Source organism: Phyllostomus discolor, chromosome 5 (genome assembly GCF_004126475.2).
Source record: "Phyllostomus discolor isolate MPI-MPIP mPhyDis1 chromosome 5, mPhyDis1.pri.v3, whole genome shotgun sequence".
Lineage (NCBI taxonomy): Eukaryota > Metazoa > Chordata > Mammalia > Chiroptera > Phyllostomidae > Phyllostomus > Phyllostomus discolor.
The window spans coordinates 68,560,247-68,848,604 of NC_040907.2; the positions used below are offsets into that span (position 1 = coordinate 68,560,247).

The window sequence follows — 288,358 nt, forward strand, 5'->3', positions numbered from 1 at the left end:
GACATGTTTCAGGAAACATGTTACCAATATACAGATTTCAGGGAAGCTCCCTCAACCCATCTCCTTAAAAGGAACTATCAAATAACTAGAGGTTAACCTTATTTTGGAAGTAAATCACAGGTGTTAATTCACATATATCTTCAAGTGTATAATGCCTAGGCTTACAATGACAGGATCTGATTTGGTGCTAACAGCAACGATAGGGACCAAGAGAGGACGGAGCTTAAATACTAAGATGTTCCCATGTGTTGTCGAATTTTGGATTGCACAAGTATAGCAAAAGTTATGGTGTCTCTCTCAAAAGAGTTTTAAAATAGGACAGACACCCTCCTGTTCTGACAGATTAGGCACTACACATATATATAGGAGTCAAACACTTCAACTATTTCAAGTACCTTGCACATGAAAGCTGTTTCTTCAAAATGCTCACACAACCAACAGATGGCAGAATTGCTATGTTATTCTTCTGTGGTTAAATACAAATCTCTATATAGAGCAGAATAGATGTTTTTTTAAAGATTAGTAGGTATTTCCCTAGGAATCAGGGTATCTTACACATTTATGCTGAACCTGTCTCAGGGTTAGTTTTCTCGTGTGTGAAATTGGAATACAAATTAATAGTGCCAACCCCTTAGGTGTGTTTTGAAGGTTAAATGGGATCACCTATGTAGTGTGCTTAGCCTGGTTCACGGTATGTCCAGATGAATGTTAGTTTTATCAGGAATCGGGCTCTCTGATGGGGAGGCCAGCTGGACCACTTGACCCCGGCTGACAGGGCTGCAGAAGTGCAAAATGAGGCTTTACTGTACATATCAGTCTTCACTTTGAAATCCACACATTTTCAGACACCTTCAACCTGAAGCTAGAAGTTGGAGCTGCAGGAAAAGGCATCTCAGCTGCATGGTCTTTGGCCTCCCCTGGTTCGGGGAGGCCGTCAGGAGCAGTGCGCTCCACATAGAGTTCTGACAACGAATCCTTTCAAAAACACAGCAAATGGGCCTCTCTGAAGACACACCTACTTTATGTTTCCTTAGAAACACACGATTACCTCTTGAAGTCCCTTCCTAACAAGAATAGAGGCTCATCCGAGGCAATCTCCTGTCAGCCTTTATCATCCCTACACCAAGAAGAGCACGTGGGTCTTTGGTGCAACCTTCTTCGAGGAAGACAGGGCACCGCTAAGGCCCCTCAGCAGCTTTCTCCGTCCTCAAGCGATCGTGCCTGTGCTCCTCCATTTGAGACAGGGATTAAATGGACTTACTAAAAACATAAAATACAGAGGTTTACCACATAACAGTTCATGATTACCACAACTGCCTTTGTATATAGCACACTTTAAAAAAACGGGCACTTACCATCCAAAAGCCATGATGAACTAGCTAATTTGGCCTGTGATGTTGTCACTGGATGACTGCCAGGGCAAATTAAATTCCAAATTGTTTATAAAAAGATATATATATATTGACTACTTGCTAAGCTGATTTTGTATTACAAAACTTCCCTCAAATAGAATAATAGAGAAACTTGGGTCAAAATCACTAAAATATATTTGCAGAATAAAAGTACAAACTGTGTAAAATATTTTTTCTGAAGTGTTTTAAATACTTGTAGGTAAAATACACATAATTAGCAATAATATTTTTAATAAACTAAATGAAACTTATTCAATGAAGAGTCTATAGTTTATAAGAGCAGTGTGTCATAATCATGTATATTTAGATAATCAGATATATAAGAAGTAATGGCTAATTCCCAAGTAAACTGCATGTTGATAAATATATTTTAATCACTCATTTGAAAATGTAACAAAGACATAAATGTAGCAAGTCAGTCTTTGAAAATGCTCAGAAACAATCATCAACTTTTTTAATTCTGTAAAATGTGTTTGAACTATCACAATTTACCAAACACTCACCCCTATTTCTATAAGGTGTACATGGTACCTCATTTAGTCCTAACTCTCCTGTAAGATATATATTATCACACACACACATACACACATACTTCCAAGAAAGTAGAGGCTAAATAATAAACTCCAGCCTTATAAATTTAAATTTGCAATTTGTTACTATGTTTTTTAAAATTTCTACATTATAAAATCAAACCAGGAAGGTCAGCGTGCATTCTCTACTTGAAATCCTCCTCTTTTTTTAAAGATTTTATTTATTTATTTTTAGAGAGTGGGGAATGTGGGGAGAAAGAAAGAAAGAGAAACATCAATGTGTGGTTGCCTCTCACGAGTCCCCTACCAGAAAGCTGGCCTGCAACCCAGGCATGTGCCCAGACTGGGAATCAAATGGGTGACCCTTTGGTTTACAGGCCCACGTTCAATCCACTGAGCCACACCAGCCAGGGCAAAATCCTCCTCTTAATAATGTGATATATTGTAGCAAACAGAAAAATAGATGACATCCACAGAAGGTCAGAACCCTTACATCCCATCCTTCACTTGGGCCTAACTGAGGAGGTTTGGAGAGCACATATGCACAGAAAACTGTTGAGCCAAGGACAGCTTCGATAGGAACTTGGGCTTTGGCCTCCAGTGCCATTGCACTTCACCATCAGGCAAGGCTACGCCAAGTAAAGTGGCTCAGCGTCTAGAAATAAAGTCAGTCACAGCCTCTATGACCTTCCTGTCTAGGTACCACTTCCGTCTCAGGCCCCGCTCATCTCAGCACTTGATGGAAGGCAAGAGCAATCCAATGACACTCAGGGATAACAACCAAGAAAAGGAAAGCCTGCATGTGTGTCAATGACCAGGGCAGAGCCGCTCTGGGCAACCAGCCCTGGGCCTCAGGTGAACCCAGTACTGCCCTCTAACCTACCCAGGCAGATGGGAAAGAATGAGAGTGAAGAAAAAAGAGAGACTGAAATGAAGCAGCCAGAACTTCTTCTTCCTTCTTTATCCAGAAAAAAGCCATCCTAAAAGACAGGTTTTATTTAAGCTCCACTTCCAATGCCCCACACTTTAGAAAGCATGGCTCAGGAATATCCCTGGATCCTGGATACTGGTTGGGACTCCTGGGGCAGATCTCAGAGGTGGATAAAGACAGCATCAGGAGCTTCCTTAGGCCACGAGCCAATGTATTTTATTTTATATGCTTGATGTAAAAATGTTAGAACTTAATGATGTAACTCAGCATAAAATAATAAATGATGACATGTAATCAAAGAGCCTTGGAAATTCTCCCCACCTAGTGGAGACGTGCCGCTTCGCCTCCTCGTCTTACCCTCACAGACACACGTAGCCCTGGCTTCCGAACGAACTTACAGTGCAAACCCTTCAAAGGGTGACGCATAAGTTCCACCTCCTTCACTTTTACAACAGGGGAAGATTATTCCCAGGAGGGATTTTGAAGATGTGAATACTAAGTGAGCAGTGCTATCATATGTATGTAAAATGGAAAAGTCTCCAGTATTTGGGAACTGATGCAGCAGACCAGAGCTGGTTCTAATTATGTAGCAGTGATTGGATACAGTAAAACTCAAACTGGAAAATTGCCTCAGAGCTAGAGTAAAAAACTCACAGGATTTTGGAGTTGGCAGAGACCAAAGCGATCATTTTACTCAATGGCATCTTGTATTTTATTTAATCTAGTCAACCCATATTCACTGAACATCTATTATTTGCTGGGAACTCAAGCACAAAAATTCTTTTTTAATATTAAAAAGGTCACAGTCTTGCATGTGACAGTAATTATAATCTAGACTTTAGGAAAGAAAAGTACCTAATGGGACAAAAATTAGCGACAAATGTAGTAAAACCTTAAATGTTGCACCTTAATTATTACAATAGCACCTAAATTTGGAAATTAGTAGTATACATATAGATGTCATATTATTTATTCCATCAACAAGAAAAGTTTGATCCAAAAACATTTCTTAATATTTCCTTTAATCATACCACAGTTCCCCCCAAGTGTAAAATTACTGGTCTGCTCCTCATGTGCTCATTTGACAGACCAGGAAAGCGGAGGTCTTGAGAGGTTTTAAGTAACTTACGCCTGGGACTGTAACTAGTTAGTGGTAGAGATAGAATCTCTTATCTTACTATGTCAAGTAACCTCTGCTTAGTTGCTGTCTATTCACATAACTAATGGAGAATGCAAACTGTCCCTCATGATTCACTCTCTCCTTTCACACCCCACAAGTTTGAACAGGGCATTGGGCAGCCAGATTGAAACTCCATTCCCCAGCCACTCTTGCAGGTAGGCACGGCCAGGTGACTCTGACCAATGGGATGTAAGCAATGGGACAGGAATTGATTTGTGCAGCATCCAGGTCACATTCTTATATGGACAGTCTTCACCTCTCCATATCCTATCTCCAGTCTTTTTTACACTTGTGAGCCTATGTTGACCATGCAGATGAAGTCAGCCCCTTACTGACAAATGCACAGAAGACATCGAAGTTCCTGAATGGCCTTGAAGAATGAGACCACCCTGCACTGCCCCATTCCCTTGGGCCTGTCCTCTGAAAGAGGGAGAGATTTCTGTCTAAACTACTATATTTTGAGGTCTCTTTGTTTTAGAAATGTAGATTAAACCTAACAAAAATAACCTAATAAGTCAGATAAAAGGCTGCAGGGAGAAAGAATATTAAATTATGCTCTTGAAAATAGAAGTGATCTTGGGTGATTGCAGAAGTAAACTAATCTCTGACTGTCGTAGGCACCCCCTGGTATTTATACTCTTGTTAGTCCCCTCCCACAGTGTGTCAGGGTTTTTCTCTGACCAACAGAATATAACAGAAGTGATGGTGGCTTCTGAGGCCAGGTCATAAAACCATTGTTGATTCTGCCTCTCTCTCTCTCTCTCTCTCTCTCTCTCTCTCTCTCAGACTACCCACTCTTGCTTGGAGAGAGGCGCCAAGACATGAAACCACTCAGGTGGCCCTGTGGAGAGGAACTGAGGCCTCCAGTCAGTAGCCAAGAAACAGCTGAAGTGGTTATAGAAGTAGATCCTCCAGTCCCCATTAGATCTCTAGATAACTGCACCTGCAAAAGACATCTCATGTGCCTCATAAGACAGACTAAGACAGAACCACCTAGCTGAGTCACTCCTAGTTCCTGACCTATGGAAACTGAGATAACAAACATTTGTTGTTTTGAGCCATTAAATTCTGGGTTCACCTAATATGCAGAAACAGATGACTATACACTTGTTAATGTCTGGTATAAGCATCCAGGGCTTGGTAGGTGCTATAGCATGCTAGAAATGTTGGCCTGTCTCCCCTGGTGAATACGTCAATTCCATGGAAAATTTGGTTAAGCGCCCTAGTTTTCTATAGGATTAGTGGCAATAATGCCTATAGGTGCACCTCTTCTTAGTGAATTTTGGATGTGATCTCAGGGGCTGAAGATGGAGATAGGTAACCTCACCAAGTATTACCCTGGACCTCAGATAAAAGAAACAAATTGGCATCATGTTATACTATTGGTTAGCATTTTCATTTCTCTTGATATTTGGGTGAAATGAGTCTGTAAATGTTGAAACCCAGTTCTTCTATTAATCTTTAAAATAGTTATCCAATGTGTTGAGACCAATGCCTGGTACAGTTTAGAGAAATAATTATAATAGTTACAGACTCCTCCCTCTTCCTCATTCATCATCCAGTCATTGTGTCCCGTAGAAACTAATTTTTGAGTGTCCTCAGAGTCCCTTCCACTGTCTGAGGCCCACATTTTCCCAATGGGGTCTCAGAGTGGGTGCTGCCTTTTCTTTTTGGGGGGAGGGGACTTTCACATGGGGGACTCAAAGAAATCTTGAGCTGAATAAGTCCCCTCCTGAAATAGTCATCATAATTTCGAAACTGCAAATCAGAACACACTTTAATTAGGACCTGTGCTAAAAACTCCAGGACCCAAGGAGGCCCATCATGGCAGAGAGATGGGCTGACCCGGCAGCCAGCATCACCAGTTACTCATCCCCCAGACATCCCATGAAAGCCTGCTCTGTGCCAGACAGGGCACGGTGAGGAGGACAGGCTCAGCCCTGCACTCGGGGCTCTTGTAGCCTAACATTCAGAGCTGCTTCCAACACCCTCCAGAGCTCCCTCAGCCTCTCCTTGGCCCTCCACCCCAAGGTGGGGTAACAGAAACGTGTCCTTGGAGGTGGGGCTTGGGCTGCTATCCACCCAATGCCTGAGAAATCCAAAGGGCAGGAGTCTAACTCTGCCTGCGGCAACACCAGAAGATATAATTTGGGAAGTACAATAATTCCACTGACAGGTCAAAGGTGCCTGATTACCATGAAACAGAAGTGCAGATATTGGGAGGGTGTGCTGTGACTTGACCTGGAATCTCCTTAAAGGAACTTTGCCCCAAGGGGTCATTCTTCAAAATACTCCAAAGGGAAAGAATTTAACCCCCAAGAACAGAGGCTAAAGGGGGAGTTTCAAGGGGCCAGGTAATAAGTGGATAATGGAATCAGGGCAGTACAAGTGCAAGTGCAAGAGGCCTAGTCAGTGGAACCTTTCTGACCTCTACTTTCCCCTCTAATCCAGTGGGGGTCATCACCTGGTAGAAGGGAGACCAGAATTGTAGAGAGATAGGAGGCCACTCTCATTCCCCTTTCCTACTGTAGGCTTCCAACCCACCATGGGCCAACTTTGGATGATTCACAGTTTTTATTATTCTTCTGGGCTGGGCACCATTAACTATTAAACTGAGATTGTCCTTGAGATCTCAAGTAATCAGATCACTTCTCAATCTGTGAGTGAGCAGATCAGCCATGGGCCTGCCAGGTTTTTCATCCAGGGACAACTGACTGGTTTACAGGGGTAGTTGTAGGGGGGAAAGTAAGTTTGCTTTATGACTGGGCTCTCCAATTCCCACCTTTTCAATTACATCCTAAATGAGAGGTACAAGGTGTCTCTTAGTTGGGACCTAAGATGAGAGTATAGGAGAGAGAGCACAGACAGGGCTTCAGGCTGTGGAGAAACTTGAAGGGTTACAGCAGTAATGAAAGGGAATGTGAAGGGCAAATAGGAGAAAGAATAGCAACTGAGGGCAGTGTGAACTTTATGAAATACTCTTATGAGAGATGGAATAGCGTGGAGTGACTCCCGGATCAGGAGTACAGCCACAGGAAGTGGTGTCTGGGCTAAAGTGAAGGAGAGAGTAGATAGGTGATGAAGAACTAAGGAAGCAGGGCCTGGGCCATCCATGAGACGTGAATCACATCCAAGATGATAGCAGACTTGAGACAGAGGGAAGGGCTCAACTGTAGTCATCAATGAGTGAGGAAGAACAGATCTAGAAGTCTGCATCAGTCTCAGACAAACAAGATTCCACAAATGTGAGCCAGAGTTGAGAAGGCAAGGGGTCCAAATGGTTCAAGGAAGGGGCTTGAGAAAGAGAAAGTGAGTGGGAAATTGAGCAGGAGGAGAGGGAGCACCACATCTTGTTGGGGGTGAAATCATGGGATGGGGCTCACAACTGCAGATGAACCAATAAAATTAGGGATGTGAGGCAGAGATGATTCAGTCCTTGACAGCCTTCGATGGCCTGGCCACTCCAGATGCGCTCTGAGCACCAGCATCACCAGCACCACCTGAGAGCTGATGTTAGACCCCACTTCAGACCAACTGCAGCAGAGTCACATTTTATAAGCTCTGCCATTGGTTCTACACGCATTAAAGTTTGAACAGCTCCATTCTAGAGAATTATGACCTTAATCCAGCTGTGGCCTGGAAGGAATACCATGAGGTCATTCTTCTCTTTCAGATCCATAAGGGGCAGTTGCATTGGCTGTCTAGTATATGAAAATAAATGTTAAGAGGCATTATAAACGAGCCACTGAGTATGTGGTCAGTCACATGTGGATGAGCCTGGACACTGTGATGGTATTGGAGAATCTGCCTACTGTGCACCCTTGTGGATGGCTGTTTGGTGGGGACAGTGTGGTTGAAGGGAATTAAAGCCATTTGCATATATGGACAGAATAAATGATTGAGGGGAGTAGGCAAAGACAGACCCCAAACATCTCCCCATTGGTTTTATTTACTTTGTGCCTGACATCACGCATATCTCCCTGCAACAGCCAATTCACAGATATTTGCTGTGTCTGAACCAGGGGCCAGACCCACACTCCTTCCATTTTCCAGAGCCTTTGCATAAACCCTACCATGTTTTAATTTTTATTCTCATAACCACTCTTTGAGGTCAACAGGGAAGGTAGGATATACTGCCTCTTATAAACAGCCCTTGAGGATTTGCCCCAAACCACACAACTCATAAGTGACTGAGCTGGGATTTTAATTTAGATTTTCTGACTTCAGTCTGTGTCTGCAGAAAAGGTGGGTTCTTTTATGAAGGGGCTTAATACTTATTTCATAGACATAAGAGTTTGGTGAACCCTGAATGTCCGTAAAGTGTTTGATTTCCTAATTATATGAACAAGGGAGTTTGAAATGCAGAATGAGGTCCCTTTCAGAGACAATCTTCTCTCCCCATCCTCTCCAACCCATCTCATGGGACATTGGGAACAAAGCGATAAGCACCACAGAAAGCAGACAGGCCCAATTCAGTGACTCATCTAGGACAGCATATAGTGAAGCCCTGATTCCCTTTGTGGAGAGAGAGCACTCAGGAAAAGCTTAGCATTGCTTTTCTGCTTTCTCACTTTGTGGGGTGTCAGCCTTACAAATACCTCCATTTGGTCACTCTGATTCTAAGAGGAATGCACACCATGATCCTTGATGTCATATACTTTACAAAGTGCTCCCCACGATGTTTCCAATACCCACCTGGCACCATACATAGTTATTGTTGACTATATCCCCTATGCTGTACCTTGCATCCGCATGCCTATTTTGTAACTACCAATTAGTACTCTCTTCACCTTTTCTCACCCTCCTCCCCAACATCTATCCCCTCTGGCATCCATCAGTCTGTTCTCTGTACCATAAAGCTGTTTCTATTTTTTTGTCCCATTTATTTTGTTCTTTAGATTCCACATATAAGTGATATCATCTATTCTGTCACGAGTAGTATGACTTTTTATCCACTCATCTACTGATGAGCTCTTCAGTTGCTTCCATATATTAGTGATTGTAATTAACACTGCAAAGAACATAGAGGTGCATATATATGTTTTCGAATTAGTAGTTTGGTTTTCTTTAGATATATTCCCAGAAGTGGAATCACAGTGGCTGCACCAGTCTGCATTCCCACCAACTGTGCAGGAGGGGTTCCTTTTCTCATCCTTGCCAGCACTTGTTTATTTATGATGATAGCTTTCCTGACACGTATGAGGTGATATCTCATTGTGGTTTTAATTTGCATTTCTCTGATGACTAGTGTCATTGAGCATCTTTTCTTATGTCTATTGGCCATCTGTATGTCCTCTTCCTCTTTGAAGGTGTGTCTATTCAGGTCCTCTGCCTGTTTGTTAATTGAATTGTGTGGGGTTTTTTGGTGTTGAGTTGTATAAGTTCTTCATACATTTTGGGTATTAGCCCCTTATCACATGTATCATTGGTGAATAACTCCTTCCATTCAGTAGGTTGTCTTTTCATTTTGTTGATGGCTTTTCTTGCTGTGTAAAATCTTTTTAGTTTGATGCAGCCCCATTTGTATATTTTTTTCTTTTATTCCCCTTGCCTAAAGAGATATATCAGAAAAAATATTGCTAAGGGAGATGTCAGAGATTTATATCCTATGTTTTCTTCTAGGGTTTTTATGGTATTAGGTCTTACATTTAAGTTTTTAACCCATCTTGAGTTTATTCTTGTGTATGGTATAAGAAGATGGTCATTTATTTCTTTGAATGTATCTCTTCAATTTTCCCAATTATTAAATAAACTATCTTTACCTTATTGTGTATTCTTGCTTCCTTCATCATAGATTAATTGACCATATAGGCATGGGTTTATTTCCAGGCTCTTTGTTCAGTTCTATTAGTATCTGTTGTTATACCAGTACCATACTAGTTTTTTTTTTTAAGATTTTATTTATTTATTTTTAGAGAGAGGGGAAAGGAAGGAGAAAGAGAGGGAGAGAAACATCAATGTGTGGTTGCCTCTCATGCACTCCCCTACAGGGGACCTGGTCCACAACCCAGGCATGTGCCCTGACTGGGAATTGAACCAGCAACCCTTTGGTTCACAGGCCTGCACTCAATCCACTGAGCTATGCCAGCCAGGGTGGTACCATACTGTTTTGATTGCCATAGCCTTGTAGCATATTTTGATATCAGGTAGTATGATATCTCTCACTTTATTCTTTTTCTCTAAGATTGTTCTTGCAATTCAGGGTCTTTTGTGTTTCCACACAAATTTTTCATTACTTATTCTAGTTCTGTGAAAAAAAGCTGTAAGTATTTTGACAGAAACTGTGTTGAATCTATGGATTACTTTGGGTAATATGCACATTTTAACGATGTTAATGCTTCCTATCTATAAGCATAATATATGCTTTCATTTATCAGTATCCTTATTTTTCTTCTTCAATATCTTATGATTTTCTGAATATAGGACTTTTACTTCCTTGCTTAAATTAATTTTTAGGTAATTTATTTATTTTTTATGTAATTGTAAATGGGATTGTTTTCTTAGTTTCCTTTTCTGATAGTTCATAATTGGCATATAAAAATTCAATTGATTTCTTTTTTTTTTTTAGTATATTTCACCCTTCTCACAAAGTCAGGCAGAATCCCCATTGACTTTCACAGCCTGACATTGTGTGGGCTCCTCCTCCTTGCTCTGGGGCTCCAGGTTAGGAAGTCTGGCATGGGACTGAGACCTCTTGTTCCTCCAGGGTTCCTCTTCAGCTGCGCTATCCTTCCAGATTTCCTTTTATTTATTTATTTTTTAAATTGTATTGATTCCAGAGAGGGGGCAAGGGAGGGAGAAAGAGAGGGAGAGAAACACTGATGTGAAGGAGAAACATCCATCAGTTGCCTCTTGCATGTGCCCCAACTGAGCACTGAACCTGCAACTTAGGTATGTGCCCTGACCAGGAATAGAACCCGTGACCTTTCAGTTTGTGGGAACCAACCGAGCCACACTGGCCAGGGCTCTCCCTCTGGATTTTCAGCTATCCCATGTGGGTACAAGGCCAGCCCTTTTTGCATCTCTGCCCTTCCTACTGGTCTCACTGAGGGATCATTGTCTGTCCTTAGTCATAAGGATAACTTCTGTTCAGCTAGTCTTCAGATGGTTATTCAGGCTGATAGTTCTGTCAATTAGCAGCAACTCTGACATGGTCTGGCAGGAGGCAAGCATAACTTCTACCTACTTAGTGACCATCTTGCTGCCTCTTTAACAGTATTGTTCTGCAACCTGGGCTCTCCCTGTAGTCACTCGGCCTGAAAACACTCGTTCTTTTCAAAATTGAGGGAAAATAACGCTGACATAAAGTTGCCTCATTGACATGGAAGGTGACTTTCCCTTCAGGCTCTGAAGACCATTGACAAATGGGGCCAGCTAGCTCTCATGAGGCATTTTCCTCAGTTGTTTATGCAAATGTCTTTAACCAAGATGAGGGGGATGGTTGAGGATATCAAAAAGAATTCGCCTATCTAAAGAGTCTTCACTGGACCCCAGAAGTACCTACTAAAGCCCACAGCATTTTGCTCTGACAGTGGCCTTATAGTCTTTCCATGGGCTTCTACTTTGGGTTTTGTTTCTATTTTGTAAAGGGCATAACATGGTGACCAGAGTCTGGGTCAAAGACCCCATGATAAGGAGTGTCTGCCCTGCCACCGAATGTCTGAATGTCTTCCCTTTAAGGAGACAATGTGCAGGCCTATGCTGGGTGAGCTGGTGCCAGTTCTGGGAGCAGCACTGTTCCTCAGGGTGGGGACACAAAGTTGGGAGAATTCAGAGATTGAGAGTGTTTTTGAATAATCATCCTGTTTATGTAGCACTGTAACAGAGAGGTCTGGCCAGATCACTGGACAGAGGGGAGCGATGCCCAAGAGGGGTCAGGAAGTGCCAAAGGCAGCAGACTGAAATCACAATCAAAACTGCACAAGAAGCTTCCATACCCTGTGGAGGGGTAGACAACTGCAGCTCAGGACAGAGCTTGCACAGAGCCTGCGCAGGCTGGAAAGGTCACAACAAGCCTGTAACAGGGTGACGCCCTGCCCTGCGGAGAGACACCATGCCCTGCACAGCTAGAAAGCCCTCCTCCCTACCCGCCCATGACAGCTGGGTGAGGGACAAGGACACGGTGTGGGCTGACACGTGTGATGGATGTTAGCCTGAACTGCTAAGAAGTTGCACATTCCCACAGCACGTAGGATTTGGGGGCAAAAGATTTTAAATGGAGGGTGTGGAGAAACTCAGCCTTTTTGTGCTCCCCTTGTCCCACCCGCTCGGGGGGACTGGGTGTTTGTAGGACCCTGTGGATTCTGGGCCCTGCTCATGGCTCTTGCTTTGCCTTGCTTGCACAGTTGAGAGCAAGCTCACACAGGATGTGCACCTGGCTGGTGGCAGCCCACAGGACGCTGTGACCCCATGCCACGCAGTGCACAGGTCCTGGACCACTCCCATTCTCTCACTCTGAGAGCAGGACACAGACACGTGGGTGGGGAAATTTTACTGGCCCCAGGTGTCCGAACAGTCTTGGGAGCCAGTGCCACATGGACAGAGCCCTAGCATGAATGGCTGCAGTGATCCGGCAATGTGCCCCAGCCCCTGGAGAGGGAGGAAGCTGCTGCGGAGACACCAACCCACATGTGTGCATCTCAGAAAGAGACAGCCTGAAGCTGGAGAGACAGAGACCCATCCATGTCCAAGCAAACCTGGACAATAGGTAAGAATGGAGGGGAGATCTCTGGGCATGGATTTGGATTTCAGTCTTTTGGGGAACAAGGGGATTTCTGTGTTTTGCAGAAGAGGATGGCTTGGAGCAGGGGAGCCCCCAGCTCTCTCAAATTGGGCACCCTGTTAGTAAAAAAACAAAACAAAACATTTTTCCTTCCCCACGAATTATTGTGTTGTGCTTGTGTATGGTGGCAGGTGGCTGAATCCCACTTAGTTCAGTAAAAGCACTGGCCTCCTAAAGTGGATCAGGATACTGGATTCCTGAGTGGGCTATTTAAGTAGATTGCCAGAAAGGTCTCTAAACCTAGCATGGACCTTAACTTGCCATTCTTACACAGTCTGAGGCCTTCTGATGCTTTTCTTGTTAGCACTTTCCTACAATTAAAGATGTATGGTTTGCAGGGTATATAAAAAATTCTGTCTAAGAATAAAGTCTTTGATGACCTATGAAATATCACTTAACTTTTCTTTTTTAACTTCTTTACCCATTAAGTGTTGTGATAAAACTGACTAGAGAAAAACAACAGCAAATATTTACTGAGTTTCTATTACGTGCCAGGCACTGTGTTAAATGCTTTCATACATTAATTTAACATTAGATTTATCTAAAGTCACAGGAGCTACTAACTGGTGGGACTGGGATCAAAACTCAGATATACCTAACTAGAAATCCCTTAACTACCATAAGACATTCACAAAAAAGATGAGTAAGAAGGGTTCTTTATTATAGTACATTGAATTTTTTTTTCATGATACTTAGAGTGTTCAACATATTTTTTGAGTCTCATAATGACTCCATAAATAAGACAGAGTAGGTCTTTTCCCACTTTACAGATGAGGAAACTAATATCCAGACAGGTTAAGCAATTGGCTCCTGTCCCAGAAGTGGTAAATACTGAAACAGGAATCAGAATGCAGGTCTTCTGACTCCTACTCCCATGTGACATCCATTCCCTTCACAGCCTCTCCACTTAGGCAAAGAACCATGTGGCAGAAGAGACCTCAATGATCACGAAGTCTACATCTCTCATTTTACATTTGCAGAAACTGTTAATGGAAGCTTGGTTCTTCTCACTGACACAGTAAAGACTTACAGATCAGTGAGACAAATGTGGATGCGTAAGAGTTTTATTAGTACTTCCTCAAGAGAGAGGACAGCCTGTCAAGAGCAGTGAGAAAAGGTTTAGCATAGAAGCAGCAACAGCAAAGCATTACGCTGGGCTGTGTTACTCACTGGGAAGTCAGAGAAAAGGGGCTGTAGCAACAGGTTCAGAGGATAAGCTGGGACAAGCTGCTAACTGCCCACTGCCTCAGAGTTCAAGAGATACATGCCTGTGAAGAAAGGAGGGGGTGAATAGAGAGGGAGAGCACACAGCACTGGGTCCTTTGTCTTGAGACTTTAATCTATTTCTTGAAGATGGGGATCTTAAAGCAGGTCTCAGGGGAGGGTTTCAGCAGGATATTCATCAGTTCTCCAGGTGTGCCCTTTCAGGGTCATGGTCTCCACTGATTGGTCGGTGACAGGGCAGGAGTCCTTAGCCATTGCAATTAGTTCTGGTGTGGCCCATCTGGTTTTGCTGCTTTTCTGGGCCTGGAGCTGAAACACAACAGAGGTCTAGACACAACCTCCAGGGAGGCAAGGCCAGAGGAGGGAAGGTTCCCCTGGGGGTGAGGTCCTTGTTTTCCCAATTTTGCTCCCTGCCTGGTACTGGGGACCTTCCTCCCTGGCGACCATCTGCACTTGGCTATAAATTGTTTGGTCATTGTGCTCAGCTTCTGTCTCAGTTTCCCTGTTGCACTGGCCAAGGAATGTTCCTAGCTTCTTACTATCGGGTCTCAAAACTGAGATCCAAAGAAGAGTTACTTAACCAGGGTTACCCAATTAGCCAAGAACAGAATTGGCACCAAAAATAACACTCTTGATATTCACAATTTAGTAATATTTTTATTCTTTCAAAATAAAGAAACTTGCAAGTGAAATAATAAGAGAAACATTTGAAGGAAACTTTTTTCAGTTTCTCTGGAGGCATAGAAGGGCCTCAAGATGGAAAAACCTTCGTGTCTTCAGTTCAGTCTTCAACCCCATGACATTTACTTTTGTGCCCACGTGTAGCTTCCCATTAAAGATGTTATTTTTATGTATGCTATATTAGCTTTAAAGGACAGTTTCTTTGCTATCAGGAAACTTGATCCTCTATTCCAAGACTGAGTGAGTCATTATGGCATCTAACACTAGAGGGCGCACGGTAAAAAGATGGCTACGGAGACTCCCAGGAAACAGAAGACAAGAAAGGAAGCAGTAAACAGCAACAGTAATTGTCATGGGGCCACCAAACATCACGAGTCACACAATGGGTTATGAAAAGGTGGTGGTGGTGGTGGTGTGTGTGTGTGTGTGTGCGCACGCGTGTACGGTTTTCATTTTTGTTTCTGGTTTTCATATAGGCTTGGTTCAGAATAGCTTGCTTCTTCACGTGTATACCTTTTCAAACCTCACAACCCTGAAAGGTGTGTATCTCTGAGACAACCATGCCTTTCTGCCCAGGGTCCGTGTGGCCTTTCCTCTGGGCCTCAGACCGCTCACTCTCTCTACCCCTGACGGTAGGGGCTTGTTGAACCGTAGGAGGTGCTCAGTAAGCACTGGTTCACGGTGATGCTCAAACCTTACTAGGCATCAGAATCACCCGGGGTGCTGGCTGAACTTGCCAACTCTTAGCCCCTGCCTCCAGACCTTATGATTCCTGACATTACTTGAGGTAATGTCCCTGCATATTTAACAAGCATCCCAGGTGACTGATGTAGGTAGTCTGTGAACCTGTTTGACAAAATTCCTCTTGCTGTGTTCTTTTGAATGTATTCACACTCCTGTATCATCACATCATCTGACAAAGTTTGTCATTTGTTCCTTACTTAAGACATTTTCTTAAGTTGCCTCTTTGCTTTACATTTCATTTCTCAAAAGTAGGAGCTCTCTATCTTCTTTTCATACCTATTCATTCCTATTGGGTTGGCAGTTTCCCATATCCCTCTCTGCCTAAAACATAACTTGCTCTCTGGACCCCTATCCTGTGTAGCTGCTGCTCTTCATGACTCAATACATGCTGCTCCAGCCGATCTTACTGCCTGAGTCTGGGTGAGGCACTCCTGCTGCCTGTCCCCCTGGCACCCTACACCTCTCCCACCAGAGCAGGACACATGGCACACACATCTTTCTGATGCATGCAGACGCTGTTCTGTGTTTCCTTCGTGACTGTATTCCAGCCTCACTGCCTGGGTACTCACTGTATCCCTTTGTGGGGGCAGGAACTTTGGTTTTGTTTTCATTATGGTATCTCAGGGTCAGATGGGGCACCCAGGGGATGGCCAAAGTGAACGGTAAAGCCCAAGTTACTTCACCAGCTTCATTTTCCCTAAAGATTAGAGTCAGTTCAACCCAAAACATACATTCTGGGTGCCTTCCAGGTGATGGGCACTCTGCTAGACCTGGGGAAGCAAAAATGTGTACAGCACACACCCTGAGCTTGAGGGTATGATATTTAAAATGAAACCATTCTGTGATCCATATGCCAATGTGTTTAACTATTAATAGGAAAAAAGAGATGACACTATTTCACTCTCAGGAGAGTTCAAATAACTCCAAGTCTTATAATTGCCACATAATATAAGAGGAGTCTTAAAAAGCAATGCAGCATAATGGGGAAAAGCGAGGCTTTAAAGTCCAATGAAGCCATGAACACCAGAGCTGCTAGGAGTTTTGGCTACATATGTAGAATAGGCCTAATAATAATAATAATGACAACAACAATAACAACCACACTGGCATGTAAGAGCAGTGGTTAATATTACTGAACACTGCTAAGCACGTTGTATGCATTAACTTATTTAATCCTTTCAGCTATCTAATAAAATTCACATTTTACTATTTGAGGAAACTGGTTCTGAGAGACTAAGTAACTTGCCTAACATGAACCCCAACAACAAACAGCACAACCAGAATTTGAACCTGGGACTGACCACTGAATACATGAGATCATATAAAGACAAGCCTAGCATGGTGCTGGCAGATAATAAGCCTTCAGAAATGGTTTCTAATATTCCTATTGCCCTCAAGAAGTCAGGCCCACAGAATTCTTGCTCTTGGGGTGCGCTACTATGAGGATGGTTGAGCAGATAAGTGAGGAAGGCTGGGTCCCTGAGCCCCTGGCACAAGCCAGAGGCAGGGAAGGAGCCCAATGTGTCACCACTGCTGCTATAACCCTTGCACTCCACTTCCCAGACCCAGGAGCCACCACCCCCAGACCTCCATCCCTGGGGAAACATGGCATCTTAAGGTTAGAAAGGCCTCACTGGTCACCCAGTCAGGGTGCCAAGTGGAGCATGCATCCTCCTACCACATCCTTGCCTCTACTTTCATCTCTGCCTCCACCTTACCCACCATCCATACACTAGCTCCTCATTGCTCTGGAGCAGGGAGGGCAGGGGTGGAGCCCAAGCCCCAGGAGTCATTGCTGGACAACACTTTCAAGATCTTCTAAGTTGACCCCATGTGTTCTGCCTGTGGCCTGCCTGGAGAGGGGATTAGCAGGGACATGACCTTGGGAGAGGCTGGAGCTCTTCCTTAACTCCTGTAGAATGAGTCACTTGTTCCCACTTCACTCCTTGTTCCTCCAGGAGGCAGGGAGAGGCAGGAAAATTTCACATGTTTATGAATCCTAATTAACACCAAGTCCAGGCAGGAGAGGCCCTAAGTCATGGGGAACTGGTGTGGTCGGCACCAACACAGAGAGCCGGGAGGTGGTTGTCAGGAGAGCGAGCCCGGTGCTCTGGCATTCCGAAGGGCAGGGACACACAAACCTGTGTACACTGGGTGCAGAAGCAACGCTTCCCCGCTGGCACAGACCCTCGTGAAAGCTCTCCGGTGACAGAGTGCTCACGAACGACTAATTTTCATCTCCAAGGCTCTCCTCGCCTTTCCTTTCACAAACATGAAACCTGGGGAGCATGTCGTTTCCTGCTGCCTGAGCTCAAGTGTTTGTATGGAGCATAAGATACTATGGTGATAAACGTCTCAGCCATCCATCCACCCAAACCCAGGCAATCGGCCCTCAGCACAGGGCATCACCAGTGAGGGCCAAGTGAATAAAATCCCACTTCCTGCTGTATTCATTCACTGGCCACTACCTGTTTGTCTTGTTCTCTGTTTTCTCTCAGCAAACAGCAGTCAAGGCCTTCTCAGCTCTGGATGAGCCAAGCCATCTGTCTTCTAAGAGCTGCTGCCTCAGAATGGGGCAGTCCCTCAGATTCTCCCATCTCGACTCTGTCATGAAATAGTAAGTACCGAGACCCTAACATCCTGAGCACACATACTCAGGGACTCACTACCATGTGGCAGCTTACAGCTTAAAAGGGTTTGATAAAAGTAAACCTGGATGGAATCTCAGTGTGAGACCATTCTTGGAAGCCCTGCTCTGTCCGCCAAGGCCTGACCCTGGCCTTCCCCTTCTGCTGGGGTCCAGCAGCTCCGGCAGGGCTCTGGATTTCAGTTGTGAAAACTCTCCCTGTCTCAGCACCAGTTCTTCCTGACAACCACTGCTTTCACTGCCTCTAAGACTTGTGCTTAGGCTATTTTTAACTTGTCCTTTATTTTTTAAAAAAATTACACCAGAGGAGTTTAATGAGTCCTATTTAGCATTTTCGAGAAAAAGAAAATTTGCAACCAAGAAGTGCTACAGAACGCCAAGGCTGGCTGGCACACCTCTTAAAACCAGCCTTTCCTCTCCTCGGTACAATAGTTTATTTTTGGACAGCAGCCTCTGCACAAACATCACAAACAAGGCACACCAGGGTTTATCGTTAACTTAAAAGAAGGTGGAGAGCTTTGGAAAAAGAACGCAGGGTTTAGAGGGCAGGGTGGGGGGAGGAGGGAAGAGTTCCCCATGTGATGGGAAATCCTGGCTGCCAAAAGCTGCCTCCCGCACCTTTCACGCACAGGATTCTGTGCTTCTAGCCAGCCACTGGTATGAACGATGGGAACAAGTGGGAGGAGGAGGTGAGATTTCAGATTTTTGTTCATCTGATATAAAACTCTCTCTCTCTCTCTCTCACACACACACACACACACACACCAACAACCACAACAAAAAGCCTACCTAAACAAGCTTAAGTGTTTCTACGGAACATAAGGTATGATGATGATAAATATCTGCCATCCATCTGCTCTAGCCCAAGAGTTCCCCTGGGTCAAAGTCGATTCCAGGCAAAGGTTCTCAGCTGTTCTGCATGGTGAGAAGTCCAGCTCACAAACTGCAGCACTGCCCCCTGGCAGGGTCAAAGCAGTCAAGGCCTGGCTACTTGCTGTCTGGACTTTGAATCAGAAGCATCATGGAAGCCATTTCAGGCATGAAAGCACAGCCCCAGCCTCCCTGGTGCTCACACCCAGCCATGTGAGGGTTCCAAGGTCTGCTGATTACCTGCCTGATCACTGCACTTGCATTTTTAACTGGGGTTTGGCCATGGCTTTACCTAGTGGATTCAAAACACATGCTCTCTGGCCTGAAGTCTCTGCATGCAGTGAGGAGCTCACACATACAGTTTGTAACTGCCATGGGTGTATCAGAGGTCTGAGGATATGAGAAAGAGATATTTAAACTTCAGCAGAGGAAAAACTTCCTCCCTGGAAAAGTAGCCCACTCTCTCTGAAGTGAGTTAGTGTTATAATGTACTATTCTTTGGCATCCATGCAGTTTTCAGCATTCCAAGATATCGCAGAAGATAAAAGAGCTCACTCAGAGCTGGATAAAATGCTGTTGAACCATCTTGGCTAAATGAAAAGATTTTTAGGATGTTGAGAATTAAAGGGCAAATTTGCAAAGAATTATTTTAAAATTTATTATTGTAAAAAATATTTTGTGGTCAAAATGAATGTGAAGTGTTCGTGATGTACAGAACTTTAATGAATTCATCAAAAGCAGAGAAGATAAAAAGAGTAGCTTTTCTGAGTTGCCACTCGAGTCTAGTGATTATAATGAAAAAGGATAAGAATTCTGTGTTTAGACTCTTGATGAAAAATTAAAAAGTCAACAGCCCATCAAAAAGCAATTGGTTGAGGTCTTTACTTCCGTGCTTGCTAGTGAGACAAAAGAATAAAGCCAAGGCTCTCACTTTCTGCAGAGAATAAACAGAATATTTGTATATTTGTCCTTATTCAAAGGCCCATTGAACTGAGGTACAGAAGAGGCCTTGTCCCTTGTCCCACGGCTGCCACAAGTCATGGAGATTCAGACTCCAGCTCTGTGCTTGCGCTCCTACCAGTCCCTCTGCCTTTAGGGTGTTTGCTGCCCTCTCCACCAAGTAAACTTCTATTCATCCTTTGGGACCCAGCAAAAATATTTCTTCTGCCCTGACTGGTGTGGCTCAGTGGATTGAATGCACGCAGCCAGTGAACTAGAGAGTCACCGGTTCGATTCCTGGTTGGGGCACATGCCTAGGTTGCAGGCCGGGTCCCCAGTTGTGGGCACTCGAGAGGAAACCACACATCGATGTTTCTCCTCCTCTCTTTCTCCCTCCCTTCCCATCTCTCTAAAAATAAATAAATAAATAAAATCTTAAAAAACATATTTCTTCTATGAAGCCTCCCTTGATACACCAGGTGGTGGATAATTTTTGTTTGCATTTCTGTCTCTCCCCACTGGACTGTGAGCTGGTCAAGGACTGGGAGTGTGGTTTATTGATAAGTGTTTCAGTAACCAGCACAATGCTGGACTCTCCATTAATATGTACTCAATAAGTGATATTATTTATAACATATGAAAATGAATTCTTCTTGAACACACACATGTCTGGAAATGGCAAGGAGAACAAATAATGAAAGGATCGATGATGGCAGGCATTAACACATCAGTTCATAATCACAGGTTCATCACTGCACAAGGCAATGGGAGAGACAGAAGAAAACTAGGACAGAGTCTAGAACCCGCCTAAGAGAGTCAAAAGAAACACAGACAAAAGACTAGGGGTGACACAAGCAATATCTGCCATATCTTGTAGTTAATGGTTCAGAGCAGTAGGAGGAGGGTGTCAGAGCTTGACTCTTTGAGTTCTACCCATCCCTGCAACCAAGAGAATTATCCTAAATAATGTTTAAACATCAAATAGCTGTCCGTACCCCTTTTGTGAGTTGTTCCTGACCTCACTCTGCACCCACACTTTGTTCTACATTGCCTGTTCTCTGAACAGCCCACCCCCCTTCTCATCTCACCAGTCCCACACTTCTTCCTGCTTTTGTCCTTTGTTTCTCTGCTCCTCCAGCCCCAACCCTGTCCTCCACTCCCAGCCTGTGACCTCTCTCCTTCTTCCTGGCTGCCCTTGCTTGATGGACACCCACAGGTGGCTTCCTGGCTTGGCCTCAGAACACTGTCTCACAAGAGAGGGCAGATCAGGAGGGTTTGGCCCAGTGGCCTGGTGTTCACCCTTTTGCTACCACTAGGGGGCTTTCAGGGAGGACTAAGTAGTAATGAAAGACCCTCGGAGGAGCTGCCCCACCTCTAGGCTCCACTCAAGGATTGATCTGCCTCATTCCCAGTGTGTGCAGACCTGGTATCTCAACTGCACACCTCACCCACTTCGCACCTGCTGTCACCATTCTTTCATCCTTTGCTTCAATGACTTGGTCTCCTGTCTACAGCTTCATGCCACTGTTGGCTTCCTGAGGCCCAGTTCCATTTCCGGTGGCTTCTCATCCTGATTTGCCTCTGGAAACTTCTCAGTGCCCACTTGCCTCCTTGGCACACCTAGCCCTAGAGCACTCATGAGACAGTTACCTTAGGGTTTAGCCACACCCCTGGCACCAAAATGCTAAATTCTATCACTCTGGCACTTTGAGCCATCTATATGATTGTCTTAAAAAGTGGTAGAGGCAAGTCTTAAAGACTGGATCAGATTTAGGAGGGTGAACAGGACAGGTTGGCAGGCAGTGAGAAAACAAAAGATGGACATAAAGAAAACAGTTCCCTCATGAGACAGGGACCTTTGGATGAGCCTTCTGGGGGTTTCTTCTTGGAGCCAGATCATATTTTAGTGCAGCCACTGCCAATGCTGCTCTCCAAATTAAGGACGCCACAGTACTCAAATGGCCACCAAGTGGCTAGAGTTCAAGAAGTTCTGGAAATGGCCCCATTTTGAGCAAATCACTGCTCACTTTATTTATACATGTCTACGAAAGCAGTTGTGGGTCCTGAAGCTTACCAGCCCATATGTAATCTTGGATAGCTAGACACTTATGGGCCTGCTGTGTCTGAGTAGTGTACCAACTATTTGCTATTAAGGGCCAGGTTGTATGATCATTCTATTTTGTGTACCAGCAGAAAATCTACAAGGTTGCAGGTCTCCTGTTGCCCTACCCTAAAGAACTTGGGGAGAGCCAGCCATCTCACATTGGAGCTCATCTTTTGGGACTGGGTGGATACCAAACAAAATGGTAGGTCCAAGTTAAGCAGCTCCAATTCAGTGAGAACAGCTGTGGGCAGCATATACCCCAGAAGAGAGCCCATAGTGTGTGGCGTCAAGGAAACACAGACTGCTAATGGAGGCTGTACTAGTGGGCTTTCTCAATGGGTTACACTGTAATATAAACATCTTCGAACTTAACATCAGAGGCTGATTTCTTGCTCATGGTATATGTCATCTCAGAAGAACAGGAGGTGTGAGTCTTCTCTCTAAGTTCCCATTGCCCTAGGATCACTGACCTGCCCTGCTGGTTGAAACCCTGTTCAACACTTTCATCATTCCAAGATCCAGACTGAAAGAGCAACTCTAATCGGGCACATTACCATTTCCCAGGAAGAGAGGAAGGACAGATGATGAGAACCCACAATGGCTCTTAAGGCTCATCCTTGTAAGTGGTACATGTCCGTTATGTTTCATTGGCCAAAACCAGTCATACAGACAAGCCTGTGGTCCCTGGTTGGAAACATGTAATTCTCACACAGAGGTCAGCAGATATTGGAAACAGTATTAGAACCATTACAAGGACAGAATTTTGTTTAGAAAACCCTCTGCAGTAAAAGCCCACTTGGGTTTTGGGTCCACAGATGGTCACCCACGGATCACACAAAAGAGAAGGGAGAAGAACATAGCTCATGAAACTCTTACGCTCCACTAGCAAGAGAGAAAAGAGTGGAGATTTTAGGAGATGAGGCAAACATTAACGAGGAAGGTAGCAAGAGGAACTATCTATTAATATGTTGGAGATCAATTTCAAGGGGATATCACAGAATCTCAGGGAGGAAAGGTACCTGGTCACCTAGTCTCATGTATTCAGATTTAGATTTAAATTCAGACTCATGGCCTTTGCTCTCTTTTGGTTCAGGTTCTCTGCCTGGGCTGAGCAAGGGCACCGACTTCCAGAATGATCAGGAACGGGAGATGGGACCGCTGCCTCTTCTTACTTGTCTGCCTTGTCCAAAGAGCAGCTCACATTGAGACCGCGCTGCTATGCAGCTCTGTGATTACTATCTCTCGGCCTAAACCTCTTTTCAATTCATCCTGGGACACACCATTTGGAAGAGCTGTCAGAAGTTGCAGACAGCACTCAGACACAGTAATCTTTCAAACCCAGAATGCCAGAATGTCACCCTGGAGCAAGAAAACCCCGAAGGCTGGCCTCTCTTCCTGTGCTTTGCATTCCTCTGCAGCTCAAGCACTGCTCAGCCTCATCTTGATGGTACAGGTTCCTGGCTGTGCTCACCTCCTCTTCCCACACATAAGGCCTCTGAGGAGACATCCCGAGTGAATTCCCTTGGACTTCTAAACGTCCAACTCACCATTTGGAAAGGGCAATTCCTCTTCCTTCCTCTTTTCAAAGAAATGACCATACAAATCAATTTGCTTTGGGAAAGGCAAACTGGTTTTGCTTTGCACTGTTTTAGAACATTGCCTAATTCTCTTTATGGTGCTTTTCCTAAGGATTTTTGTGTCATTTCAACTTCACATTTGCAAAACTGTAATTAAAATTCCCACTTGCTATTTTATGCCACAGCTATGAGTTTTCATTTCACTTAAGCCTTTTCTTTGAGACAGATTAGAATACATCATAATTTTACTATATAACGACAATTTTAAAGTAATATGAGGAAGTGAATGTTTAATCTACTCTAACTTATTCTTTTCATTATTGTGTTACTTTGCTTAAATATTTTCCTTAATAATAATACAACTTAGGACTTTGGAATTATTACTTTGCAATTTTGTTTGTTAACTCATTATTTGCCTTTGCTTGTTTGTTAACAGACGAGCAAAAAGGTAGTACTTTCCACTGAGTTTCTCAGTTTGCCACATAAACTACTAGGTGCTGTTTTAGTACAAGGTCTGGATTTGGAGGCTATGAATATAAATGTCTTTTCTCAACTAACAAATACTTGGAGAACATCATGACATCAAAAAAAAACTCAGGGAAATATTTTCCTGAGTTTATACTGATTAGATGTCTTTCATAAACTCGTTCATTCATCAAAACACATTTATTGAGTACCTACTGTGTACCAGACCCTATTCTAAAAACATGGGATACATCACTGAGCAACCCGGGTAAAATCTTGTCCGTAAAGGGCTTATACTCTAGAAGAGAGAGAGATATCAGACAAAAAATATATCGAGTAAGTAAAAGATGAGTGCTCAAAGAAAAATAATAAAGCAAGGACAGGAGAATGGGAGTAGGAAGGGTGTTCAATTTTCGTTGTGGTTGTCAGGGGACGCTTCCCGAGTGAGTGGCATCGGTGGGTGGGGGATGCAAGTCATGCTGCAACCTTGCAAACTGCTTCACTCTGAGTAAAATGGGGAGCCATCACAGGGTTTGGGGAAAGGAGTGAGCTGATAGACTTACATGTTTAAAGAATCGCTTTAGCTGCATTGAGAATACACTGTGGGGACAGATGGAACAGGAGTGAAAGCACTTAGGCTAGTTAAGTGGTTAACAAATTAATCCAGGAGATAGACGGTGGTGGATGGAACCCAGGTGCAGCACTGGAGGTGGATATTCAGAAGGTAGAGCCAACAAGATTTCCTGACCAAGATTTCCTCTCAGTCTAGGTTGTCAGAGAAAGAGAAGAGTCAAGGCTTTTAGCCCAAGCAATTGGAAAGATGGGGTTCCATTTACTGAGAGGGGGGATAGCTTTGTGGGTTGCACAGGTTTAGGAGGAAATAGGAGTTTGGTTTTGGACTTAAGTTTGAAATATCTATTGGATGTCTAAGTAGGAAAAGCAAGTAAGCAGTCAGAAACATAAACCGGAGCTCAGGAGAGAGAACTGTGCTGGAGACACAAACGTGGAACTGTTGGTATAGAAAGGGAAATCAAAGCCGTATGGCCAGATAAACTCCTTGAAGGCAGTTAGCGAGGTGTCTTAGAAGGCAAGAGAAGGCAGTTTACCAACGAGGAGGGAGTGGTCAATAGTGTCCAGTGCTGCTGAGAGGTCATTTAAGAACCAAGAATTGATCATTGTATTTAGCAAAGGGGAAGTGGCCAGTTATCTTAGCAAGCTCACTTTCAATGTTGCAGTGGGAATGAAACCAAAACCCTCCACAGAGTGAGCTGAAGAAAAATATGGTAAAAAAAGGAATTGGAGGCAGTGAGTATAAACAATTCTTCTGAGATGTTTAGATGCAAAGGGGAGTAGAGAAGTGGAGGAAGAAGGTCAAGAGACACTTTATTCCGTAAGATGGGAGAAACATTTTTTTAAAAATGGTGATGGCAATCATCCAGGAGAGTTGAAAATCAATGATATGAGAGACAGGAGACAATTGCTGGAGTTACTATTTGAAACTGGATGAGATCAGTGCAAAAGTGAAAAGGCTGGCTTTCCATAAATGCCTGGGTAGTGCAACCCTAAGTAGTAGCACACAGAAAGGCAGAGGATATGGGTACAGATCCTCAAGTGGTTAAATGTATTTTCTTTATGCTTGAAATATTTTTTTAATTTTATTCTAGAGAGAAGGGAAGGGAGGGGGAAGGGAGGGAGAAAAAGAGGGAGAGAAACATCTATGTGAGAGAGAAACATCAATAGGTTGCCTCTTTGCACATGTCTGGACTGGGGACTGACCCCACAACCCAGGCATGTACCCTAACTGGGAATCAAACCCATGACCTTTGGTTTGCAGGATGATGCCTAACCAACTGAGCCACAGTAGCCAGGGCTCTTTATGCTTTTAAAAATAAATTTCCCAAGTAAAGGAAACACTGAGTTCCAGGCTATCAGTTAAGAAGCACTGGCTGGCCTGGCTGCTGTGGCCCAGTGGGTTGAACGTCATCCTGAGAACCAAAAGGCTGCTAGTTCAATTTCAAGTCAGGGCATGTGCCTGGGTTGTGAGCCAGGCCCCTGGTTGGAGGTGTGCAAGAGGCAACCGATGGATGCTTCTCTTGCATGTTGATACTTCTCTCCCTCTTCCTCCCTCCCTTCCACTCTCTCTATAAACAAGTAAAATCTTTTTTTATTTTTATTTTTTAAAGAAGCACTGGCTTACTTGAGGTAACCCTTATTTTTTCACTTTATGAATCCATTTTAGAAGGGTTTGGTCCACTTCTTTCTTTACATTGTGGTTGATTAAAATTTGTGCTCTTAGTTTTTCTGGTTTCGATTTCATCATATTACTTCTAACTATAGCAGTCTGGCAATTTCCCTTCCTCTTTGGACCTCATTACCTCAGTACTCGTGGAGAGTTACCCACTCACTTCACCCAGTTTCATTTCCTCCACACTGCTCTCCTCCCTCCACCTGCTCATTTCTAATCTAGTCACCAGCATCTTGGTTTCCTGAGCAATGAAGACGGGAGAGAATTTGCTTCCTACTTCCAAGGCTGAGAGTTTAAGTCTAGGAAGTCAAGTGGTTTTAACCCATCTGAAGAAACAGAGAGAAGAGAAAGTGGGAGGTAGTACAACAGAAGAAATCAGGAGTTTGGTTTTGAACTTGTTGAGACATATATTAGATGGTTAAGTGAGGAAACCAAGTAAGCAGTTAGAAATGAAAAATGGAGCTCAGGAGAGAGAACTATGCTGGTGATATAAATGTGGAGTTGTTGGCTTAGAGAGAGAATTCAAAGCTCCATGACTGGATGAGCTGCTTGAAGGGAGTAAGTGTACTGTCTTGGAAGGGAAGAGAAGAGAAGGCAGAAGACTATTTTTACCATTTGCTTAGGCTGAGCCCCTACTAGATAATTTCAAAGGATGTTATGTATATGAGCTCCCAGCTGTTGTAAATTATGTTAGCTGTCAAATTTATAGTTATTCTACATTAAGAAGTCAGGTCACACTTACAATATGTGGACACACTTATAACAGGTAACATTTACTGAGCAATACGTACATTCTGGGAACTTAGTTAAGCCATTTCCATGTCATTTAATCCTTGGACTCACAATAACTGGAGATATATATTATTATCCCCATTTATGAAACTAATAGAGGTGACAGAGAGAGAGAGAGGCTCAAATAATTTGAAATCCTGCATCCCTTCAGCATTATTGCCACTTTCCATGCAAATAATATTCTACACTTATTTATGTATAATTGGTTATGCAGGTATGTCCAAATTTAGCCCTGTCCCTCTGGGGCTCTTCCTCACAAGAAATTCATCATATTATTCATAAGCTATACCAGTGTACTTGGGATCAGTTTATAAAGTTTGATTTCTTTACAATTTTTCAACATATTTATAGAATACTGAAATTTATATTGCTTACCACATGTTGGACATGCTACTAGGTGATGAAAAAAGGAATGCAAAAATCACTCCTCCAAGGGGCTCAGATTCTTCTCTAACAGAAAAGTCATTCATTCATTCATTCATTCAATACATATTATTGAGAGCCTTAGGGCATGCCACATACAGTTCAGATATGCACAAATCAACTTAGAACTAGAATTCTTGGTAAAACAAGAGAGAGAGAGAGAGAGAGAGAGAGAGAGAGAGAGAGAGAGAGAGAGAGGGAGGGAGATGCACATATACTGACCTTTATCTGACTTGGTCCTTTCAGACAGAATAAGCGCTTGGATCTCTAGAACCAGACTGCCAGACCTAGAAGCCTAGGTCTGCCACTTAAAGGCTGGGTAATCTTGAGCTACTTATATAACCTTTCCAGGCCTTTGTTTCCTGTCTAAAGAAATGAGGATAGTGATAGTAACCATCCCATAGGGCTGTTATGAGGACCAAACATGAATATATGTAAAGTATTTAGAGAGGTGCCTGGCCCATCATAACCATGGTAGCTATTTCATTGTTAGTGTGATACAGATTTACCATGGCTGGGACAGTTACCATTCCTGAACACAACCACTCAGCAAAGGACAGAGAGTGCTTTGTGAGGTTTCTTTACCACCTCATTTCTGTAGACATGTCCAGTGTAGTCTCAGAGTCTTTTTCTATCATATTTCTTAACTTTGAATCCAATGCCAAGTCAGTTACTGTCCTTTGCTGCCTCCTTCCCATTTGTTTTCCTTGGAGAACAGGGGAAGCTGGCAGCTTGTTACATCCTAGACCATCTGAGTGATCTTTCACTACTTGTCCTCGGTAGAGCTCTTACCAATTTTATCTTTAAAAATCTTTTGAAATTATTTCCCCTACTATCAAAGTAATATGTGCTCAACATAGTAACACTTCAGGCATACAGAATTTTTCAACAGAAAGTGAATAGCCAAGATGTGGTAACCCCCTATCCAGACATTAACCACAGTTAACTGCTTATTATGTATGCTTCCAGATTTGTTCTAAGCATACATTTAATAACAAGTGTATAAAGAAATACAAATAAAAATGGAATCATACTATTCATATTGTTCTATGATTTACTTTATTCCACTTATAGATTTTAGGCATTCTTCCATGTTAGTACAAACAGATCTACCCTATTTTTATTAATAGCTTCTCAATGTTTTCTTCTACAGATCCAGCATAATTTGCTTAACTAGTTTCCCAACCAGGATTTTATTTGACTTTTACATGGTCATATGTTTCAACTGTTACAAACAATGCTGCAATAAACATACCTTGACATATATTCTTGTACATAGCTGTATTACTGAAATACATATATTTGGCAAAAATATGTTCAAAGTATAACTTCCTAGATAGAGAACTACCTAGCCAAAGAGCACATATATGTATTTTATCAAAAATTGCCAAAATGTCCTCCAAAAGAATTTATCCAATTCATACTCAACACTCATAGTGTATGAGAATGGCTGTTTCTCCACATTTGACTGTTTCCAGAGTATTACTTTTTCTTTTCTTGATTTATAAGTATCTTGAAAACACACTTCTCTGAAATCCAGAACCATAGTTTAAAATCTAGGGAAGATCAAAATATGAAAGTGTTTTTATGGACAGCAAACATTCCAAACAAATTGTAATAGTAAGATGTTTTTAATCAAAATATCACACCACTGGATGATAGTTTTAAAATGGCTCTAACCTCACAGTTGAACAAATGTAGTGCTGTGATTAGATCACTTGGTACACAGCTCCTGCCCACACATCTCCTTCTTGGCTGGGTGTATGGAATAGGAGAGGACGCTGGCACGAGGGGCAAGGAATAGTGAGAAAGCTAGAGGTCAGGAGGGCTCAAAGCCTAATGGCATCTTGTAACTAGTCTAGGACAGCCTCTGTGGTCCGCTCTGCTCAGACTCCTCCCTGTCAGGACTGCTCTCCTTCACTTCCAGCGCCTGAGGAACAAGTGCTCACCACCCAAGGGGCAGTTCTACCACCCCTTCTCTCTGAAGCCTTTCCTGACACCCTAGAACACCCCTCTTTGGGATGCCTCACTACATCTGAACCCACACCTTCCTGAGGACATGTTAACATTTTGTGCAGCATGCTTATGAAGAACATTTTCGGTGCTGAGTTGATTGGACACTAGCTGACATGGAGAGAATTTGGTAGGAGAGGTGAGACTTCCCGTTGTTCACAGAAAAGGGGAGATTCAGGTAAAAAGAGATATCGAAGTATTGGGCTGAAACCATTTGTCTTGTTAAATTGCTGAAACCCAACAATTCCAAACATCACTCTTGACTTTATTTCTTGACTCATGCTCCTCCCCAGCCACGGAAAAGGCTTCAAATATGCGTACTTTGATCTTACAACAAAAACAAGAAGGAAAACTATCAGGTTGGAAAACACCTCTTAGTAGAGGTCAACCTCTTCATCTGCCTCCCTCAGACGCAGGACATTTTTGGAAAAAAGGAATGAGGAAAAAAGAGTAAACTCAGATTACAAGAAGAACTGACCCTCCAATACGTCTTTAATAGCAGAGACAGAACAAACGAGGCTGGGAAGCTATTAGTGCCAAGATAAAATTGTGTGTGCCCCAAATCCTAGGTAAGTACTTTCTCCTTAGTGTTGGAGCCGCTTACATGACTTTACTCAAATTTCCCCCTATTTCATTGCATTTCTCTCCAAGTCTTAATATTAGAGTTTTAGTCAACAGATAAACCTACGAAAGGCGAATGTTCCTGACCTTTTCTCGTTCCCCCCGACACAGCGGCTGTCAGGCACCACGTCCTACCCAGGTAGGAGTTCGACAGTATTTTGGCGACAAAGATCAAGGCTGCCGCTCTTCCCGCCCCATGCACCTGCTCGGTGTCGAGCAGCCTCTGGCCGCCCACCGCCGATCCCGGGCACCGTAACCCACCCCGCACCCAGGTCGGGTCAGCACGCCCGCTGGGCTGCGGAAGCGCCCCGACCCTCGGAGAGCACGGCGGCGCTACCAGAAGAAAGCGCTCGCAATCACATGGAGGCCCGGGCCCGCCCCATTGGCTGCGGCCGAACCAGTCGCGGAGCTCGCCGGCTGCGGTTGGTCCCGGAGCAGCAGCGCCTGCACGGACCTGGAGTCCATGTTACGCTTTGTCTAATTCCCCCCGTTACAGAGTCATGTGCTGCTGCTCCGGTCGCCGCCGCTGCCGCCGCCCGAGGTGCCCGGGCTCCTCCGCCGCGCTTCGAGGTGGCCGCCGCGGGCGGGGCCGCGGGAGCAGGGTCCAGGGCGCCGCGCGCCTCCGCCGCCCCGCTGCGTCCGGGTGCAGCCGCCGCCCGCCGCAGGTGATGCCGCCACCTCCCGCCTCAGCATAAGCCGTGGCTCGGCGGCCGAGCTGCCTGGGCTGCCCCCCAAGGTGGGTGCGCACCTCTCCGGGGCAGGGGCCGGTGCTGCGCAGGTGGGAGCCGCGTCTGAGCCAGGGCGCACCGGCGCCACGCAGGCGTCCTTCCCCGGGAAGCCGCGGCCCCAGCGGAGGCTGCTGCAGCGAACTCTCAGCGAAGGGGCGGAAAGGGGCGTAGCGGATGGCGAGCGGGGCCGGGTAGTGCTCTCGCCGCTGACCCTTTGGGCCCGGAAGGTTGTTCTGCTTTGGACAATTTGAGCGGTAGACGCCTGGGCCGCAGGCGGTGGGCCCTGCGGGAAGGGAGGCCGTGCCTCCTCCCTCCGGCTCCCCCTTGCGCGCGCTCCCTTCTCTAGCCTCCCTCCTCCCTGTCGGAAGGGCGGGCAGACCAGGGTGCGGCTCCGCTGGTTCCTCCTGGAGGTGGGTGTCTGGTGTCTGGCCTTGCTGGCCGGGTGCCCAGAAGGTGAGCCCTTAACTTCTCCAGAAAACATTTCCCCGTGGTCTCCCACGGTGGGGGAGCCGAACGGGAACGTGAGGGCTGCGCCCCGCCCCCGGCGCCGGGAGGAGGGAACCGGGGGCGTGCAGGTGCACCCAACCCGCCGAGGGCTGTCTCCGGGTTGGGTACCGGTATAATCCGCTTCCAGCTTGTTTGGAAGCGTGGGCACTTGGGAGCGGGACTTCTGCTCGAATCTTGTTCAGGGGCTTGGAAAGGAGTAGGACTGGGGATGGTTGGCCAGCGAACTGTCACCTTCGCTTACTCGAGGGTTGATAGGGGCTTTCCTCTTTCAGGGATCCTTTATTTGGGGTATCTCTTACGGATGAAGAAATAAGGTTTTGGTTTCTTAAAAACGCCTGCCACAGTGAAGAAAAGCTGCTACAGGTCGAGGGAGGAGAGAGAGGTAGGTCCCTGTTGGAGAGGGGATGCGGGATGTGGGGTCCCACCTGGTACACAGTTGGGGCGTGTGGCCGAAGGTGGGAAGGTAGGAAGGTAGGGTTCTCAGAAAAGGGAAGCACAAAGGGGGGAGAGGGCGATCACTCAAGAGGTAAGCAAAGAGCTGGAGAATAGGTGTTGGGGAGTCCTAGCCGTCGGTGGACCCCGCATGAACCACTTGGGTTCATACATGGCTCCTTCAGCTTTGCAGATTGTTTTCCTTTCCTCCTTGACTTTGAAAAATATTTCTTGTTGGGGGGGGGGTACCTATTAGGACGTATTTTGAAAGAGATATAGTAGTAAAGAGATAGCTAATCTCTGGAAACAGCCCTTAGCCCCTTCAATAATAACATTCCATTCAGGAAGCTTTTACTGACCACCTATTAAGTGTTCCGTGCTTGGCGTTGGAAGAGTCTGGGACGGGTTGGGAATTCTTGTTCGCAGTAATGGTGAGCGCTCTTTACCTCATAAACAACCAAAGGGCACTTCCAAGTGCCAAGAATGACAGTGATTCAGACTTTCCCCGCCAAAGCTGCTGGGGCCTCGGCTTCTTACAAACCCGTGGGAAGAATTCTGGACCATAACCAGTTAATGGGGTCTTCACAAAGCATTTGTTTAGTTTATAAATCCTGACTGAATACCTACCCACTAGCTAGGACAGGATTAGAGTTGTTGCCTCTCCTGTTCTTAACATTAAAATTCAAGAGCAATATAAGAAAGATCCTAAGATGAAAATTAGGCAGTTAAAATGCGAATTTGGCAAAGTTGATTTGGAGTGTTTGGTTTCTCTCTTGGTTATTTAGGAGCCTTCCATAAAATGATTTAGGTAGTCCATGAAGCTAGGGGAAAAAATTCAGAATCTTGAATTGGCATGATTTATTTATGTATTTGAACATTCTGTCTTAGATGTGTCTCCTTTATATTGAAGTATATGCATGTGTACTTTGTTGATTAAAACTTAACATCTTACGAGGTTGGAGAGGAAACTGTCCTTAGGTGACCTTGTCCCCCTGTGTGTCCCATTGCAATGTTGAGTAGGCATGATGAAACATTGAAAGTATTGAGCCATATTTGTATCTTTTTCTCCCTGTCAAGGTTTACAGAATTTTTAAAGAAAACTACACCTTGGTCAAAACTAGGCTTTTTTTCTTAACTTTGATATTGTGCAGTGCTTTTTGATTAAGTTTAGAAAATTTTGATGTGTTTGTTAATAGTAACTTGTTTGGTAGCTGTATTTTGGAGATTATACTTGGTTAAATCTCAATACTGTAGGTAAATTGGGACTGGCTATGAAAAAGTAAAGTTTTGTCAAAACTGTGTACTCATGATCACATGTTCTTAAAATGGTGTTTGGTAAGGGATTTCACATTTTTTCATCTTTAATTGGAGCTGCTGTTTGAGATTCTAAGAAATAACTGTCAGTATTTATTGAGTACCAGCAGTAAGCAGAGGATCAGAGTGGAAGCTGTGATCACTTAAAAAGGAAGGAGAGGATTCTCAAACAAGGGTAGGTAAGACAGGTGCACCGGAAGGGAACAATTGCATTTGTCTAGGTCAAAGAGTACTGAAGTAGAAATGGTGTTTGGAGCCAGAAGGAATTGCTGTGTGTGTTGGAGAAGCAGACAGGAACACAAATTAGGGGAAGCTTTGAGGTTTTCATAGGTCAAAAATAGTAAATAGGTTTGCCTGGCTGGAGGAGAGAACAAAACGGATGAAGGAAGGTAGAGAGAATCTAGTTAGTGGAAAACTTGAACCACTAGACAGTGGTGTTAATCATTTGCCTCAAGAAGAGTGGTTCTCAGCAGGGTGTGGTTTTGCCTCCCAGCAGACAATTGGTGATGTCTGAAGACATACTTGCTTGTCAGAGCTGGAGGCAGGTGCTACTGACATCTAGTGGGTAGAGGCCAGGAATCCTGCTGAATATCTTGCAATGCCCAGCTTATTGCCCCTCACAAAGAATTATCCTGTCTGAAGTGCCAGTAGCTCCAGGGTGAAGAAACCCTGCTCAAGTCAGTGCACATAAAGGCCACTGTGAAGTCAAGTTACATCTCTGAATAGGCCTTGAAAAGAAGATGGTTCTTGACATGTGGGGAAAGACATTGAGGTTAGAAAGCCAGTCTAAGAGACTTCTGCTGTGCTCAGGCCCGATGTGATTAGGCTCTAGGTAGATCCTAATGAGAAGAGGGCATTTTTGAGATCATAGTAGATGAGCTAGCAGGGCAGTATAATATTGGGCAGATGGGGAACTAGAATTTTAGAGAGGTCCTAGTCTAACTTGAGTACATTTTTACACTTGCTAGGCAGCCTCTGTTTAAATTCCCAAGGAACAGGGAATTCTGTTAAATGTCCTCACTTAATATCTTCAATGGGTTCTGCAACTTTAAGTGAGACGATAATATGATGGGGATTGTTTTTACCATAGGCTAAATGATATCAACAAGACTTTTAAGTTCGTACAGCATCTCATCAGTGTTACAGTGAAACAACTTTGAATAAAACCATGTCATTCGAGGACCTGCTGTACTTTTGAAGGCATGCCATTGTACCTTTGGACCATGTGTATGGTGATGGTTTGAGCTGAAGACTGCCTCCTTGAAAGTTCATTCCATTGATTCTGTTCCTCTGGAACTACCCACTTCCACAGCACAGCCCTTTCAGTGCACAAAAACAGGATGACGTTTCCACACAATGAACTTTTTCTCGGTGCAAAATAGTCCCAACTCTTTTCACAGTCCCGCATGGTATGTGGTTTCTAGGTGTCTACTCAGCCTGTCAGCATCTCATGGAGAGTAAGGGGTGTCTGGACTTGAGCAATTGAATAATTGAGGTGTGATTCGGTCAGCCACCAGCACAGTAGGACAGCTCTTTTCCTGACATCAAAGCATAGACATCTACTTACTACAGTTTAGGCTCACAGTACTGCCCTTGAAAAAAATAAAAAGCAGTGTGTAGCACAGACTCATGTATACATTCTGGATAGTCAGAACTCCCAGATATTGGTTGATGAGTTGCTCCATCCTATATTCATTGGGCAGATTTGTGTGTGTGAGGAATTGAGTGGAAGTCTTGGTTTGTTTTGGTCCCTGTTCGGTGCTGCCCTGTTTATTTTGGTTCCTTCTTCAGACCTTTTGAGATTTTAAGGTTTTGATTCTGTTTTCTAATCATATGAGAAAGGAGTAGAAGATGACTTTGCCCAAAGCTTTGTTGACTGGTATTAATACTACAGGAAACCTAGTAGTTTGTCATTGCTGCTCCTGTTTGAGAGCTGGGGTGCTGAGTGATAGAAGTGAATTCCAGCCCTTAGTTTAGGGGCTTCTGGCAAATCTGAGTTCATGGCCAAGCTACATTGCTTTTAGTTCTTACTAGTGTTTGCACCTGAGATGCCCTTCTGAAATGATTTGAGTCTGTTGCAAGCTTCTGAAAGCTGTACTCCATTTTGGGGGGTCTTGTAATTCTCTTAAGACATATAGCAGAGAACTTTTAATGTTCTGTGCAAATCTGCGAAGCTCGTGGGATCAGAGTCGCTCTTGAAATTTTCGAAGAGGTAAACAGGATACTGGTACTGGCAAAAACCACATACAAATTGGGTTCCCACTCAGGCTAAGCTTTTTTTTTTCCTTTTAGATGGTGTGCCCAAAATACTTAATTAGTGACAGCTTTACATTTGGAGAAGGAGAGAGGATTGGGACATAGAAACAAGTTATTTTCCCAGAAAAAGGCTGTAGCTTGTCATTGGTGTAATTTCTTACTTATCAGATTTCACTGAGGAGACATTAGGAAATTACCACTCTCAGATGTCCTTTGAAGCAAGCAGGTCAGACATCCTAGGTGACTCAGTGCCAGGTTCTCCAAATGTTCTAGATTCCTCCAACAAACTAGATTTAAATAAACTACTTGGTTTGGGTGGCAGCCGTCCAACAGTGTGAGAGTGCTAGACCAGAATTCCAGATCTCAGAGGCAACACGTACAGATTCTTTGTGAGGGATGTTTGTTGTGTCCTGATGCCTTGCTGGCATGTGTCTGTCGTCCTGCTCTCACTGCTGTACCGGTCCACGTGGGAGACCTGTCTGTATCCTCTGGCAAAGAAGGATTTACTATGAGAAGAAGGGATGTTTTGTGAACATATGAGATTTTTGAGAGAGAAAATGTTTGGAAGTTCTTTTATACTTGAAAGGTTGTATCAGAGTTGAAGTCACCTTGGGATTAAGGATGCAGTGTGTCATTTTGAATAGGGAGATAGAATTGTATAGATGTCAGGGATTAAATCAACACTTGAACTTTAGAGATGAGAAAACCAAGGCACAGGGAGGTGACGTGATTAGCCGCAGCTTACAGGTGTAGTGACAGAGCAAGCATTTGACTCCATCGTCCTTAAAGACCACAAATAAAGATTTCTAAGGATAAAGATTTCCCTTCTGCTTAGAGGTGTGTAAACAGCGAAGTCCCTTGGGTCTTATTTACATAATTGCTCCAAAAGAAGGAGCCCACAGCGGAATTTCTAAGTGTACAGATGACAGTAAGCTCTTGTGAATTATGAAATAACTAACCAGTGGGGAACTGCTCCAGGGAAACCGTAATGGGACATGTTAGTCATCAGAAGATTTGCAGGTAAGTTTCTTTGTAGGCAAATATGAGGTCTGGTATTAAGGAGGAAATTATGGAACTGTCATAAGCCAGTGTTTTGGTGGGAGACCCCAGGAAAAACTTCAAAAATACTTTCACAGTGTTGTCTCACGTGCAATCACAAAGGACAGGAAATAAGCTTCATCAAAAAGATTTTGGAAACACAGTCTTAATTGAGTTTTCACTGTGCTTTGTTCAAAGCATGGGCACCTGATTTTGGGAGAGAACGCCAGAGCTGGAATAACCAGTGTAATGGCAACTAGGAGGTGTGGACATTCCCATTAGAATACAGTGTCTACCGTCCATTCCAGGAGGCTTGATGAGGACAAGGTCTTTCTTGCCCATTAGTTTTTCTGATAAAAATATTAGGTTTGCTAGCATCTGAAGAGAAGACAGCTGGCAGGAGATGTTATGGAGCCTGTGAAACCACTAGGGTAGCGGCAGAGGAAATCTGCATGAGTGACCTAATCCCAGCAAACCTGATGTGGTGTTTCAGTTGCCTGCTCTCCTATGTGTGCTGTTCTCCACTGATTGCCTAGTGTCCCACATATGGTTGGTCCTCCATATTTGTCACCTGAAGGAATGAAGAGGTATATCTTAAATCTTTATAAGGCAAATTTGGAATGAATGCAAAAAAAATACTGTACCAGTTTTTCTTAACCCTGAATAGCATCAGCATCAGTCTGGGGAATACATAGTTTCCATCTGAAGTGGGGAATCCTCACGTGTGGAGAGCTGATTTAAGTTACAGGTGGGTTTTTGACTTCGGAGATGGCCGGCACCTCCCCTCTGTATTGTTCAAGGGTCAACCATACTTTACGTTACATGAGCCCAGCCCCATACCTATTGAATGCCTGGGAGTGGAGATTCAGTTTGAGAAGAGCCCTTCCTGCCCACAAGAGGATTGTAATGTGCAGCCAGAACTGAGAACTACCATCTTATATAGCTGTACGCAAAGGCTGGGAACTGACAGAAGACACCTTCAGAAAGGCTTTGAAACAGTTGTGGCTGTCAGGCCACAGTTGGTTATCAAGACAAACAAGGAGCTTTAAAGATACATCTGCATTTTTGGAAGGGGGTGGCCAAAATAGAAGATGTTCCGTGGTGTGGCCCGTGGTGCCTCCATGAGACACCGCATCCTGGACCGGGTGGCAGGATGGGGCCAACTCGCAGTTCATTCTTGAGCAGTTGTTTCCAGGGTGGGTCCGTGACATTCGCTGCACCAGACTGCAAAACCGGGAATCAAAACAATATAGCAAGCTTTTCAGGTTTAATGTTAATGCTAAGTTTACTTAGTTTAAGTGGTCTTAAAAAACTTGGGGGGTTCTTTCTTTGGGGTTAATATTTTTTTATGCTTTCTGGTGTCATTAGTCGCCTAAAACCTGGCAGTTTATGACAGTCTTCCTTTTGAAGTTCGACTGATCCATGAAATCAGAAGTCTGGGCATTGCTACTGCACCGAGGTTTTCAGGATATCTGTGTCCTCCTCTTGACACCCGCTCTTGGGGAAGGCACTCAGACCCCATTGTTAGATTCCATTGTGAACATTTCATCTCTTAAAAATGTTTTTACTCTCCTCCTCTGCTTTCTGGTAATAGTTAGGAACATTGCCAGAGGAGGCTTCGGTTCCCCAGCAACCCATAAATCCTGTTGCTAAATCTCAGCATCGACAGATCACCAACACTGCAATGAATCCTGCAAAGCTGGGCGAAGAAGGAAAGCAGAGGACAGCACTCCTCTCTGAAGGACCAGCAGAAAGATGCCTCTCCAGGTATCACACAGGAAGGACAGGGCGGATTCCTGCCCATCACCTTGGGTGTGAAAGCCCTCAGTCAGAATTCTCTCACTGGTTGTTCTCATCCCAATTCTAAATCTTTGAGTATTCAGATTTTTGGGAAACCGGCCACTGTGAGGCATTCAGTGGCACCCTATTGATTAAGCTTTAAAATTAGTTTGTCACCAGACATAACTAGTTTTTTTTTTTTTCCCAAAACTTAGCTGGTCAAGAAGTAATTTGAACTATTATAGAATACACAAAGTTAATAATAATAAACTACTAGGCATTTACTTATTATCTAAACATACGCCTTAGACTTTACATACATTCTCACTTAATCCTCAGTACAATCCCAAGTGGAAGGTGGGCTTATTCTCACTTACAGATGAGGTTACTAGGGCTTGAGAGGTTATGTGATCTGGAAAAAACAGACAAAAAACACACAGAAGTGGTGGAGGTGGGATTTGAAACTAGTCTTGTTTATTTCAAAGCTTGTTTTCTTACCTACTGTGCTCTTCTTATTTCTCTTAGATTTCTTTGTATTCATTTTATAAAACCTATTAATATTTTTTTAAAAAGCCAAACAAAGGATCAGAGTTCGAGGTGTACGGGGACCTCATATCTTCTGTAGTTTGTGCTCCTTGGTTAGGGATTGGACCTGAAACAGGAAGGCGGCTGGGAAGAGCAGATCTGTGGCGTCACCACGTGCTCAAGCTTCCAGGCTTGCGTTCTGTCAGCACACAGTGGTTTTAGGAAATAGCCGCCCGTTGGTAAATCCAGTTGAGTGGAACTTCACCGTGGAATTGAGAGGGTAATTTAAAATCACTTGTTTTGGTGCTTTCTTTAGCCCTGTCATCTTTTATCAGGAACTGGTGGTAGAATGCCAGTAGCACACAGTAAGTACCCTCCTCCTAATTAGGTCTGGCCCTACGATAACTACTGTCCACAAATGTATAAAGATTTACATACTTTTTGTTAGGGGATATGTCTAAAGTTTGCTGAATAAGTGCTCTGCCAAATATATGCATTCATAACAAATCATTCATGTCATCTAAGTAAAGAATGAAGTAATAAATGCCCATATATCTATACCATGCATTTATAGCCTGCTTTATTAATAGATGTGACATGCACAACTGTAATCATTTCCGTGGAGTGAATTTGTTCTGTTACAGTTTCTGCTGTAAGGGTTTATGTTGCATACTAACATTCAGCCGGTAGGAAAGCTCGTGTTTGGAAACGGCCTGCGGTGTTCCACAGCTTGCACAAACGCACTCTCTTTCTTTACACACAGGTAGAGAGAGACCCTTTCCTCTCTTTAACTGAGTTCTTTTCAAATATTTTTTGTTATGAAACTCTTTTTTGTTTAGTTGTAAGTTGTTTTCCTTATAAATTATTTGTACATGGAAAATTCTGACCAAGCGAAACTTTATAATTACAACTGTAATTTTTGTACTAACCAGCGACAGAGAAAGTTAGAGTTGGCTATTAGCTAATGTCCCTCAGGGTCACAGGCAAGTACCAAACAATGCCGGAAATGGGCCTCAGGTAAGATGATTTATGGCAGCTGGTACTCAACATCAGGGTAGAGAAATGGGGGTGGGTAGACCTGTGCTGAACTTGAAAGAGCAGGTCCTGTCTAAAGGGGTCTGTTTAGCAGATCTATTCAGCAGCCAATTGTTACCATATGGGAATGTGAGCCAGTCCTACCAGATCTTCTGGTTCTGTACTGTAAGCCAGAAATCTGGATTATGACATAAAAATCTCCTGATTTTAGAAGATTGGGTAACTTTAAATCCTCCCTGCAGACCTAACAAAATAGCTTTGTAGACTGGATACAGCCTGTGGGCTTTGGCTCTTCAGGGTAGGGTGGATAGCCCTTTGGTGGCCAGGTAAAAAAAAAAAAGGAAGCACAGGATTTGAATAAGAGCATAATACAATTTTATAAGTTAGTTTAAATTGAAACAAGTGAAAACTTGATTTTTTTTGTGGTCCCCCCATACCTCACCTAAACTGAAAGCCCCACACTTGTGATGGTAACGATTTCTGCCCTTTACATTTGGTATGTGGTATCTGGAGGAGATGCTATTGAAGGGATTGTCCTGCCGGAGGAATAACAGATTCCAGGAAAAATGCGAAGAGTATGGGAAGGAAGCCTCTAGCAGAAGATGATAGAAGTGTAGGGGGGCAGGTGGGCCCAGTGGTGGAGAATGGAGGGTAAGTGCCACTGGGAAGTGAAGATCACTTACCCGGAAGCTAAGGGAGGAGTAATATTTATTTTTATCTTAAAGTTGATTTGAGGATAATAGGGAAGAGAGAGAACAAAGGAGTTGTTACGTAGGGAAAATTGTGACCCTGATAAATATTTAAAATAGTGCAGAATCTATGTGGGTTGGCAGAGCCCTATTATTTTGCCATTCTTAGTGTGTGCGTGTTAATTTGTGTTGTGGCTTCTACAAAGGGAGAATTGGAATGAAAAGGAAGGGAAAGTGTCTCTTTCAGAAAGGAGAATACGGAGGAAGGAAAAGAAGAAGGGGCCTGCAGAACAGCTGACACCAAACTGATCCAAAGAAGCTGGAAAATGTTTGCATTGTAGAAAATTGTCCAACACTCATCCCCCCCTCCCTAACCACCACATTGGGGACTGCTGTGCATCTCCTTCCCTACCTGCCCCAATGATCACATTGTCTGCAAGAGTATGCATGGCAGCCCCAACTCTCAAATGGCTCTGGACGCCAGCTTGTGGAGGCCTGGTGTGCACAGTGCCACTTGGAGCAGCCCCCACAGTCACTTTGTGTGCCCAGAGTGGCAGCATGTGGCATCTGTCCCACCAGGCCTCACTGCTTGGAGAACACTGCAAGCTGAGTTTCGGCGCCTCTCCCTGGCCCGGTGCCCCTGTGCAGGGCGCGACCTAACAACCTGCATTGTGACCCTGCGAGTGCTCCTGTCTTCTGTTTTGTCTGCTTTTCTGGGGAAGATCCTTCCATCGCTTACGTGTGATTTGTTGCACTCACACCCTCTCTGGAAAAGAAGACAGGTGATATCTTAGCAGATCTCTTATCGCTAGTTGAGTCTAGACTCCTAGCCCGAGAGGGGATTTTTAAAAGCATTTTTCTCTTAATCATCGCAAGTATAGCACATTGTTCCTGCAATTCAGCATTTTCTGAGAAAGAAACCTTTTGATTCATCAATGGGTTTTGTTGTAGGCCTTCAGATTGTCATGTCTGTGTGATCTGAACAACTCTTTCTCAGCTGGTGGAACTACATTTTTAACACTTTGGTTGCTTTCAGAATAAAAAATGCATTTTAAAAATGTGCCCCCACATTAGTTAACAGCAATTTGGGTCTTTGGTTTTTCTTATTACAGAAGCTGGTGTGTGGTAGTGAGCGAAGGGGTGCTTGTTTGCTCGCACTGTTGTTCCTGGGAAGAAGGAAAAGTCTTCAAATTCCACTGTTTTTTCTTCTAGGGACTCTAGTCCACAGATGGACATCCTGGAAGATAATGTCAGGAAGTGAAACTTGTAAATAATCTTTATGCTGGTTTGGGGCATTATGGATTAACCAATAGTACAAGAAGACGTCTTTAACCCTCTTATAAAGTACACTTTAAAAAGAGCTCACATAGAGATTAATCTGTTCTGGAAGTAATAATAGGAAACACTTGTGTGGTACTCACACGTGCCTGGCACTGTTGGGGGCACTTTACATGTATTAGCTCATTCACTCCTCACAGCAGCCCATTTTGTAGCAGAGACACCAACGCTCAGTTCCCTGTCAGGCTGCTCCCTTCCCCCACCCCACCCCCATCACCATGAGCAGCCAGGGAACTCAAGGCCACATAACTGAAAGTGGCAGAGTTGTGATTTGAACCAAAGCAGTCATGGCCTCATGATTTGGGCTTTTCGGGACTGATTTCTTGCTTCTTATACTCACTACAGGGATCACAGTTTGCTTCAGAAAGTTCATTTGCTTTCCACATCACCTCAGCTTCCACATTAAACTCAGGATGAGGGCTTGCTTTAAAAAAAATAAAGAAAATCATACTCCTTTCCTAATATTCCTCCCCAAACCAAATGAATAGATAAAATTGTCAGAGGAAAATTTCCATCTAGGAACAGAAAGCTAATGCATCTTTCTGGAATGATGAACTAACACACGGGACTGAAAATTCCAAGGGGTGCAGTTGGGGTCTTGTTGCTGTGACAACCTTCCCTCTTGGCACCAGAATCGTTTTAAAGAGCACAAAAATTATTTCACCTTCGCCTTTACAGCTTGTGGATTTGCTGAGCTGCTGAGAATATTTTTAAAATTGCTTTCCACAATTAATATAGGGCCATGGGGTGGGGGGAGGCAGGGATTTGGAGCTTCAGAGGACTGGAGCTCCGGTCCTGGCACTTTCTTCTGCTGTGACTTGGATTTTTCAAGACTTGGGTTGTATCCCTGTGAATGGTGGAGGTTGTAATAAAAGCAGCATGAATGGTTCAAGGAGGGTAAGGAACTATTCTATATGACTGTTTCATTAACAACAGTGGCCATGTGTGTCAGGCAGGCAGTGAGTGGACCAGCAAGTCCTGTGGGAATCTTGAAGTCATTTTCTGTGGGTGAGTGGTGAGGTGGGTGCCCTGGGAGGAGCTGGGGAAGGTTTGCACTGACCTGAACTTCTTTCCTTTCCTGTTCTCTCCTTACCTGTGTGATAGTGTGGACGATAGTGTGGGTGTTGACTCAGTTTCTGGCCCACACTCCTTTTCCTTGGTTTTTTCTTTCCCCCTCCTACTTTGGGCTCGCCTCCAGTTTGCCTACAAAGTGCTGTTTGTTGTAAGGGTGAAGCAGGCGATTCTCTGGGCAGCGACACTGTGGCTGCAGGCAGTTACTGTAGTTGAAAGCAAAAAGCCAAGCTGGAGTAGGAGGGGCACTGGCCCAGCCTGTTCCTTAGGATTTTGTGCATTGATTTTTGAAGGAAAGAAAAGGGGAATAAGATGACTTTTCAATGGAATTATTATTAAATGCCCTTCATAACAACAAAATTGGGTAGAGAGAAGGTTTTAAGAAATCACTGCTGATCACTTTGCAAATGCTTCTCTATCTCTCTTTTAAGTGAAAGCAAATGATTTTTGAGCACTTAACTAAGTCTGCAATGAATTCTAGTAGCATGGGGGAAAAAGGTAATAATAAGTAATAACAGCTACCTTTTGGGTGCATGTTAGGTGGTCTGCATTGGGCCAGACACTTGTGTTGTGACTTCATATCGATCATGAAGGTAGGCATCATTTTTTTTTGGTCCCATTTCAGAGATTAAAAAGTTGTGGCTCAATATGTTCAAATAACTTCGCAAGGGTTACAGTGCTAGTAACTGGGGAAACTAAACTTTGAACCTAGCTCTGTGTCTCACCCACAGTGCGAAAGATGTAAGATACACCCTGCTTTCACGGGAGAATAGCATGTAAACAACTTAGCATAATTCAGAACAGCGTGCAGTGTATGCTGTAATTCCTGCACAAGTTAAACTTTCTGGACATTTGCTCAAAAGAAGGAAAGATTGATTGTGACTGGGAAGACCAGAGAAGATTTTACAAAGAAAAATAACCTTAGCAAGCGAGGCCTTGAAGGATGAGAAAGGTGGTGGCAGTAGGGAACAGTGAGAGAGGCGAGGGAACATTAGGGTAGGAAAGTATGGAGACGTGAAAGGTTTGTAATGGGTTTGAGGAACTGTGCTGTGACAGAGTGAGGGATGTGGGAAGGAGCAGGGCAGGAAAGTAGTTTGGGACAGATTACAGAGGACCTTGCCTTTAAAGGTTATCCCACTGAGAGTTCCCAGGAAGGGAAATCCTTTGCTCTGATCTGACAGCAAATCTGGTGGCGGTCAAGCACGGAGTCAGGTCTCTAGTGGAGATTCCTCAGCCCAACTGCACTTTAGGGTTGCCTGGGGTAACCCTACACATTCTTAAATGTGTAGGGATTTCAATGCTGTGTATCTGGGGTGGGGTCTGAGACCCTGTGTTTACTAAGTCCTGCAGGTAATTCTGGGATAAAGGTAAAAGCTTTAGGGCCTTGGGGCAAAGGGTCTGGGCTGAGGCTAATTTGGGTTTATCATTGTGTGGGCGATTTTTAAACCATGGGAGGAGGCCAGTAATCAAGCCTTGGGGAAGTTGTATTTAGGTTTTTTGGTTTCCTTTTTAGTCTTTATAACTATTAATAATAATCTTAGAGCATTGCCCTTTTCACATAAATTTTCCCATTCATTAATCTACAATGGAGCATGGCTGTCATTTTTATGCCTTTGTGCTAAATTTCTTTTGTTGTTGTTGTTGTTTATTTAGAAGGAAATGGAATATGTAGGATTCCCTTGGTGACTTTTAGGAGTGGCATGAAATGATGGTCACTTGTACTTTCCTGGGGCCCAGCCTGAGTGTAGGCCATTTCTCGAGTTCTAAACCATCTACTGACATTATAAATATAATACGTTTTTCTTGGAAGACAAACAGTTCTACCAAGGGAGAAGCAATTTCTCAACATGAAAGAATTTAAAAATTATAATTTATGCTTAAAAAAATAATGTTAGTCCAAGTTTTAGCTCTTCCTTCTTCCTTCTCCACTGTTCTTCATCTTGCCGTGTGTTCGCAAACCATTCTCATGACCTTCTGCCTGTGTGGCATGTTTGTAGTGGGGCCAGATTATACACACACTATTGCCCTTTTCATCTGACCTCTGAATTCAGCCTGAGCCCCTTCATTTCTTTGGGGTTTGCTAACAAAGTGTTCTTGTTGAAGGAAGTATTATTTCCCATGGAGCTTTATTGATGATGTGGGGAATAATAGAGGATCTTACTTTTTGAAGTTGAGACTGAATGTCCTGAAAGTTTTAAACATATCCAGGGAAGCTGTTGCTTCCTTTACTTGATTTAGTCTTGATATTTCAGGTCTAGAAGTGGTTACTACCCAGTGGGCATCTCATCCCTCCCTAGAAATGAAAGGGAGCACAAAACTGAAACTGAATTTTCTGTTTTTTCCTCACCCCTGTTAATTGAGGTAAGTCAGTTGGCTGTCCCTCATTTGCCCTTTTCACACCTCCCAAATTAATGTTTTGTGCAAATTTGATTATAATAGTGTGAATAATTTCTAAGTTAACTTTTGAATACAGATTGAATACCGTTCTTTGTGATTCTTTTGTTCACATCCTAGTAGATATAGCCAGTATTTTTCTTTTGAGCCCACTAACTCCTGAGTGGCTCTTGTAGCCACATACATTTCAGTTGATTTAACTGTCCTGACTTTGTGGGAAACTATCAAATGCTTCACCAAGATCAAAGTGCATGGGGTTTCCCTGCTTTCCCTTTCCTTGCTGGTTCAGTTGTGTTGTATCCAGACAGTCCTGGAGCCCCGCAGTCCAGAGTTCTGGTCAAGTGAGGAAGCAGCCCTCCTTCGTCTTGGCTTTTCTAGTCTGCACATGTCTTTTCTTTTCTTTTCAATATTCATTTATTAAGCAGCATGTAGCAGGCTCTGCATCTCTGGCTCCCTGCAACCACTAGTTCCATTTTTGTTGTAAAAAGAGAAGCCTCTGAGTCACTCTGCTCCTTCTGCCATTTCCGAGGGCCTGTTCCCCAGGAACTGCTTTGCTGGAGAAAGCAAGCCCAATCCAGCTGTGCCATAATGGTAGTAAAGTGGGTTGGTTAAAAATGCACTTTTTGGCCAGCCAGGCTGCCCAAATTCAGATATTTTCTAGCAGCGTTACTTTGGGCAAATGACTTAGTATCTCTGTGTCTTTTTCTTGATCTGTAATGTGGAAGAAATGGTAATTTCTACCTTATGGGGTTGTCATCAGGAATAATTATATCAGTACACGTAAAGTGATTGGAATTTGCTTTCACTACATTTAGTTTAAAAATTGATGAATATGATTACCAGAATTGGTGGGATAATGACACTATAAGGTATAAAAATGTTAAATCACTATATTGTATACTTAAAAGTAATATAACCAACATAAGATTGTATACCAATTACACTTACAACGATAAATTTTAAAAATGAAAAATTGCCTTGGCTGGGTAGCTCAGTTGGTTAGAGACGTGTCCTAATACACCAAGGCTATGGGTTTGACCCTTGGTCAGGGCACGTACGAGAATCAGCTGGTGAATGCATACATAGGTGGGGCAACAAATAGATGTTTCTCTCTCCCTCTTTCTCCCCCACTCCCTTCTTCTCAAATCCATAAATTTTTTAAAATAATAAAAATCGATGAATAATCTTTCAAAAGTTTGTAATAATGTTTCTGAATTTTCCAGACACTTTGTTTTTTTTTTTTTCCCATGCTATTTCCCTTAGCCATTTTACTGCAGGCAAATGAAAAATCACAGTATCCAATTTTTTGCTACCTTAAATTATTCGTAAGTTGCTTTTCTTCATTAAGATTCTATTATAATAGATAATTGAGGATTGATATATTCAATTGACAGTGATGTGTGACTTACTCTCTATCAACTCATATTTTGCTACTTTCACATGTATAGTGTACAGATGTTTGTATATTTTTAAATCCCTTTTAAGAACTTTTTTTTTAGTAGTGAACATTATATTTATTTGACTTGTTAGGACCATTTCTTTCAATTCGTTGGATTTTTAAAACACTTTTTTAAATGACTGCCTAAAGAGAATATAAAAATATTTTTTAATAATGGAGCAGAAATATCCACTACAGAAGATGAATAGACGAAACATGCCTTCCAAAGAAAAATGTGTTATAGGACAGTGTTTAGTCTACACAACACACATCACGATCAGCGGCCAGTAAACAGCCCCAGGCTGATCCTTGCTCACAGCCTGTGCCAGGAACATTCTGTATACTCTTAACTTGTGCGCAGGTATTTGCATTTAGTCAGACTTTTGTGGTTTCTTGCTATTCTTTCATATTAGTGATCATTACATCCCAGTATATCAGTCAATGTGGCCCACTTTACATGTATAGTTGCATACTAACTAAAGAACAAGAGGAGATAAAGATTTTGTCCTTCACAGTTTGACCAGTGGATCTGTCTTATTTATTTTCTAAAATCACATGCAGCTGCAGCCCAAGAGCATATTTAACCTAATTTATATCAATTTATATTGCCAGGGCTTAAAATTAATTGGCTTGTTGCAGAATACATGTTTACAGTTTATACTTAACAGAAATTTGGCAAGGTGATAAAGTAACACGATGCAGTTGAAAGCATTACAAGTTGAATTTTGAAAGTGAGGTTCTTCTGAGTAGATGTGCAGCACAGAATAATACATCCACAGCCAAAATCCACCCACTCTTTTCTCTTTGATTAAAAGGAGGAAGAACAGACCTAGGGTGAGTTTTAGCTCCATTACTTACCTACTGCTTTGAAAAAAAATGACAGCATCTGTGAGTTCTGCTGCTGCTTCCAACACAGAGATAGCAGCTCCTCCCTGCAAAGGCAGTGCTGAGAATTCAGTGAGGCAGGGCACGTGTGGTTGCTATGTAAGTGTTACTGATTCTGTGCAGTGTGGGTGAGTTTGTATGCGTGTTTGGAAGTTGAGGAAACTGAGGCACCAAGCTGAGGAATGCACAAGCTCAGGCCTGGAGCCACCCTGGCCCTGTGTTTCTGTCTTGCAGCTGGGTCTTCCAAGTCCTGCTGTGCCCTTAAGTAGCGCTTTCCTTCCCAGCTTGCTCAAAACCAAGAAACTGTTCGCAGAAAGGAGCTGAAACCATCTTGCAGGCAGATTTTTATAAGATGTTTTTTACCCCTTGCAGCATTTTTCCCATGGAAAATGACAGTGGCTCCATGAAGATGGTTAATAACCCTCTGGGGGCAAATGCCAGTCAGACCAGCCAGCTGGCTCTTGGGACATCTTCCTTAAAAACCATGGCCCAGGTTCTGCGGAGGCGAGGAGGTGAATGTGAGTGTCAGAGACCTTCACAGAGAAGCCTGATGCATGTGCTGCCCTGGAAGTGAAGACAAAGACAGGGACACAGATGTGAAAGGCTGCTAGCAGAGAGCGGCCATCTCTTAGGTCACCAGAGGCCTTGTTGTTTTTCATTTTTGTTTGTAAAATCCCCCTATAATAATGATCAAGGATCCCCACACAGGGAAATCTTGTAGCATTTTTAACCACTAAAGGAAGGTCTAACATGAAGAGAGATAAGCAGCATTTCAGATACGAGTTTAACATCTCTTCTTCCATACTCATTAGTCCTCAAGAAAACTCTCTCTTGTCTCTTAGTTCGTAGCCTCTAAAATTGGTTTCACAAGGTTGCTGTCTTCATCCGTGGACTGTGGTACTGAGGGAATGGAGACTTTCAAAATGAACCTCCAATATTCTTCCAAAATTAATTTCATCTTTTGTGGTATCATTTGTGCTTACGTGGGAGCACATTTTTTCACTCTTACAAGGTGGTGAGTTTAACATGTTTTATTTTTCCACTCAGTAGTGCTAAGGAAGAAGCACTTCCCCATATACAGAAGGGACAGGAGAATAGAGAAGCCGTGGGAAGGTACAATATGATGCTTGGGCTCTGTGGTTGTGAGGATACATGTCAGGAACTGATGCAATCTTAGGAGTGATGTATTAGCCTAACTATGAACTTTGGAATTCACAGAGGTTAATTTAAATATGGTTATGGTTATTTTGCTTTTTCTTAAAGACTCTCATTTGTCTTCAGAGGTTTTTCTTCTAGGCTCTTGGAGTTATAATGAGTAACAGAAATAAAGGCACAAATACCAAGTTGCATTTTTAAAATTGATGGCATTTATTAAATGAGAGAGAAGTTTTGAGCTAAAAGCCTTCCTTCTTGTGGGAAAGAAATGGCAATGCTTTGGAAAGAAGCATTAAGTTTTTGATAAAGGAATGAAGAGTTGAAAGGCGCAGGGGTAAGCAAGGGAGTGTGAGGAATAAAGGTGGCAGCAAAGGCAGAGCTGGACCCTAAAAGGATGCTGAGAACCGTTAGGAAGCTTTTAGTAATAAGCCCTAGTTACACTGTGTACATCTAAAGGATGGCAGTGGGGATGGCAGTGCATCTTGGCACCGACCCCCAGCCCCTGCCATGGTGAGGACCCAGCCTTCATGAGAACTGCATATGCTCTACAGTTCCAGAGCCTGTGCTGCTTAGCTGATGGGGAAAGGGCAAGTGAGGTGCCATTTATCTGGAGAAACGACAAAAGCACACACTTTCTCCCTCACTCTCTCTGCAAATGTCTGAGGTCTCACCATTGCCAAGATTCTTAATCATCTTTTAATACGTCTTCCATTTCATGTCTTATCAGAAGGATAATAGCTGCATGCTCCTGACAGGTGAGTATAAATTAAGTGCTAAAGCAGAAGGAAATGGAAAACGAGAAACTTCAACAGGTTTAGTAAAAGTTGAGGCTATGTATGTCTTTTTTTTGCCTTTTTCTTTAAAAGGCCCAGTTAGAGAAAAATAATCCAAGAAACAAATATTAGTCAGCTGATTAGGTTCTAAATTGGACAGACTTTGTACCTTGGCACATGAGTAGCTATCCTAGAACCTTTTGAACTTTTGCCACAGAGTAATTCTGAAAAGGCTGACAGAGCCAGTGAGTAGATAATGAGAAAGAGCACAGTGTCCTTTGCTCAAGTAATCAAGCTCCATATTATTCATTTAGGTGGGTAAGGAATCTAGCTCCTAGAGAATGAGAGCATGTACTTTGCAGGATCATTTGAAGATGAACGAGTGGATCACAAATGGTCCGTCACTGGGCTTGACTTTCTCCCAGAATTCACTTGTTTTGAGAATTAGCACAGCGTGGAGGAAATGGCCCAGAATTCATACTTGGGAAAGACCTGTTATTCAGCTCCCCGTTTGAGCACCTTGTAGCTGAGACATTGGAACGATTTCAGAACAGGATTTTTTGCAGATCTATTGGGAAATGTTTGGAGTAAGAGGAGATTAAAATGAGATGCAATCTAGCACTGAGTAGGGGCTTTAAGTCCATCAGTTTCTTTCTACTTCAGTCACAGTTTAGCTTTTTAAATGTAGAATAATCTTCCTTTATATTGTTTTCCATGTTGAGTTTTGAGACATTACTAACTTATTTAAGCTATTCGCTTGATAAAAGGAGCTGTTTGTTAGAGACAGTCCTGTAAGTGCCCCGTAACCTGATGGATTTGTGTGCAAGGGCAGGCAGGGTACGGATGAAGCCCTCCACACCTGGAAGCCTGGAACCTGGGCACTGAACACAGACACAGGCTCCTACAGCTGGCACACTCTGCACATGGCAGATTCTTAAACCATCTGTTTACTGTTTTTTAAACACTACCGGGAAGTTCACCTAAGTCAGAGGTTAGCAAAATGAACATAAACCCAGAATTTTGGCACTGCTCAGTGATCCATGCACAGATAAATAACTAGTTTTCTGGAAGAATGCACTACACGATTGTCTTGTGTGTGGAAGTGTTAGAGGAGTGTGAGATGGAGGATCCCAGTACAGAGAGCTTAGGGACCCAGAATACTTTCCCCCCCTCCCAGTCCTGGCAGCTGTGTGCACGCACTTTTGAGACAGCCAGAGGCAAGACAAGCAGTTTCCTATCCTGAGGCTCTTAAGGCTGAGGGACTGCAGGCGATATGCTGGGATGTGGCTGTTAACTTTAAAATTTTGCATAAACCCAGCCTCACTCCCCTGCGAAAGCTCAATCTTGTCTTTACACCTTCCTCAGGGCGATTTTTTAGGGCGGGGGACTGGGGTGGGGGGGCGGGGGGGGGGGAGGAAAGGAGGAAAACGCAGGCAGACTGCACTCGGAACACCGGGAGGAAGCATGCTGTGGATGGACTAGGTACATGTGGGGAGGGGAGACCTCGGCTGGGCTGGAAACGGAAGGGCTGCGCGCGCTGGGCGGCCGCCGGCAGGGGGAGGCCGGGGCCCTGGGGATCTAGCTCGTGGGTCGCCGCTGTGGCGGGTCCAAGTGCCTGGTGCCCACCATGGCTAGGAGGGCAGCGGTGACGCAACCCGCAGCCCCCTCGGCCTCCCTGCGCGCCTGTGTGCGCCCCTCCCTCCACCCTGCCAACACGCTCGCTCTTTCTCTCCCCTGTGTTTTCAAACAGGAAGTGCACGGCTGTCTGTAACGTGCTGCCGGGTCCCAGGATGGAGGAGTGAAGTCTCCGCGTTGCGGCGGGTTCCAGCCTGCGGAGCCCACCGGAAGCCGAGTCCCGGGAGAGCGCCCTGAGGGAGCAGGGTGGCCGCCTGGTCCAGGTGCGTGGGGCCGGGTCGGGAGCCCCTGGGGCAGGGCGCTGGGCTGTCACTGGCCGCGCCCGCAGAGTGCCGCCAAGCCAGATCTCCAGCTCCACGCTGCAGCCAGACTTCGTACATTTTCTTGGTTGCGCCCCATGTACTTACTGCTTTCTTCCCCAAGGGTCTCTGCCAAACTCTGGCGCCGCGCCGCTGGGGTGCTGACCCCGGGCAGGATCTCTCCCGGCGTGCTAGGCAGGAGCTTTCCAGGCTGGGCTGCCTGTGTCCAGGAGTCCCCGGCCGCCCTCTCCTGCTGCTGCTGCTGCTGCTGCTGCTGCTGCTGCCTGAAGCAGTGGCTCTTTGTTCTTAACACGCTGGCCTGGGTTTATCTACATGAATGTTCTAGGAGGCTTGGGTGTTAGAATGGTACCTGCGAATGTGAGGTGGGGTCCTAGGCAGGGGAAGAGGATGAGCGGTAGGTGAAGTGTTAAGGTGGAAAGGAGAGCAAGAGTCTTGGTGTCCTGGCTCAGAAAACCCACTTCTTCAGCCTATGAAACAGAGGAGTCTGCTCTTTGCTTTTTATTTCGGGAGAGCCAGGGCATTGGGGACTGAAGGAATTAGTGATGCAGACACACACCGGAAAGGTAGGGACCAAGAATGAGGGACAGCTAGTTCTGAGCTGTTTAGTCTGGTGTCTGGCTTGTTAATTTGAGTTGTGGTTTCTTAGCCAGGCTGCCTTGCTGAGACAGAGAGGGTACTTTAAAGATCTTTATTCATTACATTCCATTTTTCATCAGAGTAGAATTCAGAATGACTTTTTTCTTAATTCACTAGGTGATTATAATTTCACGTCCTTATCTTGCTTCATCTCATAGGTAGAAAACAAAATGCTAGAGCAAAAGGTTGGTTTTATGCACAGACTTTTTGCTGCTTCATTTCCCTGGCAAGTCCTATCTCTACAAAGTCAGACTGACTTCTCCCCCAGTGAAAGCCCAGCTTGTTTCTCCACTCGTATTTATCTACCTGTTAAAACTCTGGAGAGACACTAGGGAAGGTAGATTGGCTAAGAAAAATTCATTTGATGAGAAAGAAGATTGTCATCAGACCTCAAATTAAATGTTTGAACAATGTTGAAGCAAGTAGCACCTTCTTACTCTTTTGTGGTGGAAAGGATGTGAACAAATGACAGAAGGAAAGTGAGATTCTACAAAGAAAGGTCTCTTTCTGTAGCAGGGAGGGAAGTGAATAATGACAGTACTGCATGCATTTGGTGCCTTCAGATTATTGGGCTGCCAAGCTTCTTCAGGAAGCAGGGTTAGCTATAATATTTAAATTCATGATGTCAGATGCTTGACTGTACTGTTCTAACTTAAAAGTTTTATAATAAAATATGTTTACTACATAATTAATATTTGCTTTGAAAGGAAAATCTTTTGTAGTCAGGCAGCCTGGTAAATTTGTACTGTTCCTTCCCTCTTTCTTCCCTGTAAGCAGTGTGGCAATAATTTGAATGATAAGATCCCATTATTCCAATAGTCCTTCAGAACTCTTACCTCTTTTTAAATGCAGCAGCTTTGAGCATTTGTGATAATATCAATAATTGATGATTTGTTAGCAGTAAGTAGCCAAGATGCACTACAAGAACTCAGCAATTAATTTCCTCTCTTTCTAGAAACATAGATGTGAGCCTCTAAAATTTCAGTTTAATTGTAAACTGGTTGTGCTTATGCCTCTTCTTTTACCAAATACATCGTGAGGTAAAAGTGAAAACAAGTCATTAAGAGAAACTCTTGAAAGACCTGAACAGCCATAGTATTTTGCTTCTGTCTTATACACAGGTATACACCTGCCCCTGTGGTTCATTAATTTATTTGATGACTTTCTTCAGCATGTGCCACTCTGCTTTTAGATAAATAGAACAGCCTTTGTGGCCCTCCCAACCTGTTCTCTGTTTAAGAACAGGATTCACACCTACTCTAGCAGAATTTAACAATAACTAAATAATAACCTAGGAATAATAGTAACTAGTCTATAGATTACCATTTTGTATTTATAGAGCACATTTTCTATAGTCATTTGTATTGTGCTACTTCTTAAAACAGTCTGGTGAAATAGGATTTATTTACTTCATTTTATGGAGAGAGGAAACTGAGGTTGAGGAAATGTGACTTATTCATGGTCATATTAGTACATGGAGATGTTGGGACTTGAACAAAAGTCTGATTTTTTTTTCCTGGCTTCCACAATTCTAATGGCATGTTTTAACTTACAGATATCTTATCCAGGATTTAGTGAACATATCTCTTAGAAGGGTCAGGTTAGCATATTTCAACTTTTTGTAATTAAAAAAACAACACTTCTAGTTTATCTGTAGGACAGTGTACATCCCAGAAGAGGGATTAAAAAATTAGCAAATGATGACTATGACGCTCCCTACATCTGCCTACCATACCTATATACTATACCACCACCCATAGATTCCCAGCTCCTCCACCCTAGTTCAGAATAAATAACCCACTGAAAAGCCGATATTACAGAAAGACAGAGGCAAACCCTTGTACACTTAGAATTATACATTAAATACTTTTGTAATATTCCTCAAATGAAAAGTTTATCTTTTCTTTGCAGTGCTTAAAGTTGAGGCTTTCTTTACCTAGGGGTTAATGTGGTATTGAGAGGAATATAAATTAAAACTTGGGGTACATTTTCACTGGACTAGAAAGTGCTATATAAAATATTTTCTTCAACAATTGTGTATCTGTAGTGATCTGTAACTTCACCCCTATAAAATTATTTTAAGGCATCAGGAGAAGGAAGAGAAAGTAGGGATGAAGAGAGATACGTTTAGTTAACCTTTTTTTTTAAGTGAGGGATGAGACGACATGCACTGCCATGGCTGTGTGTTTTGAATGGTTGCAGTAGCTTGCGAACTAAGGATGAAAGGGTAGGTAGCTTTGATGTTAAATGCCAAGGAAAAGTTTATGGCCAAGAGAGGACTAGGAGTAGAGATAACTGTGTTGGGATTTTTATTTTTTCAAATCCCCTCTTTTTTCTTTGTTTCTATTATAAAATAGGAGTTATCTTCAGTTAGAAATTATAAACTATAAAGCAGTGGTTTTCAGCCATTACAAAAATTAGGAAGCTTTTATTTACTGCTCAGATTTTTACTTGTTTAGAGTTTTCTTATTTCTGATGATTGCTAATATTTAAGGTCAAAGTAACTAGTTAATATCACCCAGCTGAATGTATATTATAAGTAATGATCACAGCATGTCCTGGACTCATTAAATAAGAGCACATATATGTGTGAGATGCATTTGGTCTACAGACCTCTGCCAGGACCCTGAAGTCCTCAGGTGGAAGTCGGGACCACAGTCAAACAGCTGCTCCAGGCCGAAAATACCAACCTGGTCCTGTAAAACGTGCAGTGTGCTACCCATCAGGTTATAAAGATTCCCAGGTGGAAACTTGCCTCTTTGTTGTACATTAAGTACAGGATGTGTAAAGCCTGGTTTCTGGGTTGTTTTTCATGGTTAGCTTGGAGGTCTCATAGTCACTCAGTCATAGGAACTGCATTTCCTCTAAGAGCGTGTTCCCCGCAGTACCTTCAGAGTAGCTCCTCCTTGTGTGTGTGGAGTTAGGACTCTGACACCATTTGCAGAAACATCACTGTCCCAGTTACTGCCACCAGCAGCTTTATTGATTTCCCAGAAGCTAAAATAGGCTTCCCAGCCATATCCTTTTCAATTTTCAATAAATATATGGAAGGAGAGAGATTTTTATTTCTGTTCTATAGTGGAAAAAACTGACATGTAGGTTCATGTTGAATCAGTCTCTGTTTTCCGTGCCTGTTGCTCTCAGGGCTTGGGTATTCTGTATAAGAAGGGGTAGGCAGGACACCAAAATCTGTTAGGGTTGGTAGATGATGTTCTTTTTTTTTAGTTAAAAAAAATGACTTCCTACCTATTGAACACCTTGTGTACGCTAAACAATTTACATGAATTACCTCTGATCCTTTTAGTATTGCTCAGGGTAGGGAATATCCCCATTTTATAGATGATGAAACTAAGGCAGGCAGTGATTATAACTTTGTTTTGGGGTCTTCTTTTTAAAAACAGTTTTAAATTTTATGTTGTAATTTTTAATTACAGGCGACATACAATATTTTATCAGTTTCTGGTGTGCACTGTAGTGATTAGATATTTGTATACCTTAGAAAACGATCACCCCAAGAAGGAGATTGCAACTTACCCAAGTCACACGGACTTGGATCTGAGTTTGTCGGTCCCCATATGGAAGCATCACATCTGCGTCTTTCTCTGTCCTTAAGCTCAACTGTAAAGAGAAATGTTAACATTGTGTTTAGTCTTACCTACCTTTTCAGCAAAGGTTCTGTTAAAATTATAGAGAACATGCAGACTTTAGGAATTGAGACATAGACTCAACAACCTCTTACAAATATTTTTGGCTTCTGTGCAGTATGAATTTGCTTTATTCTTAAGGAGCCTAGGTATGTTAAATCTATTGGTGAGATTTCTTGAGGCAATATTGTCCAAAGCAGTATTGCTGGATCTTAGAAAATAAGCATACTAATTTGACTAGGAACTGTGCCTATTGTGGTCAGGTTTATGCCTCCATGTGACTACTACATGGTGATTCCTTTTTTTTATTAAGTTTTCTGATTTCATCCAATTTGATAGATATTAATTGTACCTCCTAGTTTAATTTTGCCTCTTTTTGATTTCAGGTAAAGTTGAGCATCTCTTCATTTACTTAATTTAATTTTCCTTTTCTGTGAATTGGGTGTCCTCCCTTTCTCCTGTAAGAAGCTCCTTAAAAGAGTTCTTGTAGAGTTATTTGTATATTCTAGAAATTAATCTCTTGTTACCTGTAGATATTGTAGCTGTTTCTCCTGGTATGTCACTTGCCTGGCAACTTTGCCTATGGTACATTTCATTAACTAACTAACAGCAAAACAACACATCTTTAATTTTAATGTAGTCGAACCCACAAATTTTTAGTATTGTTGTCTGTGCATTTTGAGTTATTTAAGAAATTGTTTTTTCTATTCTGGATTTATAATATAGTCTCTTTGCACTTCATTAGCTTTATAAGTTTACTCTTATTTGGGTTTTTTAAATTATCTGGAATTGGAGATAGGATTTTTATTTTTAAAAAACTGGCCATATTGGAATCCAGTTTCCCTATCACTACTTTCCAAACAATCCGTTCTCCACAGACTTTTTGGTGCACCTCTGGTGCATAAATGCACCTTCAGACAGATCTCTTTGTGAGCTCTCCAGTCTGTTCACATGGCATATTTGTGTGTTCCTTGGTCATTGATATACTTTTAAATTACTGTGGTTTTGCAATATGCTTGTTACATGTGCATTTATATTACTTGCTTTTAATAGCATGACTGATATAAATTTAAAAGTTCAAAACTATTTTAGATTATTTTAGATTTCTTTTTTTTTTTTAGATTTCTTGCCATTGTTTACATCTGTGTTATTAACTCTTTACATCTGCAAACATGTTTCCTAGAAATGTGTTTACTTCTCTGGGAACATTCTCTATAATTTATTTATTTAGTAAAAATTTTATTTTAACTTTCCTAACATTACATTTTCTCCTCTGTTATTTTTAGGTTTAGCAGTGATGGCTGTCTCTCGCACTGGGTCATCTGTGAGGGGCAGTGGGTGTCACGCCTCAAAGGCTTCTCTTTCTCTCCCAGTCCTCTGCATGTGCTTATCGAGCTGGGATGTGCCTTCCTGGGACGGCTTTTGAATGAATGTTTTATGAGGTGTGATGCCATAATACATGGCTGAATACTCTTGAAAGCCTGTTAATTATAGATGTCCCTTTATTAATGGGAAAACATTGCCAGTTTCAGCTGCGTTCTCCAAGTTTACTTTTCTCCACTCTGTACTCAGTTCACTGGGTCTCATTCCTCATCCAGTCTCCGATTTATGTCACACTGAATGCTAGGTCACCTTGTTTGATAAGGAGGCATTTACATCCCTACACAGAATACAGGGTACTTTTTCCTTAGTTTATGAAATGTGATGAAAGCATATTGTGCATAACATGGCCTATTATTATAAGTGAATTTGAAATTATTTGGGGGGAGAGCAAATTGTGATCTCAAAATAGATACTGCATGACAAGGTTTATCTGAAGTCAAAGATGTTACCCTTAGCTACCAGTGCTAGAATTATATTGGTAAATACACTGTATTTTGTTTTTCTTTTGTTTGCAGTTTCTAAGGTGCTTTGTGGATATAAAAGGGAGTTTCAGTCTAACTACTAAAATTTACTAAGTTTGCACAAAGTCCAATAAAATTATAATGTAGAATGTCCTAGAGTCCAAAATCTATTTAGATAGATAAGAGCCTTGACCTTGGGCTGTTGGAATTGTTCTGTTGTGCATTAAACAGGATTTATTAGGTATTCACCTGAGTTTGAGTAGAACAGCCGCAACTCTTGACCTGGCTGAACTTACATACCCAAGAGAGGACTTCATCAGGGCGGGTGTTTTCCATTTCTTACTCAGGTTCCTTTGTGCTCACCTCACAGCTGTCAGATCCACCTGTCTTACCATCCTTCTCTCTTATTCAATTATTCTGATATCATTGACAGCCAAGCTGCTTCATCTGTTCAGACATTTGCTGAGCTGCTCTGAACTTAAATCCTACTTCCCTTATCTCTCTTCCTCCTACCTGCTGTGTACCAGTCATTGTGCTAAGTTCTGAAGATGCAATGTGTATATGACAAAAGTACCTGACCTCAGAAGATAGACACATAAATCATTAACTAGATCTCATAATGTGAAGCACTTTACGGCAATACAATGTGATAAATAGTAACGGAGAGTGGGGTGCAAAAGAGAGAGTGATTTGTTTTCCTGTTAGTAAGGAAATAATTCATATAGAAGGGGGTTTTGGTGCTGAATATTGAAGGGACAAGATAAGATTGTTTGTTAGGCTGAATAGGAGAGGGGAGGGGGGCAGAAGAAACAGCCCGTGTTCAGAGCCCAGAAGTGCTCAGTGTGTGAAGAACACAGAGTATGAGAGACTGGAGCAGAGAGACCATGGTGCAGCGGGGAGAAGAGGCTGGAGGTGCCTTTTGGTGCCGATTCTTGGTCCAGTCCTGTCTTGGGCCATACATGCTACTTCTGGCAGTGTGGACTTTTTCCTGAGGGAATTGTGGAACCATCAAAAGTGAAATAAATGCTCAACTTACTGTTTTATGATAGTGTGAAAAGGAAGCAAGGAGAAGTCCAGTGCTATTAAAATAATCCAAGTAGAAGTCATGAAGACTGGAACTAAGGTGGTGACGGTGGTGGGAAGGAAAAGGAGAGGAAGGGTTTGAGAATTGTGTAGGAGAAGGAATTATTGATTTGATGGAAAGTGGGAGGGAGGAAAAAGGAAAGATGCCTCTTGATGTTGCTGGTTGGGAGGAGTGATCGTGTGAGGTATCCTTAGCCAGGGTGGAAAACATAAGAGGAGCAAGTTTGGAGGGAGAATCATCAGTTCAGTTGGAAGTAAAGTCAGTGTGCCTGTCACTTTGGTATTCAGCTGAACTTGAGAGGCCTAGGCCCCAGGAGAGAAGTCAGGGCTGGAGACAAGTGTGGGGAAGTGACGGAAGCTGATGGTTTTATCCCTGAATATAGTTGAGATCCACCAGGGATGGCCAGAGGACCAAATTTGGAGCAGACAAAAGGAGAAAGACTTGAGGATTAGGAAAATCCACAAACAAAAATGGTAGTAATATTGAGCATCAGGGTACTTTTCTTTGGTTTCCATGTATTCTTTTGTTTCCTTATATTTTGGTTGAGAATACGGGAGTGACTAAATGTAGAAGAGAGAATAACTAATGCAGATGGTTCCAGAAAAGACAGGGTGGCCGAGGTCTGGAGTACAAGTGTGCTCAGAATAGGGACTTGTCTTGGCAGAGAATAGAGACATTCGTTCCTTTGGGACAGGCGAGGACACGATAAAGATATGTATGATGGTAGATTAGTGTGCAAGTGGAAGGGAAGGAAGTTGAGAAAGTTCATTCCTAATGACTTGTGTTTTCTCAGTAAAGTAGGAGCAGATGAAATCTGCTGAGAGTGAGGAGGCCTGCAGAAGACATTTGAAAGTTTGTGACAATTAGCTTGGAAAAAGGAGCTCACTGATTTAGGATGAGTAATAGTCTCACGTCATTGAGGGCCCAGTTGGGATTTTGTCCGCGGAGATTAGGTGCTGCTGGTGGTTTTTTTCTGATTGTTTTCTTTTCTGGTTGATAGAGTACGATGAATATTATAAGTGACCTTTTAAAATAAAATACACAAGCCTTGTCTGAAATGTTAAGATAGTCACTTAAGGAAGCTTAAGGATGTAGGGGGAAGGGAGGGAAAACAGGGCAAAAGGAGAAGTAGTTTGAGTAGTAGGGAACTTGAATTGTAGCCTTAGTTTTTCCATTGACAGGGGATGGCCTCTGGGAAGTCAACTAACATCTCTGAGCCTCATTTTCCTCATCTTTCAGTGGAGGAAGTTACACTTCATGTCTTCTGAAGCCTCTTATAATTCTCAGAACTTCTGTGAGACTCTTATATCGTTAGACAAATATGAGTGGACCAAAGAATAAGAATGGTTCGATTCCTGTCATTTATTATTCATGAGTTTTTCTGAGAGCAACTGTAATTCCTTTGGGGACTTGACAACATGAAACGTGAGACCAGGACAGCTGTCAGTCGACCGTGCCCAAGTGCTTGCTACTAGGCTGCTCCTGGCATTGGGACGGAGGAGGCAGGTGAGGAGAGAGGGAGCCAGGAGCGTGGGGCTGTGGTGGCAGTTGTGCAGGGCTCAGGGTGGATAAGCTGTGTGCCAGGACTCCCTGAGGCCTCAGCCGGTCATTTCATTAAGGTGGTGATGATAGTCTTTGCCTTCATCATCTATGTTGTTTCTTTCCGTCTTTGGTGAGTTTTATTTTCACTGGGTTTATTTCTCCCTCTTGGTTAAACATGTGGCATTGTGAAAGAGAATTGACCATTTGAAGAAGACTAAGCATATTTACAGGATCTTAAGTTTTTTCTCCTTCCCGCCTCCTTCACTACACCTTGATTTTCTTTGCCTGTAGAAATCACAGACTGAAGCATTTCGCCAGTCTTCCCAGTTGGGTATGTGCTTCTCTCAGAAGGCTTACTCCTCAAAGCCACTTAACTGTCTCTGCCTCCTATTAAGAACAGGAATGACATCTTAAAACTAGAGGTGTGGCTAGATTCAAAGGCGAATCCAGATCAGGAGAGTGGCTCCAGAGGTTGCTGTAATAATTTAACAAGCCCAAACAGGTGACAGGACACCCTTTTTAAAATTAAACTATCTTTCTCTGTGCTATTACATATTTGAGAGTAATTTCTATTTTTCTTCATTAAACTATATCACACAACTAAATGTTTGGAAAATTCTTATCAGGAAGAAATAGGGTGTTAACAGTTTGTGTGAGGCATTTAAAAAAATTTTTTATGTTGCCCTGGCTAGTGTGGTTTGGTGGATTGAGCGCCAGCCTGCGAACCTAAAGGTTGCTGGTTCAATTTCCAGTCAGGGCATGTGCCTGGGTTGCAGCATCAGGTCCCCAGTTGGGGCATGTGAGGCAACCAATCGATGTATCTCTTGCACATGGATGTTTCTCTCCCTCCCTTCCTCTCTCTCTAAAAGTAAATAAATAAAATCTTCAAAAAAATGACCTTTTAGCTGAAGCCTGAGAATACTATTCTCTTTCTACCCCACTGCAATAATGTCTTTCTGAAAGTCTTAATTTATCCACATAATTAAATATTCTTCAAAGTGAAACATAGTTAAAAACTTAAAGGCATTTAAACTGTGAAATTAAAACATAGTCTAAAAATGTGTTCTTCCATTTCCTGAGAAACAACAGGAAGGATTTGCTTTCTCAAAATAAACTAAGTAGCCTGACTGTGAACTCAGTAGTGGAGATCAAAGATTCCTGCATCATCACACAATGGGAAATTTTCAGACTTTTTTTTCCTAACCTCAGAAAATCAGATGTAATACTGTTAAAACAACAACAACAACAATAACATGAGGAACCAGGATATGTATGTACATTTCAGAAACACACCCCAGGATATGTGAAATCGTCTGAGCCTGAATGTCGACTGCCTAATGATGTCTAGGAGGGGCTGTTCCAAAATGTGTTTGATTAGGACAGGCATTCAGGACATGCAGCCATGGAACATGTCCTTCCTGGGCACTGAGTTTAGGAAGAATAGAAGAAAACCATACTGCACCTACACATGAACTTGCCAGATCAGTCAATTTTTTCATAGTTCTGCTAGTAAGAAAAGTTTAGCAGTTCATGTTGAATGTTGAGCTATGTTCATTCAAAAAGAAACCTGCTGTAGTAATTTTGTTTAAATATACACATATATGTACATACATAGGTAGGAATAATGACATTTGTTAATAATTCTCTGCTTCTAGAAACAAGGAGTGTGAGAGCCCTTTTGAAAGAAAGGTAACATTGTTTTATCGCTGGCAGATTTGTTTGATAGATACAAGCAAGATTAGGGGAAATATTTGTACTATGTATCTATCTACCAATTTGTGGGTTCAGATAATATGCAACTCTGTGTTCCTCAAATAGTATAAAATAAGTCAACATTTTGAAATATTGGACAGTATTTATACTGATAAAACTATATACATTGAGAAATTTATAGTCTTTTACTGTACCTGTCTTTCAAGGAAAGGTAGAAAAACAGATCTCAAGGCAGTTTACACCTCCCTTTCTTCCTTTATTTTTAACCTATCGCTTTATGTTTACAGTGGGTCTCTTACAGAAAATACATATTTTGGTCTTATTTGTAATATTCTCTGACCATCTATGTCTTTGAATTGGTATATTTAGATGCTTCACATTTAAAGTGATTGTTGATATGGTTGGTCTGATATCTTCCACATTTGTAACTGTTTTCTATTTGTTGCATTTGCTGTTTTTTCCCTTTTTAGAAATTTGTGTCTTTTGTGGGTTTAAGTGAACATTATATATGATTGTATTTATCTCCTGTTTTAGCCTGTCAAGTTATACTGCCTTTACAAAATTTTTAGTGATTACCCTAGAGTTCACCATTAACCTCACTTCCTAAAAAACAAAAACATTTGCTTGTGTAAGCATAGAAAAATTGGAAGGATACATACCCCAATGTTAACTAACATTAGTTATCTTTGGGTGGTAGGATTACACATGACTTTTACTTTCTTTTTTATAGTTTTTGTATTTTTTAGTGGCAAGCCAGTATTTCTTTTATAATCAGAAACAAAAAGACTCCTCATTTTGAAGAGAAAGAAAGAGTTCAGACAAGCTGAGGATCTCCTGTGGGTCTACAGTTTATACCCTCTCTCCGTTTCCAGCTTGAGAAAAGCACATTGCCCCACAGCCACTGGCAGGAGAAAGGAAAGGGCTTGCTGCTCCTCCTGTGCACTGGGAACCGAGTCAGGTCCTGCCTGTACCTTCTCTGTCTGCACAGTGAGAACAAACCCTCAGAAAGTCCTAGGTTTGCACTTAACAGAGCTTACCAAACACCTCCATGTCTGCATAATTAAGTTCTTTTCTACATAGAACCCTTTAGGCCTTTTAACTCTTTTTCAGGAAACAATGAATAGACTAAGAACACTTGAAAACTGGTTTAAAGTATAGCTCTTCACACAGAACTTAAAATTCCTTGGTTTGCTGGTATGAAACCTGCTCTCTTTTTGGGTGCATGTTAGGGGTACTGGTGATGGTAATAGGTGAAGCGACTGCAACTAAGTTGAGGCTGTTGGTCTGCCTGGGTTTCAGGAAACTCAGTTCCCCTTGTGACATTTTGGAGAAAATTACTATTACTGTTTTTTTGACATTGATTATGTCTTCTGAATTATTTGTGATTTTGTGTAAACTAAATCCAATTTGAGGTTTAAGAAAGTGGCATGGCTCAGTGTAAACATGAAATGTAGATTTTAAAAAATGGTTTCATTATCAGTTAATCTGTCAGGTATTTTTAAGAAAGTCACAAGCCCTGGCTGGCATAGCTCAGTGGATTGAGCTCCGGCTGTGAACCAAAGTGTTGCAGGTTCAATTCCCAGTCAGGGCACATGCCTGGGTTGCAGGCCATGACCCACAGCAACCACACATTGATGTTTCTCTCCCTCTCTCTCCCCCCCCCCTAAAAATAAATAAAATCTTTAAAAAAAGTCACAAATTTTGTAAATACTGTAGTTTGTTAATCTGTAGCATTGGGACATTTCTCTTCTGCTGCTTATCTGCTTCATTCAAGTAAACAAAAGACAAGCAAAGCTTTTTGAGTCTTTGAAAGAAAAGAGTCTAAAAAAGCAAACCATTTTTTTCTTTATTTCCAGCTCAGAATTGTAGGTCTCTATTTTAATATATCCTATTATTAAGGCCAGGAAATATCATTAAATGTAAGAAATGAGGCAGTAATTGTATTCATTTTGAAGCTAATACAATTAAACAGGTAGACATAAACAAAAACAATTAGAAAAAATATGACGTGTAAAAAATTCATTCGCAATACATTGATTATCGCAACTGTTTCATAGTATATATAAATTTTAAGGGGAATGCAAAAATATAAACAATTGCTATTTAAGGGATTATAAGTAAAATTGAATAAATTTTCTTTATAATATTTTGTTATGTACTTCACAAGAAGTAGAGAGGTCAGAAATCAAGTTTCTGGGGTAGCTAAGATAAATTTAAAATGTTAACGAATGTTTGTATTTGCAGTATAAATTAGTGGACTATTCATAGGGTGTGGGGAGTAATGGTAAGTAATTTGATGTTTTTTTAATACTAATTTTTGAATCAGAGACTTAATACATGAAAATAATAAAGAAACAACAATGAAAATTCTAGGAGTTTGTTACTGTGTTAGCCCATTTATCTAAACATTATCCATATTGACCTTGCTGCCTTTGATTTGCTGCTGTCTGTCCTCACTCAGGTTTTAACTTGTCAAAGTCTACATTATGGCATTCTGTCTGCCTTTTTGCTCCTCAAGTACCGCTGTGAAAATTACTTAAGTGAGAAGTGTTTGGGGGTTAAGAACTGTAAATGGAGGAAAGAAATAATCCTCTCATTATTTTAAATACAGGGAAAGAGGATTATCTGCAACCCTGAGATTTTTTACCCCCAAAGAAATGATAGTATAATAGGTTCTCTTTGCTTTTATAAATGTAAACCATAATGCTTTAATAACTACCCATAGGAAAAGGTCGTTAGCTACCAATTTCAATCTGCCTTTCTGTCTATTTATTTCATGATGATTCTCCTCTGTGTTTCTGGAATCATTTACTCTTTGAATAAAGTAATGAGCTTGTGATCAGTTCAGTGTGAGAGCTAGGTATTAGAGCAGTGCACTAACAAAGAGGCTGAATCCCATTCTGTGCTTTCAGGAGGTTGATTGTAAACAGGGAAGTGAAAATTCAAAAATTGCAAAAATGATTTTGGCAGTACCCTGTAAAAATACTGAGTATTAAAATAATTTTTATACAATTGCCAAAGTAATGTACATTTTACAAATATGTATAACATATATAAAATATTTTATATGTTTGCTAGAGTAAATTTTCCTGCCTTTTAGTGCTGAATTCTAAGTGAGTAAATCATATTTAGGGGGCAGTAATAGTAAGGCCAAAAAGCAACATGTTTACAGCAGTCTTATAATATGATTTATCAAGCAGTATTCCCACTTTATGGATGGAACCCAAAAGCAAAGGAGTTAATTTAAGTCTAAGGTCACACATTAGATGAGCTTTTCATTCCTGAGTAAGCTGTCATCAGTGCTGGGAAAGAAAGCTAACAAATTTACTCAAAGCAGCCTTTTATCTGAACCATTTCAAGGTAAAGGAAATAAATAACTTAAGCTTTTCTGGAAGAAGTAAAAATCTCTGCACTCTCTGATGTCTCTCAAGTCAGTAATATTTTAAACTAAGTCTTTTGTACTAAAACTTAACATAAATCTGATTTCTTTCTTAATAGTAATAGAGACACCTCATCCTTTAGGAAATAACTAACCAAAGACAGGCCTCCCTTATGTCTTCTCTATAGTAATTCCAAGGGTCTTTACCTTACAAATCCTGTTTTTAAAAATACATATGTAGGAGGGGTTTTTTTTGAGATTTTCCTTGAAAGTTTTTTTTTTTAAGATTTTTATTTTTTAGAGAGATGGGAAGGGGAGGGAGAAAGAGGGGGAAAGAAACATCAATGTGTGAGAGAAACATCAATTGATTGCCTCTCGCACTTGCCCTGACTGGGAACAGGACCCACAACCTAGGCATGTGTCTTGACCAGGAATGAAACAGGTGACCTTTTGCTCTGCAGGATGACACCCAACCAGCTGAGCCACACTGGTCAGGGCTTCCTTGAAATTTTGGTAACATTTTCCATTCCTCCTCTTAGTTATTGATAGGGACTCTGGCATGAAACCTCCTGTGCTGCAGATGCGATGAGCTAGGATAGAGGCGGTGGAAGTTGTTGGGAGACAGATTTTGGCTTAAAATGAGAAATCTTTAAAGCCATTCAGGCTGGACTGAAATGCCTGCACTGTCTAGGTCCCAGCACTAAAGGCATCTTGGAGAGGCTGTTCATCCTTAGCCAAGGATTTAGAGAGACTAGAACTCTCCTTTGGGAGAGTGGGCCAGATATTCTCTCTGAGGTCACAAAAGTATGTACATACCAGTCAGTCACAAGCTTTGTGCTAGAAAAACTCATACTCAAATATCAATTCTGCTGTGTACTAGCTGTGTGATCCTAGGTAAGTAATCCAAATTGTCTAAACTTCAGTTTGCTCATCTTTGAAATGAGGATAAAATGACGTGAGATTTATCATGTGAATTTAATGTATGTAAAGCACTCAATGTAGTTATTTCTTACAATGACTGTGATTCTGTAGCTTTTCGCTCCATGACCCTTTTTTCCCTGCCCTCCATTTCATTCTTTTAGAGGCTTTATTTTCCCTCCTTTTATTGCTGTCTTCTTTCCCTCTGCCTTAGGGCCTCCCGGTGGAGCCTAGGGATGCCCTGAGCTCCTCGGGTAGCATTGCCATCAGTATGTGATGCCTGGGCAAGCCAGTGGGCAGCTGTTGGTCCTCTGTGTCCTTTGGATTTGACACGAGGGATGCCCTGAACACCTTGATAAGGGTACTTTATCTCACATTACAGCAGTTTTCTTACATCCCAGCACTGCACCAGGACGCCAGCCTCTGGGCTTAGGAGGCATTTCTTGTGGCTTGAAGATGGTCTCTGCCCTGGTAGCCCTAATTGCTTACTAAGGCATTGATGAAGAACTGTGTTCTTACTCAGATTCTGTCTTTTGTCCACATTTGATGGTTTTTATGAAATCTTTGCTTTATTTCAAAGCTCAGATCCAGGAATGATCTAAACAGGCAAATAGTTGGGCAATTTAGTTCTCGTCTGTTTTACAGTTTTTTTACCTCTTTCTCTGTGCCAGGCACTTTTATGTTTTTAAGTGATTTATGTGAGCGAACGCTAGGAAACAGATGTAATTATACCCATTTGTCAGGTTAGAAAACTGAGCCTTACAGGCTTAATGAACTTGTTCTTGTTCATACAGCTTGTAAGCTAGAAGTGATCCCAGTTTTCCAGACCATGTGTTCATAATCGCTGCCCTTGTCTACACTTTATGCTCTCCTTACTGCCTGTGTAGTGGAGAACAGGACATAGGCTTAAAGAGCTTGTGGCAAATGATTTAAAGACGACCATCTGGCCTAGCCCCTTGGCTTCCTGCACGTGAGGTGTTTATTCCTATAATTTCATATAATAGGTATTGAAAGTCTTGTTTGTATTTATTTATTTATTGGTTTGCTATTTCAAAGTGAAAATGATCTTTTAGATTTTTGCTATTATAGAACTAATACATCCATGATTAAAGAAAATATAAAATACAGAGAAAAGGGGAAAAAATAAAATAACCTTTATATTCATGGTTCCACAGCCAGGTAGATCATTGAGTGTGTTCAAATCTTTGCTCTATCACTGACCAGCTGTTTGACTTTGGCAAATTTTAGAGCCCTCATGTAACGCTGTAATTACAGTGGCTGCTTCATAAAGTTGTTATGAGAATTAAGTGGTTCTTACTTGTGAAGCATTAGGAACAGTGCCTAGCACCTATAGTAAGTATAACACAAATGTTGATTAAACAAAACAAATGCTCAGCCATGTAAATAGTCATATTGTCTGTGGCCCCTGGATGAAGAGGTAGAGGCAGCCCCAGCATGAAGGTCTCGCAGTGCTGTGAGTGGGTGATGGGCTGAGCTGGGTGCAGCAGTCAGGGGGAGGGTGGCCCCGGGGTCCTCTGCTTCCACTTGCCTCCATGGCGATCTTGATGGCCTGGGTATTTGTAAAGTTCTACTGTCTCTCACTTTCCAAGATATTTAAAGGGATTGCGATTCTCCTTTGTCTACTTCTTGCTTTTAGGGAGCTCACAGAAAGCAAGCCTGTTTATTTGAGATTTTTCTGTCCTAGGCTAGGCCACACATGAATTCCACGTGATGGGGTTTTTTTTGTGTGGTCTGCATTAGTTTAGTTCTTCCTTTGTTGTTTTGTGCTTTGGTGTGAAGATGTCCTGTGTATAAAGCTTTGGTGTCTTTCATGTATAATACATTCTTAAACTAATTCCAGTTGCTCTGACCCTTTGAGATTTTTAAATTGCTTTGTTCCGGTTTTTAAGCATTTTTGAAATATTAAAAATGTTCATGCGGGGGTGGGTCGTGGGAACATTTTCCCAGGGTTGTTTGTTTTTACAATATTGCGAGTATGCATGGAGTGGTTTAATGCGGGGTTAAATTCTGCCAGGTGCATTGGTCACTTGAACTTGAGTTCCTGTTTCTTTTGATATTTAAATCTTTGTTTCTGAGGCATAAACCATAAAATGTAGAGCTGCGGGCCTCTTAAACCTGAGTGCCTCTGGAACCAGTTGCCCATTGTCCCGTCAAAGAAAGGCCTTAAGTGTTGTAGCTCTTTGGCTTGCACTGAAGCAACATGTCAATAGGAAGGATCAAAAGATTTGTCGGGGGAGCCAGGAGGCAGTCCCTCTGGGATCCTGACAAAAAAAAAAAAAAAAAAAGATATTTGTCTGTTCTCTGACTTTTGTCTTTGAACCAAGACTTTCCAAAAAGAACACAGACTTGTTTTGAATATTGCCGCCTCTGGGTGTGAGTGATTATGCAAGTCAGTAATTTGGTTTATTTTTTTTTAATATTCATAGTAGATGGAGAAGTATGAAATCGCAAGAAAAACAGAAGTACTTTTTCAAACAACTGTACAAAGCAGTCTTTGAGTGCAGCTGGTCCTCTGCTTACAAGGATCTGCAGTTCTTCATCTTGTTGAAAGACCCTCCACTAGTTACCACTTGGCCTTTTCCATAATATATCCTACTCATTTAATTCCTACAATTGAAACTGGAAAACTTGGTGTCCTTGCTGCCTGTCAGCACCAGAACCAATGAGTAGAGACAGGGATTGAATCTTTATTGGTGATTTATTCAGATGGCCAGTGATCTGAGAGAAGACGGCGGGTTATAACAGACCATCTTACGCTTCATTTCAAGCCAGCATTTTTTATAAGGAGGGAAAAGAGTTAGGAGAGGGGTTTGAAATTTAGGAAAAAGGTTATTCAGGTAAAAGCTGCAGTCTGGCAGTTTCCCTAGCATTGTTTCACCCATTGACCAGTGATTCTTTATCGTAGTCCTGGGCATCTGTGCCCCTGTTTGGGCAGTGAGTGGTAGGTCTCTCCTTGGAGCACAATGGCTCAGGTACCTTCTTGATTGCTTGCAGTCCCCCCAGGGCACAAAGGTCAAATTACTTGTGGTTTCCTGGAGTCAGGGTGGGTTCTGCCTTCAGTTCCTGAAACAATAGCTTTTTACATGCATTCATTACTAAGCTTATTAACTATTACCTAAAACTTGCCAACTCTTTGAGTTCCCCCATCACAATGAGTTGCCAGGTTGTCTCAATTCTAGTGTAAACTTAAATTCTTAAATTTTATCTGATCTGTCTTAAAACTCTCCTATATGGTGCTCCACTGCACAGCTCCACTGTGGCCCCCTGTCCTGTCTTGCCCGACTGCTGAGGCTGCCTCCAGCTGCTGTTCTGCCTCTGCCCTCCAGAGATCTCAAGGCACAGAGCCTGGGGGGGGGGCAGTTTACAGAAGAACCCAGTATGTCAGGACCCACGAAAACCCTGTAGTGACTTCTCACTGTCCTCAGATTTCCTTCATAAGGAGTTAAAAGCCGGACTCCTTGAGACTTCGGAACCTTGCAAGAGGAAGTCCCTGCCTCCACCCCCAGTTTAACCCGGTGCCCTACCTCTCCCCCCACTGTCTCAAGACACACACAGCATTTATAGCCTCACAGAACTTCTTTCTCTTCCTCTAATCTGCTGTTTTCATGACAACGAGCCTTCAGGGTGTGGCCGATGCCTATAACACTCTTTCCCCCTCTGTTGCTTAACTTTTGTCAGGCTGAGTCCTGTGTCTTCTTTTTGCCTTCAGTGTCATACCCTTCAAGAGACCCTCTTTAACCCCTAAAGCCCTTTGCTGTTTCTGTCTGTCTCCCCCATATTCCACTTACTTGTCTTTGCTAATGGACTCTAAGCCCCATGAGGTCACAGACGTGTCTGCCTTGTTGCCCACTCGATTCTAGTGTCTACCACACAGTTGGATCTCAAATGTTTTTTGAATGACTGAACATATTCCAAATCACTCCCATATTATTATGCATAGTAATGCTTATCCAACAACCATACATGCATTTCTTTCCTTTAAAAGTTTTCAGCAAACTCCTTGTTGACATAAATTAGCTTTGCCTAATTATGCTAAATATGTACAAACATGAAATAAAATGTATACTCCTTATGCTTATTGCTCTTCCACAATATTAAAACATTTGAAAAATCACACATAAATGCAAACACTTAAAAAGCACTAAATTGAAATTTAAAATATTATTACGAATAAATGCTCTTTTGCTGACACTAAATCACCTATGTTGATTTTTAAAATATATAAAGTTGTTGCCTTGAATCCTAATATATACTTAATGCATATCAGTCTTTTGATTTGGGTAATAGTAGTGCAGAGAATCCTTGTTTGCAATAAACATGTTATTGACAAGCATATTATGGACTTGAAGACCTGCCAGCTGTCAGGACCCTCAAACCACAACTCTACCAGTCACTGAATTACACTTTAAGAATTTCTAATTTTCTTGCTAATGCTATATCTTTCCTGTACATTCAAAGATAATGTTGGAATTCTACAGTTACTGAAGTCAACATCAAATATATATCTAATTCAACTGTTGCTATAATCAGAAATAGGAAGGTGATGTTAATTTTAGTCCTTATAGATGTGGAAAATTTTTAAAGTTTTAGCATGCAACTAAGTCAGCTGAAGGAAGTCAATAGGTAATAGAAATGACTCATTCACATTATTTTGAAAGCAACTTGAACATAACTTTTTATCATTGTCTCCTCTTTGTAGTTTTTGAGCCACTAAAATAAAACTTTTCTGTAATACCTTCATGCCATTATGAAGATACCCTTATGACTACCTTACTGTTGTTTGACCCTTTGCTTGGTGTGACTGTATTGATTAGGTATCAAGCTTTCCTCTCCTTTCCTTATTAGCCTCAAGCAGCTAATGTAGCACCGTTGTCTGCTGGCTGTCATTTCATGGTGTCCTGAAGGTCAGAGGCTTACTTGCTGAATGTGTGCTGGCTGGCACGTCATCGTGAGTGCTGTTGCTGGTGAATGGTGCCCCTGCGGTCAGCAGTGCAAATCTCAGTGCTGTGATGGTGAGGGCCATTCTGGCAGCCTAGGATGTATTTATATCACTTTCTTTTAGATGAACGCTGAAATGGAAACACAAAATTGAAAGATGATTTCAGAGGCATCACAGACCCTTGAATGTATCTGTGGTCCTTTAGACCCCACCCTACCCCCACTCCCAATTGGAGAACACTTGCTTATAGCACTCGTAGCAGAACACAGCCCATGCCCAAACACAGAGCCAGGTCTTTCTGTTCGGGTGGTGGTCTGGCTCAGCCGGTGGGTCCCTTGGTTTTCTTCCTCTCTCTAGCCTCCAGGCCTATTCCTGCATCTCAGAAAGCCCCTTCTCAGGGAGAGGGAAGGGGAAGCCGTGTTTTCTGGCCTTGTCGAGGCCTTACAGACTCACTGTTAGGAGTCTGTGGCTGTTTGTGCTCCCCTAGGTACCCCTGTAGCCCTGTGACTCTGGAGCATGAAAACCTGTTGAGGAGGGAGTGTAGTAAGAGCATATAGCAAGAGTGGCTAGGGGAGGCAGTGAGGATTTTTAGTATATCAGATCCTTATACTTAATTTAAAGGAAAAATTTGTACAAATCAACACATTTAACGTAAATAGAATCATACAATATGTGGTCTGTTGTGACTGGCTTCTTTCACTGAGCATGTTTTTGAGGTCAGCCCAGCCACGTGGAAGCATGTGTCAGTATTTCATTAGTATCATTGCCAAGTAATATTCCATTTATAGATACACCAAAAACTTCTCAGTGTGCTGCATGGTACTGTCACATTCACATTCTTATGAAGCAGGTCTTCAGAATGTTTTTGTCTTGCAAAAGCGAAACTGGAGAAAACAAATTTTCTTTATCTGTACTCATTGGTTGATGGACATGTGGGTTCTTTTTCACTTTTTGGCAGTTGTGTATAATGTTGCTGTGAACATTTGTGTATAAGTTTTTGTGTGAACAGATGTTTTCATTTTTCTTGGTGTATACCTGTGAGTAGAGTTGATAGGTCATATGGTAAATCTGTATTTAATATTTTAAGGAACTGCCACACTTTTCCCAGTGGCTGCACTATTTTACATACTGTTCAGCAATGCATGAAAGTTTCAATTTCTCTAAATTCTGGCCATCATTTGCTATTATTTGTCTTTTTCATTATAGCCATGTTAGTAGGTGTGAAGTGTTATGTCAGTGTGACTTTTGATTTACATTTTTCTAATGACTAATGATGTGGAACATCTTTTCATGTGAAGATGCTTAATTTAAAACTGTTTTCTTTCCTAAAATAATGAAGGTGTACTGGACTCTTGGGGTTACAGTTTAAGAAGGAAATTCACCTTTTGGGAACCCTGAAAGATACCAAATGTGACTCAGATTACTAGTGTTTCAAGGACTGAACAGTAGAGAATACAGCCACCCACATTGTAAGGACTGATACTGGCAAGACAGAATTTAAGGAGAAGCAATTGAACAATCTCTGATTTTCAGGAACCTACTAAATGAAGTCCTTGTCTGAGACAAGCAAAGGAAGGAAGAGAAGGGGGAAGATGAGCCCAAATGTACGAGATTTCAAGGTGCTGGGTTACCAGCACAACCAAGCCAAAGAATGGCCTTTGGTGTCTGGTACAAAGTATTCATTATTGGTTTTGAAGAAAATGTAAACTTGAATACAGCGGACAAACCAAGAGTTTAGGATCATAAAATGTGAGAATTAGAAGCTATGTATTCTCATATCTACATTATTTTAAAAAAGGTTTGCAAAATAAAGCATTCCTAAATTAAGTTCTTAAAAGCTACCAGGCCTCCTCAGATTACAGAGACTTCTTTTAAAACATCTGCTTAATCTCTCCAGTAACTACCACCATACACACATGAAGATGTTATGTATGCCATGGTGCCAGTGAGGTTCACTAACGTAAAAACCTCACCTAAATACAGGCCCTGCCAAATAAGGCAGGTCAACTTTTAGAGTAATACAGAGTTCATTGTTGAGCTCTAACTATATCCTCGGGAATGTGCTAAGCAGTATATATTGTGTCTTTAATTGACAGACCATTGCAGTGAAGTCAGTCTTACTCTTGTTTCTCATGTTACAGAAAAGGAAATTTAGGCTCAGCATTTAAGTAACTAGCCTAGTATCACAGCAGCTCTAAAGAGGCAGTCCAGGAGGATCCCAGGCTTTGAGGCAGTGCTCTGAACTACTGTGCTTGATATAAAAAGTTCTTAGCCCTCTGAGTCTTTCTTTGCAGCTAGAATTGGGAAATGTGCACATGTTGACTCAGTATTACTCTGATGGAGGTTTTGTCCTTGCTCCCTTGACCTGCTCACCACACGTGCAGTTGAGTGGAGCAGGGACCTTGCACGGTGTGTGGTCATGGCTGCACCTGCAGTGGTCGTGGCTGCACCTGCAGTGGTCGTTGTAGCTTTGTGCACACCTGGGAAGGCTGGACTTGATCTAGAACCAACAGAGGATTCTAACTTAGGGAGAGTCATGATTAGATTTTCTGTTTCTGAAGAAATGTAACTGGTAGCATTGCGGAGGATAGACCTAGTAGGTGGAGATGGATGGCGGGGTTAAGGATTAGATTTAGGCAGAAGAGAGGAGAGGACCAATATAAAAGATTTTGGGTGTGAAGCCAGTAGGACTTGGCAACCTTTTGGATGTGAGAGTTGAGAAGATAGAGAACTTGAAGATGTCTTTAAAAATTCTAGTATTTCAGACATGCAAAAGGTTCCATATTGATTCAGGCTTGTAGGATTTGAGAAAGGAGGGCTGAGGAAGACAGAAGCCAGCGGTAGACTTGGGTTCAAGGCTCTGCTCTGGTGGTTTTAGAACTTTTGTGGGTCTCTTCATCTTGAATGCTTTAGTCAGTTAAATTAGAAGATAGAATTGTGTTGGCCTGCCCTGTGGTTTTTCTAGAAAATTGATGCCCACTAAAGTTTCTCCTGGGCTCAGGTAGTTGTGTAAGGTTTTTAAAAAAGTTTTTAGTTAAATTATTAGCAGTAGTTTTACTAAAGTTTTCCTGTTTTTGCAAAATATTCTTTTAGGTTATGTAAGTTGTTTACAGATAAAAGGCTAGTGAAGAAAAGTTCATTTGCCACTGCTAGAAAGTACAGACCCTAAGCATTTAGTACGGTGAATCTCTGGTCTTTTCTTAAAGCTCTTAGTCTACAGAGTCAGATGACTTTATGTATATCCAGGATTAAATGTCACAGTCTCCTACATAATATAATGTAAAAAAGTTGGTTTTTTTTGTACAGCACTTTGTTAAAGAAAGTGAGTAGTAGATGATTACCTGAGGTTGATTGGTATTTGGAGGCTCATTAATGATTGATTAAAAACACAGAAGTGCTTTTCTTCTAAGTGCCTGTATGTAACGGTCTTTCAGGGTTCAAATATTCAAGAGATACCAATATCTCTTAATCACTCCTAAAAAATAAGTTTTCTTTTTTTTTAAGATTTTATTTATTTATTTTTAGAGAGGGAAAGGAGGGAGATAGAGAGAAACATCAATGTGCAGTTGCTGGGGGTCATGGCCTGCAACCCAAGCATTGTACCCTGGTTGGGAATCGAACCTGCGGCACTTTGGTTGCAGCCCACGCTCAATCCACTGAGCTACGCCATCCAGAGTAAAGTAAATTTTCTTAGACTAAAAATGTATTTGAACAGAATTCAAAGCTTACACTGTTTGCATTTACATTAATTTACATAGAGCATAATTACTCTTAGGTCTCTGATAATAACAGTTTCATTTTATTTCATTAACACTATTGTTTTTTTTTCTGTTACATGAGTACTAACAACATACCTTAACCATCATCTGTAGAGTTGTAATGATTCATGCCCATCAACTATTATAAAACTTTCCGATGATTTGCAGTTTAAAAATGTTGGCAACTCATAATACGTGAAACAGAAGGTGGACTGATATATTTTAATACCTTTGGTGGCTCTTTTCTGTAGTAGAATTCCATTGAAAACATTATGAGGTATTTATCTGTACTTTTGTTTTGCCATCTTTATACTTTCTTATTTGCTTTCCAGTGTTATCTCATATTTCTCCAGTTTCCTTTTTGGGCATCTATGGCTTTTACCTTCACTTGGCATTAGGGCCATTGCATTTCTGTTGACTTAGTATAGCTCAGTTCCTTGAATGATCTCTTCCTTAGTACCTGGCTATCTCTTGCAGAATTTCCAATTTATATTCTATACATTGGAATATGGCTTAGGTCTATACATAATTACTTTTCTGAGAATGTAGTAGGTCTCCAAATTAAATGTGAGTTCTTTGGGGACAAGTATTGTAGTTCCAATGTAAACTACCTACTGATAGTAAATAGCATGCTGCTAAACTACATGGTGCTTTCGTGCTGAGTGCTCATTGAACTTTGTCCTGGGTGCATGGTGGAGAGCCTTATTATCTGGAGGTGGAACACGGAGTGTTCTGCTAAATGCTTTCAGAGATGCAGCCTAGCCATTCTAGAGCAAACTCTCCTTGTTAAGACCTGAGGTCTGAAACTGCCTAGTGGAGTGAGGGGTAGAACCCGTTAATTAGCTGTTGATGCTTTCTTTACTCTTTATGGGGATCTTTCTACTGCAGTGACCAGGACTTTATTCTTTGCTTGGTAGAGACGAGGTACGATAAGAGACAACCCAGTCATATTCTGTACCAGACACATTAGCAGTCTGTTCTGTTTTTCCCCAGCTTTTGTTTCTTCCTTCCATGTCCCTGAGAAATTTTTCATAATTATAGCCATGTTGTGAGAAGCATACCCAGTTCTGTTGAAGGGCAACCTCTGTGCTGTCTTTGGAGAAACCAGATGGTATTTGTATTCAGCTCTTGAACTTTCTTCTGGGATCTGTCTGCTTACCTAATGTAACTGCACATCCCTGAAGTGGATGCTGGTCTGTTTTTGTTTTCTTCCCAACTTTACCCCTCCCATCTTAGGTGAATGTACATGACCAAAGGCCACGTGTATATCTCCTGCACTCTGCCACATATGTAACAAGTAGTTATGGTGTTTGTTCAAAGCTTGCATGAATGAATATTTTTAAGAGGCTTAACTCTTAATTAACAATATTTTGCTTTCCACAAGTTTGGGAGATTAGTGTAGAGCTGAAGTTGGGATAGAATTTTGAGAGTCATAGATGGAAATAGTTTGCATCCTGAGATGAATAAAGATGGATTTTTAAGCCATGTTACAGCCGGGCTTCTAGATTTACTTGTTCTGCTCAGACTGAACAGTTGTCTTGTTCTCACCAAAGGCAGTTTTGCTGAATGTTCTTAGAAGCAATGCAGACAAGATTCTGTAATCGATTGGGGGAGAGATCGTAGAGATCCAGGGAACATTCAGACACTGATTCAACCTGTCCTCTCTGAAAAAATTTGACCCCTTCCCTCTAACTCAGCAACCCCTCAAAGCTATCAACACGAAGTTGCAAAATAGGAAAGGGGTCAAAACAAGTTTGTTTGTTGCAGCCTTCTGGGAAGAGGATGTTAGGAGAAAAAGAAATATTTCTACATGTATAATTGCATATATATATCCTTATGTTCTCTTGTATTTTTAAAAACCTAATACCTTGAACATTTTTGAAAAAATTAGTTCTTCTAGATACACTGAACTACCCCACACAAAAGGTAGCTGGAAGCAGAGAAAGACTGGGTGACTGTTGAGGTTCATGGCTCCTTTCCGTGCTCACCCCATGTTTATATTCAGAGCGGGCTGACAGAACTCTTACATTCCAAATATGCTGGAAAGGGGAGGGGAGAGAAGGGGAGGGGTGTCAGTCTCTTATAGAACAGGGCCCTTCTGTAAGATTGAAACTAACCGTTGAAGAAATAAAATGTGAAATAACATCTTTGTCATTATGTAGAAGTGAAAACTATCTTGATTTACACTATTGAATCAAATTTATGGCATGGTTCTTACAGTCCTGAATGTTACAATGCTTCCAAGTTTGTTAATAAAGCCCAAATGTTTACCCTTATGTTCCTAAAACAAATTTATAAGGGCAGAGTATCATCTATATTATAGCAAACTGAGAGTGCCTTTCAATGTGGAATGACCTAATCCATCTTTAATCTTTTCTATGGGGAATGCTTTTTCCTCATCAGCTGTCGAAAATATTTGGGAAATTATATCTCGTGGGAGTTGCCATTCATCAGGAAATGCTTGTTCATAGATGCTAGCCAGACCACATGTACCAGTAAATGTTATTTATCACTATGGAGACCAAAATTCACAAATGGGTTAGTCTTAAGTATTAAGCATGTGCCTCTCATGAGGATAAGTCATGTCCAGATTTGGTTCAGTTCACTCAAATATTTATGGGGCACTTAACAATCAGAAGGTCTGTGGGTATTCTGTTTAATGACTAATTTTCCTCTACACAAAACCAAAAAGATCACTAAAGGGAACAAGTAGGAGGAAAAGGTCCCAGTTTACATGGATTATCAGGCTTGTAAACATAGACCCGCGAGTTGGGAGACAGGAGACTAGGGTTTTAGTTCTGGCTCTTCCAAAAACTAGCTGTGGCTTTGGAAAAATCTAATTTCTTTGTGTCTCCATTTTCTCATCTGTAATAAAATGCGAGTATGATTATCTGTGGTTTCCAGATAACAAATCTGGTTTTCTTCATTGCTCCTTGAGAAAATGAAACTATTTTTTGTTTGTTGAGAGAGGTGTTCTACTGGGACAAGTCACATTAGAGTAATGAGGATTATCGTTCTACTGCAGTGACTATCATCTAAAAAATTAACCTGGTAAGAGTTGGGGCCATGTGTTGCTCTTTATTTATATTCCTCTCCACTGTGGATATATTGACATAGGATGCCAGTGTCATCCAGGGGTGATTGCGTATGCAATAATACGAATTGTAGATGTTTAATTTGACTTGTAGCTGAAAGATGGCATTTAAAGAGTGTCACTGCTGTTTCTAGGTAAAAGTTAGGATAATGCCTTAAGCCAGTGATTTTCAGCCATGTGCCACAGCACGCTGGTGTGCCGCAAGAATTTTTAAAACATTCAATACCTGCCTATTTAGTCAGGGGCACTGACCTCTTTCCCTTGGATTGTCAAATAGAAAAATGTCAACAGCCAAAACACAACAATTACCATCAGATGTGAATGAGTCAAAATTATACTCTTTTTGTCGGATGGGGAAGATACAAATTTTTTGGTATGCCACAAAATTTTACTGATTAGTATATGTGTGTCATGAGATTAAAAAATGCTTGAAAATTGCTGCCTTAAGCAATAATCTGAAGATGTGAAGAAGCTGATAGAGGAGGAGGTTAGCTGAATTGGTTCATGAGAATGTTTATTCATATATCCATTTAATTCTTCGGTCTACTAAGACTTTGTCATGACTGCCATTTCAGTAGTTTCTATAATAGGAATATCTCATAAGTGGAACTTGAATCATTTGGCCATAATGATTCAGCAGAACTTGTGAGAGGGAGGGTGCATGTGTTTTCAGCTTTGTTGTGGATCTGGGTGTGTGTGGACAAGGCAACTTCTCTTGACTGCTTTCTTGTTATTAAGTGGAAGACTATCCCACTTTTACCCTTCAAGAACATTATAAGGCTAAATAAAACTATAAATAATGTTATTTTACATATTAAGTAGCCAAGTAGAATCTTTGCACTTGGCATTAAAATAAAAATGTTCTTTTGATAGTCCAATATTTATGTTTAATTTTTTTAATAGGAGAGTTTACTAGATTACAAGTTTTAAAATGTGCAAGTGATTAAAAGCGAGAAGGTCCAAAATAGCTGACTACCTAGGCTTTACAAAATACCATAATATAATAATATTTTGTTAAATGTTCTTTATTCACTCATTAGTTCATGTCATAAATAGTTTTGGTTTTTTATCATTTGCTATATGCCAGGCACTGTTTCAGGAGCTAGAGATACCTAGTGAACTTAACAAAGTCCTTCTGCTCAAGGAGACTATATAGGATGGGCTGATAAGCATACATTCTATGGATGTCTATTAACCACCTTGTAATAAGTGCAGGATAAGTAGACAGAGCAACAGAGGAGGTGTTAGTGGTCGGGGAAAGCCTTTCTTGTTAGGTGACACTTGAGCAGAGAGACCTGAAGGAAGTGTAGGTACATACAAGCCAGATGGACTATCAGGAGAAAAAACATTCTGGGCAGAGAAAACCTAAGTGCAAATGCCTTATGGCAGCTTTGTGGTTGAAGAAGGATACTTATTTTTCAATAAGATGATACTCTCACGCTAGGGAAATAATGCTACACATCACAAAACATACCAACAACGTAAATCCACAATGAAAATTATTATTAAGGAGTCATTGTGAAACCCATGGAAGCAAATTAACTAATTTGTAATATGAGAGCCAAACTGCCAATTTCCTTTAAATAATTGTTTTAAAGCCCCCCTCCTCCTTTTTTTTTTTTTTTTTTAAGTACCGTACTGAAAACTCATTTCCTGCTGGACCCATTTGAGAACTCTCATCTACTCAGTTGACACTTGAAATTTCCTGGGGCTGCTGGGATTAAGTGATAGCTTCTCTCTGTGGTTTGGGGATTATGGTTTCTAGAGAGGAATTTGCTACCTAACTCTCCATCCCTTCTTCCACCAGGATTCAAACCAACGTGGGACTCCCAGGGAAAAGATAAAATAGAGAAGAGTTTCATGACACAAGTTTCTCTTTACAGAGAGCACAGGGAGATTGTATGATCCTACCATACTACCATACAGTTCTTTTCTCTGCTGTTTAAGGAAGATCAGTTAGAGGATAGTGAGAGATTAGAAATGAAGGAGGGCCCTGGCTGGTATGGCGCAGTGGTTTGAGCGCCTGCTTGCTAACCAAAAGGTTGCCAGTTTGATTTCCAGTCAGGCACACATTGGGTTGCGGGCCAGGCCCGAGGTTGAGAATGTGCTAGAGGCAACTGAAAGTTTCTCTCCTTCTCTTTCTTCCTCCCTACCGCTCTCTTTAAAAAGCAAATAAATCTTTTTTCCAAAAGATAAATTAAGGAGAAATCTGAGTGAAAACGCCAGCATCATCTAGAATAATGGATGGGAAACTGGCCTGTGGGACTGCTGCCCATTTTGGGGAACATAGTCACCTTCATTTGTTTATGTATCGGCTATGGCTGCTTTGCATGACAATGATAGTGTTGAGTAATTGCTACAAAGACTTCTACAGCCTGCAAAGCCTAAAATATTTACTGTTTGGCCCTTTATAGCTGAGTTATTCCCCAGAACTTTCTGTAGAGATGGAAATATTTCTGTCAGCTCTCCGATATGCTGGCCACTGACACATGAAGTTTGGGTGTCAGACACTTACTTGAGTGGGTAATGTGACTGAGTAACATAGTTTTAATTTTACCTAGTTTTAGTTAATTTAATTTAAAAATCAACTTAAATTTAAATAGCCCTATTAGACTAGTGTCTGCTGTATCAGATTGTACTGGTGAGAACAGTTTCCGGGTCAGGGTTGGCTGTGGGGTGTCAGCTTAGTACAGACAAGGGTTTGCCTCCAGCCACTGCAAAGAGGGTGATTAGGAAAACAAGCGTTTCTTAAGAGTACTTTTTAGAAGAATTTTTGTGCAATTTTTAAAAGAGTTACCTGTGTTAGGACCCAGCTCTGTCATTTAATTAGCTTTTTGACCTTGGTCAAATTACTTAGCTTCTTTCTGCTTCAATTTCTTCATTTGTAAAACAGGTAGTAATAGTACCTACCTTAAAAGATTGCTACGAAGTTTAACTATAATTTCCTAAACAGTGCCTTGCACATAGTAAAATCCTTATAAGTATTTGCTGCTCTTATTATCATTGTTTCACAAGTGTTTTTGTGGTCTAGTGTAAGGAAAGTAACATTTATCCCTCTCCTTTAAAAAAAATTTTTTTAAGGAAATCAAATTCTGAATTCCAGGATAATTTGTGCACCAGAGCCAGCTAATCCGGTCTGTTCCTAGCTTGGAGACGGGCTGCACCTCCTGTCTCTCACTGGAGGTTTGTTGCAGTTAACCTGGGTGGGCCAGCACGTGGCATGTGGCGGGGTGCTGTCTCAGCCCTCCCTTGGTCACTGTAAACATGGACAGGTGGCTGGACTGTTTTGCAGAAATTCTTTACAAATAACCTAGGTATAGTTGATTAGCAACAGAACATTTCATAGTGCTTGTTCCTAACCTGAAAAAAATCCTGGTAGTATTAGAAGGGAAGTATGTTCGTATTTTATCTTGACACATCAGATCTCTTAACATGAGTAAGCTTGATGTCTTACAGAAGTGTGAGCAGGGCAAGCAGGAACATATCAGGAGGTGGGAGTTGCAATTGTTTGTGCAAATGATATCACTTTGGGTATCATGTACTAATAATCCAGTGGTATGTACTTGCCATGGCTAAACAATATCACTTTTAAATAAATTAATGAATATGGTCTCTTGAAAATACACTTTTATGTTTTTGGAGACAATAGTGATGTAACAATGCTTTTCAGTTCTTAGATCTGTTCTCCAAGGCTGGAAAAACAGTGTTCAGCAGATACTATGGGCAGAACAGTTACTCTCCAAGGCTACCTTTTTGATCTGTAAGACTGTGTTGCAATACTCCTTGATAAGCAAATATTTAAGAAGAAAGCCCTGCCCAGATGGCAGGGGCTTGCTTTACTGTGCAAGTAGTGATCCCGGTCTTTAGGTCATAGTGTTCTGTTTGTTTTCTGTTTTTAAATGCTAGATTGTGTTCAAATCTCTCAGAGATGCATTGAACCTGCTGAGAGTTTTCATGGGCTTATTTTGCATAGAGCAGAGAGAATGGGAACATGGTCAGCTATTAATATTCTCTAACTTGAAACCATGTACAGTCTGAAACTGGTTATCTTAGGGAGAGAGAGGATGTGGAAGTATCGAAGTCTTTGATGTGATGTGGCCCGTGAGGGTTAGGGTGCCGAGTAAGCACACCTGTTTGACTGCAGGCTCTGTTTTTGTGTACACTTCTCTGTGCCTCCCTGCTCCACATCTGCCCACTGGCATTTGCCTGCTAGACTTTATCCACTGCTCTAGCAGGTCTATCTACAGCCCATTGACATGCATTTGCATCACTTCAGCTAAAAGAAAGTAAGCAATAAAACCTTTCCTCCTGCTATAAATTCAGCTTCCCCCCTCACCTTTTGTTTTAACTGTAGAGAGAGGAGGCAGCTTACAATTTAGAAGATTGTGGTTCCAATGATAAATTGGGGGGGTAGAAAGTCTATTAATATAAATCTCAGCAAGAATTCATGAGTAGAAGGTATGAGCAGATTGACTTAAGCTCAAGGAAACATTTGTTAAACACTAGAGCTGGCCCACACAGTCTTCGCAGACCCTGGATGTGCTCAGTCAGATGACTCTGCTAGGCATGTGGAAATTGTTAAGCTGGACCAGATGGTATTGTACACTTTTGAGATATTACCACAAAAAATACATATTTTTAATTCAACCTGTGAACTTACCTTATATAGAGTATTGTATACGAGGAATTATTTTTTTTCCAAAAATCATAGATGAATGATACTTATACATAACATTTATCATAGTGATGTGTCATATAATCATCTTCCCAACAAATTTATTTTAAAATAGTGATTTACTAATTATAGTATACATGAGTGAACTTAGTAGCTATGCATTGGAATCTGCTTATACCCATCACACTATACAGCCTCATGGAGGATGAAAATACAAATATAATACTTCCTTTGCATTCTAATAGGAGAAATAGATGTGTACTTTTGCCAGGACATATATGAAACTATGAAAAAGAGCAAAATCAAATTACAAAAAAAAAAGTTAAGAGGGAGCTGTGTAATTCTTCCAGGAGCAACCCAAGGAGTTGATGTGGATTGTACTTTACAAAACAAGATTGGAAGGGGCAGGATAATAATTAATATTTATTTGGTATCTGCTGTGTGTAAGAGATTTTTCTCTGTGTTTTGCATGTCTCTGTGAGGCTTAGTACTGTTAATCCTCATTCTGCAGATGAGGAAATTGGTTCGGAGCAAGGAGAGATTTTGTTCAGGATGTGTGAAGGAGGGAATGTTGAGTAGTCTATGTGTGGGTTTGTGGGCACAGGGAACTGGATAAGGGATGGGAAATGCATTGGAGTCAAATTCTGTAGTCTAAATGAATGAGTTGATTTTCTAGAGTACTTCCAGGACCATCAAGAAGCAAAGTGTTTCATGCAAATTATGCTGTCATTGGAGTGTTGAGATTTTGATTCCAGTTCTAGACTGTAACATAGACAATTCTCATTAGGTTGAACACTTGTCATAAAACAGAAAGGATTAAAAAAAAGATTTAAAAAAGGATAATAAAATAAAATGAAAGAGGTAGGTTAGACAACTCCCTCAAGTTTCAAAACAAAAACAAAAACAAAACAGAAAGGATACCAGGGCAGTAGTTAAGAGACCTGGGTTTGATTTTGTTTTGTTTTTTTTCTATATCCCTACAATTTGTTGAGTGTCCTGTGCAGACTTAGTCTCTTCATCCATAACAGGAAGAGCAATGATCCTGCCCCATGAATATATGACAGTTCAGGCTTGGTGCTATATATATAGAACTTAATAAATATCCATTGAATCTAAATCAGAAAATAGCTCAGCCAGCCAGCTATCCTAAACATACTCGGATTTCCCTTCAGTCTCTATTTCCTCTTGGGCAGACTATGAACTGATTTCCACACTTGCTCTCATAAATGTAGAATGTCTAATTTTTTTTTTCAAGAATAGCATATATCTTGTTATTCCCTGTTTAAAGATCTTCAGTGGGATTGCATCTCCCACAGAAGGAAAAGTAGGTTCTTACCCTCCGGCTCCACCTGGTAATCTAATACGAATCTCTCCTTCTCACCTGCCTGTCTCGCCCCTCTTCTCATTCCTAGCTCTATTTCTGTCTCCAGTCCTCCTGGTCCAAATGGAGTTCTCCTTCCTTTGTTGCTCTTTATAGCTTTTGTGATGCTTTTCATCCAGTCATCTGTTCAGCCAGTATTCATTGAGCAGCTGTGTGTGTGCCACACTGCCAGGGGGTGAGACTGCAGGTCAGTCAGAGGAGTCACGTCCCCGGCTGACTCCCCAGTGACATGTGCATCTTACCACCACTGCTAGACCATGTGGCCCTGAGCACTGGCACTCTGTCTTTAGGCCTTTCTGTGCAGCACTAAATGCCGTACATTAGTGACATGTAAATATTTGTTGAATAAATGGTTGAATTTATGTTAAACAAAATTGTAACTTTTAATATAAAATTTAGATACAAGGTAAAATTTGGGGGTAAACAATAACCATTCACTCAGTTTCTCAGTCTTGGCATTTGTTAGGTGAGTCTGTCATTCCTTTATAATTAAAAATGTGATGGGCAGTAAGTAGATACTTTTTGGACTCCTCTCTTTTAAAAAATTATATTGATATATATTGGTATATAATTTAGTCTGTTGAAAGAGGTAACATTTTAGGGTGTCTGTTACCTTCCATGTATGTTTTTAAGTTGTTAATTAGAGCTCTCTAAACGACTTGGCAGTGGAAAGAGGATGATCTAGCAGAGAAGATTGTATAAAACTAAAGAGAAGTTTGGAATGACTAGCGACTTGGAACAGTATTTGGACACAAATCTTTAGACCTAGTAGTTCACAAAACAGTATGTGGATGGAGTTGAGCCTCTTTGTGTTAACATGTGTGCATGTCAAAATTGTCTACATTTTCTTAAATTTTAGTTACACGTTTAACTTATGAAAGCAATACGATAAATTTTGGAAAAATAGAGAAAAGAAAGTACCTTAACACAATCACTGTTAACATCTCAATCTCTTTGTGTTTCTTACCATGTAAAGTTGTGGTATACAGACCATTTGAGATGCTGCATTTTTTTCATATTAATATGTAACCATCACTGTTACAAGACTATATACCATTCCATTTAATGGGCACACCATTGTTTTTCAGTGGTTGCAAAATCACGTTGTTTGCTGTGCTACAAAGTGCTATCACCTGTAATGCTGGTTTTCGTGTGCCTATGGTTTTTGCTAGGTTTTGGCATATTTTCTTAGATAGGATTTCCAAAATGCAGTTCTTCTCTTTCTAATGTTCAGAAACAACAACAGAAAAAACCATTTAGTGGAATAGTCTTAGCAAAATACAGTACTTGTTTTACTTATTCCCTGCCTGGACAATTGATGAAGAAGAAATGATAGCATCATTTAAACGAAACAGTAGTTGAAATGTATTACACTAACTGCAGCTTTGAGTGGTTTGGGAAAAAAGAAATTTTATGCCTCTGTCCACAAGTGACTTTAGTATCTGAATGGTTACAAACAGATCTTAGAAACATTGTTAACATACCAGATTGTTGTAAGGTACCAGATTGAATAGAGTTCTATGCTCAGCACCTACTTTGAGGTGCTAGTAAGTAGCAGGCGTCTGTGTGCAGAATCCGTCGCATCAGACGTCCGGAGGCCTGCACTGAGTTTACTGTGTCGAAATGTTGTGCCTAACGTCCTTCCTCCCAGTCTTCCCAGCCACCTATTTGAGAGCTGCAGACATGTTTCCCTATAGACAGAAGACTTCTAAAAACTGCAAATGATGGATTTTGAATTATTAGCCTCTGGATAATCCAGGGAGTATTCTGTGATCTTAGAATATTCACAGCTCAGAGAGAATAAAAATCAATACACATTATCATATTTAAAACTTAATGAGAAAGCCAGTGAGAGGAGCGAGGGATGGATAACAGCCAGCTGTAGAGCATGTAATTTAATCAGGCTGTGGAGGGAAATAAAGCACAGAAAGGGGACAGAGCAATGTCCAGATGTTTGTGTGAGCAGAGTGTGGTCAGGGAGCCTGGTAGAAGTGATGGAGGAGCCATGTGGATGTATTTCGGGGAAGAGTGTGCCGAGCCTAGGAAACAAAGGTCCTGATGTAGAAGAATGCTTGACGTGTTTGAGGGTCAGCACGGAGGGAGGCCTGGGCTGCTGGACTGGCGTGTTTTGGTGGAGTGGAGTGGAGTGGAGGGGATGAGAGCCTGATGAATTGGGCTTTAAAGAGAATGGGAACAAGTGTAGACAGCTCTTTGGAAAAATTTTTCTGTAAAGAGAACCAGAGAGTAAAATAGAAACTGGAGGAGGATGTGGGGTTAAGGAGAGTTCTTTTTTTAAAGATGGGAAAAATTACATAGCATGCAGTTTGTTGACAGGTGAAACCCAGCAGTGAAGGGAAGATGGAGATAGATGTAGGAGGGAAAGAGACAGTTGTTGGAGGAATAGCGGTGTGGGTGCTAGACAAGTTGGGGTCAGCACGTAAGTGCAGGAGTTGCTCTAGACAGAGATGGTTCATTCACAGAAACAGAAGGAGGGACAGAATGTGGGCATCAAGGCAGGAAGACTGGTGCAAGTGACGGTGCGAGTGTGTGGAAATTCCCCCTTGATTGCTTCTGTTTACCCAGCTAAATGTAAAGCAAAAGGCTTTTCAGCTGCGGATGAGGAGGAGATTCTGAACAGAAGAGAGCGTGTGAAAGAGTGATCCAGGGACAGGGAAGAGTGACGAACTAGGGAAACACAGTATGAGTGCCAGGCCGACCTGAGATCCCCTGACATCAGAGGTCGTGAATGTAAGTGGAACTTGTCTGTCGACGCAGCGATATGTTTGTCTGCAGCCACATGCAGCAGCCTGGGCACAGGTGCAGAGTTGGCAGACACTAGATTTACAACAAGAGCCATGATTTGCCAGATGAGTAGGATGAAGAAAGAGAGGCAAGGTGCGCTGAGGTGGAGGTAAGGGCGTGCTTGTAACAGTAGGCGAGCAGGAGGAGAGTTTCAGAAAGGTTTAAGAGATAAGTAAAACTTTCTATTGATTAGATGTGGGGGAAAGAGGAAAGTCGGGGGTGATGCTCAGGCTTTAATTTGGGTTGACTAGATAAATATGGTTACCAAGCTCAGGTGGCTGTAAGGCCAGGCAGGTAAGAGCATCAAAAGAATCAGGCGTGGGGGGCTGTGGTGGACTGGCAGGCGCATGGTCCTGAAAGGGGGCAGCACCGCTGTGGTTGTTACGACCACAGGGAACATAGATCCCAGGCTGCTGGACCTTCCAGGTTAAAAAACAACAAAGACAAGATTTTTAATGTGAGATTTCCTAATTTATAAATGCTATTTTTTGTTTTGACTAAACACAGTGTTTAATGCAAGTTAAACTCCAGACCACCTCTTTTCTCTTGAGAACATTCTTCCTGTCAGGGAAATAAGACATATACATGAAACTGCATCTGTAATTCATCTTATTCGAGGAAGAGTTGGAAACCACATGAGTTAGAGGCATCCGAAGTGCTGAGTTGTGTCCTTCAGTGCATGGATGCTGGCACAATTCTGAGAAGGGGCGCAGCGAGGTTACAAAGTGCTGGCCACTGTGTGCTGATTATGTGCTATCTCTCAGAACCATGGGCCTTGCTCTCAGGCATGAATTCTTTGTGTTTTCCATCCCATTAACCTTGAACAGTTCACTGAATTTTATTTTTAGCTTCTGCTTTTCACTTCCAAATTGATAACTGAATGAAGTTGCCATTGGCCAGATGAGCCTTGGTTCAGAGCGGCAAGGCCATGTGAAGAGTATCCCTGGCCATGAACTAAGAGATGGGGCTGGCCCTGGTAATTTGAGCTGTTCACGAGCCTCAGCCTGGAAGCAGTTGATCCACAGCTCTGCCTAGGTGATGGAGTCGTGTCTTGGGGGGTTTGGGTGCTAAGGCTTTGCCCATCAGGGCAGCTGCCAGGGAGGGTGAAGTGAAGCCAAGGTCTCGTTTCCATCAGAGTTGGAACCAGGACTTAGGTTTCTTGTTCTAATCCTGCCCAGAGAGCTTCCTTTGGCCATGGGCTGGAGAGACAGGACTAGAAACCTGACAGTTGAGAGACGGATATTTCAAGGACAGTGGTTATGGTTACTTACTAAGTGTTTGTTACGTTCCCACTGTGTGCCAACCATTGTACTGGCTGCAAGGCGAAAAGGTAAAGAGGTAGATATCCCTGCTGTCCTGGTTTGCTTCTGCCTTCCTTTCTGCCATGCATCCATTCCAGATTCCCTGAGTCACAACTGTATGTCTCGCTCTGGACTGGGTTGTTGGGAATGTAAAAAAAAAAAAAAATTAATATCTGTCTTCTCAAAGATTAGCAGATAAATGTCAGTTCATTAATGTTTATTCTGTAATTGAAATCACTTGAGAATTCTGTGAGTCCACAGACATTAAGTGATGAGGGAGATCCTGAAGAAAAGGGCTCATTTCCTGTCCTCAGGGAGCGTACAGCCCTCTCTGGAGGAGAACTGGCAGAGCACCTCCAAAAGCACATGCTGCTGTTTAGAATGATCTCTGTTTCATCTTTTGTATTTTAGCCTCCAAGCGTCGTTGCATTTCCAGCAGAGTACCTGGTGCCCAAGTGTTTAATAAATGTCAGTAGAATTCATAAACAGATAAGTGTGTGTTGCAAGAGAGAAATTAATTTGTTGCTGTAATAGCAGTTCTTTCCGAAAGACTGACATTTGAGCCAGGCCTGGGAAAATAGGTTACAGTTACCCATGAGCAGAGAGGAGGTGACTTACAGTGTTCTAAGCACCAAAAATGGCAAGAGCTCCACATTAAGCCTGGGAAACAACCCAGGGTTCTGTTGCGTGACAGGCTTGGGCAGACGAGGAAATGTGGAGAGATGAGAAAGGATGGAGGCACGTAATGGAGGGGCTTCAGCTGCCGGCCAGGCAACTCTGGGCTCTGGTTAGGGGGAAGCAGAGTTTTTAAAGGGTTGTTCTAGAGGTACTTTCAGAAATTGCCTTTTGATGGCAGTGTGATGGGTAGATTGAAGAGGTTATAGGATCATTATTAGTTTTACTGAGATAGAGTTTTATTTTTTATTAGTGGGAGCCAAGGGGAAGGGGCCAGTAGGAGAAGGGGGTTGTTTCTGAGGCATAGGCTCATGCTGAGATAGCAAGAGGGTGAGACGAACAGCATGCCTTTGGGGGAGCGAAGGGTAGAATCTAGTTGGCACAGAGGTGGGACACCCTCAACAGAGCCTTTGTTGGAGATGCTCCTGGAGATATTGGCCTCGGCAGGGATTCTGAGCCTTTGGAGGCCACGGGAAAACAGCTAACCAAAGGGTTTCAGCTGGGCAGGGGCACAAGAAAGGAAAACCAGAAGAGGCTAATGCTGCACCCATTGTATGCTTCACAACATCTACACTGTAGCATTGGTGGAGTTGGAATATTGATGAGTGGGCAGAAACTGCAGAATACAGAGCGTTCATCTCTTTGGGCCTTAATTACCTCCTTTGTCAAATAACCCTTCAGATCCTGTTAAGCGGTAGTTGCAGTCGTCTGTAAGTCTGTCAGCAGAGACACAAGGAACTTTATAGAAGCTGCTTGCTGTCTGAAAGCCCAGCCAGGCACCTCTGCCGGCTCCAGCTCAGGGAGGGCATCCCAGCCTGGCAGAGTGTGGCTACCACTTTGATCCATTTCTCGCTTACCCATTACTACTTACTTTGTAGATAACATTTATGGGAAAACAAACAAGCTAGTTTAGAATGTGTTCCCTGTTAACCTTTCTTTGCTTTGCCATTGCTGAAGAAAGTAGGGCACGTTGTTGGAGCAGCATCTGACGTGCTGCAGCCTGAGCCTAAAATTACAGACGGGCCTCTCTGCAAGAATCTCAAATGCGTGAACACACACATTCTTCGTGTGTTCTGTATATCTTATAGGTATACAGGGGAATGATCTCACACAAGCCTTACTAAGTTCATCTTTTGGGTGGGCTGTGGACAAGGTAGACACTGTGTAATGGAGAGTTTCTGTTTCCTGGCATTAGTCACTGAAGGAGAACGCCCACATAATAATAAAAATAATACCTAACATCTGTTCAGCACTTTAGAGCCTCCCAGTATCATATATATTTGCATCGAAATATCAGAAATCATATATGTGATTTTATACTGTAAACTGACAGAAGCAAGGCAAGTATCCGGCATATAGGGCACTGTGTTAATTTAGGTAAGAATCTGTGGGGAAGAGCAGGCTGCTTCTATTTCTTCAAGCCTTGACACAGGGGAAGGGATCATGTGGATAAGTGCATGCAGCTAGACAAATGTGGGTTCAAGTCTCAGCTCTTTCAGCTGCGTGGCCTTCAGCAAACTGCCTAACGTCTCTAAGCCCCAGCTTCCTCCTCATTGTGAACTAGGATGATAATTCCTCTCAGGGTTTCTGTGACGGTAGACAGAAATTAGGTTTACAAAACTCCGCAGACACGGCCTGAACCAGAGGAGTGCACAGGGACTAGTAATAGATGACAGGAATCACTTCCTTAGCTCCGGTGCTGTCAGATCTTGGCGTTGGTGAGCTTTCCTCACCTTTGTCTCATCCAGGCTACCACAGTTTCCACTTCTGTTTCTCCTTTTGAAACATTGCTTTACTCTTTCTGCCACAGCCCCGTTGACACCATGCCTGACCTCATCTCCAGCTAAATTACAGCAACAGCCTCCCAGCCCATCTCTGTCTTCACATTCTCCCATATCCCACCCTGTTTGTCCCCACCATATACCTCGTGTGGCATGTTGAGACTGTGCCTCCTGAAGCTCTGTTTCCTGTGATTGTGAATTTTCACTGTCTCTCTGTTGCCTGTTAAAGAAAACCAAACTCTCTAGACTGAAATTTACCATCATTTATTTTGTGTGAAGACTCAGTACAAATTCCATGCTACAGTCACACCACGCGTCTTAACCTTAGACGTTTAGTGAACTGAGTCTGCCTGTGTGCCTTTGCTCATGCTCTTCCTCCTGCCTAGAATGCTGCATACAGCATTGTTTATATTTCTTATATTTTCAAATATACATGATGTATGCATGAATAATTAGTCATGAAAGGAACATCAGGGTGCAAAAACACAGCTTTCTTCTAAAAATGATGAGGAACTTTATATCTTGACACACACATAATCCTTTTGCTTTCCATTTAATTTTTGTCTTGACAATTGATTTTCTGACTATGTTGGGGATGCATTACCGTCATAATGGCATCACTGCATCCTAGTAACGATAATACCAGAGTATTAAACAGCATGGAGAAAGTTTTTGAGCTAGGGGATTTGAAAAGGGCAAGAAAGCAATGTTTCCTGTATATGCACATTAAAACATTTTTCTAAACCTCCCTACCCAGGAGACTTTTTGCTTTGCTGTTGCTGTTTTTTGCAGTTTCTCCTTAGCCCTTACTTACCATATTTTTCAGACTATAAGATGCACTCCCCACCCCCAAATTTGGGAGGAATAATGGTTGTTAATGCTGCTGTTGAGTTCTGTTTACATTTACCTTGGTGAAATATTATTTATGTTATTAAATAATTGCCACATTTTTTGCTTCAAAATTTTTTTTTGCTATTTTTTCCTCTAAAACCTAAGTGTGTGTCTTGTCTGAAAAATACGGTAGATGGAATTAGTGGAGGCCCCATGTGTGGGGGCCTGCTGTCTGGGTCTGCCAGGAACCTCAGCATCTCACACTATGGCTTCAACCTGAGGCAGATCAGGCAAAAAAGGCATTTAAGTTCATTCCTCAGGTTCCTTTCCATCAGCATTCTTTGGGCATAACCTGCTGTTTCTTGGCCAGATAGATAAATGCTATTTTGCTTGGTCTTCACAATTTAAAACTGTCCTGGTTTGTTGAGATACTTTACCATGCTGACTTGCATTTTTCCTTCTATGCCTCTATCTCCATAAGGAGATATTGAGAGGGATATTAATGAGAGAATCAGTTTCATGGCTTGTCTCATCATGACGAATTTCATTGATCTTTGACATTCTTTCTTCCATTTTCTAGAGTCTAGTGCACAGATAGCAAACACAAGGCCCGCAAGCCTAATCCGGCCCTCCACCTTGTTTCTACCTGGCGGCAGTGCTGAGCTCTCGCTTAACAGTTAAGGAGCAGTTTCATTTATACAGTCCTAAAATTACATTTGGCCCTTTGAAGGCAACCGTGAGGCTGATGTAGCCCACAGTGAAAATGAGTTGGACACCCCTGGTCTGGTGCCTCGTCTGTGGCGGGTAGTAGGAACTTAAATATCCTGCAGCTTCTCTTTTGGCCAAATCATTTAGTCTCTGAAGAATGGGAGAGACCACCTTAAACAGGGGGTTTCTCTTCCCAAGAAGTCCAGGTTGGGGTAGTAATTTGTAACTGCCTATGAGATGGCAGTCACATGTAGGATTTTCCTCTTTGCCCAAGTTTCTTTTTAAAGGTTTAAGTAGTAGAAGAAGGATCTGATAGCTCTTGTAATTTAGGGCACTCAGTAAAATTTCTCCTTATCCAATCAGATAAGTGCTCCTTAAATCATAGTAGCAATTAAGAGGCTGCTTTTCTTTTTCTATTAGCATTCATTTACCAGGACAAGGACATCTATTTAGAAGCAGTAAAGCACTTAGCAAAAAGTGATTTTAAATGCGCGAAAGGAGGAAACATTTTTCTTGTTTTTTATCCTAAAACATATGGTATAGTCACAGTCCATAAATTCACAGTAACACAACTACTTTAATAAATGGAGAAATGCTTATCAGATTAACCAGGTCAAATTCAGATAGTACATATGCAGTATGATAACTTCAGTGTGAAATAAAAGCCACAAATTTATCCATAACAAAAAGTGGTGGGGAACCCCACAGATGTTACAAGTTATCTGATTTGTTTCACTTCTTTATTCTCTCTGTGTCTATATTCTTCAGTTTTTCTTTGTTGAGTGTTACTAATTTTATAATAAAATCACTATAAAGTCACTTTTTTAAAAGTTATGCCAAGTAATGATGAATGTGTATCAATTTTGTGTTTATTTACATTTTTTAAAAGATTTTATGCCCTGGCTGGCGTAGCTCAGTGGATTGAGCGCAGGCTGGGAACCAAAGTGTCCCAGGTTCGATTCCCAGCCAGGGTACATGCCTGGGTTGCAGGCCATGACCCCCAGCAACCACACATTGATGTTTCTCTCTCTCTCTCTCTCTCTCTCTCTCTCTCTCTCTCCTTCCCTCTCTAAAAATAAATAAATAAAATCTTAAAAAAAAAAAAAAAAGATTTTATTTATTTATTTTTAGAGAGGGAAGGGAAGGAGATAGGGAGAGAGAAACATCAATGTGCAGTTGCTGGGGGTCATGGCCTGCAACCCAGGCATGTGCCCTGGCTGGGAATCGAACCTGCGACACTTTGGTTCACATCCTGAGCTCAATCCACTGAGCTACGCCAGCCAGGGAGATACATTTTATTTTTTGAAAAAAAAGCAAAATGGGCAAAAACATACAGTGTAAAATGTGGGAGAATAAGTGATTACTTAGAACCTGTCAAACATAGTGATTGTTCACTTGGGCAGAAATCTGGAAACCTCAGGTATCTGAACTACTCACTACGAAGCAAAGTATGTTATCAGGTTAAATTAATTAGATTATAAGAAGTGTTTTGAACAATGCTTGGGATATGACAAGCTGGTTATTTTTATTATCATTTTCACCATTGTCACCTCTGGATACTCCATTTTTTAATGAACTCCTTGTCTAGCTCCTAGTGCTCACAAAGTGCTCGTTGAGTTAGTTTTTCTAGACCCTTCACAACACCTGGTCACCTGGTGGTTGTGTCATGCCTGGACTCTGTTGACCAGAGCCGCACTGAACACAGAATAGCAGGCAGGGTGTGAGTGCCGACATGAGGGGATGCTCTCCTCCCCGATCCTGGCCGCTGTCCTGGTGATGTTTGTTTGGTGGCCAGGTCTCATCTTTGCCTCGTGTTGAGGTCCTGATCTGTGCTTAGGAGTTTTTTTCGAACTACATTGTTTAACCTGACCCCTGCTAAATCTAATCTTTTTGTTTTGATTCGTCATCCTATTGAGGTATTTTTGTTGCTTACTTTCATTCTATGTCATTTTCTGCACTCATTAGCTTTGTACAGTTGAAATTGTTTTTGTAACATCATTGATTTAAAATGTGGAACAGGGCAGAAAACTGTATGCAGAGGCATATGAGGATTTCTCATAGATGGCATAAACATTTCAGGACTTCATTCATTACCTGCTTATTCTTATTTTATTTATAATGCTAACAAAACTCACCTGATTAGTTTTTTGGCCAGTGACAGGTTAGCAGCCACAAATTGAAGAGGAGAGAATTCTCAGAGGTGGTTGGGCTAACTGTAGCCTGAGGTGATGGTCTGATGCCCTGGGGGGTACATGACATTTAGGGGGGTGGAGGAATCCCAGGACAGAATTCAAACTATGACCAAAAAAATCAGTTTTACAAATGTGTGAAGTGCACTCACTTGCTGAAGGGAGTGGATGGAAGGGTACTGACCGAAGTAGCTGGCGGTGAGTGAAGACCGAAAGACTAAAGACAAAGGGACCGCACATAAGCACTTCATCAACTCCAGTTGAAAAAGTTATTTCCCCTAAGGGTGAGGGTACAGGTTAATGATTCTGAAACCACTGTGTGTATGTAGACTACAGTGAACAACTAAGTAAACGGATAGTGGAGGTCCGGAGCCAGGTTTCTTACTGTGGGATGGGAGGCTACTGATAAGCTAGAAGGAATGGTCCGTGTGGTGGTGGGTTACAGTTGGAGATGTGTGTCATTGTGAAGTCATGTTTCGCTTAATACAGAAACGGACACACATGGAAATATTTATAAGTATGTATACATATATAGGTGAGTGTACACACATTTTTTAAATTTTATTTATTTATTTATTACTATTATTTTAATCCTCTCTCAAGTGTATTTTCATTGACTTGAGAGAGAAAACCATCGGTGTGAGAGAGAAACTTCAGTTGGTTGCCTCCTGCATACACCTTGACTGGGGATTGAACCCACAACCTTATGGTGTATGGGGTGATTCTCCAACCAACTGAGCCCACCCGGCTAGGGCTACCCACATATATTTTTTGCTTCATCAGCTGAGGAGCTGGAAGCAGTAACACCCCAGAAGCAACAAGCATACTTAGCACCCAGATCTTGGTTTCCAATAAATACCTTTCTCTAATAAAGGGAACCAGGATTCAGGATTCCTTGCAGGATGGCTGATTCTAGAACTGGGGCAGGGATATAAAAAATAAACCTGGAGTTTCTTGTAGTGCTGGAAAGTGAGGGAGTACCCACGAAAATCCACAATGATGGAGGTCTGTCAAAGGAGCACAGGAGCTGACTGAAATAGCTCCCAGTAGCCAAAGCAAAACAATTTGAGCAATCAAATAAAATAGTAATGAACTGTCACCCAAATTATAAATGAATATTGTGTATCTATGATGATATAAATAAGTCAATGAGGGAGAACAAAGAAATCTGCAAAAAAGTTGCAAATGATTCACAGAGCTATTCCATCCTCAGTGAGATGGATCGTAGCTCTCCACTCTGCCCGTGTAGGGTTTGCACAGCAACCTCTCCCAAAGAGGGTGGTGTGGGGAGGGAGAACCCTGATAAATATGCCTCCGTCGGGTAGTCAAGGGTAACGGTGGGACATCATGGTGGCTTTCTCCTTCGTGTGACGTGAGGAAAATGGCACTTTACCTCTGGGGTCTTCCTTCCTAAAACCATAATTCCAGACAGGAGACTAAGTGTAATTTGTTGCCATGGCATAGAAAAAACACTAGGCAAAATCAGGAAATCTGCATAAAACATGGGCTTAAATGAATAATACAGTAATGTTTCATTAATTGTGACAAATGTAATACTAATGTAAGATGTTAATAATAGGGGAAACTGAGGGTGAGATATATTGTAACTCTTGGTAGTAGCTTCACAACTTTTCTGTAAATCTGACACTATTAAAAATAAACAATCATGTATATTTTATTTATATATGGCATATATATGTGTGTGTATATGCCATATATACACACACACACAGTTGAGTTAATTGTATAAATGTTAACTCCCTGGATCCTATAACTGTTCTAAATTATGTAAAACATTGACAATTAGGGGCAGCTGGATGAAATGTATTTGAGAAACTCTATTATTTTTGTGACTTCCTGAAGTCTAAAAATTTGTCAAAATAAAATGCCACACACACACACATGCTATATATAAATAAAATATACACATATATGGCACCAGGCAGGACTCCAGAAGCATTGCAAAAAAGAGTCCCTGCACACCACATGCCCTGGGAGCCTGGGGGTGTACATGGGACAGAACAGTGTTTTCACTGATGCTCTTATTAGGAACAGAGTCATTGTAAACAGGCTCAGCCAACCCCTGCAGCTCAGTGTAGTTCTTCCTACATCTTCCTGGTCAGAACCGACTTCTGGTATTTATGGCCACAGGCTCTGTACACTCTCTATCCCCCATTCACTCTTTTTGATACAGTTTGGCCTAGGAGTCTTAGTATCCAAAATTCACACATGAGGCAGCCTCTCCTCATTCTTTTTATCTCCTGGCAGAATGTAAGGCTCCTGACACGGGTACCTCTACTTTTTTATTTTATTTTGACAAATTTTTAGACTTCAGGAAAAATCACAAAAATAATAAGAGTTTCTCAAATGTATTTCATCCAGCTGTCCCTAATTGTTAATGTTTTACATAACTTAGAACAGTTATAGGATCCAGGGAATTAACATTTATACAGTTAACTCATCTACAGCCCTTAATTGAATTTTGCCAGGGTTTTTTTTTTGTTTGATGGTTTGCTAATGTTCTTTTTCTGGTTCAGGATCCAATCCTGGATCACACGTGGCACTTCATCTCCTCCATTCTGTGTACTTCCTCAGTTTTTGTCTCTGATGACCCTGTCACTTTTCAAGCATATTGGCCAAATTTTGTATCCCATCTTTCAGTTGGGTTCCCTGGTATTTTCTCGTGGTCAGACTGGGGTTGTGTGTTTTGGGCAAGGATAGGTCAGAAGTGACATGCTCTCCTGATTCCATTATATCACAAGATACATGATGTTGATAAGTCTTATTATCATTGGCGTTGTTGATTTTGATCTCTTGGTCAGGGTGGTGTCTGCCAGGTTTCTCCACTGCCACGTTACTAGTTTTCCCTTTGTAATGAGCGTCTTGTGGAGAGAGAACTTCGAGACTGTGCAGATACGCTGTTTCTCATCACACTTTTGCCTATTAATTTTAGCATCCATCAGGGATTCTTGGCTGTAACAACTAATACACAATGTTTGCCTTATGGTGATTTTTGTGTTTCCATCATCCTTTGTGTGCCTATTGATTGAAATTCTGCTATGAGGAATTACTCAAAGGTGTATTCATTTTTAATAATAACCATAAAGCCATAATAATAGGGATCCTTATAACTAACATAGCAGTGCCCAGCATTGCTATTATGACTTGCTATTATGACTGGCACTGTGCTAGGCCTTGTTCCTGTATCCCACAGCTTGCCGCCCTCTGCCGTTACCCATCCTGCCATCCGTGGCAATTCTGGGTTTTCCCTCTCTCACCCTAGACTGATAGTCTCCAGTTCTGCGTGTAATGCCTGTCACATCATAAGTGCTAAGAAAGCTGAATAAAACAATTTATTATGGCCTTTACAATCCTGGTTTGTCCTCCCTGATCGTGCTGCATTCTCCCATTTCACATTCTCGTAGTGGCTGTTTAGTAGGCAAGCCGTGGTTTTGCCCCAGATGAAGCTCATGGTCAGTGACAAAAACTGGACCTTCTTCACAGGTGCCACTGCTCATTGTGCCAGGTGTCCTGAATTCTCTCTCCTCTTGATCTTTTTTGTGGATGTTGTTATTTATAAAACAATAATAATTTTCAGTTGTATAAGTGTCTTAAGGCTTTAGACTGATCCCTATGAAATGTTATCTTGTTTGTTTTAGCCCATTCCATCAACCAGTAGAGGAGATCTTTCTGACACCTAATCCTGTTCTCCAACCATTCGCTCTCTTCTCAGCTGTGTACAACCTATAAGCATCTGTCTCCTTCCAAACCCCTGGTAACAGTGTGGGATAGGACAGGACCAAGTACACAAAGAAACCCTGCAAGCATTCTGTAGCTCTCTTTAGGTGCAGTGTTTCACCTGTAAAAATGTCCACAACTGTTACTGGATTAATGTTACTATCAGCTTCACAGTTACTGTGTCCATCTTTGTTCTGAAATCAAGATAGACTGTCTCTGGTATTCTTTACTACACTACAGACAAGTGAGATTCAATGAGACAAAGTTCATTTGAAATAATATGTTCTTCAAGACCTTTCATTGCCATCTGGTTAATTTTTTCTTTCACTCATTTATTCATTGAACCTGTAATTATTGAACACCTACTGTATGCCTGACACTGTTCTGGGTGTAAGACTACAGTGAGAACAAAGCAGACAAGGTCCTGGCTTATGAATGAACAAGCAAACACACACATGAACAAGATGATTTCAAATAGTTATAAAGGCTATGAGACAGTAGAGTGGGGACTAATCGGAACGGCCTAGTGAAGAGGTGATAGTTGAACTAGAGCCTAAATGGGAAGAAGAAAGGAGCCCTGAGATCTGAGAGAAGAACAGATGCCAAGGTCCCAAGGCATGTGTGAGCCTGGCATGCGCAAAGGACAGAAGAGCAGTCATAGAGCTGGAGCGTGGTTATAACTTCCAGTTACTTGACAAACATACAAATAAACTTAATTTTTTTCCTAGAAAGCATTTAATTTTATCCTTAAAATTTGGCCTAGTTTGCTCAGATAGCTTTAAAAAAAAAAAAAAGGAGAATGGAATTGCCAGAAGAGAATTTAGCATGTTGCTCCAGGAACAAAGTATCATCTGAAAACAAAACAAAATACTGGAAATTATGTATGCTCCAGGGTCAGTAAGAATGCTCCTATCTTTCCAAGTGTACATTTTTTCCCCTAGAGTGAGTACAATGATATTTCAAAGTGGGAAACCCATCTGTACTATAATGGGTTATTGTTTTGGCTACATTAATATCTTAGTATAATATACTGCCGTGAAACATGCATGCAGTTTTTAGACTGGACTGTTGATGACTGCAGACTTGCTATAAATCCAATGACATGAGTTATTTTCTTAGTCTTTTCAGTAAAGCATAGTAGAAAACAAGAGCTCTGTTATCGCTGTATCCAGAGTAATTTAATTATTCATTGGGATTGTTGTGTTCTGGTATTTGCAAGTAATTGGGGTTTTGTTGTGGGGGTTTTTTTTTTTGAGTTTTGGCTGATTCTTTTCAAATGGACTTACGATTAAAATGCGCTAAGCCCTTCCATCATAACTCACATCGTCACAGTGTATGCTGAAAGCGGAATGCTATCTCTGTCATCTCTCACTTTTTTACTCTTTGTCTCAAGAGTAAGCCAAGTGCGTAGCATTCTTGGCATCATTAGCACAAGAGTTGAAAGCAAATGCTTAGAAGATGACTGGAATGTACAGTAGAAGTATCTGATTCTTGTTTATCTCTGTGTTAAATTTCAAAACAGGAAATCCAGATGGTCCCTTGAACATTATTTTAGATAGAAATTTAGAAAGAAGTAAGTTAAATTCTATTAAAAATCAGACAGAATCATATTCTTTTAGGTTTAGAAGTAGACAGTATAATCAAGTATGGTGACATGAATTGGCTGCAGTGAGAACAGAGTTAGCCAAGAAAATAAAGTTTGTGTACATTATCAGCACAATACTAAGTGAGCTGAATTACAGAAAAATAAGTTACACTTATTATTTGGATGCGAGTGGCATAGGTGTATTTTCCTAAAGACAATATGAGTATCCACTTAAATAGTTGTCAGGATACAAGCTGTACCATATGTAGGTAAGGAAACTCTTGGTTTTTATGTTATAGAAAGTTCTGTCAAGTTCAGAAAAAGAACATGCAATCGAAAATGGGAGAAGACGTGTTTTCTGCAGTGTGTTCATGTTCTGTCATTGTCAGCCCTGGGACCCGAACGTGTCCTCTCCCCACCCACCCACCATTCAGTGAGCCAACAGGCTGGTGTTTCGCTGGTGGTGGTGCACAGCGTTAACTGACCACGCAGGTACTGCTTGTGTGAGGACAGACGGGTGTGCTGGGTAATTAATGACGTGTGTGATAATGTAATGAAAATTTTTGCAAAGCAAAATCATTACATATTTCTAAAAATATAACTAACTATACTGAGAGTATATATGGTACCTCTATATTACTACCCCCAAAAGATAAGCATACTGATATTCATAGAATATATGATGAAGTCTCTTGGATGGCATTTAAAAACTTGTTTGTTTTTACAAATTGATGAGAGTTTTAAATCTCTATGTATTTACAAACCTGACAGACCTGGTGTGTTTTCTTCAAGCTGTTGTTGTAAACAAGCAAACAGCTTAGAAAAATTCACATCAAGTTAATTTTGTTTCAAATAACATTTCAGAGGCAACTTGAGTTAGCCCTGAGCAAGCTCATAAAACTGTATATGAATATGTATAGAATGATTTTTTCCATGCAGTACATGTATCTTCTGAGTAGTATATATGTTGATTTCATAAGGTATATAAAGATGTATCTGTTCATTTTTTGGCTTATCTTTAGTTTTTGACTTTTCTATATGAACAGGTTTGGCTTGTGTAATTTTTAAATGTATTAAAATATCTTCATATCTACAAGTTTCTCTTCATATGTCATTTATTTCATTTTACACAAGCAATTGAGCTTCTAAAAAGTTGGGACATTGAACATTTGTAGACAAAATTATTTTTAGATGTCCTAAAAGAGCTCTTTAAAAAAGAATAATCACCCTAATTTATTTTTTATGATTTCAGTGATCTCTTTATCTTGTTTTCCTAAAGCACAGCAGAGCTGTGTACCATGTGCAAGGCCCCCGAGCGAATGTCCCCGAGTCTGACACTCCAGAGCGTCGTCCCCAGGAGTAGAAAACTTTGCCAGACAGTGTTTATTAGACATTTCATATAGTGTATATACTACATTTTCTCCTACAGGTAATTGTTGGAATCATCAGTAGACATTATAGCCTTAATATAATCTCAATATAATTTACAAGTACATTCTCTAATAGATATAATACACATGAGTTTTAGGTTTCCAAACTAGCCTCCAAAAATTGATGTCATAAGTGGCTTCTTATAAATACTTGGCCACTAAGTAGTACGTTTACAGGGCTTGGGCGGAGGTCAGAGTGTGGTGGGGGGGGGGGTGTCTATGCTGGAGGACTCCCACTTGGTGAGTGGAAAGGCAGTGGGGTGCCTACGGAGTGCATGAACATGGTAAAGGTTAGCTAGGAAGAGGCTGGGGTGGGGGGGCGGGATGTTGGGGATTTAGGGCATAATTCTTTGGGTCAGGAAGAGGCCTTAGAGATCATGTTGTCTGATGCCATCATCTTACAAAGGGAAACAGCTAGTGGCCAAGCAGGATGAAGAATACAGGTCTCCTGACTCCCAGCTTACTTTATACAGGCAGGTGCTGAGGAGTCACACCCTGGAGCTTAGAGAGAGGGGCTGTGAGGAAGGGCAGGAGTAGGGGAAGCTCCTGTATGGGGATCAGATTTTACCTCCCTGGAGGACAGAGATGGCAGGAACTAAGCAGAGATGTCAGGACCTAGCCAAATAGATTAGCATTAAGGACAGAGGCCAGTCTAAGAGAGGGAAATTGCCATGCCACAGTGGTGGTGATTGCAATTACTCTTCTACTTTTTGGATACCGTCTATACATGAGGCATCTGAACTGTGCATTTTATTGTACCTACTGCTTCATTTTTGAACCTGTCTGCCTTATCCAAATCTGTTGTATTTCTCCAGTGTTATGTGTCAAGCCAGAATCACAGATAAAGACTGGGCAAATGTGATAGAGGTCAGGTGGCGGAAGGGGCAGCACAGTGTGGCCTGGTCCTGGAGGCTCACAGTGAAGGAACAGCAACGTCATGGTGTAGCAAATTGGAGGCCACCTCTCCTGGCACAGCAGATAACAGAAGGAATTACCACCTAATTTCTGTGCTTGTTTCTGAGGAGCTGAAAAAAGATGAGTCATCCTCTCTGCCATGTCACTAGATCTCTGTATATGGTTTAGTGCCCACAGGCAACTGATATTGGGAGGGAAAATCTTGGACTCCTAAAACCTGTAAAACATTTACTGTGAGCTGGTAATCAGTTGACGGTATGCCACATTTATTCTTCCAGAATCCACTGATGCTGTGGAAGGGAGGCCACCACAAACATTTGTCAAATCTACAGGGTTCAGAGCATGTGAACTGGGACAGTGAAGGGGAAAAAAAACCACACCCTTTTGAGGAATCATTAAATATCTGTGGTTTGCTAAAAACATAGATGTTTAGCCTAACAAAGGAGAGCTTCGGGGAAGGCTCACACTCCCCCTTCATGGGGGAGGGAAGGAAAGCATCGTTCATTGAGCATCATTAAGTGTTCCAGGTATCCGGGGCTCTCTAATCTTCAGAAACCGTACAAAGGAAGTACACTCACTTCCTATGGATCACAAAAATGAAGTTTAGAGAGGAATCATTTTCTGTGGGTAACTTAGCTAGCAAATGGATTCAAAGCTGGGTATACCTAAATGCAAATCAAATGGAGGAGGGATTAGACTTAAATCTGAGTGCCCCAATAGCAAAGCTGGACCCAGTAGGTATAATGTGGAGTGAGGGTAATTTCACAGGTTCATCAGAAGTGCTGTCTTGTAATAGCTGTTCCCAAAACAAAACATGGTGCCTTTTTAAAAACCTACACAAAACAGCCTTACCGATATAGAATTTATAGACTGTAACATTCACCTGTTCTAAGCATACAATTTCAAAGAAGAGGCTGAAAAATCTCTCAGTCAAGGATATATGTAGTAGAAGAGTGCTCTGCTTCCATCTCTAGAAGACTTGACAGTAAGTGACTCAAAAGCAGTTGCAGCCCCACCAGAGAGCTAAGCGGCTGTTCACTTAAGTGTTCTCCACTTTGATGGACACATGGAAATGGAAGGGCTCAAGCGTATTCCAGTTGAGCTTGTGATCTGCACTAGAATTGCAGAGGAGCTTTTAAACACTCCCTATGCAGACGTGACGGCCACCCTGGAGGGACTAGGTCAGCACGTCTGGGGCCGGCTCAGCATTGGATGCCGTTTACAGGCTGCCCCATGTTATTCTAGGGTGCAGCTCTGCTGAAAACTTTCCTCAGCTAAGGAGAGGCTTCAGGCTCTAAAAGGTTCATGAAAGGTCAAAGACCCAAACCAACCCCATCCTGCCAGCTGCCCCAGTTCCTGCCTGCTGCTGCTTCTCTGAGCCCAGAGATCAACCTGCCACTTCCGAGTTACTTCTGGCTTGGCAGCCACGGCAGCTGTTCAGTATCCAGCTCTGATGTCTGAGGCAGTGTTGGCAGTTTAACCGGAGATAGTTTTATGACCCGTTTAACCCAGTGAACTTGTTTGTACCTCATTCATGTCCACTAGACATTTCTGCAGAGCTTTAGAATGGAAATGTCCTTGAGAAAAGAATTAGTTTAAACTTCATCTCTGTATCTGATCACTGTTCCTGCTTTCAGAACAGTGGTTTTACCCATATTTGAAAGTTTCGTATCTTTCTTTGGTTGTGTAGGTCTCGATGTATATGTCTACATCAGAGGATCAGTGCTTTCTCATTTACCTTCTATGTGTAACTTGCATAGTTACTGATTATAATGTGGCCCAGGGAAAATCTAGTCTGGAAGCCAGAAAGTGCCAGAGCCGGTGGCCTTGGGGAGCCTGTAAAACCTCTCTGAAACTATTTCTTTGCCTACAGATCACTTTAAGAATCCAGCAAAAAATGCATGTGATAATGCTTCACAGTTGTACATGTGTGTACCCCCCTCTGTCTGACAAGTGTTCTGTTTGTTTCCTTGGGGAGACAGCATGAATAAGTTATCCCTACCCTGGAGAATCTTACAGCTCAGTGAAGAAGATAGACTTAAAAAATCCTGGTCATTGTAAAAAGTGTGCAGGGGCAGAAATGCACAGGATACTCCAGGAGCATCAAGGAAGCTACCCAAGAAGGACTGGGTTATTGGCTTAGAGATTTCGGGGAAGGCTTCCTGCAGGTGCTGATGACAGGCCAGGGGAAACTAACCGGCTGAATTGGAGCAAGCATGATACTCCAGGCAAAGGGAACAGAATGGGCAAAGACTTGTAGGCGAGAACCTGGAAGGAGTGATGTTGTGATGCTAATAGGTGTTTTATTCAACTCCCACTTGCTTTCCCGGGGGAGAAATGACTTTTTACTGAGTGGAATGCATGAAGAGGAGGAAAGAAGGCAAGGCATACAGGTTAAGAGTCATCATCTGTTTCCCCCTTCAGTTATCTTATTTTGTGTAGGTGTTTGGCATACGGAACAGGAATGAGGTTGAGTGATTTACATACACCATCAGAACCTCATGATTAAAAGAGCCCTGACTGGCGTTCAGTGGATTGAATGTTCTGCAAACCAAAAGGTCCCCAGTTTGATTCCCAGTTAGGACATATGACTTGGGTGCAGGCCAGGTCCCTGGTTGAGGGTGTATGAGAGGCTACCAATTGATGTTTTTCTCACACATTGATGTTTTTCTCCCTCTCTTTCTTCCTCCATTCCCCCCTCTCTAAAAATAGATAAAATCTCTTAAAAAAAAAAACCCACAATGAAAAAGAATGCTTTGTCTGGGTCAGGTGCCATGCATGTTTGACATGTGAAGCATAGCGGTTCTTACAGAAAGTCTCTCTCAGAGAAAGGAGGCTGGTTTTTATAAAGACAGTCTTTTTAGTGCAAGAAGTCTGAATTGTAATTAAACCAAGAGATGGTTCATGGATGATGCAGAGCTCAGAGCAGCAGCACGTCCATCGTGGTGGTATAGCCAGCTAAACCACAGCAGCATCCCTTCAAGGCTGTTCTTAAAGCAGCTACTTCAGTTGATTTCTGCCTTGTCCTCATCCTGTATGCTTCCCAGTTATACATTTTGAGTAATGGAGAAATTACAAAGCCAGGTATCCAGGTTACTGGATGGCGTCATCAAAAACAACATGATAACCAGGGGCCTCATCCCCTTGCTGCTTCTGCTGACTCTTGTCAACCTGTGGCGCTGAGGCAGGGGAGACTGCAGGGCTGATTATGGCTGCCTGAGTCTTGAGCCTTTATCCTCCATGCTGGAAATGTCAAGAAGAGATGTGCTGAGTGGAAAGAGCAATAAGGAGGCAGCCAGGAGACCTGACTTCAGTTCCAGCTTTGTCTCCAACTAGCAGCTTTGGCCTTGACTGGGTCATCGTCAGTGGGTTGTAATTTCTCTCCTGTAAAAGGAGAAGCTGGGGTGTAGATCATCTCTGAGGTTCTCTAAATTGAAGCTGGAAGGACTCTTAACTGCGTCATTGCCTGATCTCTGACTCTCCTCATCTCTGCCCCTTCCCTTTGGTTCCCACTGTTGCCTCCATTCTTCCCTTCCCACCTTCCTGCCCTCGCCTGACTTTGTTCTTTCATGCTGCCTCTTTGTATGTTGCGGGAACCTTTGGTGCCCACGGAGAGCTAGATTACCTGATAGGCAGACTAAACATGTGTTTAGGACACCTGCAAAGCAAAGACACCGCTAGAAAATGTTTTGAAAATAATTTGATATTCACTGCTTTGAAAAAATATATCAGAGCCATCGTGGGGGTGGGGAGCAGACTGTTGCTGGTCTTCTTTATTCTTATTTTACGGTTTGCTTTTTTAATTGCATTTCTATTTGGGGGAACGCTATAGTCTTTTCAGTACTTAAGACTGCTGAAGATTTAATCTTCTACCTCAACTTCTTGGGCTCAACCTTCTCACCAAAGCACCAAAGAGGTAGAGACAGGCATGCTACCTTACTCCATGCCCTTTTCTCTGTACTAGCCATGGAGTGCTTATTTTAGTACAGTAGTGGCATGTATCTCTAGAGCACCACTCAGAGCCTTCCATTTTATCGTGCACTTTCCAGGTGAACGTCATTTCCATGGTGGGGTTTTAGGTCCTCGGGTACAGGTAGGTCAGGAAGAGAGGTATACTCACACCCTCTCTAGAATTTACAGTCAAATAAAAAGACACATTTACTCTCCAGAACAATTAAATGCCAAAGTAGCTATAAATACTTGAAGGGGTGCTATAGGAACTCAAAGGAAGAGAAGTTTCTAGAAGGTACTCCCTGCTAAAGGGACCTTGACAGAAAGATAGTGGGAGTTTTACCGTACTAACAAAGTGTGTGCACCTGAGTAGCCTGTTACTTTATTTCTAAGCTCTAACTCCCATGACTTGACTGCTGGCTGCTACCCATTCTCAGAGCCGCCCCAGACTGGTTTCTCCCAGACCCAGGCACTCGGTCTCTTTTCATCCCTACCTCGCCTGCCCTGGTTTTGGTCCTTTGAACATGCCCCTTCTGATAATCTGCTGTAGCCACTGAAAAGAAACAAGTTGAGATGCCTGGGCCTGCAGAATAAAAGGGCATTTTTCTAGTGGACTTTATCTGTGCTGTTGCCATGGGGCACATATGTCTTTTGCATAGTCCCCAAGCAGTCCCCAGTTCCTCATTTTCACCACAGTCTAGGTAAGCCCACGTCATCATTGTCATCATCATCAAAGTTGAATGTACTGAATTCTGATCGTGTGACAGGACTGTGCCAAAGGCAGTACATGTGTGGATTTATTAAATCCTCGCCACAGCCTCTGAGGTGAATGCTATTTTTTCCATCTTATTGACGAGGAAAGGGAGAGACAGAGGCGTTAAGGAATCTGCTTGGAGGTTATCCAGCTAATAAATGGCAGAGCCAGAATCTTTACTCTAGCAGTGCGAGTGTGAGCTCTGCCCCTAACCACTGCACCACACTGTGTTCTGAGGACGAGGAGCGGGGTGGCGAGGTGGTCTGGGACAGCAGAGGGAAGGTAGGTCACTGTGTGTTTGAGGGGAGGAAGAACTGATTCTGAGTTTCTTTCCAACAAGAAGAAAGTTGTTTAAATTGTCCACAAGAAGAAATTCCAGAAAGTACTTTCTCTTAAAGATATTTTTCTATAAGGCCTTCTTTTTAATTCTCATCATCATTCTTCAAGCCCTGTATCTGATCAGAGTAAAAGTTGCCTGGTGTGGGTGCCTTTTCATTGACGTACAAAGTATCACATTGCCAGGTGTAATTTCCACTCAGGTGGCACTGTTCTCAGCACTGATAGAAATGGCGGGATTAGCCAGAAAGGACGGTATTGGGTATCTTATCTCCTTTCACTCTGTAAGCAAGCAGTTACATGCATGAAAGTGTGTCTTTTCAGTGTGGTTGGTTGGTTGGTTGGTTGGTTTTAAGAAGGAGGGTTTCCTTAAGAAAGTTAACAGTATTTCCTCTGTTGCTTTTTTTTGGGCGGGGGGGGGGCTGTTCTGGGGTGTTTGCTGATATTCATCAATGTGTTGATAACCATGATTTGTAAAAAGGAATTTCTAATTTTATGAACATTTCAATCTGCTACTTCACTTGGATGGAGTTCTTAAGACTAATTTGATGCCTTGAGTTGCACCCGGAAATTTTACAGTTAGCTCTGAATTGATTTCTTCCAAAACATAAGTATACTTTTAAAATTCTCTTAATAACTCTGGTATGTAACATCCATTTGTCATTTTATTTAATGATTCTAGTTCCTTGGGACGCTCCAATTACTCATTGTTTTTGACTCTTAAGAATAATTATTGTCATCGAATTCCCAGATTCACCTGAGACCACCCAGCTTTCCCCTACTCAGACTTCAAGCCTGTTGTTCTTACTCCAAGGACAAACCAGAGGAAAAAGACTTAAAGTGAGGGGACAGGATGAAAATTTAACAGTAGAGATATCTTTCTGAGCACTCTGGAAGGATCTCCCTTCCCCTCCCCCATACTTTGTCAAAGCCAAAGGCGCTTTACCCTTAGCTTGGTTCTTCAGGAATCCCCAGGCTCGGCTGCAGTGTCCGTTGCAGCTGTAAATGACTCTCTGAACACGGGGACTGGAGAAAGGTGGACTTTCAGGTTCCCTGGTTTAACAGATGTGAAACTGTTTTTAGGGAAATCAGCTGCCCACTAGTCTGGTTCCTAGGCTGTCTTTGTGGGTCAGGCCTGGGAAAGGAAGGAAGAAGGAAATAAAATGAAGTGAGTTCACTCACTTTTCTTCCTTAGAAAGACTCTTCAGGAATACAAATGTGGGTCAGAGGCATCTCAACTCAGTGAGCTAGTTTGTTTTATCTGGAGCTCTGTTTACCACCCCTGCTTGTCTCAGGTCCCAGTAAAGCTGCAGGGAAGGATGTGCATACCTTTGCTTCCCAGCTCCACAGTCATGACTTCATGTAAAGCTAAAGCACTTATATTTTCTTATCAGACCTGGGTTTGAGTCCCGGTGCTGTCACTATTAATTAACTCAGTAATCTTGGGCCAGAAGTTGAAACTCTTGAACACAGCTTTCTCCCCTGATTTTGGGTCACTGATAACACTTAATTCGCAGGTAGTTGCGAAGATGAATGAAAATGATGACACATTTAAGGCACTCTGTTATTAGCTGTCTGATATCCTTGCTGTTATGGTTCTACCCATGGCAGGCTTGTTTAGTTGTAGCAAATGGCTAGCTACCTGAATGTTTACACTTTATTTTCTAGGGTTTTTTTTTCCATCCTTGCCCTAGTACATGTTCATTGATTTTAAAAAGTGGGGAAGGAAGAGGAGAGAGAAGGGGAGAGAAATAGCAATGTGAGAAACATCAATCGGTTGCATCTTGTACACGCCCTGATGGGGGACTGAACCCACAACACAGGCATGTGCCCTGACAGGAATCAAACCTGCAACCTTTCGGTTTACAGGATGATGCTCCAACTATTTAAACCACAGGAGCTACATCTTAAAGGTTTTTAATAACCCTTCTATAAAAGATTGTTAACGTGGCCCTGGCCATTTGGTTGAAATGTTCTCCATACACCAGAAGGTTGTGGGTTTGGTTCCTGGTCAGGGCACATGGCCTGGGTTTGCAGGTCCAGTCCCCAGTTGGGGCACATACAGGAGGCAACCAATTGATGTTTCTCTCTCACATCAGTGTTTCTCATTCATTCTCCCCCCCCCCACCCAACACACACACACACACACACACACACATACACACCACTTCCCCTCTCTCTCTCTCTCAAAATCAATGAACATATCCTCAGGTGAGAATTTAAAAAATAAAGGATTAATAGTGTAATATATTTGGCTATGCAAATGGGGAAGAACTTGTGAAGAAATTTCTCAGTGCCCTTCATGTTTATTTTAGCACACACAAAGAAATCATCCTAAGGCTTAAGTGTTCACCTGTGTCATTTGGCTTATAAAATATTTGGAAGAAACTTTCCAGGTGGCTAATGACCCTCATAGGTCAAGAACTTATTTCCATGTGCTAAGCCACAAATAATATTTTTGATAAACCTGTTTCTCTTTTGAATGTATTTTAGATGAATCATTGCCCTCTAAGAATTCACACAGAAATTAGATACCATGTTTTAGACTACCTTCCTAAGAACTTGGTGGGGTGAATATGGTCAATACCCACCCATGAACAAGTAAAACCAAGTTATTTTAGTTCCCTTCTCCCCAAATTTTTGCATATCTGTTCTTCAGTAAATAGTCACTAACAACTGTAACATATACAAGGCAAGGAGACCTACTCACTCTGGAGGTGTGAGGGGGCCCATGCATCCCTTCTCCATGCCCACATTGAAAAGCAGCTGAGAGAGATAAAGGAGTCGGGCTGATAGACAGCAGTATATCATCTGCATTACTGAAAATGCTTTTTTGGAGAATGTGGTTTTGGATCTTTTGCCAAATGGGCATTCTGAAATTTCATCCTTGGATCAGATAGTCTTAACCAGCCTTCCCCTGGCATAGCAGGACAGTGGAAGATGGCAATGAGCAGGGAAGGCCTCCTACTTCCTAGCAGAAGAGTCCAGAATTCACCATGTCCCCAGGCTGGCAGACCCCATAGAGGAAAAGGAGGAAGGAGAGGCAGACAGAGAGGCCAGGTCATTGTGGGGAATTCGCTCCTGGGCATAATATGAGGAGAGGGAATAAATGAAAGTCCTCTTGCAGCACCTGCTGTGGGGTCTTCAAAGGAGGATCAGATGTGGCCCTGCTCACCAGGGATACTCAACGAGGAAGGGAGATAAGGCATCTGTGCACTCTGATTGCCCTTCTTCTCGGCCTTAGCTAAAGCTTTAAATGTGGAGCATGTTATATGTGGCTGCCACATTTCTCCCTGGTGTTTTAACTTGCTGCCGTCCTTTCTGGCTCCTTCCTACATATGGAGCTTCTTTCAAGCACCACTTTTAGGCTTTAAAAAATTAATCCTTATTTGCTTAAAAAAGGATGAGAGGAACAGTTTCTCTTCATAAAAAAGTGCCAAACAGGTTCTGCCTTGCAAATATCTGGTGGTGATGTAACTTTGCCGAAAGGTGAATTTTACCCTAAATTTAAGCGGGATACAGAATATGTTACATGACAACACATCTCAAACAGAAGCAAATGCATTGCAGCTGCTAAAGAATTGAAAATACTAAAGTCACTGAGGGGAATTTATAATTATGATGATGATTAATTTCATAGCTTTGGAGATTGAATTGTAGAACTTAATTGACAAGAACCCTACAATTCCACCTCCCACCCATCTTCTTTCTTCTACTTTCCCCAACTTCTGTGCATTTTCTAAGAAGAATTTTACAGATTTTAAAGTAGACCTTTTTGTTGGTGTTCTCAGCCAAACATTTTGGAGCTAGTTGTTGACCAGAGCCTGTAGCCAGCTTTCTTCAGAAAAACCTGCCCATGTGTCGAGCCAAGTTGCGATAGCCACTCCGAGCTGTTCCCAGATAGGCTCTGGAATAAAACTGACCCATGCATGTGCATTTACAGTGCCCACTGGATAAGAACCAGAATAATGACTCCAGAAGTAAAGGGTCACAGATCTAACCTGCTGAGTCACCTCAGCTCAGCCTTGCTGCATTTCTTTCGCTGCTCATTGCACTCCAGCCTATCAGAGGCTCTTGCAGATTTGTGGGGGCTCCTGAAGAAAGGGGTAAGTCTAGGTGGAGATCAGGAATCTGGATTTGTAACACGTACTCCAGCTCATCTTGATTAAGGTGTTACTTCAGAAGAAACAAAAGAGTGGGTAACTAAGCTCCTCCATACAGACCTGTCCACATTTATTCATGCAGAGAGGCTATTATGATCTGTCACAGTAAGAACACAAAGAGTCCCAAAGGGCTTCCTGGCCGTCCTTCAGGTGCCGGGCTTCCTGTCTTCTACTATATCTTTGTGCACAAGTGCCAACGGCCTTTACTCCCTTTTGTTCCTGACTGTCAGGGATGTGCACGAACAAGAAAAATAAATATCTAGGATCAGACAAGTTGTACATGAAATTTTGTTTTGGAACATGAAAGCTAAACACTTTCAGGCCAAAAAAACATATCTTTTCCTTGCCCTGGCCTGATGTAACCTCATTTTTAACTTACACCACACATTAAAAATTTTTGTTAGCCTTCTCTAACTTACTTTCTTTTGCTTATAGTCAAGTGTTCCGGTCTTTTGCAGCTTTGAATCGTTCTCTACTCTTTTTTGAGATCACTTTTTCTCCCAAACAGTTGAATTATTAAAAATAAGCCTGACATAGGTTCATGACCGTAATGGAGAGCAGGACTGGAGGAGGGAGGAAACAGTAAGGCTCTGCACGGAAGGTCACAGAACGTGAAAACATCAAAGGATCTTGAAGATCTTCGACTCCAACAGCATATTTTTCTTACAGACTGTAACTCACTTAAACTTATGACTCAAAGTATACTAAACTCATATTATTAATTATCATCACACATGATTGCTCCTTTTCTGAATGTCAAATACTTGATGGAGGGAACTCTGGTATAATTCCAGAGTGTGGCCTTAAGGCCCAAACAAAAGGGGTACCCAGTGAATACTGGATAAGGTGGTTCGAAGAATTGATTCTATAAACATTTGCATATTTTTTGTGTACTAGGCTATTAGAATCTGTTAGATGACAGTGTAAAAAGATCAATAAGGCACAATCTCTTCTCTGGAATAGTTTACCATCTATTGGGTAAACAAATAATTATACCCCAGTGATTACCCTAATGAACTGTGAATAAAGTAGTATAGAGACTCAGCTACTCCGAGTAGCTAACTCTGCCTTCGGTTGGGTCAGGAGGTAAATGGCTTTCTTTGAAGGATATGGGGGGGGGGGGTAGGTAGGGGGTGGGCAGGGCACAGTTGTTTGTTTGGAAAATAGTACAGTAATTAATATACAATAATAAACTCTGTTTCATGTACTCACAACTGGAAACCTATTTTTGCCCCACCCCATATTTGAGTTTAGATTTTAAGTATGAACCGACTCATAGAATTTTACATCAGGAAGAAAGAATCACTCTGATACAGACTTCTCATTTCACGGATAAGGAGCTCGAGACCTAAAGATTTTAATTGCCATTGCTAGGATTCAGTCATTAGTTCTAGTAGAACTTGACTGTTTCTCATGGAAATAGAACTTTGGGTACCCAAAGAAATATTGTAATTGTTTTGGGAAAATGGGATTGACTCTGAATATAGTTTCTCCTGGAACAAAATGATGTTTTTAGAGCCATGTTTATTAGAAAGCCATCTTAGAAGGATTGATTAACTGTTAAATTCTCTTTGTATGAGCCTAAAGTAACAGCTCTCCTAGTACATGGACTAAATAACTATATCATTTTGATATCTTATTACAAAAACACTCTAAGGCAGGGCAGTCTGGAAACTTGCTAATTAGAATAGTTTGTGGCTCCCAGGCAATCTAGGAGATAGAAATCATTATACCAAATATACCAGAAGGTCACACAATGTAATAAGACAGATAAAGGATAAAAGAATCTTCTTAATCTTAGCTCCTAGTACATAATAGAGCATAAATGGCACTGGATTATTTGAATGTTAAGCCCTATCTTAAATAAACCTGTTCTATAAAAATACTAACAAACTTCTATACTTTTCATTTTGAATTAATTTAGATTATAAGAATTGGTTAGGTAAGAGAGTTGTCTTTTGATCTTACAGGGTATCTAAAATTTCTTTTCCTTAAAATTTATTCCTAAATTTTTGACTATGTCCACAAAACACAAGTTTATTTCATAACATTACTTGTGATTCCTGATCATTAGAATTACATAGACCAGTATGATGCTGATCAAGAAACATTTGAATGCTTTCCTTCCTCTTATTTTTCTAAAATGATTACGTAGGCAACCTTCAAACCAGTGTGTATATGCATGTGTGTTTAGTTTTGCTTTCCGGTATATCATATTTAGTCCTTTGTCTTTATGGGGATGTTGTCTAACATTTCCTAGATTGATTTTTTCACCTGTAAAATTAGGGAAATAATTTGCCTCAAGGATTTGCACCAAGTAAATGAAATAGTCCTTATAAAAACTCTCTCCCAATGTGCCTGGCACATACTTAAATCACAGTAAATTACAGCTTAAGTTATTTTGCTGCATTTCCTGTGGATATGTTTTAAAGCATTAAGAATAGTCAGAAAGAAAACCTGTTTGTTATTTGGAAAAAGTACCCCATTCTTTCCAGAACATAATAAGAATATGATAAATACCCTGTCTCTCCTTTTATTCTTTTCGGGTTCTGGTGAACACTTTTCACAGCAGCAGGTTTTAATGATTACTTTTGAGGCCTGAACCTAAGTATTATTGACTAAGATAAAAACCACAGGCCCCAAGAGTAAGTATTGATGTTGGTAGAGAGCCAGTGGATGAATGATGTTTAATATATTAAATATAGCAGAATCTTTTGGTTTGGTGAGTTTTGCTAACACTGCCAATTAAAACATCCAGTTTGACTTTCAGAAGTTTGGTTTTATATGGATACCATCTATTTCACCTGACAGTTACTACATAATAATGATACTGGTAATAGTCCAAAGAATTTGCTAAAATTCTGTGTGAATCCGAAGAGAAAAATAAAAATGACTTTGTTATTTAAGTGCTTACATTTTCTGCTGATTGGCTAAATTTGCATCTTTAATATTAGATGCGTATTATTTTAAAGTACTCTATTATTAGTACTATATTTTAAAGTACTATAAATTATGTTTTAAATATAAAACTAAAACAATAGAAATTTTGTGGAAATATTGGCATCCCTCCCTCTTTTTCTGCTTTTCTGTAATTTTTGAAATACTATTCAGAACTCCCATTATCAATGCCTACAATTTTCTGAAATATAAACATTTTTTATTCCGTCACCTTAAACCTGTATTGCCTGTGTTAGGTTCCTATCTGCCACTGGTGGAAACACCTTTTTTAAAATTCTACTAAGTGTATTTTTGAAGCAGACAACCTACATTTCATCACTTTCTATCTACACATTTCTAAAAAGTAGGAATTGTGGAATGAGACCAAATCAGAAACTTCCAGGCTTAAAAAAATATTTTTGGAAAAGCAGTCCAGGACTTCAGGTCAAGATGGAGGTATAGGTAGACACACTTTACTTTCTTGCACAACCACAAAAAGAATTACAGCTAAATCTCAAAACAGCGCCCAGAACTGTCACAAAACTGAACTGTATGGAAGTCCAACAACCAAGGATTTAAAGAAGCCATGTTCACCCAGATGGGTAGGAGAGGTGAAGAGGTGAGGAGACTAGGTGTGACGCAGAGAGTCTGCGGCAGCAGGACAGGCACAGGGGGTCCCACAGTCACGTGTGGTGGATAAAAATCAGGAGGGATACCATGCGAGTGAGTGATCCCAGGCACAGGGAAGGTAAATTCCCATAACATCAGGCTTCAAAAAACCAGTGGGGGTTGGGGAGGAAGAAGAAACTGCTACATTTTTCAGGAAACTCCACTTAAGGGGCCTTCACGGTCTTAAAATGTATGCAAACTCACCCACTGTGGGATTCAATGCCAGGGCAACAGCTGGAAGGGTGCCAGTCTCATACAGGGACTGGGTGAAATGACTGGAAATGGAGCAAGTGCTGGGCAAACTTCCAGAAGCCAGGCAGCGACACAGTCCCCTCTCCAAGCCCTCACCCCACACACAGCCACAAAGCAGTGAAGCAGGTTGCCCTGCCCTGGCAATTACCTAAGGCTCCACCCCTCACAATTTACGGGTGACTTCTACACAGGCCACGCTACTAAAGTAGTCAAAGCAGCTCTACCTAATACACAGAAACAAACACAGAGAGGCTGCCAAATGAGAAGACAAGGAAATATGGCCCAAAAGAAAGAAAAGAGTGAAACCCCAGGAAAACAACTAAGTGATGAAGAGATAGCCAACCTATCAGATGCAGAGTTCTCAAAACACTGGTGATCATGATGCTCAAAGAACTCATTGAGTATGGTGACAACATGAAAGAAGATATGAAGTTTACACTGAGTGAAATAAAGAAAAATCTATAGGGAACCAACAGTGAAAGGAAGGAAGCCGGGGTTCAAGTCAATGATTTGGAATATAAGGAAGAAATAAATATTCCACCAGAACAGAATGAAGAAATTAAGAATTCAAAAAATGAGGACAGTATAAGACTCGGGGACATCTTGAGACTTGCCAACATCCAGATCATAGGGATGCAGGAGAAAAAGAAGAGCAAGAATTGAAAACTTATTTGAAACAATAGTGAAAGAAAACTTTCCTAATTTGGCAAAGGAAACAGACATAAAAGTCCAGGAAGTGCAGAGAGTCCCAAACAAGTTGGACCCAAACAGGCCACACCAAGACATATCATAATTAAAATAGCAAGGTTAAAAATAAAATCTTAAAAGCAGTAAGAGAAAAGCAGAGAGTTACCTACAAAGGAGTACCTATGACACTGTCAGCTGATTTCTCAAAAGATAACTTTGCAGGCAAGAAGAGACTGGCAAGAAGTATTCAAAGTGATGAAAAGCAAGGACCCACAACCTAGATTGCTCTATCCAACAAAGCTGTCTCTTAGAATTGGAAGGGCGGATAAAGTGCTTCGCAGATAAGCTAAAGCTAAAGGAGTTCGTCACCACACCACCAAGCCATTATTACAGGAAATGTTAAAGGGACTTATCTAAGAAAAAGAAGATCAAAACTATGAACATTTAAATGGCAGCAAATTTACAACTATCAACAACTGAATGTTAAGAAGAAGAACCTAAGCAAATAACGAAAACAGGAACAGTATCGTAGGTATGGAGGTCATTTGGAGGGTTGTCATCTGGGAGGGGGTAAGACAGAGAATTGGGGGGAAGGTGCAGGGATTAAGAAGCATAATTGGTAGGTACAAAATAGACAGGGGGAGGTTAAGAGTAGTTTACAAAATGGAGAAGCCAAAGAACTTAATATACACAACCCATGGACATGAACTACGGGAGGATTGCTAGCGGGAAGACAGGTACAGGGTGGAGACGAGTAAAGAGGGGAAAACTGGGACAACTGTAATAGCATAATCAATGAAGTATGCTTTAAAAAGAGAAAAGTAATCCAAATATTTCAATTATTACGCTTTCGCAGATCACAAAATCAGCCTTTATTTTGTGTTAAGAACTGTTCTAAGTGTATCATTTAATCTTCACAAAAACCCTATGAGGTAGGTGGTGGCATTATTATCGTTACTATTACTACTACTACCACAGTCACCATCACCATTTCGTGGAGAGATCAAGAAACATCCATAGTAACACAGCTAGTAACTGGTAAGAGTCAGGAGTTGAACCCAGACAACCTGGCTCTGAGTTCTGTTCTTGTAATTACTATACATAGGGCTAAGTATAGACCCAGCTTCCAGAAACTTACACATATGATTTGTATTTGAGTAATATAATCTAAAAAAATCTTTGACTTTTCAGTTTCTAAAGGACAATTTTCTAGCACTTAAGATATCTAAATTATTTTAAATGATGTACTGGTTATGAACAGGTGTGTGAAAGGAGTTACATATATTGACCTTGCTGACAATATCTGCAAGCCTAGTTTTCTCTGAGTTTCAGCCTCTAAAGGAATGTCGGTAAATATGTATTCTGATTTCCTTTTTTCCCCCAGTTTACAAATGAGAAGTTAGTCATTTCCTGCTCTGTGATCCCCCGGCACTTTGTTCATACTCTATATTTTAAGTAAATACTTTTTCTTTGTAATTAATCTGTTTATATGGTACTTATTTCCATCCCCCACCCTCGCCTCCAAGTGAGCTCCTAGAGCTGGAACCAGGTCTACTTTATTTTTGTCTCCACCCACCTGGTGACCAATGGATGAATCATGCTGCCTGGAGAGGGTAAGGGACTTGCCCGGATTAGCCGGCTGTATTGTGAACAGCTTTTCCAACTCTCAATCTGGTATTTATCACTCATGTGCTGCCAGAGATGTTTCCAAATGATTTGGAATCTTGCTAAGGATTTAGGACACCATTTTCATATTATGTTCCTCTAGATTAGCATATTTATAAAATTATACTAATAGTCACGATGAAGATGAAGATGGTGGTGATGGTGCCACTGTCACCACCTTATCCTACTGCTCAATATGAGGATCAAATGAAACGATAGTGTCTGTGAAAGTTTTGGCACTGGTATAATGCCTTCGACAAGGACGTTTATTGCTCTTACTCTAGTCCATTATTATTGATGTGGGATATACAAAGTATTTTCACATTCAGTATCTCACTGTTCATTACACCCCTGTGAAGTAGATGGTCTCATTGCCATTTCACATATGAGAGAACTAAAGCTGCAAAAGATGAAGTACTTCAGTTACAACCACAGTGGCTAAAAGAAGCCTAGTCTCTTCCCTTGTTGCAACGCTGCCACCAGAATGAGGCTGCCAATCGCTCGGGGTGTGGCATCGTCCTCCTGAAGCCGCCAGGAGTGAGCCAGGAGAGAGACCTGCAGGAAAGCAGAGAGCTTGGCTTTTCTAACAGCAGGGCAATTATATGTGTGTGTTTAAATTTTAGTCTGATTTTTTTCATTTAATCACAATGCACGGTCTGGGCACAGAAAGCTTTACAAGATAAAGTTAGTGATTTCATTTTGAAGTGGCCAGCCGGCATTGTAACAATCAGCATGTGGGTCATGGGGTCCAGGCAGGAGGGGGCTAAACCCTCCATTGCTTTCGTCTCAATGGGGAGTTCCTTGCTGCTACTTTCGGAGGAAATGAAAGATGATAAATCCAGCTGCTGCTTCCTGTTTCTATAATTCAGAGATTTATTTATTTAACGGGTAGAATGCCTTATTTTTAAACCAGTGGAAAATACCGTCAACCTGATCCTTGTTAGTATTTCCTTAAAAACTGGATATACTCACTTAGGCTTTAAATGGTGTGCGTGTGAGTGTGTGTGTGTGTGTGTGTGTCTGTCTGTCTCTGAAATTCCCATGATGGTGCCTGGGCTAGCTTAGACTGTGTTTTTCAACAGCAAAAGAAAGAAAACCAATTAAAACAGATTTTACGGGGCAAGAAGCTCTAAATGAGATTGATGGCTGTCTGAGAGGAGGCCTGTAATTTATATCCATGGAATAACCATCTTGATAGTGCCTCTTGTGCAGTTCAGGTCTGGTGTTATGTCTGCTTGTAATTGTAATTAGTGAAAACATCCTGCGTGATGCCAGCACCACACTGCCTCCTCACATGCCATAGATTATGGAAAGCAGCTGCGAGGTGTGGATAACTGGGATGCACCTTGATGTGTTTGATTGCATAGCCAATGGCTCCGTAATTACAAAAATAATAGAAATATTTTCTCTGATGCCAGTTTATTTTCATTGCTAATTTAAGAGACAGAGAATGTGTATGGTAGTGTCAGTGGTGCTTTTCAGAATCACTGAAGGAAATGTATTTGGCTAAGTAGAATTGTGAGGTTACAGTAACTGTAGCCCATCCCCTTACTAGCAAGAAGCTCTTCCTGTAATGTTCCTAAAATCGTAGCTATGGCAGTGCTCTGTTCACAGTGGGTACTCAGTGCATACTGTGCACTTACGAATTGGCTGGCCCAATTTATTTGCTCTCTGTAAGAATTACAGTTATAGTTTATAATAAATAAATTCAGAATAAAAAGGAAATCTTCATAACTTAAATTAAAAGAAGAGCTTATCCTGAATATTTGGTCTGACGTCGTGAACCGCTCCTGAAGATAGTTAAAATGGTGAGGCTGTAACACTCACGGGCGCCTGTTCTAGCGCACTTGATAGGATAGAATTATCCAGTTCTAATCTCAGCTGTGCCATTTCCTTGTTGCAACAGCTTCTTGGCTAAAAAAGAAAATGAAGTTTATGGTTGTTGTCTTTTCTTTTCCTTTTCTTTTTTCTTTTCTTTTTCTCTTTCTCTCTTTCTTTTTCTTTCTCTCCCTTCCTTCCTGCCTTCCTTCCTTCCCTCCCTCCCTCCCTCAGCTCTTTGTGAGGATCAAGGTAGTTGGAATCTGTGCAAGTACTTTTAAAAACTGAGATGATGATAAAGGCATTAGGCAATACCGTCATTAAATGGCAGTCAGGTTGTAAATTGTGACTTAGTTTTTTAGACTTTGCTCCTTGTGTCCTGAGTTAGCCTTTGAACACCAAGGTTTGTCTCCTTCACCTAAGGGTTCTTTCTAATATTTTGTAAAATGTGGGGAAATGATTTAATTTAATTTGAGCTAATCTTTAACTTAAAACAACTGAAGTGGGCAGGTATGGGCTTGGTAGGTTAGTCAGGTCTGGGTTTGAATCCTGGTCTCCCATATTTTAACTGCACGATCTTGGTCAGACTCGTATTTTTTAAACTCCTGTTCTCTCTCAATAAAATGAGAACAGTAATGCCACCGCTTGGGGAGGATGTGACAGCTTAAGGAGCTCAAGTGTGTGAGTGCTTGGTTACTCAATAAGAGACTGTTTTTTTTCCGGTCCCCTCCTCTATATTTGCAATAGTTTCTGTGTTGAATGATGAGATTCACCCTGAGGTGACCACTTAAAGACACCAACAGCACATGCCACCTCTCCTCCCTGCCTCCTCTTGTCCCCTCCACACCATGCCAGGGAAATGAGAAGTAAATTAAGCTGCTTCAGATCTCTAACACTCTCCTTAGGAATAATAAATATTTCTTCTCCCATCTTCTTCCTCTCAGTGTATTTTAACTTGAGTTCTTTTCATGCTTGACCTTCCAGGGAGTTTCTGTGGGTGAGAAAGCCTGACACTGTTTGGATTACTTGAACATAGACTGAGGTGCTTGCCCCTATGTCCATGTACTGTGTTTTCTTTTCAAAGTTATATGGGTTGTGTAGTTATTTTTGCAATACCCCCCACCTTTTTTTAATTTAGAGTTTCCCAAAAAGGACTCTTCAAAGTTTTACAACTGGATAAGTTCTGTGGTGGTTAGCAAGGTTAATATTTACCAACTTAACTGAAGGGAAAAGCAAACAATATATATCCAACCACTGTTTAAGAATTTCCACAGAATTATTGAATTCTTTAAACTTGGTACCTTTATTTAGTTATAACAGAATGCCACGTACTTGTGTTGGAGTTCCTAGTAGAAATGTGTTTGTTATGTATGGGTTAACCTGATGCTCAAAATAAGAAACAGCCATATGAAAAACTTCTACTTTCTTACCCCGCTGTTTCCAACTTCTACCTCCCTACCCTCAAACCTGCCTCTCCTTCTCCCCGTTGCTTTGTTTTTCTCCCCAGCCAAGTTTCAAGAAGTGAAAATGCCGTTATCACTCACCTCTGCCCACAGTGAGCCCCACTTTATCACTTGGGGTTGGGCTGAAGCCTCAGTGACTCAACTGCAGCTACTCTTCTCAGCTTCCTGGACTAGCCTGTGGGACTGCTTACCACTCTCCTCTTTAAGTGTTTGCCTCCTTGGGCTTCCAGGACACAGTGCTCTTTGTCCTCCTCCCATACTTTTTTTCTCCCTTTCCTTTGCCGAATCCTTTCCTTCTGTCTGTTTCTTAAGTATTAGAGATTCCCCAGGATCTTTTGACCTTTTTCTCTGTAGGTCCCTCCTTAGGTAATCTCATCTTCCACATCCTGACTAGTCAGTCATAAATGTGTCATTCCATTCTAGACCCTCTGTCTTGAGATTCAAGTGACTGCTAGACATTTTTCCTAAAATCTTAGCTATTCAAGCTGGAAGTTGAATTTACCTGGACGTCATCTTGACTAATGTCACTTTCTCATTCATTTTCTTTCCTCCAGTATTTCCTCCCTCTGGTCCCTCTTCCATATTCTGGATAGAATTCTTTCTAAATTAGAACACTGAACTCATTGTCCCTCATCCCCACCTTGTTTAAACCATTCAGGGGTTCCTTATTACCCCTTTCTTATCTGGACCTGATAGTGTTGCACTTTTCTGAGCACTGCCCCTGGAAAATCCTCGCCTTTGTGTTCTAGGAACCCAGAAAGTACACCTTGCTCTCAAATATTCTGAGACAAGACCTATCTCCATCCTTCCAGACTGCCCCAAGACTCTTAAGGTAACTCCCTTGTTTACCTGCCCCTCTGAAACTTGGCCTCCTTCCTTGTCTTTGAGACAGCCCTCATTAACAGTTTTTCTCCCTATTGGAACAGCCTGAATAAAATCATCTCCTTAATTGTCAGCTGTATTTTGTTTCTTTCAAAAGTTTTCCAGTTCAGAAGTTGAATTATATGTTTACTTTTATTGCATATTGCTTATCTCAGCTATCATAGTGTTCTTGGCATTCATACACTTGCTTTGCTGTCGTTTTCGATTAGGATATATTAGGACAGTTTACCCTAAATAATCTGGATAGAATTGGGGTTCATGCTCCATCCTTTCCAGAATACTTAAGGTAAGCAGGGAAAGATCTTTAAGTTCTGGGAGGGCAAGAACTCTTATCTGTCTTGCTCTACTATGTATATATTTTCAGCACTTACCACATTACCTAAGCCAAATAGTTGTTGAAAATGTAAATGGCATGAGCTTGACAGCATCATGACAATGAAAGTTTCATGAAAACTATGATGAGCAAGGTGAATTGTCTTCAATTACAAGTTCCCCAATAACTAGCACAGTGTACAGTGTTTGAAAACGAATCAGTGGTGCTGTGGCTGGTGTGGCTAAGTGGATTGAGTGCCGGTCTGCAAAACAAAGGGTCTCCAGTTCGATTCCCAGCACATGGCAAGGTTGCAAACCAGGTCCCCAGTAGAGGGTGGCAAGAGGCAACCACACATTGATGTTTCTCTTTTCCTCTCCCTCCCTTCCCCTCTGCCTAAAAATAAATAAAATCTTTTAAAAAGAAAGAAAATTAATCAATGAATGATCAGCCAACCTCGTGCTTAATATTTCTTAGCATTAGCAGCTTCTGCCTAATGATTTTGGTTCATCCATAAAGTAAACATTGTTATAATTATAGTTCTGATGTGTTGTGTGTAAAATCATACAAATGAGCAAATTTTGTCTTGGTTATAAAGATGTTTCTACTGTTTTTGGCCTTCTTGAGGAAGAGAGGAATATAACATTTAATCCAAAACATTGTCACACCTCAGATGGATAAATTCTATCACTTAGATTTTAGAAGATTTAGACCTTAGTCTATATCCCATATGTGATACTTTAGTCTGGAATTTGCAGTAGGTGGAGCTTAAAGCCCTGGGCCTGCTTGTGTTCACTCTCTTCAGTTTACCCGAGATCCTGTATGAACATGCTGTGGGCCGTGACGTGGGAAGCACTGTTAATTATCTCCACAGTTAAAATAGCAGACTCTTAAATAAATACATTGACATCATAGGCACTCGAGTATGTAACACATGTTTTTTTTTCAGATGTTATCTTGGGCCATTGTTTTTTCAGAATTAAAAATTGTCATAATTTTTCAGAAAATAAATATCCAAAGTTAAAGATCGTCATCTTTGATAACCTTTGTAGAAAGAACAAAGATTATATGTTTACTTTGTTTACATATCTCAATTTAATTTTTGTAAAGTAATATGTAAAGTGAGTGTAAAACTAATTATTGTAAAGTGATATATGTTTACCTTGAAAGAACAAAGATCTTTGTTCTTTCTACAAGTTGCTTTGTAAAAGCAAGTCATCTAAAATAAGTAACAGCATACTGAATTAGAATTTATGCTTGTTTGTATGGTGTATTATCCTAATGCAAAAAGGTTAGGGATCATTACAAACTATAGGCTGCTCAACTGTGATTCAATATTACAACTCCACTAATGCTTAATAACTGAGGGAAATGTTGTAAATTGTAACAGAACTGTGGCTCTCTATGAAAACTCTAGTAGTTCATCAAAATTTAGAGAAAGGGAAAAGACTATTAATTCCATACACACTTTAGCTAGTGAAGGACTTTTCAGTTAAATGTCCCGTCAAACCTGCTTTTCTAAAGACCATTTGTAATTTTCAAAGGAGCTGCACAAACAGCTGCTAAGTCCTTATAAACAAGATTAATTAAGTTGAACATGAATAAAATATTCCTTTGTTTTGTCAAATGCTTTGAAATAGGACAAAAGTGATACTTAGCAAAGTTTACAAATGTATCAGTAATTCTAAAATAAGGCTTTTGTTTGTCTTACTTTAAAAGGCTAACCCTTTGGTGGAATTTTTAGTTACCTACAAGACCCATAATTCTAATGCCCATAATGAATTCCACTGTATTAGAAATTATATTGTCAAAGGTCATTAATGATTTTTAAGAGGTTTGGTTGTCCTTAATCTCTGCCATTATTGACTGATTTATACCTTTATTCTCTTTAAATCCACTCTTATGCTGGTTTTCTGGATTCTCTTTTCTTCTTCATTCATTTTTTATTTCCCCTCAAAGCCTTCGTGGTCCTTCTTAATTTATGTTGCTGCCACATCTCAAATGAAGGGTTTTCCTTGATTTGGGGAGTAGCTGGGATGGGGACATCAAATGAGCATGTCTGCTATGTGCTCAATAGTATTCTGGGTGATGTGGGCATCTGGTGACAATGGTGTTTTATTTATCCCCATTTTGTTGATGAGAAAAATGAAGGCCCAAGTTTCCACAGCTGGCAATATGAGACATTTTTTGTATTCCCATTTACAGATACATTGCTAAGAGGTGGAGAAGGGATGAAAACACAGGGCAAATTCTTAAATCGTGTTCTCATCCATTATGTTACCTACTTGTTGAGAATTAAAATTCTATTTTAGATTATTAGCTCAGTTACAGAGACTCTAGGTTATTTGCACATAAATCATGCCATTTCGTGATTATCTTTGTACAAGTTTAAAGTATTTGTTTTTTTTCTCATACTATTATCCCTTATATCTTTGCTATCCCATTGCTTGGCTATTATTTACTTAGAAAATATAAGTTCATTTTAATATTGACCACAAGAAAACATAGAAAAGAATGAAACTGTACTGTGTTTCCCAATCTCCTCTAAAAGATACAGTCAAGGTTTTTTTGTTTTTGTTCTTTAGAATAAACTTTAGTCTATTCTGGAAACCAGATTTTATTAGTATGCATATCATGGACTTCGTAGAATTCTTATGGTGTTATCTCCTCATTTCCTTTTAATTATATTGTAAATACCATTGTACAGAGCAATACATGAAGACAGACCTACTTTTGGTTTCAAAAGTGTGCTGCACCCCAGAAGTATTCTAAAGAGATAGCTGTTGATCATCTGTATGTTGGTAACACTAAGTAATGTTTTTCAAACTCTCTAAGCTTACAGATTTCCCACCCAAGCATATGAGGGTTTATAGATACCATTTGTCTACTTTTAAAAGGGATTAAAACAAAAGAATAAGAAGTGATTCAGGGAAATGTGTGAGGAAAAAAGTATGTGAAGGGCTTATAAAAAAGGTTTAATTTCAATAAAATCATGTAAATGGATATAAAAGACAATAGGTATGGAACAATGAAGTGGAGAATTAAAAGAAATCTGAACGTCATCTTTGACATCTTTCTCTTCTTCACCATCCCCACACAGTCCATTAAGTCCTGTAGTTATTTCTTTGGCCTATTAGTTCATAAATACATCACTCCCATTTTACTCACTCCCTTTTTCATTCACTACTCACAGCCCTACCTTTACCTCCATCCTTTGCCCAGAGTAATGCAATAGCTGTGATCCTAATCTCACATCTTCCCTCACTAACCTTACACTGGGCCCACAGTGATTTTTTAAGAGACACAAACTGATTTTCAGCCATCTCCCATCTCAGCTAAAAATACATCAGTGGCTTCCCACTGTCCGTAGTTTGAAGACATCAAAAACTTTCACTTGGCTTACAGGACCTTGCGTCATCTCCCACCTCACACTCCTCTTACTCCCTGAGCCTTTTCAGCCCCTCACATGTTCTTTGTGCGTGCCCTCTCCCCCACTCTCCCCCCACCCACTCTATCTCTCCATCTCAGCCTTGGACATTCTGGTCCTACCTACCCTTGCATTCTTCACTCCTCCCTTAAGTCAAATTGTGGCTTCTTCCTTGATCTAGCCGACTGAAAGAAAATCCCTATTACCCGTCTTCAAAATACCATGTAAGCAGGGGAAGGTCTGGGTTTTCTGGAGTCTGAAACTGGAGAGCTCTCTTTAAGAAAAGGAACACAAAGTGAGAGATAGAAAGTTGGTACAGGGCCTTGAAAGAGGCCTTTGAAAGGGAAGGGTCCTGCAGCTGAATGTTCTTGCACCATACCACTAATCTGCCTCTGCCTGTTCCTCTTCTTGGTAGCTCTTCTCAGCTGACTGTTTTATATACTCAGTTAATGAATATTTTTGCCTCCTACTCTGTACACTCTGTAAGAAAGGAACTGTGTCTTGCTCATCAGGTTTTCTCCAGGAATTTGCATTGTGTTAACACTGAGCATACAGTATATATTTTATGGATGGGGAGGGATAAGTGAGTAACTAAATGAAGACTCAGGTTAAGAGTTAGCATGTATAATATCTTTAAAATATTTAGCTGAATTTCTTGGATGCCAAAAGTAAATGGAGAACATCTGAATGCCATGAGTCTTTATAGCAGTACATCATGAAAGACAAACTTGTCTTAGTACCGAGTGGTCAAGAAGAGTTTTTACCTGGTTCTTGTGTATAAAACAGTTTGTTCAACACAATGGATAATAACAGCAGCTAACTTTTATTGAGCACTTACGAGGTTCTGGACACTTGCCCAACACTTGATACAGTACTCTGAGTTAAGTGTTTATCGACTTCAGAACTTCTGCATCCATTGCCCGTGCAAAAGGGCAGGAAACTCCGTGTGGACCAAGAGAAGGAAGGCCTGAGGCTCAGGCGGCTTCACTGTCTCCGGGAGCCTGCCTCTCTGGAGCGCCTTCCTCCCGGGCCTGTGACATCGCCTGGCTGCGTGCCAAAAGGTTGCTGGTCAGATCTTGGTCTTATCCTCCAGTGAGGGTGTGCCCAAGCTTACCTTTGTCTTTTTGTTTTTCAGTAGAATATTTCTGAGCCAAATTGCATGCAGATGGTCTATCAGGATGAGTTACCTTCAGAATAACCTATTTTTAAAAACTACATAGAATTATCCATCTGGACATTAAAGAATACCTGTCAGAGCTGATCATTTTAACTTTGGCATAATTAATAATGACCTTATATGCCACTGTAATTGATAGTGGCAAATTGATATTTGGCTCACAAGTTCAGTTCCTTCCAAGCCCTCTTCTAGCATGCTCTTATGGGTCTGCATGATTTATTCTATTACAGACCTTCATTAAGTGCTTGTCCTAGGACATGCAGACGAAGAAACTCTTTTCCCTTTAGGTTAGGAATTTAGACCCAGGTGGAGGGAGAAGGAGAAACAGACAGACAAACAGAACTCAGTTCAGCAAGTGTCAGGAGCAACCATTGTCTAACTCTGTATTTATTTTTAGTCCTATGGCCAAGAGCTCCTAATAAGCTACCAAGTAGACTTTTAACTTTATATGCTACCTATCCGAGGTATATTGTATAAATGTCTGAATATCTTCGATTAGTCTTGAGAAGTTTCTTGAAGGTTAGTAAAATGAGCACCGGGACAAGGTACACAGGTGCTTTCTAGCAGTCTTTACAAACCAGGAAAAAGGACTGGGAGGCTCTCAGTGGTCCATATGCAGAGCAGATATCCATGGGTTTCTGTCCCAAACACATTTGGAAGAGAGGGTGGCCAGCTTCCCGGGACCATGGAAAGTTGCCGAGGGTGTCAGGGAGCTCCATCCAGGTTCACTTCCCTTCGCCCAATTTCAGGTGCATGCCGGTTGTACTCTAGAGAAAACAGTATTAAAGATAAGTAGACTTAAAAGGAAAACTGTCCATTTTGGCCTAAGATGGAAAGAAGCAGTAATTTAGAAATGCAGAGGTCCTCTTAGGATTCCCACTGCTGCCTTGAAAACTGGGTGAAGTTAGGATTATAAAGGGCTGACTAAAATGCCTCCCTTTGGAGTTTGGGATGACTTTCTCTGGAGCCTTTATTAAGGCCTGGTAGCTGCAGACTATCTTTTTTACTGGCTAATCACACAGTTGCCATTATCTCCTCCTCCATGTTTCCTCTAGGCTGCTTTCTCAGTAAGGAGAGCTACCATTTTTTCATTATTCTTCCCCTTTTTATCCTTAGAGCCTGTATCTAGCAGATAAAGGGTGCTCAGTAAATACTTGCTGAATGAAATGAAGCTTCTAGCAGGGCACACTAACTGAGGTGTGTAGGTACTGAAGCACTCATGAAATTCTGCTGGCCAGAACTCGTGGTGAAGGGATGCCAGTGTAACTCACAGGAGTGACTCTGCGGTCGTGTGGAATAAAACGTGGAAGCCACAGGCCCAGAGGCTCCTTTGTATCGTTCCTGAATGAGGTCTCCTTTCCTAGCTCTGCAGTACGGGCCTTCACTCTTACAACTGAGAAGGAAAAGGGAGAAAATTCACAGTAGTGTATTAACACATTTTTGTTAATTCCTAACCTGTTTTACCTTAGATCTACTAAAATATATCCCTTAGCCTTAAGTAAATTTTCTCCATGATTAGCAGTACTCTAGGGAGAAACCCCAAATAGGTGCTAAAATACAAATACTGAACTATGCTTTGTGTAAAGCTATTTTTATATTTTACAAGTTCTGAATTTTCTGTAGTCCTTTATTTTCAGGTGTTGAATGGATTTATAAAAAAGCTTTTGAAGATGAACAGAATGGGTGCATTTTGCCCAATACAAATCTGATTTTGTAGGTTTTAAATAAGAAGTATTTGTGAAATCTGGGGTGTTTTTCCCTAAACACATATTTTCCATTATTTTTTTAGGTATCTCAACCAAAGTAGTATCAGAAGAAAATTATTTTAAAGTATAATTTTTATCATAACCTTTTATAAGGCCGTAATACCAGTGGATTGTTGCATTTGTATACAGCGTATCAGCTGCAGAGTAACTTGCATAATTATAATATCCATAACTGCTAATGCTTATATAATACTGGTAATACGGCACTCTTTTGGGAAAAGCTGCATCATTCTTTCTCATTTTGGATCTGAAGCATTCATTGTTTTAACCATACGAATCATTGGTGTCTGAATTGAGCATGGTGGGTGTGCACATGCTTGTGTGTATATTGGATGTTGAGAAACAGTTATTTATAGGGATGGTATAGTTAGTTGCCTTTTGATGAATTGGTTTCTCCTTTGATTTATTCAGTGAAGGATTTGAAAATTTGATCCTCACCAGTCTCTTGGGTCTTCTCTCATTTGCTCAGTTTGGCCAAAAAGGCTGATTGATTTTTCACAGAACACAGTTGAAAGAAAATAAAAATCAGCATTTGATTAAGTTGGGAACTCATACCTATGTGAAAAATTTATGTATTAGATTGATTAATCAAGCTATTTGCTTCATGCACTAAACTCTTTTCACTAAATAACATTTCAAAGCCGTTTTTTACTTTCTTTTTAAAATAGGGGCATTGAAGATAATCTCCTAGTGGAGGTGGGCTTTATTTCTTCAAGTTTTAAATTAGGTGATCATATTTTTGTGTTTTGATGTTAGAATTTTGCTGCATACTAATAATAAATTCATTAATATGTTTTCCAATGGACTTAGTAGTTACCTACTTTACACTGCTAATAAATGTGAACAAGGAGAAAATTTGAATCCAGCTCTCTTTGGCATCAAAGTTCTGCTCTTTCTAGAGAAATTGGCTACCTCCTAACAAAAGTAATTTTAATTGAAATATTACTTAAAGAATTAACAAAATTGAACAAAAGTTTCATTGTCAAACGTATATTCTATGATTACTTCCACAAAGATTGTGTTACACACTAGTTCAAAATTCAAGAAATTGGCATAATCATTAGTTAAAGATTAATTAAGATGGCTTGCTTTTCTCAAAGATTCTTTTCCCGCATTCAGAATGCAGCAAACATCTTGGGGGGATTGCTTTGTGTCAGAGCCTGAACTGGGTGTGTTCACTGCACAACCCTGCAAAGTAGGTATTGTCAAGATTTTGTAGCTGAGGTGAGCACACTCGGTGAGGATAAGTAAAATGTTAAAAATTTTCTCCAGAACCAGTTCAATGTAATCAAAACAACATAGCAACGATTTCAAACCATTTGAATTTAGCAAATAGTCTAGCATAACTATCTGCATTTAGGCTATAGCCCTATCTACTTTCACTATCCTGTTTCTCTTGAAAAGGCAGTTTAAGCAGTAAAGATTAAAGTTTAGCTTTTAAATATTAACAGCTTTATTGAGATATAACTCATATACCATAAAACTATACGTTAGTTTTTTTTAGTATATTCATGGGCTTGTCCAACCATCCTGGCTTCTAATTTTGAACTTGGCTGTTGGATATTGGTTTATTCCATTATTAATGGCCATACTTTTAGATAAGAAAACATAATTATATATCATAAAAGGATTTAAATTCAGTCTCTGAAACTCTTATTCATCTTTATCCAACCAAAGTCCAATATCTTTTCCTTTTTACTTCTAGTATAAAAAGCATCCTCGACTTCAGTGAGAAATGTTTGCCTATAGGACTGTTAAGCTGGTTATCCTATGTCCCATAGACAAAGGAGCCTTGGAATGTGAAATCCACTTCCTCATAATGCACTTCTTTAAGTTCTTTGTAATAGGTGTATTATAAAGGAGAACCCAAAGAATGGCTGCAACTAGTACTTACTAAATGCGCCTTCCTCAGGTTAAAAAAAATAAATAAAAAGATACCCTGATAACCATTTATAGTCATTCTGAGTTGTGATTCACTAAAGAGATTTAACTTCAAGATACAGGTTTTGGAAAACTAAATATTGAACTTCTTTCTCTTTGACTTTAATGTTAGAAAGTCACTTGAGGATCATAATGTACTTAATATACTATCTTACATGGATATATATTTAATATACTTTATACACATGCATTATGACCAAAGCAGCTTTTATTTTCCAAGTGCTACTTCATCTTTAATCCAACAGATAGTAAACATTCCCTGGGAAATCAGAAGTTTCTACATAGTTTTTGATTGGCCAGATGAGATGACAGACACATTAATTGAAGTCACATGTTCTCAGTAAGAGCATGTCAGTGGCTGACATTGCAGAAAAGTACTGGTTTCCTGCTGAGGACCTAGGTACTTCCTTAAGACTGCAGATGAGTCATCCATGCCTCAGTTCCCATCTCTTGGCATACCCATAAAATGTGATGTCTGTATGAGGACATACTACACTAATATAGTGGTGTAATATTGGATTTATACATAGTTTCTGTAACACATAATTTATTTCCGGTATCTCTACTTTGGCACTTGCTATTTTTGCTGCCAAAATTCCTTAACCCTCCCAACCACCCATTGGTGGTCCCCCTTCTTCCAGTCTCAGTTTAAAAGTCATCTGTGAAACCTTGCCAATTATCAAGTGCACACGTGGGTTTGCCCCATCTTGTGCCTCTCTCTGCTTTCTATGAACCAGGTCAGAGCAACCTTCCTTACCATGCTGAATAGTACCCTTAACTGCTTGTCATCCTCATTAGACTGGGGCTTCTTAAGGACAAGGACTAGGTTACATCATTTCTACATTCCCACCATGGCGCCCAGCTCATGGTTTTCTTGAATTCTGAGTGAATGTCATGAAAGGTTGCCCTAGGGAAGGTGGTGATGGTTATATAACTTTATTCCTTTGTATCCTCAGCTTTAAGGACAATGGTGAGAGGGTCCCACCATAACCAGCCAATGCTTAGCCAACAACACAGCCATCAGATGACCATGTGATAGATTTGGAGATGAAAGATTCTGTTAGCACTCTCATAATTAGCTCAGGGAAGTCATTTAAGCTGATTGTGCTTCAGGTTTCCTCATATTACTATTGGGTAATAGTAATGCCTAGTTACTAGTCGCTCAGTTATTATGAGAATCAGTTGAGATATTTTATAGAAAAGTAATTTGAAAACTTAAAGCACTGCAAACATGAGAAGTAGAGAAGAAACGCAATGTAATGTGGCAGAAAGAACATGTCATTTGGCCTTAGATGAGATTTTAAGTCCAGACTCCACCACTGATTATTTGACTGCCATAACTTAACTCCTGCAAGCCAATTTCTTCACCTGTCAAGGGAAAATAATAACACTTTGGCAGCTTCAAGTAATGTGAAGGTTAGATGGAATTCAGGCAGTGTTCCCCTTGGGTTTCATCTGAATGCTTTCACTGTTACCAGCCAGAGCTTTTGTGCATTGTGTGTGCATACCTTATGCCCCATTTTCTATGACAGCTTCAGTCCCTTGTACTCCAGGGACAGCAGACCTCTTCTCTCAGGCTGAGGAGATAGCAAGTGGAGGGCACTAGAGGAAGGTCACAGGCTTCCCTGACCTGTGACCCCAGCCAGCCTGGTATGCCTTGGGGTGGGGGCAAGGCAGAGTGTCACTGTGGTGTAAGAGCACATTCCTGGGGCAGCTGTTTCTGCTGCAGCTACTTGTGCTGTTTCTTTTTGAAACATTTTGTTGGAATTAAAATAAACATGCCAAAAAAGGCACAGAGCCTAAGTGTAGTGATCACATTTTACAAACTGAACACACTCATGTAACCAGATCATCCATTCTCATTGCTGCCTGGTACTCCATTTAGTGAATGTTTCACATTTCATTTTTCCATCCTCCTGTTGATGGGCATTTACCTAGCTTCCAGTTTAGGGCTGTGGCAAACAGTGCTGATATGAATGTTCTTGCCCGTGTCTTTTGATGAGTATATGTATTTCTCATGGATATTCTTAGCAGTGGAATTGCCGGATCCCAGTGTATGCATATGTTCGGTTTTAGTAGATACTAACCCAAAAGTTTCCCATTATTGGTTACACCAGTTCACACTCCCAGCGGCAGTGTTTCAGAGTTCTGATTGCTCCACAGCCTTACCAGCACTCAGTATTATCTGTCCTTTTAATTTTAGGAATTCTGGTGGATTTTATAATATTGTGTGGCATTTTAGAAATAGAACCATTCCCTCAGCCCTAAAACCTGTAACCCTAAACTTTGACATAATCCTTTTTTTAGGAATGTACTCTATACAAAATCAGGGGATTCTATCAGATATATAGGTCCTTTTCCAGTGGTTGGTATATGGAAGGAAGATGGCAAATGATAGCTGCCGTTTATTTTTATTATTGTTGTTGTTATTATTATTACTAGTACTGCTATTACCATCATCATCACCATCACTATATCCCTTCTCTGTTTGTCAGGAGAGAGTAGGGCGTGGTATATACAACATTAAAATAAGACATAGTCTTTGCCCAAGAGTAGTTCAAGATCTCATTGAAGAGACCAACATTGGAAACAAGTTTACTGTTAAACCCTATGATAGGAGCTTGGAGAAGGAGGTGGTGCTTGATCTAGAACTTAATGAATAAGTCAGAGTTCTATGAAAAGAAATGAAAGCATTGAGTTGGAGGAAATGGCAGGGCACACTGCGCGAGGAGGGCAGTGGCAGAGGTGACAGTGTGCGGGAGGACAGGAGTCCATCTGAGGCTGCAGCCTTCCCAAGCTGGTCTCTGGTGTTTGGATGTGGGGGTTGAGCTGGCAGCTGTTGGGGGCTTTGGTGTGAAGTTACAGTACTCCAATGCTGTGTTCTCTGCTCCCACCTTTTACCTCTTCCTCCTCCGAGAAAGTGGTCTGCCTCCTCAGTCTCCTGGAAACAAAGCCTGCCCTGAGGATGAAGTGCTTGAAAACCACCATTGAAGCTTGGACAGCTGCAAAATATCAGTGATGAGAAGGATACCACAGCAAAAAAGCTGTGGGATCCTTGAGTTATTTATTTGTATGCTAAGGCCTAGCTTGGAGTTTTTGTTCCTACATTGGTCCAGTTTGCTCTGTGGTGGTAGTTAACTTTAAGAAAATACTCTTCTGCCCAATCCCATATGGAGACAGTTAATAAATGTTCTTGAGAAATTTCGATGCTGCTGCTGAAGATGACTGTCAGCAATTCATACACTCTTTCATTGATTGTGTTAGGCATTGCTCCTTAGCACTAAGGAAGATGGTCCCTGTCATCATTGAATTTATAATGTAGTGGGGAACCAGACAAGTCCACAGTTGGTTCTACCACAGTGTGATAAGGGCTAGAGGTAGAGTGCGATGGGAGCACACCAGAGAAGCACCTGGCCCAGACGGGGGTTGGGAGGGCATCGTGGGAAATGCGGCAGACACCCGATAGCCTCGTGGAGGAGTGTGGGGAGGGCGCATTCCAGGTAGAGGAGACCATGTGTAGGAGGAGCTGAACACAAGGAAGAATAGCAGCTTGGAGAAAGTGGAAGAAACAATCCACCCAGAGCACAGAGTGTCTGGAGAGGAGAGGGATTTCCACCAAAGGACTGGCAGCAGGGTAGAAGACGGAGTGAAGGAGATCAAGACTGGAGACAGAAAAAGCAGTTGTAATAATCAAGGCTTAAAAGAGAACTAACCAGCATTCTCAGTACAGTGACTTTCAAAATTCCATGCTCCCTCAATTCTCACCCCCAAACACCCTGGCTTCTTTAGAGCCCAATACAGCTGTTGAAAGAGTGAAGAAAAATGCTATTAATAGTGTTATTGGTGAGGGGGGGGACAGCTTTTTTCTATCATCCATATTGATAGACCTTTAAAGTGGTGGTCCCTGCTGTAACCGTACAAATTTTTTTGCCAGGAATAAACCTGTGTGAGGTATGTTTTCCAGTTTCTGTACATGAAGCAGGAGCCACTCTGGCCTCTGGCTGGGCGCCATGTTTGTGCTTCTAGAAGGGGACTGAAGAGCTCACAGGGCAGGTGGTTGAACAGTTTCTCATTGAGTTTGGCCCACCGTGCATTCCAACAGCCTTGCTTCCTACTTGAATTCCCAGGCCCCACAACACACAAACAAGATTGCTGGGGGGTGGGGGGGGTATCTTCTTTTTCTTTTTCTCACTCCCTTAGTAATCTTCTACAAACACGGGGTGCCAGGCATCTCATACATGAGCCCTGAAGTCTGGAAATGGGATTTCTACCAATTTTCACAAAATACAAGTACAACTGAGTAGTTTAGATGTGATTGGACTTCTTGAGCTTGTGTTTACCTGGTTACATGAAAGATATTTTACTTTAAAAAAAACTATCGCATGAGAATTGCTCTTACAGTGAAGTAGATATCTGTTGTCTTTTATTAAGAAACACCACGCACCATCACGCACCTGCTCTGTACAGTGCTAGTTGTGTGGGAGAGTTTCCAAAAGGTGAGGCATGGTCCCTGCTTTGGGAGACATCACCTAACGCAGCGTGGACATGCAGAATAAAAGCACTCAGGCCACCGCTCTCCATTCTGTTATTCCAGGAGGGACACCAGTAGTCAGTCACAGTCCTGCTTCCCACCGAAGCCAGAATCAGCCCCAGAATCTTCAACATGGCACTCAGGGCAACTGTTGCACACAGAGATAGAAACCTGTCTTGCAGCCTTTATTTAAAAAACACTTTGCCAGAACCTTAGGCACGCTCCTTGCTTTTTATCTCTTTGTTTTTTGTTAGTTTTATCAATCATTTTATATATGATTATTGGAACCTGAGAACCTCCTAAGAGAACAGAATGTGGTACTGTTGCTTTTCAGGAAGCTGAAATGTCCTCATTCAGGAGGATTACATTAGTTTCCCACCCATGATGACAGAAGCCCATTCCCTTTACTTGACACTGTAGGCATTGTGTTTTTCTTGGTTAGTTTCAGAGTGACTGCCCTTGCGCTGTGTTACAAGTAGTTTCAGGGCAGTGAAGCTGCCAGCTGTTGGTGAATGGCGCCCACATTTTTAGTGTCCTAGCACCAGGATTCTCTTCAAAGCTGGGGTCATCAGTTTTGGCAGGAATCAAAGGTCTCATTAGTTCTAACTTACTATCATCACTGATCAAGCCATGCCCACCGGTGTCTTTGGCCCTCTTCTCATTCACCGTTTTCCATCAGCGCTACATCAGAGGCCAGAGTTTGAGCTACCTGTATGGGTAAATGTCAAATATTTAGACTAAGACTCCTCTTATACTCTAGACCCTTAATTTCACCCATCTGTGGGGCATTTCCACCACAGTGGTGAGAGCTAACACAAAGAGCTAACAAGTACCTGTGGCCATATGATGTACTTAGAGCTTTACAATCATGTCTTAATTTAAGCTTTCCAACAACCCTTTTAGAAGTCATCATCCCCATGCTACAGATGAAAAATACCAGACTTGGAGAATCACACCATTTCTAAGTGGCAGGTCCGGGGCTGCGACCTGGGCTGTGCAGAGTTTGTGGCAGACTCTTCAATCTTGGCTTGTACAAAATGGAAGTCATCCCGCCCCTCTACCTCAAAACTTCTGTCTCAACCTTAGATCAGTCCAGTCCACAACAGACACCATCCTGTTCTCATATCCCTCTTTGAGGTCCAGTAAGTTACAGGTCTTCTAATTCTGTCTCCTAAAAAAGGTAGCTCTCAAATTTCTACTTCCTGCTTTCTACTCTAACCACCATAGACCTGGTGAAGACTACCATTATTTCTTACCTTAAAGGTAGTCTATTTCCCACCCATTTTTTTTCTCCTCTTGGGCTAGGAGGAAAAAAAAAGCTACTATAAGAAATCACCACTTTTCTCAGTGGTGTTCCTTTTAGTCAGTTTTTTTCTACCATACCTGTCTTGGATAAAAGGATAAGAAAACTTAATTTGGAACACATAAAGGTTTTTTCCTAAACATTTCATGCTTTCACTTATATCTCTGTAATCATGTCTTTCGTTTGCTTGTTTTCTAGGAATGTTTACCCTTGCGGAAGTTGCTTCACTTAATGACATCCAGCCAACTTACCGGATCCTGAAGCCATGGTGGGACGTGTTTATGGATTACCTGGCTGTCATTATGCTGATGGTAGCCATCTTTGCAGGAACCATGCAACTTACCAAAGATCAGGTGGTCTGCTTGCCAGTATTGCCATCTCCTGTAAATTCAAAGGCACACACACCACCAGGAAATGCCGACGTTACCACCAACATCCCGAAGATGGAGGCAGCCACTGACCAAGATCAACATGGGCAGGCGACAAATGACATTTCCTTTGACACATCTGCTGTGACACCCGACATACCTCTCAGAGCCACATATCCTCACCCAGATTCCACAGTTACAAATCAGGAGGCAAAGAAAGAGAAGAAGGATCCAACAGGCCGAAAAACAAACTTGGATTTTCAGCAATATGTATTTATTAATCAGATGTGTTACCATCTGGCCCTTCCGTGGTATTCTAAGTACTTTCCATACCTTGCTCTTATACATACTATTATTCTTATGGTCAGTAGCAACTTTTGGTTCAAATATCCCAAAACATGCTCAAAAGTAGAACATTTCGTTTCAATATTAGGAAAGTGCTTCGAATCTCCTTGGACTACGAAAGCGTTGTCTGAGACAGCGTGTGAAGACTCGGAGGAAAACAAGCAGAGAATAACAGGTGCCCAGACTCTACCAAAGCACGTGTCTACCAGCAGTGATGAAGGGAGCCCCAGTGCCAGTACCCCAATGATCAACAAAAGTGGCTTTAAATTTTCAGCTGAGAAGCCCGTGGTTGAAGTCCCCAGCATGACCATCCTGGATAAAAAGGACGGAGAACAGGCCAAAGCCCTGTTTGAGAAAGTGAGGAAGTTCCGTGCCCATGTGGAAGACAGTGACTTAATCTATAAACTCTATGTGGTCCAAACAGTTGTCAAAACTGCCAAGTTCATTTTTATCCTCTGCTATACTGCAAACTTCGTCAACGCAATCAGCTTTGAACATGTCTGTAAGCCAAAAGTCGAGCACCTGACCGGTTATGAAGTGTTTGAGTGCACCCACAACATGGCTTATATGCTGAAAAAGCTTCTCATCAGTTACATATCCATTATTTGCGTGTACGGTTTTATCTGCCTCTACACTCTCTTCTGGTTGTTCAGGATACCTTTGAAGGAATATTCTTTTGAAAAGGTCAGAGAAGAGAGCAGTTTCAGTGACATTCCAGACGTCAAAAACGATTTTGCGTTCCTTCTACACATGGTAGACCAGTATGACCAGCTATATTCCAAGCGTTTTGGTGTGTTTTTGTCAGAAGTCAGTGAAAATAAACTTAGGGAAATTAGTTTGAACCATGAGTGGACATTTGAAAAACTCAGGCAGCACGTGTCACGCAACACCCAGGACAAGCAGGAACTGCATCTGTTCATGCTCTCGGGTGTGCCCGATGCTGTCTTTGACCTCACAGACCTGGATGTGCTAAAACTTGAACTGATTCCAGAAGCTAAAATTCCTGCTAAGATTTCTCAGATGACTAATCTCCAAGAGCTTCACCTCTGCCACTGCCCTGCAAAAGTTGAACAGACTGCTTTTAGCTTTCTCCGAGATCACTTGAGATGCCTTCACGTGAAGTTCACCGATGTGGCTGAAATTCCTGCCTGGGTCTATTTGCTCAAAAACCTTCGAGAGCTGTACTTGATAGGCAATTTGAACTCTGAAAACAATAAGATGATAGGACTTGAATCTCTCCGAGAGTTGCGGCACCTTAAGATTCTCCACGTGAAGAGCAATTTGACCAAAGTCCCCTCCAACATTACAGATGTGGCTCCACATCTGACAAAGTTAGTCATTCATAATGACGGCACTAAACTCTTGGTACTGAACAGCCTTAAGAAAATGATGAATGTCGCCGAGCTCGAGCTCCAGAACTGTGAGCTAGAGAGAATTCCACATGCAATTTTCAGCCTCTCCAACTTACAGGAACTGGATTTAAAATCAAACAACATACGCACAATTGAAGAAATCATTAGTTTCCAGCATTTAAAACGACTCACTTGTTTAAAATTATGGCATAATAAAATCGTTACCATTCCTCCCTCCATTACCCACGTCAAAAACTTGGAGTCACTTTATTTCTCCAACAACAAGCTCGAATCCTTACCAGTGGCAGTGTTTAGTTTACAGAAACTCAGATGCTTAGATGTAAGCTACAACAACATTTCAATGATTCCAATAGAAATAGGATTGCTTCAGAACCTGCAGCATTTGCATATCACTGGGAACAAAGTAGACATTCTGCCAAAACAATTGTTTAAATGCGTTAAGTTGAGGACTTTGAATCTGGGGCAAAACTGCATCTCCTCCCTCCCAGACAAAATTGGTCAGCTCTCCCAGCTTACCCAGCTGGAGCTGAAGGGCAACTGCTTGGACCGCCTGCCAGCCCAGCTGGGCCAGTGTCGCCTGCTCAAGAAAAGCGGTCTTGTTGTGGAAGATCACCTTTTTGACACCCTGCCACTCGAAGTCAAAGAAGCATTGAATCAAGACATAAATGTTCCCTTTGCAAATGGGATTTAAACTGAGATAATCCGTGCACATCCATGTGCCAGAACAGCTTCCTAGATTGCAAGAGCTCACGTACAAGTTATTGCAAAATAATGCGTTTTAGGAGTAGACACATCTTTAAAAATAAAACACAGAGAGGATGCATAGAAGGCTGATAGAAGACATAACTGAATGTTCAATGTTTGTAGTGTTTTAAGTCATTCATTTCCAAATCTTTTTTTTTCTTTTTGGGGAAAGGGAAGCAAAAATTATAATCACTAATCTTGGTTTCTTTTTAAATTGTTTGTAACTTGGATGCTGCCGCTACTGAATGTTTACAAATTGCTTGCCTGCTAAAGTAAATGATTAAATTGACATTTTCTTACTATATCACCTTTTTTGAGGTGTCTTGATTTACTTTGCTTAATTGGTGCAATGTCACTTTAACCCAGACCACTAAAGACAGACACATCATCAGGTCTAAACTTGTAAATTTAGATTTGCTGAAATATTGATTTTTTTCCTGTTTTAATTTAAAGCACCTCAAATAAGCACTTCTTATAATATTTGACTGGTACTGCTCCTTTGAGAATCCCAGTTTATAGATTTTACACTCTTAAAGGTCTAAAATGCAGTAAAGGCGTATAGTTTGTTGGGGTTTTTGTTTGTTTTTAAAGAATAAATAACGACAAAAATAATAGAAAATAGCATTCCTTTTAATAACAGCTGTTTTTCCATCATCTGGAGTTATGATTATATGGTGCATTTTTCTACTAATAATCTAGGGTTACCAATAAATAGAAAATGTTTTTAAAAAATAAACGTATCTGATTACAACCAACATAAATTTTTTAATGGCTTAATGATTAACCACCTTCCACTATCACCTTTTGAAAGATAACACAAAATCAAAGCAAGTATTATTTAATTTCCTGCCCTGTTTTCACTGCTGGGGAGGGGGCAGGAAGGACTTGCAGTTCATTGGAAAACTCCTAACTTTCCCTGTTCATTTTCGTGACAGGCTGTATTTCCTCTGTCTGCAGTAGGAGGGGTCACGTCCAGGGAAATGCTGGCAGGATGTCCATTTTAGATGATAGTTTTCCTTCTTTATCTAACTTACAGAGTGTCTAATTCCATCTCAGAAAATTAGAACATTTTCTGCCACCTGTTTAGATATTGGCTGGCAAGTATTTCATACGCCTTTCTATGGGATTGTTTTTCCAAGAGAAGCAACGTGTTTGGCACTCTGGATGACAAAGTACAATAGTATCCTCTCTATGCAAGGCTCGGTTCACTGAATGAAACACTGGACATTCTCTTGCCACACCTTATTATGGCTTGAAGGATTTTTCAGAGAATATGAAAAGATGAACTCACATCCTTGCTTTTCTTCCTGAGAACTGAACTCTGGGGGTACTGGCCTGTTGCAAGTGGCAGTGAACCTTTGCCTGCTCTACAGCTTGTAAGTACTTGGAGGATTATCTCCAGTCAAAAAGCCTGCAGCCACTGTGGCTCAGTTAGGAGCTGACCCCAGCTCCAGCATCCTGGCCACTCTCTCTCCTCCTAAAAGATTTGAGGTCAAGGAAAGGATTAGAAAAGCCCATGTTTAGAAAATCAGAAGGGCAAATTGGGGTATAAGCAAATTCTCCGATGTGTATATCTTCCATTTCTATCAGCATTCATTAATATAATGACTGGCAGTGATTGTGCACCTACTATGTGCCTCTGCACTTCAAGCAACTGCGGATTCCACTTGGCTATGTGGCGCTCTATAGCAAACTGGGGAGATGAAAAAAAAATGATGTGTCACAACTGTAATACAGAAGGTGTACAGAATCTGTGAATGAGTAATGGCTGGGATGGGGTCAGACTTACAGAGGACCTTCAGGGAAGGAAGTTTTGCAGTTACAGACTCTGCCTATAAACGCTCCTGGATGTTGCCCTCCCCCCAGCAGCATAGGACACTCTTCGTCCTGCTTAGTAATAATGCCACTACCAGAAACCGGTACAGCATTTTTAGAAGGGTGCCATGTCATCTTGCTTGTGAGACAGAAGAGGCCAGACCTTATGATCCTCACTTTACAAAATGGGAAACTTCTCTTCTTTCTTAAAACAAGTGCATGTTGTTTTGACAGGTACAAGTGGCAGGCACCCCTGCTTGCTTACCTATCCTTTCAGAGGGCAGAGCTGTAGGAGCTGGAGTCTGCGCAACATTCCCAAAGCCTCAGCACTGTCAGCCGCCTGTGGGCACCTGTTTTTAAATCAGTACTTGGGGTTCAGTCACTTAGAACTGATTGGTGTTACATGCCTTCAAACAATGTCAAGGGTTACCTTTTCTCTTACCCAGACTTCTGTTGACCTTATCAGCCCCTAATGATTTCCTTGAACTCTGAAGAGTTCACGGTCAACTGATTTAAATGCTGCATTCCATGCCACTGTTTGCAAATAGCAATATTTTAAAAGCAGTTTCCTAAGAAATGCTGATTCATCTAACAGACTTTAAATGTGCTGGGTCCCAGAGTCTCAACCAAACAGCAGATTAGATTATGGGCCCAAATATACTATACCCATGCATTTTCACAAGTTTATGTTGTCTCCGCATGCACCAGACATAGGGACACACGTTAGAACGTGTGAGTTTTGGCTTACATCTTTTTTCAAAGTCCCTCAAGTACCATCTGAAGAAGAATTACTTTAAAGTATCTTTAAATGTGCTGTGTGGGGGGAGGGTACCATGGTGTGAGAGAATCTAGTTCACTTTTCCTGTTTAACCTTTTCTTTCAGCAGCATTCAGTTGGCTCAACAGGAATTTTCAGGGGTTCAGATAGATGAGATGATTACCCCATTCTCAATAGTGGTGATACAATAGGTAGAAAGAAGTTCTTCTGTATAAGCCCTGGCCTGAAAGTCTTGACCATTTGACATTTTTCATAAATAAAGAAAAAAGTCATGTTTTATTAAAATTGCTAGTACTTTCTCTGACTACCTCCCCTGGACTCTATTTCAACCAGCAAGTAAACTCCAAGTTGCTGATGGCAGCAGACGCCAAAGTGCCCTTGAGACCTATGCCCGATAGCTGTTTCCATTCACCTTGCTGAATGAAAGCCAGAGTGTTGTCCTCTCCCTAAGATTTCTGGCACCACTTGCGTCAGTAATTCATTCCGATAAAATGGCCCCTTTATCAACTGAATCCCCAAACAAAGGCTGTACTAACAAAAAGCCCCTTTCATGAAAAGAAGAAGGGGGGTAAAGAAACCCTGGAAGACAGTTTTCAAATGTCCTCTAACTTGTGACTGCGACACAAAGAAGTGGCCCCTTCTGGTCCCGGCCAGCTGTGCTCTCCTAGGACAAGTTCACCAGGTGCTCACAGTGGTGTCTGCCGTGGGGGAGGGCGCAGAAGAACGGCAGGCCTGGCCCAGCCTGGGCTGACGGTCAGGCTGCCAGCGTGGGGGAGGAGCCCCTTGGCTCACAAGTCTTAAAACTCCGAAGAAGAGTAGCTTTCCTGTCTTCATCCTTCTGTCACTGAAAATACAATGTATAAATTGTCCCAGGTAAGGCATTGTTGTGAAATGCACAAGATTTTCTGCTTAGTCAATCCTGCAGGCTTTGTCTCAGATTCATGGTCCACTACTCTCCTACTTCTGTGGGGCTCTCGCTGGTACAGATTGCCTGCTTGTCTCTATCTGTCCTTTCTTCATTCCGAAGAGTCCAGGCTGTGGAGCAAGACTGCCTGGATTTGAATCCTGCTTCTGCCTCAGCTGTATGACCAAAACGAGCTACTCCTCTAAGCCTGTTTCCTCTGTAAATGGGAATAATAATAGTGTTCTACCAATGGTGTGTTTTGGGAAGATTGAATGAGGTGATTTGTTGAAGTTACTGTGCACGGCAGGTAGTAAGTACTCAACAACATTCCACTATTAGATTTTTTACCCTCAACTGTGTCAGAGACTCATGTCTTTGCCTGATAGGCATTCTCTCTCAATGGACACTCAGGAACAGGGAGTAAAATGCTCATAAAATAAAACATTACTCGGGGCTGGGTGTGGTCACGTGACTACATTCTAGCCAGAAGACTGGGAATAGAAGTGGAATGTGTAATTTCTGGATCTGGACCTTAAAGGCAAGGGTGTGCCACCTGCTGCTCCATTCCTGCTCGTTAAACTGCAGATGAAGAAATGAATCCAGTCTATACCATCCGGGCCAGGCACAGCCCAGCACCAGAACAGAATCCCGGCTCCCGACAACCTAAAGGAGCAAGGTTACATAAAATGGGAATAAACTCTTGTCTAAGCCTCTATTGGTGAGAGGGCCCTGGCGCATGCGGCAAGTGCTAGAGATCTTGCTTCCCAAACTGCACTGTGGGGAAAATGCCTGGAAGTTTCTTAGAAATGGGGCATCTTATATTCCTCCCCAGAACTGTATTCTTAACAAGATGATATCCAGGTAATTTACAGACAAGTTAAACTTTGAGAAGCATTGTTCTATAGAACATGACTATCAAATCAGCTGGTCATCATCAGGAGCTGGGAAGAGGGTGCTGCTGTTTTTTCACCACCATTGGGTTCTGCCATCAACCTCTTGCAGGGCTCCAGTTGGTGAGGAATTGGGGTCTTGTTGGTTCTTGTGGCTTATACCAATGTCCATGTCCCTCTACCCCGTTTGCTCCTGCTGGCAACCATACTAACACCATAGCAAGCACAGGAAGGAGGGGTGATAGTCAAACTGCCAGTGTCCACTGCTCGAAGAGGGGGTAGTCATACACAGGGGTCCGGCAGAAGTAACACCTGCTTGAGTGTGGTTGGGAGGGTAATAATATGGGTATAATAATTTATAGTCTTAATTTGAACATTTCACCTAGAATGTCACATGGTGTGCTTGAGTGTGATATTGTGGTGTTACAGAATTACATGCTTATGATTTTGTAATAAAAGATTTCACAACAGCAAAATGGAGAACATTATGCTAAGTGAAATAAGCCAGGCAATGAAAGACAAATGCGGTATGATCTGACCTATAAGTGGAACCTAATCAACAAAACAAGCAAGCAAAAGGGCCATCAAGGAACATGTATGAAGGACACATGGACAAAGCCAAAGCAGGTAGGTTCGAGGGTGGGAGGTGGGGATGGGTGGGGCCGGGGGCTGAGGTGGGGTAAAAAGAGACAACTGTACTTGAACAACAATTAAAAGTAATAATAGTAAATTTTATAATAAAAAGGGGTGCTATTTGTGCTGGACCCTGCACATCATTCTCCTGGGAGCCTGAGGTTTTGAAGGTCCTGTAACTGCCCTAGTGACTCACTCGTGCTCGGCCAGCAGACACCCTTCACAAGCCTGGGTAACTAAACAACCCCATTTCACTGTTTAACCTTCAGCTTGGGTCTGCATTAGCTGCTGAAAGCTCACTCAACCATGGCATAACCTGCTCATTTTGAGCCCTTTCAGAATGTCCCTGGGAAACTGCCAAATGGCCCTGCAAGTTGGAGTTGACGAGTAGTTTCTGGGGAGCACCTGCCCAAAGGAATCACCCAGGTGTTAAGCCACACTGTAAATACTGTAAAGAAATACATCTCTCTCAGTATACCAGTGGAAAAGTAAATACTACATAATTCAGTAATTTAAAATAAAGGACTACCCAGATGGAAACCTTTTTAAGATGTATCCAAGGGTTCAGCCCCAATCTTGCCTGCAACATGACTGGGTCTTCATCTGGCTTTGGTTGTGGTGGAGACAGCTGGTCACCACCCAGATCCTCACCCTTCATCTTTTTGAAGGTGGTGATTAAATCACTCAAAACCTTCTGCTCCCCGGGATGTTGTGAGGTTATGTCAGCATGGTGCTTAGGGTACCTGGAGAAAGAGAGTGCCTAAATACAGCTTGCTATTAATTTGTCATCACAGCAGGCAGGAAATTCAGTTGAAGACAGTGTTTTCCTCTCCGCCTGAGAAGTAGCTGACGCATATTCAAGGCTACACCTTCCACTTATTAGCTGTTCTATTTTTTTAGGGGATTCTATTTCAAGTTTCTGTTTCTGAAGGTGGGAGAAGATGTTAGGAATGCATTGAACGATAAAATAGCTCAGGCTGTGCAAGAGAGGCACTCGACTTTCTCGGAGTTACTCGTCACCGCAGACCTGGGAGGTGTGAATTATCCCCATATTACAGATGAAGAAACAGGTCAGGCAATCTGCCCAAGGTCACCTAGATAGCAGGAAATGGGGACACTGCTCAGTCGGTCAGTGTGTATATTTAACCCATCCTCAGAAGACTGCTAAAAGAAAGGTATTACCCTCATTTAAGAGATGAACACACTGTGACAACTTGCCTCTGGTTCCACGTTGTAAGTAACATCCGTTCTCAGACTCAGACCTGCCTACAACCAGAGCTGTGCTCTTCCACCAGACTGCAGGACAAAGGGCTGGTGCTCTGTCAGCAACTCAGAAAAAGAGGTTTTGAAATCTGTGTTGACATCCAGTTACATAAATCTGCCCCAAGCTAGGATTTTCCTTCGTTCTTCAGTATTATAAGTTTTTGATGTGTCTCAGCATCTGTGCCTAGCGTTACGACTTGTTTCCTCTGTTAGGCTGCCTGACAGTCATGAAAGGGCACTCCGCCCAAGGTAATGCAATTATTTTCCTTCGCTAAATGTTCAAGGCATGACCGCCTTCGCTCACGGTCATTTGCTCGGAAATGAGAAAGCTCTGTCCTAGCTATTTGATGCAGAGTAAATATGGTGGAGAGTGACATTCAACAGGTCCAGAGCAGTGGGTGCAGGGCAACACTGTAACATTTGCGGGCCCTCCAGGCAGATGTGACTTTTCTTTCCAGCATGGCCTTTCAGACAGATTCCCGAGCTGTGACCAACCCAGGCAGCTCTGGCGCCTGCACCATCCTGACCTTTATTTTTACTGGATCTCTTTCTTCTGTTGACGGTCACTGACTCCACCATCTGAACTAGGACAAGAGGCAGATATTTGTGGTTGGTGGGGAGAAGAAGAAAACAGTTTTACATGGGAAAAACTGATGAGAAGAAAAGAATGAAGAAAGTTGAGCAAACTAACATTCCCACCCCCTGCCAGTACCTTTCTACTCCCCCACCCCCCGATTTGCATTTCAAAACCTCCAGAATGTTTGATTTCTTTTTTCTTCTTTTTTTTTTTTTGTTTTTGGCCTGCCTTCCTTTTTCACTGTAATTTGTTCTAATACTTTACCTAAAGTAAGAGCAATTTGGTGGAGTACATTTTAACCAAAATATAAATTGTTCTTTGAAAACCATTCATGTTTGTTCTATATCTTTGACCCCTTGTAACAGTGAGTGGAGCTTTTTCAGCAGATAACACAACTCATACGGTCAATATAAACAGAAGAATCTTCTCATGCACTGGGACTAAACTTGGGGTCAGTAGTGACCAAGAAAGTCTGTGGATGGAGCAATCAGAAGCCCAGAGGAGGCCTGGCAAAAGGCAGGGATGTTTTAAAATGTAAACAGTTACTCTATTATTTACAGAATAAAATTATCCCAATGACACATTCTAAGTATGGCCTCAGTTATTCCACCAGCTAGAGCTGAAGACACAGTAAATGACATGTGTGCTCAGTTGCAACAAATCAGGCCCCATGGCCGTTGCTCTGGGGGACATTACAAGAAGTAGTAAGTTAACTACTCATAGTGAGTTCTTACTTGCTAAAATCCTCCTAATCATGTGAAATTAAATTGATATTCTTGGCCTCAGACTTAACTCCCTGTGTGTAAACAGAGCTTCCTGCCAACAATTCCACCACCTGCTCTTTTTGTCACCAGGACTGAGAAGCTGCAGAGTGAGAAGCTGCTAAGAAGGTTCAAGCTGCTGGAAGTGCCTCACTGCAAAGTCACCTTTCGCGCACGGGTGAAGGGCGGTGCACACCTCGTAGCGCAGCGGTCTGCACTCAGCGAGGGGACACACAGGAAGCACTTGGGACAGTGTCTACTGTATTGAGTGTTTAATATGTTTCTGTTGTTTTCATTACTGTTTCTACAGTAACTCAGAGATGTGTCTATAGCAAAAAAAAACAGATCGGAAACTAAAACTGTTTCAATGTGATGTGGGCCCAGAGCCCGTGGCGGGGGGTGGGGGGGCGGTGAGCACTGACCAGGTGGGGACTCCGTTACGCCTTCCCCTCCTTTCAGACGCCAGCAAAGCCGAGTCATTGCGGACTCAGCGTCTCACGAGCAGCATTCCGTACATTCATTAATTTGTTTATTTTGCTTAGTAAATCAAAGCAAGCAGACTTTGTATTATTAAGAACCCTCTTTGGTTGCTTATGAAGGTTTCTAAGTAGTTCTCAAAACTTGGATCAGACCCAATGACCCGTCTGGCCAAAGGCCTGAAGATGGATTTCCGAAGAACAGTTGCAGGCAACCCTGTCTTGGGCCAATTTATTAGGTTCTCAATAAAAACGTTGACTACTCTCACTGTGCAGGGAATAGGAATCGGTTGTTGGTATAGGGGAGGGAAAGAAAATTATTTTCCCTCTACCTGTATTAGGTTCATTAGTCACTCATGTACAAGGCTCTGTAAATCAGATTGACAAAAGATATCAGCAAGAGAAAAACAGACAGAAGTTTCTTAACAAGTTCATTGTGCATGCACATGGAAACACCCAGAGATGCTGATTCGAAAGGGTGATCAGAACTTGGGCTGTGATATAGTGTTAAGAAATAAATAAATATTTAGAGGAGTGACTAGACAAAACAAAAGGGCTTCCAGGTTTTCTGGGGTAGCAAATCACGGAAAGGTAAATATATGGGGAAACTAATGGTAGATAAGGGTGAGTTTAGCAAAGTTTCTTTTATAGATTCCCCTGCTGCTTTCTCTGCACTGATACAGGTGTAGAGTTGTCTGCAATGATTAACTTCTGTACTTTTTGGTAGAGAGAGGATACAGGACACTTTTGCAAATTTACATCCTGTTTTGGGGCAAACAAAGGTGGGCAGAGAACTTTTCTTGTATCTGCTTTTTCTTGGTTCCCTTCAGCTTAAAATAATCCTTATACTCAAGTGTGATATTTGGGAATGGTGTATTCTGCCACCCTTCCCTGGGCTGATCAGGATTTTGTATTTCTATTTGGTTAATTTGAAACTTGTACTAAGACTGGTCACTGGAGTTGAAAGTATCCAACCTTTTCTAATCTATCCAAGAAGATGAAAAATCATCTCTATGGTCATTGCTTCCTTTAAAGAACTCATTTCAAATATGAGTGTATATTTGTGTGTGTGCCCTATTTTTAAAATACCTGATTCAAAAATGCCAAATTTATGACCAAGGGGAGGATCACTTGCAAAACAAAAAGAACCTTTTCTGCTGTTCATTAGGGTCAGTTAGCTGTTCTTGGGCTCAGAAAAATGGTGGGTATACACAGTGCTTAGGAAATGCATCAATTGGTCAGAGCAAAGCTCACTTGCACCTTAAACAGAACGCTTATTTAAAAAGTAACTTCCATCCAGGCTTGCATTGAGCATCTCTGTTTAATCATCTACCCCTTTGCCAACCAAAAAAGAAATAAAAATGAATAGAGCTTTTACAAGATAATAATGGGGGAATTCATGAGTTGGAAATTTCAGTTTTAAATGATAGTTAATAAGCTTAGTAATGAATTCACGTAAAAAGCTATTGTTTCAGGAACTGAAGACAGGACCCACTCTGACTGCAGCAGACCACAAGCAACTTGACCTCTGTGCCCTGGGGGAACTGTAAGCAATCAAGATGGTACCTGAGCCATTGTGCTCCAGGGAGAGACATCCTGCCGCCCAGGACACAGATAAAGAATCACTGTCACCACGGATGAAAGGATGCTAGGGAAAATGCCGGACTTCTGGACTGCAGCTTTTATCTGATTAAACTCTTCCCTGAATTCCAAATCCCTTACCTCTCTATACTTTTCCCTCCCTATAAAAAAAGGCTGGCTTGAGATGACATGTAAGACAGTCTGTTAGGGTACAAACCTGTCGACTTCTTGGATCGCCGGCCGCCTGAATGAGGTGCCCATGAAGATCCAGTCCCTGGCTCTGCTTATTGGCTCTGGTGGTGACTGAGAGCACGAGTGCTGACTTTCCTGGTTTCAATAACACAACAACCTTTAACTCTGCCAGTCCCAGCACTCCCCACCCCCACACACACACATACCGAGACATAAACAACAATGAGGTGGACACAGTTATCTGAGAACCTGTGAGATCTCCACTGGACTTGAAGTTCAGCTCAAGTTATTACATTTTTAACATCAGAAACAGACCATGAGATATGCAGGGCTTCAACACAGCAGACTTCTGCTGTTTTGTTGCTTCAGAGACCAACCTTCCACTATGCCCATTCTTGGAAAGATTCCATTTAGAATTCAGTTGTACCAACACAGAAGGGGAAATGATCATGGGAAGATTTGGGTGCAGCATAACAGGGAGATTACTCAGGTCAATTCATTCATTTCTTCAAGAAATAATCCTGCTCCCACCTTATAGAAACTAGGCAATGTGCTAAGTGCTGGGGTAAATCAGATGTGCTTGAATCCTATTCAGAAAAATTCAATCCATGCTTTGTATTCTGTTCTTGCTGCACCTTCTGCCCCCTGCCCTCATCTCTGTCCAGGCACAGTCCCACAGAGGTGCCATTACTAGTGCGAGCACAGTCAGAGAATACGACAGGTCCTCAAGAATCCAAGGGTTACAGCATGTTGAGGCCACCCTTCCAATCAGCTCTGTTACCTGCCCCCTTCCCTTTGAGTCCTTTCTCCCTCTGCTCTGTCCCCCTGTGCCCACATAATGGCATTAAAGGACACAGCTTGTCTTTGTTTGCTTATTCTTATATAGCCTTCTAAGTGTTCTGATGTCTTTTTTCTGATTACAAAAGTAACACATGTTCATCATTACATAAAAGTCAAGTATTACAGAAATGCATGTCCTTTGAAAACATGTCACTCCACCCCTCAAAACCCTACACAGACTTTTGCTTTTGATTTAGAGTGAAAAACAAAGTCCTTAGAGGGCCTACTGATTTACACCCCTCTTACCTCTCTGATCCCATGCCCCCAGATCTATCCGCATCTCCCAGGGTCCAGCATCACACACCCCAGCTCGCCTGTACTTCAGGGTCTTCGCACAGCTGTACCCTCTGCTGGAATGCTCTCCCACAGATATTTGCGTGGTTCTGTCTCAGTCAGCTGGGACTGCCATAACAAAATGCCATGGTCGGGTAGACACGTGCATATTCTCTCAATCTGGGGGACAGAAAGGCAAGCAAGATCAAGGTTCTGGCCGATTTGGTTTCTGGTGAGAACTCTCTTCCTGGCTTGCAGACAACCACCTTCTTGCTATGTCCTCACATGGCCTTTTCTCAGTGCATCCTCATGGCCTCATTTAACCTCAATTACTTCCTTAAAGGCCCCATCTTGAAATACAGCCCCATGGGGGTTAGGGCTTCAATATAGGAATTTGGGGAAGACACAAGCATTCAGTCTGTAACAACTTCCTTCTTCTGTTCTTGTTGACATACCACCTTCGCAGAGAGGCTTTCTTTCTCTGGCTTCCTTGTTGAAACACTGAGTATTATCTCTCACAATTCTGTGGGCTGGCTCGGCTCACTGGGGTTATCTATGAGGGGCAATCATCAGGCAGCTCAACCAGGACCAGAGGGTGTAACATGCCCCTCCCCACCCTGCTATCCTCCCACCCCCATGGCAGGGCCTCTCCCTTCATGGGGTATCTCATTCTTGTATAGTGTAGTCTGGGCTTCTTCATGAAACAGCATGATTCTTTCAAAAGGGTGAGATGCTAGCTCCACGGCCTCTGAGGGCCCAGGCTCCTAAACAGCGAGTCGGGAACCGCTGAGTCCGTTGCAAGGGGTGTAGACACGAGATGGTGTGCTTTGTCAGGCGAGCAACTGTCACAGTCTGGATGTCACGCCATCCAGTTAAAACTGCAATTTCACTCCCACTTTTCCATTGTTATTATCCTTGACTAAGAAGCTACAAACTCTGCAGAAGGTATTTGTCAGTTTTGTTCACTGATGTATAGAGCCTGGCTTATGGTGGGTGCTTAATGAATATTTAAGTGACTGAAAACATTAGTTTGAAAGTGTTTTCCAGAGCCCTTCATCTTTAATAACTGTATTACTTTAGGCATGCTTTTACTGTTAAAAAGCACTTTCCCATAAAATGATCTCATTTTACTTTTCACAACACCCTCAAGAGGCAGGCAGAATATGTATCATTGTTATCACTTTATAGATGAGGAAACTGAGGCCTAGACCGGGAGAGTGGCGTGCCCAAGGTGGCACAACTGATAAGAAGAGACTCTGATTTCCTGTCCAAGGCTTTCTATCTGCGCTCATGCAACCTTCCAGGTGAAATGTATCCTCTGCTTTTTGTGTTTCCCTCCCCAGGGCTTGGTGCTTGGGAAGCTCTGTAGAGGAAATAGTTTGCTTACACCACTGGCAACAGGCCATGTGGCTGAGAGGAGAAACATTATCTCTCTGAAATCGCCCCATGGGGGTCAAAACCTAAAGGTCTCCATGATTCAGGGCTATCAAGACACTGAAAGGTAAGGCTGTCAGGATCTATCTTTACGGACCTTGCCCTAGGCTGTGCTGCACCCTTTGTGTGAAGTTGAACTTTAAAGCCATGCGTCTAACCGGTGTTTGCCATGCTGTCCTGGTCTGGATGAGCCTTGGGTTGAGCCTGTAGGGAGCAGAAAGCAACCTCCTCCCAAGCATGGAACTGCTGTTCCACTCAGAGGTTTGGTCAAGGAGCAAATCTTAATATCAAAGGGAAATGATACCAGAAGGAGAAAGTACTCAACTCTGTACATTGAAATGTGTTTGGAGCTTTTAAAGTTAGAGAGGAATGCTGGTCCCTTTTAAGGAAAGCTTCTCTGTCTTTTTTTTAAAGATTTTATATTCAGAGAGAGGGGAAGGGAGGGAGAAAGAGAGGGAAAGAAACAACTATCAGTTGCCTCTCACACACCCCCAACTGGGGACCTGGCCCACAACCCAGGCAGGTGCCCTGACTGGGATTTGAATAAGTAGCCTTCTAGTTCTCAGGCTGGTACCCAATCCAGTGATCCGCACCAGCCAGGGCAAGGGCGAGAAAAGCTTCTTGACAGACAGCTTGCAGAAGTCACTTTTAAAACAGAAAGTTTTATCCTTTCTGCCTTACTCCTTCTCCTGACTTGTCATGGCAATTTGCTATTTAATGTCATTTTAAGTAAAGGAAAGGTAAAATTTTAGATTATCAGCATGCTTTTTATCATTTCTTTTATTGTGCAATGTCTGTTTTATATGAAAATATGGATGTTAAATTCCTATGCAGAATTAGTGAAATTAGGCAATTTGTATATTGCAGCTCAAACATGTGTTTAATCTTATTTTTACCAGAATAGTGGAAATACTGCACAAAACTAACCCAACTATTTTTATTTCATCTGTTGATGCATGCACATCCTACCAATACTCCACCTATCATTTACTGATGAGTAAGGAAAGACTCAAAAGGAAAACGAACTTTGGATTGCCATTTTTCCCTTTCTTTCTATGTCATCATTTTCAGCCTAAGTGGTAGGCTAATTCAGGGTAGTAACACGAATGAAGGAAGGATATAATAGAGTTCTTTATTCATTTGTTAAATAACTAACGTTTGCATTTAGAGTGCCATTACAGCATGCATTTAAATTAAGTTCTGGTTTAAACAGGAACCATGGTTTCTCAGGGCTACAAGTGACCTCTCTTCTCTCCTTCCTTTGTTATAGATGGAACTCACTTACCTTGTACTTGTCTTGAGTCTTACTGAACTCCCAGGCATCATTGGGGCTCCATGGGAATTCAGTGCTCGTGAGACACCAAGAATTCTTTATGCAGCCCTGGCTGGTGTGGCTCAGTAGATTGAGTGCCAGCCTGCAAACCAAAGGGTCACCAGTTTGATTCCCGGTCACGGCACATGCCTGGGTTTCAGGCCAGGTCCCCAGAAGGGGGTGTGTAGGAAGCAACTACATATTGATGTTTCTCTCCCTCTCTTTCTCCTTCCTTCCCCTCTGTTAAAAAAATTTTTTAAAAGAATTTATGCAAATGGAACATCAACAAAAAATGGACACTCATACTTATCTCCTCTGCTCACACATACAAGCCCCTGATGCATCAGCATGAGTTGTAAAATGCAAGTGCAAAGATAAAATTATTAAAAATCTTAGGATGGTGACCACAGAGCATTAAAACCAGTGTGCTGTGATTATATAGGTCTCTTGTTCCTAAAGCAGGCCTTGCTTCTCTCTATATTCCAAGAGGAGGATCAGTTTTCTTTTTCTTTTTAAAGATTTTATTTATTTACTTTCAGAGAGAGGAAGGGAGGGAGAAAGGGAGAGAAACATCAATGTGTGGTTGCCTCTTGAGCATCCCCTACTGGGGACCAGGCCTGCAACCCAGGCATGTGCCCTGACTGGGAATTGAACCGGTGACCCTTTGGTTCACAGGCTGGCACTCAATCCACTGAGCCGCACCAGCCAGGGCTAGGCCAGTTTTCTTTAGGAGCTGTGACACACACCCTTCCATTTCTGCTCTTTATTGTTCTCACTACACAGTCTTCATCTTTCGCCAAGAGAGTGTGAATGTTTGTCTATGGAGTTACCTATCCTGAAAGAGATCAGAAAAAGGAATCATTCTGTTCTTAATTTATTCCATACATTGCTTTGGATTGCCTATTGTGTGCCAAACGCAAACTCCTAAAGTTTAATTATTCAATTTGACTCTGAGTAGTACCTTAGGATTTATGATTCAGATTTCATAAACAGAGGCAACCTAGTATGGTCACTGAACATTCAAATTTTCTTGCAAATACATGTCTTTTAAATGCATCCTGTCTCCCTCCACAGTGTGGACTGAGCATGACTAATAAATTTTAATGAACATTTTTGTCCTTAACAATCATCAAATTTCAGCAATATTTCTTTCTGGTTAACTACCTTTATATATTAATTTGTTTTCTTTTGCTTTTTATGGTTGTGTATATATACAGGGCCTGGCACAAATAACACCCTTTTTTTATTACAAAATCATAAGCATGTAATTCTGTAACATAATAATATCATACTAAAGCATGTCATATGATACTTTAGGTGACATGTTCAAATTAAAGCTATAAATTATTACACCCATGTTATTACCCCACCAACCACACCCCGGCAGGCATTACTCTGCCAGACCCTGTATGCGTGTATTATATACACACACATACACAATGTATGTGTACATGTGCACACACACAGGGCGAGTAAACGTAAGTTTACAGTTGTGAGTACATGAAACAGAGTTTATTCTTATATTATTATTGATTATTGGGTTGTTTTCCATACAGACAACTATAAACCTACTTTTGCCCAACCCGGTATATAAAATTATATGTGCGTGTGTAACAACATAAAATGTATATATGGTGTTTAGTTTTTTTGGTTTTATCTATGGTTATTTTTGCTCAACCATTTGAGAGTGAATTGTGGATATTGTGACATTTCACCCTAAATACCTTAACACATTTTTTTAAATAACAAGGACATTACAGTGGTCATATTAAAAAACCTAATATAATATGTTATCTGATCTAAAATCTGTACCAGCAGGCCTCAAAGTTGGCACCCAATCTTCACCTCATAGTATTCATGCCCATATGCAGGGCCCTCCCGCTTTGAATCGGGGCCGACTGGAGCAATGCACACAATGCAACAGGATGCAGGAGGTGGTTTGTGGTTTCTGAGACTGTGCCATAAGGGGCATTATAATTTCCACCTTGGTCTCTGGGATTGCTCATTCTAGGGGAAGCCAGCTGCCATGGAGTGAGGATGGCCAAGCAGCCACACGGCGAGGAGCCAAAAAGCCAGCTCCAACTTAACAGCCATTTGAGTGAATCCCCTTGGAAGTGGCTCCTGCAGCCATGTTAACTCTTTTTAAAAAAGATTTATTTATTTATAGACAGAGGGGCAGGGAGAGAGGGAGAGAAACATCAGTGTGTGGTTGCCTCTCACACACTGCTACTGGGGACATGGCTTGCAACCCAAGCGTGTGCCCTGACTGGGAATCGAACCAGTGACCCTTTGGTTCACAGGCCAATGGTCAATCCACTGAGCCACACCAGCCAAGGCCCATGTTAACTCTTTAGATGACTGCAGACCCAGGAGTATCTTAGTACAACTTCATAAAAGACCTTGAGTCAGAACTGCCCAACCTAGCTACTCCAACCAAAGAACTTGTGAGAAATTAAATGAGCATTGTTCTTATAAGCCACTATGTTTTAGAATGATCTGCTATACAAAAATAATCAATACACAATTCATATTCAAACTTTCCCAAATGTCTCAGAAATATTTTTTACTTCTCTGACCCAGGATCCAATCAAGGATCACAACTTGCATTAAGTTGTCATGTGATTAATTTTCTTAATTGGATATTGTGAGATAATAGAAAATATATATATTAGTCTCTGCTCCTCATCTCTCACATGGGTCTTCTAAAACCCCTGCAAATTGAATATTTGTGAAGATCCAAGATGGCGAAGAAGTAGAAGGAAGTTACACTCACCTCCTCCCAGGGCCAAACCAATTTAGTTGTTCTATAACTAAATTATAGAACAATCAGCCTCAATAACCAACTGAAGACCAGCTGAACAGAAGTCTCATAATCAAGGATTTACAGAAGAAGCCATTTCAAGACTGGTAGAAAGGGTGGAGATATGAAAAGGGCTGGACCTACACCCAGGTGTTGTGATTGAGAATCGGGAGGGATATTTCAGCTGCAAAGGTCCCTCCTGGGGAATGTGGAGTCTCAACCCCATGCCAGGCTCCTTAGGCCAGAGCATGAGAGCTGTGAAGAGGAGCCCTCATAACATCTTGCTGTAAAAATAAGTGGGGAGTCCATCCACCAGGGAGAGACAGAAGTCTGCTAGAAGAAATCTAGGCACCCTCTTAAAGGGCTAAAACACAGAATCTTATTTGTGGGCACTCACCCTGGGCTTCCACTGAGGGACTGTGGCTCAGATCAAACTGAAGTCATACAGGGACAGATTGGGTTGTGTGCCTTTAAAGATAGAGCTGTAAGGACACCTACCATTGTCCTTGTGCTAAGTACCTCTTCCACACCACAAACAGATGTGCTGAATTGAGCACTCCTATCCTTTTGGAATCAGCCTGGGGAAGGTGCTCTGGCCCCACCCTCCCAATTCCCTGTGGCTCCAGCAGCCAAACCTGCATCCTGCAGCCTAGGCCTAAGGCATAGATTTTCTTGAAAGGTTCTCAAGGAGGTTGATTTCCACCCCACCCCCACCTGCTCCTACCCACACCACCCTTACTGTGCATAGATCTCCCTCCACACAGCCAAGTCTTAATCTGTTTTAGACTGGTGAACTCTACTGACGTCACCCTAATGACTCCCTGAGACCCAACCCCAACACAGAGGCCTACAGGCCCCAGGCAGGTGGTGGCTGGCCTTGGTGTGCCCTGAGGCTTTTGCTTAGTGGCCTCATACCCAGCAATCGCTCCAAGATCAAATCTATCAACACCACATGCCCTACCTAGTGACTCACTGAGAACCTACCTCTCATAACTCACTTACTGCCAGAGGCTCTTTCAGTGACTAAGCTTAACATGCAGCGGGCAAGCAGAGGTGGATCTTGAGGTGCCTTGGACATTTTTCTGACCTGACCCCAGGCACAGTACTGGTGGAAGCTGACATTGGCATGCAGCTAGGCCTCTCACAAGTGCACCAAGGTCCAGCAGAGACAGTCACAGGATCACTGTAGTTTCTAACAGGTAGCCCAGGGCTGTCACAGGCAGTGTCTCACATTGCTCTGCATCAGAGTGCTTCCCAAGAGGCCCCAGATCCAGTACACTCAGCAGCAGGCTTCAGATCACATCAGAGCACAAACCAACCACCTCCACAAGTGGCACACCCCAAGGGAGATCTCAGCAGGCACCAGACCCTGCTGGGGAAATTCTGCTTCACAGGGCCTGTCCCTGCACAGCCGCTTGTATGCTCTGGTCAGTGTCAGTTCTCAGAGTCAGCTAGCCTGAAGGTCAACTCCGCCCACACAATCAGACTCAACTACAACAGGAGGACGCACATAGCCCACACAAGGGACATTCCAGGAACACCTAACTTAACTGATCTGGGAGTCTCTGCCACTGAGCTCCGCAGAGCACCTACCACATGAGGCAGCCCTACCAAGACTGAGAGACATAGGAGATCTACCTAGTACACAGAAAGAAACACAGAGACAGCCAAGATGGGGAGACAAAGAAACATGGCCCAAATGAAAGAACAGGGGGAATTCCCAGAAAAGATCAACAACTAAATGAAATGGAGGCAAGCTACCACATACAGAGTTTAAAACAAGGGTTAGAAGGATACTCAAAAAATTTAGGGGAAGAATGAATGAACTCAGTGCGAGAACTTAAACAAAGAAAGAGTAAACATGAAAAAAGACATGGAAATGAAGACTACAATACTTGAAATGGAAAATATACTGGAAGGAATCAGTATCAGGTTAGATGAAACAGATGATCAAATCAGTTATTTGATAAGAAAAGATATTGGAAAATACCCAATCAGAGCAGCAAAAAGAAAGAAATGAATTAAGGGACTTCTGGAACAATGTGAAGCATAACAATATTTGCATCATAGGGGTACCAGAAAGAGAAGAGAGAGAGCAAGGGATTAAGAACCTATTTGAAGAAATGATGACTGAAAGGAAAAAGATGACCTGTTGAAGGAAAAAGATAAACTAGTCCTATTTTTAAATCACATCTTTTAGTAAACTGGTGAATGTAAGTATTTCCCTGTGGTCTATGAGCTGTTCTAGCAAATAATTGAATCCAAAGGGAAGGAGGTCATGGGAACCACAGGGTTGTAGCCAGGATAGACAAAAGCTGTGGGTAACTTGAGGCCGTACTGCTGTGATTGGCCTCTGAAGTGCAGCAGGGAGCACCCTTGGGACTGAGCCCTTAACATGTGGGATCTGAGGTTATCTCCAGGTAAAGAGCGTTGGAATTGACTTAAATTGTAGGACCCAACTGGTGTCATGGAAAATGGCTTGGTGTAGAAAAACAGCCATGCTTCTGGTATCAAAAGTGGTCTGAGTGTAGCAGTAGTGTGAGGCTAAAAGAGAAATACAGGATTGAGCTTTTTCATTACACAGATTTTAACATCCTTTTTCCTTATCAGTGGCTAATCGGTGGTGTGTTTTGGACAGCAGGATAGTAAATATAAAGCTTCAATTTTCAGTGTTTGAAAGCTCTAGAAAGTGAGAAATTTAGCATAATTCACACCATAATGGGGAGCCTGATGTGATCTTCTTTTACTTGCTTCTGTAGTCCTAGCGTATGCAGTCCTTTGCAGTGTGATTTCATTCATCACCATCTCATCTTCCAAAGCCTGCCTGCTTCCTTCCTTCCTTCCTTCCTTCCTTCCTTCCTCCCATCTTCCCTTCCTTCTTTCCTCCCTCCCTTCCTTCCTTCAATTCAATTAAGACATTGCAAGTGATCTGTGCCAAAAACTGATTTGACCCCTAATTTTTCTGGCTGGTGTAATTAAGTCAGAAAAAGCCAGAAAAATAGAAATCAAAAATTTACTCTATTCTGCCATCTCTTTGATTATTAATAAGATTACAAATGTATTTGATTATTCATTCATCTATTAATTATCTATTGATGAGATATGCTAGGTACAAAAATAGGAGTAGGCAACATAAATATAGCCCTTGCTTTCATAGAACTTACACTGTAGGGGCAAAAAGAAACAATAAAGATATTAGTTAATGATGAAGGTATTTTCATCTTAATTTACTTGCGGTGAGAAAAAGCAAATACATGATGTAATAGAGAGAGATTTGGGGAGCTAGTAGATTGAGCATCAGCAAAGCCTTTCTGAATCACATGGGGATCTGTTGAAACACAGATTATGATTCAGTAGATGAGGAGCTGTGCCTGAGATCTGCATATTTTATATGGTGCCAGGCGATGCTTAATGCTGCTGGTCCAGAGAGCACTTTTGGGGTAGAAAGGATATGAAGAGAATCTAGAGAGGAGAGTTCCAGGAAAAGGACACAGCCATTACATTGGCGCTGAGATAGTAAAATGTTTGATATTTGGGTTAAAGAAACACCATTTCTGGGAGTCGTGGGTGAGGAATGAGAGGTATATAATAAGGTCAAAGAAGTAGGCCAAATTGTGTGGGCTTATAGACCTGTTTTCATTTATTTCAGTGTGATGGAAACATTGTAAAATTTCAAAGGGGCGAAGAGTAACATGATCACATTTAAGCTCCTGAATATCAACCTGGAAGCTGTGTGAAGAGTGAACTTCAGGGGAGCAAGAGTGGAAGGAGAAGCAATTGTAGAAGACCAGGGTATCACTCCTTGTGTGAGATGCTGATGGACTGGACCCGACAGTAGCCATGGAGACAGAGAGGGGCAGAAGGCCTGGATCATGACTTAGTGGCAGAGCCATGGGTCAGATGGATGCATTGGATACCAGGAAACAGAAATCAATGTTGTCAACTAGATTAATGTTTTGATCAATAAGATGTAAATTTTTTTTAAAATCCTTGTATTTTTGGTAAATGGAAAAGGGGAAGTCATCAAGAATGTCTTATTTTTAAAGCACCTGTTTGTGTGTGTGATGATGCAAATGTTGTTTAGAATCTGATGTTAGAATGAAAGTAGACAGGCAAATGCATCTGATCTGAGACTTCAGAATCACTTGCCTCCTATTTTTTTTTTTTAGAATCTACCCTTGTAAATAAGAAATTCTCTGGCAAAAGATGTTTTGCATTATAATGCAAGTTAAATAAACTTTTTTGCCTTAGCCTGGAATTTTCCAATGGCAGTAGATGACTTCTTAGAACAAGGATGGAAGGAAAGTTAGGGTATTTCTGAAGACCCATTAGTAAAATAGTAGAGTTTTTCTCTCAAAATTGCTCATATTTTGGATTTCCATGAATGATTTCTGTCACTTGAAAGAATTTAAGAAAAAGCCATATTTTAAAAATTCCAGTAGATCCTCTAACACCTTTTTCTGGTAGCATTAATGTGCTTATATTTCCAGTTGAAAGAATGGTTAAGATTGAATTATTTTTTTATCTTTTTTTTGCCTTTGGAAGTAGTTTTTTTCTTAAAGAAGTAACTTTGTCGGTGTCCAGGTTATTAGAAGTCACCACTGAATGAAGGAACAGAAGGGACTTGCAGAGCCTCTTCGTGAGCTCAGGACCCCAGTGGCCTAGCTGTGAGAATCCCTGGTGGGGCTCAGTCATTTTGGGTCAGTCATTTTGGGAAATGGTTTCTTCCTTTGCCATCCGGTTGACATGCAAAAGTAATAATACTCTTTATGTCAACCTTGGTTCTAACATGATTTCTCAAAGTAAGGTTGTAGAAGAAACCATGGGAATTTCCTCCTGAATGACACAAAATTGCATTTTACCACCCAGTATTGCACATAGCAGATACTCAGCAGACAATTCAGTTACACCGAATTCCAAGAATCTTCTGCAATTCTTAGATTGCTTCCTTTCATCTTGCTGACAGTGAGCTGGAAATGGAGGGGGAGGAGTCTAGCTCCTAGGCAGACACATGATTAGCAATCTCACCATTTCCTTTGAAATTGAAGACCTCTGCCCCTGGCTGGCGTGGCTCAGTGGACTGAGTGCCAGCCAGTGAACCGTGAACCAGAGGGTCACTGGTTTGATTCCCAGTGAGGACACGTGCCTGGGGCCCAGGTCCCCAGCAGGGGGTGTGTGAGGGGGCAACAAAACAATGTATCACTTGCACATCCATACTTCTCTCCCTCTCTTTCTTCCTCCCTTCCCCTCTTTAAAAATAAATAAATAAAATCTTTTAAAAAATTGAAGACATCTGTTTCTCAAGAACACTTTTAGATCAAGGCCCTGAATCCATAAACATTCCCCTTGCAATTATCTTGCTAATTCTACACGGGAAGTTGTAAAGTTTCTTTTTACCACTGTGGCAAGATAAGCAGAGTTCCTCCCAACCCTCACTTTTCTGGGAGGGAAATTTGGGCATCAACAAATTATGTTATAGGGAGTAAACAGATATGCTCAACTAAGGACGGACCTTTGCAATAAAATAGATCCAGAAAGGAAACAAAAGAACATGTTAATAGGCTGAAAAAGGCTTTGTCCCTATGTTCCTGGCTGAGTTTTCTTTGGGAGGAGAAGGCTGACCGTCAACACAAGAAACATCCAAACCTATAGAGCATTTTGATGAGTTTGCTTGAGCCAAGCAGGCAACAATTGCTGGGAAGCAGAATCTCAGTGAATTGAGAATGTTGCAGAGAACGGCAGTTTTGTAACTTATTGTATACATCAGAATGAAGGAGCAGCCTTCACTTTCTGAGAGTGCAGTGGTGTGTTTCACTACAGGGCCAGCCCAGGTTCTCACTTCAGAGCTAGCTGCTGGCTTGTAGCAGTGGAATGCTCAGCTTCTCTGACTCCATCTTGTTTCAGACTGTGGTTCCCACGGCCTTCAGGCTAATAGCTCCTGCTTTGTCCTGCACACAGACATGCTAATAACTGGAGGAATTCTTGGGGCTAGAGTTTGACAAGGCAGCATCTCCCTTTTCCCCTTGACATAAAAGAAGCCAGAACCCTGTACTTTTTAAAAATGAACTTGAGGTGCCCCCAGGGCTGCCATCTTCTCTGTTGGCACCTTCTTGATCAATGGACATTTCCTTACTCCAGATTCTGATGTTTTGAGTTTTGGCCTTTTCAAGCACAGAGCACAAAGAATTTGAATTGGTGACGAGCTGGGCAGAAGAAACTTTCCATTAGTGTTAACATTATACCTGAAGCTCAAGGCATTCATTTTTACTGTTTCCATAGTTTTTTGCCTTTTCTGAAATGTAATATAATTCAAATCATACAGTATGTATGGATGTACCACAGGTGATTTATCTCTTCACCTACTGAAGGTGAGAAGGAAAGAATATGTATACAGTTAGCTTGTTCTGTGTACAATAATCTTTAATGCTTCCAAGTTTGGGCAATGGTGAATAAAACTGCTATAAGCATTAATGTTCAGGTTTTTGTGGACATAATGAGCTTTCAGCACATTTGGGAATAACCAAGGAGCAGGGTTATTGGATCATATAGTAGGAGTATGTTTAGTTTGTCTTCCCGTGGCTGTACCATTTTGCATTCCTACTGAATGAATGAGAGTTCTTGTTGCTCTGCACCTTTGTCAGCATTTAGTGTTCTCAGTGTTTTGGATTTTAGCAATTCTAATAGATATGTAGTTGTGTCTCATTTTGTTTTAATTTGAGTGCCCTTAAGACACATGGTGTTGAGCATCTTTTCACATGCTTCTTTTCCATTTGTGTCCATCAGACTCTTAAGGGAAATGTCTCTGAGTACTTTTCAGAAAATCCCTCTTATATGGGGACTTCCTTTAAAGTACTTCTTCTAGAGAAATACTTCTCCAGTTTCACCTTTCCTCATTCTTAAGGGCTATTCTTTGATGAGTTACCAGACTGAGTTTTGTATGTAAGACACTTGGAAGAAAATATTTTCTGAAGTATTTTATTAGTTCATATGTGTAAAATGTGACCTTTTAGACCACTTATGAGAGACTCAAAGACCTACCGACTCCCTCCGTGTGTGTCAAATTCTCCATCACTGTCATTCACTTCCTGACCTCTTTTCTTTCTTTTTCTACTTTTTCAAATACTTTCTACCAGTTCTTCCAGGCCATCAACGTCCTTCTGATTTTATCACATCGCCCCTTCTTAAACTCTGACTAGCATTTTAATGCGCACTTTTACAAAACAGTAGAGCCTTCTACTGTAACCCCCCAACTTCCTTTGATCCACTGCATTGGTTCATCTCAACTGTTATTCTTCCGGCCAGAAGTAATTGGAGGAATTCATGGACTTGGGTTCACTATGAATTCATCCTAAGTCAAACCAAGTCTCATTGCTGTAGTTTGTAACCTCCTTATCAGATTTCTCACAGCAGTTTCAAATCGTTGCTATATATCTGAAGTCTCACTATTTCCAGCACCTTCATTTTTAAAGGCTGACTCCCTCTCTTACTTCACTGAGGAAAAGGAGCCATATCCTCATTTTATCTCCTCGCAACCTTAGAAATCATCTCTGTTACTCTTCTACTTCAGCCTTTGTCACTTTCTCACCTCAGTTTCTGATTTCCTGTCTCAGAAGAAAAAAAAAGTCACATTTGTTTTTTATTCCAAAAATCTGCTTTCTCTCCAGAATCTAATTTTCTATTCTTATTAAGCCATCCTACAGGATTTTTCCAAATCAGTCTTTTTGAAAGATGACTTTTCATATGTCCTTCCAGGTTAAAAAAGTCAAGGACAGAGCTTTCCATTTTTCAAACTATAGAACAGATGTCAGGGTTCATCCCTGACTTTCAAGGCCATCTATTATCTGACCCCATGCTGATATCTAGAGGGCTTTCTCTCTGCCTCCCTCTCTATCTTTTCTGCATCCCTCCCTGCCCCCCTCTTTTTTTTACAAATATCATGAGGGTGTTTTTGTTGTTGTTTTTGTTTCTTAATTAAATGTACATCTTAAATCCTAGTGTTCTCCATAATCTTTAGAACTAGACTTTTTTTTTTTGCATTTATTTCCTAGACTGTTTATTTGCCGTTAGGTTTCTTTGTATTTTTATTTATCTTTTTATATCTAGGTTCATTTTACCAGCTAGATTGCAGACTCTTATGGCAAAGAATGTTTCTCTCATTCTTCCTTAAAGACAAGGAATCTGAATGTTACACAGTTTTTTCCAAGATGGATTTAAAATTGCTCCTGGTAGTTCTTTTTTTTTTTAATTACTATTTATTTATTTATTTATTTATTTATTTATTAGAGAGGGGAAGGGAGGGAGAAAGAGAGAGACAGTAACATCAATGTGTGGTTGCTTCTCATGTGGCCCCTACTGGGGACCTGGTCTGCAACCCAGGAATGTACCCTGGCTGGGAATCGAACCTGCAATGCTTTGGTTTGCAGCCTGTGCTCAATCCACTGAGCTATGCCAGCCAGGGTGGTTCCTGGTAGTTCTTCATTGTTGGCCTGTTTCCTATTAGTTGTTATGACTTTAGTTTTAAAACTTTTATTGTGCTGAATGGCAATGTACATGTTGCAAGTTCTAGTTTTGCCTTAGATGTTCAAGGCTATTTGTGGAAACAACAAACAATATCTGAAACATAAATTTCTGCCAGCCATAATCCAAATATGCAAAAAAAGACCAAGAGTAAGAGACAAGAAAATATCTATTCAGTAACTTTAAAATAATATCTTTTCTAGCTCTGGTTGAGTAGCTCAGTTGATCAGGTGTCATCCTCATACACCAAGGTTGTGGGTTTGATCCCCAGTCAGGGCACATATGAGAATCAACCAATGAATGCATAAATTAGTGGAATCACAAATTGATGTGTCTCTCTCTCAAATCAATAAATAAAAATTAAAATAGTATTATTTCTTAGAATAGTTTCTGTTCCTGCCTAGTTCACTCAACATTTCTATGTTAATTGTAATAATTTTTGGAATGGAGATATAGTTTTAAATTACAAATAAACTGTCTTTTACAGAAGAACATTGGGTTGTCTAAAAGTGTAAAACTAATCTGAAGGAAAATGTTTATTTTGTATGTTTTTGTACATAAAATCTGAGAACAGTGACTCTTTTATTTATACAAGCACATTTTTCCTCTTGTTGGAGCTATCTTGAGGTTCCTATGTCTACAATAAGAACCTCATTTTATTGAATAAAAATCTGCATAGTATTAAAAAGGTAAGGCACATACTCTACTTAGTGCTTGTGATATACTAAGAAAATCAGACATGACATGGACCTTAACAAAATTTGTGTTCTTGGAGGATAGATAAGACATGTATGCATATAATTATAATGCAAGATTAAAAGAGTTTCCATGACATTTAAAGTGCTGAATGCCATTAGAAGATACAGATAAGCTACTATTGGAATTGAGAAAGTAGGAAGATTGCTTTCAGCTTCAAAAGTAAAAAAAAAGATTGTGCAGAATATGTCATTTGAATGGAATATGAAAACTAGGTAGGACTTGACAGGAATGTAAATCAGGATAGGCTAGACTATGCAACACAAAAAAATCCCAAATTTGTCATGAATTAACACAAATTAATCTCTCATGCAAGTAACATGTCCATACAGGTTGGCAGAGCAACTATGTACTTCATAGGCACTTGCAGACCCAAACTGATATGGTTTTATTTCAACATATGTTGTCCAAGGCAATTGCAAAATGTCTTTTAAAATCATACCTGGAAATCTTACATTCCAAAAATTAAATAGCTAAACCTAGGGGACTTCCAGCAAGATGGAGGAATAGGTGAGCACACCGTACCTCCTCGCACAACCAAGAACAGAGCAACAATAATTTACAACAATGATTTGCAGTCATAATATCAGAACTGTCAGAGGATTTATCTAAAAGGAAGACGGACAGCCTAGAAGTTGAAGTAGACCCGCACATCCAGACTGGTAGGGGACTACGAGCCGAGCGAGCAGGCGTGGGGCTGGCGCGGGTCGCAGGCGCGCGGAGGTCAGGGGAAATTTGGCGCAGAATCGGCGCGACAGCAATCCGGGACGCAGGAGCGAGCGCAGCGGTGTAGCGGTGATCCCTGAGTACGCAAGCGGCGGCTGGGGGAATCAGTGGGGCAGCGACTGGGGATCAGGGCAGAGCTCACAGCCCAGAAGCCCAGGGAAGTGTCTGACTCCAGGAGAACGGAAGGGTCGCCATTGTTCCCTCCTGTCCCCGCTCCCGCCCCTGCCCCCACATATAACGTCACAAGCTAGCGACTGGGGCGCCCAGCACCGGTGAACACCTAAGGCTCCGCCCCCCACCGTAACAAGAGCGACCAGACCAGAGAAAAAATAAATAAATAAGTAAAATAATAGGAGAGACGGGGAAAGACGTAAGATATGTGTCCAGCAGAACAGATCAGACCCCCAGGACTCATCCTTTTGAGTGACCAAGAAATAGCCAATCTATCAGATGCACAGTTCAAAACACTGGTGATCAGGAAGCTCACGGAACTGGTGGATTTTGGATCCAAATTACATGAAAAAATGCAGATTACCATAAAAGGGATGCAGGAAGAGACACGGAGAAGAGCCAATTGTGAAAGGAAGGAATCTGAATCTCAAAACAACACAGTGGACCAGAAGGAAGATAGAATCAACCAAGCAGGAGAGCATGATGCAATAAGAATTCAAAAAATCGAAGAAAAGCTTAAGACCATCGAGGACACCTTTAAACGTTCCAACATCCGAATTATAGGGGTACCAGAAGGGGAAGACCAACAAGTGGAAAAGTTATTTGAACAAATAATAAAGGAGAACTTCCCCAAACTGGCAAAGGGAACAGTCTTCCAAGAAATCCAAGGAGCGCAGAGAGCCCCAAAGAAGTTGGACCCAAGAAGAAACACACCAAGGCACATCATAATTACATTAGCCAAGGTAAAAACGAAGGAGGGAATCCTAGAAGCAGCAAGAGATAAGGGGACAGTAACCTACAAAGGAGTTCCTATCAGACTGTCAGCTGATTTCTCAAAAGAGACCTTACAGGCAAGAAGGGGCTGGAAAGAAATATTCCAAGTCATGAAAGACAAGGACCTACATCCCAGATTGCTCTATCCAGCAAAGCTCTCATTTAGAATGGAAGAGAAGATAAAGTGCTTTTCAGATAAGGTCAAATTAAAGGAGTTCGTCATCACCAAGCCCTTACTTTATGAAATGCTAAAGGGACTTATCTAAGAAAAGAAGATAAAGAAAAGACATGTATAGTAAAAGGACAGCAAACTCACAATTATTAACAACCACACCTAAAGCAAAACCAAAAGAAACTAAGTAAACAACTAGAATAGGAACAGAACCACAGAAATAGAGGGCACAAGGGGGGGCTAGCAGTAGGGGTGGGAGGAGGAGAGAGGGGGAAAAGGTATAGAGAATAAGTAGCATAGAATGTAGGTTGAAAATAGATCGGGGGAGGGCAAGAATAGTACGGGAAATGTAGAAGCTAAAGAACTTATAAGCATTACATATGGACATGGACTAAAGGGGGGGAAGGTGGGTGGGAGAGGGGGCACAGGGGGGAGGGGAGTGAAGGGGGAAATGGGACAACTGTAATAGCATAATCAATAAAATATATTAAAAAAAAAGAAAAAAAAAGAAATAAGCCAATGAGAAAAAGACAAATACCATATAATCCCTTTTATATGTGGAATCTGATGAACAAAATAAATGGCTGAATAAAACAGAAATAGAGGCATGGAAACATGGAACAGACTGACAGCTGCCAGGGGGGATGGGGTGGAGAACTGGATGGAACAAGATGAAGGGATTAGCCAAAGATCATATATGCATAACCCACAGACACAGGCAACAGTGTAGTGATAGCCAGAGGGAAAGGGTGGAAGGATAGAGGCTGGGTGGAGGCGGGCAAATGGGAGGGGGGAAATAGGGACATCTGTAATAGTGTCAACAGTTTAAAAAAAAAAGAGAGAGAGAAGGAAAGAAAGAAAACTACATGGGATTGAAGAGCCTTTCTCACTCAGATTCATTCTAATTTTATATTCTCCCCCTCCCAAGCCCTCAAATCAGGTCAACTTATACACATACTCTTTCTAAATATCAGAATCAAAAATTAACTAACTAATAAGTGTAAGAATGTTTTTATTGCTCTTATAAAAAAGTTGAAAACATTAAGACTTTTAAAAGCCTCAGCAGTTACTGGAAAATAAGTTGGTTTTACCTTTTCCCTTGTTGCCCTGTGCAGGCTCGGTTACACACTAATAGAACAATCTTGTCGGTCCCTGCTCTTGTCATGGGCAAGTCCACTTGCCCTTGCTTTGCTGCTGCTTGTATAGGAGAAGACAGTCTATGATGATCCAAGCCAAATTTTATATGGTTTAGATTGTTGTTTAAGTGGATTCCTGAAATAGAATTAAAACCAATTTACTTTAACAAAAATAAATAAATAAATAAATAGCTAAACCTAACTTGAAGAAGCCTGGGAGTATAAAGCTGCTATGCTTCAAAGACCTTTCTGGTATTTGAAGTGGCATAGAGGAATTTTGGAGAGACAGTGTGTAAAATTTATGCGGGGAAAACCGGGTACTAGTTTGAAAAGTAGTAATTGTACTAGTAGTAACAACTAATGTGTTTAAAATGTTTTTCATTTTGCTTTTTCTAATAGACTTTTCTGGAGGAAAAGTTTTAATTTTACAGAAAAATTGAGTGAAAAGAGTGCCAAGATGTCCCCTCATTTTTGCCCACACCCTCCTCAGTCTCCCCAGTTATTGACACCTTGCCTTAGCACAGCACACCTGTTACAGCTGATGGGCCAATACTGACACTGTGTGATGCACTGCACTCCATAGTTTACATTAGGATTCGCTCTTGTGTTATATATTTCTATGGGTTTTGAAATTATACAAATTGTACAATGATATATCCACTCTTACAGTGTCGTACAGAATAGTTGCACTGCTGTGAAATTCCCTGTACTGCAACTATTGACCCTTCTCTCTCTCTCCCGCTAAAGCCCTGGCAGGCACAGTGTACATATATATCAGCTTTTTCAGACTGGCTTCTTTCACTTAGTAATATGCATTTAAGTTTTCTCCGTGTCTTTTCATGGCTTGATAACTCATTTTCTCTCTTTCCCTCTCTCTTTTTTTACATTTAGATTCATTTAGTTGAGTGGACAGTGCAGTCTGCATATAACCAGATGCTCAATTTCCCCCACTAGGGACATCCCACACCTCATTGGTACATTTGTTACAATCAATGAACCTATACTGACACATTATCCGCCGAAATCTATAGTTTAAAAGGTTTTGACATATGTATAATGGCTTGTACACATCATTGTAGTGTCATATGAAATAGTTTCACTGCCCTGAAAATATGTTCTCCTTATTCTCCCCTCCCTCCCATCCCCCAAGCCCCTGGCAACCACAGATCTTTTTTGCACTTAACAAGAAGAGACAGCAACAACTTGGGACAACTTCCTCTGTGGGGAATGGGGCACAATAGGGCAGTTTTCTGTGGCAAAGAGATGGGGACATGTCCTAGAGAGTATACGTGGAGAACATAAGAAGAGGACAGCAGAAGCCCAGGGGGAAAGAACTAGAGAGCAAGAGAGCCTCCATTTGAGATAGCTTCTGAAGCCCTAAACTGTGAGTCTTTGTCTGGTCTGCTTCCCTCCAGCTTTCCCCATGTGGTCTTGGGGAGCAGGTTACTAAGATAGGGTCAAAACAACTGGTCTCCTCTTGGGAATGATTTTGCAGTACTACCTAAATATTTTGGTTGCTCTGTCAATGTTCAGGGGGAACTGGCACTCAGCAAGGTGGGTGTGGATGTGTCTGAGAAAGACAACAAATTTCCTAATCAATAGGTGGGTCCTGGTGGAGATGGGCCTAAGAGAAACACAGGCCAGACTCTCCTGCCCCCATAACTGAGATAAGGAGAAGTGTGCAGACCAGCAGATGACTCCCTAATCATGAGAGACAAGACGCTGACTTTGCCCTGACCCTGCTTGAGTGCTAGCAAAGTTCACACACATAGCACAACAGGAAGGGGCTCCTGAAACACCTGGGTCATGTGACATTTAATGCTGTTACAAAACCTTTTTAAAAGGATTTGTGGGTGCTGAGCACATTACGGCCCTGTAGTCCTTCCACAAATGTTAATTAAATACTTTTAAATGGCAGACTCTATCTGTGCTAAGTCATGGAGAAATTAATTTTTTGGTCTCTGACCTGAAGGATCTCATAATCTACTGAGTAAGACAATTCAATTTGATTGAAGAACAGACTGTGGAATGAATGAGTCCAGTTGGTTCATCTAAGAGATGATAAGGATCTCAACAGAAGCAATAGCAAGAAGGATGAACTGGGAGAGGGAGACAAGTCTGAGAGACATTTCTGAAGTAGCTTCAGATTTGATAGGTAATAGGTACAGTGGGAAAGGAGGCAGAATGTGGCGTGGGGTCGGGGGAAGAAGCTCACTTATTTAACAAAGATAAAGGTGAAGTCTAAACATCAGTGTTGTCAAAGTGAAAGGAAACTGAGAAGCTCCTCTCACTTGCTTCTGTCATCTACTGCTCCATGTGACTGTACTTGATTGAATTGACAGTTGAACTGTTTTAAACCTGGGAACTTTTAATGCAGGCTCCAAGGCCAGCCGGAGTGGATTTCTCCTCCAGGGAGTGTCAACGCTGCTCCTTAATGTCAGACCCTAGACCATCACAAATAAAAAAAAAGCTGCATAGTTAGGGTCGGGCAAGGGTCAGGGAGCAACTGCAGTTGTAGTATCAGGGCCTTAAGTATTCTGTGTCATGAATGAGGGAGTTGTTTTGCCTTTTTGGATGAGTATGTGTATGTGTTGGACAGTGTGGAGATTCTGGCAGTCCTAGAAAGGGTGGGGCCAGGGACTCACCTCAGGGAAGGGACGGAACAAAGAACTCGGACAGAGTACTGTGTCCAACACCAACAGCAGACACACCATTTTCCTCTTAAAAAAATGAAACAAGTGTCAAGATGAAGAAAATGTGTTCAGTAGGACAGTGAAGTGGTTGAGAATATGGGCTCCTGAATCAGATGGGCTGGACTGATCCCTGCTAGCCCTGAGGGCCTGAGCTGGCTACCCTAGCTGTCTGAATATTTAGCAAGAGCCTGACACATAGTGCTTAGCAAATATTAGCATTTGCTATTCCAAGTAATTTGGGGCAGGAAAGGAAAATCAGAATTATATTTCTGAACCTGAACAGGAAACTAGGAAAAAATAACTTTTAAATAGCACTAGGGCCATAGCTGGGTGGCTCAGAAGGTTGGAGCAGCATCCCACACACTGAAATGTCATGGGTTCGATTCCCGGTAAGAAGACATAACTAGCCCTGTCTGGTGTGGCTCAGTGGATTGATCACCAGCCTGCAAACCAAAGGGTCACTGGTTTGATTCCCAGTCAGGGCACTTGCCTGGGTTGTGGGCCAGGTCCTCAGTATGGGGGACAGGAGAGGCATGCCCACATTGATGTTTCCTTCCCTCTCTTTCTCTGTCTCTTCCCCGTCTCTAAAAATAAATAAATTCTTTAAAAAAAAGAACACATAACTAAGTTATAGGTTGGATTCCTGGTCAGATGTACACAGGAGACAGTCAACTGATGTTTCTCTCTCACATCAATGCTTCTCTCTCTCTGCAATGAACATAACCTCAGGTGAAAATTTTTTTTAAAAAAGCATTGCAATATATCCTCCAAAGCATAACTAACAAAAGAAAAAAACATAAATTGGACATCATAAAAATTACAACTTCGTGCTTCAAAGGACATCATCAAGAATGTGAAAAGACAACCCATGGAATGGGAGAAAATTTTTGCAAACTATGTATCTAATAAGAGACACATCTAAAATATATAAAGAACTCTTATAATTTAATAATAAAAACACACATAACCTAATTTTAAAAATGAGCAAAGGGACTTCCAACCAAGATGGAGGCATAGGTAGACTCACTCCACTTCCTCACACAACCATAAAAAGGAAAACAACTGATCTAAAAACAAAAAATAGTCCTGGTTGGTGTGGCTCAGTGTACTGAATACTGATCTGTGAGTCTAAGGGTTGCTAGTTTGATTCCCAGTCAAGGCACATGCCTAGGTTGTGGGCCAGGTCCCCAGTAGGGGCATGTGAGAAGCAACCACACATTGATGTTTCTCTCTCTCTCTCTCTCCCTTCCCCTCTTTCTAAAAATAAATAAATAAAATCTAAACAAAAAAACACAAAAAATAACCAGAACTGCCAGAATATCGAACTGTGTAGAAGTCTGACAACTAAGGATGTAAAGAAGAAACATTCACCCAGATGAGCAGGAGGCATGGAGAAGATATGGCATGGCATGGTGAGATGGCTGAGGCCACTGCCGGTGGAATGGGTGGTCCCACATTCATGCTGGCAGATAAAAATTGGGAGGGACATCTGAGGAACAAGAGATCCCAAACTCAGGCCAGACCACACAGCCAGGGTTCCAGTGCCAGGCAAACAAAGCCTCATAACCTCTGGCTGTAAAAATCAGTAGGGGTTGGGACAGTGGAAGAAACTGCTGTTCTCTCAGGAGAGTCCATTTAGAGGGTCTACAGGATCCTAGAACATGCATAAACCCACCAACTCTGGGAATCAACACCAGGGCAGCAGCTAGAAGGGCATTGATTGTTTACAGGATGTGAGGCAAGTGACTGGAAATGGGGTGTCAGCCGAGCAAGTGGCAATGTTCCCTCTCTGACCCCTACCCCAAATACAGCACCACAAACTGGCAAAGCAGGTTGGCCCGCCCTGGCAAATACCTAAGGCTCTGTCTCTTACACAGTACCAGGTGTGCTGACATGGGGAGTCAAAGCAGCTCCACCTAAGGACACAGAAACACAGGGAGGCTGCCAAACTGAGGAGACAAAGAAATATGGCCCAAATGAAAAAAAAGATCAAATTAAAACTCTAGAAAAAGAGCTAAGCGACACAGAGATAGTCAACCTATCAGATGCATTTCTCTGAGGATCCTCATCTCCAAACACTGGTAATGAGGATGCTCAGAGAAATGATTGAGTGCAGCCACAAGATCAAGGAAGAAGTTGAGGCTATACAAAGTGAAATAAAACAAAATATGTAGGGAACCAACAATGAAGGGAAGGAAGCTGGGATTCAAATCAGTGATTTGGAACAAAAGGAAGGAGTAAACATTAAACTGGAGTGGAAAGAAGAAACAAGAATTCAAAAAAATTAGGAGAGGCTTAGGAACCTCTGGGACAACTTTAAATGTACCAACATCCAAATCATAGAGATACCAGAAGGAAAAGAGGAAGAGCAAGAAATTGAAAGCTTATTTGAAAGAATAATGAAAGAAAACTTCCCCAATTTGGCAAAGGAAATAGATCTACAAGTCCAGGAAGACAGAGAGTCCCAAACAAGTTGGACCCAAAGAGGAACACACCAAGACATGTCATAATTAAAATGCCAAAGGTTAAAGATAAAGAGAGAATCTTAAAAGCAGCAAGAGAAAATGAGACAGTTACCTACAAAGGAGTTCCTGTAAGACTCTCAACTGATTTCTCATAAGAAACCTTATGGACAAGAAGGGGCTGGAAAGAAATATTCCAGGTCATGAAAGGCAAGGACCTACATACAAGGTTACTCTATGCAGCAAAGCTATCATTTAGAATGGAAGGGCAGATAAAGTGCTTCCCAGATAAAGTCAAGTTAAAGGAGTTTATCATCACCAATCCCTTATTATATAAAATGTTGAGGGGACTTACCTAAGTAAAAGAAGATCAAAACTATGAACAGTAAAATGACAACAAACTCACAACTATCAACAACAGAATCTAAAAAACAAAACAAAACAAACTAAGCAAGCAACTAGAACAGGAACAGAATCACAGAGATGGAGATCACATGGAGGTTATCAGTGGGGAGGGGAAGATTGGGGGAAAATGTACATGGAATACGAAGCATAAATGGTAGGTACAAAATACACAGGGAAATGTTAGGAATAGTGTAGGTAATAGAGAACCCAAAGAACCCATATGTATGACCCATGGACATGAACTAAGGAGAGGATTGCTGGAGGGAATGAGGGTACTGAGTGGAGGGGGCAAAGGGGAAAAAATGGGACAACTTGCCCTGGTCGGTGTGGCTCAGTGGATTGAGGGCCAGCCTGTGAACTGAAAGGTTGCTGGTTCAATTCCCAGCCAGGGCACATACCTGGGTTTTGGGTCAGGTCCCCAACTGGGGGTGTACGAGAGGCAACAAATCAAGGTATCTCTTCACCATCGATGTTCCCTTCCCTCCTTTTCTTCCTCCCTTTCCCTCTCTCTAAAAATAAATAAATAAAATATTAAAAAAAAATGGGACAACTGAAATAGTATAATCAAAATTACTTAATGAAAAACAACAAATGCAGCCCTGGCTGGCGTAGCTCAGTGGATTGAGCACGGGCTGCGAACCAAGGTGTCGCAGGTTCGATTCCCACTCAGGGTACATGCCTGGGTTGCAGGCCATGACCCCCAGCAACCGCACATTGATGTTTCTCTCTCTCTCTCTCTCTCTCCCTTCCCTCTCTAAAAATAAATAAAAAATAAAATCTTTAAAAAAAATAACAAATGCAGACAAAATCTTATGACAAAAAATACAAAAAGTGAACAAAGGAGCTGAACAGATATTTTTCCAAAGAGGACATACAAATAACCAATAAACATGAAAAGATGCTCAACATCTTTAGCAATCAGAGAAATGCAAATCAAAACTACAGTGATATTCCACTTCATACACATTCACATAGCTATAGTACCATTTGGCAATAGAAAGGCATGAAGCACTGATATATGCTGTAACATGGATGACACTTGAAAATGTGGCTTTATTTGGCTTGATGAAAGAGGCCAAGGAAAGAAAGTGCACATTTTATGTACAGTCAAACCTTGGTTCTCGAACATCTTGGCTCTTGAACAATGTGGTTCTTCAGCCAGGTGTTCAATGGGAAGAATGTCTCCATTCTCTAACAAAACTCCAGGTTCTGATTCTCTACCCAATGACAACCCTTTTATGATGATACCTGTATGATCAGCTACATGTCTCTCAGGAGAGAAACAAAGGAGACTCAGTTTTTGAACAAATAGGTTCTTGAACAGTTTTCTAGATGAATTAAGTTTGAGAACCAAGGTTCCACTGTAATTCTATTTATATGGAATGTCCAGAGTAGGCATACCATAGAGACAGAAGGCGGATTAGGCATCCACTGGGGGTCTTGAAGGGCATCTCCTGCAGATAAGGGGAGACTCCTGTACTGTGGAAGTGACAGTGTGTGAGTTGGGGTTTCAGTTATGGCAAACACTGCAGCTTCTGTCTTTGCCACTCTTTTGGTCACTCAGGGGAAAGGGTCCTCAGACAGCCTTGTGGAGAGGTCATGTGTGGGGAGGAATTGAGGCCTCCTGTCAACAGCCAGCACCACCATTCACCCATATGAGTCTTAAAAGGCACTTGGAAGTGAGATTTTGGGACTGTCTTGGATGCAGACTTTCTAGCCTCTGTCAAGCCTGCAGATAACTGCAGCCCTGGCTGACATCTTGCCTGCAGCAAGATGAGGTCTCTCTCCTGAGAAACCTCAAGGCAAAACTGCCAGCACAGCTGCTCCAGAATTCCAACTCACAGCAATTGTAAGAAATGTAGATACTTGTTCTTCTTTCATTCAATACTTCTAAGTATTGGGGCAATTTGTTATGCAACACAGATAGCTGATATACTCTTCTGTGGAGAGCCTAAAGAAGAAGAATCTGAGAAATACCTGCATATTAAAAATTGGGGGTGGGGACCACAACAATTTCCTGCACTTCTGGGTCCCAAGAAAAGAGACCCAACTGTTAGTGAGGAAGACACTTCCAAACATTGGCCATTTCAAACCTCTGCTTTCCAACAGAGTATTCCATGTTTTTGGTGCTGTCAGAAATGTTGGTTTTCAAAATGTGATTAGTAAGACTACAAGGGAGCTACACCTTCATTACATGGGAGAGAGAAAGAGATCCATGGGTGAAGAAAAGGCAGTCTTCTTGACTATAATAAAGGAGATGACTACAGAACTTAACTTAGGGTGATTAAAACTCAGCAGTGGGAAACTTTTAAAAATAGCGACAGGTCCTGGCTGATAGGGCCGCCAGCCTACAAACCGAAAGGTCACCAGTTTGATTCCCAGTCAGGGCACAGGCCTGGGTGGTGGGCCAAGTCCCCAGTAGGGGTGTGTAAGAAGCAACCATGTATATGTATCTCTCACACATTGATGTTTCTCTCCCTCTCTCCCTTCCTTCCCCTCTCTCTAATAAAATATTTTTAAAATAAATTAAAATAGCAACAGAATTTTACAAGATCTGAACTAACTCCTCAAGACTATTTGCTAATAATTTATTTTCATCAAAAAAAGAAAAACATATCCTTGGTAGCATTCCAATTCTCAGCAAGCACATTCATGGCAAGCCTATCTCTGGGAAAAGATCATGAAATATTTCCAAAGTCCTCGTTCCCTAACTACAGTAGTTGTTAGGGCTGTTCACAAACAGTCTTGTTCCCTTTCCTTCCTGATGTGTGGTGGGTTGTCCTTCACTACCCAGTTGAAGGTCTCACCATGTGACTTGCTTTGGCCAATGAAACGTGAGCAAAAGCTTGAAAAGTCAGGATGCTTCACCATCTTATCTTTTTCCTGTCCTGGCAACAAGCCATGTTGTAGCTCGTGGCTGCTCTGTTGGCCCAGGGCCTGGTATGAAGGTGACAATGGTGTGGAATAGAGCCTCCAGCTTGAGCAGGATAGAGAGTCATGAGTAAGAAATAAATCTTCAAATTTAAGTCACTGAAAGTTTAGGGTTAATGGTACCCTCGGCATAATCAAGCCTATCCTGGCAGAAATGCTAATAAATAACTGATGTTCATGTTTATCAGTCCTGCCTCTTCAGGTGCCAGCTAAGCAGCTCCCAGCTGGTTGAGAAGAGCTACTACACTCGTCCTGCTGGGAGCCAGGTGCCTCCCACCCTCCATCCCTGTGCACCTCACAGTAACTCTGGAGGGCAGATGTTACTAATCCCATTCAACCTATAAGAAACCTGAGAAGTGAAGGGGCTTGCCCCAGCTCACTGGCAAGCAGCAGAGCTGGGACAGGAAGCCAGGTTTTCTGAATATAAAACACAAGCAGAGTCTCTAAGCTGCACTGGGGCCTCCTGTTACTGATTATGAACCAGAGTAATTTTAGCCTTCATGATAACTCAGCCATGACCTCTTCCTGTGTTAGTCACTTTTGTATCCTTCTCCTCGTCTCTGCTTTTCTGTGTTCTCCATGAACCTGAGCCGTGGGAAGCTTTACCTCACCATGTTCTACCACTTAAAGGTAATTGTCACCCTCCCACTTAATGGTGAGGAAATAAATACAGTTGACCCTTGAACAATGTGAGGGTGGGGGTGCCGACCCCTGTGCAGAGGAATGTCTGAGTATAACTTTTGGCTCCTCTGAAACCCAACTGCAGTGTCCGTCGGTATCTGCAGGGGACTGGCTCCAGGACCAAACACCCTACCCCACCGTAAATACCAAAATTAGCAGATGCTAAGCCCTTTATACAACACAGTGTAGAACAACAAATACAACCAGCCTTCCAAATCCGCAGATTCCCAATCACAGGTTGAAAATACTGTTTTCAATTCATAGTTGGTTGAATTCGACAAAGGCAAAACTTGGGGATATGAAGGGCTGACTGTATATTGATTGAATAAATTGATATATAAGTGGAACTGAACATTCAAATCTGTGTTGCGCAGGTTCAACTGCCCTTGGCATGCAGCCCATGGGAGGTATGTTAGAAATTTCAGATACATTGCTATCTTTTAAAATTTTATTTGTCAGTTACAGTTTATATTCAACACCATTTTGTATTAGTTTCAGGTCTACAGCGTAGTCGTTAGGCAATCACAGACTTTACAAAGCGTTCCCCTTGATATTTCCGATACCCACCTGGTACCATACGTAGTTACTACAATATTACTGACTATCTATCATTCCCTATGTTGTACTTTACATCTGTGTGACTATTTTGTAACTACTAAAAGAAGTACATTTGTACTTCTTTTAATTTTTAAAAATTTCAAAAAAGATTTTATTTATTCATTTCTAGAGAGGGGAAGAGAGGGAGAACAAGAGGGAGAGAAACATCAGTGTGTGGTTGCCTCTCATGCACCCCCTATGGGGACCTGACCCAAAACCCAGGCATGTGCCCTGACTGGGAATTGAACTGGAGACCCTTTGGTTCACAGGCTGGCACCCAATCCACTGAGCCACAGTAGTCAGGGCTTACAACTTCTTAATCCCTACACCTTTTTCACCCTGTCCCTTAATCCCTGGCCCCTCTGGCAATCATCTGTTTTCTGTATCTGTGAGTCTGTTTCAATTTTGTTCATCCATTTATTTTGTTCTTTAAATTCTGCATATAAGTGAAATCATATGGTATTTGTCTTTCTCTGTCTGACATTTCACTTAGCATAATACACACTAGGTTCATCTATGCTATTGCAAATGGTAAGATTGCATTCTTTTTATGGTCAAGTAATATTCCATTGTATATGTTTACCACAACTTTTTTATCCGCTCATCTATTGATGGGCACTTGGGTTGCTTCCATAGCCTGGCTATTTCAAATAATATTACAATGAACATAGGGGTGTATATATTCTTTCTAATTAGTGTTTTGGATTTCTTTGGGTATGTACCCAGAAGTGGAATCACTGTACCATAGAACAGTTCTATTAAAAAATTTTAGCCCTGGCTGGCATAGCTCAGTGGATTGAGCTCGAGCTGGGAACCAAAGTATCCCAGGTTCGATTCCCAGCCAGGGTACATTCCTGGGTTGCAGGCCATAACCCCCAGCAACTGCACATTGATGTTTCTCTCTCTCTCTCTCTCTATCTCCCTCCCCTCCCTCTCTAAAAATAAATAAATAAATAAATAAAATTTTTTATTATCTTCCATACTGTTTTCTATAGTAGCTGCACCAATCTGCATTCCTACCAACAGTGCACAAAAGTTCCCTTTTTTCACATCCTTACCAATACTTGCTGTTTGTTGGTTTATTGATGGTAGCCATACTGACAGATGTAAGGTGATATCTCCTTGTGGTTTGAATTTCCATTTCTCTGATGATTAGTAACATAAAGCATTTTTTCATATGTCTATTGGTCATCTATATATCCTCTTTGGATAAGTGTATATTCAGGTCTTCTGTCCAATTTTTAGTTAGATTGTTGGGTTTGTTTTTTTGTTTTGGTATTGAGTTGTATGAGTTCTTTATAAACTTTGAACACTAACTCCTTATCAAATATATCATGGGCAAATATGTTCTCCCATTCAATATCTTGTCCTATTTTTTATTGATGGTTTCTTTTGCCATGCAAAAACTTTTTAGTGTGACGTAGTCCTGTTTATTTAGTTTTTCTTTCGTTTCCCTTGCCTGAGGAGATATATCAGAAAAATATTCCTAAGAGAAATGTACAAGATTTTGTTGAGTATGCTTTCTTCTAGAAGTATTCTGGTTTCAAGTCTTACATTTATCTTTCATTTGTTTTGAGTTTATTCTTGTACATGATGTAAGAATGTAGTCTACTTTCATTTTTTTTTGCATATATTTGTTCAATTTCCCCCACACTAGTTATTTCACACATGGTTTTTACCCTATTTTGTGGTTTTTTAATTTGATGCCTATATGAATCCTGTAGCAGAAGTGTTCTTTACTTGATTTAAAAAATGGGAAACTGAAGCACAGCAGGTTGTGCAAATTGTCCTAAGGTCTTAGTTAGAATCATGGGGGTGGGTTTCAAACCTGTGTCCACCTGACTTCAAACTTCTTCCTCCTTCTAGTACCTTTCCCCAAGTGATAGTCACTGCATCTAAATGCTTAAAGCGGGTGTGTGTGTGTGGGGGGGCGGATAAAAACAAAGTTGGAGAGGATTAAGGCTGCCCATTTGGTTGGATTTTTCTATGCAAAAGTGGCATTTTGGAAACCCAGAATCTATAAGGATCCAGAGATCCCATGATCATGACAGAACAGGCCCTTCATGCTCCTCAGAATAAATCCAGGAGTGAACCTGGAAATGGTCATTTCACTTTGACTTGCATATTAAAAAGTGCTCAATATGTATTTGCTCATAAATTTCAGTTCTCTGGGGGCTTATTAAAGTCAGGGGTAGACAAAGTCTCTGGCTTTAAAGCAGGTTAGGTATTTAATTGGTCCTCCAAATGGGCATGTCTGGCCTCTGCATTTTCCTGGCAACCTTCTAACAGTTTTTTGTGCTGCCGAGGACTAGGTACCAACTTTGTAGCCATTGGCTACGTCTCAACCCCTATTTCACGTCTCTGCAAATTAAGTGCTCGGATCCCTGAGAGGAATGAAAAGACAAAATGTCCCTGGGTATTCAGGGCTATCTACATGAACAATTATTTACCCCATCTCCCTGCTTAGCTGCCCAGTGGTTGATTCGATATAGTCAGGTCTTAGCTTGTCTGGCTGTGAAGAACATGCCTTCCTTTTCCTTACACATAAGGGGAGATCCCAGAGGCTAAACTGGAAGAGACCTCCTGAGATAGGGGTTGAATGATAAGGAACCAGACTGGGAAAATGCATCTAGGCAGAGGGAATAGAAATTCTAAGGTTCTCAGGAGGGAGTAATTTGGGCATATTTGAGGAATAGAATAAAGTTAGGACAATTACCATTCATTGCATGGTTATAATGGGCCAAGCATTGTGCCATGTGCTTCAATACATTCTCTCACTTTAACCAACAAGAAGACCCTACAAGATAGATATTATCCCCAGTCTACAGGTAGACCTTCAGTTCTAGTGGTACTGGTTGTGAAACTGGAGAAATTGGTGTTTGTGTTGCCTGTCACTACCAGAACCAATCAGTAGAGACAAAAATTGAGTCTTTATGGATGCTTTGTTCAGATGCCTATGATCTGAGAAGAGGGCTATGTACCCTTAAAAACTGTCTTAACATCTCATCTCAAGCTGACTCTTTTATGAGGAAAAGAAAGGATAGATAAAGGGTTTGGAAAAAGGTTAATTGGGCAAGTATAGCAGTCTGGGGAGATGTTTCTAGTACTTCTTTATCTGTTGATCAATTCTTTTTTCTCTTTCATTTTTAAGTATATTTTATTGATTGTGATATTGCAGTTATCCCATTATTTTTCTCCCCTTTATCCCCCTCCAACCTGTATCCCACCTCTCACCAGCATTCTCCCCCATTAGTTCATGTCCATGGGTTGTACATATAAGTTCTTTGACTTTACCATTTCCTATACTATTCTTAACCTCCCCCAGCCTATTTTGTACCTACCAATTATGCTTCTTATCCCTTGTACCTTTCCCCCATCCTCTTCCCAGCTGATAACCCTCCATGTGATCTTCATTTTTGTGATTCTGTTCCTGTTCTAGTTGTTTGCTTAGTTTTGGATTTTTTTTTTAGGTTCAGTTGTTGATATTTGTGAGTTTGTCGTCATTTTATTGTTCCTACTTTTGATCTTCTTTTTTAGATAAGTCCCTTTAATATTCACATAATAAGGGCTTGATGATGATGAAATCCTCTAGCTTTATGTCATCTGGGAAGCATTTTATCTGCCCTTCCATTCCAAATGCTAGCTTTGCTGGATAGAGTAATCTTGTATGTAGGTCCTTGCTTTTCATGACTTTGAATACCCTCTTTCTAGCCTCTTCTTGCCTGTAAGGTTTCTTTTGAGAAATTTGCTGTTAGTCTTATGGGAACTCCTTTGTAGGTAATTCTCTCCTTTTCCCTTGCTGCTTTCAAGATTCTCCCCTTATCTCTAATCTTGGGTAATTTAATTATGATGTGCCTTGATGTGTTCCTCCTCAGATCCAACTTATTTGGGACTCTCTGAGCTTCCTGGACTTTCTAGAAGTCTATTTCTTTTGCCAGATTGGGGAAGTTCTCCTTTATTATTTTTTCAAATAAGCTTTCAATTTCTTGTTCTTCCTCTTCTCTTTCTGGTACCCCTATGATTCAGATGTTGGAACATTTACAGTTGTCCCAGAGATTGCTAAGCCTCTCCTCACTGTTTTGAATTCTTGTTTCTTCATTCTGTTCCAGTTGAATGTTTATTATTTCTTCCTTCTGCTCCAAGTCATTGATTTCAGTCAGAGTATCCTTCCCTTCACTGTTGGTTCCCTGTATGTTTTTTCTTTATGCCACTCTGCATAGCTTTAACTTCTTCCTCTATTTTGCATTCATACTCAGTCATGTCTGTGAGCATCCTGATTACCAGTGTTTTGAACTCTGCATCTGATAGGTTGTCTGTCTCTGTGTTGCTTAGTTGTTTTTTTCTGGAGTTTTGATCTGTTCTTTCATTTGGGCCATATTTCTCTGCCTCAGCATACTGGTTACATTGTAAAGGGTGTAGCATTGGGTATTCAGCAGGGCAGGGCAAACCTCCTTGCTGCGTTGTGGTGCTGTATGTGGGGGAGGTGTCAGAGAGGGAACAATGCCACTTTCTGGTCTTTCTCCCACATTCAGTCACTTCCCCCACTACCCACAAGCAAATTAGGTCCTCCTGGTGATGATTACCAGGTGGGTGGGTTTGTGTACCTTCTAGGACCCTGTGAGTCTCTCCAATGAACTCTCCTGTGAGGTTGGTAGTTTCTCTGCTGCTCCAACTCCCATAGGTTTTTACAGCCGGAGGTTTTGAGGCTTTAGTTTCCCATGCTGGAACCCTGGGCTTTGTGGTCTGTCTCACTCCCCAGTTGTTCCTCCCAGCTTATCTGCACACAAATGTGGGATTGCCTGGACCTCCAGCCACTGCCTGGCTCACCCAGTCCATCACCTTGCCCCATGTCCTCTCTGCCCAAGCTCCCCATTTCCATCCCCTCCTACCAGTCTGGTTGAATGTTTCTTCTTTAACTCCTCGGTTGTCAAACTTCTATTCAGTTTCATTTTCTGGCAGTTCTGGTTGTTTTTTGTTTTTAAATTTGTTGTTGTCTTTCTTTGGGTTGTGCAAGGAAGCAAACCCAAACATCTACCTACATCTCCATCCTGGCCAGAAGTCCTGATCAACAATTCTTTATCTTATCTGTATCATGGGTTTTCTCTCCTTGGAACACAATGGCTCAGATACCTTCTCCAATCTTGCAGACCCCCTGGAGTACAAAGGTGGTATTGCTTGTTGAACTCCTGGAGCCCTGTAGGTTATACATTCCAGTTCTTGGAATAACAGCTTTCCATGTGCATTAATCACTTAAGCCTGCCAACTAAGGTTATATCTTTAACTCTTGAGTTCCCATATGAGAGGTTCCCTCAACTCTATGATGATACCCTAGAGAAGAGGTCTTCTGGGGTGTTTGGAAATTTAAGCCTGGAATTTACTAGCATTTAGTAGGTGGAGACCAGAGAGGAGGAACATACTTCAGTATGTCCATACAACAAAGAATTGTCCTTATCAGGTGAGATTCTCAAATATCCCACCAGGCTGAGATTCTGGGCAATAGGACTATCATTGGATCTGATGAGGCAAGTCCTGTTGGGTTCTGGGATAACTTCAGGAAGGGGGCTCGTCAGCAGAAAGACCAAGTCATGATTGGAAGTTTAGAACTTTCAGCCACACCCCCATCCCCTGGGAAGGGGCTGGGGGCTAGGGATTGACTTGATTTTTCATGCCTACATGATTGGGCCTCCATAAAATTCCCAAAGGTATGGGGTCATGAGAACTTCCGGACTGGTGAACTTGTTTAGTGCCATGCAGAGTGGTACACCCTGAGAGCACATGGAAGTTTCCTGCCCTTCCCACATGCTTTGCCCCATGTATGTCTTCATCCAGCTGTTCATCTCTATCCTTCTTTACTGTGTATTTTATTATGTAGTAAACCAGTAAACATAAGTGTTTCCCCAAGTTCTGTGAGCCATTTTAGCAAATGTTCAAATCCAAGGAAGGAATCCTGGGAATCTCTGATTTATAGCCAAGTCAGACAGAAGCATGTGTAACCTGGAGACCTACTACTTGCAACTGGTGTCTGAAGTGGGAGCAGTGTTGTGGGACTGAGCCCTTAACCTGTGGAGCCTACACTAACTTCAGTTAGCAGCAGAATTTAATTGTGTGGCAGGACCCCCAGCTGGCGTTGGAGAATTGGTTGGTGTGGGACAAACATTTGGGAATGCAATCACCAGCTACAGAGGGGACATTGTACTCTATTTTATTTGGAACTTTATCAGGAAATGTTCCCCATCTCAGAAAATCACAATTCCTCCTGCATTGCTGAGTCGGGGCTGCTCATCTGAGTCACCAGAATGACACAACTGTAGCAGTCTGCATTTGCAGCGGTCGTGTGCTACTATGTGGCACAGGAGATTTGATACTTCTTTCAACAGATTTAAAAATCCAACATTTCTAAGTTACAGAGATGCATAAATGTAGTGATCTCATTGAATCTTAGGAATAAAGGTTGTTTTAAAAATATTTCATATTCTTACCACCCTACATTTTAACAGATTTAGCACTTTGATAAGACATCTACAATGTGCAAGTTACAGGAGAACAGAATTTTTATTTATTTGGAGTTATTCTGATGCTGTCCCCAGGGCTCTCCCACGCAACTTCTCTGTAACTCCTCGGTTACTGTTTCTTTCCCCAGTCTGTCCTCTAGTTCCTGTTGTGCATCCAAGTGCATGGCTCCCAAGGTCTTTTTAAGGACTCAGTTCTGAGTGTATGCCTCAAATCTCAGGGGGCTTTCAAGGAAAGAAACATTATCCTGTCCCATGTCCCGTGTAATAGGGCGTGTACACATAGAGGGACCCCATTGGGGGGACCCCTCTCATCACCATGGACATCAGAGTCCTCACGTTTTCAACTTTGACATTGTGCAATTTGTTCTGCTTGTCATCACCATTCCAATTAAGTTCCCATTTTATTTATCTTATGTGAATAAAATTAGTCCATTTCTTTTCTAAATCCTAGATTTTATTCCAGTGTACCTACACCTAGTTCTTTCATTTTCTTGTATTTCTTATACTTCTTGTATTCATACTTGTCTTATTTCTCAAGTCATTCATTGTAAGGAAGTATAAGCAACTGACTACTTCAGTATGTTTTCTAATGTAACATGGTCCCGAACAAAGCCCTCTAATAAACATTAATTATTTTTAAAAATACTCACCTTTCTTCTCCTATGTGTTAGAATTTAGGGTTAGTGCTGAAAACCCAGTGTCCCAGAAAACCCCCTCTTCCAGGCACACCAGGACTGCTGATCACCCTAGATAGTGTTATGTGTTTTTTCAGAAATTTTAGGTAGGTAGGTTTTATTTTCTAAGAATGTAATTCCATAATGCAAGAGGTGACAGGGAAGTTAAATAATAAATTAACCAAAGTAGTTATTTGTTTGACACCTATACCCACACTTATATACTAGGCACTCTAGTCAATGCTGTGATACATCAGTGAGTCAAAATGACTTTGTACTCTCATAAAACTAATAGTTTAGCAGGGAAAACAGATTATAAATGTGGCAACTTATGGAGAGACAGATCAATTTAATTCCATTAATTTACTGAGCACCTATTATATAGGAGACCTTGTGCTAGGCACTCAGGAAATAGCAGTGAATGAGACAGATATGGACTCTTTCTTCTTAGAAATTCCATGTCTAGTGGGAAAAGAAGACATCAAACAAGCCATGTGTGTGTGTGTGTGTGTGTGTGTGTGTGTGTGTGTGTGTATGAGAGAGAGAGAGAGAGAGAGAGAGAGAGAGAGAGAGAGAGATTCTGAGGGATAACTTTAAGGTTACCTGAGTATTTACCAAAGGTATACAATTTGGCATAAAAAATTGACCTGGTTGGTGTGGCTCAGTGGATTGAGTGCTGGCATGCAAACCAAAGGGTCACTGGTTCGATTCTCAGTCAGGGCACATGCCTGGGTTGCAGGCCAGGTCCCCAGTAGGGGGTGTGCCAGAGGCAACTACACATTGATGTTTCTCTCCCTCTCTTTAAAAAAAAAGAAAAGAAAAGAAAAATCAAGGTAGGTGTTTTCGAGGAATTGGTGTACTTATGGAGGCTTGGAGAATCAAGTAGCAGTTGGCCAAGCAGAAGTGTGTAAAGCTTTCTTTAGTTGGGCCATCTGTAGTTCAGATAACACCTTCCTTCCTGGAGACATTTTCTCCGAAGGCACCTCTTTTCTGCCCGGCCATAGGCAAGCTGTTCAGATAGAACACTGGACACTAACCAGGGAGCTGTACTGTCTTTGTCTAGAATTGGACATTCACCTTTGACAGGATAAGCCTGGAAGCTTCCACTCTCAGTGGGTGACTTTAGGGCATTGCCTGTCCCCTACCTTTACATCTGAGGGGACTTTGGGGAAGAAAGTTTTTAAAGGGACAGGCTCTCCTGGCACTCTTACCACCCCCCCACCCCCAGCCCTGCCTCCATGATGACTTTCTCCTTCTTGCCTTGCATCTGGGCTCATGAACTGGAAGCGCAGCCATCTTCTCATCAGAGTGGGGAAAGCCACTTGTTAAAGATGCTGAATCTTAAAGAAAGAACCTGGTTCTTTCCTGGCTGCATGTTGGCCCTGCTTATACCCTGATCTGAATTTTCTGAGAAGCTATTAAATCTCTCACTCTTAGGATTTGTTTTTTGAGTCACATAATTTTTTTAAAAAGATCTTATTTACTTAGTTTTAGAAAGAGGGAAAGGGAGGGAGAAAGAGAGGGAGAGAAACATCAATGTATATGAAATACATCCATCAGTTGCCTTTTACATGCCCTCAATTAGGGACCTGGCCTGCAACCCAGGTGTGTGTCTTGACCAGGAATTGAACTGGTGACCTTTCAGTTCTCAGGCCAATGCTCAGTCCACTGAGCCATACCAGCCAGGGCTGAGTCACATAATTTTATTATTTTTTTATTTTTTTCATTTACAGTTGATAATCAATATTATTTTGTATTGGTTTCAGGTGTACAGCATAGTGGTTAGACAATCATAGACTTTATCAACTGATCGCATATTTCAAGTACCCAATATTTCAAGTACCCACCTGGCACCATACATAGTCATTGCAATATTATTGACTATATTCCCTATGCTGTATTTTAAAACCCAATGGCTATTTAGGTGTTTTCCCCTATTGTTTTCATTTGTTACTAAACAGGTCTTTAATTAATTCATTGCCCCACAACCCTGGTAACAAAAAATTGGAGCTTAAAAATTTACACCTTGGTTTGGAAGGATTGCAGATGCTGTCTCCATTCTGCTTCATGTCAGAGTACACCTGGATGGAAAGCTCTAGGCATCACCACAGATTAAAGCTGAGTTCTATTTGTTTTTAGGCTACTGTACTCAGGGTTGTGGAGCCAGTTACCCTTTGAAGTGCCCCAGTTTACACACCTGGACTTCTCATATTCTCATGCTTCATGTTAAAACAGGTAAGAAATATTCAGGGAGTGGCTTCTCCCATTGTTTGAGCACAATAAAAATGGTGCAGAGTAACTTTTTCAAAAATCATGGCTGGAGGAAAAAGAGAAAAGGAAAAAGTGAAGAGAAGAACAAAGGCAAAAGCACAAATACTTGTTTCAGGTGTGTGCTAGATTATACGCCCTTTTGCAAACCCTCTATCAGTGGAGAATAGATCCTTCTAAGGAAAGCCTGTCCTTGGGATAGAAAATCTCTCCAGATGTCTCTGTTCCTCCAAATATTACATTTTTAGTCACAGAAAGGTATTTACAAAACAGATTTTCTAAGGCAATCACATTGCCCTGCAGTATAATATCAAAAGTATTTTCTTACTGAAAAATATATGCCCTTTTGTTGTTAAGAATCTTTCCCCTTGGAACACAACCTCAGGATTTCTAAGTCATTCCTGGCCTATAAGGCTCAGTTGGTTGGAGCATTGTCCCTCAATCCAAATGCTGAGGGTTTGATTCCTGGTCAGGTCACATGCCTGGCTTGTGGGTTTGGTCCCCTGTCAGGGTGCATGCGAGTGGCAACTGATGGCTGTTTCTCTCTCAAATTAATGTTTCTCTCCCTTTCTTCCTCCTTTGCCCTCCCTCTAAAGACAGTAAGCATGTCCTCAGGTGAGAATAAAAAAAAAAGGAAGAAGAAGAATTCGTAAATTAAAACTTCATGTTTACCTTATCATGGATTAACTTTTCTAATTCAGAAATTTTGATCTTTGTAAAGCAGATCTTCAAAGAACCAGGAAGTCTCCTGGATTTGGCGGTGTGTTCGGGTTGTCTGCCATACCGGAGACTGTACTGAAGTGAGTTTATTGGCTCGAGAAATCCTCAACTTGTGGACACAGGGGGAAGGAGAGCAGCAGAAAATCTGGAAATAAGACCAGCCCCCTCCCACAGTGGATTTGAAAGAGCTGCTTGCTCCATTGCTCCACCTTTTGGGCACCTGACAGGTGAAACTCCTTTGGGATAAGTCAGCAAAGACCATTGCAGAGGGGAACATGGAGAGGCTCCCTTGATTTCAGAGAGTCGAGGTGTGCTGAGGCCATCTAGGAAAGAGAGGATTACCACTGATGTAAAACTGGAACCAGAAAGCTGTCAGGGGTTGAGAGGCTCAGGGGATGACAGTTTCCTCCTTCTCTCTCATGGTCCATATCATCTCCTTCTTGTGATCTCTCTGCATTTCTTCTATGATGTGTCTGCAATATTTTCCTCTCTGTTAACAGGCCAATTCCTAAAACCAAATGCCAGAGGAAGTTGGTCCAAATGACTTTGCTTATTGACATTGCTCCTTTGGGTAGAGTTTTTGCCTAAGGCATTTCATGAGCCATCAGACAGCTGAAGCACAGTCTGCCTCAGGCCAGCTGCTTACCTCCAGTCCACTCAGTGGTCACTGATGCACAGACACCAGCCTAGTGCAACTTTCCTAACCCAGGGGACTATGGGCAGGGTAGTTTAAACTATAAACAAGTGATAGAAAACATAGCCTCTGGGACTTGCATGTACACTTGATCTCAATACCTTCACGTGCATCCTCTGTTGAACCAGTGAACACCCAGATTTCCTTATCCCCAAATAGGGAATAATAATGAAAACTATTCCAAGGGTTGTGGTGAGACTTAAACAGGATAATTTATAGGCAAGAGGGCTTTGTAAACTGTTAGATACTATAGTAATGATATTATTATCAGAAAGGGATAACCTTGAGCTATTTTGACTCATTTGGCTTTTCTGAAAGGCTAGCCATTCGTGCAGAATGAGCACAGTGACAGGGAACAAGTGGCCTGGGGATCTGGGGGTGGGGCGGGGTGGATTCTTCTGCTTCCTTGAGTTAAGGCGTGTGCAGGGGGTGCTAGCCAAAAGTCCTGGTCCTCAGGATCTTACAAAGCCCTGGGTACTTGGTATGTGTATAAAATGAGTGACAACCTCTCCTCCCCTCTATAGATGGCTGCCTTTTCACCACTGACCTCTCCAAATCTCTTTAAAGGCAAAAAGAAAAGAAGACAGGAAATTTTAAAAATCAGAGTTGAAAGGAGAGAAGTGACAGTGAGTAGGCAGAAGAAGTAAGATGTTGGGTGTGAGTTCCCCAGGACTGAGCAGTTGGACCCACCTCAACTGGGGAATTTCAGCTCCTCCTTAAACATCCTGTAGCTGCCTGTAAATGTCAAGCTATTGCTTGCACAATGGCCCTCATCTCAGGCAGAGTCACCTCTAGGCTTCCCTGGAATTCCCTGACTCACTGCTGAGGTAGCTGGATGAGGGTGGGGTGCCGGACCAAGTGCAGTGGCTTTGCCATTAACCTCACAGGTCCCTTCTTAAAGCATGGAGGAGACAGAGAGAAAAAGAGAGTGGCTGCAGAGATAGATCTTCCCGGGGCCTCCTGCCCCACATCTAGAAGCTGGGCTCTGTTTGAGGAGGCTCAGGTTGCTCACGTTTAGTTGGTCACATGAAGATGCACTAAAGCATATGAAAATTAAATAATAATTTATTCATAAAAACAAAGTTTTCCAAAACATGCTGCAAAATAGAGTATCGATCCAGTAGAGACTGTCTACTAAATTCTGCTGGCTGAGCTGAGCCCGTGAAGAACTACATGGGGCAGGGAGATTACTAAGGGAGCAAGAAAAATAGAAGCAAAGTTTTTTTGTTCCTTTGAAAAGAATACAGGAAGGGCAAGCAAGGGGAGATAGGGGAGTGAGGAAAGAGATGACTCATCTCCTCTTTATTTGGCTGATTTCCTCACTGGAACTGGCAGATAGGGCTGCTGAATCCAGGTCCTGGGGTCTTGGCTTTCCTCTTCCAGGGCTTTTCATTTTCTTAAATTAGGACATTGGAGAAATTGTCATGATAATTATGGTCTAGACCTGGGGAGCTATGGGAAGTAGTAAGAGAATATTTAATTACAGAGCTGAGAAGACACAGGAAGGTGACAGGGTTTCTGAAAGTTTCTTCCTGGCACAATGCCGCACCGAGCTGTGTTTTAGGGATTGCCCTGACGTTGTCTGTTATGTAAGGGGGAATCATGGGTGTTTTGTCTGAACATTCTGAGCTGTCAAAATGTTCTTTGCCTGAAGAGTCCAAGGATCTGCAGAGAAGGCGGTGCTGCAGGGCTCTGATCTCTAGTAGTTTTACCCTCAGAGCATACCATCTTGGAGGGTAGAGGGGCAAATAATCTGAGTTTGTTGTCCAGATCAAAAGATACTGACCCTGTCTTTTTTTTTTTTTTTTTTTTTGAGAGATAGAGTGATTAGGTCGAAAACCTCCCAACTTGCCAAGTTTGGTCACCACACTTTCCCTTCTACAAATGACTTACCTTCTTCAGCTGGTTGGTGGAAGAACTGAGCCATATGTTTTCCTTCCTCACATGTAGTAGTAAATCTGTACTTATTGGTGTCCAGTTTAAACAGAAATTCTCATTTATCAGTATTTTTCCATGTGGAGAGGACAGCGTGACTGGTGTTCACAATGACGCTTGGAAGGTTCCAGGCTATCCCAACTGTTGTTTTACTTTTCCCAATGGAAGGATCACTATCATTTCTGCTGGTTATGAATAGAAAACTAGCTTATTGTAAAGGTTCAATATTGAAAACTGGGAAAGTTAAAAATCCCTTTGTAAATGTCTCACCCTATAGTTAAGCCCCTGGTTAAACACTCAATAACCTAGCATAGATCCTTCAGAATTTTCATGTATTAGAATAAGTATATTAGAATATACTTATGCAAATGAGATTATACTATGTATACTGTTACACTATGTATAATCTATACATAGATTAATGTTATAATCTATGTGTGACATAGATTATACTATGTATACTATTATACTATATATACTATGTATGTTACTGTTGAGTAACATGCCTTTTCACTTCATGTTATAAACATCCATATAAAACATGTAGAACTACCTCAACATCTTTAATGGGCTGCATAGTGTTCTACAGTATAGATTCATCATAACTGATTTTACTAAATACCTATTAAATAATGATGTGGACACTGGCCTGCAGTGTCTGCGGCGTTATTGATGAGATGAGACAAATTCACACGGACCACCGAAATGTTATGGAGGAAAAGGGATGGCACAGCCACTCTCTGAAGGGGAGAGCGACTCAGAGTGCCTTGACCACTCTCTGGAGAGGAGAGTGCCCCAACCCTTACCTTGACAAGCTTTTATTGAGTTCAATTTGCACAGGAATACAGGGTGTATACATAAAGCTCATCAATCATTGTGACACAGAAATGACTAAACGATAGATAACATTCAAAGAACTCAGGGCCTATTCTGAGTCAGGGTCAGATAGTTAAAAGGCCATAAAACTTTGGGGAACAAACTCATTTCCTGCTTGGACCCTTATCATTTAAATTGAGAGTATTAGCAAAGTAGGTTTCATAGGATTTTATGCATTCTTTCTTAGGCCTAATTGCCCCAGTGAACCCACCCTTTCCAGCACAAGGCCACACCCACCTCTGGAATTGTTTCAGGCTTAAGGCATTGTTTCAGGCCTAAATTAGGCAGGGGAAGTAAGGCAGCCAAGAGATTAGGAGACTTCTGGCAGACAGAATGAGGACTCAAGCTAGGTCAAAGCTGAGGGGTAAGGGTCCATCACCCCCTTTTTCTATAGCCCCCAAGTCCTTTCCTAAGGGCCCCTTCATGACTGTGCCTGTCTTAGGTCATCCCTTCTTTGAGGAATCTTACCCTTCATTGGCTAACCAGTCATCTGCCTGGGATCAAGCAGGGTGAGGTGGAAGGGGGCAGAGGTGGTGCCCCTACAATGAAAATAAGCTTTGTCTCTTAAGTGGCTTATGGTCCCAAGGTCCTTTACTTGGCTTTAGCCTTGAGGGATTACAGCTCCTGAAATCAGGCAGGGTGGTACCGAATGAAAGAATATTTAAACTGCTACTTATTTTTTGCTATTATAATTCTGCAATGACATTTTAGAAATTTTCTGATTTTTAACAGATCAACTCTATTTTTGCTTCTTTATATAATTAATTTTATTAGAATATAGTTTATAAGCCCTGGCTGGCGTAGCTCAGTGGATTGAGCACGGGCCTTGAGCCAAAGTGTCACAGGTTCGATTCCCAGTCAGGACACATGCCTGGGTTGCAGGCCATAACCCCCAGTTTATTTTCCATTTACTTGTGGATGAACATGTGGATTGTTTCCAATTTTTGGCTGTTATGAATAAAGTTGCAATGAACATTTGTTTAGAATTCTTCGTATAGATACATGAACTTCATAAGAAAGTGTCAAACTGTTTTCTTAGTGATTGTGTAACCAGAAAAGACACCGGCATTCTGGCTGTCTGTCACTACCAAATCCAGTAAACAATGACAGCGATCGAATCTTTATGGGAGCTTTATTCAGATGGTCAGCAATCAAAGATCTGATCTTCTCTGGCGGGCTCATACCCTAACAAACCATCTTCTCTTCTCTTTCCTGGCCAGATCTTTTATAAGGGGGTGGGGGAGGACAAACAAGGTGTGGTGAGGGCTTTGAAATCCAGGGAGGATTAGGTGAGGGAAGCTGCAGCATTTCTGTTCTCAGCAGTTAGCTGTTCCCAAGGGGGAGGGGGTGGTCACACAGAAGGCCCCATGCCTCCAACATGTCCCCAGGCAGTAATCTCTAGCCAGTGCCCCAGGAGGTCGGCTGCTTTTCCCAGGAGCCAGGATGGGCCTTACCTGTAGTTTCTGAAACAAAAGCTTAATGTACACATTACTTGCTAAACTTATAACTTTTTACCTTAAGCTAAAATTTTCCAAGTCTTGAGTCCCCTACCAATTGTACCATTTTACATTCTCACCAGCAGTGTGGTAGAGTTTCAGCTATTACTCCATATTTTTGCCAATACATGACTCGATAGTCTTTTAAATTTTGGCCATCCTATTGAATGTACAATAGCATATCATTATGGCTTTAATTTGTAGTTGCCTGATGACTAATGATGTTGAGCACCTTTTCATGAGCTTTTGGCCATTTGTATATCTTATATTATGATTCACCTGTTAATATATGTTGCCCATTTTTTTAAAAATTTAGGTCTTCTTATTACTGCATTACAAGAGCTTTCTCTATATTCTAGACCCAAATCCTTCTTGAGACGAGTGTATTGCAAATATTTTCTCCCAATCTGTGTCTTCCCTTTTTATTTTCTAAATGGTGTTTTCCAAAGAGCAAATGTTTTTAATTTTAATAAAGTCCAGGAATTATTTTTTTCAAACATCAAAGAGAGAAAGAGTGTGTGTGTGAGAGAGAAAGATTAAATAGTAGTTAGCATAATGTTTGCATTTTCATACAATGTTTTAATTCCTTAGAAATTGCCAACTCTATGTTAATTAGAATGTGATGCAGACCCCGGCTTGTGGGGTCCATGACATTGTGGATGGGGGAGACATTCACATGGACTACTGAGTCCTGTGGAGGAAAAGGGCGAGCGGCTTCACTCTCAAGGGGAGCAAAAAGCCTTGGCCTCCACCATGACAGGCCTTTATTTCTATCTCCGGGCACATTACATGATGGTTCTCATTTACTATGCACAGGTTCTCTTTAGGTGGTTACCTTTTACAGAAAACAAAGGAGATGATGCTGCTAATCACATCACAAAAGAAGGATATTTGCAAGTGAAAAGGCAAAAGTGGTTGAACCTGTTACACTCATCCTTGGAAAGTTTAGCATGGATTTTAGGAAGTTACAGTAAGCACTTGGTGTCTCAATTCAGGGTGAAGGAGTTTTAGCAAAAAGCAAGACTCAAAGCAGCCTAGGCACATTGCAGGCCTGATACCCCATAGGAGAACCTATCTGTGGGCGTGGGTCCTGTGCATGTCCAAGTGGGAGCTGGGTCCACACCATGCAGAATGGTCTCCTACAAGAATATTGGCTTAACTGAAACATATTGCTTTGGGTAACAGAATTTTTTATACTTATGTATCCTCCTGCAGTGACTAAAATTTAAATGTTACCTTAAACCCTTTTCAAAAAGTGACCCAATTGAGAAATGTAGAAAGAATGAAACATATCAGATCTCTGCTCACCATTTATATCAATTTTTTTTCCCTGAATGAGTAACCTATAAAAGTTTGTTAACAGTATTGGTGAAAACATATTGAGTGTTTACTCTATGTCAGGCACTGTGCTAAATGAATCATTTTATCTAATCCTTACCACACTTGGTCACCATTGTTATCCTCACTTTGTAGACAAAGAAACTTTTCAAGGTCACTGGACTTGCTCCAGAGTTAGGATCCAAACCTAAGTGCCTATGTGCCTGTGTGCTTTAACCACAACCCACAAAGCCCTCATTCTGTGAGTTTCCTTCGGTGCATGAAAAAACATGTATTACGTATCAGCGATACAATTAACCTAACAATGTAACAAAATCATTGCATCCTAAGGTTATTTACTACCCAATCCATATTCTCATTTCCTAACATCTTCTCCAATATTTTTACCAGTAATATATAACATTTATTAATTGCATCTCAACCATATAATCTTTATTCTTGAATAGCTTTTATATGGCTGTCTTGTTGTCACAGGTGTGCACAGGTAACCAGGTTCTTAGTGATCGGGGCAAAGAATTGAACCGAACACCCAGAGTTCATGGAAGAGAACATGGGAGCAGGCCAACTCCAAGCAGAGATTGACCTCATGGGCTGGAGGGACTCTATCCTTATAGGGAGGATCCTTTCTGGCTAGTTTTGGTGGGCTTTTACTGCGTATATACAAGTAGTTGCATTACTTTAAAGCTACTGTGCATGTGGTTTCCTATGATCCTCCCCGATTGGCCACCAGGGAAGAGGGTCCCACAATGCTACCAAATTGACCCCCGTTTCTCCTGGGGTCTCCCTGTACTAGGTTCACCTTTCCCTAAGCCAGAGAATTATAGCTCTCCATGTTAGAGATTGGTGAAAAGGAAAGTAATTATTTATTCAAGTTATACAGACTTAAGAGTAATGACTTAATGTCTTTGTCAAAATCCCAAAGTCCCTTGAAACACCCACAAACACACGCAGTCCTTCCTTCCTCCCTTTGCCCAGTCTGGGGTACCGTATCTCAGGAGAAGAAATAGAAGTCCATGGCTTAGGCAGCTCTCAGTTTATCCTAGTAATGTGTGCTCAGCTGGCAGGCCTTCCTTAGTTCCCAGCACCATTGGTTGTGTTGCCAGGATCTCCAGCTAAAGCCATGTGGTGATTCTTCTCATGGCTGTGGGGCGGGGGGTGATCCCCCTTTCTGGGAGAGCAACGGCAGCAGCAGCAGCAGCACCGACGAGGCTAGCGCGGGGCTCATTGTGTCCTGGCCAGAGCAGGTGGCTGCAAGGTTGGCTGAGCCCGAGTGGTGAGAGCGCGGGCGCAGCGTGCAGAGGCCTGGCAGAGGCTGCGGCAGCCAGGCAGTGACCTGGTGCTCCTGAGTCACTTACAGGTGGCCCCTTCTCACGGCCTCAGCTGCAGAGCCGGCTGGAGCTCAGAGCTGGGCGGTAGAGAAGCCACAGGCAGCTGCATCCCAGACGGTGTCTGCATGGTTGTGGGAGTCCCCACTCTACTAAAGCTGCATAGGTCTCTCCTCAGTGGCTGCGGTCCTCCCTGCACTGCCACAGCTGCATGGTTCTCCCTCCAATGGCTGCCACGTCTGGGTTTAAATCCCCACGCCAATCTTCTGCAGCCCCATTTCCGACTCCTCCCACACTGGGTCTCACATACCAGAACTTATATCCTTCCAGCTTCACTGGGCTGCCATCATGAGTCTGGGCAGGCGTGGCCCCATGTCATGCAGCCAATTTTCTCTGAGCTCCCACGCAGGCGCTGTAACTCGGGGGACCTGCCCCCCAGTTACATTTTGGTGGGGAAGTTACTTCCATTCCCCTGGCTCAGAGCTGATCACAGCTATTTAACATATCTATGCAACCAGTTAAAGGTTATAGATATGCTAAATGACCACGCCAGAGGGTAGCTGCAAGGCTGTTGCTATGCAAAACAGCTCTCAATGGCCCTGCTTCACTTGTCCCTTCCCCTGGGGTGGAGGGTCAAATGGAGCAGGGAGGACATTCTATGTGTTTTTCTAATATTTCCTGGACACCTTGAGTTCTGAACTCCATTACAAATCCTTCTTTTGGGGACCCTTTGGCTGCACCCTCCTACATTGTTATTTATATTTAGGCATTTGTTGGTTTTGAGGGTTAAGTGTTTTGAGATTTTCTAATATTGACTTCAGTATCATTTTTTTTTTTTTCAGTATAGGGACTTCATTTTTAAACTCACATTTGCGAAAGTTCTTAAGTAAAAAATTAGAAGTTTGTAATATTGAAGTTTCTCTCTGGCAAAGTGCAGCTCAAAAGACAAAAGTCTGGAAGAATAGAGAGAAGTTGCTAAGGGAGACAGGGCTGTCCCTCATAAATAATAAGACATTTTGCTGAGTCACAGCTGTCTTCCTTCATTTTTTAGATAAATGAATGGGAATTAGAGGAGACATGCAGAGGTGAGGTCTCAGAGCATCCCAGAGCTGGCTCCCAGGCAGGGGCAGTACATTTTCAACATGGGATTCAGAGGGATGGTTGTAATATATCGGTGCCATGGTTTTTGGTGATTAAATGTGGCTTGTTATTAAGTCAGTTACATCTTCCAGATGTGCTCTGACAGTTACCCTGGGGGTTGGATTAATCAGAATAATGTGCTTCTAGAAATATCTGGTGGGAGTAAGGCCACTGATTGATGAAATGCACTGCTTATTTTTCCTTAAGGACTACATATCAGCCAGAGTAGGACTGTTACAGAACACAACGGGGTGGGGGGGGGCCTGGGATGATATACTATTATTGAAAGAAGGCCCCAGGTCCGTTATGTCCGCCGCCCCAGGAAAGACGTCTCTCAATGCCAGAGATTCGTGAAAAGGAAAGGAAATGTTTATTTAATGCTATACTAACTTAAAGTAGTGACCTAATGTCTTTACCAAAAAATCCTAAAGTCCGCCCTGGCTGGTGTAGCTCAGTGGATGGAGTGCGGGTTGGGAACCAAAGTGTCCCAGGTTCGATTCCCAGCCAGGGTACATTCCTGGGTTGCAGGCCATAACCCCCAGCAATCACACATTGATGTTTCCCTCTCTCTCTCTCTCTCTCTCTCTCTTTCCCTCTCTAAAAATAAAATAAATAAAATCTTAAAAAAAAAAATCCTAAAGTCCCTAAAAACACCCACAAACACACAGTCCTTCCTTCCTTCCCCCTTTGCCCAGTCCAGAGTACCGTATCTCAGGAAAGGAAATAGAAGTCCATGGCTCAGGCAGTCCTCTGGTTCTTCTCAGTTAGTAATCCCTCTCAACTGGGAGACCTCCCTGGGTTCCCGGCACCCTCGGCTGAGTTGCCAGGATCTCTGCTAAAACCAGGTGGTAGTTCCCCCTTCTAAAGCTGTGGGGGTCCCCACTCTGTCACAGGCACGTGGTCCTCTCTCTCAGGGCCACGGGAGTCCCCACTCTGGCACAGGCACGTGGTCCTCTCTCTCTCAGGGCTGCGGGAAGGGAGAGTCCCCACTCTGCCAAAACTGCATGGTTCTCTCCTCCAGGGCTGCCGCGTGGTTCTCCCTCTCTCAGGGCTGCGGGAGTCTCCACTCCGTCAAGACCGCGTGGTTCTCCCCTCAAATGGCTGCCGTGTCTGGGTTTAAATCCCCCGCACCAATCTTCTTCTGCAGCCCCATTTCCGACTCCTCCTACACTTGGGCACACTTGCCCTCAATCTGCTGTCTTCTCCAGCTTTTCTGATCTCCATCGTGGGTCTGGGCAGTTGTCACCCCATGTCCTGGAGCCAATCTTCTCCCAGCTCCCACGCAGGCGCTGTTACTCAGGGGACCTGCCCCCCAGTCCCATCTTGGGGAGGAGATCCCTTTCCATTCCCCTGGCCTTGAGCATGGCCATAGCTATTTAGCATATCTAAGTGACCAGCCAAAGGCTATAGGTATGCTAAATGACCGTGCCATGGATTAGCTGCAAAGCTGCCCTGCATGTTCTTGCTCTGTGTGCCCCTTCCCCCAACTCACACCTGTGGGGGAAGGGGTGAAGACACCTTAAAATCTCCTGGATACCTTGAGTTCTGGACCCCATTTCAAATGCCTATTTGGGGTCCCCTCTCTTGGCTGCACCCGGTAACAGGACTCCACAGGCCTTTCCTTCCTTTACGCCAGATTCCAGCTAGTCCGCTCTCAGTAAGTGTTGATGAAACTGTGTGGAAGGTAAAGTAAGCTCCTCTTTCAAGACAGGAGAGAGAGCCTTACCTATCCCCTATGACTACACTTGAAATAACAGTAAACAAGTACCCCCCCAAAAGTGTATTATGAGAAGGAAGGGGTGGAAATAAATGGACTGCAGATTTCAACAAATTTCTAAATTATAAAAAGCAAAAGTGGTGGGTTAATAGTTGAACTGGGAAGAAAATGCCACAGTTTGAACGCACAAGATAAAATGACGGTTAGGAACTTAAGAAAAAACAAATTCTGAACAATAAAGTCACAGACCATGCATGAAGCAACCGGAAATGAATATAAGCAGTTAATAAAATATAAGAAAAGGTAATCTATTTGACCTTGATGCTAGAAATAGCCTCATCTGAGAGACCCAGGGGTTATAGCATTGAGCCTAATGGAAAAGGTCAACATAGCATATTCACACTGAACAATGTTTATATGGATCATAATAAAGTATACGTGCTCGGTTGCCTTTTTCCCATTTTTTAATATTTTAATGAACTTTATGATTTAGAAGCTTTCAATTCACTGAAGATTTGTAAAGATATTACAGAGTTCCCTTATTATTAACATTTTACATAAGAATCACTCGTTTGTTATGATTAATGATACTCATAATGCATTATCATAACTAAAGCCCATGTTTTATGCAGATTTCTTTAGTTTTTACCTAATGTCTTCTTCTATTCCAAGGTCTCATCCAGGATATTACATTACAATTAATCACTCTGTCTCTTTAGGGTCTTCTTGACTGCAGCAGTTTCTCAGACTTCCCTTGTTTTTGATGACCTTGACAGGTTCCAGGAGAACTACTAAGCTATTCAATAGAATGTCCCTTGTTTGGGGACATTCTGATGTTTTTCTCATGATTAGACTGGGATCACTGTTTTTCAGGGAAGACCATAGAAGTGAAGTATCATTTTTGTCACATCAAATCAAGGCTGTTTGCTTATCAAGGTCAAGGTTGCTTACCACCTTGACCTTGATAACCTGACTAAAGTAGTATTTGCCAGATTTCTTCAATGTAAATTTACCTCCCCTGGCCCCTGCCTTTTCATGCTGTCCTGTTTGGAAGGCAGTATACAGGCTTTTTCTAAAGTGTTATTTTTTTAAATTATTATTTTATTTTTAGAGAGATGGGAAGGGAGAGAGAAAGGGGAGAGAAATATTGATGGGAGAGAGAAAAATTGATCTGTTGCCCCTCTTTTATGCATGGAGCTAGGACCAAAACCACAAGCATGGGCCCAGACTGGGAATCCAACCATAAACTTTCTCTTTGCAGGACAATGCCCAACCTGCTGAGCCACACCTGTGAGGGCAGTACATAGGCGTTTAACTCCTAAATTCAGCCTATAGATAAGTAGGAAAGCCTTTTTTTGTGGTTGCATTATAAAATATAAATATTAATAATTTTGCCAGTGGTAAATGTTGCTGACAAAAATGAAAAGCAGAGGAAAAGTGGAGGCATTGAAAAGAAGACTAATACCTTCATTTTATAGAATAGGAAATCCACAGATACTATATTAAACAGAATTAGAAAGTTGAGTTCTACCCTGGCCAGGTGGCTCAGTTGGTTAGTGCATCATCCCATTCACCAAGAGGTTGTGGGTTTGATTCCTGGGCAGTGCACAAACGGGAGGCAACCAATCAATGTTTCTTTCTCTCCTTTCCTTTTTCTAAAATCAATAAACATATCCTTGGGTGAGGATTTAAAAACAAATTGAGTATTTAAAAATATAAAATTAAATTACAGTAGAGGAGATACGACACCATCATTGCTATCAAACATTGGGAAGAGAAGGATAGTATGAGGTATTTGTGCATCTTTGTGCAGTTGAATCGACTGATAGGGATGACAGTTGGCAACCCAAGGGGAGAGAAGTGGAATGAGGTTGACCTCCACCGAGTGACCTCACCACAGATGAAATCAGAGTTTTCTTCTGCAGAGAAAACTGGAGCTGAGCAAGGAGAAGGGGAACGCCTGATGCTTTTCATTGGAAGTTCTTTTCTACTATTTGACTTATTACCATGTGCACAAATCATTTGTTTTAAAACCAGATGATGTGTATGGTGTTTCCCGGACTCATATTGGACCACCTACCATGACCAATTTTGTGTAGTGCCTGCCTTCTGTGACTCAGGCAAGCCAGCCCACTGCCTAAGCTTCATTAGCACAAACCACACTTCCATGTGGTGTTTTTTTTATTTTTTTATTTTTTTATTTTTTTATTTATTTATTTTTTAGAGAGGGAAGGGAGGGAGATAGAGAGAGACAGACAGACAGACATCAATGTGCGGTTGCTGGGGGTTATGGCCTGCAACCCAAGAATGTACCCTGGCTGGGAATCGAACCTGGGACACTCCATGCGGTGTTTTGTTGAGGCAAAAACCTCACTTTTAATGGTGAGATAAAGAATCTTTTTAGGTCTTTGATTTGTAGGAAACACATTTGAAAAAAAGAGAACTCTTTGTTCCCTTGGAATAAAGATTAGAAAGATTTCAGTTGCAAAAGAGAAATTGGCTAAAAGATGTATCAATTGTCCCTTGCTGAAAAGTATTGGCAGTCAGAGGAAATCCTGCATGTGCTTCCTGTGTTGAACATTCACACAACATGTTTTAGTTTAAAAGCCCTTTACTGTTATTAGCTAATTACCTCCCAAGGGCTGCAGGGGAGTTAGAGGGAGCATTGGAACCAAGCCAGTTTTTAGAGCTGGAAGATGTACATGTGTCTGGACCAGCCCTAATTCAGGGTGTAGTTGTTACCTCATTTTCCGCACATGGGTTGATTGGTTATTCAATCTCCAAAGTCCCCCCCACCCCCAGAATCCAAATCTTCTCAAAACATACAAGTTACTGAGACAGAAGAGAACTTATTCCAACAGTATGTTTTGTAAGTATCTTGGAAATTGTTCAACATTGGTAACAATTTTAGGGTCATTATTAAATCAGAACCCTCAAAGTGAAGTTTTAGTTTTGGCACTTCTAGAAGGAAAGGGGGATGGTTGGGAAGGTGAAGACAGAAGATAAGGCCAAATTTATGGGGGCAGAGGGAGGCTAGACTTTGGGCAGTAAGCACACAATGCAATATACAGATGATGTATTACAGAATTTGCTTGACACTTACATAATGTTATTAAACAATGTCACCTCAATAAACTTAATTTAAAAAGTGCTTTAACCCTGGCTGGGTACCTCAGTTGGTAAAGTACCATCCCCTATATGCCAAGGTTGCAAGTTTGATCTCTGGTCAGGGCACGTACAAGAATCAACCATTGAGTGCATACATAAGTGCAACAACAAATCAATGTTTCTCTCTCCCCACCTCCTTTCTCTCTCTCTAAAATCAATTTTTAAAAAATCATGTGGTTATTTCATACATTTAAAAATAAAATACCCTGGATGACTCTAGATAATTCTAGAGTGGAGGCTCCTCCTCCTTGCCCCAATGATAGCTACATCTACAAAGAGAATGAAATACAATGCTTGGCTAGAGAGAACTTTTTATAAACACTGATTGTTAATAAATATTGTATCTTGTTTTGTATCATATATATTGACATTATAAAAGTACTAAAAAATTTGCAGAATGTAGAAGAGGAAACATGCATGTCTATGTACATATAAAAAGTCATCACAAATAGAAACATTGCTCATGTTTTGGAATTTTTCTTTCCATTTTATTTTTACATTTCATCTTTTGAAAAATATTAAAAGGTTTTCAATTATAGCTCACATACAATAATTTTGTATTAACTTTAGGTGCCTAGACATCTCTATAACTCAGCAGTGAACACACAGTAAGCCTGGCACCCATGTGACAGCACACGCAGTCATCACAGTGTCACGACTCTCTTCCCTGTGCTGTACTGTGGTTGTTTCCGTAACTGGCAGTTTGTGCATCTTAATCCCTTCCCCCTTTTCACCCCTCCTTTCAACTCCCCTTTTTCATCTGGCAACCATCAAAATGTTCTCTGTATCTATGAGTTTGTTTCTGTTTCATTTGTTTATCTATCTGTTTATTTATTTGGTGTCATATATATGTGAAATCATATGGAATTTGTCTTTCTCTGCTCACTTATTTCCCTTAGCTTAATTCTATATAGGTCCACCCACGTTGTTGCAAATGGTAAGATTTCACCCTTTTTCATGGCTAAGGCATATCCCACTGCATGTGTGTACCACTTTTTTATCCACTAATCTGTTGGTGAACACTTAGGGTGTTTCCATGTCTTGGCTATTGTAAATAATGCTGCAACGAACATAGGGATGTACAGATTTAGTATTTTGGGTTTCTTGAGATAAAGACCCAGAAGTAGAATTGCTGAAACCTTCTTTGTCTATTGTTATGGACTTTGCTTTAAAGTCTATTTAGTTTGATATAGGTATTGATACCTCAGCTTTTACTTTTTGCTCCCATTTGCATGAAATATTTTTTTCATCCCTTTGCTTTCAGTCTCTGTGTGTCTTTTGATTTAAGTGAGTCTATTGTGGATAGCATGTGTAAGGATCTTTTTTCTTATCCATTCAGCCACCCATGTCTTTTGGTTGGAGCATTTAACCCATTTATATTTAAAGTAATTATAAAGTTGATATGTAGGTAGTTACTGCCATTTTAGTATTCATATTTTTAACCCCCCCACTTCTTAAAGATATCTCTTTAACATTTCCTATAATACTGATTTGGTGGTGAGGACTTCCTTTAATTTTTTCTTGGCTAAGATATGCTTTGTCTGTAAAAAAATATTAACATAGCTGTTATAAGATTAAATATACAATTTTGTATTTTGATTTTCAAATTTAATAAGCATTTTTTCATTGTTTCATACTTTAAAATTGATCTCTGAAAATGAAATCTAGTGAAATAAGGTGAGCAGGAAAATTTATGCTTAAAATTGAACCAAAATAGAAATTCAGGTAACTGCAGAGCACAGGTCCATGGGGATATTTTCTACCTGGTGTTCATTTAAAAAACTTGGACCAGCAGGAACTAGATAGAACAAGTGCTCAATTTCTGTAGCCAAATATTATCTATGTTTGGTGTGTGGTGCCCTCTACTGGCTGTCCTAGGACTGTGCCTTTTTCTCTTTGTACACAGTATTATGTGGTGGGTAAGGATTCTCTAAAGAAGGGGATTAGATTATATGTGTGCATATTTGAACTTGGTACATCTGTGTTTTTTATTGACATGTATTGCCTTAATGTAGAATTGAAGCTATCTAAATACAGGCAATAACTGTGAGTCTGTTTCCTTTTTATTCATTCAATGAACATTTTATTATTTTTAAAGATTTTATTTATTTACTTTTAGACAGGGGGTAGGGAAGGAGAAAGAGAAGGAGAGAAACATCGATGTGTGAAAGATACATTGGTTGCCTCTTGCACACCCCTTACTGCAAACCTGGCCTGCACTCTAGGCATGTGCCCTGCCTGGGAATTGAACCGGCCACCCTTTGGTTTGCAGGCCAGCACTCAATCCACTGAGCCACACCAGCCAGGGCCAACAAACATTTTAAAGAGTCTACCATGAGGGAGGTATGGTGCTAGGGTGATGAAGACCCAAAAATGAAATCTCCACTGAGACACAGCTAGGTGGGATAAACTACTAAAAAGGCCTTGGATATTCCAGCAGAAAAACTTGATTCCTGTAGATCCTTGTCCCCCTCTATCTACGAATATCTTCCTCTTCAGTAAGCATGCAGCTTGGGGAGAGACACTTGTGACAGAGTCAGGAAGAAAAGGGACAACTTCCCAGCATGGTAGACCCACCAAATCAATTCTGGCAACCAGTGGGCTTGACAGATGTCACAGACAGCTTGCTCTCAATTTACTTAGTAAATTAAAATATATGATGGGCTATAACATTAATAAAATGAGTGGCAATAATTCAGAGGTTTAATTGAGCCTCCATGAGTGAATAGATCTAATTTTCTACAAATGTATAGTACTTTATATAATGTGTACCCAAGGAAGAAAGTTAACTGTTACATTTTCAAAGCACCTTTGTATTGGAATTTTATGTTGCATATATAAAGCTAATAGAGTTTTTCTAATTTGAGGAAAGCCAAAAGCACAGGACAAAATGGGGAACCTCTAAAGTATTCATGACCATTTCTTTTGGTACGTAGTCTCTTTGACTACATTATGGACAATTATGCAAGATGATCTATAGATTATCTAAATTACTTTTCTTTTCACCTGAGACTTTGATGATAATATTGGGTTTACAAGGTTGGTTCCATACACCAAACATCTAGGCATGACTCTATAGTATTTATCATGCATACGAAACCAGCAATTACCGATTGTGTGGTCTTAGATGAATAACTTACCTTTCTCTTTAATTGTCTTCATTTGGAAAAACATGTAACCTCCCTTTTTAAATAAGAATTAGTAATGAGGCATGTAAAGTGTCTATCAAAATTTCTGACACACAAGAGCTGCTCAGTAGAGCACAGTAGGCACTTTAGAATGATAGGGATACCAGCCTGGGCTCCAGAGCCAGGCTGCCTGGGTTTGCATCTTGGCTCTTCTCTTTCCTTAGCTGAGTGACCTTGGGCAAGTAATTTTCTCTCTGGATCTCAGTTTCCTTATCATCTCTGCAGGGGGTGATAGCATTGCCTACATCACAAGTTTACTGGGCAGAAAAAAAATGAGTTAACACATACAAAGAGCTTTTGAGCATTAATTAATACATAAAACTTAATAAAGGTTAGTTATTATTTTAATTGCTATTCCTTTTAGCTTTTAAAGTTACTTGCATTTTTTTCAAGCTGTATATTAAAACCAGAGAGAGACGTCCTTCTGTCAGTACGAAACACATCCATCAGCATGGTCACACCAGCTGTTTTCAGCAGATTTCCATTGTGGTGGCTCTGTGACCAGTTCTCCTTTGATAAGTCTTCACAGCCCTCGGTAGGAATTACTTTGTTTATGTTTGCTTTGCCTACTTTGCTATAACTAGTAATTCTTCATTCTTAACTCCCCTCTCTAAGTATTTATGAATTCCTTAAAGAACACATTGGGGAAGAAGTACTTGGAGCAAATTGGGAAAGCATTGTGAAATTCGAACTCTTCTTTGTCACCCCACTGTCATTTACCTACAAAATAATTGAAAGACTTTGTTTTTCTGCAGACGAAGTGCTGGGAACCCAATTTCAGTCTCATTAAATCCCTTCTTTATTGGCAATTTGGCTAATGCTCTCCTCCCTTAGTGAAAATGGGTGACACACAGGCCACACGAAGGGGTCAAGGAAGAATCTCCACATCCAAGGAGTACAAACAAGAAGCTTGACACAGATATAATGAACTAACTCACTAATTATACCTAGAATCCAGCTGTGATAACACAGAAGGGGATTCTGACTAAGAGCTTAGGGAGAGCTTTTGAAAGAGGCAACATTGACAATAAACCGTGAAGAGTGGCAGAGGAGGAGAGGAAACACAACAGAAGCAGAGAGGACAAGATGAGTAAAGGCATAGAAATGTGAAAATCCCTGGCTTATTCAGTGCACAGCAGATGGTCCTGTGCTACTGTAGTGGTAGAAGGTATGCAGGCTGAAGGTTAGGAGATGAAGAACAAGGGCCTCTGGGTCCACAGGGAATCCGCTCATCTAGATCTTCTCAGGTTCTAGGGAATGGGTTGGTGGGATTTCTCCGACAACCTCCTCATGGTCAGGTGCTAAGTGCAACCCTTCATTTCTTCCTTCTCCCTTGTCTTCCCTTGACCTCAGCCAACACATCCTTTTTACCTCTCCATGTTAAAAGCCCTATTCTCTTCTTTCTTCCAGAGGACTTTGCTCGTCTGGCATTTACTAACTTGTCACTTATTATACAATATACAGAAGATGAAATGGCATAAGAGTTTGTACAAAACATTGGCCCCTCAGGGTAAAAATCTGAGCCTAACAATGTGGGAACAGGCTGCGTAGCCTGGCTAGACATGGGGCAGGGGTGGGGAAATAGACGAGAGAACAAGGAAGTGAGTAAAACATGCTTGGTACATAGTTGGTGCTTGATCAATACTTCAATAAATGAACTAGGGGACAGCTTGGTGAACTCAGGTACTGTGAGGTGTCTCTGAGGTATGGCCGCCTGCCTCTGCGAAAAATCACTCTCTATACGGAAAACAGGAAGGAAGGGGAGAAGTGACCTGTATATTCTGGCTCTCTGAGCATGTGTGACAAGTCCAGGCTTCTTTTGGAGTTGGCAGTTCTTTGCCTGGTAGTTTTCTCTTTCAGGGAAAAAAGGGGTGTGTGTGTGTGCACATGCCATGTGTACCCATGACACACAAACATAAATGACCCAATGTTTATTCTCTTTGAGTCATGCCAAGACTAAAAGATCTCAGGCTTCAAATTCATTCCTTTGCCAGAAGGTAAACTGGGGCGGAAGGTGGATAACAAGAAAAAAAAGTTAAAAATGTCTTGAAGAGCACAGTTTTATTTGGTAAACATATTCAATTGACACTTAGGATAAAAAGACTTGGTTCTAATCACAAAGAGCTTTTAGTGTGGAGAGCTATAAAACTAAGCAGAGTATTTAATGCAGGGGAAATACTGTTATAACAGAGGTTAGCCCAGGGAAATCCTAGGAGGAGGTTTAAATAGAGCTTAGGGTCTTGGCTGCTGTGGCTCAGTGGATTGAGCACCCGCCCCAAACCAAAGGGTTGCCAGTTTGATTCCCAGGCATGTGCCTAGGTTGCCGGCCAAGCCCCCATGAAAGGGTGCATGATAGGCAAACACACACTGATGTTTCTCTCTCTCTCTTTCTCCCTCCCTTCCCCTCTGTCTAAAAATAAAAAAATACAATCTTTAAAAGTTAAATAATTAGAGTTTAGGGTCTTGCTATTCCAAGTATGGTCTGGTCACCACCAGCAGCATCTCCTGGAAACTCATGAGAAATGCAGAGCCTCTGGCTCCAAACCAGACTGACTGAATGTGATTCTGAGTTTTAATGAGATCCCTGGCTGAATCATATGCACATTAGTATTTGAGAAAAACTGGCCTGGCTGTCAGGGATGGGATCTGGAAGTATTTCTTAGTGGAAGTAAATCCTGAGTTGTGTGTTAAAGATGACTACGGTTAACCACATAGTGTTCCAAAACAGAGGGAACAACATAAGCAAAAGTTCAGTGGCATGGAAGAATATAGGGGTGTTTTGGGAACTGCAAGTGGCTTAAATTGCTGATCAAAAGGGAAAGTATGGGAGAGAGGAGGAGGAAGAGATATAGGAAGATGGCAGGTCAGGCAGTGGCTATCTAGGTTAAGGAGCTTTGCCTCGACCTAATCTATGACAGAAACACATGAGGACATGTTCAGATTTGCATTTAGATCACTGCAGCCCTGAGGAGCCTGAGAATGTCAAGGTCAAAGGACAGAGAAATTAATTAGGCAGCTACAACAATAGTTCTGGAGAGAAATGAGAGTCTAACTCAAATAGTAGTCATGGGGATGGAGAAGAGTGGGCAAGTTTAAGAAATTTTATGAGGTGGTAAGTAGATGAAAGACTTCAGTATGGGTTGAGTGTGGGAGCGTTTTGGAGGGCTGTGTCCTGACTGCACGAGTTGCAGGCTTCTGGCTGCGATTACTGGGTGGCTGCTCCTGACACCACATATGGAGATGAAAGCACAAAGGGAGATGAGCAGGTTTGAGGAGGGAAATTATGAGCTCAGTTTTCAACAGGTTCCACTTACGTGAATACAAAACAAGTATAAGAGAAAAAGAGAACAAGAAAAGGGTGGAAAACTCAGTCAATCAATCTGGGTGCAGAAGGAAAGGGATGAAGAAAGAATATTCTGCCCATATTTGGGGCGACAGTAAAGCACATGGTAGTTTTCTCTGAGTTTTTCCTCCAGTCTTATTTCTTATTTCCAGAGGCTGTCTTCTGGGAACTTGGTCCCAGTAACTGTTTGGACATTGAAGATCAAATGGTTTGATTCATGGTTTCTTATCCTGTGATCAATTCAATGCTCTCTGCAGGGGGACAAAACAAAAACAAAAACAATTCACCTGGAATTCCAGCCGCTCACGGTCTGAATGACTAAACAGCTGTGTTTTTCCATATCGCCCCACGGGTGAGTAACTTTGCCCACTGCCCCTAACACTGTTTCCAAAGTGGCAATAATACAATGCCAGTATTTGTGTGTGTTAGCACGTGGTTGTCCTTTAAGTTCTAGATGACTAAGGCCAAAAATCTTCCCTGTGAACTTCTACCTTTTTATTTTGAACCTTAAAATTCAGAACTTTGTAATAGCCTGCCTCCAATTATTTCCATAATTATTTCCAATTTAGCAACCTGTTCTTTGCATACAAAGTTCTCTAAAATAAGTCTCGGACTTCTGTGTCTTCACGGCAGAAACGCCAAGAAATTTAACATTTTTCTGATCAGCCAATAAAAAGCAAAAGGTCGGCACGTGGTTTATCAGTTTGGGCAGGAGGAAGGTATTCCAACCAGATCCTTTCGTTCTTGCCAGGATCAAACATGGCGGGCCGCAGCCTTACCTTCCAGAAAACCTAGCTCGCTTTCCCGCGACCCCACTCAGCTTCGGCGCTCCAGTTTTTTACCTAGGTTCCTCCTTGAGGCTCTAAGAGGGTCAGCACCTGGGAGCTTGACAGCGGACCTGCTTCCCGCCCCCACTCGAGGTCCCGCCCACTAGCCCACGTTAACCAATCTTAAGGCCGCACTACGGAGACTGGCAGCGCCGGCCGGCCCCACCCCCAACCTCACTGTGGCCTGAGGCTGCCGGGCCGGTAGCGTCGCTTTCGGTCGCGCGGACTAGTAGTGTGGAAACGCAGGCCACTGAGGCTCGCTGCCGGCCGCCACTCAGCCCAGTGCCGCCGAGGCTGTCGGCCCGGAGCCTCCGCCATGGACTTCGAGGACGGTAAGCGCCGCCCCTGGCTGGTGGCAGCGGTGGGCAAGGAGGCGGGTGGCCTGCGCTGGGGGTCTGTTTACCGTCTCAAGATGGCCGTGTGGGCTTTGTTCTGCGGGCCCGGAGGCCGCCTGCCCGCCCGCCCGCCAGCCAGCCAGCCGCGGGCCCAGTGTCGGGATTCGGCCTCCAAGGGGGCCGCGCGCCCCGATCCCACCCGCGCCCCCGGCGCCCGCTGTGCCCGGGGACCTGGGAGTTCCGGGCCGACCTGGGCGGGGAAGGACGCGCCCAAGCGCGACGGCCGCGGCGCTCGGCCCGGGTGCGTGAGGATTGACCTGGCGCCTCCCAACTTCCCGGTGCCGGGCCGAGGGGCGAGCGGGGCCTCTGCTCCCTCGGCCTGCACCCCCCGCACGAGGCAGCCACGCAGGTCGTCCGTTTAGTAAATCCTCAGCCCCGGGGACGAGTTTTAGAGGCTTGTACTCGGTGATAGTTCTGGTTGTCTTAGTTTAGGGCGAGTTTAAAGGGCGTCTCCAAGTGATAAGCGTAGGTAGATATCTACATATTCGGATTGGAGAGTGAGATATTTGTGGTGAGCCAACTGAGATACTCACCCACCGCCATGACCTGGTCGACCAACCCTAGTGAAATAGCTCCGAACCAAAGCATTTTTCTCTGGGTTGTGTAAGGAGGGGACTAAAGTTAGAATTCTGGCATCACATGCCCTTCAGATTCAGACCTGTCCGCAGCCGCCTGGCTAGGACTTACTGCTTAAATGAACTGCATTTCAGTAGTATCTTTCAGCGGTCTCTCACACCAGTTCTTCGAACCGTTTTCACATGCTCCCAAAGTAAAATAATTTGGTCTTCACCTTGTCTTTGAAACTTGCCCAACTTTCATAGGGATTGGTATCAAGAGAAAATGAGTGTATAATGACTGCATTAGGGAGACGTGAAAGGGGGCTTAAATGATTAAATTGGGTTTAATCTTGAGTAACCAGGCATTTCTAAATAAAACAGTTCACTAAGAACTAGTTGTTAGCCTCTAACCCAACCAAAAAAAAAAAACAAAACACAAAAAACCCAACACTTTAACATTGAATGTGGTATGATCTCAGCATGTGACTGTTAATAAATGAACTTTTGATCTTTGATTTTCTGCCACAAAGAGTTCTGCCAAGTCTAAGTGAATAAAAATGGACTGGTATAACCCTTTTGTGGATACTTTTAAGTTACTTTGTAATAGAAAGGTCAGCTATTAAGTAGCACAAACTGGTGTTTTTGTTTTAGTTGATCTTTGACTTATTTTGATATAGATACTTTTAAACTATGTATGAGTGTATGAGTAGTTGAAATGCCAGAGTTGGGAATTAAATTTAAAAATGTATTATTGTGTTGCACATCAGAGTTTGATGACTACCAACACCCAAGGTACAGAGGAAGATACTAAGGTGGGGGAGGGCTTGGGGAGCAATTAAAGTGGCCCCGTCACACATAAGGGAATCCATTTTCTGTAGAGAATTGAAAAACAATAGAACTGTATGTTTGCTTTTTATTATCACCATGTGCCTACAATTCTAAACAGTGTAAATGGTAAAATATTCCCTCTTTCATGCCCTCTCTTCACCCCATCGCTATATTTTGGGGGATAGTATTTGACTAAAAATATGACTGAATCTAATCCTGTGTAGTGGAGCTGGATTCTGTTGTATCAAAACTAAATTCCTTTCTTTCAGTATTTATTAGAAAAATTAACTAGAGACTTTGACAATTTTTAAATTAGTTTTGACAGGGAAATTGCTAATATGGTTTTGGGTTATGTCACATCCTGGTTAGATACAGCACACACACTCAAACATATAAGCATATATATTTCTCAAATAAGGTTCTGAAATTTTAAGAGTAAATTAAGTGATAAAAGAAATATTATCTTTGAAAAAAATTATAAATTGCATGGAATCAATTCTCAGATGTCCTCCTATTTGCATTATTAATACATACTTTAATGTATTTGCCTTCTCTTTTGTTAGTCTGTATAATCAGTACTGGATCCTCTCTTTTGCCTGTTTTTTATATATTAAATGTTTTAAACTAATTTTTTCATTACCATAATTTGGATGATAAACCTGAGGGAGATAGTGAAGAGGAAGAGATACATGTTTTCCCATATGAAATATTTGTATTTACACTCCACTTTTGCGAATAATTGAGTTACAGTTTTTAAAAATATTGTGTTTCTTTTAAATAGATGGGTATGTAATTTCAGATTTTTGCTAATATTGCACTAATTCTTTTCTGTTAATGTGTCTTCATAGATTGTTACACACACTCTGCTTGCAGAAATACTTATCAGGGTTTTAATGGTGAGTATCCTTTTTCATTTGCTCTTAAATGTTAAGTGATACATTTCAGTTTTTCTTTTCATACGTATAAAGTACTGAGTAAAATGCCAGTCCTACCTTGTTTCAGTCAGTGTTTTCTTTCTCTTGATGTATCACTTCTTAGGATTAATGTTGTCATACTGTATTTAGTATTTGAATTAGGGAATTTGGGATTAGAAAAAGTTAAGGCATTCATATTATCTCTCTCTTTGTTTTATTTGAATTGCGATCCCTTTAATTTATTTCAAAAGGCCTGACTGTATTCTGAGTGATGAGTTACAAGAAACTGGCTGACATTTTTGTTGAATTAGAGGCTTTGGTTTGAGTAATGTAGATTAAATGGATTATTGGCTTGGTTCTATATTGCTTCTGTTGTAATATTTTTGACCTTGTTTTTGAGGTCACTTGCTTTAATGTGTTCAAATGTGTTAGTATTTAAAGAACTGCCTAGAGGAGCACATGAAAAAGCCTGATTATTTATTAACATAAGCATGATGTTGGAGTTGTGACTACAGAGTTAGATAAAATCATGAGAGGTATGCAGAAAACAACTGGGTATCATTTTGATAGTTTACTATAAGGCTCTTCCAGACAGGATAATTATGCAGGAAAGAACATGGAACAAATCAAAGAGATTTTGAAAAGTATTGCACGAAGGACCCCAGGGAGTGGAATTAAAATTCTGATTGTCAGAGAAATACAAAATTCAATTGCTGTACAGAATATAATATATTCATAAAGTAAAACTTAGGCAAATGTACTACTAAACAAAGGAGACTATATCGTTTCATGGGAATAATTACCATCCAGTTGATTTCTGTTTTTCATCTCTCAGAATTTAGAGAAGCTTTGGGTTTGATGTGGGCTAAAATCTCTCACTGTATAGGAAGTATTCAATATACAGAGTGGGCAAAGTAGGTTTACAGTTGTAAGTACATGAAGCACAGAGTTGATTCTTGTATTATTATTTATTAATTATTGTATTACTTTCCATGTGAACAACTCTAAACCTACTTTTGCCCCACCCTGTCTATTAAGTGCTGAAAAATATCTTACTGAGCAGGAGAGTGACCTAATAAAATTACCAAAGGAAGTTTAATTTTCATCCACATGTAGGTTAGATTGCAAATTACAAAATTATCTAGAAAGCTATTTCATAAATTTAGGTATAATGATTTTAAGACCCTGGACTTGGAGGTGAAGATAGTAATTTAAAAAATATTAAGATATTTCATAACAGAGTAAAGGCTTTGCCTTAAGGAAGTCGGGGTTCCTGCCTGGTAGGAAGTGGCCACACACTGCTCTTGTCTGCTCTGTTCATTCTTTTTTTTTTTTTTTTTTTTTGCCTTTATACTCTGCACCATCCCTGCTGGTAATTTTTTGGAACCTTCCAATGCTCCATTTTAATTCTGATCTTCCCTGTAAATAATGAATCTGTGAAAAGAGTAAAAATGTAAAATTATTTGTGAATGTTAAATGTGCAAATAAATAACAGTGGAAAGGGAAAAAATATTAAGATATTTCAGGAGAAAATGAGCAGAACTTGTAGGCTAACTAGTAGTAGGGAGTAGAAAATTGAGAGGGATGAATAAAAATGTATCCAAGATTTTAAACTGAAGTGAGTAGGACTAGTGATTTTACATAAGAAAGTGATTTGGAAAGACAGAAGGTCATGCATGACCTCTAGTAGGAGTTATTAAAGAGTTGGATTTAATGTCTAAATACAGGACTTTGAAATGCAGGCCCCAAAATTTATTTTCTTAATGTACAAGAAATTTTATTTTTCTTAATGTACAAGAAAAATTTATTTTTCTTAATGTACAAGCTCTTTTTGTTGCAAAAAGAGCTTCAGAAATTTCTGTCGCTAATGTTAGTATTTTTATTTTTTCTTTTTAGTTCCAATAATGGTTCTTATTTGAGGGTGATTCCCTTGAATCTTACTTACAGGGCAAGTGGTGACCAGCTGTGTATGTTATGAAAAAGTACTCTGAATGATTGTGAAATGCATCTCTGGTTAAAGACAAATGCTTGACAACACATTGAAGTCTGGGTTATTTATATTTTATTAATGAGGAACTTAATTCAGGGATATAATTTGATTTCGGTCAACAAATATTTTTTTTGAGTGACTGCTGTATATCAGATATTATTCTAGGAGCTGGCAATAGAGTAGTGAACAAAATGGACAAATATTCCTGCCCTTTTGGAGCTTACAGCCTAGTAGGATTAAATGTACAGTAGACATAGTAAAGAAGTAACATGTTTAAGATGGTAATTGCTAGGGAGAAAAATAATGCAGGGAAGGATGATGATGATGATGGCTGTGTGAGAGAGAGGGAGAGAGAGGAAGAATTTTAGAGTAGCTGATGAAGGACTCACTGGGAAGGTGACATTTGAGCATATATTTAAGGGAGGTGAAGATATAAGTCAAGAGGCTATCTAGAGGAAGAGTGCTGTAGGCTTTAGGAAATAAAAGATAAGTAGTTATCAAGTGAAGCTAACAATACACTTCATCATTAGCATTGTATTTTCTGTCGACTGAAATGAAGACATTGGAAAACATGCCAGGAAACAAATTTTCTCTACACCATTTCTTGGAAGAAAGTTGTATTTCCAGTGTCTCTGTGTTTTCTTTTTTGCTCCATTAAATAATAATTTTAAAGTTTTTATTTATTTATTTTTAGAGAGAGGGGAAGAGATGGAGAAAGAGAGGGAGAGAAACGTTGAAGTGTGAGAGATACATCGATTGGTTGCCTCTTGCACACTCCCAAATGGGGACCTGGCCCACAACCCAGGCATGTGTCCTGACTGGGAATCTAACTAGCAACCTGTCAGTTTGCAGGCTGGCACTCAATCCACTGAGCCATACCAGCCCGGGTTAGAAAATACATTTTATTGATTATACTATTACAGTTGTCCCAGTTTTTCCCCCCTTTGCCCTCTCTGCCCAGGACCTCTGTCCCCTCCAGCAATCTCCATAGATTATTTCCATGGGTTGTGCACATAAGTTCTTTGGCTTCTCCATTTCCTATAATGTTCTTAACCTCCCCCTGTCTATTTTGTACCTACCAATTATGCTTCTTATTCTCTGTACCTTTTCTCCCATTCTGCCCCATTCCCCTCCCAGCTGATAACCCTCCAAATGATCTCCATATCTATGATTCTATTCTTTTCTGGTTGTTTGCTTAGTTTGATTTTTTTTTTAAGACTCAGTTGTTGATAGTTGTGAATTTGTTGCCATTTTAATGTTCATAGATTTGATCTTTTTCTTACATAAGTCTCTTTAACATTTCATGTAATGATGGCTTGGTGATGATGAACTCCTATTGCTTTACCTTGTCAGGAAAGCTCTTTATCTGTTCTTTCATTCTAAGGGACAGCTTTGCTGGATAAAGTAAACTATGTTGTAGGTCCTTGCTTTTCATTACTTGGAATATTCCTTGCCAGTCTCTTCTTGCCTGCAAAGTATCTTTTGAGAAATCAGCTGACAGTCTTATGGGTACTCCTTTGTAGGTAACTGTCTGCTTTTATCTTGCAACTTTTAAGATTTACTCTTTTTCTTTAACCTTTGGCATTTTAATAATGATGTGTCTTGGTGTCCTCTTTGGATCCAACTTGTTTGGTGCTTCCTGGACTTGCATGTCTATTTCCTTGACCAAATTAGGGAAGTTTTCCTTCATTATTTTTTCAAAGAAGTTTTCAATATCTCTCTCTTCCTCTTCTGCCATTCCTATGATTTGTGTGTTGGTACATTTGGAGCTGTCCCAGGGTACTTATAGTATCCTTGTTTTTTTGAATTCTTTTTTCTTCTTGCTGTTCTGGTTGAATGTTTACTTGTTTTAATGTTCCAAATTGTTGATTTGAATCCTGGCTTCATCTCCTCTGGTGTTGGTTCCCTGTAGATTTTTCTTTATTTCACTTGTAACCACCATTTCTTCTTGTGTCTTTTTTATTTTGTTGCCGTACTCAATGATTTCTTTGAGTGTCCTGATCATCAGTGTTTTGAACTCTGCACCTGCTAGGTTTGTTATCTTCGTTTTGTTTAGTTCTTTTTCTTGGGCCATAGTTCTTTTCTGTTTCTTAGTTCTGTTTTTTCATTTGAGCCATATTTTTTTGTCTCCTCAGTTTGGCAGCCTCCTTGTGTGTGTTTCTGTGTAGAGCTGCTATGACTCCCTGTCTTAGTAGCATGGCCTGTTATAGAAAAGTCACTTATAAATTGTGTGGGGGCAAAGCCTTAGTTTATTGTGAGGGAGGGGCAAACTGCTTCGTAGCTTTGTGGCTTTGTGGCTTTGTGTGGGAGGAGGGCTAAGTGAGGGGACTTTGCCTCTGCCTGGCTTCTTGAGGTTTCCTGAGCACTCACCCCGTTTCCAGTCACTTTATGCATTCCCTGTATGCAACTGACACCCTTCTAGCTGTTGGCCCTGGTGTTAAATCCCCCATTGGGCTGGTCTGCGTATGTTTTGCGAGCCCTTTAAGGGGAGTTCCCTGAAAATCTGGGAGTGTCTAACTCTGCCCCAACCCCCACTAGTTTTTACAGCCAGAAGTTATGGAGATTTATCATTCCAGTGCTGGAACTCTGGGCTGTGCATTCTAGCCTGGGGCTGGAATTGCTGGCTCCCAATGTATCCCTCCTGATTTTTATCCACCACACGTGAATGTGGGACAGCCCTTGCCCATTCTACTGCCACTGCCACCTCTCTTCACCATACTGTGTCTCCTTGCCTTTCTGTCTGGCTCTGTTCCTCCTCCTCTCCTCCCTTGCTTCCCATCTGGATGAATGTGACTTTAAATCCTTGGTTGTTGGACGATTTTCTGACTGTTCTGGGTATTTTTTTTTTTTAAGTTATTTTTAGAGAGAGGTGAAGGAAAGGAGAAAGAGAGGGAGGGAAATATCAGTTTGTGGTTGCCTCTTGTGTACCCCCTCCTGGGGACCTGGCCCACAGCTCAGGCATGTGCTCTGACTGGGAGTCGAACTGGCCGCCATTTGGTTCACAGCCCGTGCTCAATCCACTGAGCTACACCAGCCAGGGCTTGGGTGTTACTTGTTTTGAGATTTAGTTGTAATTCTTTCTGTGGTTGCGCAAGACATCAAAGAATGTCTACCTACACTTCCATCTTGACTGGAAGTACAAAATATATTTAATGTTTTTAAAAATATAAATTAAGGTATTGCTCTGTGTATACTATTGCATTTATTAGTGTATAAAATTTGGGGAGGGTGGTAATGACAGATTTTAAAGGACTTTGTAGGAAACACATTCTAAATGGTTTTTAAATGTTGTCATTTTTATAATCATAATAAATTCATTTTATTACCTTGTATTTTTTATGTAAGATGTTGAAATAGAAGTAGAATTGCAGTATAATAAAATATTAGTATTATTGTATTTGACTTTTTTAGTATGTGTATTACTACAATATATATGCCTACAATATACCTTATTCAAAGTATTTGAGGATTTAAATATTTGTTAAGTAATTATTTACAGGTACAGTACCATAGATTGGCTCCACTTAGTGATTTTAACTTTGTAAAAATAGCTATCTCAATTACTACATAAGGTAATTGAAATTTGGCTAATTGAAAATGTGGTTGCTTCTGGGCTGTTAGACATTTAGAGAGCAGATTGATGCAGAATACTATATTTGTAACAAAAATGTTCCCTTTTGACATTTTTAAATACTGATTTTTCTTGAGAATAGTAACTTTTTATTATTAATATGTACTCTGTAGTATCTAATACTGGCCTTATGGTAGTACGATAGTCAAATAAATACTGGTTAAATTGAAAATAATTTTAATATAGAACTTTTTAGTTGCTAATGTCATTCTTTGAAACATTAGGTTTCTAAAGCAAATTTGAATCTTCAGTAAATTATCAGCTGCATTTTTTTAAATGTGTAGTGTGACTTTAGCTTAATGTTACTGATGAATTATTTGTTCAGATGATTAATATGAATAACTTATGTTTTATGCAAAGATTCCCAAATAGAATGGTATATTTATCAACCTTTTATTATTGACTCTTTTAGGAATGGATCGTGATTATGGCCCTGGATCTTATGGAGGTCTGGCATTCAAGGATATTTATCTAAAAATTCTTCTTTTGAGTGCCAGTAAAGGTGAGCATCATTTAATTTTTTTCTTTTTAAACTCTTTATAGGGATGGATCGTGACTATGGCCATGGATCCTATGGGGGTCAAAGATCCATGGACTCCTACCTAAACCAGTCATATGGCATGGACAATCACAGTGGTGGTGGTGGGGGTAGCAGGTAAATTGCTTATCACTTGGCCAAATAATTAGAAGACTATAAGATTCTGGATAGTTTAATTTAAGAATTCTTTAGGCATGTTATGATACTTGAACTTCACTGTTTGGTATTTAATAATCACCTTAAATGTTTAAAGATATTAATTAAGGGTTATAAAAATTATCTCAGAATCATTGGCAGACATTATTTCAGGAACCTCAGATAATTATTATCATTTCTATATAATAGTGTTAAGATTTTCTGTCTTTAGCAGTGAATATTTCTTTTACTTCTTTTAGTTTTAACTCCTGTCAATCATAATGTCCTGAACAAATGATATAAAGATGTTACTGGAAATATTATATATGAAGCTTTTTCTTAATGATTTCTGAAAAATCTTTCATAATGCTGGGTGCTATGTTAGGCAGCAGGACAGTCTTTGACTAGAATGGGTTTAACTGAAATAGCCTAGCCACATCAGTTTCTAAGAAACATTTAAGATAGCTATTCTTATCATTTTAATTTTAAATTAAGTAGTAAGAGCATATTATAATAATAAAAATGTTCTTTATGTGTCTAGGTTATTTATTGGCAGGTACTACCCACACCAAAAGCACTTATGCTGTAGGCTAGGATCATTGTATTTAAGCTATGAATACTATACTTTTTGCTTAGTTTAATGCACTAGAGTTTAGAATGTATTTATATTTTGCTGTTGATACCGTGGAAAGTTTAAACCTAGTTGAACTACTACAGGCTTTAGGATTGACCATTTTTCAGGCAAAGGTGGTCTACTTTTTGAGACAAAGATCCCTAGTAAATAACAATAAAACTAGTTAGGAAACATTTGAAACTATTGTCCTTCTTCATAAATTGAAGGATCTGGATTCCTTAAGGATGGACTAAATGATGCTTAACTTTTCTTTCTGCTTTGAGTGTGCCACTATGGTTTATAGTAGAGAAAAATCAAGAAAAGGAACAGTTATGACAATTTTGCTTATATGAGAGATGTTTTGAAAACTGTAGTTGGAAAGAATAATGATTTTTATATGGTTACTAGGATTTGGAAGTAAATAGTACCTTCTATTTAGCAATCTGTAAATAATTGAAGTAATGTAAAATTCAAATGTTTTAATATATCAGTTATTGCCTTGTTACATTGTAAATGTAATATGTATAAAGTATGTAGATGTTATTGTTTATCTCATGTAATTGTGGAACTTTATAAAACCATGTTGTAAGATATCAAGTATACTTTGGATTTGTGAGAAGCAAGATGATTTGTTTCTTCTGTTGACACTATTAAAACCTTGAGGAGACTGTGTGCTCCCCTTTTTTTAGAGTAGTTTTATGTGATAATTTCCTGCCAGGAAATAATTTTTCAAATAATTGAAGACATTATAAAATGGATTCTTTCTCATCTGCCTTGAAAATTCATATGCAGAGGATATATGTTGGTGGTTCTTTACTTTTATGTTCTATTTTATGTGCTTATCCTAGATTTGTTAGATTTACTATTCTATAAGTGAAAAGCAACTGAGGATTGATTATTGACCTTAGCCAAAGTTTGGCAGGTTGTCAAATTTTATAACCAGAGATACTTCTCTAAATTTTGAATACTATAAAAACTGTGAAGCAGTTTTGTGATATAGATTACTGAGGGTGCAAAAGGATCTCTCCTGTGTCACAAATAGCCTACATCTGTGTAGTCTTTAATTTGTGTCCCTATTGAAAGCCAAAATACTGTAAATATTTTGTTGTTTTGTAATATTAGGGATGGATTCAAAGAAAGTTTGAGTAGCTTGTGAATTTCAGCAAATAACTTTTTCTAAGACTAGGGCTGGGCTTAAATAATTACAGGCAAATCCTTTTTAATAAAATAGAAAAACTGCTATAAAGCAGATTTTTAAGATAACTTTTGCTTACCTCAATTCATATGCAAAAACTGACTCAGGTAGCTTTCTATCTGGTCTCATGTTGAATTGCCCAGCCCTAATCAAGTGTGAACAAAAGTAGAACTGTGCAAACCAGTATGGTGTAAATGAATTTTAGTTGATAAATGTCATCTGATAATTTGTCTTTTGAATTGTCTAACATTAGTAAGCTTACTTTTGTTTTTTCCCTCACTGTGCAACTTTTCCAGGTTTGGACCTTATGAGTCTTACGACTCCAGGTCTTCTCTGGGTGGGCGAGATCTATACAGATCTGGCTATGGTTTTAATGAACCCGAACAAAGCCGCTTCGGAGGTAGTTATGGTGGTCGATTTGAGAGCTCCTACCGGAATAGCCTTGACTCTTTCGGAGGTAGAAACCAGGGCGGGTCTAGCTGGGAAGCACCTTACTCCCGTTCAAAATTGAGGCCTGGGTTTATGGAGGACAGAGGAAGAGAGAATTACTCTTCCTACAGCAGTTTTTCTTCACCCCATATGAAGCCTGCACCTGTAGGCTCTCGGGGGAGAGGAACGCCTGCTTATCCTGAAAGTACGTTTGGAAGCAGAAACTATGATGCTTTTGGAGGACCATCAACAGGCAGAGGCCGAGGCCGAGGAGTAAGTACAACAGAATCTTTCAGATTCTTTTCACTAGTCACTCTTTTAAACCCTTTCAAGACCATGGTTTTCAATTAGAATAAACACTGTTCATCCCAGTGTATTTTGAAGAAAAGCTGAGTCCTAAGCATAATTTTTAGGTTGCCTGTAAAACGTTCTCCAGCACCTCAGAATATAAGTTGCAGTGTGAGATGATTGTTCATTAAGTTTTGCCAAATCTCCCTTTAATAAAAAGGTGAGGATGTTAGGTTTGGTCTAAAAGGGGTTAAAAGGAGTTGCATTTTACCTTGTGAACACTAGCAGTTTTGCTGGTGGGATAGTTCTTGGATTTTTGTAAAAGGTAACTGAACCCTTTGGAGTTTTTGAGTAGGTTAAAGGTGCAATGTATGATAAAATGTTTATAGTTTGCTACTAAACTCTAGCAGGTAGAATTTCTTCAAAGCTTCATATTTCACATTAAACACAAGAGACTAAAAGTTGGTGATAGTTGAGGGTAGCTTAGCCTTGTTTACATGGTGAAGAAGTTGATATGTATAATAGGTTGTAGAAGGATTTGTGGTCAGTATAATTTTGCTAACTCAACACTCTTACAATATGTCCTATTGCTGGGTGTTCTATTTTTCCTGTGTCATTAGTTTTACTATTGAGAAATAATTTCCTACGTGTACATGTTTATGGCTCCTTCCTAGGAAGTAATATTTTGTAAATTATTGCTTAAATGGGCAGATATAGTAGTCTTCAAGTATTTGATTTTAGGATATGCAGTGTTAAGATTATGCCTATGTTCTTAGGTAACTTGACTAACATGAAATTTTACCTAGTAAGTGTATGTAGATTATTGAGTTATTATGTAGTTTGGTCATATAAAGAATATTGTATTTTTGCTATAATGTAAGAAATGTTTTTTTTTTCTGAGTCAGTTGCTCTTAATATTCTCTTTGCAGAAGAAGGTACTTTTGGTAAAAAGTGTAGTAGGGTACATGTTTTTGACTGTTCATTGGCTTTTGGTACATCAGTGTAGTATGTTAAACTTGTTTAGAAATTTTGCATTTACAACAGTTAACTCTTATGTAAAATGCATTGCACCTTTAATGGATAGTTAATGAAGATTTTTCTGATATGACTATATATATATTACCTGGAAGCACTAATTTATTCAAGTCTACTAGGTTAGATAGGATAGGTATTGTAAGCCTAACATACATGTAAGCAACTGATTATGTTGCTATATCACCGTACTTTTTGATTGTAGGTTAATTGAAAATAGTTGGGGTAAAATACGAAAGCACTTAACATTTTTCATGCTGTGTATTACTTTATAGGCAAATGATTTTTTTCTTAATGAGACTTCAAATATCAACTTTGTTTTCAAAATAGAAAAACAGGTATTCCTGAACTTTGTATTCACCATTCTAGTCCGAATGGACTTTTCTTTCTTTTCTCCTGTTAATGAAGTAGATGAACAAATAGGATTTTCTTTTTTAATCTTCACTTGTACAATTCCCATTGGATCCTTCTCTTCAGATTACTCCTCAATCTTTATCTTCTAAAAAATAAGGTTAGCAGAACAAATTCCTATGGACATGTGACCTCTTGGTGTAGTGGATTTTGTTATAGTTAATGATAAGAGAAGAGGAAGGGACACAGAGTCGTTTGGTTGCATGACTCTTCGTCTGTAAACTTTTGCTTCTCAGGCTTCTGGGTCAGAATATGTTTCTCTAGGTAAGAATGTGAATGGAACGTCAGATGCAATTCTTTATCTGAAGTGTGTCTTGGAAGTTGATGCATGGTTTTATGCTTTAACTCTCCTATTTCATACTAATGTTCCATCTCGCCTTCTCATTCCCTTTTTCAACAGGGAGAGATCCTAAATGATTTCTGGATGTTTTTTACTTTAAACTTCAAATATGCTTTTCTTTGTGTTTCTTAGTTTTAAGCTAGCATTTAGTACAATAAAGATTTCTTTTAAGGTCTTTTTATGGGAAAATACCAATTAGGAACTCTGAAGAGGAGTTGTCAGAGAGTTGTACAAGTGGTAATATTTTGACAGGCACATATGTTGTTTATGATCTCAAGTAATTTTGAATTGTAAAAATAAAAAGTAGGTAGGAAATATCCATATTTCTTCTACTGGAAATAAAAGCATTAATTCACTGGATTTGAGTTCATGTAATAATTTACAAAGTTTTTCACTGTTCAGAGTGGACATGTAAAATTTAGTTACATTTTGGGGAATTTTCAGGTAAAAATTACTAGATAGATAACATGTACATTTTATATGAATTCATTCTTTATCTTTGGGTATTATGCTAATAAATATTTCTTGATTTCACAAATTTGCAGCATATGAGTGATTTTGGAAGCATTCATAGACCTGGAATTGTTGTTGACTACCAAAACAAATCTGCCAATGTGACAGTTGCTGCTACAAGAGGAATAAAGAGAAAAATGATGCAGCCATTTAATAAGACCAGTGGAACCTTTATCAAGAAACCCAAGCTAGCAAAACCCGTCGAGAAGCTAAGCCTCAACAAATCACCCAGTAAGTAAGAAAATACAATTGCTGTGGTTTGGGATAATTTTTACCTTTTTGTAAATTTGGTGCTTTTAGACAATTTTTTCATATTTGTATAGACAAACTGCATAATAATTATAATGGCAGAAATTAGGTTTGTGAATCCCCTAGTACCATTATTAGTCATGAACATCAAAATTGCCAAGATAATTTTTAAATTAATATGCCCTTGTTCCACCCCTTTTCCTTAAATCTTTGTTTAGGGTAGAGTCAGAACATCTATATGTTTTAAATGGCTTCACGCATGATTTTGAGTCAGTCTCCTTTCTTAGGCATTATAGTGTATTTATTGTTGGAGGTATTGTTGAGGAAGTGTTATATCTAATTACATAGAATCTTTATGAAGATGAAGAGATGTTTCATGGCCTTTGGTAACAAGGGTCCTTGTGACTCTTAGAGACAATCATATGTACATTTTGACATTGTTAAAGAATGGAGAGCCAATCTGAAAATGAAGTTAATAAAATACTTTTATTCATGTTAGCATCAAGAAGAACAAAATACTCAAATTTAACAAAAGAAGAAAAGAACTTGTACTTTGAAAACCACAAAACATTGTTGAAAGAAATTAAAGAAGACCTAAGTAAATGGAAAAACTAAATATATGTTTATAGATCAGAAAACTGAACATTGTTAAGATGGTAATACTCCCCAAACTGATCCATACTTTCAACACAGTCCTTATCCAAGTTCCTTCTGACTTCTTTCCAAAAATTGACAAACTGATTCTAAAATTCTTGGAGAATTACAAGGGACCTAAAATATCCAAAACTACCCTGAAAAGGAACAAACTAGAGAAACTCATACTTTATGATTTTAAAACTTAATACAAACCTGAGGTAATTAAGACTGTGGTACTGGCACAAGGACAGACATTATAGATCAGTAGAATAAAATCAAGAGTCCAGAAATAAACTTATAAATCTATGATCACTGGTTTTTAACAAGGATGCCAAAGTTATTCAACAAATATTTCTGGGAAGACTGGATACCCATATGCAAAAGTTAAAATGAAATACCTAAAAACTAAAACTATAAAACTCGTAGAGGAAAATATAGGGGTAGATCTTTATGACTTTGGATTTCACAGGGAACTTTTAGATGGGACACCAAAAACATGAGTAACGAGGAAAAATGCAGAAATTGGACTTTGTGAAAATTAAAAACCTTTTGTGCTACAAAGCATACCATCAGCCAACAGAGTGGGAAAAGGTACTTGCAAACCATGTATTTGATTAGGGACATGTAACCAGAATATATAAGGAATTGTTTTGTTTGGAAGATTTAATTTATTTTGGGGTGGTGGGGAGGGGAAGGGAGGGAGAAAAAGAAGGATGGAAACATTGATGTGAGAAACATTGATCAATTATCTCCTATACATCCGCTGACTGGGTGCTAAAGCTGCAAACGAGGCATGTGCCCTGACTGGGAATTGAACTGCTGACCTTTTGCTTCGCAGGATGATGCCAAGCCAGTGAACCATACTGGTCAGGGCACAGAAATAAGGAATTTTTAGGCAAATTGAAAAGTGAGCAAAGCATGTGAGCAGGCATTTTTTTCCCAAAAGGAACACAAATAGCCAATAATCACACGAAAAAGTGCCCACTAGTTAGTTTTCAGGGAAATGTAAATCAAAACCATGATGAGATACCACTTTATACCCACCTGGATGGCTAGAACAAAAAAAAAAAGACAGATAACAACAAGCCTTTGTGAGGATGTGTGGAAATCAGAACACTCACACTGCTGGAGGGAATGTAAAATGATCCAACTGCATTGGAGAACAGGTAGTTCCTCAAATGGGTAAACAATTACCATATCATCTACCAGTTTCTACTTCTAGGTATATATCCAAGAGAAATGGAAACATGTCCATGTAAAAACTTGTATACAAATGTTTATAGCAGCATTATTCCCAGGAGCCAAAAGGTAGAAACAACCTAAATATCCATCAGTGGATGAATGAAGAAACAAATGGGTTATGTCCACACAGTGGAGTATTTCTCAGTCATAAGATGGCATGAAGTATTGGTTCAGGCTACAACCAAGGTGAACTTTGGAAAGATGCTAAGTGAAGAAAGCTGGTCACAGGACTCCTGGCGAAGAAGGAGGAGTAGGTAGACACAGTGTGCCTCTTGCACAGCCAAAAGACAACAAATTTAAAAACAAAACAACCAGAACTGACAGAAAATTGAACTGTTTGGAAGTCCAACAACCCAGGAGTTAAAGAAGAAATATTCATCTAGACTAGTAGAAGGGGCGGAGATGGGCAGCTGGGTGGAGAGGATGCACAGCAAGGCAGCAGCTGGCAGACTGGTCCCACATTTCAGTGCAGACAAATGGGGAGAAACAACTGGGGAGCAAGAAAGACCATGCAACCCAGGGTTCCAGTGCTGCCTCAAAGCCTCTGAATGAAAACACCCTGGGGGTTAAGGTAGCAGTGATAGAAACTCCCAGCCTCACCGGAGAGTTCATAGGAAAGACCCACAGGGTTCTAGAATGTACATAAGCCCATTCATCCAGGAATTAGCACCAGAAGGCCAGAATTTGATTGTGGGTAGTGGGGGAAGTGACTGAAAACAGGCAGGGAGCAGAACAAGCAACACTATTCCCTCTCAGACCCCTCCCCCACATACAGCATCAGAATGCAGCGACCTGTGATGCACAGTCCTGGTGAACACCTAAGGCTCCACCCCTTACTACAAAACAGATGTGCTGAGACCAAAAAAAAAAAAAATGGCCCAAGTGAAAGAACAGATCAAAGCTCCAGGAAAAAAAGCTAAGCAACGAAGAGATAACCAACCTATCAGATGCACAGTTCAAAACACTGGTAATCAGGGTGCTCACAAAAATGGTTGAGGATGGTCACAAAATATAGGGAAAAGTAAAGGCTATGAAAAGTGAAATAAAGGAAAAAGTAAAAGGAACCAACAGCGAAGGGAAGGAAACCAGGACTCAAATCAATGGTTTGGACCAGAAGGAAGAAATAGCATTCAAACAGAACAGAATGAAGAAATAAGAATTCAAAAAAATTGAGGAGATGTTTAGGAACCCCCAGGACATCTTTAAACGTTACAACATCCAAATCATAGAGGTTCCAGAAGGAGAAGAGGAAGAGCAAGAAATTGGAAACTTATTTGAACAAGTAATGAAGGAGAACTTCCCCAATCTGGCAAAGGAAATAGACTTCCAGGAAGTCCAGGAAGCTCAGAGTGTCCCAAAGAAGTTGGACCCAAGGAAGCATATACCAAGGCACATCATGATTACATTAGCCAAGATTAAAGATAAGGAGAGAATCTTAAAGGTAGCAACAGAAAAGGAGACAGTTACCCACAAAGGAGTTCCTATAAGACTATCAGCTGATTTCATAAAAGAAATCTTGCAGGCAAGAAGGGGCTGGAAAGAAGTATTCCAAGTCATGAAAGGCAGGGACCTATGTCCATGATTACCCAGCAAAGCTATCATTTAGAATGGAAGGGCAGATAAAGTGCTTTCCAGATAAGGTGAAGTTAAAGGAGTTCATCATCACCAAGCCCTTATTATATGAAATATTAAAGGGACTTATCTAAGAAAAAGAAGATAAAAAATGTGAAGAGTAAAATGACAACAAACTCACAGCTATTAACAACTGAACCTAAAAAAACAAAAGCAGAACGAACTAAGCAAACAACTAGAGCAAGAACAGAATTGCAGAAATGGAGATCATATGGAGGGTTATCAGCAAGGGAGTGGGAGGGGGAGACTGGGGAAAAGGGTACAGAGAATAAGTAGCATAAACGGTAGGTAGAAAATAGACAGGGAGGTTAAGAATAGTATAGGAAATGTAGAGCCAAAGAACTTGTATGTATGACCCATGGACATGAACTAAAGGGGGGAATGTGGGTGGTAGGGGATGTGCAGGGCAAAGGGGAATAAGGGGAGGGGAAATGGGACAACTGTAATAGCACAATCAATAAAATATATTAAAAGAAAAAGTCAGGCACGAAAGTCCACATACCATTTGATTCTTTTTATATGAAACTGTAGAATATGTAAAGTTATAGAGACAGAAGTATATTAGTGGTTGGGCTGTGGTTTATATAGGGAGTAATACCTAAAGGAAAGGGTGCTAGGTTTCTTTGCAAGGTATTGAAAATGTTCTAAAATTGACTGGTAATGTTTGCTCATATCTGGAAATACACTGAAAATTATTGGGTTGTACAGTTTAAATGGGTGAATTGTATGATACGTGAAATGTATCTGTCAGGCTTTTGTTAAAAAACAGTTCAGAGCCACTGTTACTTTTCTTTGTTATTGTATTTTATTTTTAAACTTTGTTTTGTATCTCAAAAAAAGAGACAAGTTCATTTGACAAGTTAGATTGTCAAGGATCTACATAATTAAAAGCTAAGGAAATGTCTTTTTTTAGCATTCTCTATGAAAACATAGTAGCAAAATAATATACAACAAATACTTTGCCTGTATGTTTCTGTAGAATGAATTATTTTTGCCTTGATGACTGAGAAGTGTTTTGTTTTCCTAAGTTAGGTGATATTACAAGGATTCAAAAATTATTCTCTTTAGAATTGATATTTGATTACATAACCTAGTGGGGACTGCAGGAAGTTTAGATAATTGTCATGAATGAATCTTTCAAAGTTTTCTGGTCAATTTTTCAAAATTTTTGCATCTACTTTTAAAAAGATCTGTTGAGTATTACAATGAATTTATTAGAGTGTATTCTTTTGATGTTGGAAGTGCTAAACTAGTGGTGCTAGCTCAAATAATTAATAAAGCAAGGAGAAGGGAAAGAAGCAAGGAGGCCTAGGCAAGTTCTAGTTCAAAATTGCAATTTTACTACATGGTTTTGGATAGCAATAATATGCTGTTTTATTTTTTGAATTTCATCTTCATTTAAATTGCTCAAGGATTAATGTATTCATTTTGATAAAAGTGGGATTGTAGTTACTGTTAATGACAGTAATCTAGTACTTAAATGCCTACTGGACACTGGCTTCTGTGTTAAAAGGATATGATGTGCATTATTTATGTAATTCTCACACCATCCTGCTCAGATATAGGTATGCGTATCAACTCTCCAAAGCTGAGAGAACTGGCACAGAGCAGATCAATAACTTGCTGCCAAGGTCAAACAATGAGTAAATGGCGAAACCAGGATTTATTCTAGGACAAGTCTTGCTCTAGGAACCCTTCACTTAAACCTGCGTGTTATTGTAACAGAAAGTTGCTTTGTATTATTTTGTCCTCTTCTGAAACAACTTTCCCCCTGACTTGTAACATTATGGACAACTTAAAGTATCATATTTGAAAAAAAATTGAAATTACCAATGTTTGATTCTTTCCTCAAAACATATGGACTAGAACATGAAACTCAGGAAAGATTTAATAACTGTTCTTAAATTTACTTTTGTGCCATGCTTTGCAAATTGATATCTATATTAATAAAAAATAACAATATTCTGGAATTCTGGACACCTGATATTAAGTTAGTAGAATGTGTATTGTGGGGATATCTTTCATACTGTGTTAATTGACAGATTGTTACTTACCACGTTTTGCACTCTAGATATTACTAGAGTAGGCAATTAAGTTGATCCTCTTAGGGAAGGTTCTAGATATATTTTGCAGGTACAGTTAAGTAAATATTGCAAAGTTTAATATAGAAACTGATTTGCCATTAAAGCAGATATATGTAGTCCACATTTTTTTTCCTTTTTAATGATATTTGAGAATAGTGAGTGAAGTTAAGAATAAAGTGAAAATTATGTAGTCAGTTCAGCATTTCACTGTCAGGAGTGAGGTGGGCATTTTGAAAGGTATCTGCTGAATATTCAGGAATAAAAGGTCTTACAGTATAGACTATATGATTTGTTGGAAAGCAGGAGGAAAGGAACCATGTTCTGTCATTTGGCTGGAGGTTCAACATATATCATAGCTTTAGTTATATAAAAGGAAATTGTAGTTACTTCTAGTTTGAGGTCATATACCTGTAGATTTTCCATAGAATGAGGATTTTAGGGAAATTGAATGAGGATATTGAAAATGATTAAATAACCAGAACATATACTTGTCCTGACCAGTGTGGCTCAGTTGTTGGAGTGCTATCCCTTACACTAAAAGGTTGGGGGTTTGGGTCTCAATCAGGTCACATACAGAGGTTGTGGGTTTGATTTCCAGTTTAGAGTGTGTATGAGAGGCAACCAATTGATGTTTCTCTCTCACATCGGTTACTTTTGCTCTCCCTTCCTCTCTCTAAAATTAATGAACATATTTAAAAATCAGTTAAAAAAGAATATACACTTAAACTCAAAATGATGAATAATAACCTAGATATTGAATTTTAAAGTATTTTATATAATTTTGAAACATTACATAGCAAGTGCCTCTTAAATATTTGCTGTCAAGTTTATGAATCCCCAGATATTCATGACTTTATGTTAGGTATTTTTTAAGAGATTTCATTTATTTATTTTTAAAGAGCGGGGATGGGAGGGAGAAAGGGAGAGAAACATCGATGTGTGAGAGATACATCAGTTGCCTCTTGTGTGCTCCCAACTGGGACCTGACTTGCAACCCAGGCATGTGCCCTGACTGTGAATCAAACTGGCAAGTCTTTGGTTTGCAGGCTGGCACTCATACCAACTAGGATTATTATTATTACTATTTTTTAATCTTCACCTGGGGATATGTTTACTGATTTGAGAGAGAGAGAGAAGCATCTATGGGAGAGAGAAACATTAATTGGTTGTCTCTCATATGTGCTCTGACTCGGGGTTGAACCCCCAACCTAGGTATCTGCCGTGACTGGGAACTGAATCTGCAACCTTTTGTTATACAGGATAATGCTCCAACCAAATGAGCCACCTGGCCAAGGCCAGATAAGGTTTTTTTTTGTTTGTTTTTTAAAGTCTTGAGTTAAATGTATTATAAGAAAGAACTGGCTCACAATGAGACACACTTCGAACCATGTGGAGTAGATGGTACACAATCAAAAAATGAAAATAACAAGTGTTGGTGAGGACCTGAAAAAATCGGAACCCTCACACATTACTGTTGGGAATGTAAAGTGGTGCAGCTGCTATGGGAAACAGTTGGATTGTTCCTCAAATTATTCAGCATAGACTGACACTGTGACCCAGCAATTCCACTCTTGGGAACATACCTCAAAGAATTGAAGAAAAGTATTCTAACAAAAGCTCATACACAAATGTTTATAGCATCATTATTCACAGTAGCCAAGAGGTGGAATTGATCCATTTGCTTATCAATAAGCAAATGGCTAAAAGAAAACGTGATATATCTATACAATGGAATGTTATTCAGCCATTAATAAGGAAGGAGGTACTGATACATGGTACAACATGTGAATAAACCTTAAAAACATTATACTAGATAAAAGAAGCCAGACAAAAAGGCCATATATTGTATGATTCCATTTATATAAAATATCCAGAACAAGAAAATCTATAAAGCCAGAAAGCAGATTAGTAGTTACCAGGGGGTTGGGGAAAGGGTAATTGGGGAGGGACCACTTAATGGGTATGGGTTTCTGTTTGAGGGTATGAAAAAGTTATGAAAGTAAGCCATGATGGTGGTTGCACAACATTGTGATGTACTTAATGCCACTGAATTTTTCACTTGGAAATGGCTAAACTGGTAAATTTTTTACCAGGATTTTTTTTTTGAAAAAGGAAGAATCTGCTTCTGTTTTAGAACTTACACATTTTAAGAAATTTTGGGAAGGCTGCTGTAATATATATGAGTTTTTGTATATAAAACTCTCCAGTTCTCATTTGATTTTCATTTTAATGCTGGGTCAGGTGACTTTAGTGTTTCCTAAAGTGGTATTCAAGATGATTTTAGTTAGCAATTTTCAACCTTTTTCATCTCACAGCACATATAAACTAATTACTAAAATTCTGTGGCACAGCAAAAAATATATTCTAGCAAAAATTGATCCAAAAATATGTTTTTTGCTGATCTGACAAAAAATGTTATATTTTTCCCCATCTTTTTTTTTTAAGATTTTATTTACTTAGTTTTAGACAGAGTGGAAGGGAGGGAGAAAGAGGGAAACGTCAGTGTTTGGTTGCCCCTCACGCTGCCCCCTACTGGGGACCTGGCCCACAACCCAGGCATGTGCCCTGACTGGGAATTGAACCAGAGACTGTTTGGTTCCCAGGCATTGCTCAATCCATTGAGCCACACCAGATAGCTATTGTTGTGTTGATTGTTATCATTTTTTAAATTTGACAGTCTAAGGGAAAAAAGGTCAGTGACCCTGACTAGATAGTCAGGTATTGCATGTTTTAAAAATTCTTGCAGCACACTGGTTGAAAATTGCTGTTTAAGGTGATAAGGATATTATGGCTTAAAATGGGAATAAGAAAAATGAACAGATTAAATATATATAGCTAATAATCACATAGGTGAAAAGTAAATATGGTAAAACTTACAATTATTGTATTCAAATTAAATTTCAGACGTACTGGGTAATCTTGAACTCTGATTGTTTTTGGTGAGTTCAATGTAGACTACCATCACCAAGTAAACTTTGTATGTCTGTATTTTACGAACTGGGGGCAGGAAAGGGAGAATGAGAAAGTAATGTGTAGTTTTGACATTTTTGTCTGATATTCTAGCAAAAATTGATCCAAAAAATGAAGAAGAAGAAAAGCGGCGAATTGAAGCTCGGCGAGAGAAGCAAAGGCGCAGAAGAGAAAAAAACAGTGAGAAATATGGAGATGGATACAGGTTTGTGCTTAATAATCAGAAAATTGGGCTCATTGAAAAACCATTTTCTAGAAAAGTGAAATCAGTTGGAATGTTAAAAACTCCTGAGTGTCAAATGAAAAGTTTTGATCAAAGATACTTAAGAATGCTTTTGATTTTTGATATTTATGTACAGTTACCACTAAGAAAATATAAGAAAAAAGAAGTCCCATTCAGTAATGGTAATTCAAAAATAAAATATATTTAGAAATACAGTATTCTTAAAGAGCAATATATATGTCATAACATGAAGAAAACCACAAAGTCTCTGAGATTGGACTACATGGTGATACAGTGATATTCTTGGATAGGAAAACTAAATATTACAAATGTATCATGTCTTTCCAATCCTGATTCCAAAGAAAATTCTGAGGAAGAGTAAATAAGTAGATACTAGCTGTTCTAGATATTGAAACATTAGAAACTCATTGTCAGTGAAATAAACTGAACATTTAAATAATAGCATAGCATTTTATTAGCAAGGAGGAAAGAAATACTGACTTAACTAACTGGGATGCAGTCAAAGGGCACTGTTATAACTTTCTGGTGACTATCTAGTTATAACTATAGGGAGGCAATTTAGCATTTTTAAAAATGTTTTGAATTTTTTAATAACTTTTTGATCTCCAAAAATAACCTAAAAATGTGGAAGAGTTTAATCTAAAAAGATGCCTATTACAATATTATTTATAATAATTCTAAATGTGCAAGAAATACCAGCAATACAGTGTGACCAAGTATATGTAAGATTAGATACATTCCTTCATGGCTCTTAGGCCATTGGTTATAAAGCCTGAAACAACATGCAGAAAATGCGGGTAAAATAGAAAAATACAGCGTGGGAAAGAGTAGGTTTATAGTTGTTCACATTGAAAATAATATTAATAAATAATAATACAAGAGTAAACTTTCACATACTCACAACTGTAAATCTCCTTTTGCCCCACACTGTGTATATGTAAGATGTAAAGTTATGTCTAGAAACAAAAAGAGACTACTAGGAAATTGTTTTTAAAGGACAAGATTTATATTCTTTTTTTCCTCTGAAATCTGCCCAGTTACTACTAATGCTAGGGAAATAAAGAATATAAATTTTTTTTAAGATTTTATTTATTTATTTTTAGAGAGGGAAGGGGGGGGGAGAGAGAGAGAGAGAGAGAGAGAGAGAGAGAGAAACATCAATGTGTGGTTGCTGGGGGTTATGGCCTGCAGCCCAGGAGTGTACCCTGGCTGGGAATCGAACCTGGGACACTTTGGTTCCCAGCCCGCACTCCATCCACTGAGCTACGCCAGCCAGGGCAGAATATAAAATTTAAAAAGTAAATTCAAAGTAAAAAGTGTTTCCCATTCAAGAAACAGTTTTGCTCTATGAAAGTTAACTTGTTTTTGTAGCATGAAGGGACTGAAATGTTTCACCTATGTGACTTCTAGATGTCTAAAACTATATCTTAATTCAAAAGATAACATTTTAAGAGAAGAATCTACAAACCTTTTTAAGGCAGTATTTTAAAAACGTATGAGTTTTCTTCCATATTAAACAGGATACTCTTTGCTATTACTTGGTTTTAATATATACAGTGGGTTTGGTTATGTAAAATATAGTAAAAGGAAATTCAGTTGCATTTGATTCCCAGATTTTTTTGTTTGATTAGAGTGTCTTTTATATTAGTCTGTTAGGTATTACTTGTTTAATCTTTGTGTTCAGGTTTAAAAACCTTTACCTATGTTCTTTGTGGTTTGTTACTCCTAACTTGTTGGGACCTGAGAAACAATGAAATTAAGCTTATTAAGAATTAACTCATAAAGAGAAGTTTTAAGGGGCATCTATGTTGTGGTCTTTGGGAGTATACCCCACTCTGGTATCACTTTTTCTTTTGATAAGGGTAATGGGCTTAGTTACTTTGTAGCAGAAATAAATTGAAATGAATGCTTTGTGTTACATGTGTAGGAGTCTGAAGATGATTTTATATTATAGGATTATTTTTTTCTATTTACCTATGAATACTTTCCCCATTAAAAGTTATAGATTTGGATATCATAGATCCATATTAATGTAATATATATTGTGATTTGGAGAAAATAAGTGAGCTTTAATTTAGCTATTTTCTCCATAATTCTAAATATAAACCCAATGACTTAACTAAGAGTATCAGTTCAATTAAATTGTCATTTTAGGATAAGAATCCTTTAAAATAATCTAAAGTTATTTTAATTTATCAGAGCAGTTTTACTTTGAGTTAGGATAAGAGATTGACAGTAAGTAACTATTCTCGTAGTATATATATTTTTGGTATTTGAATGCTTTCAATATAATAAAGAGGATGGAAAGGGATGGGTTTTTGAGATGTCTTCTACATAGGAGGGCAGGAAAATCAGGGAAATGGATCAGTGGATATGAACTGATTTAGGAATGGTAGGGATGCAGGAGTTGTTAGGCAGCCCAGGTAGTGGTCATGGCTTGAGGTAAAAAAAGCAAAGAAACAAATGTTTCATTCATATTGAGGAAATTGAAAGCTATGTAGATTGAAAATGACTGTGGTGGGTTGAAAGGTGTACTCTGATTAAAACATTTAATGAAGGCATACATATGTGCTAGATACTATTAAAGGTATTAGTGGGTGAAGCCAAAGAGGGGGAGGGGGAGGAGGAGGGGGAGAGATAAAGGGAGGGGGTAGAGAGGGGGGCCAGAGAGAGGGAGAGAGAGAAAGAGAGAGAGAAGCCCTGCCTGAGAGAAGTCAGGCCTTTGAGCCTAAGGGTCATGAGTCAATTTCCAGTCAGGGCACACACCTGGGTTGCAGGCCAGATCCCCAGCAGGGGGGTATGTGAGAGGCAACCACACATTGATGTTTCTCTCCCTCTCCTTCCCTTCCCCTTTCTGTAAAAATAAATAAATAAACTTAAAAAAGAGAGGAGAGAGCAAGAGCTAAATGGCAGCTGAAAGCATTTTAACGTTTTTTTTTTTTTTTTAAGATTTTATTTATTCATTTTTAGAGAGGGAAGGGAGGGAGAAAGAGAGAGAGAGAATCATCAGTGTGCAGTTGCTGGGGGCCATGGCCTGCAACCCAGGCATGTACCCTGGCTGGGAATCGAACCTGCGATGCTTTGGTTTATCGTTTTGTTGTTGTTGTTGTTGTTTTGAGCCTTAAGGAGCCAATGAAGCCTTTTGAGTAGTAATGTGTTGTTGCCTTCTTTAGGAAGTAACAATAATTAATCGAATAAGTACTATGTGTCAGGAACTGTTCTAAGGGTTTTATATGTATTTTTCAAATCCTCATTTCATTAAGAAAACTGAGGCCTAGAGGAAGTTAAGTAACTTGACGAAGGTCACATAAGGATGCTAGATATAAACCCAGCAATTGGCTCCAGATCCCATATTTTTTTTTTAATCCTCACCTGAGGACATGCTTATTTATTTCAAAGAGGAGAAAAGAGGGAGAGAGGGGGCGAGAGAAACATTGATATGAGACAGAAACATCTGTAGGTTGCCTCTTGCATGTAACCCCAACCAGGGACCAAACCTGCAACCCACTCTCACGACCTACCCAGAATTGAACCCGTGACTTGGCTTACTGGACGACGCTCCTACTAACTGGGCTACACCAGTTAGGACCAGATCCCCTACTTTTAACCAGGAAAATAAATCTAATGATAGTGTAAGGAATTAATTGGAAAATGGAGACTGGAGACAGAGAATCCAGTTAGATAACTGTTGTCATAATTCAAGGAAAAGGAAATAACTAGAATATATAAGACAGGAGCAGTTAAATGGGAGAAAAGGGGGAGTGGCCTCTGAGACTCTAAATGCATGCATTTGTCCAGACCAAGACTGTTAATCATCCTGAAGTGATCTTTAGGGAGCAGGACTTTTGATCACCCAAGAGCTCCAAGGGAGTGAATTATGGCTGTGTGATATTCCACCTGGCTGTGTTGATACTACTCTAGTGGTTTGGAAACTAGGAGATGGAACAAGTTGTTGTAAAACAAGTAGTGGAACTTTGGAAATTGATACTTCTTGAGGTTTGCTTTGGCTCTTTAACTGGTCTAGGCTTGAAGTGGAGAGTTTAAGATTAGATTAAGTAGATACACTGATTCCATCTTTTATACCTAGGAACTCCAGGGTGGGCCAGAAATGCAAAGTAGCATAATGACACTGTTGTCCAAATAGGTACTGAAAGAAAATACTGTTCGATTTGTTTTTTGACTTAAGCTTTATTTACATCAACCATAAATGGAAGATAGGAAATAATTTATGTTAGTAAAATTAATTTTATTGTTATCTTTTTATGAACTTAATAAGTAAACAAGGTAATATTTAAATAAAAACTTTTTTCCCCCTTGTAGAATGGCATTCACATGTTCATTTTGTAAATTTCGAACGTTTGAAGAAAAAGATATTGAACTGCATCTGGAAAGTTCTTCACACCAGGAAACATTAGATCATATTCAGAAACAAACTAAATTTGATAAAGTAGTTATGGAGTTTTTGCATGTAAGTAGCTGTTTTTAAAGTGAAAAGCACTTTATCTGATGTTTCAATTTCTTATTTTTTTTTATGTTCTCCATCTCACTTTGTTTCTAAAATTTTCATTTACTCTTTAAAGATTATTTTAAAATTTCACAGAATTAGATACAAATTTATCTTCTATAATAGACTTTAGATTTGTTAATTGAGAGAACATTTTATATTTTTCACAGTAATTTCTGGCAGAGGTGTTAGGAAAAGAATTCTTTTACCAACCGTTTATTGATGCAGAATTAGCTGTCGTCCATTGAGGGTCTGTATATATGGTGTTTTGATCATGAGCTCCTTTTTATCATGAAAGATTGTCCTCAGAACAGCTGAAGTGACTCAGTAACATGGTGGATTCTGAATTCAAAACCATAGAGCCAGGTGTCTGTTTAGTGTCCTTTGTATTATGAGTGTATGGTCATCAGTTCAACAATTTTCCTTGAATATTTATGAAGTGTGTTGTGCAGGCACTGAAAACACAGACGCTACCCTTAATGAACAGACAATAATTGGAAATAGAACATACTCACCCATACACAGATGATACAGTTAAGTGGAAGGGCGAAGAATGATAGTATAGGCCAAAGGGGTTTGGAGTACAGGCAGATAGCTGGGGTCAGGGATTCTTAAGGAAGGTGCTGGAGCTGGACTGCTAATTGTGCATACAGTTCATTTGAGCAGAAGAGATGGAATTGTTATGAGGTTAGCAATGTGGTGATCATTCAGTCCTCCATATCCTTGCAGGACTGTCCCTTAGTTACAATTTTATGCAGTTTATTCCTTAACTGGATTGTGTCACTTAGGACTTAAGTACTCGCCTGCCCAAAGAAGACCTCTTGAGTAGTCCAGCTCTTTGATTTCTCTTACTCTGTATGCCTAAAATACATTTTCAGTGAACTTTTTGTAGTTTGCTAGTACTTTATGACAGTCTTCTCAACTAAATTGTAAACTTTTTGAGAACAGATATTAGTTCTTATGTAACACATACTGTTACCGTTCATAGGCTGAGCATGGTGCTGAGCACATGCCAAGTTCTCACTGATAACTTTTTGGATTCTTCCTATTTTGTTTTTAGGAGTGTATGGTAAATAAATTCAAGAAAACGTCTATTCGTAAGCAACAAACAAATAATCAAACAGAAGTAGTCAAAATAATTGAAAAAGATGTTATGGAAGGTAAGTATTTAAAAAAATTGTTTTAGAAATTTACATGTCTATTTTATACCTTAACCTATCTCAGTGTAAATGATGCCCACTAGAGTGACACAGTACATAGTTTTATGTGGTAACCCTGAGTGGGTTATTAAAAATGAAGTTGGCTTCCTGTTCTCATGCTTATAAATGTATCACTTTCTACCCTTCTGGCTTTCACTTAAGTTTTAGAGGAAAAATCATCTTTGTGTCTGGATGAAAGTACTTACAGTATCTGTACTCTCTCTTCCATATCCCTTCTTATCTCTTCAAGGACTTTGCTCTTCTGTTTTTCAGTTCTTTTACTTCCCTCCCAGAAGCCTGTGCTCTTATCTTAACAACAACAACAACAACCACAAAAACGGGAGGAACAAAAGAAAATAAAAATATGCATTAGTTCACCTAAAGCCTGCCTTTCCCTTTAAACAACTGTGCTTAGAGAACTAAACACAATCCACACTGGGCTCTGTTTCTTCACTTTCATTTATTGCTTTACCCACAGTAGACAATTTTCTGCTCCCATTAGTTTACTGAAACTGCTCTGACATGTTGCCAATACCAACTTCTGTAAGTTCTTTTGAATTATCTTACTTCTGCAACATTTTTCACTGATGACTTTATTCTCTGTGAAACCATTTCCTTCCTTGGTTTCTCTGGTATCTCACTGTCCTAATGTTCTCTGTATTCCCTTGTCATTTTTTACTTTTTTGTGTTTTTCTTTCTGTATCAGGCATTTAGAAGTTGGTATTTCCCAGTAGTTTATTAGTCCCATTATCTCTCTTTATATTTCTTCCAGATGACTTCATTTACTTACAGAGCTTAAATCAATATTTTAGTTAATTACTAATACATGTATAGCACAGATCTCTTTTTTGACCTCTAATCTCATACATTCAACTGCCTATTCACATCTTTCTTCACCAGTTTCACAATATCAACATATCAAAAAGTTATCCTCTCTTGAACATCCTCCAGCCCATGAAGGAAAACCAAACAAAAACCCTACAAATAAACACCTTTTCCATTTATGTTGGAAAGTGGCCCCACCATCAAAGCAGAAGTTAATTCTAAGTATTGTACTTGACCAGGTCTGCAGCATTGTGCCCTTTATGTTTCATCTTTTTAAATATTTACCAAGTCTGTTTCTTTATTTCTTCTTTAAATATGCATTTGTTCAATCTTTCCATGTTCTTTTGACAATTATTTAGCTAACTAGTTTTCTTACTTTCATTTTCTACTTCTAATTTCTATTATATCACACCATTACTTCAAGAATTTTCAATGGCTCCCCCCATTCTCTCCAGGATAAAGTTCAATTCCTGGGTATGGCACACAAAAAGTGCTCCATGGTTTAGACCCTTTCTCTTTTTCTCTTTCTTAATCTTTTGTCCTTTCTTTTTTAAAGTATATGTTATTGATTATGCTATTACAGTTGTCCCATTTTTTTCTTCCCTTTATCTCTCTCTGCCCTGCAACCCCTTCTCATCAGGCATCCCCCTCCCCCCTTAGTTTCATGTCCATGGTTGTACATATAAGTTCTTTGGCTTCTTCATTTCCTATACTATTCTTAATGCGCCCCCCTCCCCCTGCCATGTTCAACCTACCATTTATGCTTCTTAGTCCCTGTACCCTTTCCCCCATTTTGTCCCCACCTCCTCCCTGCTGGTAACCCTCCATGTGAACTCCATTTCTGTGATTCTCTTCTTGTTCTAGTTGTTGCTTAGTTTATTTTGTTTTTAGGTCAGTTGTTGATAGTTGTGAATTTGTTGTCATTTTACTGTTCATAGTTTTGATCTTTTTCTTAGGTAAGTCCCTTTAACATTTCATATACTAAAGGCTGGTTGAGGATGACCTCTTTGACGTTACCTTACCAGGAAGCACTCTATCTGCCCTTCCACTTCTAAATGATAGCTTGCGCGGAGGGAGTAATCTCAGATGTAGGTCCTTGCCTTTACCTGACTTTGAATACTTCTTTCCAGCCCCTTCTTGTCTGTAAGGTTTCTTTTATGAAATCAGCTATAGTCTTACTAGGAACTCCTTTGTGGGTAACTGTCTCCTTTCTGTTTGCTGACTTTAAGATTCTCGCCTATCTTTAATCTTGGCTAATGTAATCATGATGTGCCTTGGTATATGCTTCCTGGGTCCAACTTCTTTGGGACACTCTGAGCTTCCTGGACTTCCTGGAAGTCTATTTCCTTTGCCAGATTGGGGAAGTTCTCCTTCATTACTTGTTCAAATAAGTTTCCAATTTTCTTGCTCTTCCTCTTCTCCTTCTGGAACCTCTATGATTTGGATGTTGTAACGTTTAAAGATGTCCTGGGGGTTCCTAAATGTCTCTTCAGTTTTTTTGAATTCTTGTTTCTTCATTCTGTTCTGGTGAATGTTATTCTTCCTTCTGGTCCAAACCATTGATTTGAGTCCTGGTTTCTTTCCCTTCACTGTTGGTTCCTTTTACTTTTTCCTATTATTTCACTTTTCATAGCCTTTACTTTTCCCTATATTTTGTGACCATCCTCAACCATTTTTGTGAGCACCCTGATTACCAGTTGTTTTGAACTGTGCATCTGATAGGTTGACTGTTTCTTCATTGTTTAGTTTTTCCTGGAGTTTTAATCTGTTCTTTCGTTTGGGCCATATTTCTTTGTCTTGGGGCACCTGCTATGTTGTAAGGGGTATTTTATCAGCGTGGGGCAACCCAGGTCTCTGTCTTGTGGTGCTGTTATGTATGGGGATGGCATCAGAGAGGGGAACAGTGCCTCTTCCTGGGCCTCTTGGATGGCTTTTGGTCACTTTCCCTGCTACCAACAAGTAAACTGGACCCTTGTGCTGAATCCCTGGTGGGTGGGTTTGTGTAGGTTCTACGACCCCATGGACCCCTCCAACAATCTCTCCTGTGAGGCTGGGAGTTTCTCCCACTTCTACAATCACCACCAATTTTACAGTCAGAGGTTTGAGACTTTCTTTTCCCTCACTGGAACCTTGGGTTACATGGTTGTGCCCCAGTTGTTCCTGCCGGTTTTTTCGCACAGAAATGTGGTAACATCAGGTCCACCAGCTACCACCTTGCCTCGAGTCCTTTCCTCCATAGCTGCTTGTTTTCCGCCCCTCCTACCAGTCTGGATGAATGTTTCTTTAACTCCTTGGTTGTCGGACTTCCCACACAGTTTGATTTTCTGGCAGTTCTGGTTGTTTTTTTGTTTTTAAATTTGTTTTTGTCCTTACTTTGGTTGTGCAAGGAGGCAAAAGTGTATCCAATCTTGGCTGGAATCTTTTGTCCCTTCTTTATTCTCGGTGCCACAGCCATACGGAATGACTTGCAATTCCCCAGGAGGAACCATTTTCTTTTACACCTATCCCTTGCACATACTGGGTTCCCAAAAAGTCCATTTATGTTTTTTCTGTAAACTAAAGGACACATTTTTCATTTTCATCAATAACTTTATTGATTTGGATATTTTGAATCTGTACAGCTGTCTCCCACTATCTTTCAGTTAATGTCTCAATTTGATCACTATCAAATTGAACTTGTCTACCCAACCAGGAGCATCGTTCAGCAAGAAATCTCTAGCCTGAAACTTCACAAACCACTTTTGACACATTTGATCAGTCATAGTAACCTGTCCATACACTGCACACATCTTTTTTTTTTTTTTGCACTTCAATTTAGTTTTTAATTTTCTGTGAAATAATAAAGGATAGTATACTGAAAATGTTTGTGTATTTTCTCCATATCTTCATATTAAAATGACTACACAAAAATTCACTAATTTTGACATTTTTATTAATGCATGCTGATATGATAGCTTTCATAATACAAGCTAACAAAATTGTTTCTAATGAAGTTAAAGACAGCTAAGTGCTGCTAGAGCCATCTTATGGAAAAACCAAATGAACTTTGTGGCCAACCCAATATTTATACTTTCTTTGCCTGTAATAAACCTCAATTACTATTTTCAAGATGTATATTTTGTTCCTTTTGAATCCAATTTTGAAATCTTTTTCTCTGTTCCTCCCTACCCACATTCATAATCATGGGCATTCTTATTTTACTACAGAATCATACCTGTTTTGTTTTATATTTCATTTTGGGGATGGACTTACAGGCTTTAGTGCTGATTATATAACACGGTTAGGAAATATAATTATACTTTATGATTTTAATCTTTTATCCATATATTTTTAAGCTATATATTCAGATTTAGGAGATACAGAAAAAAAAAACTCAACATAACCTAAATACTCCCATCCTTTTTTGGGAAGAAGGAGTTGTGAATAATTATGGAAACAAAATAGTAAAACTTGATTTGTCTGAAATAAGAATATATGAATTATTTCTTATTAATAATTGGATTTCTTTTGTAGGCGTTACTGCAGATGACCACATGATGAAAGTAGAGACTGTTCACTGCAGTGCTTGTAGTGTGTATATCCCTGCTTTACATAGTTCAGTCAGCAACACTTAAAGTCTCCTGACCATATCAAAGGGAAGCAGGTAAGTTTGGATCTGTCCTAATGAAGTCCTTAAATTGTTCTTCAATCCCTTATTGCCCTTCAAAGGCCGTTGTCTCACACCTCTGACTTGTGTACAATTCTGTTAATCTTATGTGTGAATAATTGTAAAGATAGCTAGAAGCAGCATGCATAGTAGTTAAGATTTTGGGCTCTAGAGCCAGACTTTCTGGGTTTGAATTGTGGTTTAGTATATAATATGTGAGTTGACTTTAAGTTTCCTTATCTGTTAAGTGGGTGTGGATAATCATTCTACTTTTATGTGACCATTTAAATATTAGATTAATTAAAATATAAAAGGCACTTACAGTGGTACCTGGCACACTTAGTAGCCTTTCAGAAAAATCATGGCTGTTGTTGAACTGTTCTTTTCATTAACAGTTTTTAAAAAGTTAGTACAAAATGATTGTGTGTGTGTGTGTGTGTGTGTGTTTTAGAACAAAAAAGAAAGATTTGATTATAACATTTTTCTGTGGTTAGGAAAAATACATTTTAAAAGGATTATCAGTTACTATCAAATATTTTAGTAGAATTTACTAAAAAATTCTAGAAGAATTTATTTGCCTTTTGCTAGCATATTTCTGCTTCTATATTGGTTGCTTTTATTTAGTAATTTATTTCAAATTACATGTTTATATATGTGAAATTTGTTTAAAAAGCAAATTTAAAAATTCAAATATTAAAGACTTAAGTTTTAAATAGAGCATACCTGAGTCGTAAATTCATATTTTGTATTGAAGTGAACCTCATTTAACTTAGGCTTTTTAAGACATTTTTAGCTACTTAGAGCACATATAATATTTTTTTTAATTTGTCTTTTGATAATTCTTTGGCACTTTTGAAAACTAGACTTACATATATTACCACTTTTATTTTTACATTTTTTATTGTTGTTCAAGTACAGTTGTCTACATTTCCCACCCACCCCCTGCTACCCCTTCCCACCCTTGATCCTACCACGCCTTTGGTTTTGTCCATGTGTCCTTTATGCATGTTTCTGAAAACTCTTCCCCCCATTATCCTCTTTTCCTTTGTATAAAACAGCCTGGAAGTAGACTAATTACTCTAGCAGTATGAAAAATTATTCTTTCTTTTTTGGTAGTATCAAAATTAATAGTTGGAGCAGTTGGCACTAGAGGAGGTGGAGGTAGAATGGAAAGGAGAGAAAACAGCTGTCTAGGAGACCTAGACTTAAGGTGTCTGCTGACTGGGTGTGTGTTGCTGAAGCTGACTTGCTCATCAAAGCTCATTGTTTTAATCTGTAGATGATTTACACTGCAGTCATAGTAGCTATTGTTGCTTTATAGTTTCATTTGCCAGAAGGTAAATCATTTAAATTTAAGAATTTGACTATATAATGTCATTTTAATTATGGAAATATTTTTTATGTCATAGTTTTCAAGTACTTCAGTGTGTTCTATTTTTCACAGGCTTATAAGGAACAAATAAAAGAGAGAGTGTCTTGACTGCTACAAGCATTTTAAATAATCCGATAGTGAAGGCGCGATATGAACGTTTTGTTAAGGTAAGATGTTGGGGCATAAACTCTTTAGCTTATGTTGTAGTATTGTAATAATTAAATGATGACCTAGTAACTGTGATATTTACATATAGTACAACATTAGAAAGAATTTTACTTAATATCTTACATATAAGTAAAATATCTGTTTCCTAATCAGTGGGATTTGTGGTGGGGAGAGAGTAATAAGCCATTTCTTCCCCTCTTTCTAGCTCTGAATTATTTGAGAGATACATGGGAGTCTGATAGAAATCAAAAGTTAGCATTAATTTTTTTTTAAGATTTTATTTATTTCTGGAGAGAGGGGAAGTGAGGGAAAAAGAGAGGGAGAGAAACACTGATAGGTTGGTTGCCTCTTGTACGTGCCCCAGCTTGGGACTGAGGCTCTGTCCCTGCAACCCAAGCATGTGCCCTGATTAGGGATTGAACTGGCAACCTTTCACTTTGCGGGACAAAGCCCAACCAACTGAGCCATACTGCTTAGGGCATCAGCTTTATTCTTGATTTTTAGAAAAAAGATGACTTGAAGGATATGTTTCCATGTATAATTATGTGGACCCCCTAACAGTGCACTTGTAAATTAGATAGGCTTATGTCCCCCCCAACTTCTGTTACTGGTTCAGGTGGGTGGCAACAGCTTTCTCCTAGTTTACCACATGGCATTGAACAAACTAGAATGTATTATTTCTATTGCTAGGAAGACCCAAAAGAAGGAACCCAGAAGGGAATGAGTTGTACATGTCCAGTTTCTTCTAAATATACTAATTGGATAAGTCATTCCTCTTCCTTGGATAAAGTTGAAGGGGAAGCAGAGGTCAGTTATATTGCTTCAGAAAAAGCTCCCTCATGGAATCAGGAGGCCAAGAGAAAGTTTTGCCCCTAATGTTAGGAAACTCAGATGTGAACAGTAAGGTACACCTGGCCCACTGCTTCTCATAGTATTTGCCCTGTAGTACTGAGGAATCTTTCTTTACACAAAAATCCTTCTTTACAATGCCTATAGTATAAACGAGAACTTACTATTACTCAGGAAATAATAGAAATAAATTTTGGATTTTAGTTTTTGAGTTTTTATTTTTCTAATTTTTATTATTCCATAATTTTTAAAACATTTTAAATTTATTTTTAGAGAGAGGTGAAGGGAGGGGAAAAAGAGAAGGACAGAAAAATCGATGTGCAGGAGAAACATACATTGGTTGCCTTTCACATGCCCCCAAATTGGGACTAGGCCTACAACCCAGGCATCTGCCTGACTGGGAATTGAATCAGCAGTCCTTTAGTTTTCAGGTCAGCACTCAATCCACTGAGCCACACCAGCCAGGGCAAGTTTTATAAAATAATACCTTATTTGAAAGGTATTATAAAATACCCTTTTGAGTTTTGAGTTTTATAAAATAATACCTATTTAAAAATCATCCTACACTGAACAGAGTTGTCATGTTGAAGATTTACAAAAGATCTTATTTACATTAGTAACTAAATCTTTATTTTATAAATTAGAGAGGTTTTGTTTAATTTGGCCGTTGTGGTAGTTAATCATGTGCTCTGTGAAGAAGCCTATATACAGAAACAAATTTAAAGGACACATGTACAAAAACTAGGGGGAGGGTGGTAATGGGAGGGAAGTGGGGAGGGTTGGGTGGGTGGGCTGGAATGGGAGTAAAAGGGAGAAAACTGTACTTGAACAATGATTAAAATAAAAAAAATAAAACAAAAGCCTGATACAGAATGTCAACTGATGGTGTTGGCACCAATTCAGTGCCCACAGGAATCTCCAATTTGGGGTGCAGTGAAGTAGAAAAACTTTATTCAGTGCAAAACAGCTCAATTGTGATATAGCATGGCTGTGAAAACAACAGAGCTATGAGGCAGTTCTGGGGCCATGCTGCTTTCCACCTAGACAGCTCTGCTCTCCTCCTTGGTAGTTGGCTTTGTGCTTCACTGGTTTGCTCCATTCTGTGGCAGTCTGCTGTGGTCTGCTATGCTCTGGTGAGTCATCTTCAGTGTTTCAGCTTAGCCAGTGAAATGCAGTCTTCAGTCTTTGGTAGAAAGGTTGAAGTGCACTCTCAGAAACAGAGGGGAGCCGGGTTGTATAGACAGAAGTCCCCACCCCTAGTCCCTGATTGGTCCACCCTCCTGTAACCCTAAGTTCTTGCAGTGATCAGTCCAAAAGGCACTGTCCTGATTGGTCAGAGTAGAGCCACTTTGGCAAGAGCTGTGCAGCTCTGATGAATAGGGAAATCCTCTGTCCTATTGGTTGAAATAGGATTCCAGGAAACCTTTATAGAGAGGCACAGATAGAAACACAATGTAGGCAGGTGGTTCAGTGCAGGCCTCTTTCTGAAGTGCAGTTTGAGTGAGAGGCCCCTGTCTAGAAATAGTTGCCACACTCTGAGCTACGAGGAGCCCTTTTTAGTAGTGGGTGTTTTGTATGTCAAGGTTTGTAATACTTAATGACCGCTAAATCATCTTTCAGTCAAGTGGCTTCCAATTGAATAAATTTCATTTCTTTCAGCTTGTTTCTTATGGACTTGTTTTCTGATTTGTTAAACATATTTGTCACTCTTTACTACACTCTTGACACTTATTTTTTTAAAGCAAATGCTACACTAATTGAAATTCAGTTTTGGGGGAAGATGTGGCATCAAAAAGATAGGATCTAAATTAAGAAAAATTTAGGTTTTTGTCCTTGCTATATCACAAACTTTTGAGAAGTTAATGGTTTCTATTAATGTATGAAAATAATTTTTAATGAGAGAAGAATAAAAATTAGAATTTCTGTGTAGGGTTTTTAGGCTTCACTTAGGATTGCTTCATGGAAAAAGATATTGCTGGTGGAGTGTCTGCTAATGGACCTATTTTGGAGAAAGTGCTTGAACTGAGGAGATTGCCTCAGGAGCCTTGTTGCTCTGAATGTGATTCATGGACCAGCAGTACTGGCATTACCTGGGAGCTCATTAGAAATGCAGTTTCATTGTTAGGTCATGTCCAGGCCTATTGAATAAGAATCTTCATTTTAATAAGATTCTGCTTTTCATTTGCGTTAAAATGCAAGAAGCACTGAAGTTACATTGTTCAGTGATTTCCCTTTGTTCAACATTTCTGTCTACTTTTTCCTTGCTGTATTCCCCAGAGTACCCTCTGTTTGTGGTTAGCTCTGGTAATGGCTTAAAACTCTTTCAAGTTCTCTCAGTCTGACAAAATACCTTTTTTAATCTTTGTCCCATGAAGATAGTTGCTTCATCACTTTCTCTCAATTCTCCAACTGTATCATCTTGTTCTCTTCACTCCCTGACCTGGACACTCATGGTCAGCCCTGACAACAGTGGGGTGCTTCTAAAATTCCTTCCTTACTTGTTCCTCTGCCACTTACCATTCCCAGCACTGTGCCATCTACGATTAGCTGTATTCACTGTGTCTTGCTGACAGTCCCGTGGCATTGTGCCAGTGTTATGCTTAGACATTTTCACTGCAGTTCACAGTAATTTTACTTACCTATCGATGTAATATGTTTCCTATAGTGACTGTTTCAAACTTATTCCACTATTCACATACCCAGATTTCATTCTTACTCCCCTCACTTCCCACATTATTATTTCTTGTCTTAGGGAGATAGAGACCATTAGATGTGAGCTCCATTGTCCTTTCTACCTTGGATTTATGTATCTGTCTATCATCTTTATTGCTATCTGTGAAGAAAAATACCATTTAAATTTTTATTATTTTTTAAGATTTTATTTATTTATTTTTTAGAGAGGGGGAAGGGAAGGAGAGAAGAGAAACATCAATGTGTGGTTGCCTTTCATGAGCCCCTCACTGGGGACCTGGCCTGCAACCCAGGCATGTGCCCTGATTGGGAATGGAACCTGCAACCTTGGGTTTGCAGGCCTGTGCTCAATCCACTGAGCTATACCCAGGGCTAAAAATTTTTTTAAAAAATATGTTTTTTGATTATGCTATTATAGTTGTTCTGTTTCCCTATTTATTCCTCTCCACCTTGCACCCCACTCCCACCAGCACTCCCCCCACTTAGTTCATGTCCATGGGTTGTACATATAAGTGCTTTGGCTTCTCCGTTTCCCGTATTATTCTTACCCCCCCCCCCCCCATTTTGTACCTACCATTTATGCTTATTCCCTGCACTTTCTCTCTTATTCTCCTCTCTCCCCCTCCCTCCTGATAACCTTCCATGTGATCTCTCTGTGAATCTGTTCCTGTTCTAGTTATTTGCTTAGTTTGTTTTTGTTTCTCTTTTAGGTTTGGTTGTTGATAGTTGTGGGTTTGTTGTCATTTTATTGTTCCTATTCTTGATCTTTTTCTTAGATAAGTTCCATTAATATTTCATATAATAAGAGCTTGGTGATGATGAACTCCTTTAACTTACCTTATCTGGAACAGCTCTTGGTGATGATGAACTCCTTTACTTACCTTATCTGGAAAGCACTTTACTGCCCTTCCATTCTAAATGTAGCTTTGCTGGATGGAGTAATCTTGGATGTACGTCCTTGCTTTTCATCACTTTGAATACTTCTTTCCAGTCCCTTCTTACCTGTAAGGTTTCTTTTGTGAAATCAACTGGTAGTCTTATGAGAACTCCTTTGTGGGTAACTGTCTCCTTTCCTGTTGCTGCTTTTAAGATTCTCTCCTTATCTTTAATCTTGGCTAATGTAATCACGATGTGCCTTGGTGTGTGCTTCCTTGGGTCCAACTTCTTTGGGACACTCTGAGCTTCCTGGACTTCCTGGAAGTCTATTTCCTTTGCCAGACTGGGGAAGTTCTCCTTCATTACTTGTTCAAATAAGTTTCCAATTTCTTGCTCTTCCTCTTCTCCTTCTGGAACCTCTATGATTTGGATGTTGGAACGTTTAAAGATGTCCTGGAGGTTCCTAAATGTCTCCTCAATTTTTTGAATTCTTGTTTCTTAATTCTGTTCTGGTTGAATGCTGTTTCTTCCTTCTGGTCCAAACCATTGATTTGAGTCCTGGTTTCTTTCCCTTCACTGTTGGTTCCTTTTACTTTTTCCTTTATTTCACTTTTCATAGCCTTTACTTTTCCCTATATTTTGTGACCATCCTCAACCATTTTTGTGAGTACCCTGATTACCAGTGTTTTGAACTGTGCATGATAGGTTGGCTATATCTTCATTGTTAGTTTTTTTCCTGGAGCTTTGATCTGTTCTTTCGTTTGGGCCATATTTCTTTGTCTCTGTGTGCCTGTTACATTTTAAGGTCCAGAACCTTAAGGATTTTCCAGGGTGGGGCAACCCATGTCTCTGTCTTGTGGCACTGTATGTTGGGGAGGGGTCTGAGAGGACGCAATGCCACCTACTTGGCTCTTGGCTGGCTTTCACTCACTTTCTCCACTACTCACAAGCAAATTGGCCCTTCTGGTGCTGATTCCCAGGCGGGTGGTTTTGTGTATGTTCTAGGACCCTGTGGGTCTCTCCAGTGAACTCTCTTGTGAGGCTGGGAGTTTCTCCCATATCTGCAACCCCCACAGGTTTTCTCAGTCAGAGGTTTGAGGCTTTCTTTTCCCTCGCTGGAACCCTCAGTTGCATGGTCTGTCTCACTCCCCAGTTGTTCCTCCCAGTTTATCCGCACAGAATGTGGGACTGCCAGGTCCTCTAGCCAATGCCTTGCTATGAGTTCTCTGTACCCCATCTGCCTGTCTCCGCCCCTCCTACCAGTCTGGATGAATGTTTTTTCTTTAGCTCTTGGTTGTCAGACTTCCATACAGTTCAGTTTTCTGGCAGTTCTGGTTGTTTTGTTTTTGAATTTGTTGTTGTCCTTATTTTGGTTGTGCGAAGAGGCAGAGTGTGTCTACTACCTACACCTCTGTCTTTGCCAGAAGTAAAAAAATATCATTTTTTGCCTGTCATCTGTGTTCTTGTTTCATTAGCTATCTCTTTCCTTATTTTTTCCCCATCTGACTTTTTCCCCTCTTTATTTTACTATTTTCCCCAAAGAGACATGCTAAGGAGTTGTCTCTTTGTCTCCTAAACTAAAAATGACTTAACTTTTCGTAGTTTCTGGTGTACTTGAAAAGATAGTTTACGCTTAACCTACTAGTTCTCAAATGGACATATGTAATTAGAATTACCTGTTGGGCTAAAATCAAATAAAAATCTGCTTAGGCACTTCCTAAAACATTCTAAATTAGGGTTTTCAAACAGTTTCTGATACATATTTCTGAAATGCTCCTTAAATATGCAGGTTACTGGACTTCTTCCCTGGAAATTCTGATTCAAGAGGTCTGAAATTGATTCAGGAACTTGATTTTTTAGTAAGAGCTCCACTACTTGACTAAATTAGAATTTCAGAGTGTGATACCAGGGCCTTTGTCTTTTGAGAGCTTCACAGGAAATGGTGGCAATTAATTCTTGGGCAGTTCTTGGTGTTTAACTTTCACTTAAATCATCCTTTTGAAATTGCTGTAAGATTACCAGTAACCTAGTTTTCAAATAAAAACTTTTAGTATTTTATTCTTATTATCTTAAATTTAAGAATAAAGGGGATAGTGTAATAAATCCCTCAAGTACCCTCACAAAGCTTTAATAATTATCAACTCTACAGACCTTTTTCAGTTCTGTTCCACTCTTGTTTGCATTACTTGACACTGTTGATCTATCACTTATTCTTGAAACTTTGTTTTGCCAGTTAATATTTTGCTGTCTGGGGTTTCCTCCTATACTGTGTGTTCCTTTTCTAACTTCTGCCCCCATGTAGAGGCATTTTCATAGGTGCTCTTTTTCCTGCTCTCTCCCCCAGCACCATCCCTAGGTTGTCCCATTTAAGATGTTGGCCTCATTATTCACTCTGCAAGCCATTCACAGATGTGAATGTCTTTCTTTAAACTCTCTTCTGAGTTGCAAATTTATAGCTGCCTGTTAGTCATTTAGACATCTGAAATTCTAATTATATATAGCATATACCTGCTTCTTCCCCTTTCCCATCCTGTTTTACCTATTTTGTTAATGGTGTCACCACATCTTCTACACTTACCTGTACTATTAGAGTAGACTTGTCACTAGTTATTTCTCGTCTTGCTACTCCAATTTATCTTGCACATTACTTCCTGGTTTATGTTAAAGTGTATCACCAGTCTTACACTGTTCTGCCTAATAATCTTCATTGCCACTACATTTCCTGCTATGTTAATGTAGCCTTCTGATATGTTGTTTTTGAGACTTAATCCGGATACACAATTCAAGTATTTAAATTAAAATACTAAAGTACAATTGTGTCTCTGAATGTTTAGTGAATTAAAGATTTGTATACTTTTTTAAAGAAAAAATTAGGCACATAATTTTCATTTGAAGTTTTTAAAGATAATCTACAACAGTGGTGCATCTACTAATAGTATAATTAAGTAGGATATAAATCTTTTGCTTCATCTACTTAGTTTCTGTGCAAACCCACATATTTGCCTCCTCTACACCTTTCTCTCTCTCTCACTCTCACTCATACACACAGAGACATACAATTTTAGAAATTCAGTTAGGGAAATGTGTTCTTTCTACTTTCCAGTTTATGGAGCATATGGTAATGACTTCAGTAATGTTTATACTCGCATTGGTATCACTAGGTACTGAACAGATATTTAGTGAATTTGTCATATACTGAAATACAAAGCTTTTGAAAACTTGTTTTGGTGATACAGTGTAAAAATTTCACCAATACAAAATGAATGTGCTGACCTATTTCTCCTCATGTCTTTAGGGTGAGAATCCTTTTGAAATTCAAGATCATTCTCAAGATCAGCAGATAGAAGGAGATGAAGAGGAGGAGGAAAAGATTGATGAACCTATTGAAGAGGAGGAGGAAGAGGAAGAAGAAGAAGAGGAAGTGGGGGAAGTGGAGGAAGTAGAGGAAGCAGAGGAAGCAGAGGAAGTGGGGGAAGCAGAGGAAGTGGAGGAATTAGAGGAAGGGAGAGAAGGAGAAGGAGTAAAGGGAGCTGGGGAAGGAGAGGCTGTGGGGGAAGGAGAGGGAGTTCGAGAAGGAGAAGGAGTAGGGGAGAGAGATGAAGCAGCAGCAAAGGAAGAGCATGTCAGCTCCTCTGTTGACCAACCTGAAGAAAATTAAACATAAGGTATTAGATTTAAAAAAAGCTTTAAATTTCTGTCTTAATGCGGAGAAGGGTAAGAATTTTAATAGTTTAAAATATGAGACTTAACACCTATGTTGCATGCATTCCACACATTAAAATTTGTTTTATATAATTTCTAAATGTTTGGCATTTGTTTTAATAAAATGAAGGTATTAGTTTTTTATAGCTACCAAACTTAGATTCAATAAATTGTATAATTTTTAAGCTTAATTTTTATTACTTTATTGGTGTTAGGATGACAGATGTGTATTGTCAGTGTATCTATTCTAATCATTTGAACTTAAATGCTGCTCTTGGGAGATTATATTCAAGTGTGCATTAATGTTTTGAATACTTACCCTGGAAGAGATAAATTGGGCAAGTATTTTGTGCTCTGTGTATTTTTTTACTGCATTGGACATTGAACAGTAATTTGCTTTAAGATACGCTTTAAGGCTTTTTGTGACCATGTTACCCTTTGTAGCAATAAAAAGTGCTTTTTTTTTTTTTTGTTTTTTTTTTTTACAAAAACTCTATCTAGCTTAACAGTTTTAAATGAAACAGTTCAGAAATTAAATGAGTGTTTAAAATTAGGATTTGCCTTAATGCACGAGTTGAGCTCACAAGTATTTTAAGATGATTGAGAAGACTTGAATTAAAGAAAAATTTTACCTCAATCATATTTTAAAATGTATTACTAAATATTTTTAACATATTTCAAATAGAGGTCAGTCTATAACTGACCTATTTATACTTGTTTTAATTCATCTCCTTTCTTGGTGCCTGTGTCAAATCTTGAAATCTTTTTGAAAATACATTTGAATACAAATAATTTTTCATAGTTGTGTTAGTTATTTTGTTATGTCAGTTTTTGGTTGAAGAACAAAGAAGCAAACTACCACTTTAAAAAAAAAGAATTATTTCTTGACTGTTTACCTCCTATATTTACTTTTTGTAGTCCATTTGCTTTTGTATAATGTAAAAGAGAAGATGAGATTGATAGATGACCTTTTTCAAATGACTGTTTATGTCACTGAAAAGCAGTACTCTGTTTGAATCTCCACTCTGTCCTCTTTTGAGAGGGGCACTCTTTCAGTAAAATTAGCTTCTCAAGATTTTGAGGCATCAAATGAATCAATATATGGTATATTAAGTTATAATTTTAAGGCATTAAGTGGATGATTGTATGGGCATTTGTAGAACTTCATAGATAATTTCTCTTTTTGCATACAGTAAAGCTTTTAAAGGGATTTTTTTTTCCAGGCCAATATGGATTTATTGTTGTGGGCTACATTTACTTATTTTCCAGCTACAAAAAAATACAGCAGGCATTTATATCCACTTACAGGGATTTGGAGTCTGTTTAGGAGTCTGTATTTGCTTTAAAAGGCCTCAGAAAGAAAGTCTTTTTGCTCAGCAGTTTGTATTTTGAGGATATTAGGACTTGATCTGCATTCTTGTTTCTCCTTAAAAAAAAATTTGTGGAAGAGCTAAGGTAAAAGAAGAATAGATCTCTGGGTTAGAATTTAGTAGGTTCTTTTGGCAGTAAGTAGGGCTTAAAAATGTATTTACTTATTTTTAGAGAGAGGGGAAGGGAGGGAGAAAGAGAGGGAGAGAAACTTCAACACGTGGTTGCCTCTCATGCACCCTACTAGGGACCTGGTCTGCAACCCATCATGTGCCCTGGCTGGGAATCAAACCAGTGACCTTTTGGTTTTGAAGGCTGGCACTCAATCAATTCACTGAGCCACACCAGCAGATTTTTTTTTTTTTTAAGAAACTTTTAGAAAGAATCCTATAGAGAAAGAATCCTGCACAACAAATTCTAAGTAAATGTTTTAGAATGAGAGATAGGAAGGAGCATCTAAGTAGTAATTTTGTGGAGATCATGTAAAAACCTTTATTCAGACTAGCTTGTTTGCATAGTATTAATAAAGTGCATTTTGTTATTGTACTTAATTCAGAAATTCAAATTTATGTGTATATTGGATAATTTGTAGATAGGTAGTTTAGTTTGCAGGCAGTTAATTTTTGTGATTGTTGTGTTTATATTTTCAATACTTTTGTGATAAGGATATATGTAATATCTTTGATAACTTTGTAACTTCTGTTTCCAAGCATTATTTGTTTTCTTTATTAAAAACCTAAATATTCTAATCACCAAAGAAGTTCATTTACAGCTTACACACTTGTTTAAGCCAGATGTCTAGGACTGTCTTATATTCTTCCCTTTTTATCTCTTACTAATTCCAGTCTATCGGAAAGTCTGTACTTCTACTTCTAAAATTTATTTGCCCACAGTTCCATCTCTGCTGCTACTGACCCATTTTAAGTCACCATCATCTCTTTCCTGGACTACTGAAATAGCTTATTAACTAATCTTGCTTCCCACTCTGACACTGCTAGACTCTGTTTTCCACACAAAGTATATCTTCTTAAAAATAATTCAGATTATGCTAGTTCCTGCTTCTTTTTGTGCCTGTACAATCCAAACTCCTTATCATGGCAATCAGACCTGGCCTAGCCTTATAATTTTGTATCTTATTGTTCTCACCAGCCATAATGGCCTTCTGTTTTTGTTTTTTGTTTTTTTAAGTGAATCTCTTCTCTATCTCCAGATATTTGTACTTTCTGTAACATATGCTTAGCTCTCCTTGGTGGACTTTTTATTGGTCAGGTCACCTTAAATATTAGAGGAGGTTTTTCTAAGGAAGTATAAAGGCAGCAGTTACTAAATTTTTGTAAAATGAGGATTTGGGCCATCTATATCTCAGATTTACTAGATCATATTCTTTGGAGATGGTATCTCAAGTGGTTCTGATGGGCAGTGATTACATCTTGAAAATGTTTATAGGGCTTATAACCAAATTTCTAGTGCCTAGCAAAGCAGGAGCTTTTGCCCTTTAGTGAGTAGGCACAGGACGGTTCTTCATAATATTGTACAAAAGCATTGGGATGACCTGTAAAAGATCTCTGAGAATCAGAAAACTGGGTCTTGTTCTTGTTTTTATTTTATTCCCCATTAAATTTATTTTATTCTTAACAACCATATTGTGAAGTAATAATAATAGGAATAATACTTCAACCATATAACAAGCTCTGTCATGTGTCATTCACTTACTTGAAATACTTCATTGGCTTTCCATACCAGTAACTATAACATCCAGATTGTTTTGGTGTGACATCCACGGCTCTTTGTCTTTTGTTCCTTGCCTGCTTCTCCAGCATTCTATCTCATTCTTATTTATATTAACTGCCTGTCCCCATAAATGTTTGAATTTAGATCTCGCTTCAGGAGACAGTGGTTCCTTGAGCTGGCAAGACTTAACCCGACTACATTGTAACATCTAGATGTTGTATTTTATAATATCACACTATTATGAAATATACTTATTTATATTTTGTAATATAATTTATAGTATAATATCTAAAAAGCCATTAATCTTTTAATAAGGTGAAATAACTGAAAATATCTACAGGAATTTGTATACCAAAAACTATAGAAATATAGGAAAAACTACAAAGGTAAATGTTAGCAGTGTATGTTAAAACATGTTTGAGAATTCTGTTGTTATTGATAAGTTTATTATTGTAGAGGTGGATAGTATTAGGTTATCTTATTATCAGACTTCATTATTTAACACTTGGCTTTGCATATCAGATTTTTATTTTGAGTACAAACTTTTATGTATATGTGAAATGTACCACTTTAACCATTTTTAAATGTATATTCAGAGGCATTAACGACAAAGCTTTTGATTACAGTTTGATATCCATTGTAGTTCTGATGGACAGAATATGGAGTAGTCATGCTAATACAAGTGTCTCAGTCCATGTGACAGTTATAGCTCCTGTCACAAATCAACAATTTGACTTTCTGTGAAAGTTATGGTCCCTACTGTGATAGCTGGGTCTCTGCTTGGCGTGCAGATTCTAGGCCATGATGAATTCAGTCAGCACTGCCACCATTTGAGGCCTTTTTGGAAACAGTCGTATTAATCTCTAATTTTATTTCCCTTTATGATTTTTCTGGTTTTGTTTAATTATTTTGAAAAGTTGTATATTAGTGCTAAGAGGGAGGTGGTGGTGACAGGAGATGGCCTCCCTGGTGACTGGGAGTGTGGAAGGGAACTGCAGCAGCGAAGTTATTAGATGAATATAACGTATGCTTTGTGGTGAGTTCTAGAGCAAAATGGCCTACTGGATTGAAGTCATTATTCTAAAGTTCTATTAAAGTTATAGAAAACATACAACAATAAAAATCACAGCAATAAAGTTAAATTCATAACAACAAGGGTGCTGTGAAGCATTTCTAGAAGATGTAAAATGAACCAGATCTTAAATAAATAGAACCATAGACCCAAACAGATGAAAATTAAGGAATTACTTCCATTTTTAGAGGCAGCTATGAGAGCAGGTGGCTGTAGTATGATAAATCTACCTTTTTTTTTTTTTAAACCTCATTCAAGGATGTGTTTATTGAGGGCTTTATGTTTTGTTTTGTTTTTTGTTTTTAAAGACAGGTAGGGGTAGGGGGTGAGAGAGAGAGAGGGAGAGAGAGAAATACCAATGTGAGAGAAACATGGATCAGTTGCCTCCTGCATGCACCCTGACCAGGAATTGAACCTACAACTTTTTGGTGTATGGGGCAACTTTCTGGTGTGTGGGATGACACTCTAACCATCTGAGCCACCTGGCCAGGGTGATATCTACCTTTCAAAGGACTGAATAGTTATGTCTGTCCCTGGATCAGGGTTGTAGATCCGTAGTATTCCTCTAAGTTACAGGCATTATAGAGATTGTTGTTTGCTGAATAGAGTGAGACTTCTGATATAGTAGATTCCCGAAGCATATATAGGGGCCATCGGAGTGTGGCAATGCCCTACATGTTTTATGGATACCACTAAGTGATTCCCATTACTTAGAAGATAGGCCCGCCCCCGCCAAAAAAACCAAACCAAGACAAAAACAAAACACCAAAAAAAACCCCTGTGGCTGCCCAATTCCCATTTTTCCTACTGACTGGCCTTCCCTCCTTCCTCACACAATTAAAATGCTTTGTTCCTTATCAAAATTTGCCAGGGAACTTCACTCAAACTGAGAAAATAAATTCCAGGTAACAGTATTGAAAAATCTAGTGGTGCTGGCTACCATCTGCAAGCTTCCCACTTCCTGTTTTTGTATGGACTTTATATTTAAAGGGTCGTAGAAAACAAAACCAAAGAATATGTGACATATCCGATTTGCTCTTAAAGGACTGACTGGCCCTTGTAGGAAAAGTTTCCTGACCCCTAGGCTCTCCTCTACCAATACAGACAGACAACCAAGAAGCAACAAACGTTAAGGAAAAGAGCCACATGAAAACCAGGCAGTGACCTTAAAACGCCAAGGTAATTCCTGGGGAAACAGGCAGGAAAAGGAAAGAGAGAGCTTTTAGAGTAAAGATAATAATTATATATAATAATAATTAGTAATTATAATTAGTTTCATATATAATCCTCAGTTATATAAATCATTATAACCTTCAAAGAGATTTTAGAAGTTATTGTGTTAGTATCTTGGAAATAAGAAATAGTGCTAAAATAAAAACATTAGGCCAAATAGTTGAATAAAATATGGCTGAAAATGAAATTTCTGAGCTCGAATTTTGAGCTGAGGGGTACTTCCAGAATCTTGTAAGAATATGAGGCCAAATAGATAGAAAATAATAAGAAAATTTAAGAGAGAAGATAAAAGTAATACCATCATCCATTTAAAATTAAACTTCATCAGGTTAGGAGCCATAAGTACAGAGAATTCATCCTTGAAAACCTACATATGCCAGGTACATGGTAAGTGTGCAATAAATATTTTTGAGTGAATGAATGTTTATGTATATATGAAAAGATAAGACACAAAAATTAAGGAAATAATTTTATATTCCTTATTAGGGAATTAATAAGGTAAAAACTATTCTGATGAATGGCTGACTTCATTAAAAGACCAAACAAAGTACTAAGAAAAAATAATGAAAAGGGAATCTACAGACATACACCCAAGATAAATCCTGATGAAATTTCTGTAATCCTAGGATAAAGATAAAGATCTTAATATCTAAAGGGAAACAATTTACTTGTAAGGGGAAAAGTGACATTGGTCTTAGACTTGTTGGTACATTGATACACTAGAAGAGAACATTATTTTTAAAGTTAGAGAAAATTACTTTGAATTTGGGGTTCTATGTAAAACTAATGAGTGAGGGCACAAGGCATTTTAGCAATTCTGAAATATGGAAGACTCAAATGAACTCAAAACTAGACAACATTACGTGAAATTATGAATGAAAAACTGCTGACAAGGAGAAATTGATGCATTTGCAATCATAGCTAAGTATTTGAACATAACTTCAGAAATTACAGATGAAGGGTTCAAAACTGAGGGTACAGGTTTTGAATCACACAGTTCACAAACTTGAATAGAGTATTTCTTTTCAAACATAAAAAATGACCATGATGCACACAGGTCACAGAAATCATACAGGCTCTCTCCTGTTACCACAATGCAATAGACCCGAAATTAACAAGTGGATAGCAATAAACTGATAACAATTTAATCGTTTATATAAAGGAAAACATTCTTTGTAATAGTGTTAAAAATTATGAAATTTTGAGGAAATTCCTATTTCAGCTGTATCAGGTTATGCAGAAATCTGAAACCCCTCAATGTGGTTGCCTAGGCTAGTATACCTTTATTCTGAATTATTGTCCCATTGGAGATTACAGACCTATCTCACTTAGGAACAAATGTAAATTGTTGAAAAAAATCAAATCCAAAAGAATGTGTCATGATAAAGTAGGGTTTATTCAAAGAATATAACAATCTATTAATGGAACTCAGTACATTCGGATATCTTTTACTGGAACTGAGAAAAAATCACGTGATAATCTTGACAGATGCTGGAAAAATGTTTTCTAAAATTTGACACATTCCAGATTTAAATTTTGTCAGGCTAGGAATAGTTAACTTGGCCAAGGACAGCTACCAAAAACCTTCAGCAAATTGTCCACATTCAAGCCTGTTGGCTATACAACAATCACTTAATCAAAAGAAAGAAATACTAGGGAGAGACTACAGTCAGGATTTTAGGCTCCACATGATTGCGGAGACAGTACACCCAAGAGAATCAATTGAAAAACTTAGTAATAAAAGGTAGTTTTGTTTAACAATTCAACATCTACAAGTCTGTAGCTTTCTATAGTATCAGCCAATTCAAAATGTGATTTTAAAATGCCCATTCACAATAAAAACCTGAACCATATACAATCGGGGTGAAGGAGGAAAGTGCAGCTCCACGTGAGAAAGCCCCCTACATTTTTGTGAAGGGCATAAAATCGCTGAATGAATAGATAAAACGTTCTGTGTTCCTGTTTGTAAAAACTCAGTTTTGTCAAGACATTACCTTCTAATTTATAAATTAGTGACAGTTCCAGTGGGATTTTTTTTTTTTTTTTACTTAGAATTAGCATTGGCTGTGAGAGCAAGTTAAAAATAACAGCTGCTTACAGAAGACCAAGGTGTCTTTCATATGAAAAGTCAGGTGGTCAATGTAGAGTGTGGTGGTGCCCTTCCAGGTGTCAGAGAATGATGCTCCCACCTTCAAAACTTCTGATCTCCAGTGATCCCATCTATTCCAATCAGTGGGTAGGAAGAAGATAACAAAGTCACACACTTGCACTTCAAAATCAGGTCCCATGAATTGCACCTAGGTTTCTATGTTAATCCCATTGTTTAAATTAAAGTAGTCACACGAACACACCTGCCAAGAAGACTGGGGAATTGTATTTATTCCACATGGCCATTTTCCAGCTATAAAAAAAGGGGGAAAATGAATATTTAGGGTACTATTAGCAGTATATGCCATGTAAGCTGATTTAGAAATTCATATGTAAAGTAACCAAGAAAAAATAAAACATGAAAATTTAGGTATATTTCTTACTAGAAACAAAACTACAATAATGTATCAAAGAAATAGGTCAATGAAATAGACTAAGTAACATAATATGGATATAGTGTATGATAAAGATATAATTTTGAATCATGGGTAAAAGAAAGTAGCCTGTGAATGATTTGGAGAGAGAATAGCCACACGGGTTAGATGTCTGTGTCACACTATACACAAAAGTAAATTTCAAGTGGATTAAAGAGACAGGTTAAAAAACTCCAAACTACATAAGGACTAAAATGTAGGAAAATGTTAGTTTTAGGATAGGGTTTTTCTAGCAAGATATAAGCCCCAGAAGTCAGACATAAGGAAAAAGATTGACAAATTTGGAACATAAACTGCTGCATGCTGAAACACCCCGGATGAAGCTGAAAGCAGAGTAACGGGAGAAAATGTCTGCAGTAGGTGTATGTGAGACAAAGACTAAATAATAAAGAGCTTCAATATATCAATTATTACATCGATATTCAAAGATTTATCATAGTCACTTTTGGTGAGAAGAATAGACCCTCTATCAGATGATTAATGGCTAAATAAATTGTTTCATCTTATTTGGAGGGTAATTTGGAAGTACCTAGCAAGATTTAGAATGCACATACTATTTGATCGCACCCTTAAATAACTATTCATTTACCTGAAATCACAAATGCCTGAGATATTCTCATACACATGAATGCAGAGATAGTTTATGTCATCTAATCAGCTTCTTTACTATTAGGAGGTGTCGAAAAAGGAGTTTTATATAACAAATAACACCTGGCTGGCATTGATGGTAAGATGCCATCAACTGTAATATGCATTCCAGCCCAGAGATAATAAAATGTGGACTGGAGGGATTGGGGAAAAGGTGTGTCTAAGAATTACTGAAACGGGGATCTGTAAGAATGGTCTTTACAGCATTATTTATAATGAGAAATTGGAAATAGCATGAATATTCAACCATAGGGGATATTAAATTATGTACACTCATAACATTGAATCCTCTAGCCATTAGGAAGAATGAGAAAGATCTGTCTGATTTGACATGGGAATATTGCCAAGATACATTGTGAAGAGGAAAACAGCAAGTTACAGTACAGTGAATGAATTAAACTTTTGTTTAGGAAAATGATATGTGCATATATGTAACTACATATATTCCAAACTTTGTATAGAAATGCTAAAAATACAATACGGGGTGGGCAAGAGGTTCATAGTTGTAATACAATAATTAGTAAATAATAATACAAGGATAAACATTTCATGTACTCACAACTGTAAGCCTACTTTTGCTCCACCCTGTATATTTATACAAAATTAAAAATCTGAATGGATACATGAATAATGTTTACTTGTGAGGAGGGAAGTTGCATGGAAAGTGGTGACTTTTAAAAAATTTTTTGGTCATTTTTAAAACCAATAAGGATATCATGTATCATGTTTATAATGTAAATATTTGAGAAGAATCTGAAAAATGTATAAAGAATGAAATAAAAAAACCCCAGCTAGAATCCAACCACCTAGATAATAGCATTGGTAAGAGTTTTTGTGTATTTCCTTCTAGTCCATATTCCTTTGCAACTAGGTAGATGTTGATGGAGATGATGAATCCATCTGTGAGCATCTTAAGTTGGTATTGCCTGTGGGACAGTAAAATGGTGATATCAAGGAAGCAATGGGATGTGGGGGAGTGGGGCTTAGGGGAGCTCATGATCAACTTGCAGTATTAATGCTTTCTCTTTCAAGTGATGGATTTTAATATTCATGTGTCTGACACAGAAATGTAATTCCTTGTGGCAGCATAGTGTAACGCGGCTTTTCAGGCTTAGAATTCAACAGATCTTGCTTCCCTGCTGTTCCCTACCCCCGTTTCCCAGCTGTAGCATTTTCTAGTTTTGTTCATCTTGGGAAAAACATTTAAATATGAGAAGCCTGTTTTCTCATCTACAAAATGAAGATCATGTTATCTTCCTTGCACATTGTTACAAAAATTAAGTGAGTGTAAGTGAACACCTAGCACTGTGTGGAGTGCTTAATTGCCTCAAAATTTTAGTTTTTCTACTGTTACCTAAATATCAGAGCTAATTTATTTATACTTAATTATCAATAAAATAGAAAAGTAAGTATACAAATGGTAAATCCTTATGTAAAATTAATCCAGAATTTAGGGGTTTTTTTTTTCAAATTAATTTTAACCCATTTTGGTCGTCGATAGGTTGTTTTGTAGATTATATTACTCTGCAAGGTTTGCACAGGACTTGGGTCAAAATGAACAAAATCACAATCTGATTATCAAAGGGAAATAATTCACAAGTGTCTCATTTAGTAGAACCAATTATAGTTATTCCCAGAAACATTTGCCTTTGGCATCTGAGGTCCTCAACTGACAAAAGTTTAATAACCTGCTGATGTTAGAGCTCCAAATTCAGCCCCCACAGAATTAAAGAACTCTCTTCAACTGGGATTTGAATTGCTTGTCAGCACTGAGGTCACTGTCACTGTTAAATGACAGGTGTTTTTCCGAAAATCCCTTGTATCTCTTCCTGTGATATAAAGTTCAGTGCTGGCAACAGCAGGGTGGAGTTCTTTAATAACTGTTAAATTTATTCTTTAGAGAGTTTACAAAGATGTCCTATTGCTCTGGGAAGACTCCCTGGACACCCAAGCTTGCATTTTTCTTTTCTGCATAATGCCTACGATTTAGAGCCACCAGGCTCCCTGTTGTATAGCTCCTGTATTCTTGGTTCAGTATAACCAAAATGCTCATAAATCTCCTTTTCTTCCAGTAGCTTTCTGCAGCAGCTGGGGTATGACAGTGATGTCCCTGATCTGTAATTCCAGACAACCCTAGGGTGAGCAGATAGACCAATCCACAGCAGCTACGTCAGATAAAGCGATGTTGTTTGCACAACTCAGTGTCCTCAAGAGGTACTCATGTAATACCCCCAATTTGTATTCTGCATAAAACTCCTTTTACAAGTTATAAACTTCCTATAGGGAACAAATGTATCCAGCTAAAAGATACTGAACATATGACTGTGTAATATAATTTTAGGCACAAAAGGAATTGGCTTAGCCTTTTCCATTCTAGAAGCTGAAAGCTGTGAAAGAACCCACAGTTTCTTTTTAAGTATAACATTCTTCAATTTGGAATTCTAATAAGCCATGTTTTCCTCACCCTGGGTTTGATATGCAATGCTAGGGATATGACTGAGTAATATAAATATTTGCATTGTATATATCATGAGACTTTACCCTATGTTTATCACAAAAATTTAATTGATTTATTATTTGTACTTGATTGACTTGCAGTTGAGGCAGCTAATTAAATGATTCCTATTATCACGTTAATTGCATTAGAGAAACTTTGACTAAATGATGCATTTGTGTTTTTATTTACATGGTACTTCCTAATTCTCTCATTCTGGATCAGAGATTCTCAGTCTTGGCACTGTGAGTATTTGGACTGGATAATTTGTTGTGGGCGCCTGTCTTGTGCATTACAGGAAGTTTAGCAACATCCCTGTTCTCTACTTACTGTATTCCAGTAGCATACCTTGGTCATGACAGTCATGGATAGATGTCCCTGGGATACTGGTCTAGACATATTAAAAGTAGTTGGGTGTGAATTTGAACTCTAAATGTTCTGCTAGAAGATACTGGATTTTTTTAAAAAGCCACCTTAAATTCAACTCTTTTAGGAAGCATTCCTGGATTGCCTTGACCTTTTCTTCCTCTACACACAAATAAACCGGGCTGTAGATATTTCTTTCTTCACTCTGTGCTCTGGCCTCTGCTGTACAGAAAGGACTTTTTTTTCCCTTTTTTTCCTATCTCCAGCTGCATAGTCCACGGCACTTGGAAGATTGGAAGCATAAATGTTTCCAATCACTTTTTAACTTTATTTTTATTTTTGACACTATTACAAGTATCCCCATTTTCCTTTCCTTTACCAACCTCCATCCAGTCCCCCACCCATCTCTGGCCACCAGCACACTATTGCCTGTGTCTATGTGTCATGCATGTATGTCCTTTGGCTAATCCTTTCATTTTTCATCCAGTCCTCCCCCCTTCCCCTCTGACAGTTGTCACTCTGACAGTTGTTGTCACTCTGTTCTCTGTATCTATGAGTCTGTTTTTGTTTTGTTTGTCAGATTATTTTGTTCAATAGATTCCACATATAGATGAGGTCATATGGTATTTGTCTTTTTCTGGCTGGCTTATTTTACTTAGCATAATAGTCTCCAGGTCCATCCATGCTGTTGCAAAAGGTAAGGTTTCCTTCTTTTTTATGACCGAGGAGTATTCCATTGTGTAAATGTACCACAGCTTCTTATATACTCATCTACTGATGGGTGTTTGGGCTGTTTCCAGATCTTGGCTATTGTAAATAATACTACAATGAACATAGGGGTGCATATATTCTTCCAAATTAGTGTTTTGGGTTCCTTTATCTATATTCCCAGAAGTGGGATTGCTGGTCAAAAGGTAGGCATGAGTTATTTTTCTCCTGGAAGTATATGTCTATAAATATACAGACCTTCTTTTTTAAAAAATAGAATGAAAATAGATGTATCCAGCTATTTTATTTTGCTTTGTATCACCTCTTTAATTTTTATAAGGTTGTGAGACTTTATTTTCATTAAAGTCTCATGCATTATTTATTCACCTACTATATATTGAATACTTACTATGTGCCAGATGCTTGTGCTAGGAGCTGAAGATGGAGTTATGAACAAAATAGACATAATCCTTGTCTCTTGGAATCTTACAGATGATTAAAAAGCTATTACCATTCAGGAATGGCCTACTTACTTAGGTCTTTGACAACATTGGTTTTCAGACAAATCAAAATCGTGTAGGGGCCAGAACCAGCTCTAGATACACGGCGTATAACAGACATGTCCTGTGGACTTCAGAAAAATCCTCTGCTTCAGAGATCCTTAATGCAGACTCTGATCAGTGGGGCCCGTGTGTTGTGGATGCAACAAACAAATTCACAAGGACTACGAAAGTCCTGTGGAGAAAAAGGGACAGCATGGCCTCTCTCTGAGTGAGAGAGAGGGCCCTGACCCTTGCCTGGACAAGCTTTTATTGCTTTTCTGGGCACATTACATCAAGGATGGTCCTCATTTACTATGCACAGGTTTGCTTTAGATGATTACTTTTTACAGATAACAGGAAAGGATGTTGCTAATGCAAGGGGAACAGTGGTTGAACTGATTACACGCCATCCTTGGGAGGTTTAGCACAGACTTTAGGAAGTCATTTTAAAGATGTGCAGTAAACATTTGCTGCCTCAATTCAGGGTGAGGGAGTTTTAGCAAAAAGCAAGCCTGAAAGCAGCCTAGGTACAATGCAGGCCTGGTTCCCCATGGGAAAGCTGATCTGTGGGCCCAGTTCCTGTGTGCCACCTCGCTCCCACCAGTTTTCTGAATCAGGGGCTGGGTTACATTCACCACTGCCATACAGATTGGTTCCCTATAGATCCTGAATGATTTCTTCTAGTTTTTCCCACACTCTAAAACACTAGAGAAGGAAATATGAGTTAACAGGGGTGGGATTACTAGGTAGTAATGAGGAAGCAGAGTTCTGTTCTTTAACTGATCTCTTCCCAACAAAGAGCTTGCCAGGGACCTAAAGAGGTGGCAATCCAAGAAAGCACAAGATTTGGAGTGAGGAAAAAAAAGTGCCAAATAGCATTCTCTCTCTAGTTGCAAATGCATACCTCAATTTCATAAGGTATATGGTAACCAAATAATGACCGGATATGGTAACAAAAATAATTCCAGTTCTCCTGCTCTTGCCTGTACCTGCTCACTAAGTTACTCTCTGGGGCTCCCATGTAAAGCCCCCCTTAACCCACTCCAGCTTCCCAAATACACCAGGGAGTATCCCACATATGTTCATGAATATTACTCACACTCATGCAGTCACTGCAGGAACTGAGGTCTCTCTCTACATGACATCTCTAAGCTTCATTTGAATCTACATTTGGTACAACGCCAGCAATACCATATGTGATCCTGCAAATGTCCTTATGATCTCACCTCCTCCTGGACCCCTACTCATTATGCCACAGGTCCACTGGCCTTTCTGCTCCTTTGACACATCCCACTTGCTTCTGCCTCACAGACACTGCATTTGCTGTTTTCTCTGCCCAGAATGCTCTTTTCCCAAACCATTGCACAGCTGGTTCTCTTTCATCATTCAGCGAGGTTAAACTGCAGAGAGGACTTCCTCATAGTCATTCTCTGTCCCCTTATGCTTTTATTGCTCACTATATCTAAAATCACTTTATTTATTTGCTTATCACCTGACTCCTTCACTAGAATGTAAGCCCCATGAGAACAAAAGTTTTCCTTTTCATTCAGCACTGGATCCTTGGCACTTAGAATGGTGGCAGGCACTCAGAAAATACACATTGACATAGCCAATCTATCCATGCTTCCACAAATGCACAGATGTCTTCATGGGTGAGTGGAGGTATATGACAAAATGGGAAAGAATACCTCATCCTTATTTGTATCATATTGTGTTAGGAGCAAGTTTCTCAACGTCAGTCCTATGGCCATTTTGCAGCAGATAAATTCTTCCTTGTGGGATGTCCTGTGCATTGTAGGATGTTTAGCAGCATCCCTGGCCTCTGCCCACCAGATGTCAGTAACATGCCTCCCTAATTTAAGACTATCAAAAGTGTGTCCAGACTTTGCCAAATGCTTGCTTGGGAGCAAAATCTTCCCTGGTCAATAACCACTTCATTAGAAAGATTCAGAAGCTGGGTAATTTGGGTACCTATGTCTTACAGAGTTTTTGGAGATATAATTTGTTTTTGTTCTTTTAATAATAATGCTGTATATTCTACCCCAAATGCAGTGGCACAGAACTATATACATTCTCTCACTTGTGTGCCTGCAGTTTGGCTGGGAATGGGTCGATCTTGGTGGACTCAGCTAGGTTTGGCTTCAAGCTGCAGATTTGATCCACCTCTCTTCCAAATATCTCTCATTCTCCTTAAATCAGGGCTACCTGAGTCATGTTTACAATGAAAAAAAAAAAAAGATGAACAAAAAGGCAAGCCCAATCATGGTAGCATATTTCAAGCTTCTGTTTATGTTATATTCTCAAGTGTATCATTGACTAAAGCAAGATGTGTGGCCAAGATGGAAGTCAAAGGGCAGGGAGACACCCTCAGACACAGTGGAAGGTGGAGAGGATTGTATATTTATTTGCTGAATGGTAATCCAAAATATTACACAGATCTCTCAGTTTTAACTCACAGTTCTGTTTAGACATATGAGGCCTGTCTAGAAGGTATCCAGCCATATAATATGAAAAATAGAGAAACTTACTGAAGGTTCAAAAAACAAGAACTAGGGTACACAGGACAATGACACCTCAGTCCCCTTCAAAATAGTCATCTTTGGACCTCACACAATTCTCCCAATTGCTATCAGCTGTCTTGTATTTTCCTGAATCTCATCAATGGCTGAAATCTCTTCCCTTTCAAAGGTGATTTTAGTTTTGGAGAAAGCCAGAAGTTGCAGGGCACCAAATCTGGGCCCAGGGGGGCTGAGTCACCTGGGTGATTTGATCGTTTGCCAAAAAACTCTGTATGAGACATGATGTGTAAGTGGGCATGTTGTCATGATGAAGCTGCCAATCACCAGTTGCCCATAGCTGCAGGCTTCTGAATCATCCAAATAGTTTATGCAGAGGAATGTTTAAGCTTAATGCAAAATTTGATGCCACTTATTTCTCTACTTGCTCAGTCATTTTGAATATGACGGCCACACAGTACATGTGCTCACTTAGTGATGTCTATTGCCCCCACTGACTAGTACAGTGAAGTTGTCAATGTTCACACATGTGCATTCCAATCCACTCTCCTTGGCTGTCAGGTTACATCGATGTTGTGCCAATCATTCTTATTATGTTAACAATGGCTGGACTTTTTCTGGATGGACCTTATAAAACCAATAGAGACATATCTGAATGATAGTCACCCTGATATCTTCCTTGGCAATTATGGTTTTCTTAATGGATCCTTCCAGCTTTTTTCTGGACCTCTTGTACCCTGGTTCATGTAGCTGGTAAATAGCAGACCTGGAATTCATGCCTAGTTCTACCTGATTCCAAAGCTTGTGCACTTTAACTCTGTTATGAGTAGAGATTAAGTGAGGAAGAACTTTTAAAATCATGGAATCCACAGAATTTGTTAGCTTCTCAAACTTAATTACTTGAGGTAGGGAAGTGAGTAATGACCCTGAAATTCAGCTATCTAGTAACATTTCTTTTTTTAAAATTATATTTCATTGATTATGCTATTATAGTTGTCCTGACCGCTCCCCACCCCCCCGCCTTTGTCCACCTCCACAGAGCACATACCACTCCCTCAGGCAATACCCCCACCATTGTTCATGTCCATGGGTCATGAGTGTAAGTATTTCCTATACTGTACTTTACATCCCCATGGCTATTCTGTAACTACCTATTTGTTCTTGATCATGGTACTACTCATACCAGATAAGTATCCTATTTGTACTTATTAATCCCTCACCTCTTCACCCACTTCCCCACACCCACATCCCATCTGGCAACCATCAAAACACTCTCTGTATCCATGATTCTGTTTCTGTTCTTCTTGTTTAGTTTTGATTTTTAGAATCAATTGTTGATAGATAATGTGTTTTTTGCCATTATTGTTCATAGTTTTGATCTTATTTTTCTTAAATAAGTCCCTTTAACATTTCATATAATAATGGTTTGGTGATGATGAAGTCCTTTAGTTTTTTCTTGTCTGGGAAGCTCTATCTGCCCTTTGATTCTAAATGATATCTTTGCTGGGTAGAGCAATCTTGGGTGTAGGTCCCTACTTTTTGTGACTTGGAATATTTCTTGACAATCCCTTCTAGCCTGCAGAGTTTCTTTTGAGAAATCAGCTGACGGTTTCATGGGAACTCCCCTGTAGGTAACTAACTGGTGTTCTCTTATTGCTTTTAAGATTCTCTCTTGCCCTGGCTGGCGTAGCTCAGTGGATTGAGCACGGGCTATGAACCAAAGTATCGAAGGTTCGATTCCCAGTCAGGGCACATGCCTGGGTTGCAGGCCACAGCCCCCAGCAACTGCACATTGGTGTTTCTCTCTCTCTCTCTCTTCCTCCCTTCCCTCTCTAAAAAAAAATAATAATAATAAATAAATAAATAAAAAGATTCTCTCTTTATTTTTAACTGTTGGCATTTTAATTATGATGTGTCTTGTCATGGGCTTCTTTGTATCCATCTTGTTTGGGACTCTGCTTCTTGGGCCTACATGTCTATTTACTTCACCAAATTAGGGAATTTTTCTTTCATTATTTTTTCAAATAGATTTCCAATTTCTTGCTCTTTCTCTGGCGCCTCTATGATGCAAATGTTGGACCTCTTGAATTTGTCCTAGAGGCTGCTTATACTATTCTCATTTTTTTGTATTCTTTTTCTTCTTGTTCTGATTGGTTGTATTTTGCTTCCTTATGTTGCAAATCATTCATTTGATTCTCAGCTTCATCCACTCTACTGTTGTTTCCCTGTAAATTTTTCTTTATTTCAATTAGTGTATCCTTCATATCTGATTGAGTCTTTTTTATGCTGTTAAGGTCCTCACTTAGGCTGGCTGGTGTGTCTCAGTGTTGAGTGCTATCTTGCAAATCCAGGTACTCAGTAGGTTTTTGAGCATCATTATAACCAGCACTTTGAACTCTGCACTAATAGATTGCTTATGCCCTTTTTGTTTAGCTGTTTTTCTGGAGTTTTGATCTGTTATTTCATTTGGGCCATGTTTCATTTAGCAGCCTCCCTGTGTTTGTTTCTATGTATTAGAACTGCTTTGACTCAGTATCTTGGTGGTATGGCCTAATGCAGAAGGCATCCTGTAGGGTTCAGTGGCACAGCCTCTCCTATCACCCAAGCTGGCTACCTGAAGTCTGCTCTTCATGTGGGCTGAGTACACCTTCCTCTTGTAGTTGAGCTTTGGTTGCTGTTGGTAGATCAATGGGAGAAATTTACCCAGGCCAGTCAGTTGCATGCACTGGCTGTGACCACTGACCACCAACCTCCACCTTCCATGGAGGATCAGCTGTGCAGGGGCAGGGTGGTGGTGCTCTAATATGGTCTGTAGCTATCCACTGGTTGTGCTGGCTCTGGGTTTTCCTGCGTGGTGCTAGTCAAGATCAGCCCCCATCTGTGTTCTATCTGGGGCCACCCTGCCTTAACTATAAAGCAATCTGAAATGACTGCTACTTGTGCTGGACTTAGAGATTCCCAGGTGAAGCCAAGCTGTGAATCTAGTCTGGCTGCTGCTAGTGATGGGCCAGGGACTCACTGAGGCCAGCTGTTGCTTGTTTGAGAGGATTTAGGGAGCTGTGAAGCCAGGCCAAGACCAACCATTCATAGGGAAAAGCAGCTTAGGTGGGCTGGTAAATTGGGTGGGATGGAGTCTCAGATATGGCACTGGTTTGCCAGCCCTGTGGTTGGAAGGTGTACAAAAAGGACAATGGCCTCTGCTCACCTTGATCTAGACACTTCAATTTCTCCCTGTATGTCACTGCCTTTCAAGCAGCTACCCTGGTGCTGGAGCTCAGAGGGAGTGAGTCTGAGTAGGTGAGTGCATGTGTGGGTTCTTTAAGAACTGCTTGGTGCTCCAGCAGTTTCTTCCCCTGACTCAATCTCTGCTCGTTTTTTTGCAGCCAGTAGTTGTGGGGACGTATCTTCCTGGCACTGGAAACCCTGGGCTGGGGGGCCTGGTGTGGGTCTGGGACTCCTTGCTCCTGAGATATCCCTCCCAAATTTTTATCTGCCACACATGGGTAAGGGATTAGCCCATTCCACTTCTGCACCCCTCCTAACAGTCTGGATGGATGTGGTTTCTTTAATTCCATAATTGCCAGACTTCCACATTCAACTCGATTTCTGATGTTTTTGAGTGATGGTTGTTCTATATTTTAGTTGTAATTTTGATGTGGTTGTGCAAAGAGGTGAGTCATATCTCCCTATGCCACCATCTTGACTGGAAGTCAATTTCAAACCTCTAGTAATATTTCATAGTTATTGAACAACGTATGCATATACAGTGTACTCTGCCAGGTACTATGTATAAGAGGCATAAATAGTGAGTGAAACATTGAAACACTGATACCAAACTTTTGAAATTTTCAGTCTTGAAGGGAAAGTATACATGCACAGAAAGAGAATACAAGTTAGAAATGATAAATATTGGACTCTAAGATACACAAGTTTAGATATTGTGTCTGTTTTTGTATCGTGTCTGGGGCACACTGGCCCCAGTGTGCCCAGACCTATATTTTTGTACACAGTAATTCAGTAAATATTTGCTCATTTGAACCAAGGAAATAAACAGAATGTGACTGGGTTTCAGAAAAAAGAAAGATTTGTTCTAGTTGAAGCATTTAGGGAAGGCTTTGTGGGAGAAGTGGCATTTTACATAGAACTTGAAAGATGCAAATAGTTTGGACAGGAACTGCAGATAGTGAAGGTGGTGGAGGAAAGGCATTCAAGAAAAAAATATCCATAGAAACAAGGCACAAAAGCAAAGAAGAGACTCTCTAGGGCAGGGGTCCCCAGCTCCTGGGCCATGGACCTACCTGTACAAGTCCATGGTCTGTTAGGAACTGGCCACACAGCAGGAGGTGAGTAGCAGGTGAGCAAAACCTCTGTATTCACAGCTGCTCCCCATTGCTCATATTACCGCCTGAGCTCTGCCCTCTGTCAGATCAGTGGCCGCAGTAGACTCTCAAAGCAGTGCAGACCCTACTGTGAACTGCCTGGGCGAGGGGTCCAGGTTGCGTGCTCCTTATGAGAATCTAATGCCTGATGATCTGAGGTGGAGCTGGGGCAGTGATGCTAGTGCTGGGGAGCAGCTGCAAATACAGATTATCATTAGCAGAGAGGTTCAACTGCTCAGAGGCCATAATAAATCCATTGCTTCCAGGCTTGCATCAAAACCCTATCAGTGAGTAGCAAGTGACAGTTAAACTGCATCTGGTGGCAGGCTATAAAACCATCCTCCCACCCCCATTCATGGAAAAATTGTCTTCCATGAAACCAATCCCTGGTGCCAAGAAGGTTGGGGACTGCTGCTCCAGGAACAGCATGTGCTTCCTTGTGGCTGCAGCGTAGGGCACTTGAATACGGTTATGGAATTGGTTGGTGGCAGATCAAGGAAGGCCTTGAATGCCAGGGTAAAGGGTTTATATTTTATTCAGAGGCAAGAGGGAGACAGTGGAGTGACATGAACAGAGGTATACTTCAGGCAGATGAATCTGTCAGCAAAATGTACTGGAGTAAAGAAACTGTGGTAGGAGGTGGAGACTGCAGTTAGAAGGTTAGTGTAACATTCCAGGCAGAAGTAGCAAGGGCCCATGAAGGTCTAACCCAGGGTGACCATGGAGGGAAGGCAATAAATAGATCTGAAAAATGTTAAGAGGAGAAGGCAGTGCCTGCATTTCATTTGATGCAGGGGACCAATGACAGGGGAAAACAAATCAAATATGGTATAAAAAATTTTTAACTTGAGTGACTAGAGAATAGTAGTGCTATTAAAAGAAATCAAGCTCACCAAAAGAAATTCTATTGACTGGTTTGTGAGGGAAAATGCTCTTTGGTTTTGATCATTCTGAGTCTGAAGGCATTGTTAAATATCCAGGTATGAGCGGAGTAGGGGTGGTGAGGGTTGGCAATTCTCCATGAGCATGAAGTGATGGCGGAGGTCTGAGGGTGGTTCCATGGGCCAGTTCTGGGAGTCAGATCCGCAGGGCCCTGTGTGTGTGGCCTCCATGCGGGGCCTCACGGTGCCTATTGCTGCGTCTTGTAGCCAGGGTTTAGTGTTTAGGTAGTGTTGGGGTTGCTATGACAGCAACCCCAACCGTTTTGGAACCGTTTAATTTTGGGGGGTATGTATGTGTGTGTGGGACGCCTCTGAGTGAAAGATACTGCCCTTCAGTGATTTCCGGCTTTCCAGTTCTCTCCTAAGTAGTTTTTATGGTGGAAGGTAGAGGGCAGCAGAGCCCCACATTTCAAAGGAGATCCAGGTCACTACTTCACCAGAACGATTTTGTTGTTTTATTCCTCCCCTGTATCTTTTTGTTAATGAAACCTAATCCCCATTTAAAGCGGGAGAGCGTAATTTGTTTTTTAAGTTGGCTGTCTTTGGGTGCACTGTGAGGATGTAAGCTTTGCTTTAGGGGAGGCTGTCTCCAAGCTGATTATGTCAAACTCTTTTACAGAAAGGAGTTAACTTTCCTGTTGATGGAAAGTGTGGGGTTAGGCTTGCAAGGGGGAGTTTGTAGCCTGAGGGCTAACTCCATTCTGAAGACTGTTTTTTATTTAAAGAAAAAAAAAATTTAGGCCCCTCTTTTAAGATACGTTTGGTATTCCATATAGTTACAGTCGTGGTGAGCATAGCTCTCAGTCCTGGCTGCTGTTGGCTGGGCTTCCTCAAGTCAGGAGAGCTGGCATAAGGGTGGGTAACGAAGCCACATTCACAAATACAACCTGTATTTCTTTGGGTTTTAACCTAACTCACTGCTGCTGTGCCTCCCGTCCTTTCCAGGCTGTTCTTCTACCTCTAGACCTCTGTCTACTGTCTGGGCTGCCCGGGAAGCCTACGGCAGCGGCAGCGTAAGGGCTTGTCATATGTTCCCAGGGAGGGGCCGTGCTGTCTTCCTCTGGGTGATGTCACCACTGGGCGCTGAGCAGTGGGACCTACTGCTGCCCATTAGTGTACCGGTCATGCTGGGCCTGTGCAGAGCATGGGACATGCTTCTCTGTGCTACACTGGCTTTGGTGAGTACGTGGCGGCCATGTCTACCTGCGCGTTACTGTGCCCACAGCACCAGCACGGTGCCTGATGTGGAACGGGTGCTTGATTATTTTTTTGGATTGTTATTGAATAAGCGCCAAAGACTGGTCAGCTCAATGTCTTACAGAATTTTAACTAAGCATTTAAAAAAACACATTTTTTTCCCAGCTCTTTTACTTGTACTTCTTTCCTTTCTCACTGCTCTGTATGTGTCCATGGGGATACACACAAAAGGCAAACTCTCACGGGTCCCAGGAGGAGAGCGGGGCCATCAGCTGTCTAGCTGGGTGCTCAGTGCGGGTGTCTGAGTCGGGCTGCCTGTGGCAGCGGCCCGCGTATGGGTGTCTGATATCTGATACTACTCTGTTCTTTGGTCACATCACACTGTTAGTCCTTCCTTCCTTCCCTCCCTCCCTCCCTCCCTCCCTCTCTCCCTCCCTCCCTCCCTCCTTCCCTCCTTCCTTCCTTCCTTCCCTCCTTCCTTTTTTCTTTCTTCCTTTCTTTCTTTCTTTTCTTTCTTTCATTACTTTTTTTTATTTTATTGTTGTTCAAGTACAGTTGTCTGCATTACCCCCTACTGCCTCCCCCAGCTGTCCCCACCTCCCTCCCTTGATTCCACCCCCTGCTGGTTTCGTCCATATGTCCTTTATAGTTGCTCCTGAAAACCCTTCACCCTTTTGCCCCATTATCCCCTCCCATCTCCCCTCTGCTTACTGTCAGATTGTTCTAAATTTCAATATCTCCATTATATTTTGCTTGCTTGTTTGTATTGTTGATTAGGTTTCACTTAAAGGTGAGATTTCATCCTTCATTGTGCCCTTCCCTTTAAGCCTCCAGGCATTTTTTCGTACTGTTTCCAGCCTTTGGTTGTCCTTCTTCTCTTCTGGCTTGTGAACTTCTCTTTTTCCTCCCTCCCTCCCTCCCCTTTTTGTTTTTTTAATACTTTTTCTTCAATTGTATTTTTTCAATTACCATTTAATCCTCTTATACCCTCCTCCCCCCAGCAATCCCCACACTGCTGTCCATGTCCATGAGTCCTTTTTCATTTTTGCTCAATCCCTCCACCCCCTAACATCCACACCCCACACCTTAGTTGTCATCCTGCTCTCTGTCTCTAGTTCCCTTTTTAGTTCAGTTTAGTGAACTTCTTTTTCCTGCCATACTTTTTCTTTTTCCCTCATAGCATTTGTCACTTTCTATCAAGTTATGTAGTTTATTATGTTGCCTGCTCTCCCACCCTCCTAGCAGGGTGTCAGCTCCATGAGTGCAGGGGTCTTTACTTGTTCACTCATCGATCCCAAGCACCTAGAATACGACCTTGAACATAATAGCTGCCCAGTACATATTTGTTAAATGAGCAAATGGGTCCTTGAAGTTTCAATTCCAATGCCGTGTCGCTGCCTCAGGGAAGCCTTCCATGTCTGACTTTCACTCTCAGTCCTGGATAAAATGTGGTTTCTGCCCTCTATATCACCGTAGCACTTTGTTTATGTTTGTGGTATAGCACATGCCCAACTGTGGCACTTGCTTTATATCTCAATGAAAATGATAATAAAATAATGTAACAGAATATTAAATTGGCAGTTTTGCTTGAGGCACCAAGATGTATGAGTATGAGATTTCAAAGTTAGGTGCCATCCAAAGATAGGCATTTCCATGAATTTCTTGACTTTTAGAAGAAACCCACCGCCACTGTGGATACTGAAGGATCACGAGAGTGGCGATGGGAGGTTGGATAAGGAGGATGTCTTGGGAAAGAGCAGCCCAGTGAGCTCTCCACCCCCAGCAGGAGGAGCCGGGAGGGCGCTCTGCCTTCACCTGCAGTCAGGAGGGGAACCTCAGAGGGACTGTGTGGATGTACCTCTGTGTCTCTGGCAGTTCCGGAGACACATGACTGCTTTCTAAGCCTTGCCTAGAAATTATAAAAGGCAAACCAGCTGGCCAGCAGCTCTGGCAGCAGGGCAAGGGGGCTGCCCCCTAGACTTTGTTGGGGGAAGTGGAGCGTTTTCTCAGAGCGCCTGTGAGCTGAGTGGGAAACAGCGAGGCTGGAGTCCTTTCCAGTCCTTCCCAAGACTGCGCCTGGAGGCTGCCCTCCAGGACAGCCATAGAGAAGAGATGGCCAGCCAGAGAAAAATATTACCTTTGTAGCAGGAAGGGTAGTCCAATATTCCTAAAAATTTTGGGAGGTGGAGAAGGTTTTGAAGAAATTGTTAGACAGAAAGAGTGATTTTTAAACGCCCAAAGCAAAGAAGGCCCCAAATGTAGGAAACTGGCTCCAAAGAGAATTAGTGAAATAAAGAACACCTCTCTGCCCCTCTACCTCTTCTCCATCCCACTTTCGCTGCCCCTGGCAGGGTGAGGAGCCTGCCGACAAGCTGGGGCCAGAGAAGTGCTGAGGGCTGGGGTCACCTTGGGGAAGACAGGGAGGATGAGGCCTTTCTCACTAGAGACTGTCAGCCTCCAGCAAAACCCTCCACAGGAACCACTGAACGCTGAACCAGGTTAGAAGTTGTAATTCTCACATGGGACTGGGCATCCTGATTTCTGAATTAAGACAGTTTTCATGATGTAAAGTGATTTGAGGACTCTTTTCATCACCTAGGAATCTTCAGAAACGTGATAATGTCCAAGACTTAGTCCCAGGCCTTCCCCCTCTGCATGCACTCTAAAGGAACAGTGGAACCCGGTGATTACCGCCCCCGAGTCCTGCTTGTTCACAGCATCGGAGATGATAATTAGCTAATGCTTCTTGTGTGCTCAGTGTTTGCCAGGCACTATGGCTCTATGCTAACTATAATATATTTATCTCAGGATTCTGCCCCACAGCCATATGCTGTAGGAACTCTCATCCTATTTTACATACAGGAAAACTGAAAGTGAAACATGTTAACTCACTTCCCTGAGGTCTACACACACCACTTAGAAGTAGAGTTAACATTTGAACGCTCTGATTATGCTTTATTCTTTACTAGATTCAAGTTTCCTCAGCACGAGGGCTGTGTTCACGCCCATACTCTTCATGCACAGTGTGGGGCCTGACATTTAGTGCTCCACAGAGGTTTTAATTAATGAATGGTGCATAGATGTTGGTAATATTTCATAGTGACACATACAGTATTCAACAAACAGGAAAAAGGAGCTTGGGCTTTGGAGTCAATGGGCCTGGGTTTGAATTCAGGCTCTGCCTTTACATAGCTGTTCTGTCTTTAGGGAAACATTTAACCTGTCCCTGCCTCAGCCTCCTCTACTGTGGAATGAAATAATGATGCCATCACAGTGTTGTGCTGAGGGCTAAAGAAGACAGCAAGTGGATAAAGTGCCTGACTGGGCCTAGCATGCAGCATACAGTGCTTGCCATAGTATGTGGCTCAACAATGTGATAGCATTCGGTTATTGGGGTTTGTGTTGTACTGGACTTCTGAACCAGCAGAGGCAGAGTTTGGTAATGGTAAGCAGGTTGGATCCATCCCTAGGTAAAACTGTGAAGTTCAATGGAAGCCCTTGACCCATCCACATGCCGCCCGATGCCCACGGCTGGCTGGGTGCCTCTTTCAGGTGGCAGCTGTCTAGTGTTTCCATGTGCATGTCCTCCCCTGGAAAGGTGTCATATTGCAGGAGGTCCCTCCACTTGCTCCTAAATTTGCTTATTTGTCATTGTAATTACATAATTTAGTTAACTTATTTAAATGAAGTATGATGGAAAAGATTAGAGTACTTTTACAGTTATTCACCTGTCTTTGCTTTTCCATCTAATTAGTGGGGCAGTTTCCTCTTCATGCTTTCTTCTTTCCTTTTTTTTTTTTTTTTTTAAAGGAGAAAGAGCTGACTCAACACATTCATACTCAGACATGAATGACTGCTACCCTTCTTAGGGTCTGTTGCATTTTAATAGGAGTTTAATTGTCTAGCTAAAGGAAGACAGCTGTAATTGTGGAAGTTGGGTACCAAGGGCAGGGTGACTATTTCGCCGTGTCTAAAACCATGTCAAAAGTTCTTTTTGATTCCTACTCTACATACTCAGAAATAGGGTGCTGTCTCTGTTACAGCTGTACGTTATATTTACACGCCCATTCATGCCTGGGCCAGAGTAATGTAGGCTCATTTTCTGATTGACATTTGTCTTATTTCATTGAGAGTGGTTCAGTATACATTATAAATAAATTGAAAGCAGAACTTATGGTATACCTTCTCCAACCCACAGAATATGCTCCCAGCTTTTATCCTTTTGTGGCAAACTCGAGACCAGAGCTACTTAGTCTATCTACTGCCTTGTGCATTCCCCTAGGGCAAAGCGCCTTTCATTTCTCTTTCACACACTGCCTTGGTAAGTGCTTACGGAACAAAAGACTTGATTCCCACTTAATGTATGCTTATTTTAACTTCCCTTTAATGCAGAATTAAGAATGTGTTACACCTGAAATCATACAATTGGAAAGGATTGAGGGAAATTGTAGTCCAGGCAGCTCACTCTATACAAGAAGAAATTAAGCCAAGGAGAGGTGAAGTGACTTGCTAAGGTCAAACAGTGAGGTGATCCCAGACCTGGATTCAGAACCCAGGTCCTCTGACTCAATAACCTGGGGCTCTTTTGCTGTTTTACGTATTACATTTGAAAATGTATTAATAATATCCAACATTTGCTTAGTGATTGCTATATAGTCCAGAGGTCATTAATAGCCCCGTGCTTTCATTAACTCATTTCATTGTCACAACAATCCTATGAAGTTAGTAGCCCATTTTACAAATGAAGAAACTAAGGCACAGAGAAAGTAAGTCACTTGTGTAAGTCCACTGCTAGAATCACATCTTGGAATTTTTGCAGAAGTTGCTATGGATAGATGAATTTTTTTATTCTTTTTTAAAAAAAACTAAGATGTAATATATATATTATAGTAGCTTCAGGTATACAACATGATTATTATATAAATATTGAAATGATCACCATAATAAGTCTAGTCAACATCACCACACAGTTATAATATTTTTCTTATAATGAGAACTTTTAAGATCTACTCTCAGAATCTTTTTATTTTGTGAATGGTATTTTATATAGTCATTTTGTTTATGACTGAAACTGAGAATTCAAAATTAACATTCTTGCCCATGAGCTTCTTAGAGACACTGAAAAAGTTTCAACCTTGTGTTCCGCATTGTTCTGCTGGGCTTTATCCAAGTTAAATGGGCTGGCCGGCCGTCATCCCATTTCATGTGGATTCTCTTGCCCACAGTTTCACCTGGGAAAATTGAGTCCTCCAGGATGTCATTGTGCACAGCTGTCAGGGCGCGTGGCTCCTGGGATGCTTTTGCTAATTTTTTGTATGGCTTAGGGCAGGATTTTCCTTGGCGCAATGAAGACAATGTGCTTCCCACTGAACTTTTTCTCCAATTTTCTCCACTAGCCCCACTTGGATTTTCTGGAAAAATTTCAGTTGAAGGACAAAAACAAGGATTGTAATAACTTTCTGACTGCTCCCAGCTTCAATATCCTTGGCTGCTATAATAGTCAGCTTTCGTGCCTGGGACTTGAGGTCCAAGTTTATCTCCATCTAGAGGAGAGACTGGGAGATGTCAGACTTGACTTGAACTGGTCTGGCTTCTCACCATTGGGCTTCATGATCTTCATGCTCAAACTGAACATGGTCTTCTACTTGGTGGGTGCAGCCTGGGAAGAGGCCTAGGTCTCTTAGGAGCTCATCAGATCTCTCTTAGCAACTTTCAGATATATAACATGGTATTGTTAACTGTAGTCCCCATGCTACACGTCACATCCCCAGGGCTTATTTTATAACTGGAAATTTGTATCTTTTAACCTATTCATCCATGTTGCCCACCCTTTTCTCCCCAGCTCTGGCAGCCACAAATCTGTTCTCTGTATCTATGAGCTTGTTTCTCCCCACCACATACAAATGAGATCATATGTCACTTGTCTTTCTCTGTCTGACTTATTTCACTTAGTGTAATGCCCTGAAGGTCCACTCAGGTTGTAAATGGCAGGATTTTCTTTTCTTTCCCTTTTTTTTATATGGCTGAATAATATCCCATTGTGTGTATGTGTATTTCACATTTTCCATTCATCCATCAGTGGATACTCAGGTTGTTTCCATATCTTCTAGGCTATTGTGAATAATGTTGCAATAAAAATGAGGTGCATCTTTTCAAGTTAGTGTTTTCATTTCTTTTGAATAAATCCCGTAAGTAGAATTGCTGGGTCACCTGGTAGTTCTATTTTTAATTTTTTGAGGAACTTGCCAACTGTTTTCATGGTGGCTGCACCAATTTACATTAGCAGCAACAGTTACAAATATTCCCTTTTCTCCTCATCCTTGCCAGCATTTGATATTTCTTGTGTTTTTGATAACAGACATTCTGACCGGTGTGAAGAGATACCTCATTGTGGTTTTGATTTGTATTTCCCTGATGTTTAGTGATGTTGAGCACGGTTTCATGTGCCTGTTCACAGTCTATTTGTTTTCTTTGGAGGAATATCTATTCAGGCCCTCTGCCCATTTTTAAAAATGTTTTTTTCCTGCTGAATTGTAGGAGTTCTTTATATATTTTGGATATCAACTTCTTATCAAATATATGATTTGCAGATATTTTCTGCTTTTTTAGTAGGTTGCCTTTTCACTTTGTCGATGGTTCCCTTTGCTGTGCAGAAGCTTTTGAGTTTGATGAAGTCCTACTTGTTTATTTTTTGCTTTTGCTTTTGGTGCCAAATCCAAAGAATCATTGCCAATACTGATGTTACAGAGCTTACTGCCTATATTTTGTTGGAGTTTTATGATTTCAGGTCTTATGTTCAAGTCTTTAATCCATTTTGAATTAGTTTTTGCATAAGGTATAAGATAGTCTCCCTCCCTCCCTCCCTCCCTCCTCTCTCTCCCTTTCTCTGTCTTTCTCTTTCTTCTTCCCTCCCTCCCTTCCTTTTTTCTTTTTCTTTCTTTCTTTGCTGTCAAAAGCTTTATTCTTTCCATTTGGTCCACAGATTGAGAGAGGCCTCCAGGGATAAAAAGCTGCCTAGTGCCTTCAGGGAGAGACTAAGACTGAAGCCAGACATCAGGGGGAAGCAGAGGGCTCCTTCAAAGACTGCTGGGCTCTGAAGGCCCCTAGTTATGCTTGAGGGTGAATCTTTGGAAGAGATAGTGACCCCACCCAGCCTGGGGCTGGTCAGCCACAGAGATTAATCAGGTGGTTGCCAATCTTGTAAGTTTCACCTGCTCATCTAGGAAGTGAGTGGTCCTCCAGGGAGAGATGGGGGTTTGTGTTGGCAGAAGTAGGGCATGGAGATTCAGAAGGGCACAGTTCAGGTTCTTCTCTAGGACCATGGCAGCTTTCATGGGGTAGAAGGTTTTACCCCACTTGCTCTGTGAGGCCTTCTGCACATCCTAGAAGAAGGTGTAGCAGCTACGCTGTTTTTGCATCTTCAGGAGATATGGGGTTCACTGGCACTGCTTGACCAACTCACAGACAAAGGGACCAGTGCCCTCCAGAACACTGCTGTGGAAAGAGAAGCCAGAGAGAGGTAGGTGGAGGAAGCCTGCAGATGCATGTTTGACCAGGCAGTTGATTCTGTGGGGTCGGCTGGGGTGGGGAGTAAGGGGTATGATAGACCTTCACTTCAGTAGAATGGTTCACATCTGGGAGCTTATGGCTGCTTGGCAATAAGGAGGTATCCACAGAAAAATAACAGCATTCGTTCGTCCTGGAGGTAGAGAATGGCTGAGAAGGTGGTCTTGGAGGGGGTGGGGACCTAGTGGTCAGAGACCATTCAGTTGTAACGAAGTCAACACAGCTCTAAGCAACTGTGAGTAGAACTCAGGAGGACAGGTAAAAAGAGATTGACTGGGAACCTTTTTATTTTTTTAAAGTTATGCACTTTACTTCCTGTGAAAATGAAAATAATTTGCTGTAATCAATGATAACATTCTTTTTTCTACATCATGTTTAAAAGTTCTTATTTAAAAAAACTTTCAGGATTTTTATGTCTGATGCTTTCCTTATATCAGTTTTGCATTGGTTCTTTTTATTCTCAGTTGTGTAGAATATTCAACAGAGCTTAGCAAACATGACTTAAGCCTGGCACACATTATTTATTTTTGAAGAGAATAACAGTCTCATTAACATAGAGCAAATCCCCTATATTTTATGTCTTATTTTGCAGTTAAATATATATTTTTAAATTTGGCAATGCTCTTGTCTTTGAATTACAATGAATAAAACACACAAAACACTTGGTAATAATTATTTTAGATTTTTGATTTAGAAAAATAAATTTATTACAACCAATTTATTTGTTAATATCCTGATGAAAATAATTCTGTAAGAATCACAATAAAGTTTCTTCTGCATTCTAATTTATTTGCTTGTAGAGAAGACTGAACATATTAAAATCTTTTGTTTCATATATTGATTTTTTTTAGATATTTGAAATGGAACTTTAGTTCGATTCTAAGCAAAAAAGAAATGGGGCCCATGATTTTTTAAAATTTGTGTTTTAACTATTTGAAAAGCACCTTAAGTAATATAAAAATTAATTGAAATGAAAAAATAAAGAATGGGCCAAACTGAAGCCAAACATCTATATTTAATAAAAAACCTTTGTAAAAAAGAAAATAAAGGCTTTAAAAATTCAGTTAGAGGGGACTTCCGGCCAAGATGGAGGAGTAGGTAGACACACCGTGCCTCCTCACACAACCAAAATAAGGACAACAAAAATTTAGAAACAAAAAAACAACCGGACTGACAGAAAGTTGAATTGTAAGGAAGTCGGACAACAAAGGAGTTAAAATAGACACATTCATCTAGACTGGTAGGAGGGGCACAGTTGGGTTGTCGGGCAGAGAGGGGTTGTGGCAAAAAAAAAAAAAGTGGTGGCTTGCAGACCCTGGGCATGCAAGACGGCAGTGGGTGGACCCTGGGTGTGCAGGTGGTGGCTGGCAGATCCAGCAAGGTGGCAGATTGTGGAAGGGCATGGCACAGCATGGTGTGCAAGCTGGCTGGCAGACTGGGTGGCCCCACATTTGCATGCAGATAAACCAGGTGAAAGTGGGGAGCGAGACAGACCTCATAACCCAGGGTCCCCTCTCAGGGAGATACAGCCTCAAAACACTGATTGAAAACACCTGTGGGAGTTGAAGTGCCAGAAGAGCCTCTCAGCCTCACAGGAGAGTTCACTGGAGAGACCCACAGGGTCCTAGAACATACACAAGCCCACCCACATGGGCATCAGCACCAGAAGGGCCAGTTTGCTTGGGGGAAGCAGCAGAAGGGATTGAAATCCTACAGAGAAAAGAACAAGCTCCCCCACGTACAGCATCACAACCCAGCAACTGGATTGATCTGCCCTGGTGAACACCTAAAGCTACACCGCTCATACATAACAAGCACGTCAAAACAAACAAACAAAAAAATAGCCCAAATGGAAGAACAGATCAAAGCTCCAGAACAAATACAACTAAGAGACCAAGAGATAGCCAACCTATCAGATGCACAATTCAAAGCACTGGTGATCAGGATGCTCACAGAATTGGTTGAATTTGGTCACAAATTAGATGAAAAAATGAAGGCTATGCTAAGTGAAATGAAGGAAAATGTATAGGGGACCAATAGTAACAAGAAGAAAACTGGGACTCAAATCAATGGAGTAAACCAGAAGGAAGAAAGAAACAATCAAACAGAAAAGAATGAAGAAACAAGAATTCAAACAAATGAGGAGAGGCTTAGGAACCTCCAGGACATCTTGAAACGTTCCAACACCCAAATTATAGGGGTACCAGAAGGAGAAGAGGAAGATCAACAAGTGGAAAAGTTATTTGAACATATAATAAAGGAGGACTTCCTCCATCTGTCCAAGAAAATAGACTTCCAGGAAGTCCAGGAAGCTCAGAGAGTCCCAAAGAAGTTGGACCCAAGGAGGAACACACAAAAGCACATCATAATTACATTAGCCAAGATTAAAATGAAGGAGAGAATTCTAGAAGCAGCAAGAGATAAGGAGACAGTCACTTACAAAGGAGTTCCCATCAGCCTGTCAGCTGATTTCTCAAAAGAGACCTTACAAGCAAGAAGGGGCTGGAAAGAAGTATTCCAAGTCATGAAAGGCAAGGACCTACATCCAAGATTGCTCTATCAAGCACAGCTATCATTTAGAATGGAAGGGCAGATAAAGCACTTCTCAGATAAGGTCAAGTTAAAGGAGTTCATCATCACCAAGCCCTTATATGAAATGTTAAGGGGACTTATCTAAGAAAAAGAAGATAAAAAACATGTATAGTAAAATGACAGCAAACTCACAATTATTAACAACCACACCTAAAGCAAAAACAAAAGCAAACTAAGTAAACAACTAGAACAGGAAGAGAACCACAGAAATGGAGATCACATGGAGGGTTAGCAACAGGGGAGTGGGAAGAGGAGAGATGGGGAAAAGGTACAGAGAAAAGTAGCATAGATGATAGGTAGAAAATAGACAGGGAGGGCAAGAATGGTATGGGAAATGTAGAAACTAGAGAACTTATGACACATGGACTTGTGTCACACTAAAGGTGGCGAATGTGGGTGGGAGAGGGTGTGCAGGGTAGAGGGCAATGAAGGGGGAAAATGGGACAACTGTAATTGCATCATCAATAAAATATATTTAAAAAAATCCAGTTGGAAACTCTAAAGAAAAGAAGACAAAGTTTTAGCAGAGCCATAAAAGAAACTTCACTACATGTAAGTGCCTTCAAAATAGTCACCATGGAAATATAGAAATCTGTTCTAATGGTGTTCTCTTTACATTACTTATAAAACACCTCTTAAGAATTTCCTCTAGATCCTGTTGCACTTTTTGTTGTTGGTAATTATATTAGTCAACACATAAAATTAACCATCACAGTAGTATTTTCAGTAGTGAAAAAATTGTCTTTCTTGGGGGAGTAAATTTGATTTTTAGGAATATAAAGAAGCAGGTTTTGTGAAACAGCACCCAAACTATTTGTGGTCAGAGACTAAAAGCATGACCATGGTGCGATGTGACCTATTTTTTCAGGATGGGGAAAACCCCAGAGCTGGCTCTTAGGGTGACACTGGTCATGTGTGTGAGATAAATTAGAAAAGCTGGTGGGATTCAAGTCACAGAGGCTAGAATTGCAAAGCTAATGAGCTTGAATGTACTTTTTAATTTGGTGGGGGGTCCTATGAGGCTTTTGAGCAGTGGAATGACTGTATACAAAGAATGGAGGGAAATGGGAAACCAAGTCAGGTATCTTTCTGAGATTGAGGACACTATAGTCTTGGATTATACTTACATAATAAACCATTTTAGGAACAGAAAGTGATTTAATATATCAGTGAACTGATATTCTATTCTTTCAAATTAAAAATAATTTCCTTTGATGGAGAGGGTGAAAGTGGGGAGGGCAAAGGGGAGAAGGATTAATGGTTGATTATCTGTATGATATTAGATTGTTAACTGGTTGAATGGATTTAATTGCTGATTAAATCTTTATACTTTAAAAATTATTTTGAAATGATATAATAAAAACCTTTAATGAGGTTACACACATATCTTATTTGTATTCTCTGCATCTTCTATAAAGCCTAAAATTTAGAAATTACATTTCATCAGGATATGGCTGATAAGTGGTCATTTACTCTTAAATATTTCTTTTCCTATTTGAGGGTATCAACACTCACTAGGTCAAATTGGAAAGTTATGCGTACTCTACATTCTTTTCTTTCCTGTACTATCTACATTAAATATGTAAGCAAGCCCTATATTGCCACAGTATCACTGCCTAATTTTAGGTTCCCATGAACTATCTATAAACTTCATCAGTCTTATTGATTTTTTAAATATAATCTCAACCCCCTGTAATACATCTATTTGTTCATTTATATTTTAATCCTGCAAATAATTACCTAATGGCTTCTAAACCAGGCACTGTATTGGACTCTGGGTATACAATACTGAACAAAGTAGGCACAATTTTCATGGATATAGTTTATTAGAAGGTGGATATAAACCATATATAATTATGAATTGTAAGTAGTGCTATGAAGACAAGAATAGCAGTATGAGAATGACACTGTAGTCAAATTAATCTTTCTAAAGAGCAAATCTGATCATGCCTAAAGTCTTGTGCTGACTCCAGGTGCCTGCAGGATCACGTGTGGGCTCCTCAAAGTGGGTCACGAGGAACCCTCCTGCCTACCACAGCGCCAAGCTCATGTAGGCTCAGTTCAATGAATGAATGACAAAACTTAAAAATGAATTTAAGACAACTCTGCATTTACTTGTATTAGTAAAGTTTGTTAGGTTTGAAACAGATTGCCAAATGCTTCATTAAAAGGAAAAATATTGCTTTCATCAATTTTGAGATCAGATTGCATTTAGAACTACTTTTTTTTTGTCCTTGAAACACTGCCAGAATTTTAATGGAAATATCAGAGATGTGCTATTACTATAATGTGAAAAACGTTGCTTTTTTTGGTGTGTGGCAGGAGAAGTCTGTAGTAAGGATGGTGAAAAACAGATTGACGTTTGGTCATTATATCTTATCAAGGGTGTTTTACTTGTAATGCTGTTTGACAGCTATATTCTAGGCCTGACAGCACTGAACCAGTGTAATTCCCACTGAACTGCTCTAAATAGGCAGTATTGCAATCAGTTTAACAACCCCTGGAGGCAATAAAATCTCTCCTTTGAACGAATACTCAAGGGGAGGAAATCTAAGATTTATAAAGGGCAGCAAGTATTCAAGAAAGGGGCAAAGTTTATGTGTGAGCCTGTAATTGATGTTTCCTTTGTTGCAAAAGAAAGCTTGAGGATGCTTTAAGGATTAATCTTTAACAAGTTCTAATCTGCACTAACAAGTGTGTTCAGATGAGTGAAAGAGATACGTGGTTTTGAGAGTTAAGTTCCTTCTAGCCAACTAAGAAAATTTAGAGGAGTCATAAAAGTATGAGAAGGACACTTTAAAATTAAACCAGAGGTCTTTAGCCGTGTCTCTTTGGTGTCTGGGCCAGAGGGTCACTGTCCCTACAGACAGTGTTGATTAGCCTTTGTGATTAGCTCACGGTTCAAACTTGCTTAATACATACGTACTTGTAGGGAGAAAATTTCAGTTAAATATAGTATCATCCTCATTCTAAATGAACTTGGCAGTTCTACTTCTGCTGGTAGTAATTTAGACATATTTAAGCAGAGTTTAAATCAAGACAGCCCTAATTTTAATTCTCTGCTTCTATCACTATTAGGTGTGTATCCCTGGGGATTTTATACCCTTGTTCACAGTTTTCTTATCTGTGAAATGGGGCTGATAGTTCTTACTAACCGGGGACATTTGAAAGTGGGTAGCTTAAGAAGAGCGCCAAATTGAGTGTGGGCCATGGGGTAAGAGCTGACTTTATTGAGGTCATACTGTGTTCTAAGCAACTGTGAGTTTCAAGCTACTAGATGTTCTCAGTAATCATATGAGGTTGGTACAATAGTTTCATAGAGAAGATGCTGTGAGGGTGGGGGATATTAGGAGAGATAGGTTGGGGTACACAATCGAACGGTTACTTCTCTATCTTGGACACACTTGCTCAGGTAGTAGTTTTCTGTCTGTTATTGGACTCCAGGGAGCTTGGGGGCTCTTGATCCTATAAGGTAGTGGGGACATGCACTACCATCAAAACTCCAGTGACACCTGCCTCCACCTCTCCATTTTTTATATATGATTGTGTATATGTGTGTCCAGGCTTATTACTGATTCTTCTTATCTCATCATTTCCATCACTGTTGTTGGCTGCAACTTCTCTGGCACCAGATGAACTGGGCAAGGTAAACTGCCCATGCTCCCTTTATGTAAACTGTCCCTTCTGCCCAGAACTCTCACCTTTCAGCATCCACTTAACTTGTTAAATTCTCTTCATCTTTTGGGTCTCAGATTAAATACCATGTGGAGACAGCATGCAATCAGCAAGCCTGATTCCTCAAGAGTTGAGAGGTTTCATTCTGTGTACTCTTATGCCCTTCCATAGCCTTTATTCTGCATTGTTATTGTGGTAAATACTTCCTGTTTTTTCACTTCTGAGCATAGGAGAAGGTTGCACCTTCTGTCCTTCTTGAAGTTGGTGTGCCCGTGTGGTTTGGTTTGGCTGATGGTTTGTGAGCAGATTTACATAGGTTGTTCTGTGCTCAAGTCCCTCCCCCTTTTCCTCTGCCATGGCAATGCTGGTGATGGAGGTGCAATGGTGAATCATTGTATGGAGGAGTGCAGCAGTTGTGGAGTGTTGCCAAGACACACAATAGACATTGCAGTGTGAGATACATACATTTGTGGCCTTTTGGCAACTAAGTTTTGGGGTTATAGGTTACTGCAAGGTATCTTGACAGATCCAGTCATTGCTGGGCCCACATTTCGCTTCCTCACCTGTCTATATTTTTTACTGCAGGAGGTAATTGTCTTGTTCATCATTCCATCCCCAGAGCCTTGTTACAGGACTGCCTGACATATGGTAGGCAACTAATAAATCATTCATGGAATGAGATGATGATACTATATGAAGGAAGGGTCTATCTGAAGATTTAATTTCCACACTAGCTAGACCTTTGGCACGGTTCTGATGTGAGGTAAAGTGATAAAGGAATATTATTTGAGGGGAAAGATAATAATCATGGTTCTATATCTTAACCTTTTGGAAATAATTTCTTTAGGAAAATATATTTTATCACTGAAGAGAACTATGTATAGAAAAGAAATGAAATGCATATTTCTCTTTAATGTATTTGGATATTAACCCTCTATCAGAAATATTATTTGTAAATATCTTCTCCCATTTGGTTGGCTGCCATATACTTCTTTTTATTTATGGATAAATCACAACAGTGAAACATATTTATGCCAGGAATTAGAGGAAAAGTCCTATGATATGAGGTCATATTCAAACAATTTTTACTAGATATTCCTTCCTTCCTTCCACATTGTATTCTAGCTGACCTTGTGCGCACTGTGGCGGGTGGGAGAATATGATCTGACACCACCTCTCCTTGAAGAGGAGAGCTCACAGTCAAGTAGTGGATCAACAGAGACTAAGCTAAGTAGAACGCAATGGAATAATTGCAACAATAGAAGTACTGTTGGGAAAGAGTGTAGCAGAATCCTAGATTACTTTTAAGTTGGGGGGTTAATTTACAGAAATAGCATTTTAGG

The 288,358-nt window shown here is 40.6% G+C and overlaps 2 protein-coding genes and 1 pseudogene across 7 annotated transcripts; 2 read left to right on the forward strand and 1 right to left on the reverse strand.

The window, feature by feature from the left end:
• The first annotated feature begins 29,813 nt into the window (after window positions 1–29,813).
• LRRC8D (leucine rich repeat containing 8 VRAC subunit D) lies at window positions 29,814–140,669 on the forward strand. Of its 6 annotated transcripts, XM_028514037.2 has the most exons (4): window positions 30,779–30,916; window positions 31,688–31,797; window positions 51,288–51,435; window positions 136,306–140,669. In XM_028514037.2, the coding sequence occupies exon 4, from the start codon at window positions 136,308–136,310 to the stop codon at window positions 138,882–138,884; it is 2,577 nt and encodes an 858-aa protein (XP_028369838.1). In that variant the 5' UTR covers window positions 30,779–30,916; window positions 31,688–31,797; window positions 51,288–51,435; window positions 136,306–136,307; the 3' UTR covers window positions 138,885–140,669. The 6 variants fall into 6 exon arrangements, with proteins under 6 accessions (XP_035882284.1, XP_028369838.1, XP_028369837.1 ...); XM_036026391.1 differs by lacking the exons at window positions 30,779–30,916; window positions 31,688–31,797 and adding an exon at window positions 29,814–30,128; XM_028514036.2 differs by lacking the exon at window positions 31,688–31,797 and having other exon boundaries at window positions 30,783–30,916.
• A 68,197-nt stretch (window positions 140,670–208,866) lies between these two features.
• On the forward strand, window positions 208,867–252,195 carry ZNF326 (zinc finger protein 326). The gene is given in 14 exon segments (XM_036026393.1): window positions 208,867–209,039; window positions 211,336–211,383; window positions 217,435–217,470; window positions 217,566–217,677; window positions 219,800–220,205; window positions 222,549–222,747; window positions 231,423–231,534; window positions 235,894–236,041; window positions 237,138–237,237; window positions 241,615–241,698; window positions 241,701–241,744; window positions 243,192–243,204; window positions 243,207–243,286; window positions 250,999–252,195. Coding segments are annotated over 14 exon segments (1,761 nt in total). The 5' UTR covers window positions 208,867–209,023; the 3' UTR covers window positions 251,362–252,195.
• A 25,939-nt stretch (window positions 252,196–278,134) lies between these two features.
• On the reverse strand, window positions 278,135–279,168 carry LOC114496238 (annotated as a pseudogene).
• Between the last annotated feature and the right edge of the window lie 9,190 nt (window positions 279,169–288,358).

What these genes read in the sequence shown, in the direction of transcription:
- LRRC8D (XM_036026391.1), top strand. Translation starts at nt 136,308, where the DNA reads ATGTTTACCCTTGCGGAAGTTGCTTCACTTAATGACATCCAGCCAACT.